General features: G+C 41.1%; 23 protein-coding genes across 48 annotated transcripts; 12 read left to right on the forward strand and 11 right to left on the reverse strand.

Annotated features, from left to right (window-relative positions):
* The first annotated feature begins 10098 nt into the window (after positions 1 to 10098).
* hpdb (4-hydroxyphenylpyruvate dioxygenase b) lies at positions 10099 to 14365 on the forward strand. The gene is made up of 14 exons (XM_026321651.1): positions 10099 to 10158; positions 10255 to 10281; positions 10498 to 10560; positions 10915 to 11019; positions 11141 to 11183; positions 11565 to 11647; positions 11744 to 11833; positions 11942 to 12045; positions 12158 to 12235; positions 12888 to 13050; positions 13139 to 13210; positions 13290 to 13412; positions 13651 to 13767; positions 13884 to 14365. Exons 1-14 carry the CDS (start codon positions 10156 to 10158, stop codon positions 13992 to 13994), a joined length of 1182 nt encoding a protein of 393 aa, XP_026177436.1. The 5' UTR covers positions 10099 to 10155; the 3' UTR covers positions 13995 to 14365.
* A 171-nt stretch (positions 14366 to 14536) lies between these two features.
* LOC113138547 (histone-lysine N-methyltransferase SETD1B-like) lies at positions 14537 to 22154 on the reverse strand. The gene is made up of 16 exons (XM_026321085.1): positions 22017 to 22154; positions 21800 to 21904; positions 21421 to 21691; positions 21222 to 21334; positions 20063 to 21082; positions 19210 to 19935; positions 18933 to 19056; positions 18450 to 18655; positions 18022 to 18157; positions 17529 to 17942; positions 16289 to 17326; positions 15908 to 16074; positions 15701 to 15826; positions 15186 to 15305; positions 14850 to 14987; positions 14537 to 14735 (listed from the first exon to the last, which is right to left on the reverse strand). Exons 1-16 carry the CDS (start codon positions 22152 to 22154, stop codon positions 14562 to 14564), a joined length of 5016 nt encoding a protein of 1671 aa, XP_026176870.1. The 3' UTR covers positions 14537 to 14561.
* A 2207-nt stretch (positions 22155 to 24361) lies between these two features.
* On the reverse strand, positions 24362 to 28819 carry LOC113138941 (calcium release-activated calcium channel protein 1-like). The gene is made up of 2 exons (XM_026321830.2): positions 28460 to 28819; positions 24362 to 27373 (listed from the first exon to the last, which is right to left on the reverse strand). Exons 1-2 carry the CDS (start codon positions 28571 to 28573, stop codon positions 26825 to 26827), a joined length of 663 nt encoding a protein of 220 aa, XP_026177615.1. The 5' UTR covers positions 28574 to 28819; the 3' UTR covers positions 24362 to 26824.
* Positions 28820 to 32868: 4049 nt separating this feature from the next.
* On the forward strand, positions 32869 to 42446 carry kdm2ba (lysine (K)-specific demethylase 2Ba). 6 transcript variants are annotated; one of them, XM_026321826.1, is made up of 11 exons: positions 32869 to 33022; positions 36111 to 36335; positions 36598 to 36741; positions 37537 to 37623; positions 38001 to 38288; positions 38400 to 39217; positions 39412 to 39575; positions 39668 to 39829; positions 40094 to 40312; positions 41029 to 41069; positions 41221 to 41401. In XM_026321826.1, the coding sequence occupies exons 1-11, from the start codon at positions 32969 to 32971 to the stop codon at positions 41248 to 41250; spliced, it is 2232 nt and encodes a 743-aa protein (XP_026177611.1). In that variant the 5' UTR covers positions 32869 to 32968; the 3' UTR covers positions 41251 to 41401. The 6 variants fall into 6 exon arrangements, with proteins under 6 accessions (XP_026177611.1, XP_026177605.1, XP_026177609.1 ...); XM_026321820.1 differs by lacking the exon at positions 41029 to 41069 and having other exon boundaries at positions 41221 to 42446; XM_026321824.1 differs by lacking the exon at positions 41029 to 41069 and having other exon boundaries at positions 38442 to 39217; positions 41221 to 42446.
* Positions 42447 to 42814: 368 nt separating this feature from the next.
* On the reverse strand, positions 42815 to 49740 carry rnf34a (ring finger protein 34a). Of its 3 annotated transcripts, XM_026321827.1 has the most exons (8): positions 49584 to 49740; positions 48878 to 49096; positions 47646 to 48032; positions 46889 to 46951; positions 46219 to 46420; positions 45979 to 46008; positions 45701 to 45742; positions 42815 to 45134 (listed from the first exon to the last, which is right to left on the reverse strand). In XM_026321827.1, the coding sequence occupies exons 1-8, from the start codon at positions 49587 to 49589 to the stop codon at positions 44947 to 44949; spliced, it is 1137 nt and encodes a 378-aa protein (XP_026177612.1). In that variant the 5' UTR covers positions 49590 to 49740; the 3' UTR covers positions 42815 to 44946. The 3 variants fall into 3 exon arrangements, with proteins under 3 accessions (XP_026177612.1, XP_026177613.1, XP_026177614.1); XM_026321828.1 differs by lacking the exon at positions 45701 to 45742; XM_026321829.1 differs by lacking the exon at positions 45701 to 45742 and having other exon boundaries at positions 48878 to 49131.
* A 1279-nt stretch (positions 49741 to 51019) lies between these two features.
* Positions 51020 to 54698, forward strand: c9h5orf34 (chromosome 9 C5orf34 homolog). Its single transcript, XM_026321699.1, has 11 exons — positions 51020 to 51298; positions 51451 to 51540; positions 51665 to 52048; positions 52128 to 52390; positions 52483 to 52581; positions 52769 to 52889; positions 53552 to 53643; positions 53727 to 53796; positions 53903 to 53994; positions 54101 to 54147; positions 54264 to 54698. The coding sequence occupies exons 1-11, from the start codon at positions 51095 to 51097 to the stop codon at positions 54443 to 54445; spliced, it is 1644 nt and encodes a 547-aa protein (XP_026177484.1). The 5' UTR covers positions 51020 to 51094; the 3' UTR covers positions 54446 to 54698.
* Positions 54699 to 56978: 2280 nt separating this feature from the next.
* Positions 56979 to 76817, forward strand: LOC113138800 (rapamycin-insensitive companion of mTOR). 3 transcript variants are annotated; one of them, XM_026321569.2, is made up of 38 exons: positions 56979 to 57033; positions 57159 to 57206; positions 58647 to 58744; positions 61213 to 61277; positions 61583 to 61714; positions 62172 to 62235; positions 62681 to 62807; positions 62938 to 63107; positions 63470 to 63537; positions 63982 to 64049; positions 64167 to 64249; positions 64593 to 64680; positions 64929 to 65019; positions 65126 to 65192; positions 65397 to 65477; positions 65636 to 65736; positions 65990 to 66155; positions 66831 to 66932; positions 67016 to 67062; positions 67162 to 67297; positions 67426 to 67625; positions 67780 to 67906; positions 68141 to 68305; positions 68532 to 68608; positions 68724 to 68802; positions 68926 to 69035; positions 69124 to 69211; positions 69325 to 69417; positions 69509 to 69615; positions 70075 to 70304; positions 70463 to 71564; positions 71843 to 71923; positions 73088 to 73395; positions 73484 to 73690; positions 73801 to 73953; positions 74596 to 74719; positions 74820 to 74958; positions 75043 to 76817. In XM_026321569.2, exons 1-38 carry the CDS (start codon positions 56985 to 56987, stop codon positions 75121 to 75123), a joined length of 5322 nt encoding a protein of 1773 aa, XP_026177354.1. In that variant the 5' UTR covers positions 56979 to 56984; the 3' UTR covers positions 75124 to 76817. The 3 variants fall into 3 exon arrangements, with proteins under 3 accessions (XP_026177354.1, XP_026177352.1, XP_026177353.1); XM_026321567.2 differs by lacking the exon at positions 71843 to 71923; XM_026321568.2 differs by lacking the exon at positions 71843 to 71923 and having other exon boundaries at positions 73136 to 73395.
* Positions 76818 to 77492: 675 nt separating this feature from the next.
* Positions 77493 to 88653, reverse strand: npc1l1 (NPC1-like 1). Its single transcript, XM_026321691.1, has 21 exons — positions 88538 to 88653; positions 86170 to 86331; positions 85108 to 86013; positions 84566 to 84859; positions 84256 to 84479; positions 84033 to 84133; positions 83762 to 83934; positions 83334 to 83462; positions 82441 to 82623; positions 82243 to 82357; positions 81845 to 82110; positions 81637 to 81726; positions 81366 to 81556; positions 80131 to 80258; positions 79900 to 80029; positions 79761 to 79816; positions 79129 to 79279; positions 78745 to 78976; positions 78528 to 78641; positions 78197 to 78359; positions 77493 to 78080 (listed from the first exon to the last, which is right to left on the reverse strand). The coding sequence occupies exons 1-21, from the start codon at positions 88577 to 88579 to the stop codon at positions 77890 to 77892; spliced, it is 4041 nt and encodes a 1346-aa protein (XP_026177476.1). The 5' UTR covers positions 88580 to 88653; the 3' UTR covers positions 77493 to 77889.
* Positions 88654 to 92209: 3556 nt separating this feature from the next.
* On the reverse strand, positions 92210 to 93971 carry nono (non-POU domain containing, octamer-binding). Its single transcript, XM_026320963.2, has one exon. It carries the CDS (start codon positions 93832 to 93834, stop codon positions 92512 to 92514), a length of 1323 nt encoding a protein of 440 aa, XP_026176748.2. The 5' UTR covers positions 93835 to 93971; the 3' UTR covers positions 92210 to 92511.
* Positions 93972 to 93976: 5 nt separating this feature from the next.
* pold2 (polymerase (DNA directed), delta 2, regulatory subunit) lies at positions 93977 to 98118 on the forward strand. The gene is made up of 11 exons (XM_026320964.2): positions 93977 to 94288; positions 94480 to 94707; positions 94804 to 94925; positions 95023 to 95146; positions 95271 to 95385; positions 95478 to 95676; positions 95835 to 95915; positions 96755 to 96912; positions 97019 to 97146; positions 97230 to 97331; positions 97496 to 98118. Exons 2-11 carry the CDS (start codon positions 94482 to 94484, stop codon positions 97651 to 97653), a joined length of 1413 nt encoding a protein of 470 aa, XP_026176749.1. The 5' UTR covers positions 93977 to 94288; positions 94480 to 94481; the 3' UTR covers positions 97654 to 98118.
* Positions 97895 to 111605, reverse strand: aebp1b (AE binding protein 1b). Of its 2 annotated transcripts, XM_026320962.1 has the most exons (23): positions 110759 to 111605; positions 109623 to 109808; positions 109474 to 109536; positions 107494 to 107660; positions 107250 to 107436; positions 106335 to 106409; positions 105803 to 105868; positions 105467 to 105550; positions 104335 to 104406; positions 104137 to 104246; positions 103602 to 103741; positions 103428 to 103512; positions 103183 to 103327; positions 103000 to 103088; positions 102537 to 102660; positions 101355 to 101551; positions 101044 to 101220; positions 100651 to 100814; positions 99923 to 100476; positions 99681 to 99820; positions 99234 to 99333; positions 98941 to 99107; positions 97895 to 98858 (listed from the first exon to the last, which is right to left on the reverse strand). In XM_026320962.1, the coding sequence occupies exons 1-23, from the start codon at positions 111009 to 111011 to the stop codon at positions 98409 to 98411; spliced, it is 3795 nt and encodes a 1264-aa protein (XP_026176747.1). In that variant the 5' UTR covers positions 111012 to 111605; the 3' UTR covers positions 97895 to 98408. The 2 variants fall into 2 exon arrangements, with proteins under 2 accessions (XP_026176747.1, XP_026176746.1); XM_026320961.1 differs by having other exon boundaries at positions 107250 to 107660.
* A 4787-nt stretch (positions 111606 to 116392) lies between these two features.
* elmod3 (ELMO/CED-12 domain containing 3) lies at positions 116393 to 126306 on the reverse strand. Of its 2 annotated transcripts, XM_026322068.2 has the most exons (14): positions 126227 to 126306; positions 125619 to 125689; positions 124460 to 125226; positions 123604 to 123669; positions 123454 to 123522; positions 123297 to 123366; positions 122870 to 122932; positions 122671 to 122759; positions 122157 to 122280; positions 121916 to 122038; positions 121605 to 121735; positions 121196 to 121272; positions 120350 to 120477; positions 116393 to 120177 (listed from the first exon to the last, which is right to left on the reverse strand). In XM_026322068.2, the coding sequence occupies exons 3-14, from the start codon at positions 124493 to 124495 to the stop codon at positions 119927 to 119929; spliced, it is 1227 nt and encodes a 408-aa protein (XP_026177853.1). In that variant the 5' UTR covers positions 124496 to 125226; positions 125619 to 125689; positions 126227 to 126306; the 3' UTR covers positions 116393 to 119926. The 2 variants fall into 2 exon arrangements, with proteins under 2 accessions (XP_026177853.1, XP_026177855.1); XM_026322070.2 differs by lacking the exon at positions 125619 to 125689 and having other exon boundaries at positions 126227 to 126279.
* Positions 126307 to 128081: 1775 nt separating this feature from the next.
* star (steroidogenic acute regulatory protein) lies at positions 128082 to 130145 on the reverse strand. Its single transcript, XM_026321731.1, has 7 exons — positions 129948 to 130145; positions 129598 to 129705; positions 129317 to 129447; positions 129016 to 129174; positions 128739 to 128923; positions 128514 to 128607; positions 128082 to 128424 (listed from the first exon to the last, which is right to left on the reverse strand). The coding sequence occupies exons 1-7, from the start codon at positions 130009 to 130011 to the stop codon at positions 128305 to 128307; spliced, it is 861 nt and encodes a 286-aa protein (XP_026177516.1). The 5' UTR covers positions 130012 to 130145; the 3' UTR covers positions 128082 to 128304.
* A 2621-nt stretch (positions 130146 to 132766) lies between these two features.
* On the reverse strand, positions 132767 to 156636 carry grk5l (G protein-coupled receptor kinase 5 like). Of its 2 annotated transcripts, XM_026321343.1 has the most exons (16): positions 156136 to 156636; positions 142403 to 142498; positions 142199 to 142311; positions 138671 to 138748; positions 138294 to 138391; positions 138014 to 138106; positions 137236 to 137299; positions 136994 to 137134; positions 136702 to 136892; positions 136473 to 136510; positions 136227 to 136316; positions 135925 to 136133; positions 135700 to 135837; positions 135336 to 135473; positions 135084 to 135215; positions 132767 to 134984 (listed from the first exon to the last, which is right to left on the reverse strand). In XM_026321343.1, exons 1-16 carry the CDS (start codon positions 156185 to 156187, stop codon positions 134898 to 134900), a joined length of 1758 nt encoding a protein of 585 aa, XP_026177128.1. In that variant the 5' UTR covers positions 156188 to 156636; the 3' UTR covers positions 132767 to 134897. The 2 variants fall into 2 exon arrangements, with proteins under 2 accessions (XP_026177128.1, XP_026177129.1); XM_026321344.2 differs by lacking the exons at positions 138014 to 138106; positions 138294 to 138391; positions 138671 to 138748; ... (1 more) ...; positions 142403 to 142498; positions 156136 to 156636 and having other exon boundaries at positions 136994 to 137155; positions 137236 to 137272.
* Positions 156637 to 158648: 2012 nt separating this feature from the next.
* Positions 158649 to 160684, reverse strand: lsm1 (LSM1, U6 small nuclear RNA associated). The gene is made up of 4 exons (XM_026322023.1): positions 160509 to 160684; positions 160318 to 160386; positions 160087 to 160202; positions 158649 to 159231 (listed from the first exon to the last, which is right to left on the reverse strand). Exons 1-4 carry the CDS (start codon positions 160552 to 160554, stop codon positions 159061 to 159063), a joined length of 402 nt encoding a protein of 133 aa, XP_026177808.1. The 5' UTR covers positions 160555 to 160684; the 3' UTR covers positions 158649 to 159060.
* Positions 160685 to 161155: 471 nt separating this feature from the next.
* Positions 161156 to 165656, forward strand: bag4 (BCL2 associated athanogene 4). Of its 2 annotated transcripts, XM_026322020.1 has the most exons (5): positions 161157 to 161442; positions 161998 to 162117; positions 162675 to 162905; positions 163094 to 163357; positions 163725 to 165656. In XM_026322020.1, exons 1-5 carry the CDS (start codon positions 161365 to 161367, stop codon positions 164187 to 164189), a joined length of 1158 nt encoding a protein of 385 aa, XP_026177805.1. In that variant the 5' UTR covers positions 161157 to 161364; the 3' UTR covers positions 164190 to 165656. The 2 variants fall into 2 exon arrangements, with proteins under 2 accessions (XP_026177807.1, XP_026177805.1); XM_026322022.1 differs by lacking the exon at positions 161998 to 162117 and having other exon boundaries at positions 161156 to 161442.
* Positions 165657 to 165893: 237 nt separating this feature from the next.
* On the forward strand, positions 165894 to 170899 carry LOC113138807 (hibernation-specific plasma protein HP-55-like). 3 transcript variants are annotated; one of them, XM_026321583.1, is made up of 6 exons: positions 165894 to 165943; positions 169115 to 169760; positions 169886 to 169956; positions 170078 to 170271; positions 170418 to 170565; positions 170650 to 170899. In XM_026321583.1, the coding sequence occupies exons 2-6, from the start codon at positions 169121 to 169123 to the stop codon at positions 170842 to 170844; spliced, it is 1248 nt and encodes a 415-aa protein (XP_026177368.1). In that variant the 5' UTR covers positions 165894 to 165943; positions 169115 to 169120; the 3' UTR covers positions 170845 to 170899. The 3 variants fall into 3 exon arrangements, with proteins under 3 accessions (XP_026177368.1, XP_026177369.1, XP_026177367.1); XM_026321584.1 differs by lacking the exon at positions 165894 to 165943 and adding an exon at positions 167215 to 167342; XM_026321582.1 differs by lacking the exon at positions 165894 to 165943 and adding an exon at positions 167573 to 167685.
* On the forward strand, positions 165950 to 167314 carry LOC113138808 (dual specificity protein phosphatase 26-like). Of its 2 annotated transcripts, none has more exons than XM_026321585.1 (3): positions 165950 to 166326; positions 166760 to 166971; positions 167060 to 167314. In XM_026321585.1, the coding sequence occupies exons 1-3, from the start codon at positions 166148 to 166150 to the stop codon at positions 167254 to 167256; spliced, it is 588 nt and encodes a 195-aa protein (XP_026177370.1). In that variant the 5' UTR covers positions 165950 to 166147; the 3' UTR covers positions 167257 to 167314. The 2 variants fall into 2 exon arrangements, with proteins under 2 accessions (XP_026177370.1, XP_026177371.1); XM_026321586.1 differs by having other exon boundaries at positions 166760 to 166990; positions 167060 to 167201.
* A 432-nt stretch (positions 170900 to 171331) lies between the features above and the next one.
* On the forward strand, positions 171332 to 175180 carry LOC113138806 (hibernation-specific plasma protein HP-55-like). Of its 2 annotated transcripts, none has more exons than XM_026321581.2 (6): positions 171332 to 171374; positions 173396 to 174041; positions 174167 to 174237; positions 174359 to 174552; positions 174699 to 174846; positions 174931 to 175180. In XM_026321581.2, exons 2-6 carry the CDS (start codon positions 173402 to 173404, stop codon positions 175123 to 175125), a joined length of 1248 nt encoding a protein of 415 aa, XP_026177366.1. In that variant the 5' UTR covers positions 171332 to 171374; positions 173396 to 173401; the 3' UTR covers positions 175126 to 175180. The 2 variants fall into 2 exon arrangements, with proteins under 2 accessions (XP_026177366.1, XP_026177365.1); XM_026321580.1 differs by lacking the exon at positions 171332 to 171374 and adding an exon at positions 172522 to 172633.
* Positions 175181 to 176232: 1052 nt separating this feature from the next.
* On the forward strand, positions 176233 to 180333 carry carnmt1 (carnosine N-methyltransferase 1). 2 transcript variants are annotated; one of them, XM_026320653.2, is made up of 9 exons: positions 176233 to 176411; positions 176916 to 177111; positions 177252 to 177415; positions 177556 to 177696; positions 177950 to 178128; positions 178608 to 178721; positions 179232 to 179335; positions 179437 to 179492; positions 180027 to 180333. In XM_026320653.2, exons 1-9 carry the CDS (start codon positions 176275 to 176277, stop codon positions 180052 to 180054), a joined length of 1119 nt encoding a protein of 372 aa, XP_026176438.1. In that variant the 5' UTR covers positions 176233 to 176274; the 3' UTR covers positions 180055 to 180333. The 2 variants fall into 2 exon arrangements, with proteins under 2 accessions (XP_026176438.1, XP_026176436.1); XM_026320651.2 differs by having other exon boundaries at positions 179437 to 180333.
* A 726-nt stretch (positions 180334 to 181059) lies between these two features.
* Positions 181060 to 182647, forward strand: LOC113138329 (uncharacterized protein C9orf40 homolog). Its single transcript, XM_033325393.1, has 3 exons — positions 181060 to 181069; positions 181150 to 181560; positions 181780 to 182647. The coding sequence occupies exons 2-3, from the start codon at positions 181171 to 181173 to the stop codon at positions 181945 to 181947; spliced, it is 558 nt and encodes a 185-aa protein (XP_033181284.1). The 5' UTR covers positions 181060 to 181069; positions 181150 to 181170; the 3' UTR covers positions 181948 to 182647.
* A 591-nt stretch (positions 182648 to 183238) lies between these two features.
* trpm6 (transient receptor potential cation channel, subfamily M, member 6) lies at positions 183239 to 200194 on the forward strand. 8 transcript variants are annotated; one of them, XM_026320644.1, is made up of 40 exons: positions 183239 to 183487; positions 184546 to 184625; positions 184821 to 184859; positions 186022 to 186211; positions 186527 to 186740; positions 187092 to 187216; positions 187340 to 187511; positions 187603 to 187777; positions 187857 to 187980; positions 188061 to 188133; positions 188355 to 188455; positions 188613 to 188747; positions 189366 to 189419; positions 189558 to 189689; positions 189843 to 189962; positions 190209 to 190480; positions 190760 to 190988; positions 191430 to 191573; positions 191706 to 191861; positions 192032 to 192160; positions 192292 to 192543; positions 192650 to 192824; positions 193468 to 193582; positions 193681 to 193877; positions 194006 to 194138; positions 194796 to 195234; positions 195500 to 196181; positions 196393 to 196490; positions 196662 to 196752; positions 196964 to 197010; positions 197129 to 197193; positions 197286 to 197311; positions 197408 to 197458; positions 197588 to 197653; positions 197744 to 198042; positions 198223 to 198305; positions 198392 to 198597; positions 198689 to 198740; positions 198887 to 198999; positions 199750 to 200194. In XM_026320644.1, the coding sequence occupies exons 1-40, from the start codon at positions 183485 to 183487 to the stop codon at positions 199842 to 199844; spliced, it is 5952 nt and encodes a 1983-aa protein (XP_026176429.1). In that variant the 5' UTR covers positions 183239 to 183484; the 3' UTR covers positions 199845 to 200194. The 8 variants fall into 8 exon arrangements, 6 of the variants coding, with proteins under 6 accessions (XP_026176429.1, XP_026176433.1, XP_026176434.1 ...); XM_026320643.1 differs by lacking the exon at positions 183239 to 183487 and adding an exon at positions 184093 to 184411; XM_026320646.1 differs by lacking the exons at positions 183239 to 183487; positions 184546 to 184625; positions 184821 to 184859; positions 186022 to 186211; positions 186527 to 186740 and having other exon boundaries at positions 187118 to 187216; positions 187285 to 187511.
* A 464-nt stretch (positions 200195 to 200658) lies between these two features.
* On the reverse strand, positions 200659 to 221376 carry rorb (RAR-related orphan receptor B). Its single transcript, XM_026320650.1, has 10 exons — positions 221082 to 221376; positions 207591 to 207676; positions 207339 to 207480; positions 206697 to 207128; positions 206137 to 206258; positions 205822 to 205954; positions 205589 to 205696; positions 205247 to 205357; positions 204873 to 204985; positions 200659 to 204629 (listed from the first exon to the last, which is right to left on the reverse strand). Exons 1-10 carry the CDS (start codon positions 221086 to 221088, stop codon positions 204465 to 204467), a joined length of 1419 nt encoding a protein of 472 aa, XP_026176435.1. The 5' UTR covers positions 221089 to 221376; the 3' UTR covers positions 200659 to 204464.
* Between the last annotated feature and the right edge of the window lie 44125 nt (positions 221377 to 265501).

Consider the following 265501-nt stretch of genomic DNA (forward strand, 5'->3'; position numbering starts at 1 on the left):
CTTCAAACTAATAGATCTCTAATCTCTATTGATTCACAGCCAGTATCCAGACTGTAACCGGATTATGCAAAGTGCTCTCATCCTGAGATTGTGTATTCAGAGCTCAGCTGTGACTTCCATCAGATGTGGTGTCTTAACTACTTGATGACACAGTCCTTTGGGTTACAAGACATTTAAAAGAAGGTGTTTATTTATAACCAGCAGAGGGAGGCAACATCTTAGTATTGTGGGTAAAGCGTTTTCAGATCAGTGTAAGTAAATTAAAGTACTGACAGTTTGTAAAACAATGAAAATTCACCAAAAATCTGCAGGAGGTAAAGCCAACAAAGCCTCACATGCTCACTGAATAATAGGCTCATTACCAACAAGTGACTCTTCTGAGAGATCCTTTGATTTGGCAGTAATGAGCTCTGTTGGACATAATCACTGTGTGTGGAGATGGCGGTGGGGGGGAGGGGAGTGGGGCTCTAATCCTGGCAGAAGTCAGGCCAGCGAACAAGTCAATATTTGTCTCCACTGACAAGAGGTTGCAGTTAGAGCGGCCGTTGGGGTGTAGGGTGGGGGTGGTGTGTGGAGGAGGCTGTCTGACTGCAGATGCTTTGGCAGAGTGAGCAGAAGACTTTACTGGAAGAGAAATTCTGAACAAGGTGAGCAAGCTAGAGGGGGAGAAAAAAATCACAGCTACAGGAGCTCATCTTGCATCACATCCTAAAGTAACAACATGTGTGAGAAGGCAAGAATGTGAAGTCCTGCGATTCATCTTGTCATTCTGTGTGAAACATGTGTTATCTATTGTCCATCTGGGCAAAATGAAGCAGATTTGACAGCAGCAGAGCTGCAGAGATCACAGGATGGTCATTGTGATGGATGTGAGGGTCTCTGCACACACAGACAGAAACAGGACTGCTTAAACACACTGTTATTCTTCATATAGGTCAGTCAGATCTGATTTGGAACAGCAGGGTTTAAAATATCAGATGCAAAGGGATAACAAACTAAAAACACAGAGATCTTCTGCATCATTCACTGCTTGAGAAAAATAAGAAAAGTATTCAGGAATCATCAGTTTATCTTCACATTAAATAGTTGCTGTAACGATGAGAATGAGACAGTGGCAAAAGGGTGGAGTCAATCATGCATGCTGGACTGGCCAGACTTCTTGTTGTTATTGAGATGAGCTGGGCTGACAGCTTGTCTCATGCTGTTAGCCGAGTCCACGCTGGGATAACTCACCCAGAATACCAGCTGAGCAAAGCACCCGGTGTACACAAGGGACACCGCCAACACAAAAACAACAGTGGCGTAGACCTCCGAATGCACATAAATGTTGTGTGTGTGTGTGTGTGTGTGTGTGTGTGTGTGTGTGTGTGTGTGGCCTTTGTGACCTGTGTGTGTGTATGGGTCAGCTTTTACAGTGATTTCTTATTCTGAGAGGGAGTTCAACCATGTTAATCTACTGACCCCTTAAAACGATTTTTCCCCCTCACCCTGAGTGTAGAGCATGAACCTTCCCATTAATGTTCTGCTTTTGGTTGTTCTGACCAGCAGGCGTTACCTCCAGTCAAAACAAAAACACACCCCGCGGCCTTTTGCATGCTCTAGTTCCAAAATACTACATGCATTGTTCAATTAATTTCATAGCATCACTCTGAGGCATGTGAGCGTGAAGCTTTTAGATGATTTTCATTTCATTTTTCCTCCCTTTATAAATCTGTTTTACCATTTTCCACCGTTTGTGTACGTCTGCTCATACCTGAAGGTCAGGGTTTAAAATATTCAGCTTTTCAGCTGATGTTCAATCAACAGTATTTCATTTCCACAGACCTGGCTACTCTACCTTTCCATCTTAAAGAATATGGCTGATGTTCATGTTCATGTTCACCATAATGAAAGCACATACCAGCAAGTGCATCCATGTGGCTGTGTTTTAATTGTTTTTGGTGGAATAAGACCGCCCAGGCTATGCAGACTTGTCAGTAGAGTCAATTAGCTGTTGCCTTAGGTCTTATGGCTGGCATTAAGAAAAATATTGAATATCAGCAGACTTATCCTTTAATCTCACTGGTAACCCCATCAGTCTGCACCCCTAAACTCAGAGTGAAACACTTCCAAGCAGCCCACCAGGTGCCTGCTCCAGGGTGTTGTCGTCAGTGTGAGCTGCCACACCCAAATGGGACATCTGAACCAAAACACAACTGCTCGCCTCTCCTCAGATCTCCCTGCTGTTCCATGCCACCCAGGCAGCAACAAATGCCTTCTATAGTGTGTGCGTGTGCGTGTGCGTGTGTGTGTGTGTGTGTGTGTGTGTGTGTGTGTGTGTGTTTGAATGTGCATGTAAATAGAGATCAGACACATTCCTTGGGCTGTCAGCACTAACCTTACTTTCTCTATAGTATTTGTCCACCTGTTGCCAGACTATAACACACATGATCCGCTCACTATTCCTATAATCACTCCCAAAACAAACAGTATTGGAGGAATGACAATGACAGTGAAAGACACAATTAGCATCTCTCCCTTAGCTGGTTTAGCACAGAGCACAGCGTGAGGGAGGAGGTAAGGAAGGAAAGTGGTGAGGGTGTCACTTATTTTCTGCCAAAGCTTTCTCTGTAAGATCAAAAGGACCCTTGGGTGTCCCTCTCCCAGCCTGCCTCTCTGTCTCACCTGTGCATCTGGAGTCCCAGGAATCAGAAACAAGGACTCAGTGGAGGAGGTGGGGGTGTAGATGTGTGGGCTGCATTTGTTCCTGTGTGTGAGTGTGTGTATGGGTGGGTGGTTGAGTAGGTGTGCAGGAGTGTGTGTGTGGTACAATACAACTCAATACAATGCTCAGTGTGTTTGTCTGGTTATCGGCTCTTCTTTTTCCCTGCCTCTGGATCTGTCTGTTATTTCTTTAAAGGGCCTGAAAACTCTTCTCCTCAATCAGCTTTTCTATTATAGGCAGCAGAAGTTGGACGTGAGCGTATTTTGTCATTTTCATATTTCTGGGTGCTTTCTCGTTGGTTTGAAATGGCCATTACTCAGCTGGAAAATGTTCACAAACCTTCATACACCTTCAAATTTTGGCATTTGAACAAAAATCTAATGACATTTGTAGTGTTGCATGTGTACGCTGATACATTGAGCTTTACTTCAGCGGTTAACATGTAGCATCAGTCCCACACATTAAATCAGAGCCTGGATATCAATTTGCCCAACAAACCCAGAGAAACCTCTGTAGAAAAATAAATACGTTCAGTGAACAGGTGGGATTTCGGACCCTTGTTTTTAAGCCTTGTTCATGCTCAGTGAGGGATCGACAGATTTGTGATGAGAAACTGTCCAGAGGATTAAGGTTTACAGTATACTGTTAATAACATAGTGTCTGATGAGCCCAGCACCAGTCTAGACAGAAGAGCTTTTGATCCACCAAAACAAGTCAGTCCAACCTGATGCAGAAACTCTTTGTCAAAACACTTCCACACCCTCTCCAGGTAAACTCATGTTTCAATATTTGTTTACAGTGTAAACACCTTAAAAATACAGGTTTTCTTTGTTCCTACCTTTTCTGTCCCAGCTACCCCCCTGCCCTCTTACCAGTGTGAGATCCTTTCAAATCAAAAACAATTTCCAATACTGCAACAAACTGACACCTCGAGACAAACATGTTACGAAGTTTAAAAAAGAAAGAAAGTTCACCATAAATTAATCTCTTAATTTATTCAGTTGTTTAATATTAAAAAATGTATGTCTACGGTTTCACCCTATCAAATGTGGTTATTTGCTGGTTTTCTGAGTTGATTTCAATAGTAAATTAAATATCTTTGGTTTCTGGAGAAAACAACAACTGAAGCTTCCATCTTGGTATCTAACATAATAATGAAGTGTAAACATGCTTTACAGAGTTTATCCTGCGATCTTTTTGCAGTTTGTGCTTATGGATGTAAAGAAAACAAGCTGAAGTCCTTTTTTTCCCTGCATTCTCAGCCACATTTATCTTCATGCCCACTTCCCTCTGTTTGAACCTGTGCTGATAAAGATGAATGTAACTCCACAGACTTTGGAAATAAAGCCAAGTCCCCACAAATCTTATCAATAAGGTCACAGAAATAATGGGGCATAACATGCCTAAACGTGTCCCACAAAACTTGCTCCTTGTGTGCAATACACACCAACACTGCATTCTGCCTGCTCGACTCCGTCCCTGTATGATGACTATAAATTGCTCCCATGTTTGCTGAGGAATCACTATTCAAACCTGGAAGTGGCCACTCACTGTATTTGTACAGACCTTGAGAATTTACATGAGACCAGTGTTTTCATGGTAATGGCACTTTCTTTTGGTACATTTTGAGAGGAGATTAGGAAATCAGGGCTTTCAAATGGACGACGCCTATCATTGTTATTCACTGCTGTTCATGGCCATGTCCACTCCACCTTTGTCTGACTGAAAGGATTTCAGTCAGCTGTGAGAGGACAGGATCTTTACAGGAGGATATATAGTAGTGTGCTCTATAGGGTTATCTATCTATCTATCTATCTATCTATCTATCTATCTATCTATCTATCTATCTATCTATCTATCTATCTATCTATCTATCTGTTTGTCTATCTATGTCTATGTCTGTCTATCTATCTATCTATCTATCTATCTATCTATCTATCTATCTATCTATCTATCTATCTATCTATCTATCTATCTATCTATCTATGATGAATATTTGAAGGAAAGACCAACGTCCTGCTGCATACTGCATGGTAATGAGCCCTGCTGCTGGTAGATATCATTAGGCGAGAGATGCTGCTTCCGAGGACAGCGTGGCTTGGCCAGACCTGAATGTGCTGGCCTCTTGTCCCCTCCGGATATGGTTGCTCAGGCTCATCATCCCTTAGACACAAAGATCCTCTTCACATCGTTCTCTATCCCGTCCATTGTGATAGGCTTGCCTCGAGGCACACAGCTCCTCAAGGCTAAATGCATCTCCTGTCACTGGCTGGACCCAGTGCCAGTTCAGCTGCTGGCAGCACTCAGGTGCTTAGGGTTCAGATCACCTTTCTTGAACACATTTCACCTATACCATACAGGGTGTGACCGCTTATAAACAGAGAGGAAGCTCTCTTTCATAAATCTGATAAAATGTTGAAATATCTCTGATCTGTATTTTAAACCTTTCAGTCCCTCATCAGAAGCAAGAAAATTCACCACATAATATTATAATGGACAATTTAGAATGGACAACAAAATCTGTCATTAGAAAGCGACATATATGTGATAATAAATGTAGTAGGAAGGTTGTGCACAGTTCAGAAGCCCTTTATCATCACTATCTTTGTATATCCACTTATACAGTTACACATCTCCTTTCCTGGGGGAAGATCCATACAGAGCAGTCCTATGTTGGTAGGAGGAGGACACTGAGTTACTCCAATCACAAATATTTTACACTTTTGTAATTGACAAGGGCCTTTCTTATACAGTAAATGTAAATGGGTGCTTGCATATGTGGGCTTGCTGCTTGTTAAATCAGTGCTGCACAAAATGTGAAAGTAAAACTGCAGAAATGTTGCTCCGTTCAGCTACCACAGGTCTTCAGATATAAAACTTTTATTGCTCTCTGCAAAAGTGACACAGAGGTTTGATCGAGCTGTACAAGATACTTCTGAACCTACATACATGAACTGCTGCCACCTGTTGGTAAAGCTGTACAATTACCATGGCTCATGACTAACTGTACAGAGTGAAGAGTTAGTTTTTCTTTGCTTTGGTGCATTTCACAGATCCGAATTGCGTTTCTCAAAACTACTCATTCAAATCCACAACATGTGGTCACTTGTATACATCATGAATTTCAATCAAATTTCTACTGCTTTTGGATACGTACATAAATAATTGCATAGACCTGTTGGGTGTTTCTTACAGTTCCACTTGCTGTTGTCATACTTATACTAGTTTTCAGCTGAATTGTCACAGATCCCACAACAAACGCACGTTATTTCAGTTCAGTCTATACTAGCAAAATTTCTGAACATCTCATAATATGTCGATCATATGTTTTTAGAGGTTTCTATAGATTTTTAGTCAAGGGTTGGGATAAAGTGTCCCGAAGTGATGAACTGCTCTAAATGGAAATATGTGACACACTAGATCAAACACTGATCAGCCAGTTGTGTTTAATTAGCTCAGAGGTTTATCTTGCACATATATATACACACAGAGCCTGCAGGGTCTTTCCTGTGTTTTCCTTTCTAATTATATATGTTTTCCTTGTGCTCTGCAAATATACGCTTTAGTGTATAGCTATACATGTCAGTGCTGCTAAAACAGTGAAATAATCTTTTGGTATGAATTTTCATCATGTAATTATTTGAAAACTTTATATTGGTGAACATAATCTTTGCCACCCAGAAAAAAAAGTGTAGGCTTGTGCATTTTCAAACACTGTTGTCAAAATCTTAGCCATAGTTTAAACATACTTTGAGTGCACTATTATACTGACTGCATGACTAATTATGTTGCCTTTTGTGGTTGTAGTAGACAGGGACATGATTTGCTGGCAATGACTTACAGTAATGATTAACAAAAAAACTGTTTTTCCAGGTCATCCATGTCACACTGCACTGCAAAATACTCACCCACCTTGAAACCTCCTCTCAAGTCTATTCAAATTTAACTTCTGTAGCCCAGTACAGCAATTTTGCCTTGAGGAGCTTTGTAGGCAGCCCCAGGCACAGGGATTTATTATTCACTAGTTTGTTCACTCAGTAGTTATTAGTAGTAAACCAGCTAAGGAACAATCCACCTCTGCTGAAAACAGTAGTAACCTTTCACTAATAAAACATTGAAAGTAAACTGTGAAGTAAAACTGTCGAAAGTATTTGTAAATGAAACATTTGGATTACACTGCATCAAATTTCATGAACTTGTATTTTTTTCTCGAGCTTGGTTGGGGTCTGGTGAATACTGACCCTGGACTAAAGTAGTTTCACTTGTCTAAAGAATGACACATGACTGGAAAATCTACTTTTAAAATCTCACAAGATGCTTTATTATTTTTACCACTGAAATTACAATTTTCATCTTACCTTTCATTTCTGCAAAAAGCTAATATTATGTCTGACTGTGCTGTCGTCTTCAGCAAATCATAAAGTGGACAGCAATGTGGCAGGTACAGTAATGGTCATAGAAAGAAGCAATAACAGAGATGATCTTTACAAAGGTGTGACAATTTTGACCTGATTGTTTATAGTCCTGATTGTTTATAGTCCTGATTGTTTATAGTCCTGATTGTTTATAGTCCTGATTGTTTATAGTCCTGTTTTGTTATCAGGCCTTTTGCATAAATGATGAAAATTTCCTTTGTCTCCCAGATTGAGTCAGTTTCCTGTTTTCTGTTTTACCAGGACAGGCTTTTTGCGTTCTTGCAGTGGGGGGCAGGCTGGGGGCAGTGGCTTGCGGTTCCAGTAAGGTTTTTTTCCTGGTAAGAAGGCCGTTTGATCTCTCAGTAGAAGTTGAGAGCTTTCACCCTTTGAGGAGATGAGTATTTCTGATTTAGCACGTGGGCCAATGATGACAGGAGCACAGGTCTTCGGAGTGATGGTGGTCATGGTCCGAGTGAGTAGTCTCCCTTTTCTGGACGCCAGTGAGGGCGCTGCTGAAAGCTTCTGTTTCTTATTTGGACCTTTGCCTTCTTGTTGCTCCTTGGGTTCTGTCTGGTGGAGACTGCGAAATTGCAGCTTCTGCATCTTAAACTCTAATTCTTTCAGGGCCTGATCAGTGTAAGACTGCATGTCTTTACGCACCTGAGAAATCTCCTTCTCAAACTCATCCCTCAAGGTCTTTTCACTAACCTCAAGCTTCTTCTCAAAAATTGCACACAGTTCCTGCTCCTTTACATCCATCTCCTCTCTGCTCTCATCTGTCAACATTACTGATTTCTGATTACTGCTGACATCCTTGTCCTCAGGTTCACTGTTCACTTCCACACTCTCTGATTCTCTGAGTCTGACTCTTTGCACTAGGTCCAGTATGCTGCTCTTTGGAGCCTTCCTATCCACTTGTGATCTGATATGGTTACGTACCTGCCGGAAAACAGACTGCATCTTTGCTTGTATCTCCTGTTCTGCATCAGCAGAACTGTCCTCCAAACAGTCACCATCCAGACTGACAGGGGAGGTCTTCTCTTCCGCTGCAGCAGCGTTGTCCTGAGTTTGCTCCCGTTCGTCACCATTGACCAATATTTGTGGATTGTTGTCAGAGGATATTTCACTCATTTTTATTTCTTGTCTTGACAGCTGTTTTGCTCACCTGAACTGAGCTACTACAATTATGTGAAGAGTGCTGGCGTGGGAAGGACCTAATTGACTGAGGTGTTTGTCCCAGGAGAGGCTGATTATCAGAGGATTTAGGCTTACAGTCTAGTGTAAGGCAACATGATGTACATATGAGATAATGTTTAAAAGCACTGATGCAATAGCAAGTTAAACCAGTTAAAATATCAAATCTTTCAACATCAAAGATTTTCAAGTACATGAGACCAGTAAAAGCCTGGAGACTCCTCTTGCTCTGATGAAGCATGACTTACTCTACAACAAACAACACCCCCCATATTGTGCTATTAAATTATGGAGTAGCTGTAGTTATGAAAGGTAGCTGTAATTATTTAATCCATCATGTTGTGTTCCTCTATCTGCATGTGTGTAGTTGCATCCCATGACAACAGTCGAACTCCTGGTAACGGCGTGAAAAACAAAGATCTGCAGGGACAGTCGCAGTGGGAGCGCTGAGGGGTGGGCTTGAATTTCTCATTAGCAGTTGGTGAGGTGTTACTGGAATGCAGAGCTATAACACACAACTAACAAATCTCTATCAGTCTAGCAATGCTGGTCATCAGCAAGTTTTCCATGTAGGACTTGACTAAATAGCCAGCCATCCATTCTCTATACCACTTAGTCCAGTCAGGGTTTGACTAAATATGCATGGCTTTAATCGAGATAGTGGCTCCAGATCCCTGCAAACAAAGAATGAATGTTGACTTAAGTGAATTGCTGTCTGCAGCCTTGTGTAGTCATGTTTTTTATTTTTCTAGACGACAACTTGAGTCACAGTTCGTAGATTTACCACAATTTCAAATTGAGAAACAAAATTGTACCAAACATGACAAAGGTGAACCTAAGAATCATCAGATTATTACAATCACATAACCAGAGTTGTTAAATAAGTCCAATTAACATGAATCTAGTAGTAACATAATACTTTTTTTAAATTAATATAGCAAAAATAAAAGCTGGTAGATCAAATCTTATTGAACAAAGGTCTTGTGGATGACTCTAAAATCAATTGTGTGTTAAGGAAAATCCCATTTAAATTGCACAGCACTAGTCAAAAATATATACATCCCTACTTGTACATGTTTTGTTGTCCATAATGAAGAGAGCAGATGGCGGCCAGCATTTACAGAACAATATGATTTCTAACTGAACAGCCACACTGCATTTCTTTTCAAGGAATATTCTTAACTGGTGTAATCTTAATTAAGGGACACTAGATTTCTGAGGCGTATTTACGAGGTGGAGGATTTCGAGGAACATGAGGGTTCACTCAGCTCAGTCTCACTGAGCCAATGAGGGGCCTGTATGCGTGAGCCTCCTCTCGCCACTAAACGCTAACATATGGTCTTTCTTCTTTAAGAAAAATGCAGCTGTAATTCTAAACTCATGTAGACAAATCATTTTCTGTGACCATTTGCAGAAAAAAGTTTGGATTTAGTCACAATTAGGTTTGATTATTCATGATACCTTATGAAACAGGGAAACCATGAAAAATAATTCAGTCAGTGCATTTTTTAAAAATAAAATGTAACTATAAAATAAAATGTAACTATACGCACATATATTTACTAATGTGATATTTACAGTATTGAAGAGTAAGTCAAATCAAACTATTGAACTACTTAGGAGACAAGGGAACTTGTGTCATTATTTATTCTAACTACTAATCAAACTAATTAAAGATGTGGAGGACGAACAGTGAAAGGACACCAAGGATCTCTCATCCCTCCCCCTCCCCTCATCCTCCGCCCACTGGTGGGAATGTATTTAGAACATTTCTCCTCAGCTTTTAAACTCAGGAGTGCATTGTAAATTTTATTCTGACAGTCAGGTTCAGTCACCGCGAAAATGGTAAGTTACCATTCACTGCTAAATTATTTTAGATGTGTATTTCAGAATGGCTGATCTATTTCTTCGTTATATAATTTTGTGCTTTTTTGATTATAGACAACGTACATAGACAAAGGTGAAACGGTAGGTAAAACTGATCATATGTGTTGTGCTGTTGAACATATCTTAATAAATAATATTGCAGTTATTAGCCAGATTAGAAAACCACTGCATTAAAACCAGCATTTGTTTATCAAATGTCAGTCTATTTTCACACTTGAATATATGTTTCAACTAATTCTTACAGCAACTTAGAAAATCAGTGATTTAGTTAATAAAACCCTTATTTGCTCCTTTTAGCACGAACAGGGCAGGTTCCTCTGCTTTGATCACTTAACTTTCTGGGTTGGAAATGCAAAACAGGTGAGTTAACTCACAAGTGCACATTTTGTTTGGGCAGCACCTTATGTGTTTTTCTATCTGACTTGGGTAGGATAGACTGTATGTAGTATGAATTATTGTGGTAGCTTTGCAGACACTATACAGTCAGTAACACTGGTCCTGCTGAGAGGTGAAGTGGACACAGCCTGTAAAACCCCAGACAACATCTCCCGTTTCACTTTCAACTATTGTCAACTATAGTCAAACCTCATGCCATGAGATGGCGCCATTACACAGGTCAAAGCCAACCTGTTGCAATTTAAAAGCTTTTAATTTGATATTATTGCCAAATGTCCTTGGTTTTCTGTTCAGTACAAATAACTGTGTCTTCAACAGGCTGCCTCTTATTACTGCAACAAGCTGGGCTTTGAGCCTTTGGCTTACCAGGGTTTGGAGACAGGCAGCCGTGAAGTGGTGTCTCATGCAGTCAAACAAGACAAGGTAAAGGCGCTTCAGTTTTTAAAGCCTGGAAGCATATATGATGCCAGCTGGATTTCCTTAGTGCAACAAATCATAAATAAGGTAATAATACCAATGTTCATGTTTTCTGTGTATTTCACAGATCATTTATGTGTTCTCATCTGCCCTGAATCCTGGAAATAAAGGTAACACAGGAAGTGATCACCTGGGCTCACAGTATGGTCATATGGCACATTAGTTCTTGTATTCAGATGTAATAAATATATCCTTCCATATTTTTCTTAACCTTTCTGTTTTTCTACAAAGGACTAATCCATCTTGATGTTTCTGTTCACTGAAATTAAAAGACTTTATGTTAAAAAAAGGCTTATGATTAAAGCTCCAAACGTTACCTTTTGCACAGAACTTGCAAATTACACCACATATATATTAATGTTAACTTGTTTTTCCTGTAGATTTACCTAAAGTGATCAAGTGTTGAGATATTTGACATAAAACAATGAAAGGTGCCATGATGATACTAAATAGACTAACAGAATGACTGAATGTGTGTGGCCTTTTCTCAGAGATGGGAGACCATTTGGTCAAGCATGGGGATGGAGTGAAGGATGTTGCCTTTACAGTGGAGGACTGTGACTTTCTAGTTCAGGTAATACTACAGTTTTATTCTGCAATAATTTGACATTACACTAAATTGCTGCTAACAAATTTTTTTCTTGCATATTAATATTTTCTCCATCCACAGAAAGCCCGTGAAAGAGGTGCAGTTATAATAAAGGAGCCTCACACTCTGGAGGACGAGAACGGTAAAGTCAGACTGGCTGTGCTTCAAACGGTAAGACAAGTATCTGAATGTGGATCCTAAGACGGATCCTATGAATCCTTACATTGAAGGTTTTAGGCCTGGACCGTGGATTTTTGCTCTGTTTTTTGTTTGCTTCAGTATGGTGACACCACACACACGTTTGTGGAGCGAACAGGATACAGTGGGTTGTTTCTCCCTGGCTTCCACCCTCCACTGTTCAAGGACCCCTTACTAGCCAAACTGTGAGCAATTAACAACTGCTGTACTCAGAACAATAACATACATATTTCAGTCTGAAGGACATCAAATCAATAGGCTGTGCTCATCTGACTTCACTTCCATCCGTCCCTGCAGACCACGTGGAGAGCTGAACTTTATTGATCATGTTGTGGGGAACCAGCCAGACAATGAGATGGTCCCAGTAGTGGAATGGTAAGGAAAGGACTCATTTTCTGTAGAGTTTAGAGAAATGCTGTGCAGCACATGTGGTAACCAAACCTATCGATAATAACTATTGTGATGTGATCGAGCAGAGTGAAAGTCAGGGGGTGGATGGGAGGAGGAGTCAAAGGCTGTCTGATTCTTACATAACTGCTTTTTGGCCTGACAAGAGCGTCAGCATGACTTTGCATTTTCTTAAGAGGGTCTCCAGTGGTTCTACACATCTGGACCTGGTTTCCTCCCCATTACTTAGGCATGAAAAGGTGGAGAAAGGCAGCTCTCTAAATGAGCTAGCTCATTGGCTAATCCTGGAAAGAAAGATGTAAAGAATTGTGGAGGTTTTTAGATGCACAGAACCTCATGAAACCAGGTCATAACTCAAAAAGTCAGTAAAATATGTTTAGCAAGCTCTAATTCTCCAAACCCCCATATAGACCATGAAATGATAGTGACAACAATTACGAGCATGCAAACAATAAAAGGTTATTTGTGCAGGCTCTGCAACAGTGAAAATAAGAAACACTAAGCCATTAATATAATTGAACACAGTGGATGTGTGCATGGTTATGGAGAACATGGGTGTTAACACTACAAAAGCATCTGAAATGATGTAGCTGCTGGTCTCTGGCTCATAATCTTACAGGTATCAGAAGACCCTCCGCTTTCATCGCTTCTGGTCAGTGGACGACAAGCAGCTTCAGACAGATTTTAGTGCCCTGCGCTCCACTGTGGTGGCAAACTATGAGGAAACTGTGAAGATGCCCATCAATGAGCCTGCCATGGGGAAGAGAAAGTCTCAAATCCAGGCATGCTCTTTACACGTGACACTAAAAAAGCAAACTTAACAAAAATTGTTAAATAACAGCCATCCTTTCCATACATTTTCACTTACAGGAGTATGTGGAGTACTATGGAGGCCCAGGGGTGCAGCATATTGCCATGAACACATCAGACATCATCACTGCAGTAAGTCTACAGATACCTCTGGGTTTGTATGTGGACACGTCCAAAATGCAGTAACAATAAATGAATCCCTTATCTGCAGATTCGTAACCTAAAGGAGCGTGGGATGGAGTTCATGTCTGTGCCAGACACCTACTACGACCAGCTCAGGGAGAGGCTGAAATACTCCAAGGTCAAAATCACAGAGGACCTGGATGCCCTGCAGGTCAGAAGCGCTGATGCTGTGAACCTCATATTTGTATTTACGGTCAAAGTGCAACATTTCACTGTATTTGTGACATCACAAAACAAATCAATTCACTTTCCAATTGCAGTAAAAAACTTTCTACTGTAAATATGTGAAAATGATGAATGGCAAACACAGAACACACTGTTCATTTTCATAACAGCCTAAAGAAATTCCTTACAGCTGATAATTATATTTTGAGCTTACTCATATCCAGGAGCTGAATATCCTGGTGGACTATGATGACAATGGCTATTTACTTCAAATTTTCACAAAGCCGGTCCAGGATCGCCCCACTGTATTCTTGGAAGTGATTCAGAGACACAACCACCAGGTGACTGTGCCACTTACCTGTCTGATGAACAGACGGAACAGAACAGAAGGAAAAACAGCACAACATCAGCTGCAGGTGAACTAAAACAGTAACTTAAATATGTGATATGTCCACAGGGCTTTGGTGCAGGAAACTTCAAATCTCTGTTTGAAGCCATTGAAGCTGACCAGCATGCCAGAGGGAATCTGACTGTCCTGACACCAAATGGCGTCCCACAGAACATGTGAACCCAATATTACTTTCACTTCTGAAATGTCTCAATAACCATCAGCTTGCTTTGAAAAGCCACGGCATGTTGATTGTGTGTATTGTATATTTATTTTATGTTGCTTCAGTAGTAAGAAGTCCACATCACAGCTTAACATTCATAATGCAAGTCTTTCTTTTTTATAAAATATAAAGAAAAAAATATTGACAAAAGCTTGACTCAAGCAAAACACCATTTAAGCTCTCCAAAATGAAAACATTTAAGTATACACTTGTGATATCATTGAAAAATGACATTTTATTCTAACACAGGCCTTTAGTTCGATGTTTTCAGTGGCCACTCCCCAACCAAGTGGAGTATTTAGTTATGTTGCTTGTTCTAAGAAAATTTGGTTTTTTAACAATGGTTACCAGTGTTTATTATTCTGTATCTTCATGCAGCTCTTGTCCAACATGCTGCGGCGCTGGTCCCCAGACTGTACTGTATTAAAGTGTCTTTCTTGACAAACATCCAGTGTCTGTGTGTATATTGTAAAGTAGTTAAGGCATCTTTGGCTCTGTACATAATCAGGACACTTCATCAGTGATTAGTTCAAGGAGCCCCGGCAGCTATCTGCTCCACACAAACAAGGAATCTTTGTTTCTTCAATGGGAAACTTGTAGTCGTAAGTGATCTCTTCATTGATGTTTATTGGCTGCCGTGAATATATCACTATCTTCTTCTGAGACTCCACAGTGATGATCTTTGCATAGCAGTTAGGCTGCAAGATAGAAAGAAAAACAACCCACAAATGTAAATTTGTAATGAAATAATTATTTTGTATTCAGTCCTGAACCATAATTAACAAACTGTACCACTAGCAGCTCTTACTCACATTGCAGCTGTGATTAATGAACCTGGCCAAGTTCCCACATTTTGTGGCATCAATGATGGTGTCCTGGTCAACCCGGAACAAATAGCTGCTTCCAATGCCCTCTTCCTCATATCTCTGTTCCCTCATGTCAGCAATGACCTAAGGAGAACGAAATCACATATACCTATTTATGAAAGTGTTGTTTACCACTGCCACTCTGCTCACACTCCTGGAAACTACCCAGAAGAACCAGACAGTCCCAGGGGGCCAATCCAGGGGAATCAATCAGGGGAAAGAGTGTTTGTTTAACAGCACATCTGTGGCATTGGTTATGGGAAATGAGTGTGTTTGTCTTACCTGCCTGATGATTTGACCCACATACTCAATCACCATCTCATCTGCTGCTATAGGCTCCATGGCAAACAGGCCCCACTCATGGATGTGACTCCTGCTGAAACGAATCCTCTTCTTTCGAAACTGATACAAAAACATATGAGAGTTTCCTAACAACATGACACCAATGCCATTTGTTAACACAGACTAGTTCATTGCTGGTATTGATATGACCTTGCTCATTCAATTGTATGTATCTATTTTAAGCATATGAGGAAATGCAATTCTAATTAAAAACCCACAAACAAACAAATAAGCACGGACTCCGATGAGATTCTAGTTTATAATTAACAGACAATGAGTTGTGAAAAGTCTGTTTCATCCATTGCTTTTTGCTCCATTCACATAAATTCAATTGTGGTTTAGATGACACCAAATTCACACCAGAACCCAAATCTTTTGGTCTAAAAGACTTTATATGTTTCATTCCAGCTGAAACCAGGGTTTTTATCAGTTACTAATAACAATACCTTACTTACCTTCAGTTGGTTGAACTTGACCAGGTCACTATCACAGCTAAAAGAGGACAGCAGGCGGCGCTGTTCAGACCTGAAGTCAGATCCGGCACGCAGTGAGGTTTGTTGCTGAGCTGGGATGCATATTCCCTGATGAAATATATGATGATATTATGCAACGAATGAAATGAACTGTGCACCGAGACAATCTCATCTTTCTGTCTTTATTACCTGAGCACTTGTTGATGGAAGCTCAGTTCCCAGCCTTGTGTTGTCAAGGTATTTCATTTTATCCTTCCTGCTGATTTTATAGAAACCTTCGCTGCGAGCAGAGCCCGTCCTGTGGTTTGGTCGGCAGGATTTCTGTTCCTCGCTTTTCTCTGTGGGGAGTCTTGTCAGTGAACAGCCGTTAAGGATGTCAAGTATAAAATATGATAAATCTCGGGTTTTTTTAAAATGAGGATCTAAACCTGTTTATATATATAAATGACTTGACTTCCTACTATTTATAGTGTTTACATTTTTGACTTTTGACTTTCTACAATGTTAGGAGTTACATATATCACTTTGTTCTACTTTAATTTCAACATGAGAGTTTGATAAAAAGGATATGAGGGTGCGGTATCCAAAGAGTTTCACTGAGCCACCCGAGGCCATTATCCTGCTCCTGCAGCTTTTCATACATACACTGCAGCAGCCTTGCATCCTCTTCATCCAGGCCATCCTTCCAGACACTATGAAGGATTCGCCACTCTTCAAAGAGTGAACGCCACCTGCGAGGACGACTATGAGCAGAGGGTTGACCAGTGATTCTTTTAAGTGATCTCTGCCGATGGTGGGTTCTCCATCTCTTCTTTAGCCTCTTCCATCGTTTTTGCCTCAGTAAGGATTTCTCCTCATCCAAAAGGCCAGGCATGTTCTCCAGTCCCTGCAAGGGCTTTGGTCTTACACCTGGACTTACCCATACACCTCTCCCATCGGCAGTGTCAGATGAAGTCTCAGAGAGGCTGCATGGAGAGGACACTGTGATGGGAGAGCCTCTGAGAGAATCAGCAAATAAGGGGGTCAGTGAGGTGGTTTCTGTTTGAATTTTCCTCCTGTGGACTACAGCTCTTCGTGGTAGGACAATGTCTCTTCCAGGTGTCTTTGGGGCTGTAATATATGGATTGCAGGACTGGGATGGAATAGGTGGAGTGCTGCGAAGAGATGGGCACATCACTGTGCTACTTTCTGATGTCATCATCTCTTTGCCAGGTGTTGCTGGAGTTCTTCCAGAGGTGTACTGAGTCCACCCATGTCTCTCCTCCCTACCAGGAGTTTTTGGGATCTCCTGGTATAATGGGTATGATTGTGCTGGGAGATCAAAAGGAGCCAGAGTGAGTTCACTGCTGGCTGGGGAGAGGGGGAGGACCTCATTGGGTTCATCTGAGTCCTCAGTTTCCAGTTCAGCTGCTATGTCCTTGCCTGGTGTTTGTGGCCATTCAACATCCTCTACAGCTGGAGATGTCGGTTTGCTTTTTATCACAAGGTCAGGGTCACTGTCCACCAAGCAGCCAGTAGGAGTGAGAGGCCTCAGGTTTTCTATGTTCTGTACAGTCTCTACCCTCCATTCAGAGCTGTCCATCTCCACATCAAGGTCTGGCTCCACTGCTGCACAGAAATTATTGCAAAATTACCTTTAGAATTTAATTTATAAAATGCATTTTGAAAACAAGTATAATCTATAAACATCAAAATCTTGACCACTGACTATTCAGATGATATTGTAGATACACATCAAATATCTGCATATGCTAAACTGGTGCAGTGAACTACATCAATCTACTGCAATACAACATGCTGGACACATAACCTGGAAGACCCATAGGTGATGGAGGCAGGAGGCCCTGGGGTTCACTGGTTTGAAGCTCCATTATGCAATCCAAGTGATAGGTGTCTTGAAGACAGGGAGTATACTGGTTTTCATTTGTTTTCCCCCTCTGAAACAGATCTGACCAGTCCTGCAGGCCCAGGCCCAGCTGAGCACCGGGGGTTAGCGGGGCTGATGGTGTGAGGGGGGGATCGAGCTCCATTGACTCTTCATCTGAAGATATCACTACACACTCGTCACTCCTGTTGTCCTCGCCGTCCTCCTCCATGCCTTCGTCTTCAGGACTGAGGCCAGAGTAGGAAGAGTCCTCAAAGCTCTCCGAAGAGAAGGAGTCAGAGGAGTCAGAGTCTGAGGAGTACTCGCTCTCCTCTGAGGAGCTGCTCTCTGCACATGTGTCTGTAATAAAAAACAAAAATATTTACTCATAGATAGTTATTCACTAACACTGCTGCAGCTCTAGGACCATTTGATGTACCATCATCTAAGTGCTGAACTTCTTCAGTAGTTTGGAAGATGATGGCATCTTCATCTTCTGTGTGTTTCTGCGCTGACTGATGCTCCTCCTCAGATTGATCACTGTCTTCACCATCATCATGGGCATCTCTGGCACACTAATTACAGCAACAGCTCTCATTTTATGCACTTTGAAGAATTTCAGACTTTTACCATATTGACAGTGTATCATATTAAGATTTGTACAGTTATTGGAAAAACTGCATGATAAAAATCCACCATTTGCAACTTTTAAAACCCATCAAAGCTGATTATAAGCTGCTTATGGGAATAGTTGTGAGATATTTTTCTCAAGACATGATTTTAAAAATTTGAAAGTTACATTTTCCGTTAAAAGTAAAAAGACAAGGTAATTTACATGACTACTTTTTGCACAAAATTCCTATTTACCAGGACTTGAGGAGCGTCCTCATATGGCTCGACAGTCTCCACTTTGTCTGGCATTAATTCATTTTGGTCTTTGGTTTTATTTTGAATCACATTGTCTTCTTCTTTGTCATCATCACTATCATCACTGTCAAGCTCATGTGGTCTTGCATGCCTGCGCTTAGGTCTCTCAGATCCAGTTTTTACAGTGTCATCCTGCTGTTTCTTATCTACAGCCCCATGGAAAGAGAGCGACAAATTAGATAAAGCTAAAATGTAAACGAGAACATGGAAGGCAGTATTATGTCATAAATGAGAGTTAATTACATTAAAAGCACTGACCTGAAATTTCTTGTGTAGAGCATGACACATTTGCTACCTCTTCAGATATACCACAATCATCCACCGTTTTCTTTTTTACCTGTATAATGATGTTATTTTACTTCACATTAAACTAAGAGCTGCCTAAGCATCAAATGCTGCTGTGTTTCATATTAAAGTCAGAACAGTTTACCTTGAAGGACGGCAGTGGAGGTTTTTTGACTCGGCCACTGGTGTGACTGAGGGGATTTATTAGTTTGTTCCTTCCTTCTACATTTCCTGCACCACATTTCATTGGAGAAACTTGGATCTTATGAATAAAATAACAGTAACAGGGACATGTATATAAATGGCTGCCAACGAGTGTATTTCCATTACAAGTGACAAAAAACAGAAAGAAATCCTTATTCAAATGATTTCTTTTGACCATTTCGGGAGATAATAAAAGGTATAAAGAACTAACCTTTGTTTTCTTCTCTTGATAGTCCCACCAGTCTTCAAAGGCCTTAAAGGCAACTCCTTCAATCATCCTACGTGTAATGTCCTTCCTTATGACTGACCTCATTTCTTCCATGACAACTTCTAAAACTTTTTCTACTGTGACCTTATGATGGTTTTCCTGCAGGTAGTCTGGTGGTGGCACAAAGGGGTTAAACCTGGGAAAAAGTGGAGCAGGCCAAGGTGGTTGAGGGAAAGGCACACTGCTAGGTCTTGGAGGATTTCCCTTATCCAAAGGGCCTGGAGGAGGCATGTGTACAGGGTAAAGGTGCACAGGAGGTGGAATTGATGGTGGAAGCGAAGGCGGAATGAGTAAAGGTGGAGGAGGTCCAAGAAATGGTGGTGGGGGAGGAATTGAAGGAGGTGGAATAGGGGGAGGAAGAATGGGGATGCTGCCGTGATGACCTGGAGGGGCCATCCAGCCTGGAGGTGGGACAGGGATGGTGCCATTTGGCAGACGAGGTGGCACAGGTGGAACAGGTGGAGGAAAAGGAGGAATGGGGAAAGGGAAAGTGGGGACTGGTGGATGGGAGTGTCCAGCTGTAACAGCAGGAGGTGCTCTGGGGGTTGGATGCTGCATGGTGCTGCTGAGAGAAGAAAATGACAGAGGCTGAGGATGAGAGTCGATGCCGTTTGTGTCAGAATGAGTGTTATCTGAATGCTCCTTATCTTCATTTGCTGCATGATGCTCCTGAGCAAGACAAGAAAACAAGTTGAATGACCATTTTACAGTACAGTTTAAATATTTTTACATAGATAACAACGTAATTACAAATTTTATTGTCATTATAGTGAATGTAGAGATCTAGAGGTATTACCCTTGGAGATGATAACTGAAACCTTTCAACATGAGCCCTCCTTTCAAAATGTGTGAAATCAGAGAGTGTGGGGGACTGGGAGTTTCTTGTGAGAAACGAAACAGCTTGAGCAGTTTCATCCTCTTCATTTTCAAAGAGCGATGTTGGACTGACATCCACCAGATGATTGTCGGGCTGCTGCTGGCTGGTTGCAAACGATCCACATGAGTTGTCTGAGAAAGGGGAGTTATTACCTGAGCGAGGTGAATCTGGGCTGTCCTGTAAGTGCACGTCAGCCTCCAGGATCTCTCTATCAAAGTATGGGGGGTTATTACTCTGGCTGTTTATCAGCAAACTTTCAATGCGCGAGTCCAGGCTCTCTACCTGTGGCTCAGGGCTGCTTGAAGAGCAGTTAGCAGCAGCTGGAGATAAGTCTGTTACACATTCAGGTGGGTAAGATGCTTCTGTTTGCTGCTCAGCTGTGAAATTAATGCTCAGGATGCTGAACGAGTTGCAGTTCAGAGGTAAAGCGTTGGAGGCAGCGGTGGCCACATCTCTGGGCTCCTGACAGGGAGAGGCACTGTTAAAAGTTGGTGTTGTGTTATTGTGAGTAGGGGATTGTGCATTATGACCCCACAGAACAATCCGCTGGCTGCTAGCTTGTTTTTGGTTAGTGAGGGGCTGCGGCGGCAGTGGCCGGCATTTCTTCAACAGTAAGCTGACATCTGACATGTCAAATCCCCTGTGACACCTGGCAGGTTTACGTTGGGAGAGTTTTCGTCTTAAAGGTTTGAGAACACTATAGGTGGAGGGCTCCCCTTGGAGGACCGGAGTCGCATGAAGACTGGAGTAGCAAGAGTCCTGGGAGAGAGGAGTCGCAGACAAGCAAGGAGTATGGGGGGTTCCCTGAGAACGTGGTGTAAGGCCAAAACTACAAGGTGTATCCTGCCAAATACTGGAGTAGGCAGTGTCCAGAGAAAGGGGTGTACCGATGCTGGTGGGACTGGCAATACTCCCGTGTCGCTGCATGGCTCCACCGCCCTGTGAGAGATCGATAATCCAAAGACATGAAGTGAGAAATATTATCATTAAAACAAATTCATTTAACAGCTGCTCTATAAATTTTAAACAGGCACAAACTTCAGTGTTTAAACCATACAAGTGACTTTAAAATGTTTACCGGCAAACTGTCAATCAAGCTTTGAAGATCTTCCTCACTGCTGCCCACTGGCAACGTCCATGGAGTATAGAGACCATGTAAGAGGAGCTGGAGATATCGTGCCCTGTTTTCACCTGAGGAAGGTTACCCCTTACAATCAATCAACACATCCAGCAAGGTGATCATTTATATTTTCATTATACCTTTAGGTCGGTGTTACCTTTAGGATCGATTTCCACATGAATAATATTTCCCATCACTGATGTCTGATGGAGGTGCAGGACAGCGTCTTTTGCTGCCTTGACTGTGTCAAAGACGACCTTTGCGATCCCTAAATGTTTCTTGTTCTTAGGATTGTAGAATATTTTTACTTCTTCTGTGCTCCCATATTCTTTGCACATATTAGTCAAAAACACCTCCTTTATATTATCGTTCAACCTGGAAAATGTCACTTCCTTGGGAGGAACAGGGCCAACATACCACTCATCAACCTGAAACAGGGAAACAACAACATTTTATTATTGGCTACTATTATTTTCACTAGTCCATTTGTTTAGTTCTTCTGATTATTAATGAAGCTATAATAATACAGATATTACCTTAAATTTCGGTACTATGAGGTTAGTTTTGTTGGATTTGCTCCACAGGCGGCAGATGCGGGGATCTCTGACTGTCTCCACAGGAAACAGACCTAAGTCCTCAACCTGCGGAGTAAACAACACTCGTCAGGAAAAACATACACGATGTAGGCGCAATATCGTGAGGGGAAATAAACTGGCGCCGTATTATTTTGAGTTTATTATAAACATTGCTCACGGGTATGTTAAAATGCTGTCCATCATAACGGTACACTTTGTACAGTCCTTTTGTCAATGTAGGGTCAATAATCAATTTGCAACTTCTCCAGTGCTGAGGCGGTGTCTCTCTCTCAGTAGGTTGTGTTTCGCTTTCCATTACATTCGTCAAAACCTGGAAATATAACAAACACATCCTGCGTTTGGTGCCGAGATAAACAGTGTTTAGCGAACATTAGTTGTCCGCCGGAGGTTAACACGCCCCAACAGGTGATGGAGAGCATCACCTGTAACCTTATCCTTCTCAAACGTAACGCGACGTAAAGCCAAACACACGCAGGTTAAGTCTGATAAATGCATTTCTCTGGCTTACCTGTACCAAAGTTTTATCCTCTGATGGAGCAACATTGTGAAAGAGCTGTTGTGATTTTCGCTGCTGTTACTGTTCGTCGTTCAGGTTGGATAATAGATCCATCCGCCGGTAGACACAGAAAACACAATGTAGATCCTTCAGTGAGGCGGAAGGACACATAGAATTAAAGGGAGGTGGGTTTACATGTGGCAGGTGTGAGATTTCAGAGCAACCTTTAGGAGTTTAATGATCCAAACATTTATTAGCGAATAGAAAAGCAAATATCATATTATATGTCACGTTTTAGATTATGAACAACATTCGTGATTAAAATTATACTCATGCTTACACAGTTAAAATAAATGTAAATAGAAGAGTGTAGATTAGAAAAAGATAGCGATAAGTTTAAAATATCAAAGCAGATAAATATAATATAGGCTAGGAATAAAACTGTCATTCACCTATATATATACATATATACATACATACATATAGTTTTGTAACATATATTAGTGGGCTACTTATGCAAAATCAATAGATCACATATAAAGTGAAAATATGAACTATATATATATATAATATGTGGCTATATATATATATATATATATATAGCCACATATTATTTTACAATGAACATACCTGTGTCCAGACTTTTGACTTGTAGTGCACATAAATATATGTATGTATACAGAGGCATCACCTAATATTATTGTAGTGTGATCATACACATGTAATAGTAATAATTAGGTATAGAGACAGGAGCAGTATTTGCAGTTGCTTAGAGGTGTGTTTCAGAAAACATTTCCTACACGTCCTATCATCTGTTCGTACCACCATGATGATGCAGATAACATGCAGTCATTCCTGCAGCTGCAGTCACAGCTTCCAGAGGCCAGAGAAATACAGTGATTACACCTGACTGATTGCACTGGATCTGAAATATTGTCAGTGGCTGAATACCAAAGAACGATATTTCAGTGTAAAAGCCAAATAGCATTATTGTTTTGGACTCATTGGAAATGAAGTACTCAGAGAGAGGAAATATAGAAATATATCTCATCTGTGTTTAACAGAAATGTTAACAGAAGTAAAGAGGTCAACAGTATTGGCTTTACACTGCAAGTAAGGTTTCAATCCTTACACACACTGGTCACCTAATATGGTGACCTTGTTAAACAGGAAGCCCAAGTCTGTTGCAGGTGTGTCTCAGTGAAATAAGCAAAATACACTCACATGCTTGTGTTGTTACTTCCTTTGGTCAAAAAACCTTTTGGATGTAAAGCTGCTGATAGAGAAACCCTGGTCACTGGAGCAGAATGACCTCACAGGGGTCTAGACAAACCCGCCCCATAAGCATAACTGGGATTACCCATGTACCTTTGCCTATGTACAATCAATCTTGCTTTTGGCAAGCAACATTACTAAAACTAAAAAAAAAAAAGAATTTTTCTTTTCTGACAGGGTGAAGAGGCCAAAATGAAAATCAGTTGCTTAGAGTGCTCTGCCAAATACTGCGACAATGTGGACGACCTCGTCAGAGAAGCAATAAAACAAGTGTGAATGGCCGTAAGAGAGCTGAAAAAAGACAGAGACCAGCAGAGTTTGTGTGACTTGTTGTGATGCATGCTCATTGCTCTGACTGACTGTGGGCTGAAGTGCACATCCACAAACATTTCCTGTGTGGTTTTCCTCAAGACTTCATAGTTTGTCTTATCTTTTTATGCTTTCCCTGGTTTATCCATCCATCCATCCATCTTCTATACCCGCTTTTTCCTGAAAGCCAGGGTCACGGGGATCTGCTGGAGCCTATCCCAGCTCTCTCGGGTGGAAGCAGGGGTACACCCTGGACAGGTCACCAGTCCATCACAGGGCCCTGGTTTATCCAAATTAGCAATAAAAGTCCTGGTGACTTTTTCTAGTTTATAGCCTGCAGCTTTCTGAGCTGCACACAAATATTTGCTGAAATTTTACTTTAACACTTTAACATCCCCACTAAGAAAAAAGGCAATGGAAAATAATCTTTGCATATTTTATTTTTATGGGGCAATAATAACAACAATCAATTAAAAACAACAGATGATTTATTTTTAACAGAAGGCACAGTTTTTTAGTATAGGCTCCTTTCAATTAATTTAAACACATTTTTTTCAACAAAACAAAAATGTGCTCTGCCAAACAGTTGAGCAGAACATTAAAGATTTAAAGCTGTGTATTGACAGTAGCAGTGTATTTACAGTATTATACACCTTAAAAATAAATAAACCACAGACATGAACCAAAGAAGCAAGCCTTTGTTTGCATTGATCTGTTTTTAAAGAAGGCACATATGGTAATTCCTTTGAGAAGTATCCCAGAGGGTGTGCAGTCAACCTGAATAAACCTGTCTTTGTTTAATTCTTTATAGAAAAAAAGTCTTAAAGAAACACCACTGATCATTTTACTGACCAGTCTGTAAGGCACTAACTTTCATGGCACTTCGTTCTCTGCTCAGTGTCAGAGATATTATCATTTAGTCAGGACAATCTGAATGCAAATGTGGAGAGCCTGTGGCCTACAGAAGTTATCACATTACCAGGATGACAGACAACCAGGATGTTTCAGTAATGTCCCCATAATTACATTGGTGTAAATACAGTAAAATACAGTGAAGCAGTAACATTCTTAAAATACAAACTCAGATATGTTGCTAAACTTTAAATTGGCTAACCAAAACCAAACTAAATCACAAAATGTATTTTCAAATAATTAAAATTTTATCGTGAACAATTTTGCTAATTTAACATATTTGAGGATAAACATTTTGGATTATGATATGAGAACTTTGTCCTGACACCATCACATAGAAAAAAGCTGATAATACAAAAGTCCAGCCCTCAGTGTGTATGCATATTTTCTCATTTGTGTTTTGGCAACTTCACAACAAAGACAATAAAGAAAAGTAAACTGTCAAATCAATGTAAAACAACTTACCAGAAGACAAAATGAACATGCTCTACATCTTACAATTTAAAAAAAAAACAATAATCTAAACAATGTGTCAAACATGCTCAAGATGTAAACTATGAAAAGTACAAAACTTATACACATTTGAAATTTGCACATGCTTGGTAATAATAAAATCAACAATACTTTTAACCAGTTATCACTTTTAGGGACTAGACTATATTTGAACAACAGAAATTAAGCAAATTTCCTCCTACAGCCTGAATATTCTTAATAACCATTTTCTTTGGTTTAAGAAGTGCGATGTTGCCACAAATACTGCTGGATGTCAACATCAATAAATCCTGCTGTTGGCTTCACAAAATGCTGCGCTCAACTATGAATTTCTCAATGCACGCAGGTATTTGAAGCACTTCACAAGAAACCCAGTACAGGAAGAAAAAAGGTGCAAACAGTTCACTCTTCCAACCGCTAACTAGGGCAAAATATAATGTTTCTACAAGTAACCACAGTCCAGTAAGCTTGAGTAACAGCGAGTATGAGTGTGAATCATACAAATCAAAGCAGTACAGACTAGCATTTTTTTTAACCCTCCTGTTTGTCCCAGGAGGACAAAAGGTGTGTAGTAAATTTGAAGACAATCTGACGCACCTTCTGTCCTCTGGGGTCAAATTTACCCATTCTATTTTGACTGCTTATAAAGCATGAGGTATAAGATCATCAATTTTTTAGTTTCACCTTTTAGTGAACTTGTTTCCAACCAAAGTTATCACATATTAACTTTTGAAAATGGGTCACATTGACCCAAAAACAACAGGAGGGTTAAGTTAGACATCTCACATGTTGACTGTGAACATCAGTATTGATAAGGGCTTGGTAACACTCCCTACAAAGACTAATTTAATGCCAGGCAACCGCAACAAATGGAGAACACAATGCAACCCACCCGAAGGCACTATAAAGGCCAAGGCCTGATGTTGCAGAGGTGATGAGCTACCCATTATCGCGTCTCTATCAGCAGCATTGAATACTTACCAACAGTTAACTGCAGACTGCACAGCCCAGCTGAACTGAAACCAGGCTTCACTGCAAACACCATTTAAATCAGTATTGAAAAGTGATGGCCTTGTTGAGTCATATTCAGACAAAGTCACACACATTTAATTTACTGTCTTTGTTGTGCACTGATGTGGATCTTTCATTTGATACAAATTTGACAAGAGTGGATGATATTCACTTCTACAGTGGCCTCATATATAGCCAGTAATTGGCTATTACCTTGATAAAAAAAGCCGAACAAATCACTCCAAAGCACTTATATGAAGGCGTATAGATTTAAGCCTTAAATTAGGCAATGTCAAAATATAATATGCTATGTCATTAGATAAGCCACTGAAACGCTTGCGCCTGAAGGACCTTCAAGGTAAAGGTACAACTATTGTGTGCACAGTATATAAACATAAAAAACAAAGCTTTTCAGGGAGACCATACAATTAAAGCACTGCTGAATGTCCACTAACACTAACTGGTTATAATCAGGGAAAATGAACAACAGCTTTCAGGTCGTCATTCTCAGCTCTGTGGTCCAGCTGGTTCTGGAGCCGGATGACCTGCTCCAGCTCTCGGATCTGGCGGTCCGTTTTGTGACTGACGAGTGTGCGGTAAAAGTGTACGGCAAACACAATAAAAACAATTCCAAATGGTACCATGATGCAGGTGGATGCGATGGCTGCAGCCTCACCAGAACTTATGGTGGTGTTGTTTTTTTCAGTGTTGCTTTTGAGGGGTAAGAACTTCACCCAGCACAAGAGCATCACCTCTGTCAGGAAGAGGAGAGTGCCAATGACTGTGGAGAAAGCCCAGGCCAGTTCTATGTGGCGGTGCATGCGCTCATGGGGAGACTCGTTGACAGAGTTGAGGTTGTGAACATTGCTGACAGCCTCGAGATTCGGTAGGATGCAGGTGCTGATCATTAGGGCAAAGAGGTGAACTGCAACCAGAACCGTGGTACAGGCACTGAAGGCTATCAGCAGCCCTGGAGGATACTTATGATCCCGCTCCAGCTGTACCTCCACCATGGCAACCTCAGAAAATCAGACAGGAAAACATTTACAACACAGTTCAGTGTATTTAAAAAACAAAGGTCTATATTATTCATGTTAATAAGACGATATCTAGGGTTGCATTGATCCTATGGATACTGGACTGGGACTGCAATGTAGTAAGGCCGACAGGTTCAGATTACATGTACTGTAATCTGAATGCACTTGTTTCTATAATGGGACTAAGTTAACCACAGGTGTCTTAGAGGGTACAGATTTCAGAAGATATTTGCACAATGAAAACTGTCTAATAATGGCTGCTCACCCTTCACCACACAGGCTCAATCACATGTAAGAATAAAAATCTTCTTATGTGTAGTGTTTTATTCCACATTTTATCAAACGAAAGCTTAAATGAAAAAGATCTAAGGTCCATGTGTAGTACCCTATTAATAAGAACAGGACAACTGCATGATATCCTTCCTCTCTCAGCTGCTGCATACAAATGATACCTAAAGTGTACATCCAAAAGAAGTGAATGATAAAGTAGAAGATGTGACAAAACTGTTGCGTTTTTATTGTTTGGATTTTTGTTAGACGTTTACAAAATCGGGAACCGCCTATATGCACTGTATATCCAAAAACTGCATGCAATATAAAACTTCAATGTGTAAAGAACTAAATCGAGCTGTTTAAGCACAGTATTAGTGCACAGTAGTATAGTTTCACTACTGTTTATATTTAGAGATAAGACATTGTTGGTGCATGTTTAAAAAACGGTGTGGGCGCTTCAGCCTTTCTGCGGTCTACTTGTCACAGCGGAAGTTAATCCTGGATTAGTAGGTGGTAAACCGTGTGAAGTTTGCAGTTTTTTCATTAGTTTTGAACAGAAACAAACACTTGTGTAAAGTCACGGAGAGTAAACGGACAGCTTGTGTTTTGTCAACACTTCTTAGGGAAATAAAGCGGTGGTTAGTGATAAATTAGCCCCGTGAGGGCACAGCCCTTGAAAACAATGATCTGCGTCACATATTTATCTAGCTACGGTTCATGCTCACGGCCTGTGCGCGTCCGTGCAGCCTCATCCTCAGACCACTACCAGGGACCAGGACGTCAAGGCGAACTTACCATGGCGAAGCCCGACAACAGAGCTGAGGTCCGGCTGGTGGCTTTTAGTTTGGCTCGACTCAAATACAGTTTTCTCCATGACAGAGCCTGCATGGAGTGCTCGTTCAGACTCATTACTAAGTCCTGTCGTCAGGTAACTTTGTTTTTAAATACTCAGCTTTAACCTGGGTGGACTCACAGGAGGGTACGAGATGAAAAGTCCACTCAAAAAAAATTATTTCCAATTAAAAATACTAAAAAATACTAGAGACAGAGTTACTGTGAAGTATGTCTAAACTTTGCTGCAACAGCTGACCGCCTGTCAGTCTAGCAGGAAACACAAGATACCCACAATCCAATGCTGTTCACAGGCGCTGCAGCAGGTCGCCACCTTGTGCCAGAAAAAGACCGTGTGTGTAGTGTGCGTGCGTGTGTGTCACGAAGCTGAATAAGTTTTCCCTTTAAATATATAGTATCTTCAACCTATAGAGCAGAACAGGGACAGATGAACTTCAGCACTGAAAAGTAACACTTGGCTCTGAAAACAAAATCAGAAGTAAAGTCAAAGCTGCTTATTAAACTGAAACATGGAGTTATACTGACATATAACATAAGGCTTTTCCAATTATATCGTCAAACTCAGGCCATCTGAGTACATTTTGTTTACTGTGATATTGCAGTCAATTAATGTAATATTGTCTATAGCTGGAAAATTACGTCAAAACTACAGTGTCCAGGAAATTATTTTAAAAAGACTTTTTTTTTTTTATGAAACTACATGTTGGTTCCCTGTTATTAAATAAAGCTGATGAGGACTTCAAGTCTGTAAGAGCAAGGAGAAAGCATTAAATTCAGCTGTAAGGTGTCATGTTAAATGTTAGGAAACAGCAGGCTGGTAGGACCCAATCAGAGACACACAAGCAGGCAGACAGATTCAGAGCAATGGAACTTTAATTTAAACAAAGGCAAACACACTTTCTCTAAGTCCAGAAAACAACGTCAGACGGGTAGAATAGGAGGTGAAATCATAATGAATGAAGGGCTGAAAGCAAGCTGGCAAGAAACTATGAAAGGAAAAAGTTCAGGGTAATTCAGTTCAAGCCAGTTTGACTCATTTTATTTGTATTGTGCCAAATCACAATAAAACCATCTCAAGACACTTTATTCTCACTATCATACCAGAAAGTTGTCCAGTTCTACAAAGTCCATATTGTTTGCTGCACACCACAGCCAGCTTGATATGCGGCTAAATGCTGATCCAGTTGGTGGTGATAATGCTTATAGTTTGCCAACCACCAAAAAAAGTGAATAATACTAATAACAATAATTATAATAAGAAGGAGGAGGAATGTGTTAAAACATAACATTACTGGGGAGAAACTATGGAGTCCAATAATGTTTTGGCAAAGTTACACACTGACATTTATACTTAGCCAGCAGCTTCAAACAGGACTCCATGTGCTTTTGACTATGGTCACTGGACTATCTATGTTTCTGACTTTGGAGCTGCCAATTGTATAAGTCGGTTTCTTAGACGGTGTGTCGGTTAGAAACGTGAACTGGCAGGTGATGGATGTTTCCCTCAGATTGTCACCTGAGGTTGATCTCCCTGCTGCTGGGGAGCTGCAAGCTACAACACCTGAGATTATGAAACCAGACAGCACCAGGATACAGCCTCCAACATCTAAGATCACAGAACCAGACAGCACCAGACGAAAGTCTACAACATATACGGCCCCAGGACTAGAGAAGACCAGGGCACAGCCAACAACCTCAAGGTCCCAGAACCAAAAATTTCAAGACATGGCCTAGAAAAAATAAAGTCAAAGCACACCAGAGGACAGCCAACAATATCAACAATAAGATACAGCCTACAACATGTGAGGCCTCAGGACTAGAGACGACCAGGACACAGCATAAAACACCTAAGGTCCAGGAACCAGATAAGAAAAGAGAATGAGCTATTGCACCAGAGACAGAAGGACCACCTTTAGACTTGAACACAGATAAGTTAAAGAAAGTCCTGGATAAAAGCAATAAAATTCTGATTTGACACAAGCAAGTTAGGCCCTAGGGACACTTTTGAAAATAAATATATCGATCTGGCACTATAATGCCATCTAGTGGAAAGGAGTCAATGGAAATCTGACTCATCTACAAAAACAGCTTAATGAATTTTCAAGTTACATTTCTGTGGATAAAATGGATTAAAATGAATGAAGGTTTAGTGGTACAAATAAAGATTCTTCAGTTTGAATTTCTGGATGGTATATTAATAGAATATAGTAAATTAGTCACTAAAGGGTATGGGTTAAGTTAGGTATGGTGAAAGAAATGGGTAATATATGCATGCAATATACAGTGGGTACGGAAAGTATTCAGACCCCTTTAAATTTTTCACTCTTTGTGTCATTGCTGCCATTTGCCAAAATCAAAAAAGTTCATTTTATTTCTCATTAATGTACACTCAGCAACCCAACTTGACAGAAAAAACCAGAAATGTAGAAATTTTTGCAAATTTATTAAAAAAGAAAAACTGAAATATCACATGGTCATAAGTATTCAGACCCTTTGCAGTGACACTCATATTTAACTCACATGCTGTCCATTTCTTCTGATCCTCCTTGAGATGGTTCTGCTCCTTCATTGGAAGGAATAAAATGAACTTTTTTGATTTTGGCAAATGGCTGCAATGACACAAAGAGTGAAAAATTTAAAGGGGTCTGAATACTTTCCGTACCCACTGTATATGGGAATGGTGTTTATTTATATGTTTGAAAAAAATATAATAAAACAATGATAAAAGTGATCAAATCCATGCAATTATTAATTGCACCATAGTGGTGATATTTATTTTAAAGAATAAATGTGATAATATATTGATGTAAATATGACTATATTGTTGTTACTATAGCTATGTAATGTTGACAGCTGTGTCTCAAAATGTGTAGTACTGTAGTACATTGGCACTAAAAAGATTTACTGCTTATGGTCACTTGTTTTGCTAATTCTGTGATTTTATTAATTTCACTGAATTGGTAAGATCACTACGTCAAAAATTGCTGTAACCACTTTAGACTTAAAATGATCAAAAACTATGACAGTACATGATTTCTCTCAGATAAGAGGCATATTAACTACCCCCTTAATGTAGATGAGTATATTATGAGAATCACGGTGTAGCTGTGAACAGCATAGTAGTCTATGCTGTATTAAATAAAGCAAGAATGGCTGATAATGCCAAATAGGAGCATTAGACAGATTGGCACTTTTATTACCCGGAATATAATTTACTGGACGATTCTCCTTTATTTTTTTTTTACCCAAACTTTAATAGTGGGCCTTGAAATGTTACAAAATTGAAGTCTTTAGGGGAAAAAAATACATTTCATTTTATTGTCTGCTTATCATATGCTCATCCTTCATACTGCCACTGGATGACGCCAAAGGCATTTTCAAGGCTTAACAGAGTGGCTTTTACATGATCAACAATTTAATCACTAGCATTATATCATACAGTCATATGTATCTGTGTGTACTTGAGGACACTGAATGTGGCCTGTAGCAATGAGGTTGAAGTGCTGACTCCCAACTTTAGTCTAAGGACGTTCATAAACATCAAAATGAACAACGTAGCATAAGTGTGTAAATTGTACACGTTTGCGTAAAATGTATTGGATAAATAAAGTCATTACGTTTATTGTCAAATCTCGTGTAATCATGAGGCCTGTGACTCACAGACACTTGAAATATTTGTGGTACTGTATTACAGCCTCACTCACTGCGTTCTCGTTTTTAGCTGCGTACCTTTTGTTTGGCCTCACCTGAAACACCTGCTCAGGTGTTATTAGGTCAGATTACTGACTTTCTTCTAGACAGACCGGATAGCAGTGGCAAATGATGGCTGGATGGATGGATGTACTCGCTTGGCCAGCCAGAAATCACTAGGCCGACTGCTCACTACCATATACCCTAACATGTAGAAAATAAGAATAATTATTATGTAAACGTATTTAAAATTGTGTCACGGTGGTATAAACCCATTAGAAACCTATTAAGCAGCGAAGATAAAGATGCTAAATAAATCAAATTAAGTTCTAAAGTCACGCGTTACCACAAAAACAAAGACGGACGTCTGCAGCAGTGAACCGTCTTGTATTTCCTGTTTATCTTCGCAACCTGTTGCATCGGTAATGCGTTCATGTCACACGTTACTTGCCCACGCATTATATTTGGCAAAGTTAACACTATTTAGTGCCAAAGCTTTTAAAAAATATCTTACTATTTTTATCATATTTTACAGTTTTCCATACACTTGTATATTTAATAGTACAAGGCCATTACTTCCTCCACGTTTTTATACCGACTTGTTTGTGGTTGCCCTGAATGTTGGGTGACGACTGAATAGACAGGAAGCTATATTTCCTCATCGCCGGTGAACGCAGCACGATGAGGGGGCGTGGCCTGGGCTGGAGGCTCGTTCGGCCATGTTAGTTTCCTCAGCTCTTGACGGACGATGAGAGAGGAGCCATGGCCTTGTCACTGAGCGGAGACGATGAGGAATATGATTCAGAGTCTGAGCAGGTCAGACCTCTTACTTTGCATTATATGAGTCCTCGGTGTTTCGGGGATTTTTCGGTCAGTGTCCTGTGTGAAGGGAAGCTGTTTGAGAGCTGAACGCCGTGTTTCCTCCGGCTCCGCTTGGTTTTCTTCTTCTGTGTCTACTCGAGTTGAAAGGAGGAATGTGTATTTTAAATATTCACCACTTGCCCCAGTTATAGAGACGATTACCTAGATAGACCCATATTACAGAGCGTTAAATAGGCTCGGGCTGCTTATCTAGACCGACAGCCCAGCCTCCTTGAACATCATCTATCATGTTGGCCACAACTGACCCGTTTTGTGCTGACCCCCCTACGGCAGCTTCATACAGCAGTCTTACTGTGGCTGTGACAAGAGCCTCGGTGTCCCCCTTTAGCCTCCCATTAAAGCTGTGATGTACTCTTCTACACTGGCCTCCCACGTTTCCTCGTGTTTTTCTCGATCAGTGTCCTCATACTTCCTAAACTTGCCCCACTAGTCTGGGCCTTTAAGAGGCTTCGGGCAAAGTGTTGTTGGAGCAGGGGCCGAGGAGGGGGATGGGGAGAGGGAACAATGAAGTGGCTCTGCTTCTGCTGCCTGGTAGTCCAGGTCTGCCGAAACCGGGGTCCAGTGACCACTCAGAAACCTGGCAAAAATGATGTTTGGGTTGATGCCAGCTGTGTTTTGTCCACCAGGACGCGGAGTACACTCAGCACTGTGTCTTACGAGGCCCCTTAGGACAAAGTTTTGGTCTGTGCTGTGAAGTGCATCCACAGCATGAATGCTGTCCAGCAGGGGTTTTGTGGGGTGTTGCATGAGTCCACATTAGTCCTCTGGCATGTACAGTTCAGGAGACATGTGAGAGACACATCCTTGAGCGTACAATGTTTATAACTGCACCACCCATTGACGCTCCTCCATCAAAGAGGGTATTCTGACCCCGTCTGTTGTGACACACTGGTATTTGTGTTAAGAATCGCTGTACGTGAGCGGCAAATGATGAGTCTTGTGACTTCCTTCCACTGAAATCAGTGCTGGTGAATATGGAGCATTTTTTTTTGTTCACAGGTCTCAGAGGCCAATCCCAGATTCCTGTGCTGTTACTGTGCAGAGTTACAGTAAAGACAGGTCAGCTGATAGGTGCATTGGCATCCACACACTGCAGAGTGGCTGAGCCTGCGCTGATTTGTTTGTAGCCACAGTTTGATTTATTTTCCAAGATGTTCAGGACAGGGAAGAGACGACAACAATAAACTGTTATGGTGGGAACTTTGCACAGCAGACACTTTAAGTTATTCTGCAAGTATGACATTAAACATCACTTTAAAGATGATTTGTCTTTTGACAAAAGGACACTTGTGTCAGATATGGTCAGCCAAAAAAAAAAAAAAGCAGCTGATCTACAAAAAATGTGATAATCCAGCAGCAGTAGCCCTTCCTTTGATATCTTCCGTGGTAGTCAGATAAATTTATGGAAAGCTGTCGGATGGAGCAAGTCCTATTTTAACTAAACACTCCAAAGTTCTCCTGAGGCCAAGTGCTAAGAAGAAGAGTTTCTGGTAAACAGAAACATGTTGTTGATCAGGACTGGTTTCTCCTCTCTTTCTGGGTACTGTCATTCAGAAAGCATTCGTCTTAGATTGTCGTTGGACTGGAAAGGCTTATTCTATTTCAGGCTTTTTTTCTTTTTACCTGTGTGATCGGTCCACACTGCTCTAGTATTGTGTGTAAGTGCTCAAAGAGCAGCGTTTATCAGTATGTATGAGCTATTCAAATCAGTAACACAATGAATGACTCCAAAGACTCACACTAAATCACAACCTCCTCTGAGTTTATTTTTATCCATCTCTCGTAGTCCTGTATTCAAACAGCTGCCACCAGTAAGACTAATGTGTTGCCAAGGTAACCGCTCCTGCTCCAGCAAGAATCACTGTAATGGTCTGGGATTTGTGTGATTTTCATAATCTTACAGTCCTGCCCTGACAACATGGGCGAGGCTCAAAACACACGAGATGTTCACGAATGTGAATTTAGGGTCGTTGATTCAAAGTCAGGTGGTTTTGTTTGTGCGTGGGTGCTGAGTCCTTTCCCTCCCAAACAATAATTACATCTTGTGTAACATACTCTCACGACTCACACAATGTGTCCATGTAATTCACCCAATAGGTCAGCACGCAAGAAGGTAACTCTTTGATTACATAAATGTGTTGTTTTGATTCTGGTTTCCCAAACGTAAAGATTGCTGTTTGCAGATATATAGTTGTGGAAATTAAAAAAAAAAAAAAAGGTAAAGATGTCACCAGAGCGCCTGTTCACAATTTTCTGACGTTTTACAGTCCAGACAAATCTTCTGTACCAACATTGATCAATAATGAAAGTTACTGAAGCCCTACAGTTTAAATGGCAGAAAATGTAGCAGCAACTATTTAGATATTCCAGTAATCATTAATCTCCTCCTCTAAAATGTTATGGTGTAATGCTTGTCTTTGTCAGACCTGACAGTAACCTGAATATCTTGGGACGTTTGGACTGTTGGTTGGACAAAAGCAGATTTTGTGTTGGCACTTTTGGCTGTGGGAAATTATAACATGTTTAATTGTTGATGAAAATATGATGCTCATGTGGAAAGACAATCTTTTATCTGTTTAAGTTTCCAGATGCCTTTATTTCCTGAAAGAGTTCTGTTATTTCTTAAATTAGGCCTAAATGTTAAAAAACATGTTTGGTCTTGAACTTTTTTCTATATGTGGAAGTTTTCAGTTTTCACTGATCACAAAAAGAAATCGATAGAAACTTAGAAAATAACTGCTGCTATCAATGCAGTGATGTCTGGTGATGGTCAAACAAGATTCTGAAAAGCTTATTATGACAAAAATGAACACATGAATCACCTTTGTGTGATGCTGATGCAACATATCATGCATCATTTTGATATCTGTCCTGATGCTCAGTTTCAGGAGCTCAGCACAGATAAGCTGACTGCTATACAGCATGTCCTGTCACAGTGGCTGACACATTTGTGGTTGCCAGATACGAACGTGTCAGAATGACAGAATATGTCTTAATTTCAAACTCACTGTCTATCTTCCAGCAGCGGGCCACCAACCGGCCAAAGCCTAAAGTGGGGACGTCATCTGGAGTTAAGCTGCCATCTAACCGCAGCTCGTCCGGAGCCAGGCGCAGGAGGACACGCTGCCGAAGGTGTGAGGCATGCCTCCGGACCGAATGTGGAGAGTGTCACTTCTGCAAGGACATGAAGAAGTTTGGAGGACCCGGGCGCATGAAGCAGTCCTGCATTATGAGACAGTGCATCGCGGTGAGTCAGTAGCAGTGGGAGGACTGTAGTGATTACACATTCACGAGGCAGTGCACTACAGGTGGATTTGTATTTTAGAAAGAATTCGCTACATTTACCAATAAAAACCTCTCAAGAAAATTGTTTTAGAAATTACCAGCCACTGAAAAAAGGAATGCTCTGTACCAAACTTGCTTCTCAAAAAGGAAACATAACTGAAGACACAGTTTATTGGTGTTAAATGTATTTATTCTGCTTTCGTCTTTGTTCTTGACCAATGCAGCCCGTCCTGCCCCACACAGCAGTGTGCGTGGTGTGTAAAGAGGCAGGGAAGGAGGACACGCTGGAGGAAGAAGAGGACAAGTTCAACTTTATGCTGATGGAGTGCTCTATCTGCAATGAGATTGTCCATCCCAACTGCCTCAAGGTACACTGGGCCAGTTGAACAAGGTGTTCACACACTGACTTCTTTGTGTTAGTAGTGTGCCAGGTCATCGCAACATAAGTGTGAGTGACTCAGGCTGTAATCACCACGAGTAAACTGATGTGGAAATGGTGTTGTACTCAAAACACACTCACTGTTCTTGTCGGGTTCTAAATTTATAATGGCCCTAGCATATACATCATCATGTTCGAGCATTTAACTCACACCATGTTCAAGAAAAAATAGGGACATTAACTGAATGACAAAAATTTAGCTCATGACCTTAAAGGAACATTTGAAAGCAGATGTTTGCTGACATGTTGGACACGTAAGATAAAGGCAAAACAACATGTAAAGCAGCACACACCTTCTTTCTACCTGTTATGTAAAAAACACAAGAGGTGGCACAGGCTTGGTCAAACCAGTTTTTCAAACATGCACTGTCTAGTTGTTTAGCAGCATGCAAGGACTCAGATATTTTATCTATATATATTTTTTGTTTTATGCATACCATCTAAGAATTTAAATAGAGAGATTAGAGACATTCAGAGGTGCATATTTAAGTTCCTCAAGTACAACATGTTTTAATTCTGCTTCCCTTTTCAGCTCAATGCTCGAGGCAAAAGGCTGCATGTTAAGTATGGCTGAGAACTGTGCTGACCTGCCAAACAGGCACACGTCACAACAGTCACTTTCACTTCCCTCATCTTGCTTGTTAAACAAACTGTACATAGGAATCCGTTAAAGCTTGTTCTTGTTGTTGGTGAATTCCAGCTCATTTTCTCGTTGGTTTATCAGGTGAGTGATGCCTCAGGAGTGGTGAACGATGAACTTCCTAACTGCTGGGAATGTCCCAAGTGCAACCACGCTGGGAAAAGTGGGAAAGTGAGTACAAATATTTGTGAGTCAGAGGATTTAGATTAGGCAGCAGAGGAGTAATTTCACTGTGAAAGTGGTAAAAAAGTAACTTTTAACTCGGTGGGGGATGGGGGTAATTCTTATAGATGACTCATAGATGATAATTTTCTTCTTTCAGTATTGTTGCCACTGTTTTGGTTTATGTGTTGATCAGTTTGTCACTTCCTGTTTATAATTTTGTAGTTGTGACTAGGTTTGTCAGAGGAGCAGGAAACCACTGAAACACAACACATTTTTTTAGTTTGTGTTTTGCTGTATTAAGGTGCACTTGCAGCACATATGGTTTTCACTGTCACTATAGGCTAAAGGTATAAAGTTGTTTTTTGCCATTTTTGTCCCCTTTGGTATTGAAGCAAAAAAGGGGTCCAGGGTTCAAATACGCCTCCAACCTCCCTGGCTCTCTGCTGAGGGAACAGAAGCCTGTGAAGGAGGAGGGGGACGTTTCTTCTGCAGCCAAGAAGAGACCAGACAGAGAGGAGACGCCCAGGCACAGGCCTGAGGAGTCTCTCCACCGACAGCCACCACTGCTGTCCCCCAGCAGCCTGTCAAGGCCCAGGCCCGAGGACAAACTCAGGAAGAAGAGGAAGCTCTTTGATGATGATGAGGAAGAGGATCTCAGTGTGAGGAAGAAGGTTTGTGTCAGTTACAAAGACATTTTTAGGCATTTTATATTAAATGCTTTTACTTTTATTAAAGTAAGGAGAAGGAAAGGAATGTAAGTAAGTTTCACTTTTTCCCATCAGGAAAAGTCAGATGATCCTTATTTTTCCAAACTTCTGCACCAGATCAAGACAGAAGACGAGGATGATGATGGATATGAGGAAGAGGATGAAGAAGGAAGGGAGCCTCACTTCCGGAGCAGTGTAGAAAGGAAAGGGCGTTTTGGAGATGCTGAAGAAGACGGAGATGACAGAGACTCTAAGACCGATGTTTTGAACTCCTGCATTAAAACTCCAGTTGCAGACAGCGACCAGTCTCACTGCAGCTCTCCACAGGCCGGCCCCAGCAGTGAGGGAGGAAGCGAGACTCAGGAAAAAGGTCCACGTCCAAAAGCTCGACGCAAGCGGCGTTTACCTAATAGAGAGCTGAGCCGAGAGCTAAGCAAAGCACTGAACCAGGAAATCCAGAAGACGGAGGACTGCCTGGCCAACGAGAACCGCCAGCCCCTAAAGGTGGAGCCAGAGACGGAAAACGAAGAACCCAAGAGGCTGTTCCGCAACGGCAGTGAGCTCGGGGATCAGAGGCCCCACCTCAAGCCCAAAGAGATGAACGGGACTCCCTGGGAGCTGCGCCACTTCTACCCGAGTAGGATCACACCACTGGGCTTCAATAGGAGCACCCCAACCAACCGACCAGTGCCCCCACGCTCCCCTCCCAAGTGTGTCCAAATGGAGCGACATGTCATTCGACCGCCTCCGATAAGCCCGCCTCCTGACAGACTGCCTCTAAAAGATGGTAAAACACATGCTATACAACGCGAGGTCTGGATGAAGATCTTTCGCTTTCTCACACACAAGGAACTATGTGTCTGCATGAGAGTTTGCAAGACGTGGAACAGATGGTAAATACTCAGCGACCACCAAAACACATGTTCACGTATATGTTTAAAAAAATAATAAATGTCTTACTATTTTCAATGTAATGGAATGTACACATTTTTCTGTTGTAAGTCTGAAGCAAGTTTTAAGTGTGTGTGCTGTTTAAGTGGCTTGATTTGACTGTGTATCATTAAGAGAATGTGTTTTTGATGTATAGGTGCTGTGATAAGAGGCTTTGGACAAAGATTGATCTAAACCGCTGCACCTCCATCACTCCACTCATGCTAAGTGGGATTATTCGTCGACAGCCAGTTTCACTGGACCTCAGCTGGACCAACATTTCCAAGAAACAATTAAGCTGGCTTATTAATAGATTACCAGGTACCCAGCTTAGAGTGGCTCTTCATCTCTTGACAAGGAAATTGTCTCTTTTCTTCCTCATCAGCATTTTAAAGTGCTGCTGGCTCTTTCAGGTCTGCGGGTGTTAAGGTTATCAGGATGTTCTTGGGCTGCTGTGTCTGCACTCTGCACCACCAGCTGCCCTCTGCTGCGCACCCTGGACGTCCAGTGGGTGGAGGGACTCAAAGATGCACAGATGAGGGACCTCCTCTCACCTCCGACAGACAACAGACCAGGTAACTCAGCGCTTACATGGGTGGGGGTTTTATTCCCATCTCCAATGCTTAAATGTACGAATCCATGTTGGTTCCTGCTCTGTTACGCTTTAGGTAGAGCCTGTCCACTTTAAATATCTTTGTTTCCTCAGACCTCCTGCTTCAGGTCTTACGACTAAAATATAGGTCCTTATTTAAGCTTTTGGACATCCTAGATGTCCTTGTAGACTACACTGAATCTGTTGTCAAAGCACAGGAATTGATCAGTGGTTCTTTACGTGACAGGTCAGCTGGATAACCGCTGCAAGCTGCGGAATGTGGAGGACCTGCGGCTGGCAGGGCTGGACATCACCGACACGTCTTTACGTCTCATCAGTCGGCAGATGCCTTTGCTGTCCAGGCTGGACCTGAGCTACTGCAACCACATCAACGACCAGTCAGTGAACCTGCTGACAGCAGCAGGGACCACGACCAGAGATTCCCTCACAGAAATCAACCTGTCAGGTGAGAACCGGGAGCTGAGAAACAGTACTGTACAGTGGCAGCACAGCTGCTGAGACTGAAAAAGGGGTTGACATACTGTAGTAAGCTCTATACATTCACTATGTTGAGTTATCTGTAAGTAGACCAGTGTGTGTTACATCTTCATTAATCCATTAGGTCAGCAACAGATAAGAGTTGAACCATAAAGGAACAAAAATGAGCTCCACCAATGTGATAACATGACAAAAACAGAATGAAGAGTCAAGTAGTGTATATGTAGTAGCTACAGGAAGTGGAAGGACTAGTTGCTGGCAAGTAAGGTGCATCACAGCTGTTGCTGTTCAATATATGAGTACTGTGTACACTTTGAGTCCTTGAAATGACATCTTTCTGAAACTAAAATGACAAATTCCAAAAAGCTAGTAAATGAGTATAAAATTCAGACTTGTTTCCATTTGCTCTGTTTGATAAGAAGTCATGTGGGAATTACACCAAACTAAATAAACCAGTATGACAACATAGAATGAGGACAGCAGGCCTAGAGAGCTGACTGTCAACATATTTCATCGCTCAGATTGTACGAATTATTCATTTTAAAAGCAGGTGGCAAAACACACACCAAATGAGAAATTTTACAAAGCTGTTTACAAGCTATGCAGCTTCTCTTGAAAAGAATATAGTTAAGCTGCCTGTCATCATTGTAAATGAGTTGTAAATGACATAAGTCTGCCCACCAGGACACGTTTTGATAAACCAGCGTGGGAAAAGACAGGATTGTGTAAGAATTGTGTCTTTTCTGTATCATTTGCATTTGTCCTGTTTGCACAATTTGCATGTAGATGTTGTACTTGATGTTAAAGAATAGGATTTTCTGTGCCTTTTTTAAAAGTTAGGTTTGTGACTGACTATTGTGCTCTGCTTCTCTATAGTTTGTAACCGGGTCACAGACCGTTCCCTAAACTTTTTCAAGCGCTGTGGAAGCATCTGTCAGATCGACCTTCGTTTCTGCAAGCAGGTGTCCAAGACGGCCTGTGAAAGGTTCATCGCAGAGATGTCCGTGAGCGTACAATTTCGACTCAGAGAGGACAAACTGCTGCAGAAGACCAGCTAGTTCCCAGCGGGACAAAAAAATGATCGAGAGACTGTCTTTGCACTTAACGGAATTTTTTTTTTTTTTTTTTTTTTTTAAAACTGTTCCACATGGTAAGTCTTTGAATCAGTGTTGTTGCAAACAAGCTGAAACCTGAGACTGAGCTCTGGATGGAGATCTTAGATGGACTCAAATGTAAAATGAGGAAGCATTCACTGGATAGATAAAGAGGAAATGGCATGCATGTATTTGTGTTAAGATTGTACTTTTATAAAGATGTGCTCGTAATTGACTGTTGAGTTGTTTATTTTTATTCTTTAAATATTTGAAAACAGTATTTTTATACAGACATCATTTCATGAGTTTACAGTGTCTCAGGAGCTCAGTGTCACACAGAGACGAAACGGTATGTGAGCCGAAAAGCGTTTTCATCCCCACTTTTACCTTCATACCAGTGTCTCTTATGTGCCAAAATCTGTATTAAACTTCAGTACGAGACAAAAAATGTACAGTTATATCTGGCTAAGTTATTGTAAATACTACCTGAATGTTTAGAATGTATTTCAAGAATAACACAGCCAACTTCATATTCTTGTTACAGCCTCATATCTTCAGATACCTTTTTAATGAACTGTTCAATGTGTTTGGAGTTTTCATTGACATAACATTTTTTATTATTTTTTTTTTTAATTACTATGATTATTATTATTATTACAGGTTGTATTTATTAATTCCCCCAAATATGGGTGGTTTGAGCCAGGTGCAGCACCCAGGTGGTGGGATTGAACACCCAAAAGCCAAAGTCAAGTGACATTACCACTGACTTTCTATAATGCAGTTATCCACACATGTGGCTTTTCTATACAGGTTTATATTAGGAACTAATTAAGACCTTTGCAAATCTATCATTTGCATATACATAAGATATCCATACAGTAGGTGTTGTTTGTAATTTGGGTGTTTTGCTGTAATCTGATGTCACCTCAGGTGAATGTGATCATGTTTATATGTGTAAATCCAAAAAGTATGTGCTAATATGCATTAAAAGTTTCACTTGTACAGTCATTGAGTTTTCTGTTTTCTTTGCCATATTCTGACAGAACTGACCAATACCAGGTTGACTTGCTCTCTGAAGCAGGGGTCATGTGGCTCCAAACGGTTGGAGCTTGTACCTCTTAAAATGAGCCAATGTCTGCCACATGATGGATCCCACTGACCTTGTTGATCCCCTCACTTTTCCTCCAGCTTCACCAGCATGTCGCCGTCACTGGTTCTGTGATTTTTTTTAAAAATAAAAACAGACTGACATGCAACATGTCCATATTTCTTTTAGCACAAACTCAACTTTCAACATTGTGTCAATGTAAAGTCAAAAGTGTAATACGTCCAGTACTTTGAACGAGCCATATCAACTAATTCCTCTGGAACATGTCACGTGTCTGCAACTGGACTTTTAATGCAGGGTATGATTTTTTTTTTTTCATTACAAACATAAGTTTCTATAGCACTTGTCCCTTTAATATAGGTAAAAGATTAACTTAGTTAATGCATTCACTCCTTTTTTGTCTGTTAAATATCAGAAACATGATGTCCCAAGATAAAACTTAACTGTTTTGTCCAATTAACAGATCAAAGCCCCCAAAAATTAGTCAATGTTGTCCCAATGTTTTTGCCTTAACATAACTTCAAACAAGTATTCTATAGCTGATAAGAAATCTCTACATTAATTGATTGCACAAAAGTATTGATTATTTTACCAATGAAATGGTCTTCCACCAAAACATCACAGACACAGTTTGTGATGCATGAGTGTACAAAAACACACTTTAATTAAAACCTTTAATTACCAAAATAACAAGTTCAACATTCCCAAATTCACAGACCAAACCTTGCACACAATTACACCCTCTCCAAAGGAAAAGTGCAATCTGCTCAGCTACTGTTCATGATTGTAAGGGACAGCAGCAATGTCGACTTTGTGTGGGTGCAGTATGGAGCTACTTCAAAATGAGCAGGATTAGGGGAAAAGAATACCAAACCAAACTGAGTTTGACAGGTGGAGAAGATGGGGGATATAACATAAGTAGTGCCATAAGGCTTCTTGTCATGCTCTGGTTCAACAGGGACAGGGAGTTCAGGCAAATCTATGCAGATTCAACACATTTCAAACCACCTGGCAGGAAAATAACAAACTACCCCAATCAAAGGGACATTTCAATGATCTGATAGTTACACAATTTAAATGGAAAAAAATAGATATATACATCTCATATGGATCAATATATGCAAATGTACATTAGTAAGTTGTTATTTCTATATACTTTCTATACCACAGGTTTCAGCAAACTTTTCACTATATCTTTGAATAGTTAGTTCAATACATTACTCCTACATGAGAGGGAATCAAAGTATTAAGACACTTCATTCCACTCCCAACGATATACAACAATGAGAAAAATTAAAAACATTCATTGTTTCACATCCACAGTTCAGCTGGAAAATAGGGAAGATGTTTGGATGAGTTAGCACCGGTTTTTGTCTTTTGTCTCCACTAAAATGCTGAGAGAGGTGACAGCGGAGATTAGCTATTGCTGTAATGACAGACTTTGTTCATTTTAATGTGTAATGCTTTGCAATAACTGCTTCTATAACAAAATAAGCAAATTAAGTTAAAATGAAGAATGCAACAACTTCATCTTAAATCGCCAGTATTGATCACCACCCTTGAATTCTTGAGTCACAATGGCTGAGCACCTGCTCATTTGTAGGCTGAGTAACACTACACTTGAAATTATACAAAAAGAACAGTGATTTCTAATTAGCTTTTTCCACTGACCTAAAAAAAGTTCAGTCAAGTTCAGACAATAATAAAGTGAATTCACTCTAGCTCTGCCAGTGGGGTTGTGAGCAGTGGTACAGTGTCAATGTGCTGAAGAATCAACAGACACACTGGCCCACCCATTAGAGGGGGGAAAATGGGTGAGAATCATAAGGATAATGACCCATTATTTAGTTCCTAGTTCACGTACCCTTTCTCTCTCTCATTCTACTGTGGACAGGTTGTGTGTGTGTGTGTGTGTGTGTGTGTGTGTGTGTGCGCGCGTGTCTCCTCTGTGTTACTAAGATACGTCACTTGCAGCAGTTGTAAGGAGAGGTGCTCTAAAGAGGACTCAGCAGAGCCAAGCACCAGCTACACTTCACAGGCAGATCAGAGGCTGAGGAATTGCGTTGAACAAAGCTGCACATGGCTGCGTGCCACACATTCTTTGTGTTGAAAATTTGTAAGAAAAGCAAATGTAGGAATGACCACACAGAGATATGTTTACTTGCCTCTGAGTCACAAGGAGTACAATCCTATGCTCTGCCCACTGGTGAAACCAGAGTCCAATTCTTCAGAAAAACACATTTCTTATAACATTTCACTGTGCAAATAAAGTGAGAATTTAGGGAGTAGAAACATGGAACATCACAAAATAAGTCTTTATGAGCTGCATGGTGGAGTTAAGGTACAGTCTCAGTTTGGGCCGCTGCCCTGAAGCAGGTGCTGTGGTGTTGCAAAGGTGCATTAGGACTTGAAAACGTGTACGGCTCTCACGACATACTGCCTGCAGATCGGGCACTCGCTCATCCTCTTACCACACTTGGTGCAGGTGACCATGTGGCCGCATTCCAGGAGAACACAGTCGATCATGGCGTCCATACAGATCCTGCAGAGGTTCTCGTCGTGGATTGTCAGTGGGCCCTTCTCACCGTCTGCAAGACGAAGGGTAAGACAATTGGAAACGTTAAGAAACAATGCAAAAAACAAAATACTCTGCAGCTTAAGCAAACCCTTTATCTTATCCAGTGTATCTTATCTTGGGAAAGTCATGTTTACAATCGCCTGAAAAATTACAATGCCTGTTATGGCTATGTGTCAAGATATTTCCATGACAACCACACTGGAAACGTGCCGTTAAGGGAATGACTATACATGGCTAAAATGCTCCTCAGTATAATTAGCTTTCCATATCAAGCACATGAAGAGATGACCAATGGAAACTGATCGCATGGTGGACCAATGTCCCATGTGAATGACAAATGTAACTGAACTATTACAAAAAAATGAACATTCATTCTTATTCACAGTGAATGCGATTCAACCAGAGGGTCACATATGAGGATTTCACAAAACAGAAAAGTTGCATCATGTTTGGGTACAGGTTCACAGTAAATTCAGATGTGGTGGTGGTGATGTTAGACTTTGTACAATGGAGTGATGAGCCACAGGAGGTATGTGTGACTGCAGCAGTGACGTGCAAGAAATCCACAAGCCTTACCTCCAATGGCACCGTTGCAGACAGGAGGGGGGAAGGCCACCACTTTAGTGTGGAAGGAGTGAAGCAAGCAAGAGACATTACATCATGACTCTGAATGGGTAAACTCACTTGAATGAGTCTGCCCATGTTTAGAAGTGAGCTGTGTAGGTACTGCAAATTATCATTACTCAACTGGTGTAATGTAATCAGAAGCAACAAAGATATTAGGTTATTCAGGTTAAAAACAGGATGTGGCTCTTAACATCTAGAACAGTGCAAACAGATGCATGTCAGCTTACCTGTGGTTACAGTACTGCTCACATTTTCCACTGCAAAACAGAAATCAGACTCAGCGCAGAAAAAGTACCGGGCAGGGGTCAATATTTCAATTAAAACTAACACTATATGAGATCTTTTATTCAAAAACAAATTAAATGAAGTATGATGATTCATAATTATCAACTAATAAATAATGCAAAAAAAACTGCCAACAGCATTATCAAGCACAGTATTTACACAGTGACTAAATTAAAACCCACATGATTTCCTGTTCTCCTCGGTCTCTCTGTACAGTCTGCTGACACGCTCCACCAGCTCCCACTTCTCGCAGCACCCTGAATAGTTGACAAAGTTCCTGGCCAGGATTTCCTTCAACTGCCTGACAGACAGGCCCTCGATGTCCCTCAAGCTGGAGATGTCTGAGAGAGATGCTCTCGCCCGCCGACGCGTCTGAGGGCTCACCTATACATTAACATTATAAATTGGAATGAGCACTAAAATTACACTTTATTAAAAAGTATATTATACTTTGTGTTTTCCTCGTTTTGTTTTTTATGACTTTATCCTGCTTGTTCAGAATTCACTGCTTTTCTTTATCACTGCTTATTTTTTGCAAAAACCCCTTTTTGACTTTAATTTGAACATCTGAAGCATAATGCGTTCCGCAGTTTGCAAGATATAGCAATTTTTGCAGCAGGGGGTTTTTTAAAAAATTGTGCTTAGCTAAATATGTGTGATAAAGAATCTATGGCCAATAAACTGTTTTTTGTTTTTTTTCAATTCAGATTCTGCCCATAAATGTTAAGAATTATGCATGGGCTTCCCTGCATGCCAAAAACACTAAATTAAATATAATGCTGCTTCAATTAAATATCAATATGAAACATATTTGTAATGTAATTGTCAATACTTCACAGAGTCACAGATCACCTCAGGAGTGTGTTCACTGGGGTCCAGGTTGAGAAGAGTCTCTGATGTGGCGTCACCTATGTCCTGCAACACAGCAACAACAACAAACATGAGCATGCACTAAACGCACAGAACAAGCCAGTTAACTGAGGATTAGGATTAGACACCTCTGCAGCCAGCCCATTGATTCCTTAGCAAAACAATACTTCATACCTTCCATTCATAGAAAGGCTTAGTGCTCCCTAAGCAGGCCAAGTGCAAGTATTTATAGTGGATCCTCTCTCCTTGGAGCTCAGATCCCTTTTCAGTGCTAGTTGTGGTACTTCATATTCTCTTTTTTTTTTTCTTTTATCTCTTTGCTTTCTGGAATCCTGATCACTTTCTTTTTTTTACAGTTTACTACAAACCCCAGAAAAGCCAGGATGAAATAAGGAACAATAAACCTTGCTTCAACACTTTGTTTCTATATTTGTCTATGGCGTCATGTCAAGTGGTTCCCATAGACTATTTATGGCAGCTCAACAAATAGTCTCCCTGGAATGATGTACTAACATTTCCATAAATTACATAAAGACGTGGAAAAACACTAAATCTGGACTCTTCAGAAATGTAACCTTTGTACCCCTAGACCAGCTTTCACCTGTCATGTTATTAAAAAAACAAAACAAAACAAGAAAGGTCATATAATGACACGATAAAACATTGTGACTAGAAGTTAAGCTTCTGTGTTTCAGCAGGTAAATACATGGATCTTGAATATTTTAAAGCTGGTTCTGACCTGGTTGTTATCAGAACTATCACTCCTGCTGAGTGGTTCCTCATGAGAGGCGACAAAAGCAGACAGCTCAGAGGCAGATTGTGTGGTAGAAGGGGTCGGTGTATACAGGGAACGTGAATGGAGACTGCCTGTGTCTTGGTCCTCCTCTTCCTCGATGCCTTGGTGACAGAGCACCAAGTCTACCAGGTCTTCCTTTTCCCTGCAGGTATCGGTGGGGATGTTACGAAGCAGCAAGTATTGACGCAGGTCCTTTACTCGTAGACGCATGAGTCGTGGCCGCTGAAAGGCTGTTGCTTTTAGTAAATGGCATGTGGCACAAATACGCAGATTCTCCAGAAGCAAAGAGCACACCGAACAGAAGCTCCTCTTGCAGTCGCAGCAAATATACTAGGGAGGAGGGGGAAAAAGATGATGGAAATGTGAGCTTGTGGCCAAATGTCCATGTCTGTCTTTTTTACAATAAATTGTGAGATTACAGGAAAGAAAGGAAAACAGTTAAGTGGAGAAACAGATCACTGGAAAGCATATCAACGCCAGTGGGACTTTCTTGCATTTTTCAATCACTCACATCTGCTCTACCTCTCAGGCACAGAAACAGGAGGCAGCTCATCTCTTCTAAGTGACAAACATCAAACAGTAATAAATGCAAGATGTGGGATTAGACTGGCAAGATGAGCGAGTGAAGCACACAGTTCAAACAGAATGAGCCACATATGAATATCAGTGATGACATCGCAGAACCAGTACTTGTCCATCTGTCTCTGCCATCAGCTAGAACTGCAGAGCTTTTAATAAAAATGAGTATCCTCCAGGTGTAAATCCAATTAACTTTAGCCTTTCCCCACGATGCAGCTCAATACTTTTTCAGTTTTTTAGGAAACAGTAGCCAATTACCTTCTGCTGTATGAAACTGCTTTACAACTAAAAAGAATCCTATATTAAAATCCTATAAAAAAAAAAAGTGACTTTGAGAGACACACTTTGATTAATATCGCACTTAATTTTAAACCCACTTTTCAGAAAGCATGAATAAAGGAAGAACCCATTAAAAGTGTAAATATGAAAACAACTATAAAACTGTATCCACTTGCCAAAAAAATAGTTTTCCACAGCCAAATACAGCATGTTATTAGCACTTCAGCCTAAAATATTCATTTACATCCACCTCTGCTTCCCCATATGCACCTCCACCTTCTCACTAAGCTTACAGATCAAGCACTGGGGGCACCTACCTTCCTCCTGAAGACTGAGAAGGCTTGGCCACATGCCTTGCATACAAGCCCCGGACTCCCTGAGCTGGTGGGTGGGTATGTAGAGTATCCGGCACTGGGGGCGAATCTGAAGGGTCCAGCACCGGCCCCAAACCCTGGCTGCTGGCCTCTGACGGCCCCAGTACCCATGACTTCATTTAGCAGACCACAGCATGAAGCCCACATGGATGAGGCCCCTGCCTGACAGTCACAAGACAGCTTCACTTCAGTATTTCCTAATCATGTTGACGTTGTAGATAGTAAGACAAACATATAATGTATAAATAGCTGTACCACAGAAAGGATACATATGGCTGCTGCTTATGTTACAGTGTTACTTCAACACATTAAAGCGTGCAGACAGGGTCAGCAGGCAGCTACATCTCCCACAACACATACAAATACGACAATTACAAAACTCACTGAAAGCAGCAAATGAACGATGAATAAAAACCACGCTGTTGAAGTGCGTGAAACACTGAATAACTACATATGTATATATACATCGCTTTATATTCACCTGTAGTGTTTTGTTCAGTGACAGTTGTCGGAGCTGATGTGACAATTAGCTCTTAGCACAAAAAGGCAACACAACAGCCAGTTAAAGCTGGTGTTAGCCAACGCTAGCTGCTAGCTGCACATAAAGCAGGGCTGAAACCAAAACACAGAAGCGCAGAGAAAAACGCACCTTCATTGCAGCTCCGGCGTGTACACGGTGAATGCGTAGGTTGACGGTGTGACCATTGCAATGATGAGTGTCACCTAATGAGCTGAACTGGCTGAATGCGTCTCGACAAGAGGAGAGCAACGACCGAGCCCCTCCAGCTGCTGCCGCTACTTCTTCACCGCTGCTGCACCTGCAGCCTGCACGGAGCGACGTGGTTTTACTGCCCTCCTCAGGTCAAATGTAGAATTGAGTGTAATCCACGAAGGACGCTGAGGTCATGTCCTAAATCTGTCCTCTGCATTGGCTATGCATTTAAAACTGCTGGGTAATATGAGTTCAGTATCTGTAGACTCTGTATATTTAAAGTGGAGTGGATATTAATTCAATAAAATGAAGAAAATATGGAATATTTTCTAACATTTTCAGCAGTGGAACAATTACATTTAAAGTTTTTGGTTAGAAACTGGTGACCTGTCCAGGGTGCACCCCTGCCCTTCACCCAAAGAGAGCTGGGATAGGCTCCAGCAGATCCCTGTGACCCTGGTTAGGAATAAGTGGGTATAAATGATATATGGATGGATGGATGGATGGTTAGGAAATAAAGTTTATAGAAATAAACACAGTTGGAAGCTTTTTAGGTCGATATATTTATTCATCCATCCATCCAGTATCTATAACTCTATAAATCTATAATATAGCAATCATACAATAAATCCTCCTGTAGTGAGGTGATAATATTCAGATTTTGTTAAAATGTTTTAGAGGGGTGTCAATTCTGAGGCTGTAATTTGTGCTCCTGTTACGCTGCAGGCCAACTGTAATATACAGATAGTTTTTCTGCTGCTTAGCCTCATTGAGATGACTAGGATGGACAAATAATGCACCTGTTAAAGTTAATAACAAGCTGGAACCAGATGCTCCATAGATGTAATGTTGATTTTGGCACCCAATTTTATCCATATCCAAACATATCCAACTAAAACATTACATTCAGTGTCATGGTGCAGTGTCCTTTCTCCTCAGTGCTTTACCTTCTGGGATGTTACATACAAAAAAGACAGAAAAAACCTGAATATTATGCAGGTCTGCTTTTGTAGCTAGTATTTCAGTTCTAACATGAGGTTTTGGTACGTGGTTGTTCCACATGGTCATGGCCACAAGGCACTATCTCACTTCTGAGCTTTAGCCTGTAAATACAAATCATTCTGTCTTCTGATTTTTAGTTTTTGTCTAGTTTAAGTCAAAAAAGACTCAATTGTTGGTGGATAATTTAAGAAAACGCATGTATTTGTTTGTATCAGTGATATATAGTTATAAAGAGGTAGATAAAAGCCAACATGATTCATGTGTGATACAATGTGAAACTTGGAAAAACAACAACAACAACAATAGCACTTCCGGTCCTCTCCCTCTCGGTGAGCGCGCCAATAACAAACGTCTCCTCCTGATGACGTTGATCCACGTGTCACTCTGTTTTGACTTTCCGCGCCTCTGCGACCCAGAAGTTTTCGAGCCCGTTTGCAGGTTTAGTGATGGAAACTAACGCCAGTGTCAGTTTGATGGTCATGTTTGAGGACGAGTCTGTGGATGTTCAGTTTGTGAACGGATCCCGGGTGCAGCTGTCGCCGTGTGGCTGTGAATTCATGCTGGTGAAAGCCAAAGACCCCTCCGGACATCCCCTGCAGCCCACAGAGAGAGTCCGGCAGAGGACACGGTTCACCATTAGCGCATACAAGGTGTAAACATGCGGTATTTTCCAAATGCTTAGGCTGTTGTTAGTGCCTATCCAGCTGCTGGTTGCTGGGATAAATGTATACAGTGTTGTTGTAATCTGCCTCACAGTAATAGTCAGGCTCATCGTGTTCAACGTGCTGATGTCGTTTTGCAGGATCTGATAGTAACTGCGTTGGCATTTAGGAATAAATATGCTAGTCGACCATATCTGCCCCTGGAACTCATCCCTGCTGCCCAGAAAAAGGTAATCAGAACTATTTCTAAGCCAACTTTTAATATCTCAAATTATGTGTGAACAGTGATGTCAGGTTGTGTATATTATATATATGAAGTTATATGTTTTTTTTGTTTGTTTTTTTTTCTTGCAGCCTTTCTTCAGCATTGACTCAGGTGTGCAGTGGCCCGAATGGTCTTCCTGTGAGGCAGAATCCAGACCTGGAGGTGAGACCATCATCAGGTCGGAGGAGGGGCGAGCTGTGTTGCTGCTGTCACCCTCAGGTGAAGAATTCTCTGTTGAGTTCACATGCAGCCTCAGTCAGAGTCCAAATCAGCACCACAACATGCAGGATTTCAGCAGAGGTTCAGACAACAGCCCTGACAGTCAGCAGACAGTAAGCAAAGTAAGTGATCAGGACTGTCAGAGCAAAAATGGTCAGACCAAAGGGGTTCATCAGGGAAGAAGAAGCAGTAGGAGCGAGACGATTCGATCACGGTCTTGTTCTCCTCGTATTATCAGCACTACTCCTCTTAAGGTAATACATCTGGAAAATATCCCTATACTTATTTCTCAGGTTTTATGGATTTATTTATGTCCCTTCTTTTTCCTTCCAGCCAGAGGAGATGTACCAGTCCACTACAGTCATCCAGCATCATTCCTGCTATGTTGTTGCCCCCATGTGGTGCTATCCTCTGTCTTTGGCTCGCCATCAGTGGACAGCTTGTCACTCTACATCTGAAGATGTTGGAGCAGAGGCACCCAGCAATTCCAGCCAGGCTGACAAGAGGACAAACATGCCAAACATATCCATTGAAGACAGGAGGTCGTGCCTTCCTCAGGCACTCCCTCTCACATGCCCAACCCCTCACTGGCACAGGTTTGTCAGTTAATAACAAGCATGTAGTTGCAAAATTTACCAATATTTAATATTTAGTGATTGATTCAGGCTTCCTTACTTATGTATTTAAGGTGGAAGTTTAAAGACCCCTTGGCCAAAAAAGAACATCCAGACCAAGAGTTTCTCACAGGGCTGGTGAAAGTGATGTGGTGTCAGGGAGTTACCTACAGGTAAGCATGCAGCCTTTTAGAGTTAACAGGGGCCTTAAAGATCTTTGAAGTTGTTTGACCACTTTCACTCTCTAATTGTAAACAGTTTATTATTTCAGTACATGGCAATATAATTTCACATTTTAAAGCCCTAGTAACATATTAGCTACACTGTAACTATGTGTTTACCTGTATGTCTCCTGTGTAGGATACTAAGTGGAGCTGTCTCAGTCATAGAGGTCTCCCCTGGAGATGGATCAGTGATCCGGTCTAACGGGGTCCTTAACACTTATTTTACCCATCACAGACCTGAGGGCCAGTTAAGGCAGGCAAGTTTAAGGGCTTTGTCTTGTAGCTGTTATATTGTCTAATCCACCACATTAGGAGTAGCATTTTATAATTTATTTGGAGCTAAAATGCAAAGCCGGTCTGACATTACATGTGTTACATCTTTGTAAAAATCTATCCACACCTTTTTAAGTTGAACCAAATAACCCGATGGTTAAAAATCTAAAAGCAGTCACAGTACCAAGACCAAACAAGAGAAATTAAAATGACATTACACAAGACTCCTAAGTTTTTCTTTACAATACCAAAAATAGGTTCATGTAATGTTACTCAAATGTTAATAAATCTCATGTACTGTACCATAGTGGTCAGCATGAGTTTTTAAAGCCGCCATTCTTACAGCAGTCACTTCCTTCCCATTTACATCATGTCAGTTACAGTAGAATTTGCGAGATCCTCTACTGTGTGAGGAAGATCTTGTTTTTAGTCATGACTTAATAATTAATAACAAAACATGGCGTTAAAGAGTGTGTGTATAGGTCTCTTTTGAAAGCGTAGAAAACAACATCAAATCTCACTTGCCCATGTGCAGCACTGAATGTGTCTTAGTGGACAAAAATTTATCACTTTAAATTTAAACTTCCTTTCTGAGGCCATTGTTTAATAATCAGCATAAATGCACATGATTGCTTCTGTCTCACAGGTTAAAGAGGTAACATACCATTTAAACAGCCTTCCACCCGATATAACTGGACAGGCTTATTCTATATGCTCTGTTTTGAGTCGCGCAAGCAGGTAAGTGCCACGTCATCAGGCTCTGATGAATTTTATGGCTTTATTTGATTCACGTCTCCCATCATGACTTCACTGTTGTACAGGATTCTCACTTGCTACAACCAGGCTAAGCAGTCACTGAAGTTCCCTGCCACACCGAGCTGCTTACAAGAGGTAAAAAAAAAAAGTAGTTCCTGCTGATATGACTTCATCTGTTATTATATTTAAACAGTATTCACTCTTTTATGTTGTAGTAATGTACTAGAATTTTGTTTTGCAGGATGGACATTTTTTGAAACCAGTTTTAGCTGAAGAAAATATTTCCAGTCATGCACCTGTTGAGCAGCACACGAACTTCTCAGTAGAAAGCGGGTAGGTTACATTTTTGGGATCTCTCCTGTGGTATTATATTATTGAAATCTGGACACAGTGTTAACAGCTCATATGCAGTATTCACGTGACCTTCACTTCACTTCAGGTTGGACCTTGTAGCTGCAGAACTGGAGAAGATAAGAAGGTTTAACTGTATCCTTAAACATCTGGCACCAAGGGCTGTGGACACTAATACTAATATTCATTGTGAAAACTAACCCATGTTTATGTTGAGGCAGACTGTGTGCTCTTTAACATCCTATGCTCAGTTCTGCTGGAGAACAGCCACATTCTACGAACAGAAACAGGATGTGCTGAACTGCAAATTAGCTCATCAGCAGAACTGACTCATGAGCCAGTGAATGAGATCTGCATTGCTGAAGCTCTTCAGAGGACCTCCAAAGCCATACAGGACATTGATGATCTCATATCTGCAACAACGCTGACTTGAAAGCGAGGAGTAGAAGAAGAAACCCATGCATATGAGCTTAAGTGTAAAAATATAAAATTGATTTATGTACAAACAAAGACTTGTAGACACGAGCAGTTTTTTAACTGTAGTTGCAGTGTAAAAAAATCAGGGCAATGTTAGCAAAAAAGAAACATCTGTGCTTCAAAAGTTGCTTTAAATGACATACAGTTGTTTGTTTCCAAGGACCCTACATTTGTATCTACTCCACATATATTTGTAATACTTTGGTGGGCCTTGGCATACTAAGACAAAGCATGTTTATGAAATTCACGTTTTGTTTCAAACTCATTTCTGAAATGTGCATATAATATTTCTATAAATGTTAATGTTTGGTATAAGGTGTGCCTTCAGTTTTTAATGATCTCTGATGTAACCTCTGTCTTTTTCACATATGTGGCCAACAAAGTGAAAGGTAAAAATCTAAAGTTTTACTTTTGTCTCTGAAGAAAAGACCTAGGTCTGTACCAAGGGCAGCTAACCCATATTCCACAAGAGCCACTGCCTGCATGTTTTCCACCTCATCGTACTATTCTACCTTCTGATTGGCTCATCAAGAGTTCCTGAATGACCAGCACTAGCTAAAGTATTATGGTGTTGAGGTGCTTCTTATTTGATCATCATGGATAGCTGGACAATAAAGAGGGCAGTGTCTCTCGAGGAACATGGGTTGGATCCCCCTGGTCTATAGGATCCCATAGCTCAGCTCAACACAAGCAGCTATGTGCCCGAAGGTTCTTCTAAGCTACCACTGCAACAAGAGGTCTGCACTGTATCTTCTGTGAAATTCAAGATAGCTACTCTGGAGGGGACTCACTTGAGTCTTGTGAAAAGAACCCGTTACTCCCACACTCTGAAGTAGGAAATTAAGACCAGATTTACAGCTACTGTCACACAAAATGTGAAGCCATCATCACGTCATCTGACTTCCTGAAACACACTGACTTCTCTCACTCCTCTGTGGCCTTCCATCCAAAAAAATCTAGTGATGAAATCTGCAGTGAAAGCAAATACTGATGTTTCCAGCAAAATAAATTTTGCTTCAGCCAAGGCAGTATGGATTAATTACAGTGGGCAGGAGTGTAACACAATTCTGAAACAAGACACCCAGAAACCCTTGTGGCATCATTTCCCATCAGACTATTTCTATTGCAGCAAAACAGCAATACCAAGAAGCAGGGATTGACAGACAGATATGGTGAGTTGGAAAACTTTCACATTAACCCCCTTCCGCCTCCCTAGACTGCAGAAACATAACATAAAAACAAATGAAACATTCAATAAACCTCACATACGAAGCACTGACCTCATTGTTCCTAAGAACAGACAGATTCTGAGCCATACTGAGGCCTAACAGAACTCCAAGTGTTGACACTCAAACAAAAAATAGAAAACCCTTGAATGTAGGTGGAAACACTTAAACGCAATTTCACTTAAGAAGAGCATCATTCCACATGATTATTGCTTCATGTGCTTCATTATTGCTTCATGATTATTGCTAAGTTAAATGTTGAAAGGTCTAAAAGCATAACAGTAATACAGACTAAAACAAAATGAAGATACTGCGTCCTGCTGCATTCCACCTCTACACTTGCCAGAATCATGCAATTATGCATCTGCTCTGTAGGTGTTACACTCATGTAACAGCATATCAGCTGCTGTATTGTAGTAAATTATAATGCTGAAGACAAAGCTGTTGACATTCATAAACTTTTACAAATGTACATATATAAACAGTTATATAATTTATATCTGTGTAGATGTATAAAAGATTTTTTTTAATCAGACGTGATTTATATTAATCGATACAATAATAGAGTATTTTTAATTAGCTAAGTGTCAGAATTTAGAGATTACATATTTAAGCATCAGGTAAACTAAAACAATGATAAAATAATTGTTATTATTCTTAAGTAATTATTTATTGCCTTTAACAAATATTTTAATGTAAAACTTGTTATACAGATTTTACATAAAGCACTTCTTCCACCTCTATTATGAGTTAATGGGAAAAAACTTCTATGAATAAAAAACAATGTTTCCATTTTTTCTATGGAAATGACTCAGTAATTACAGGCAACTGTGACATGCGTTGATAAATAATAATAATAATCACTGTTAATGTATTGGCTACAGATTATTTTGCTGGGGGAAATGAGTGACCATAAGTATTTATTTAAGCAGCTAAACAGAGCAGATCCAGATACATAGGCCTACATTTGTTACAACAGCTTGGACTTTCTGAATTAAGAATTAAAACTTATAAAATAATGACTAGGTGTGATTTAGATAACTATGGTGTATCTGGAAACTGTCAATATTGCTTTCTCTACTGACCATGATTCAGTCGCCAGGTCAGATTTGTGTTTCTGTCCCTGGTAGGATTAGAGGAGGATTAAGGAGGAGCCAGCTGTTCTCAGGTCTGTCTCAACTCTGCTGCAGCTATGTCGCGACATGTCCCGTTGTGTGTTTTCTCGCGAGAAACCACGAAGTTTCCGGTGTTGTGTATGTTCCTGGAAACATGGCGGCCAGCTTCCGCGGCCGTCCTATTCGGAGTCTTCGGATGCGAGGTAAGCGTGAAAAACTCGACCCTGTGTCATGTGTGATAGCGTGATATTGCAAGAGTAGATTTTCTCAGACACGTAATAACCTTGGCGTGATCCCTCACCATGTCCCCGGTGTGTGGTTGTGGCAGGTCGGAATGACAGCGGGGAGGAGAACGTACCGCTGGATCTGACCAGAGGTGAGCACAGGCTGCAGCTCATCACCCTGAAAGCGACGATTGTTCACAGAGGATGACGAGCCTTTCTCTTCACACTGGGCCCATGACGACAAAACCCAGCTGCTTAGTGCACTTGTTGAGCCATTGCTGTTGCCATTTCGTCAGCTTTTCTTTCCAGTAACATCGCCAGCCTTGTCATAATAACAGGCTAACTGACTAGCTGAGTTAGCCTTAGCTAGCTGCCTCAGCTAACAAGCCATGACGACGCTCGGTTGTTGTGGTTGTTGTGGTCGGTGTGAGGAGGCAAGATAGCCTGTTACTTAGCCGGCAGTCTCAACTGCTGCAGTCATGCACCGGTCATGACTGGCTGTAGGACGGGGTGTTAGCTGGAAAGTACAGGGCGGCTTTTTCGCGGCACACTGACACAGCTGCCCAGTCTACCAGTGTGTTGACTGGAGCTGCGGCTCCCTGTGTCGGCGACTCGGGAAACCTGCTGGTTTAATTGTTGCCAGTGTTATTTTGCACCTGTAGTGGCAGGTGAACCCGCCACAAGGAGCCAGGTGTGTTTTAGTCCCAGTTAGATGGCTGGAGGAATGGGTCAGCTGATTCAAAATGCATTTACAAAACACATATGTGTAGGACAGTGGTCAGGGTTAACACTAGGTCAGGGTTAGTGCTTCAAAAAAACTGTAAGTTAGTGATGTGTCACAAGAGTTTGGCACAATCCTCTAATAGACATTTTTGGCTTGATGATGAACTCTATGGCCCAGACATGCTTTAGTCTATGTATAGACTACTGCATGCTCCACTATTGCCTCCACAGATTTCTATTATTAACTTTTTAATTAATGCGTCTAACGCTTAAACTAATAGATTTCTGTCTTACTCCGAGTCTGAAAATGCTCATCAATTTTAGTTTAGTTTCTTCAAATGTGATATGAAGAATTAAATAACGCTTCAGTGTTTTTTCTTATGCATTGAAAGAACATTTGTAAGTTTCAAACTCACTTAGATGGAATCAAACCGTTGCTGCGAAGCACTTTGCAAAAGTCCGATATTTCGATGCTCTTAATTATATGATGATGAGTTTAACTAAATATTTTGACTGATGACGAGTGCTGTTAGCTAAGCTTTGTTGCTGAAAGAAAACATTGTACATAATTTATTAAGCTGGTGTATTCTTATTATAGCTTCTTATTTACAGTATTCAAAACTGTTTGTCTTTTGTTAGAAACATTTCCAGTGAGCATATTACAGGAACTGGAAATGAGAAACACTTCCCAGCTGAAGTCTTGCTTTTACTGTCTAGACCTTGTTTTGACTGCACACACTAAATTAGTTTGACCAGCTAAACAGACTTACTTCCTGCAACATGTCATTCTGGTTCATCGACTGATATTATGGCAATATAGCTTAATGCCTGTCGTAGTTACATTGTATTTCCTCTTTGTACTTCTGCAGAACCATCAGAAAACTTCCGTGAAATACTTCAAAATGTGGCCAAACCGCATGGAGTCAGTAACATGCGAAAACTGGGCCACCTGAACAACTTCATAAAGGTAAAGCCGTTACGTTGTGATGCTTTTACCTCAGTGTTTTATTTAAAGTTGTGTTGACGACTGAAATTTAGTGAAAATGTGGTGAGGTTGCAATCGCCACAAAATGGTGTTAAAGCTGAAAATAGAGCTTTTCATAAAGCTTGACTCACTGCTGAGATGTATATGTGGAGATTGACTGTGCCCGTCCCCCCCTCGTCTCTGTAGTGTCACCACTGAACTCTCCATGATCCTCTTCTCTTGGGGTTTGCTGCCAGCAGGCCTAGCTGTGCCTGTCATTGTGATGCTGACAGTGAATGTAACAGGAGCTCTAGGGATGGGAAAGCTCTCTGACCCAATGTGCATCAAGAGTGAAGCTCTGACTTTGAAACCTGAGATTTTTACTGTCTGGTTATTGTTCTTAAGTAAAAAAAGACATAATTCTAAAGTCTTTATTTTTACAGCATTTTCCAATTTTCTATTCTAATTTTAGGACTGTAATGTTAAAAGCAAATATTTTGGAGACTTAATGTATCTCCAAATATGTTATGTCAGTAAGACCATCTAAATAATGTGTTTAGCTAAACTGAAACACTATTATGCTGAATTCAGCAGGCGCCAGAGAACAGGTTTAAAATGTTTAGACCAAGCTGAATAACTTGGCTGTATCTTTTTCACCTAGAAACAGAGCTTTTAATTATTTTCATGTTCTGTTGCCATTTTACTCTGGATAAGGAACTTTTCAAAAGCAAGTCCTGGAAGTTGTTTTCACATCTGAACAGTGTTTTCAGATTTTATTGTTTTGCTTAGTTTGGACATGCCCTATGTCAGCCCTGTGATGGACCGCTCCAGGATGTTTTTCTGCCTTCCACCTCAGGCATACCGGCCTTCCTGTTTTTTTTTAACTGAAATAACGGTGTTTAGAAAATGAGAAAGTGACTTGCAAAACTGAAAGCAAAGAATGAAGTGGAAAAAATAGCAGTTTCTTGTTTTTCCTCACCATCCCCTCATTGAGAAATGTCAGCCCTTTACACAACTGTCCACTGCAGCAGCCTCAAGCACTGATTTGCACTTAGACATTTGCTGAATTCTGCTGAACAGCCCGCTGCCTTAAACCACTTCAAACTGGCTGTGATGCAAATATTTTGACTGACTGTTGGTGTCCGTGCAGCCAGTCAGCGTTGGCTTTCAGAAAACAGTGCAGCTGGTACTTTTGCAGGCTCAGGGCTGAGCGTGGGCCTGACTTGTGTGTGTCTAATCCATACACCTCGCTTGTTTACAACTGACAGCATGATGTCTGTGTATATGTCTGTTAGGCCACATGCCTCTGATCCCATATTAGGGTTACAGGACAGTGAGGATCCTCCCATCCCCTCCTTCTGCCTGTTTGGGCTCTGACATCACAACTGGTTAAAAGCAACCCCTTACTCACCATTGCACTGTTCACTCATCCCATCCTGTGCCATCACTCCTTCTGTGCAGTTTATGATGATGGAGAGAGGAGACATATGTCCCAGCTTTAAGGAGCAATTCACATAAAAATTACCAATTTAATTTAATCATTGGTTCCGCTGGTGTTGATGTGATGGAGTAGCACTAGGGTGCCTCAGGAAGAAAGAGAGGTAGCAGCACCAAAATGGTAGCACCTGTACCCCAAAGATTTCATTGCTCTATGCATATAATTTTAGTTTATTTGTTATTTTAGTTTTAGTCTGTGCTGTGTTGTCAGCCTTGGCCTACCAGTTGACATGGACTGTGGCTGAAGGGTTATTGATTTTAAAATAAACTACTTTTGTGTGCATACATGCAGACAGTTTCAGTCTTGCATACACCAGCTGTGTGTGGGGCCTCTGTTAATGATAGAGGACCTGTGGTGAAGGATCTGCTAAAGCTGACCATTCATGCTGAAAACAGAACCCACCAGACCCCGTACAGTATAGAAAACAGGAGCAAGTAGTCAGGCTATGCGCAGGGGGATGCAACAGAATTAGGCACCTTATTGCCTTCTTTTTCTTAGCACTTTCTATTTTCATTCACACAAGCACATGTGTTCATGAACAAAAAATGGTGGAGGTGACACAAGCCAACACCCACTACAGGACCTATGTGTTGCCCCATGCTGCTGTAATTATAGCCTCTGTCTGCCACCAGTGAATGTGTAACATTATCCATTCACAATTCACCTATTCCAAACAAGGCAGTCTGCAACAGACAAGTGCAAAAACACAACAAGCACACCTGAATATCTTCAGCAGCACCCTGCAATAAAGTGCTGTGCTGTTTTTTAGTTTGAATAGTCGGTTGGTTTGGTGCCTCTTTTGACTGTTAGTGAGTTTCTCAGGTGAAGGATGGTGTTAATTTGGAGTACTCTGTAATAGACACTTTGAGGGTCCCAAGTGCTAAGACAATGCCTGTGCTAGGATTACCTTTTTCCTTAACACAGTCTTTGTAAGGGTCTGTTCACTTATTTTCGTTCTGTTTTTGTGTTACAGCTGCTATGCAGCATTGGCCACCGCGAAGAAAACTTTGGGTTTACACATGAAGAAATCATCATTTGGTAAGTGTTGTCAGCAACCAATAGTTCCTGGTTGTGCACTGTATATTTTATTGTCCTGTTTCCATTTGTTTGGATTATTATTCATGCAACCATATGAAATATTTTGATGAACTAGTTTGAGTCAGGTGCAGTCACTAATCAGTCGACTTTTGGCATTTAGAAAATTAAAGAGAGTTTAATTAAAAAGAAGCAGAAGTCTTTTTTTTTTAATGAAAAAAGCAGAAAATAATGACATTATGCAAAGTCTGAGCATGTGTGTTTTGTCCAGTTGGACTCATCTTAAGTGTTTAATTTTTAACCCGTAGTCTGCGACTCGCTCTACTGAATGAGGCAAAGGAAGTGCGTGCTGCAGGATTGCGGGCACTCCGCTACCTCATTAGAGATACCTGTGTGCTGCAGAAGGTCCTCAGGCTACAGGTGGACTATTTGATAGCCAGGTGAGATCCTGCTTTGATCATGTCAGTCAAAAGGAAACCATATTTTATGTTTTGAGTCAAAGCATATACCTTGTTTTCTTTTAAAGGGAAATCATCTCACCTGTTCAGAAAAGTTATTGTTTTGTTTGAATTGTTCTGCCTTAGCCATGGTGTCTGTGTCTCTGTGTATATGTCTGTTAGGCCACATGCCTCTGATCCCATATTAGGGTTACAGGACAGTGAGGGTCCTCCCCTGCCCTCCTTCTGCCTGTTTGGGCTCTGACATCACAACTGGTTTAAAGCAGCCCCTTATTCAAAGCATATACCATTTTTTAAGGGAAATCACCTGACTTGTTCAGAAAGTCATTTTTATTTGAATTGTTCTACCTCAGCCATTCTGCATTTTCTCCCACAAATGTATATTTTTCTACTGCTGGTAAAAAGGAAAGGAAATAACTGATAATGTGTGTTGTTTTAGATGCATTGACATCCAGCAGAGCAATGAGGGAGAGAGGACTCAGGCTCTGAGACTGGTGAGAAAGGTAAGACATCTGTTTTTTCTCTTCTTTGTAGTATCAGTGTCATGCCATGAATGGAATTTGCCCTCTGCCCTCACTGCTCACCTTTAGTGCCACCAGACAGATCATTAGGTTATCCATGTTATGGGTCTGAAGGCATGGCTATATATAGCTCTGTCTGTAGTTTACTGTAAACCTTCTTCACACATGCACACATTGTCAGGCTCTGGTTTCAGGAAAGAACCATATAGGCAGCAACTTAGACCTTGAGTTTGTGTCTTGATATACTGCCTGGCCTTTTATCAAAAAACAATTGAATACCTTCAAGTGCTATTTTTGCATTTTAGAAACCGAATCCTAGAAAAAGCAGCCAAAAAAAACATTTTGCAGTTACCATAGTTATTTTTTGCCTCTGTTTGTCCTGACTTGTTTGATGACTCACATTTGTCTTCTCTCCATCCCTCTGTAGATTATCACTGTCAATGCAATGCTGTTTCCCACCTCTATTGCAAACTCTCTAATTGCTGTGGGCACTGATGGACTACAGGAGAGAGACCGTATGGTCCGCGCAGCCATTGCCATTGTCTGTGAGCTAGGTGAGTACCTGCCCTTCGTTAGGAACCCTTAGGAACTTGCTGTGTTGGTAGATAGAAAAACTTGGTGAAACACCTTATTTGTTTAGGAGAAATATGAACATGTAACATGTCTTTGCTGCTGCCTGTACAGCCCTGAAGAACCCAGAGGTGGTGGCCAAACGAGGAGGCCTCAGCACCATCCTGAAGAGTGTAATTGACTGTCAGCTGAGTCGCATCAATGAAGCACTGATTACCACCATCCTCCATCTACTCAACCACCCACGTACCCGTCAGTACGTGCGTGTTGACGTCGAACTAGAGGTATACAAAAACGGATACTAATTCAGAGGAAGCTACTGTGTATAAATGAGCGAGTGTGCTGGGAGGCTATTCTAGTCAGGCTTGTCAGTTGTAAGTGACCTGGTTCTTTCCCATGGAGCTTGCAGTAATCAGTTACATTTCTCCAAAGACTCATTGTTCGTAAATGGACACCTAGGACAGACGCATCACCGCAATTATAATATCCACATGGATGTCATATGAGATCTTTAGCAGGTTAATTATTACTGCAAGATGTCTTCTTCAAGAAGGTTTCCATTAACATTTCACAGCCTAATAAGGGGCTTTACAAGTATGTTGTTTTTTTCTGCTCATTCATCTTACATGCGTTTTCTGTCCTCCAGCAAATCCTCGCGCCTTTCACAGATTTTCACTACCGTCACAACGCGGACACGGCTGAAGGGCAACTCAAGTGAGTGTGTGTGGGGTGTATGAAGAGTCTCACTGTTACAGTAGAAACAAAAAGATAGTGTTCTGTCATGTTCTTTTGTTTATTGTTTGCTGTGTGCTTATATTTGTTACACCATGCTCTGAGAAGATTTAGGGATTGTATAGTGTTGTTGTGACATGACCTTGTTATCAGAAATGCTTGTCTCCAGAATAAATTGCCTGAGGATGTGAAGCAGGCTAAATCATGATAATCCCTAAAGTTATAGCACATCTCAGACAGATGTGCTTTTATAAAAAATGATCTCTTATTGATTCTCCTTGATTTCCTTCAGTGTTTTCTTTTTGAGTAGGTTGATAGTTTTGCTTTTCAGTGCTGTTTGAAAAGTTTCTTATAAAAATAATAATAATGTTGTAGCTCTGGAAGATTATACCTTGTTTTTAATGTGTTTGTTGTCATGTTTTGTAGAGAGGACAGAGAGGCCCGTTTCTTGTCTAGTAGAATGGCCATAGTGGCAGCCTTCCGTTCCTGGTCTGGTAAGGGCTAAGATTAGTAACAACTGCAGTTATTGAGAATATGAAAAGTTTATTTTATGTTAAATGTCTTACCCCATTGCAGGCACCATGAGGTAAATGTCTCCTTTTTTTACTCAGGGGTTATCAACCTATGCAAGGCTGGAAATTCTGGAATCCAATCCTTAATTGGTTTACTTAGCATACCAAATATGGAAGTCAGGGTGAGTATTAAAGCAGCTGCATACCACACATATATAAAAATCACATATATGTATGTCTGTGTATCTAAAGGCACTATATATCTTCTGGTTACCTTAACCACCTAGACTGCACTGACACATCTGATAATCTGTGGTGAGGTTTTTGTTCCAGCAGCATTCGTTTTACTGTAGCTGTACATACAAAAACAAAAATTAACTGTATCAACCTGGGCTCCCTAAAGCCTTTGGAGTGTTATGTTACAAACCAGTACCATGTGGATATTGAAAGTTTCCAGTGCTGATTAATATACTTTTGTTCATATAAAGTTTGCATCTGATTGCTTTAATGTAATTTGCCCTGCAGAAAGGCTTGTTGGAGGTGTTATACGAGATATTCAGGCTCCCTGTGCCCATAGTAACTCAAGACTTCACAGAAGCTTTTCTAAGTGTTGGTGAGTGAGCATCTTTTGTATTTTCTGTATTCATTTTTATTCTGCCCAGTATTTTATAACCTAGTGATTGGTGTGTTTTGGCATACAGTACATAATGTATTGAGCTTTGGCTACTTGGCCTATTATGATTAGAACAAAAAGCATGCTCCAAATTGTTGCACTAAAATCATCTGGTCCTCTTTAAATAAGTCCATATTTAAGACATAGTTAATGCAGTATAAGCTAATCTTTGCTTTTTATTACTTCAGACCCTGCCAGGTTTCAGGACACCTGGAGACTGTCTGACGGGTTTGTTGCTGCTGAGGCCAAAGTCATTTTACCCCATCGGGCTCGCTCTAGGTGAGATAAGTATGAAAGAATATAAAGTAGATAGAAAGATATAAAATAGGTATTGGTTCACTGTTTGCATGAGCCACAAAATGTTTTTTTTGTTTTGCTTCATTAGGCCTGATCTGATGGACAACTACCTGGCATTTGTCCTGTCTGCCTTTATCAGCAATGGGTTGTTAGAAGTGAGTTGGTGCACAGTCTTTGTTAAAGCTTTACACCTCTTGGCTAATTTATATGTAATATTTGAATTAAATGTTTATGGAATATCAAACATTATGACCTCTCTGATTATATGGTGTTACAATTTTACATCTGCATTTCTGCACATGCATTTGATGGTGTGATTGTAGCCTTTCTCTCTATCTCCCCTCACTTGTGTCGCTTAGGGACTTGTTGAAGTTGTGACAAGTAGTGATGATCAGCTTGCTGTCAGAGCCACCATCCTGCTGGGAGAGCTTCTACACATGGTAATATAAAAATGTTTATGCTCATGTGTCACTGCAAAAATAAGCACTGAACAAACAGGCCTGAGAGATTTGTGTGTTGAAAAGCTTTTACTGTTATTAGTTACTGTGATTTTAATAAATGCATCTTTGCTTCTTCCTCACCTGCCTCTCTTGTTTAGGCAAACACCATCCTTCCTCATTCCCATAGTCACCACCTGCACTGCCTCCCCACCCTCATCAACATGGCAGCCTCCTTTGACATCTCCCAGGAGAAACGTCTGTGAGTACACTCTGTCACTCGTCTTTTTTTCTCCCCTCACAAAAAATAGTTTTAAGTGCGGTCTCGCATTTATTTACCAGTGTACTGTTTCACAGTGATATTGAATTTCCCTATAGACCTGCCCTCCCACTAAAAGATGCTGTGATCAGCACTGCTCAGAGAAAACAGTACACTTCCAAAAATCAATATAACTTAATGTGAATGTGTGTTAAAATTTGCCAACCCAACATTCCCTGTGTTGTCTGTGTTCCAGACGGGCAAGCGCAGCGGTCAACAATCTCAAGCGTTTTCATGAGAAGAAGAAGAAAGGTTTGAAACCACACAGTCTTTACCTGGACCACATCATCCGCAAATCTGTGTCATCACACACCCGCAGAGAGTCACACTCACGTTCCCAAAGGGACATTTATGTCATTAAGGTAAAAATCAACATGCATTGTACATTCTTGATTTTACGTTTAGTCACTCTCTGTGCTTAATGTAGTTGAAAGAAATACATTTTGGGATATATGTTTATTTTCCATCCAACCCACAGTGGAGGTAATTTTCATTTTTGTATATGTTCATTACAAATGTTTTGGATGTGTTTAGTTTATTTTAGCACAAACACTGAAAAACAGAACAGGGTTTCATCACAAATTTAAAACTACCTCGTTTCACCTCCAGAACTGTCGTCATTACTTTCACTTTCTAAGAATCACTTGGATGTTGTAGAGTTTGGCAAATGTGCAAACTCTGCTGTTAGTCAGCAAATGGTTTCAATTTGTGGACTAAATGCTCCATAAACCACAACGTCCCATTGACTATTTACTACCAGTTACTACATTAGACCTATTTCCCAAAGGTAGGATAGCTGGTTCTCTGTGCTTTCATTGTTTGGGCTAAACTGAGCGTAACACTTTAGAGGCTGTATTTACTGCAGCTTTAGTTCAGATGTGAAGCAGATGATTTAAATAAATAAATGAAAAAGAAGGTTGCAAAGCAAAGAATTGTATAGTAACTCATGTTTTAATTTACATCATCATAATTCTTTTACATTACAGATTTACATGCCTTTTTACTCCATTAAATGAATGTTTTTTTTGTGTGTTCAGGACACAGAAGAGGCGCTGATGATGAACCTGAGAGACAGCCTCATTCTCAACCACAAGCAGAATCTGGAGTGGAACTGGCTGCTCATTGCCACCATCCTTAAGGTTAGGCTTTTCTCATGCCGCAGACCCAGTTTTGATTGTTTTCTTTTCCTGCCTGGTGCTTAAATTGTGTTTTTCTTTACCAGTGGCCAAATGTAAATCTCAGGAACAACAAAGATGAACAGATGCACAAGTAAGCCCACTTCATTTCATCCAAACCACCTTAACAGTTGGAATAGTTAGATGTGCTTTTCTGACTCCTTGTTTTAAATACTTTTACTGTGTGCTGCAGGTTTGTGCGAAGGCTGCTATACTTTTATAAGCCCAGCAGTAAATTGTATGCGGGGCTGGCTTTGGATCATGCAAAGGCCAGACAACTCACTGTGGTCGGCTGTCAGTTTGTTGAGTTCCTCATGGAGTCGGATGAGGTTAGAGAAATGTGCACAAACTCAGACATTCCTGTTTTACTTTTTGCTGTTTTTTAACTTTACTCTTGTGTTGAACTTCTCTTCCTCTCTCTTTCTTTCTATCTCTCCCTCTCGCTTCTTGTCGTCAGGATGGTCAGGGGTACCTGGAGGACCTGGTAAGGGACATGGTGTCATGGCTGTCCTCGTCATCAGGGCTGAAGCCCGAGCGCTGTCTGCAGAGTAATGGCCTGCTCACCACACTCAGCCAACACTACTTCCTCTTCCTGGGGACACTCTCTGCACACCCACAGGGAGTCAAACTGCTGGAGAAATGTGGCCTGTTTCAGTGGTGAGTGAAGAGAAAAACCAGGCAATATTTCTGAGCTTTCCCTAGTGTGAGAAGGGTGGGTTTGTTCGTTTGATGAAACAAGGAAGACACATTTGCTTAAGGTCCCTCTGATAGCTCAGTATAACATCAGCACTTCTGTTTTCTGTATTGGTAGCCTGCTGAATCTGTGCTCTGTGAAGAACCAGGATGCTGTGCTGAAACTTGCTGTATCCACACTGGATTACAGCAGAGACGGTCTGGCCAGAGTGATCCTCTCCAAGATCCTCACTGCTGCTACTGATGTAAGACAGCGACACGAACAACACAGCTACACACAAACATGAAAAACACCCTGATTTCCTTCTATTTATCCTCATTCTTAAATCTGCAGGCAGTTGAAATCTGCAAATTGTAGCTACATTTTGCAGCTGAAGAACATGAGAAGTAGAGTGTGCTGCAAACTAGTCACCCTCGACAAGTACTGTAATAACCATGCCCCCTCTTCCTCCCACAATGCTGCTTTTCTTACTGAGCAGACATGCAGGCTTTATGCCACCAAACACCTCCGTGTGCTGCTGCGTGCCGGTGTAGAGTTCTTCAGTAGCTGGGGTATGGAGCTGCTGGTTACACAGCTTCATGACCACAGCAAGGCTGTGTCCATGGAGGCCCTGGACATCCTGGACGAGGCCTGTGAAGACAAGGTGACTGATGGGGAAATTCATGCATCACTCAGAGTAATGTCATTACAGTCTAACTGAAAAGCTGTTTGTCATCAGACTGCTTTCTTCACTCACTAGAGCAGTAAAAATACATCATACTTTTTTACTCAGTGTGTTAAAAGGCAGTTATGTTGAGTTGATAGTCTGTTTGACAGCTTCATATCCAGCCTTCCAACCGTCTGACTTGTTAAGTTGTGCTGCTTCACAGGCCAACCTTCATGCTCTGATCCAACTGAAACCAGCTCTGTCCCACCTGGGAGATAAAGGCCTCCTGCTGCTCCTCAGGTCAGTGTTCACCATGATAGCACTTACCAGCCATGACTTACAGTTCATATTGTGTTTCATTCTTTTCCGCCATCCATTTCTCAAATACATTTTATATCTCCTTTCTGCTGTTTAGGTTCCTGTCTATTCCTAAAGGTTTCTCCTACCTCAATGAGAGGGGTTACGTCAGCAAACAGCTGGATAAATGGCAAAAGGTATTATCAGGACATTGTTCCAAAATAACCTGATTTGCACTGTGCCTAGAATCTTAAATTCAACTGGCTAATTCACAGAGGTTTCAGTTTTGCTCTTTGAAGTACATGACTTTTGGATTGCAGGAATATAACCTGAAGTATGTGGACCTGATAGAGGAGCAACTCAACGAAGCACTAACAACCTACCGCAAACCTGTTGATGGAGACAACTACGTCAGACGCAGCAACCAAAGGTGAGACACTGGAGTTTACCATCAGGTGACAAGAAACTGCATACACGGGATAAGTGTTTTTGACTAATGTCTTTGGATGTGTCTCCAGGTTACAAAGACCAAATGTCTATCTCCCTGTGCACTTGTATGGTCAGCTGGTCCACGATAAGACGGGCTGTCATCTACTGGAGGCTCAGGTAAAAGCTTCATCACCATGTGTACTTTCTTGCTTTTCATTTTCTGCATTTTTACAATTGACAGCAGTGTGTTGTCTAGATTTATCAGTATTTCTTCCTAACATCTGCTGCAGAGTGTAGTACCTGACCTCAGCTACACAGTTCGCTCCCCGATGCTGGACACGTGGGAGGGCATTAAACAGCTGAAGGCTGCTCTCTGGGCACTGGTCGGTACCATTTGCAAACAGCTTATATCACTTATGCTAATAATGATAGTTACGAAGACACGTCTGTTGGTTTCTGTTGGTTTCCATGCAGGGCAACATTGGCTCTTCCAACTGGGGTCTGAATCTCCTGCAGGAGGAGAATGTCATTCCTGATGTTCTCGCGTTGGCTCAGCACTGTGAGGTGCTGTCAGTACGAGGGTAAGCCCTTTTATCCATGCCGACATGTTCGTGTTTTTTTTTTTTTTTTTACAGACGTAGATCAGTTTAAAGTGGTGTTTGTCAAGATTTTATGTTCCCATGGCTTTGAAAGTTGTTTTGTGTTTGCCTGCAAGAACAGTGTTTACAGAAAAAAGATTTTCTGATGGTAAGTACAGTTTTTTAAGTACAGTACTTTTTAAACTTATTTAACACCAACATGGCTGTTACAGCAGTGACAGGGGGACTACTTTACTCAGTTAGAATTTCATGGTGCCCAAATGGTTGTGAAATAAATTTTGGTTTCAGCAAGTCCTCAGAATTTTTATGAAGCAGGAAGATTACTACTGAATTATATCTACAGTCCATTTAGTCATGGAGCTGAAACGTCTCTCCAATAAAACAAATCAAGCAGTATAATAATGTTTCTTAATGTTACTAACCCTCCTCTTCTGTCCGTAGGACGTGTATTTATGTGCTGGGTGTGATCTCGAAGACCAGGCAGGGCTGTGAGGTGCTGAAGCAGTACGGTTGGGATGCAGTGAGACACAGTCGCAGGACGCTGTGGCCTGTCACTCCTGACGAAGTGGACACGCAGCTGACCTCTGAACTTTCCTCAGTGCCGAGCACGCTCAGTCTGAACTCCGAGTCTACCAGCTCGCGCCACAACAGCGAGAGCGAGTCTCAGCCAAGTACGTAGGAATTGATTTTTGTTTGTGCTTTATTGACATTTATATAAGTGTGAGAAGATTCTACTAGTTTTATGATCTTCCACCAACACAGTAATCAGGTATTTCAGTAAACATTAGGCCTTTTATGCTCATTCTTTTTAATTTACTCTGTGTTTTAGACATGTACATCCTGGATGATGACAAGTGTGATGTTCTGGATCAGTCGGACGAGACCTCTTTCTATCTACACCCCAAACCAGTGAAGGACCGCAGCCCCTTCACAATCCTGGCCTCCACGCGCTTTGTTCGCACTCGCTTCCTGAATTCTCTGTCCCTGCCCAGCAAGAAGCTGCGCTCCACCAGTGACCCTAAGACCCCGTCAGGCTCTTGCACTCCCACTGATCTCCAGACAGGGAGTATGAGGCGGAACAGGACTGTGACAGAGCCCTCTGTATACAGCCCAAACCAGGGGGATGTCTTCACCACTGTGTTTAATGGCAGGGGAATGCCAAAGAGTCCCACAGTGAGCCTGGAGACATCCTTTGTTGGGACCAGGGGCGGTTCTGAGGAACAGCTTGTGGATGGCAGGCTTAGCAGGGTAGTAGGCTCAGGCCTCGGACTAAGTGGTCTAGGAGGACATGGGGCTGTGGAGCACCCCAGCCGGGAGAAGGAGCAGAGTAGCCGAGAACCTCTAGCAGGAGATGGTGGCTCTTCTAGTGGAGGCAATGTGGGAGGTGGTGGAGGAGGTGGTGGAGGTACCCAGTTTAAAAGCCGCAGTCAGAGCTTTAACACGGACACCACAACCAGTGGCATCAGCTCCATGAGCTCCAGCCCTTCCAGGGAGACGGTTGGAAACACCGAGCATCCCGAACCCGAACCAGACTCTTCTGACTGTGTCAGCCTCAACACAGTGGTGTCTGCCAAGACTGTCAAAACTCTCTCCTCCCTCACTCCCCAGGCTCAGACTAACCACATGTCCACGTCTAAGTCCTCCACTGTCTCTTTGGTACCGCCCGGTTCCTCTCACACTCTCCCCCGCCGAGCTCAGTCCCTCAAGTCCCCTTCAGTAACCACCATCAAGAGCTTGGCTGACTGTAGCTTCATGTACACCAGCCCAAGAGACGCACTGGGCTATGCTACGTTGAAAAGGCTGCAACAACAGAGGATACACCCATCTTTGTCTCACAGCGAAGCGCTGGCTTCACCTGCCAAAGACGTGCTATTCACTGACACCATCACTATGAAGACCGGCAGCCTGGACTCCAGATTAACACCTCGCAGGTGAGTCAGCCATTGCTACAGAGACTAGATGATAGACAGCTGTAACTGAATTTGCATCTAGTTTTTCTTGGTCTATACGAATGTGTTTGTAACTTTACCTGAATGGTATGTTTACTGTAGCATGAAGGGCAAGTAGTGTGTTTAACTCATCACAGAAACATGTCTGTCTGTGCTGCTAAACCTTAAACAGCTATCTCTCAGGCCTAAGGCTCTGGTTCCGTTCTACTTTATTTAATAAGTGTGAGTGTGTTTTGTGCACATTCTGCTATGTGTACCAGGATATCAGACAGGAGGAGTACGTGTCCGGAACCCACCATCTTAAGTCCATATCGCAGGCTGTCCAGAACGCTTGTACCGCGGTGGGTGGACCTACCCAGTGTCCTCCTTAGTAGAGATGTAGCTCTGAGCACCAATCCAGACATATTGACCCTTTTTGCTAATTTTACTGAAATAGCAACTGCAGCTCTGTGCCTCCAGTTGTTTTACCCTCACTTTGACTTCTGTAACCCATAGTTGAGTAAGCACCATGTAGACTGCTGAGTTTACTGCTTGTTCCCTCTCCTAGAGCTGTAACCCTTCTTCGAGGTATAAAGAGCACACAAGTTGGGATAGGTGCCACATAATACAGTAGATGTGACTCTAAAATGGACCTAATTTGTTAAGTTCCCATTCAACAACTCAGAAACTCACTGCATTTTAACCAGGGAGCGTGAGGAATGTTTGACAATGTTCTCCAACTCTGACACAAAAGTGTCCAAGTCAAAGCTCATAAACTCCTAATACATTAAACTGCCTCCACATTCATTGTGAAGTAGGGTCAACAAACCTTCTTGGCATTTAAGTCAAAATTTCCAGAGGTTATGAGGAAAAAAGCTGTGAATTATTTTCTGTATTAATGTCTTTAATGAAAACGAAGTAGTGAAAAATACGTGTCAGTTTCCCAGAGCCCAAGGCCACATTTTCAAAGAGTTTGTTTTGCCTGATAAGTGGTGTGAATAGTTCTGTTTAGTGAGAAAAGAGTAAAGGAAAATAAGCTGAAGCACTAAATAGTTTTATTTATATAAAGCAGCCAATCCTTAATAAGATAAATAATTAAGTAGTAGAGTAAAGTAAAGTAGTCCCAGATTTGTTTTCTGTATATCAACGTGAAGAAATGACATGCTGTGATACATTAGTACTGGACACAATTCAGAACCTGCAGCTTTTAGTTCATACTGGCTCTGGTAATAACCATGTCCCCTCTTGGTTCTTGGTTCCAAAGAACCAATGATATTTGGACCCTTATATGAATTTATTTCTTTTAATGTGACGCTATAGACAGGTGGCCACTGTCAATTGTCACATGTCCTCTGATGTGAGTTGTCTTTAGCTGGTTCCATGATAGTTTGCTTTCAGCTCTTACTTTGTGGTTTTGTCACACCTTATTGTCCCCGCTCCTCTCTCACTCTCTGTTCACTAAGTCTGTGCCTCTGTGCTTTTATCCAACATTTTCATTTACTGCCCTTGGTCCTTTTCTGTCCCAGCCTCTCCCCCCGGATCCTCTCACGCGCCTCTCCTCTTGCCCTCCCTAGGTTTCTGAAAGCTCTGAGCTTTGCATCTTTGGATAAAGAAGAACTACTCAGTCCTATCAACCAAAGCACCCTGCAGCGCTGCTCTTCAGTCCGCTCTATGGTCTCTAGTGCCACCTTTGGGTGCAACGACGACTACATTGGCCTAGCGCTGCCCATGGACATCAGTGATATGTTCCATATCAGAGACTCGGCCTACTTTCAGCAGAGGATCAGTCCGCCATCCGAAGAGCGGAAACGCTTCCTTTTTGGCGACGGAGATGGTAAAAGCAACAGTACACTGGATTAAATGGTGAAGGGCATTTTGTAATGTGAGTGTGTTTGAGCTTACTGTGACTCTTCCATCTGTAGGTGACCGCCCTGCTATCCCAGTACTGAAGCAACAGTTCAGCATCTCTGAGTTGATTGCATGCCGAGGTGACAGCCAGAACCACATGGTGGGTTCAGAGGAGACAGGGCTGCAGGACCACACTGAAGAAAACTGTCTCTACTGTGTGGGAGCCATCGTCCTTGGATACCCCACACAGCCACAGATCAACAGCGCACACCCTCGGGCAGGTGTGCCTGCGCGCGCACGTCTCTTTCACATGAACACTTTTTAAACTCAGTCCAGAGTATAACAAATGCTGTGTTTGTTTTTTTTGTTTGTTTGTTTTTTTGTTTGACAGACTTTGTCGACTTCCCATCATGGGGAACCCAGAGTGGCCATCGCCTGGAGGTGATGCCTCAGTCCAAGTTGTCTGGGGTGTCAGGCTGCAGCGACGCTGCTGTATCACAAGGCTCAATCTGCAGCACACCCACACCTGCTGACATTGTCATTGGTAAGAATAGAAATAACTACAGCAACTACCAATATGCATAACATCGTCTTTAATACCCAGAAAATCTGCTTGGTAAATTCTTTAAGCAGGAAAGCCTCTCTCAGATTAAAAATCTGTTTTTAGAGTGTTTTAGGCAGCACGAAGGGAGAGAACAACACTAAGACAGATAACACAAATTACACCAATAAAACAAAATTAAACATTTTGAATTTGATGTGAAAAAGGTATTTCATATTTGATTGCAGTACAAAAGGTGTAGTTTTGCGGCCGCACTCAAGTGCGAGTGCCCGATAGCGTCCAATCTCAGATGCTAAGCAGGGCAGTGCCTGGTTAGTACTTGGATGGGAGACTCACGTGGGGGGTTCAGAGGAAACAGGAGACTTGTGCCAAATGGAGTATGCAGATCAATTGATCCGCTGTAGCGCCCCCTAATGGGAGCAGCCAAAAGGTGTAGTTTTAGCTGTAGTTTAATAAATAAACCTGGATAGAAAAAGTAGCAAGGAAAGTTATGAGTTACTACCACATCATAACTGAATATATAGGTCCACAAAAATGTAAAACTAAATACTGAAACAAAGAAACATGAACGGAATGTTGTTATCAAGTAAAGCTTTCTATTTATTGCATTGTGGCGTCCTGTAGATGGAAAGGCGATATCAGAAGATGGCCCCGCCTCTCGAGTTTTGCTGAGGAAGGAGGTGCTCCGACTCATCATCAACCTCAGCTCCTCTGTAGGAACCAAAGGCCATGAAACAGGACTACTGACGTAAAGCTGTTTTTCTTATTATATGCAAGATGTTTTTTGTTTTAAATGCATGTGCTGTTGCAGAATAGTAGAAGATGCTGAGTCTCTGCCCTCTCCTCAGGATAAAGGAGAAGTTTCCATATGCGTTTGATGACATCTGCCTGTACTCCGAGGTTTCTCACCTCTTAGCTCACTGTATGTTTCGGCTGACCTCAAGACGTTTCATACAGGAACTCTTCCAGGACGTGCAATTTATGCCAGTAAGACCTTATGTCACACATTCCCCTGTACTTTCTGAACCAGTACAGCGATCGCATGTATTCAATTCACTTTTCCTCTTTCAGATGTATGAGGAAGCAGAGGCAATCCTGACAAAGCTACCAAAACCTGTTGAAGAGGATGTTGACCCTCCTACAGAATCCTGATCACTCCCCTTCCCCCTTTGTGATCCCCACACAGCCCCAGTCCTGCCGCCCTACAAAACATGGAAAGAACACAAGACTGAGAGAATGCAAGTTCTGGGTCAAAGGATGGGGAAGCATTTGGCATGTTTCTGTTGCTCAAAACAGAGTGCTATAGCCAAGGACTAGGAGGAGATGGTCGTCATTGTCCCTTTTCTTCTAGCAAATATGAGCTGGAAACAAAGGACGTCAGTATCTGTAAACAAAATTTAACCTGACACGCCTAATGCTGTCTGAGACGCGATTTTTTTTTTTTGTTTTGTTTTTTTACAGTAAAAAAAAAAATGAGGGGGAGTTTAACCAAATACTGTTTTCAGATGGGTTGGCAATCTTGAGCAACACTCAATGATACATCAACATAGTACTTAAGGACAAGCTGGATCATTAAGACAAAGACTCACGCTGTGTTTTTTTTTTTTTTTTTTTAAAAAGAGAAAAGAAATAATCCTATCAACATTTTGTCTCTTTCCAGAGGTGTTTTTTCTGTAATGAAATGAATAAGGCATGTTGTTGTGTCTACCCAGTGATTCCTCAGACCCTGCATTCTTGTCCGTACGAAACAAAACACTACAGAGGGGTCCTGTTGTTTTTAAAAAGTATCTGGAGCCTTCCTGGTTAATATCCCTCCCTGACGTGTGATCTCTTCTAGATATGTGCTTTTGCTTCTCTTGCCTCACCACCTTCAACAACCTGTAGCCTCTTGTCAGCACAGACACCCAATTACTTTTCTATTTCTTGTATCTCAGACAATCAGACATCACTAGTATTGTATTTTCTATAGCACTATTTATGCCACACTTAAACAGTACATGAGGAGAATAGCGTGTAATTTAATGCTAGCAAATGCCATCCTTTACTTGCTTAGGACCTTTAATGTTTTTCTTCAGCCATTGCATTATTAGTAAGCTTCTCAGGAGGTGGGTTGATGCTCAGTTGTACAAGTGATCTGTAGAGTGATTCATTACAGATTGAGTACCAAACTCTGCTCAGACATTTCCAGAACCTAGCATAAGCCCTTCAGCTACCCAACTTTATGCCTTCTTTACCTCTGTGCTTCACTTCCACTGCATGTGCAACAAGCATGGCAATTTTGTAATGTCACCTTAATGTGTTTCTTGCTTGTAAAACTTTTTTTAATAATAATAGGTTGCCATTACATGTTGCCATTACATTGTAGGAAGATAATTACCCCTGAATCTATTTCCACAATGCAATATCACTGTCTGTCATTGGCCGAGATGGAGGAGGGGGGTTGTGATGACTAAAGGATTTGTAAAAGGTTTCCAGGGAAACAGGGTACTCTGTTTCCATTGGCTTGTTTTTGCTATAATGCTGCTACACAAATGGACTCATAGAGAGATGATTCATAGATCAGCTGAGTGATGTCAGATCCGATCTATTTATTATATGTCTGTACCATAGAGTGAGCTCAACCAGAGAAGAAAAAAAAACTTATTTATATTTTTCCTCAAGACTGTATTATAATTTAAAAAGATTTTTGTTTCTTTTGTTTTGTTTTTTGTTTTGTTTTTTGCCTGAATCGTGGTTTCCCTTGTATAATGTGTACAGTATGTTTTTGGGGGCATTGCTGACCTAAAGAAACATACAATCCTATCAAAGGGATGCATTGTTAATAAAACAAAAATTAAAATACCCAAGATGTTGTACTTTTTAAAAATTATTTTGTAACTTTTGTCTTAATTGATTTGCCATTGAATCTGTAGTTATGAATTAGCAGCTTTTCATAAGACAGTGAAATGAAAATATCAAGAATTGCTCGAGGTCCACGGTCCTGCTGTGTTTAGTGAAACATCTGGAAAATACTGTGTGATCCAGAGCAAGATGCTCTAAGCAAAAAGCCTGTTTTGAAGACACCCTTGAGGGGACTACATATTATGATTAAATTCGGTCCTTTGTGTCATGACCATATGCCACAGGGAGCACAGATATAGGCTACAGTATACCTTCCTCAAAGCAAACTGAGCAAATGGATATGAAAAAAAAAAAAAAAAGTGTGATCGATTAAATAAGTGAGAAGGTAAACAATACAATAACACAATTATTACTTTTTCCTATGTTATACAAATTTTAGAAAGATATATAAGAAATATAGAGTTTTGTAAGAAAGATATATAGTTTTGCACCAAAACAATAAAGGAAGGAGTAAGATCCCCTTGATGCATTTTATTAATACCTATCAGGGAAAATTAGAATGTTAAATGTTAACAAAAAAAAAAAACCCAAAACACATTTAATATTTTTTTTTTCACAGATTTGTACCGCAACAACATCATACTGCAATTATAACATGAAAGGCTGGAGTGCATGTTCCTTTATATCACTCTAAACAGTGCTATTGTGATCTGTTCACTCATACAAAATTAAAAAAATACAAAATGACTATTTCAAGAACATTTGTTGACTTTCTGTCCTGTCAAATAACTGCACAATTGAAAAACAAATGGATGCAGTGCTTGTGATGAGAAAGGTAGTTTTTCAAATGCTGAAACAGGAAGGTTGACTCCCTGCAATGGTCCACTCTTGCATTGCTCAGAAATATTGCACAACTGTTTGTTGTCTTCACCCCCCTGGGTAGTTTAAAAATTTCCATATGGAGCCAAATACCTTACGCTATCTCTGTCCTTTACTGTGTCCATCCTTATTTGGTTTGTTACAGAGGTATTTTCTTATCAGAGCTATTGTTGGTACTCAGAAATAGTCAATTCTTCTTTATGGTTCTCTGTATTCTCTCTCTGTGGGATCCCATTTGGAGGTTGAGTTTGAGTACTGTTTCATCTCATCGTCTTCATAGCTCATGTTATCATAGACTTGTCTCATGTTGCTCCCCATGTCCAGCTCCTGGCTAGCCTTGGCTTTGGCCTGCTGGAGCTGCAGCAAGACTGCCTTATTCACACCAGGCCCTAACAAAAGCAAAGACAGATTATCCCCCTCTCTTCATTCCTATGTTGCCCTCCATTGCACAAAAAAAAAAAAAAACATGCAGAAAATGTGAATATACCGAAGTATGAGTACATACCAAAGTAGCTGAGCAGCACAGGAAGGAATATGAGTCCATGAGCTATCCCCAGAAGTGTGATGACCAGGTTTAACCGGAAGAAGAAGATCTGAATGAGCTGTGCTTTGGCAAACCCCAACACAAGGATCCCAGGTAGGTTGGTCATAGCAACGCCTGCAAACACCTTCAGGGTGCAAATTGAACATATTTAACTCAGGCAGCTGGTTCTGTACATTGTAGTTGTATGATTAAGTGTGTGGTGTTACAAGTGAATCTTTATTTTCCATACTTTTTCACTACATTTGTGAGTGATTAACAATGTCTGCTCTAGATTGCCTTGTAGTTGACTTACTGCACTGCCCATATTGGCTGTAGCCTCTATCGCCCTTTCCACATGTGTGGGCTTGGTGCTAAGTGCAAAGGATCTTGTCATATGTGATACAAACTCCACAGAGATGCCCACAGCCTGAAAACAACACAGAAAATCTAAGTTAAATTAAAATAAAATGAATTTACCTTGTAAAATCAGTCAAGTACCTCTTTAATCCCCACCACAAGCATGTGCCTACCGTAACCAGGTTGATAAGGGCCACCGCATTGTAATCGATGCCCCACAGCGTCATGACACCAACAGTATCCACGACGATCATGATTATAGTGATGAGGTTGAGCAGCCCTGAGCGCAGGTCCAACCCCAGCAGCAGACAGCATACCACAAAGGTTGGCAGCAGACACAGGGAGATGCTGAAGAGTCCCTCTGGCACAATGGTCAGGTACTGCTCATAAAATACATACGTCACCCTGTATGATGGAGGGAGGAAAAGTCATTGAAACTGCTTAGATTTAATGTACAGTTTATTTTCCTGTCTATTCCCAGAGCATCAGTAGCAAAAACAATAAATTTGTAGGGTAGGGAAGATTACATTGGGAGCTCAGGAAATAAAAGTACATACGTGTAAGGAAATACTTCAAAGTCAGGGGAGGTGCCTGGTATTTTCCTCATGCCCATGGTGATGTTGTGGGCTAGCTCTCTGGCCCTCAGCAGTGCAGCAGTGAACTCTTGAGAGTTGGTCAGAGGCGTGTGGTAAGCCATGAACCGAGAAGCTAAAAACACAGAGGACAAAAAGGTTCACTTACTGACATTATCAACCCATTCATTGTCTCACTTATTCCTATTTAGGGTCAAAGGGCTTCATTTAAACATCTGCTGGAGCCTATCCCAGCTCTCTTTGGGTGAAAGGCAGGGGTCCACCCTGGACAGGTCCCCAGTCCATCACAGGGCCACATAGAGACAAACAACCTCACACACTCACACTCACTCCTATGGGCAATTTAGAGTCACCAATCAACCTGACATACATGTTTTTGGACTGTGGGAGGAAACCAGAGTACCTGGAGAAAACCCACACAAGCACAGGGAGAACATGCAAACTCCACACAGAAAGGCCCCTGCTGGGTTTCAAACCAGGAACCTTCTTACTGTGAGGCAACAGTGCCAACCACTAATCCACTGTGCTGCCCCGCTTACTGACATGATTTTTATTTTATTTCATATTTCTTACTGAGATTATTTAAGATAACTTACCTATAATTTCTCCACTCGCATCTCTCACCACCGCTGTGTCATAGGCTCCTAGACCACTGGTAATAGAGACAATAAGCAGTGAGATGTTGTTTTGATGATGGGATGTTTTTGTGTGCATGTGCGCGGCTACACTACACACCCTTTAGGGCATTGCAGGTCAGGCCTGTTACCCAGGAAGTCAGGTAGGAAGCGGTTGAATTGTTCCACACTGGGTCTGAGGACACCGTTTGCAGGAGGGGCCATACACTTGCGTACACAGAGGAGAGGAGCTATTGGATCGTGCAGAGTAGGTGTTAATAGTCTTTCACACACAGGGAATTCACATTAAATTATGTGCTTTAATATGGTGTTTTCTCACAGTGGGTCTTACATTCACTTGCAGGACAGAACTTTCCAGCATTTGGACCGAAAGTGTACAGGCGACAACATCTGGATCCAGGGTTCAGCCAGTCAATGTAATCATCTACCCAGGAGTTAGCAGGAATAGCCAAGTAGGATCTACAGATCCCATTATGAATGGGTAAAAGCAAGGACGAAATACAAATATCATGTTAATGGATAATGAAAATATCATGTTATCATACGTTTTGTATGCCAAAATCAATTACAAATTCAATCTAACTCTAAAAAGGGTCACAAGCATAAGCATATATTAGCCTACTCCTATTGTGAAACAGCTGGGCACTGTTTTTAACAGACAATACGCACATAGGAGTAAATAGTGCATGTAACAAAGTTCACTAATTAACATAAGAAATGTCATCTGTAAAATCTGGACAAATCTGTATTGATGTATGTTGGTTAGGAGAACTGTTTCCCCAAACTAACTACCTGCTGGCTGCACCTTATCAGACTTCTCACTGAACTGCACATAAAAATGAATGACCTTCTTTTTTGTATTTCCAAACTTATTATTTTTAACTTTTGAGAGTCACATGCTGTTAGTACCATTAGTCACCCCATTTTAACAAAGATTTGGAAGCTAAACCCTTTCACTTACTTATGCTACTGTAATTCTGACCAATGCTCCATATATGACAAGAACTTTTTGCCAGTAAACATATAATATTATTGATAAGTTAGGGCCATAATTCTTCTTATCTTAAAGCAGTGTTGTAATTATAATCCATCTACTAGTTGCAATCACCTTTAGCTTATCTAATAAGCATATTACATATCACAACTATCAGATTTCTCACTAACAGATTTCTCACAGCGAACATTATGTATTATAATTCTCTACTGTAAATGTTTAATTTATCAATCACCTTGTAAAAAGGTCGGTATTATAAAGCATAATCAACTGTTAAAACGCACCAAACTGTTCTCTTCCTCCTAGTATTAGCTCGGTTCAAACAGAATACACCCTCTGACTGTTTCTGCATCTGAACAGTAATTGGCTCTCTCTCCATGGCATGATCAGTTAGAGGCACTCTTTATCGGCTTACTGATGTTCCTGTAACTGGGTTTATCATTAACTGATCTGATTGGCAAGAGGTTGCTACTATATCTGCAAGTTCAAGGATCGGTTAGTGAAAAATGTTGTTGACGGAGGAATTGGTTAGTGCAGAGATATATTGGTATGCGATTTGTCCACAGACTTACCGATCTGGGTAGTCTGTGGCGTACTGGATCTTCTGGGTCAGTGAGAACTGATCACAGCCCACACTGGAGCAGACGGCATTCATACCCTCTACTGTGGTGAAGTTAAAGCCCTTTTTTGTCACAAAATAAACAGGGACTCCGACTTCAAAGTATTTGTACAGGTACTGGAAGTAGTTTAACATATAGGAGCCCTGCAATAAAAATAGAATCATTATGCTGAAGGAGAAGTGTGCATACATTGACTTATATTTATATTGTCCGTGTTACTGACCGTTGGCATAGCAAGCTCCTGATCCAGACCCACTGTCACTTTAAACATGAGGAATAAGGATCCACAGAGCATGAAAATGAAAACCAACATCTGGAGAGAACACAGGACAGAACATAATGATCAGTTATCTGGTTTTTATCACCCTATGATTTTTGTGCACGGGTTGAGAATAAGTGTGAATATATTTGAAAATGTTATGAAGTTATACCACTATGATCCTGGTGTAGCGGTTCATAAGGACGGGGGCATAGTATTTCCTCATGAAGGGCAGCAAAAAGCCCTCATTTGGCTTGTTGGGACGCTGGGTTGACACTGTAACACAGCAGAGCAGTTCACAGCGGTTGCTGTCTTGGCGCCTGGCGTCCAGGGACAGCAACGCCACAAAGGCTGTCATCTGCAGAATGAAGTCCATGAGCACAGCCAGAGCTGCGTACAGAGCAAAGGACTTCACTGCTGGCATGGTGGACAGGGCCCCTGGGGTAGAGCAAGAGATGAATACATTTTATGGAAACTGAAATTTCTTCTTGGTGTAGGTGCACAGAATTTTAACATGTCTTATTGTGTGTTTGAGTAGATTTTTTTTGAAAGCCTAAAAAATGCACCTACCTAGAAAAAAGCAGACAGACTCAGAGAGACTGCAGAGGAGCATGCTGGGAGCTACGTTTCCAAGGACACGGCCAATCTGCTCCTCTCTCTTTTCTCCTGGCCTCCTTACATCTCTCTGCAAGGAAGGAAGAGTAGAGATTTCTAAAAATATTAAACACGTCATGCAAAATCAGCACCCTATACATTCATCATACTCACCTGGTACTCCAGTACAAAAATGAAGATGTTGTCAGCACCTACAGCGAGCACCAGGAACGGCACGACCTGCAGAATGACCAGCGAGGAGGGGATTCCTATCCAGGAGTAGAAGCCCATGGAGGCCAATACAGAACATGCGACCACCAGGATCCCACCCAGACCCACCAGAAACTTAGAGTCCACCTGTAGGACACACAGAGATGTACACAGTCAAGTCTGTTAATATTCTCTGTTGCCTATATCTTCTGCTTTATTGTGTTTGCACTGTATAACCTCATGGCTAATAAACCCATGTGCTTCATCGCAGAGATAAACTCTATACAGCTGACATAGCCATACTGCTGCAGGCTTATCATATCCCAGGCAGATGATATGTGCTATTTTAGAGTAAAACGAGTTATACAGGAGTTTAACAAGCTCACCAATAGATAGGCACAGTAAAACACAAAATCATCAACATGCTAACATCCTGCCAGTGAAAATCTTAACATGCAGATGCTTAGTAAGGTATAATGTTTTGCACACTAACATTTACTAGTTAGCACTAAACACAGAGTATAACTTTGACATAATGATAATAATAACGGGGTCATAAAAGTCGTGAGTAGGACAGAATCAAGTTTATGTGGAAAAATTTAAGGCAACACATAGATTTCACTTCAAACCTCAAATGTGAACCGCAGGGTGGAACTAGGGGAAAAGTCAGGGGATCATGATTGTCATTAGGATTCATTCTCGGAGCCGTGAATGTCTGTACAAAATGTGGTGGAGATCAAATCCACCAGTTGTTGACTCGTCTGGACTGATCAACCACAAATTGTGAAAAAAAAAGCAGTGTCATATAAAATTCTGCATTATAATCAAAGCAGAGATTGCTGTCTCTGAAGCCTTACCAGTATTCGCTTCCATGAAGAGTACTCCCCCAGTGCCACAGCGATGTAAACAAAGATTACAGCATAGCTGATCATGAAGATGGGGATGTCCTCTGCTGTTGTTCGATTAATCTCATCCTCCAGAGACCTCTATCAACAGAGTGGGAGGGCGACACAGGGATTAGCGTTAGGATTGTAAGGTGATATAGAAAAAGAGGAGAAGACTCCACATATGCTCTGGAAGAGCTGTGACAACACATCTTTAACCACATGGCTATCAATCAGTCAATCACTGGTCAGGGTCTTAAAACCCTGGGTTGCCAGGAGTCTTCAGCTACCAACAGTCATCAAATCCACTTGAAAAGCTTATTGTAAAATGAACAACTGTAAATATTTTATAATGAGAAACATGAATGATATGTCCTGTGAGATCGTGCAGTTTACCGTACCTCTGCCATGTATGCAAACGTGAAGTTGGAGGCAGGATTCTTCTGGTAGTCCTGGACAATTTTAAGAAACTCTTTCTCCCACTGCATAGCTACTTCAAACTTGGGGTTGTCTCGTATGTAATTGTTGAGGGAGAAGGTCAGGATGAAAGCCTGAGCATTAGTGTAGTCATCATCTGGGAAAAGCAAGATGTATAATGTTAGAGTAATTAAAAATGGCTTTTTGTTTTTTTATTGTACAGGTATTTCATGTGTAAAAGATGAAGTCACTCACTCTTATAGCCTCCCACAGCCAGGAAGGGGAAGACTGGAGCGCCGTAGTCAGCCATGCAGCTCATACCTAAGTCAGTGATGTCTTTGAAGGACAGAGGAGAGCTTGAGAAGAGATGGAAGGAGAAAAAGAGAAACTATGTTAAACACACTTTCAGATGAATTTCACGTTATGTATTTTATGGGTTTCACATTTAAATTTAAAATTCCATTTGATGAATCCATACTTGAGGCAGTAGATTAGGTGGTCTCTCCAGTCCACTTCTTTGGTTACCCCCAGCTCGGTCATGTTCACCTTAGCATTTATATTGTCCAGGCTGTTCTGGAAGTACTGGGGCAAGCTGTTGACTGCACAGTCCGTCAGGGAGGGGTTGGATGGGTTCAGTGGTGCAAAACACACGTCCTTCAGACTAGCTGTGCGGTTCAGATCTTTTGACCAGAACTTGATGTTCTAAAAAAAAATAGGAGGCATTGGTGTATCGAAATAATATGTTGAACTTTTGTGACCAACGTCAACTGTGAGTCTGTGCTCTCTACCTGTATTTTATTCTGAAGCTCCAGAAGCTGAATGATGAGATCTTTGGACACAAGCCCGCTAAAGTTGTGTGGCCCAAACAGCAAAGAGTCATAAATGTGGCCTTTTCTTCCCGGCGCTGTCAAGATCACCTGGTTTGTCCTGAAGAAGGGGTCAAAGTGTGCATCATGGAAGTCTTTCTCCTGCCGGGCTCGGCTGCTGGGAGCAGACCACAGCTCGACCGGGTCAGTGGTGAGCTCGATGGACTTGATACCAACAGAGAGAGCAACCACGACTGCAAATGACACCAGGAGCACCTTAAAAGAAGACAACATCTTAAGATCTGAGACACATCTTAGTAATATGTTTCACCACTGTGTTTTTTAAAGCCACCGTGTGTATGTGTTTATATATATTTTATTATTCTGATATTCTTTGTCAACTTTGCTTTCAGTCCATTCTCCTCACGGTGCTTAAGATGGATCTGTTTGACCCAACAAAGCCTCAAATGTTCCACCCAGTGGCTTTAACTGCTGCTATTATGTACACTACTAAAATGACTTACTATGAGGGGATAGGTCGCCATTAGAGTTCCCCAGTTCTTGAACTGTAAGCTCAGGAAAGCTTGAGCTGTCAGGCTGTTCTTGTCAGTGCACGACACCTCTGATGGATGAATGACCTGCTCAGTGACGTTATTCCTGTTATGGTCTTTGCCTTTCCCCTTTCTTTTCTCTTCATCGTTTCTTCTTTTATACAGCAGGAAGCATGAGATGGCGAGGTAGAAGATAAATGCAAACATCAGCAGCAAGAGCCAGATAACAGAAATCATTAAGAAGCCATCTATCCCAAAAAGTGTGAACGGGCTGGGAGGTGGTGGAGGAGGGGGCACGCTCGGGCAAGACTCTTGGCAGTCCTGGCAGGAGCAGACCTGACCACCTGATGGTGTGGTTTCGTTACACTTCAGAGCACGTCCGTTGTAGGGGATAATGCCCTCTGGTAGTCCCTCAGTGGTTCCCTCTTTTATCAGCCTGAAGTCGATGTCCAGTGGAGCCAGCCCATTGCTGGAGTCTCCCTGGAAGTCATACCAGCGCTGTGGGGTGCACAGTTTGGCCCCATAGCGACCACACATGGTGGCAATGGCGAACCCTCCTGTGGCAGGGATCCTGACATTTCTACAAGACTGGAAGGCCCCATTTGCAAAGGTGGTGGTGAGGAAGGCCTGGTAGGCCACCACAGCCTCCTTCGTCTTGTTCAAGTAAGTGACATTCATGACCTTTGTTACTTTTATCGTCTGGCTCTGATTGGGACTGCAGGTGTTGATGCAGTGCAGGTGGGCAAAGTTCTCAACGCAGGAAGGGCAGCGGACTAACACAGCCTTGGACAGGGTCAGACTCATTTCCAAGGATGACAGCTGTTTCATGGAGCAGCAGGCGTATGTGTTGTTTTCACCACGGTCTAGAATGGGACACACCTGTAGCAAGAACCCAGCAATTTTAATAACTGACAGTAAAACAAGTGGATACTTTTAACATCATAATATTATAACGCTTGAGAATAAACCTGCTCAGCCATGCATTACTCACTCCTGTCCTGTGCTTCATTTAAACACTAAGCAGGATAAACAGACCTCTTTGATTCTCCTGTAGTGTTCTCCCGTAACAGGTCGGGCGCGGCTGTAATTGAGACAGGGGACAATAGGAGGAATGAGGGTCTCTCCTAGCAGCGGGTTCCGACCACACTCCTCATAGAAAGTGCAGTACCCTGGTTCATGTTGGGCCTCTGACAGCACCTGCATGGAAGACGCAGATGACAACAAACAGGACAAAACATTTGCATTCAAACATTTCAACACAGATTACATCAACATGTCATTTTGATGTTATGCTGATATGTATAGTTTTGAGCCTTATCTAGCTTCTATCTCCATGTGTAAAATATAATAATCGTAATAATTATGAAAAATAAATATTGAGGTTAATATTTAACAGCAACAAGGTATAAAAGGGTTTGCTTCTAAAGACATTACAGCATTAACCCATAGATGTGTCATCATGACTTTGGTGCTACGTTGGTGGTACTGTGTCCTGAAACATGATTAATCATATCATCTCTATTCCGACGACATTCAATTTTATCACTGTTCTATGTGTAATCTGTTTGCATGTCTTCAGGACATTAAATGGATGGACTTGACTTTTTTACAGTTAAATACTGATAAAACTTAAATGATGGTTTTTGGTCATTGTCAAGCACCTTGGCCCCCTGTCATCAAATGTATGCGACCATGTTAGAAAGCTTGGCGTTGTCTTCGATTCGTTGTCTTTTGATAAGGAGATTAGTGCTGTTGTGAAAAGCAGTTTCTTTCAATTAAGATCAATTGCTAGAATCAGGACGATGCTTTCTATGAAGGACCTTCAAACTGTAATTCATGCGTTTATAACTTCAAGGTTTGATTACTACAACTCACTTTATCTGGGTTTTCCTAGATCATCTCTGGACTGATTGCAATTGGTGCAAAATGCGGCAGCCAGATTATTGACTGGCACCAGAAAATGTGAGCAGATTACTCCAGTCTGTCTACACTGGCTCCTGGTCAATTTCCATGTTGATTTTAAGATTTAGCTTTTTGTTTTTAAAGCTTTACATGGTTTTTCTCCCCAGTATATTTGTAATCTCCTCATTCCGTATTCCATCTCTAGATCTCTTCGGCTGTCTAGTCAATTTCTTCTCTCAGGCCCTCTTTCACATTTTAAAACTAAAGGCAACCGGGCTTTTGCTGTGGCAGGTCCTAGGCTCTGGAACAGTCTTTCTCTCCACATAAGATCTTCCCCTTCTATTTCTCTGTTTGACGGTGTAAACTTTGATTTGTCCCTTTGTTTGTCTTGTTTGGGTATGTTTTTACTTTGTTTTATACTTGTTGGTTGCAACTCCTGTTGTTTTTAAATGTGCTTTAGAAATAAACTAAACTAAACTAAACTAAACTGCCATCTGAGCCACTTAACGCCATCATATTGTACAGCAACATGGAAACTGTAGGTTCACGCTGAAATGTTCAAACTGTTACCTACCCTCCTTTTGTATACCCAAATTAAACTAGCTGCTTACATTTTAAGGGTTATATTGATGAGCTTGGTATGCATTTCTACAGTTTCGGGCCCACAGGGGGCCCGGGGTAGGGGGATGGCATTTTAAATAAGCTGCATATGTTCAAGGTTGATTATAATATCCCAAAATTAACTACATATTAAAGACTCAGTTTTAGGTAAAATTAAATATTTAATAGTCAAATTAAAAACCAGATTTTTAGGTTTCCCACATAGGCACACATTTAAACCACTGCAGGTTTAAACAGCACAGTTCACATGTGCTGCAGTTAACTAGAACTTTAAGAAAAGAAAAAATGACGAAGAAAGAAAAGAAAAAAGGTTAGAAAGACACAACACAGACGTACTAAAATTTTGCAAGTAGAAGTGTAAAGTATAAAAATCATATTCTGCTGTATACGTCAGTGTGCATTCATTAATCTGGGTCTGATTTACTTTGTCTTTCATTATGACAGTTACTGGACCCTGCAAATGTAAATTTGAACTCTATTTACTGTTCAATGAATGAAATGTAGGTTTAAGTCACTAAGATGTTGTTGTACATAACTTCATTTCTGTATTTAATTTGTTCTTTAAGAAGTTCACATCTTCCGTACAGCTGAACTTACAGGAAATGTTTTATCTAAGACGCTTTTTCGTAAGTGACTTACACCAAAATTATGAACAACTTATATCTCTAAGCGATTACATGTATTTACTTTACAAAAGCAATTACATGTATTTTTCTACCATTGAATCTTGGTTATTAATCTTAAGCAAAGACCTATACCTGTACATATTCAATAGCGGAGTGAGAAGATAAATAAATATATGGTTATTATGGCTGAAAGACAGTACAATGTTATAACTGGTAGGTACAAGTTCTCTAACAAAGAAAAAAGACCAACTTACCACACATGTGAGAAAAATGATCAGAGCTGTGACAAAGACCATGGTTTCTGAGAGTCTTTCAGGGGAGTCAGGGTCCTCAGCTACAGTAAAATGGAGTGTGTATTAATTACTGATGACCTGTTGGATGATACATGAGACAAAAAAAAAAACAGAAATTCTGCTGTCCTCTCTCTCCTATCATCTGTCTGTTCACCTAACTGTGTTAAGGGTTTGGGAAGTCGATCGTGTCCAACGTCACTGCTCCTGTGATGTCACATCTTTCTTATCTGGTGTGATGCTGTAACTGGCCAATCACAGCTAGGGGTGATCAATTCTTCTGACTGATAATTACCATGGTTGAGATTTTACTGGGGTTGCTGGGAGGATCCAAAACAGTTGAGTGAATCCAAAACAACAGCTGCACCCAGTTTTTAGTCATATATGTACGTGTCTTCATCTGAATCATACATTGTTACCGTTCCTCTGCGACTTTCAGGGTTTTTGTTGACAACATATTAACACAGACATTATTTGCCCTGAATCTGACATACCACTGTCAGTGAGCACCACTGACAGTGGTATGTCAGTATTTTTAAATTGTTCTTTGAGTCTAAGTGACTCTGCCGTGGCCGAGTTATTCTTTTGTTTTTTATTAAAATCTCATTTCTGCCTCAGTGACACAGGTAGCAGGCCACCATGCCAAGACAGCATTAAGTGACATCCTGACATTTAAGATTATCTTTATAATTCATGTTGTTATCACATTTCAAGGTCATAACGGAGATAGTGCTGACAACTAGGACTCCATAATCGTGTTACAGGTGAAGTCGAACACTCGGTGAAGGTGCATAAGGATTTCAGTTTGTGATAATCAGAGATGGTAAAAAAAAAAAGACAAGAAGAGATGGGGCAGATGCTTTTTGTTCTTTCGCAATGTAGATAAGTCACAGCAATAAGATTGCACATCAAAATATGTTGCACACAGCAGTGCAGACTTTCAAATCAAAGGATAAAATCAAGAGCTTTATCAGCTTGAGTCTGTTGATCAATTTACTGTGTAAGTACCCTAACACTGACAAATCATAAAACAAGTCCATTCCTCTTAAAAGAACCAAACTTCAGTTGTTTACAATGTTTTACATTACCCTTCTGGAAATAAATAAAATGGTATTCATTTATTTTATTTTTTAATTATTTTATTTCAGCTATCTTTTATTATCTTTGTATGACCTTGAGAGGCTTGGAGTTTTTATGAGCGTTATCTGCATATATATAAGGGACTCTGCCCATTCATAAATTTGTTTTTACAAACACTTAACAAAATTCAATCAACCTGACATACATGTTTTTGGACTGTGGGAGGAAACCAGAGTACCTGGAGAAAACCCACACAAGAACAGGGAGAACATGAAGACTCCACACAGAAAGGTCCCTGATGGGTTTCAAACCAGGAACCTTCTTGCTGTGAGGCAACATTGTTAACCACCAAGTTGAGCATTGATATATATGTTGTGAAACATAAAATGTGTAATACATGAGCATAAACTGAGCAGTAATTCTATGGTTATTTTTGTTGCTCATGATGTTTTATTGTATGAGCTCATACAGGTGCACTCATTGACCATTTGAAATGAAATTAATAAAATTAACAGATTTAATAATAAGAATAAGAATAAGGAAATGAGTGATGGACGACTGTTTATTTTTGGAAGACTTAATATTTTTACTGCACTATATTTGCCTGATGCCTCAACACACATTGTAAGAGTCCACTTTTTTCATTTCATACACACTGTTACTCTAACACTTCATATTTGTTAGTCGACACTTATTTTACTTTTCCTTCAGCGTCTATCTTTGTGTAATAATTTGAAAATGATACTGACACTAGACAGCATTTATTTGTCAAAGTTAATAATGGATGAATGTGGCGTATTTCTGGGCCAAACTGCAAAGGAAGCTGATTCAAACAAGGGTTTTATTATATACATTACACAAATGTATCTAAAATATCCCTGACAAACCTTCACTTTATATTTTCAGATTTATTTACAAATGCTGCCAATACTAAAGCTACTGCTTAGTCAAAATTATTTGGTTCACGTAATCACAAAATCTTGATGAATATATAGTTATACATGTTGATTTATACATGTTAAATCTACAAAATAGCTGAAAAATCTTTCAAGGCTGAGAGCTTGAAAGCTGCAGATGGATGGTAGGTATGCATACCTTACACAGATAGTTGTCGAAAAATTTCCTGCTGTCTGTTTTCCAAGGTACAGCGAGTTTAAAATGAACCTAACTTAACCAAAATTCCTCTAAGACCTTGACAATCTACAGATAACACAAACTTTCCCTTCTTTATGATCGGGTCCTTATCAATCTTTATTTATGGTTCCTTCCATTGCACTGGCAGCATGGTGGGGCAAGTTGATCTTGATTTCTTCAGCTTCAATATGGGTAAAGGGTAGTTTCCTCAGAAAAGTCTCTTATCAGCTTAAAACTGAGGGGACACAAAACCATGATGGAGATGGAAGGATCCTCAGTTTCGATGCAATTACCATCATGCGGTCTTATTTCATAACAGGGTGGGTGATATTTAAGATGATTGCCTTAAGTTGACATTAATGGATTGCACACTTTATTCTTACACTTATTGTACAAAAGTTTGACTTGTACCGAACAGGTGTCCAATCCCAAATCATACATCTAAATCTGTTTATCTACCAACAACAGAAAGAATGATGATACAACTCTTATCCAACGTGTATGCTGCAACTGTTTAGCTATTATGCAAACCCAGTTTCAGTCCACTTTCATCAACATGGTCCTTGCTTATGACCCAGACTTTCTCTGCTATGTTTCTATTTGGGTTTTATCCTGACAGGAGATGAGGTTTCATTATGAAACTCAAACACTGCAGCATGACTGCAGTCATTGCTGCATAGGTTACTGACTGTTGACATGAAACTAGAACTAGGGTCATGCTGAAACAGCATAAAACTTTCAGTATTTGTGTTTAACGCTGCTGAGGTTGGTGAACTTTGACTTTTAAACACAGCAAATAAAGCAACTCACATAGCTGTACATTTTTCTGCACCTGCATTTTTCCAGTCTCATCTCAAATCACACCATCTTCCTCATTTAAGTAGTGCTTGTTGTCACTATCCAGGTATCCATGAGTCACTACACTGTCCGTCACTTTAGCCTGGGTGGGCATGAGTTTAATTCTTCTCTCTGTAACGAGCAACTCTCTCAGATCCCTCTTTGGCTATATGGCAGATGAGTCACAAAATGTCTCTAGTTAAGCAGTTACTGATTTTCCCAGGGAGTATTACAGGCCTTTTCGACAGAACACACCTTATGTCACCACAGCAGGGATAGCACAGGTGTAATTAATAACCATAGCTGCTTTTACTAAATGCATCACAGCCATTAATATCAAATCCACCTGAGATGCCATAGCATATGAAAGAAAAATATATAAATAAAAAAATCAAAAAATAATTTAGACATTCACACCACAACTGCACTGGCCATTCTTTTGTTTCATTTTTCATATTTAGCTGAGATTATGTTATGAAAAAAACTTGATGCCCTCAGTCAATTTTGTGACTAAAAATGTGCTTGCTGAGTTGGGGAACTATTTAGTACCACACACGTGAGTCTATTGTGAATAAAACAAAATTCTTAGGGAATCATGAATTTATTCCAGAAAAGTCAACATACCAGGACAAAACATTTTCTATCCCTATGAAAAATACATTACTGTGGGAAATAAACTAAAAACCCATGGCTCATCTGGAAAGTTGTGACCTTTTAGTACTAAAACATAAATCAAAACAACAAATAAAAAGTATAAAAAAAAAAAACAAAACAAAAAAAAAAACATGCACAGTATTTTTTTTTCAGAGTTCGAAAGTAACGCTCACTAGCTGAACTTTAAAATACAGTGAGTATGAAAATGGGGGAAAAAATAATATACATATGATTCAAAATCTGCGTTGCTTATTAGGTCCATAATCTCCGGGCCCAGGGAGACCCCTGGGGAAGCCCCCCTGCCCTCCAGGCATGTTGTTGTTTCCTGGCCCTGGCATCATAGGGGCATTCTCAACAGCCATGCTGGCTGCACCAGCAGCACCAGAGCTGCCCCCCAGAGAGTTTCTGTTCATGGGCATCCCATGACCACCCATGTGCATCCTCATGTCTTGCTCTCTATTCTCTGAGAAGTTGCCTCTGAAGCCCTCCTGCTGCCTCTTCATCATCTCCTCATTGCGCATCCTCATCTCCTCCTCTCTCCGCCGGCGTTCCTCCTCCTGCCGGAGCTCAGCCTGTTTCCTCTTCTGCACCTCCTGACTGTGGAGCTCCTCCATCCTCCGCAGCTCCTCCTGCCGCCTCAGCAGGTCCTGCCTCATCAGCATCACCTGATGCTCGTGTCTTGCTGCCTCCATCTCAGCCTCCAGCTTCTCCTGAGCCTCCTTTATGTTGCGGTCCACCATCTCATACTGCTGCTTCTCCATCTCCATCAGGGCCTTCCAGCGCATGGCATACTCGTACTCGAAGGAGCCTGGCTGAGCGAATCGAGGTGGCTGCTCACGCTCTTTGTGATACTGCTGGTTCTTGTTGATGAGCTTTTCTGACAGTCCCTCCTCTTCATCAAACTGCTCCATGGGCTCCACTGTAATAGGTCTTGGAAATGCCGTAAGAAGATAGGCTCCCTCACTGCATTTATCCAGAGCCTTCCTTGCAGCTGGCTTTGAGGTGTACTCCACTATCCCCTTCCCCGTGGGCCTCCCTCGGTCATCCACTATGACAACAGCCCTCTCTATTTGCCCAAAGACGGCGAAGGCCTCCTCCAGCAGCTCGTTGGACACAAACTCTGGCAAATTCTTCACAGATAAAGCAGCGCCGTGTGTTGCAAACCTCACCCGTATCGGCCTGCCTCTGAACGGAGCATCGTCCAGCTCGGCTCTGGCGATCTCCGCTATGATCCTGGTTTCCAGTCGAATGAAGCCGAAACCCCTCTCCTTGTTGACAAAGATCTCACTGGCCTTTCCGTACTTGGCGAACAGCTTCTCCAGATCCTCCTCGGTGACCCCGGTTGGCAGGTTTCCTACAAACAGCCTGCTGCGCTGGGTGAAGGTTTTCTCTCCGGGCTTCCTAAAGCTCTGCAAGTCCAGGGTTAAGGCCTCGTTAAGACTGATCTGGTCGCTGGGCTCGGGCTGCTGGCCGTTCGTGTTTGTCCCCCCGGGCTTTTTCTGGTCTCCTGGCCGGTTGGGGCCGTGGTTCTGATGGGGCCCTCTGTTTCCTTGCATTTTTGCAACTGAATTAAACCCCGACTGGACCAAAGGCTCGACAAACACGGGCAAACTCTTAGCGGGAGCGCACAAAGAGCTGCGAAAATGGCGAGGCTGCACCAACGCTATTGTGATCTCAAATCTGTGCGACGTACGGATGAACCTGTGACGTCGGTTCCGTGCGACGCTGCGAGAAAACATCAAACAGGTGCTGGTGTAACTTTTTAAACATGCATGTTATTATGACCAGCGTTGTGTCCTCTAAAAGTTAATGTAGGGCATTTTCAGTGAGATATATTAGGTTTCTGTGTTGTAGCAGTTTAATAACACAGTTTTTCTCGCGAGAATACGCGGCGCCTTGAAAAAAGAAAGAGGCTGATTTCGCGGGAATAGTTTGTTTAGCTCGACAACAAGGATTTAAAAAGAAAACTCACCTGGTTTAAGACGACTAACAGCTGAAGCCTGCTCTAAGGTACAGTCTGTAAATCTGTCTCTTATCCTCACGAAAGCTCGGGTTGTCTTGTGTTTGCTGTGATTAATCTTGCCCTCTTGATTTTCTAGGCTGTTGTTAAAATCTCTTTAGACAGTGACAGTTATCATGTGTGTTTGCAACAACTTAGAGCTAGATCCGTTTCTCCAAACTCCTCTTCTGTCCCTGCGCAGTCATGTTTTCCGAGCTGAGCGCCCAGAAGGACGGCTCCTCTCTGCTCTGCCGCCCCGGCTCTGAGCACCAGGGCCCGGTGTTTGAGCGGGCGTCTCCGGCCTACAGTCCCTGCTCCGAGCGCTACAGCGTCGGGGAGCGGAGCTTTAATCGGCAGTATGCTCATATTTACGCAGCACGACTCATGCAGATGAGGCCTTTGCTCGCAGAAAGAGCCCAGCAGAAATGGGGTGAGCCCAGGACAACTTCACCTACACACCGGACTCTGCAATAGCTGAATCATATTTCAGTGTATTTTTAAAATGTTTTTCTCTTGTGTTTTCCAGGTCGAGATGTGCTTATCAGGAAGCTGTGTGATCTTCAGGCAGGGGAGCAGTGTTGCGTTGTGGGGACGTTGTTCAAGCGTATGGAGCTGCAGCCATCTATTCTGAAAGAGATCAGTGAGGAGGTTTGCATATACACCAGCTAGCATCCTAGATAAAATGTAACATAAGCATCTACTGCCATTTATGTGTTTATCATTTATCTACATGTCTGTATTTTAGCACAACCTGCTGCCTCAGCCCGTACGGATCAAATATATCAGTGAAGCTGACGAGTTGATTCTGGAGGATGAGCTCCAGAGGATCAAACTTGAGGGCAGAATTGATAGAGATAAGTGTGTCACAGGTCAGGATTGCTTTATAAGAGCGAGACACTGTTACATCAATAAATGGCCACAGTGTTGCAGCTGTGAGTGCACGTGTTGCCTTCTTGTCTTACATGTCATGGTGATTCTTTCTTGGTCTCTCAGGCAGTGTTGTTGTGATATATGGCGCTGAGAGGAACGATGGGAAGTTTACAGTTGAGGACTTTTGCACAGCTGATCTCCCTTTGCAGGCGGAAAGACCTGCACTCAGCTCAGACCGGTGAACACACACACACACACACACACCTGCACAACTCAAAGCCCAGGCCTGTGTGATAACAGAGTCTAATGGTCTTGTCTGTCTTCATTCAGGTTTGTACTTTTGGCCTCGGGACTTGGTCTTGGCAGTAGTCACGCCGACAGCATGCTGGGGCTACAATTGCTGGTTGACATGGTAAGCGGGCAGCTCGGTGACCAAGGGGAGCAGAGCGGGGCAGCGATGATTTCAAGGGTCCTACTGGCTGGAAACCTTCTGAGCCAGAACACCCAGGACAAGGATGCTTCAACGAAGGTGACAAGAGCTGGGTGACCCTTGACACACACACACATAAACACACGCACACACACACACCTGTAGCTTTTTGTTAATTTGACTATTTTCAGAAAAGTTCCACATATGAACCAGTTAAAACACACAAATACTTTATTTTACTGTCTCTGTTATTCCAGGCCAAGTACCTTACCAAGAAGACTCAGGCTGGTAGCGTGGAGGCCATTCGTTTGCTGGATGAGCTGCTACTTCAGCTGGTGGTGGGTCTAACTGTTCCTCTGCATGAATATTAGCTTTATTTTTTATTTAGATTATATACATTTGTCCACTGATTTTTGCCAAACAGCGTGGAAGCTATTTCAAGATACATAAGGTTCTTGTGTGTTTGTTGCACAACATCCAGTGTCTTCTTTATGACAATATTGGATTTAATTTGATATGTGTTTCATTTGATGTAAATTTACTGGCTGGAAGAAACTGGCATTCCAGTCTATTATTTGATCCATTAAAAGTTTCAGAGTTTATTGTTACATTGAGAATTTATAAAATTTTATGTATCAATTCAGAATTACACACAGTTATTGAGGATTTTATCAGTATCAGCATATCATGTTGCCCTAACAGCATTTAATCTGCTAATGGTTTCAGCTGGCTGTCTGCTTTGATTGTTTTATTTTTAATTTCTTGACCATGTAAGTAATTAATAAAGGAAAAATGCCAAATATTTCTCGGTTCCCAGATTTGGGGATTCTTGTGTATTTGGAGTAACTTCAATACTTTGCAGTTTGGAGACAGACAGTTTTGCTATTTACTCAATTTTCTTAGATTACACAGACTAAGTAGTCAGTCTAGACAAATATCAGCAAAATGTAATGAGCACTTGTTAAAGAAAAAAAAAAAAACGTCTGCACCCTAAAACCATTAAGAGTAGGGGTTGGGATTGTGAGTAATAGAAGTATGAGGAAACCTAACATAACCTAAAGTGTTAGAATAGATGCACTTTAAAAAAAAAAAAAGTGTTTCTTGAACAGAGTCTTTAGGTAATGACAGAAAATTAGGATTATGACGTCATGCTATGTGTTACTGCCTGCTCTTGTAGGCCTCTGTTTCTGTGGACGTGATGCCAGGCCAGTATGACCCCACAAACTACACCCTCCCACAGCAGCCGCTCCACAAATGTATGTTCCCCTTGTCCTCAGTGTACCCCACCCTTCAGCTGGTGTCCAACCCATACCAGGCTAACATTGATGGAGTGAGGTGAGCACTGCCACATGCCTGCACTGACTTCCACCCTGAATTTAACATTTAGTCTACAGTGAGTGATCACGTGATACATTTCAGGATTTAATGTGTTTTCACTTAGGTTCCTGGGAACATCAGGCCAGAATGTCTGTGACATTCAGAGGTACAGCAGCATGGAAAGCCACCTGGAAATACTGGAGGAAACGCTTCGTCTCAGACACCTGGCACCCACGGCACCTGATACTCTAGGTTTGTTGGACAAATTGATGAACAACACAAACTTTCTGACTGATATCTCTTATTCACATTGTTGTCTGTACATTTTGTGTCAGGTTGTTACCCGTTTTACCAAAAAGACCCTTTCATCTTGGAAGAGTGTCCTCATGTTTACTTCAGTGGCAATGCCCCAACCTTCGAGTCCAAGGTCATTAAAGGTCAGTGTGGGATATCTCTGTGTACGCAAAAGAAACTTTTTGTATGTCAATTATGGTCTTTCTTTAGTCTTCAAAAGGACAAAATATCCACCGCACTTATTATATTTGAACAGGTTTTCCTCCTCACTAATCTGCCAGTGTGTCTTCATTTCTTTTTTCATCAGGTGCTGATGGCCAAGAAGTCCTTTTAGTTACTATCCCAGAGTTCAGCAGCACCCAAACAGTATGCCTGGTCAATTTACGTACTCTTGAATGTGAGCCTGTCAGCTTCTCCGCCTTCTCCGGCGATGAAGAGGAAAGTGAGATGAACATCAGCCACTGAGGGTGCACCTCCACACGTCTTACAGCATAATAACATTTCATGGCGTATGTTCTGTCACATCTCGCCACTACAGACAGTCAGTATCACAAAGATCAATGCATTGCTGTTAAAATTGCTTCATAAGGCAGCTTCACATGTTTCCTTTAGTGTGTTTTTTCATAAGACTGTAATAAACAAGTAGCACAAATGCCCAAGTGTTCTCTTAGAACAGAAATCAGATAAAAAGGGAACAGACACACTATTGTGTATTAACAAGTGTTTATTTGAAAAATAACTCTTCCATCCCAGCTTTTCTGAAGAAACACCGCAGAAGACTCTTTCTCTCCTCTGACTCTGTTACCAACTGTGAGCAAATGCTTTTTAAACCTTTAGTGACTGTTCATACTGTAAACAATATTTCTGCTATGGATAAAGGCTGTTAATACTTCAGCTGTTTTTTATCTGCATCCATAATAAACACCTTTTCATTGATTTAAAAAAAAAAACTGAATAATGAGTCAGAAAAATCTAGTGTGAACTCTAAGGTTGAATGAAGTCATGAGTCGATTTCTCTGTAGAGGCATGTTTGTTAAGTAATACACTATCTTTAAACAACTGGTATAGTTAAGTTTGTACATTCCCTTTGCTTATATGTTTTACGAAAACAGGACTCCTCTTTTGACTATGGACCTACTCAAAGTATAACATGGCAACGGGAAATACAATTAGGAGAGGACAGAGGACTGTGTGCGTTGGGTTTAATAGTCATCGATCTTTTACTCAAAGTTATAATCCAGAATGGAGTCTGTGTACCAACCAGGTGTCGAGGACTGTCCTTCTCCTATGATCCACGAGTCATACCAGGATGTGGTGGTCTCTGGTGTTGTGGGAATTATGGTGGTGATGGGGGTGGTGATGGGGGTGGTGATGGGGGTGGTGATAGGGGTGGTGATAGGGGTGGTGATAGGGGTGGTGGTGGGGATGGTGGTGGTTATGGGTGTTGTTGGCGGTAATGTTGTCGTTGATCTTAATTCCATTAATTTCTTCTGACGAAGGCGACGGATACGGGCTATCCTGAGCCTTTTCTGCCGTTCAGCATTAAGTTGTGAGTGTGCCCCACTGCTGCCATCAACCACACGCCTGTTGCTATTCACAACTACAGGGTACTGTGCTCTGGTGGTGCTGTAACTGAGTCGTATTGGCTTGTTGCCATGGAGGGCCATGATCTGTGGAGAATTTAAGAACAACACATTAAGTAATAGGTAGACATGTATTGTGTCTGGTCAGTACAGGATGGCAGAGCCTTGCCTGTTTAATGCGGTCCCAGTTGGACTTGGCCAGGTTGAAGCTGCAGGCGGTAGCTCCTGACTGGTAACCCACCACACACACTTTGGTGACAGGGGAGAAGCCCTCAGCTCGAGCTGTCACACGGTACTCCCCTGGGTTCAGCAGCCTCCAGTAGTCTCCTGTGGGAGCTGCAATAGCAACGGGTGGACAAACCTTTTGTTTAAAGCACAGGAGGCGCTGTATTGTGTTATAAAGTACCTGAGTTAAAACATAAGACTCAAGGAGGAGAACAGAGTAGAAGACTTTCACCAGACCTGTTGTAACGTCATGGTTGATCCCTTCTACAGAGATAGTGGCGTTTGCAATGGGGTTCCCCTGTTGATCCTTCACAATGCCCCTGATGCCACGGTGCACCTAGGCAGAGGGGAATAGTTGAAAGGCAGTTATTTTAGCATCACTGAGCTTGGTTTGTTTAACCTTGCTTGAACCACCTTTCCCATACAGAACAATATTTGCTAAAATGTAAACATCAGTTCACATCCATGCTTGCAGCTTGGAGCTGGTACCTGGGTACAGTGCTGCCAACATCGTCACTGTGATAATACTAACATGGTGTTTAGCAGATATAATGTTTACCATGTTCTCCATCTTTGTTGAGCATGTTAGCATGGCAACATTAGTGCACTGGCAACTAATGTCATTAATTTTGCACAGCATTGGAGAAAGTATGTATATTACATGCTATTACATGTGTGACTGACCTGCTCCATGAAGGTGAGCATTGCTTCTCTGTTTTTCTCCCACTCATACGCCAACTCACTCTGATGGGGGAACTTATCGCAGCCCAGGAATATGGACAACTCAAAACAGTTGGTGTGCAGGTAGCTGAAGTCATTCATACCTGTAGCACACATGCAATAGTCAGAGCCTACAATGCACATATTGTCCACCAGGGGGTGCTCTAAACATGCAGACAGTTAAAATAAACCTGGCCTCTACTTACTGCCTGTGATTGGATTCCATTTGGCCCGGTTGACGATGCCAAGCCCTCCTGTACCAGTGTCTCCATGGCAGGAACCGTGGTAGCTGTGTGTCATGGTCATGTGTGTGGAGGCATAGGAGACTGCCAACCACCTAAAGAGAGACTCGTCTGCAGTCACCCGAGCCTCATCCTCTGGCTCAGAGTACTGGTAGCCAGTGCTTTGGCCTCTATCATCCTCCTCTTCTTCTCTGTGGCTATAACCTTGGGTGTTATCGTAGCCATGGTCGTAGCCACGGTCGTAGCCCTGGTCATAGCCACGGTCATGGCCCTGGTCATATCCACGGTCATGGCCCTGGTCATATCCATGGTCATGGCCCTGGTCATAGCCACGGTCATGGCCCTGGTCATATCCACGGCCAGGGCCCTGGTCATAGCCACGGTTGTAGCCATGGTCATAGCCCTGACCCCTCCACTCCTCCTCTGGCTCAGTATATCCCCTACTTCTCCAGTCTTCCTCTGGCTCCTCGTGATAGCCCATTCCCCACTCTGTCACATCAAAACTTTCTTCTTCATACCTGTAAGAAATAAGCTATTTACCAGACTGTAACTGGTTGGAAAAGTGATTCAAGGAGAGCTAAGCAGGAGAAAAGAGGGGGAAATTTTTGAATTTATAAAATATATATATACTGTACATGTGTAAACCAGCGAAACAACAGAACACAGTGGGAGATGGAGAGAACAAGTCTTACTGTCTCTTCTTTCGACTGTGGGGTTTTTGATTCTGTGTAGGCTTGTTGAGATATAAGCTGTCATAAGGATAGGCCACGAGTGTCTCCCCGCCCTGGAAGTTTGCACCCAGCACAAATGGATAGCTTTTCATCCAGGAGATTATGGCTTTGGTTTCCACAGCAATCTGGAACAAAAACAGAAAGATCAGGATCAAAGATATGGAGAAAATAACCTATGTAGCCCAGTCATTTTTGTTTACTGACTACACCAAAACAATGTTTATGGACATACAAAGGTCATACAAACATCCATTATATAAAATGTAGGGAAAAAAAATCATATATCATACAGTGTATCTAGATTTTAGTTACTTACTGACCAGCTGCCTCACACAAAAATACCCTTTTCCTTACCGAGCTATTAGCTTCTAAATTCCCTGGTATGGGCACATGATGGTTGGGGGTGAGTTTGGGCACCATGCCTTTATCTTCAGCATCCCACAGTATGTTGTTCAGGTCAGGGAAGTTCTGGAAGATGTCAAAGCCGTCGTGAGTGAAGTGTCCAGTGGTCCAGCTACTCAGCTCTGATCCCTGTAAGAAAGAATATGGATAAAGGACATACTGAGTCAAAACACTGTATACCAGGAGGGCACAAGGATTCACTGGCATTTCCGTTTTTTGTTTGTCAGTGCAGTAGAAATATGCTTTTTTGTTTTTTCACTGACCGCTTCAAAAGCTTCTTCATGTCCATCAGGATTGAGTGAAGGAACCAGGTGGATGCGGATTCCATCCACCAGCTGCTGGGCTCTGGGGTTCCTGTCTTTGTACTCTTTGCACAGGTACTGCATGAGGAGAAGGAGCATCTCCCGACCCACCGCCTCGTTTCCATGGAGACCTGCCGTGAAGCGTAACTCCGGCTCACCTGCAGAGACAGACAGGCAACAGTTGTTTGTCTGTCCACTGTAATCTGCTGACGTCTAACTAGTACTTATTAGGATTTAAAGGAGTCACTGGTGGTGCCATCAAGGCCCTGCAGTGTTTAGATATGTAGATAGATACTTTATTCATCCCCCAAGGGGGAAATTCAGATTGTCCTTCAGCTCTTATATTTACTTTACACAGAAATTTCACTATATACAATATCAACAGTTAATGTTAAACAGTCTAATGGCTGTGGGGACAAAGGATCTTCTCAGCCTCTCAGTTCTGCAGCACAGTGAAATGAGCTTCCCACTGCAGCTGCTACTCTGTTTAGTCAGGATGCGGTGGAGGGGGTGTTGATAATTGTCCTTTACAGTGAGCAGCTTCCTCCATGTCATATCATATACATCTGCTGCACCAGCACAGTTCTTAGAGGGTCCAGCCCCGTGTCTAGCACAGAACTGGCTTTTATCACTAGTTTGTCCAGTCGCTTACACTTCCTGCCCGTAATGCCACTCCCCCAACAGACAGCAGCATAGAACAGTGTACTTGCCATGACAGTGTGCTAGAACATGCACAACATGTCACTGCAGCCATTTTAGGAAACAAGCCATTTCAAGAAGAAGATGCTTTAGGCTTTGATTTCACACAATCAGCATTTCAGACTTTTAGAAACTCTGAATGGCACATTTCAAATAATATCATTAGTTTATTATTATTGATGGATGATATGTGGAGCTAAAGTTAGGCACTTTATTTTCTCATGTTAATTACTTACAGCTGGGGAAAGTCATAATTATACTGTATTTTCTTTTATTAATATGATTCTGAAAAATAACAAGTAATAGAAATGTGTTGGGGGCAAATTATGAAATAGCAGAAAACGGAAATACTCAAGTAAAGTACAAATACCTAAAAACTGTACAAATTGTACTGAACTCAACCAATAGTTCCTTTCTTTCAGGGTTACGCGAACACCTTCCCACCTATTTCATGCTCTGTGGGGTTTCCAGAGATAACCATGGCCACAATTTCCAGTCCCTTGGAGCTGCGGCCCAGGCTGTAGATGTTGGTGATGTTGGGACATTCCTGATTCACTGACTTCATAAGCTGAACACATGAGACAATGGACACAGTCAGTGCACAGAGAACATAAATCTGTTTACACTTTAGTCGCAAAACAGCTGGTGCTTAATGCTGAATATGGAGTTAGTGTTGAAAAGTCCTGTTGCCCTCTGGTGGCTGAAATAACTAATTGAGAAAGAACGAACCATCTGTAAGGGCTTTAATACCAGTTTATAAAAAAGTGGTTTAAAGCAGACTTCCTGGTTCAATGTTCTGTTGTTTCTGGGAAAGGATTTTCTTTAGTTTGTAGGAAAATAACTGAAGATTTCCTGTGGAACTCAATCAGCATCAGACATTCAGGGGCCCGTGTGCAGGGATACTCACTGCAACCATCTCTGAGTAGCTGTGATGTTTGAACTCCAAATAATCCACCGGAGTCACTTCGTTTTGTCTGTACTGAACATCAACTGGTTCTGTGTGTGAGGGAGATACAAACAAAAATGATTAATTGATTTTGTGTGTGTTTTAGTGTTTACCTGTGTATGTATCTGTGTGTGTGAAGCTCACCAGGCAGAGGACAGCCTAGGACCTCCAGCCTCATACACAGAGAACCGTTCCAACTCTGAGGGATGATTCGAATGTAGCGGGCCAGCACAGGCTCTGCAAGCTGGTTCATCACTGGAACATCCTTATCATTGTTTCCAAAGAACAGCTGGATGAGAGGGGAAAGATGGGAGGAGAGGGTGTTAGGAAAAACGACATCATAGTGGCCGTGGTGTCCAAGGAAGTGACGTAATTTAAGTTGAACTTACCCAGTCAGCGTACCCGTCGTGGATGGTGGTCCATTCTCTGCTGTCGTTACTGAAAGCTATGAAGTAGGATGTCACGAAGTCACTCCTGAAACACGACCAGACAGGGGCAGCATGTTGAATTTAGGAATGGAAGAAACAAATATATTTATATATTTGTGTGTGTTTCGGTCTTACTCATTTAAGGAGTCTCTCCCCTGAGTTATGACTCCTGTGAACTCTGTCTCTCTGCGAGCATCTATCTCAAACCAGTGGATCCTGTCCTCTGAGTTTGCGCACCATGCTCCACCTCTCATGTTATCTTCATCTTCAGAGCCCTGGGAGCCACAGAGACCAAAACACATGCTACTGAGTCCCTTTGACTGAGTGACAGCACAGGCTGCTTATCTAATGTTGTAAGGAATGCAAATTCCTACACTGCAAATGTGTTATACAGATACCATAAGCACTTGGAGTAAAAAGACTCAGCAACTGTATGCAGAACAAGATTTATCAACTGATTTAATGACTTAGCTGCTAAGAAGATTCCTCAGCTGTAAAGATGAAAAACCTCAACCATCAAAGCAGCTAATAGAAGTGACAGACTCAGCAATAACAGTAATTATTTTGCAGCGTGCGGCTGGTGGTTATTTCAAAGCCCAACACCAGGTAAGTGATAGTTGTAGTGTATGTAAGTGTTCAGACTGGAAGTCCTGCACTGATCGTTGTGTACCTGCATGTTGAGGCGTGCTCTCTGAGGGGCAAATCTGTACTGAGACATAGATGAGGCTGAAAGCTGGTCTGGCTCAATCTTATGGGACTCCATCCCCAGGGGAGGGCACTCTGCCACGTAAGGAGTACACAGAAAATGAAATGTAGATTGTATTAGTGAAGCTAATGTTTTAATGCAAATTTGGACAGGTCGACTTACTCTTTGGTTCTTTGAAGACACGTGGTCTGCTCTTGGCCCGATCCTCTGCCTCCTTCAGCTTCTGCGCTCTCTCTGGCAGAGGACAGAAAAAGTATTAACAGAATAGATTGCACTGTCTTGGCCGAATGTTCTCTCGCTCTTTCTCTGCCCAGAAATGATCTAGGAACTCATCACCATTTTGCAAATTGCATATGCCAAGAATCCCCGAGAGGACTTAGGATTGAGTGTAGTGAAAAAAAATCCAGATGTTGTGATTTCCCTCCCAGTCCAAGTGTGTTCTAGTAACGCAGAGTCTACAACTGAAGAATCCCATCTATCACTCTCATGATTCATACTGTGAAACTGTGTGGCACATTGACATACTGTAGTCCATTGCTGATAGAATGGCTAATAGGAGCTGTCCTGACAGTGGGTATGTAAAAAATGTTAGCTCACTTGTCTACTGTACACACAGGCACATGTGGACATACAAAAGAATGCATTAACATGCAATGATACAAGTATGTGCAGACAAACATCTGCTTTTGTGACTTGGTGTTACAGATCTGTAAGTTTTAAAAAATGCTTTTCACATTAAAACCAGACTGCAGTGACCCATGCACAGAGGAAGTGCCCTCCTGACACCACTTGTATCTGCTCCAGGCTCGACTCCCCAGCTACCAGCTAATATGCAGCAGACACGTGGCAAAGAAGATCTGAATGTGGTACTGTGAGTACAGTACTTCAGAGGTGAATATTACATCAGTCTGCAAATGCTTCCCTGTTTCTTTTCTTTATCACTCACACTAATACAGTGCATGTCAAGCGTTCTCAGCTGACATGCAGCTGAGTCGCCCACTTTGCTTTCAGTTCAGCTCACAAGAGAGTCCTGAACCTTTTACGGGCCTAAGCTCCAGGTAGTTTTGGAAGGATGCAATTTAAAGTGAAGACCAAAGGCCTGCTAACATTTCCATGGGGAGTCATATCTGCATTGCCTTACAAACAAAGACCTTTGATCTGCTGGTACTTATGCACTTAGGTTACAGGCCTCGGCCTTTGCTTTGGCAACAACAGTATCACATTTTATTTGACAAGATTGTACAGTGAGCTGTTATGTAAGAAACAAAAACTATCCACATCTGGGTTTTCTTACCCTTCTCTTGCCTCTCTCTCTCTTTTTCTGCTCTTTCTCGTTCTTTCTCCATCCATTTTTCATCCGTCTCGTCCTCTTTCCTCCCTGGAAAGAATTGTGGTTAATTTTAGAAAAATATCTAATATACACCGGCACCACGTGCAGCAAGTTGTATGCCTGCCTTCCTGAATTTGTTTGATCACAAGGATCTTTTACGAAAGCTGAGGAAAGTTATGACTCTTGTTCATTCTTTTTTCTGTGCTGTTGCTTTGTTGGCAGAAGTGTCACTACAACTTAACCAGTGGGTGTGATGTAAAACGTTTGGGTATAGTTATGTTTTTGTGTGTATCTGCATACTCATTCCGTATTCGTCATAATCGTCATACCACGTCCCTTCATAAGGAGGAGCGGCTGTGTGCTCTTCTGCATAAAAGGACAAACATGAAGTCAGACGATTCACTGCTACATTATAAAACAGATTTTGAGAGATTACATGGTTTCATCTACAAAGTTTTACAGGTTAGTACAACCCACAACAAATATACTCGACTTGGATGCGACTCCAACTCCCTACCCCTCATTTAAGTTGTTAAATCTTTAATTTACATTTGCTAGGATCATAACAGGGCCTTTATTTTGTGCTACACAACAAAACTATGGAAAGGTTTGTTGACTACAACCCTCTCCTATTTGAAAAGTAGGGCAGGTTAGCTCACAAACACACCATAATGTTATTCCCATGTGCTGAATTACTCATGATTTCTCATCTGCTCCCAGCCCAAAGGCACAGATGGAACAAACATTTTCATTTGTATCTCAGCTCGAGAATGATTTTTTCACTAGATAACCTCCATTGACTTAAAAGCCACATTGGAGTGACAGCAGTTACCTGGCAGAGTTTCCACTATGATTTCAGGGCTGACCTCTTTGCCATCAGGGAATGGAAGATTATCTGGCACCTCAACTGCAGGAATGTAAAAAATTAAACAATGGAAAGGTCAAACCCAGGGATTGTGTCAGAGGCAGACTGGAAAACAGTTGACTGTAACAGAAAAAGCAGGACGAGCCAGTGTGAGTGAATCAGTGGAAAAGCTGGAAGAGCAGAGGGGCAGTACAGTGTGCTGGAAACACATGACAACATGTCCAGTGTCACAGAGATATACTGTTTCCAGCCTCTGCTCTGTGGAAAACTTTTGGTTGGAAGCTGGAAGAGACAGCAACTTTCAGCCTGAACTGAAACCTACAGTTTAGATGCTAAAGGATAACTGTCGCACATATTAGGGACTTAACTCTATTTGAAAAGGTCCCACGGTTGCAATGGTAACACAGTTTATTGCAGTTTTAGTGTCTGCTGGTCTAGATGCTGTTTCAGAGAGCTTCCCACCATTTAAAGGATTATTTTTCACTACTCCACAAACATCTTTTTAGATTGTGTGAAAAAATAAACAATCTCTAGTTAAAGTAAACATTTCACTTGGGTGATAAACCAGTCCAGTCTCTTGTGAAATCAGTAGTGATTGGGTGGTGTGGTGAATGTAGGAATCAAATCTAATCAGAAGAAAACTAAACGCAAAAAGAAATGTTGTGTAGTATCTCCAGGCATTATAATATAAATTGTGGTCTCAACCTAACTTCTTAGTCAAATCCCAATTCCATGTGTTAAAAAATCTTTTTCTTTGTTGTTACCATGACGCCCACATAAGTGATTAAAGTTTCATCTCGTCGTATATGTGTTTAATAAACTGTCTCTCCACAAACATCCTCAACCAAAACAAAGCAGGGAGAAGCAAATATTCTGACATACATGTGGCGTCCCAGTAATCACTGTCATCTGTCCCAGTCTTCCCATCACCCTCGGGGGCAGGAGCCGTCGGTTCCACCTCTTTCCAGTAGCTGTCATAGTTATCAGTCAGAGGCGTGTATGGTTCTTCCTCCTCAGGTTTCCAGTAGTCATCATAGCGGTCTGTAACAGGAGCAGTTGGTTCTTTCTCCTCAGGTTTCCAGTAGTCATCATAGCGGTCTGTAACAGGAGCAGTTGGTTCTTTCTCCTCAGGTTTCCAGTAGTCATCATAGCGGTCTGTAACAGGAGCAGTTGGGTCTTCCTCCTCTGGCTTCCAGTAGTCGTAGGGAGGATCTGTGATCAGAGTCTCAGGCTGAGGCCTGGATGGTGCGTGTTCAGCTTCCCAGTAGTCATCCTCTGGTTTCCAGTAATCATCTGACAGTAAAACAGATGGAAAGGTGGCTGATGGCAAACGCAGATGTCTCGGCACATTTTTTCTTTCATTGATCACAAGTTTCTATGTCTATGCTTTTAAATTTTTACTGCTTTTGTTTTTACAGTCAGATATGAATGAAACATTCATAATGACCTGCACTAGGGTGTGTGTGTTTTTCGGGGAGGTGGGGCACCAATCGGTCTTTTTATTGCTTACACTGCATATTTATAGTTTAGCATTCCTGTGCAGGATTCATAATTATAATTTTAAAAAGGAATAAAATAGTCACAAATGACACAAATGATAGATGCAGTGTACACAGTTGGTTAAAAAGGTATAATTTGCCATCTGGGAGAGTTATCTTTGTTACCACAATAAATTTATTCACTACAAGTTGTTTCCTCTTTAGCTTTCTTCTGAATCATAACATATTTAAAAAACTTGAAAATGTCATAAAGCTGGTCTACATTATGATTCAGCTTCAGCCTTTTGTTATGTTATATTATGTTTGACATAAATTGGGAACTTAATAATTACACTTTAAATTTGCACATTGTTTGCCATTGTGAAAATGATCACCCCATAGATATATTAAGGTTGAACTTAGATGACGCTGTCGTAAAGGTTACTGCATTTATTTAGCATAACACTTCAACGACATTGTCAGACTCAAGATGGATAGTAGTGAAAATCCGTACAACAGAACCGGAGATATCGTATTTTTCATTCCACACATTCCTCTTCCCTGTCAAAACGTGGCACGTACATTTCCCACAGTTCAACTTGTCCACACACAGTTTAGAGGTGAGGCACAGGCTACAGAAATCTGGTAAGGTGATATATTTGGTTGGTAGATCCAGCTGATTCTGACTCACTCAAGGCAATTCATCAAACTTTGCACAACTCTATCTGAAGCCTCAAAAGGCTTTTTACAACCATTTCACATACACAGTATTACTCCCCCAGAACCAGAAAACACACTGTCTATAAAACATATGTGTAAAACGGGTGGAGTTCCCTTTAAATTCTTTGTCCTTTTTAGCTATTTATGGTAAAAACCCAGTAGTACATGGTAGTTTTATTAGAGGGAGAGGAGTACAATTAGTGGAGAGATATTAGAGGGAGGGTGTGGCAGTATAAGTCATAGGTAGGTCCATTTTAAATTTTTTTTTATTTAACAGTACAGTACAATGTTACAATACTTAGTCAAACACCAACCCCTCAATCCCCACTATCTCTAACCTGGCACTATTGAATAAAGTTTATCATAATAAAAAATATAAAATATAAAGAGTAAATAAATAAATCCTCCATGTTTCTTCCCTCTAACTGTCACACTACACTCAGGTCAGACACACAAAATATTCTGTATTATCTGACCCCAAATTTTCCAGAACATATCCATCTATACATTTACTCTATACGGAGAGTCGGACTTTGACTGTAATTCGTTACATTTCTTAGCTGTGGGCACAACACGCAAAACATTTTTCTTTGACACAAATTCAAACCACGATAAGGTAACATATCCGAGTCACTTGAACGGGCCACGCTTGAATCCAGCTCAGTGCATTTATATAATGTGTCACTCAACTGTTGATACACTGACATGCAATTACGCCTTTGCTCACAGGTCCAAAGCATGTGGCTCTAATCTGCAATTTCTTCATTGCCTCTAGGACAGTTGGAAGACAGTGTAGGGTATGATTTATGTCATTTAAAATATTAATTACCCTGTGGAGCACACTGACATGTAAGTCTAAACACCCCTCTATACAGCAGAAACCTTTCTACAGAGTGTGTGATACTCACCGATATCAGGATAGGGGTAGTCTGTGTAAGTCTCTGGTTCTGTGGGTGGTTCAGTCGGGAAAGCTACAGACAACAGACAGAAACACGGTCAACAACATTCGAGTCCAGTTCCAGTATAACCAGTGATCACTGCTCTGTCCTGTCCTCACCTGTTGTGGTTGGTGGTAGAGTTGTGGTGGGCGGTGGTGTGGTAGTCGTCTGCTTGTCCTTCTTCTTTCCCTTCTTGTCGGCTTTGGGCTTTTTAGTAGCTTTGGGGCCCTTTGGCTCTTTGTTCTTCTTCTTGTCCTTCTTTTTTTTGCCTTCATCTGGTGCTCTCCTCACCCTGCTCAAAATTCCTGCGAAGATGAGGAAAACATAACTCACTCAGTTGACATTTGGTCAGAATCAAATTAAGCAATCAGAATAAATATTCATGCAGAAATGATCTTTTCACTTAATTCTCTCTGGCATGATTCCCTCTATCACTAAGCAAAAATACCAAACCCTTTGATGATCAGATGTCAAATTAGTAATTGGTGAAAGCACATTTAGTGCTGAAGGAAAACTCAAAGCTTATGCAATCCTGGTTTGTATTTTTGTGTTGATCATTTGTGAACAATCCATTTGAAAATTAAATTATACAAAAATTTCTCTCCTGCGAGGTCAAAATGCAACACAGCCAGGGAAAATCCAGACAGCCAAGTACATTTGAGTGGTTGCTTGAGATCCATCAGTATTTCCTTCTGAGGGTGTCTGAAGTACTTAGACGCTTTCATGGAAAACACTTCTCTGTCTTTCCATTAGTTGTGCTCCGCTAACCACAATTTAATTTTAATGACACAATATCTATCCAAATGCCCTATAAATATATCACTCTCACCCCAGCAACGTCTGACCACGAAAGAATAAACCCATCAGTGCAGTGAAAAAGAATTGATGTGTATTACATCTGAAGCTTAGTTAGAAAGCCCCAGAAAAGAGGTTTGCTCATTAGCCTTCAAACACCATTCTTCCAGCATGAATGTACACCAGAGCCAGCATTAATCATCAAGAGGTATGACAGTGGAAATGCTCTGTGTCATAAAATTATCTGCATTATGTTCAACTTGGTGGCTTCTCCTCTTGTCTGGTGTGAGCCAAAAAATTGTGGTGTCTTTTTTTGAATTCAGTGCTATGGAGAAGTCCTGTCGTAGTGCACAGGTGAGCACCTGGACTTTCTCACGCCTGTTGGATCTGTCAGAACCATAGCTGGACAGCTTGGATGTGTTGTGTGTGTTTAGTTAACATTAGATTGTTTTCCACTCACCTGCCTGTGCAGCTCCCTCTGTGTCTCTCTTGGCCTTATTGCTGCTTTCCAGTGGGTGTGGGCCCTCAGCAAGACTTTGCTCCCTTTCTGGGTCGTCCAGGGACTCATCCTGCAGGAGATCCCCTGCCTGCTGCTTCCCTTCAGTCTGTTGGAGATAAACTATACCCCCAGCGCTCTCTCCTCCTCTGGGGATCAGCAGGCAGCAGCACAAGCCCAGCAGAGCCACAGATGCAACCACAGTCTTGCTTTTCATACCTGCTGCTCTTCCAAGTGCAGAATCCTTTGGTTTGGAGTGTAACTTTCTGCCTCAGCTGACCAATGCTAAATCCAATTTATCCTCAAGGTTTATATTTCACCCTTTTTCTTCCACTGTGTCCTTTCCATGGAATCTACACTTCAACTCCAACAGGGAAATCTCTGCAGCTCCACACGTACCCACAGCTACAGTGTCAACCAGGCTCAGACTGGGCTAGACAGAGATGGAGTGGGAGGTGGGTAGAGATAGACAGGGAGGGAAGGGGGGTGGGCTATAGAGAGACAGAGAGAGAGAGAGAGATACGGAGCAAAGCGGCAATCCAGTCAAATGAATAGACTGGGTTCCTAATTGCCCTCCAGCTGTGGTCAGCTGAAATAACAGCGTAAGGACAGAAGATCCACTTCACCTGGCTGGCGAGTCAGAACAGGTGCAAGATTCAGACAGAAGAAGGGGGTAGGCAGAGGATGAGGGAGGGCAGGTGAAGCCTCAGACACTCAGGTTGGAGAAGAAAGCCAGATCCTTTTCTGCAGTTCTTGTTGAATTCCTTGGCAAAGAGATTTCACCCTGCAGACTCACCACAGCAGGAGTGAGGACTGACTCCTAGGACCCTGAATTCCACAAGAGGAGGAGGAGACAAGGGAAGAAGGGGGAGGATAGGGATTTTCTGTGTGTGTTAACAAAACCAAACACCACTAATCCTCAAGAGAAAGGAATTCAAAGAAAATGAAAACAGGCAGGCCCTGTTAGAGTAACGTAAATTCTTTTTCAGCCCAGGACTTCTTTTAGTTGGGAATGGATCTTTGCTTTCCACTGCACCTCTGTGGTACTTGGTGGTTCTTTCCTCAGGGTTCTGTGTAGCTCGCGTTCACCATTCTGGTGAAAATGTTATGGTAGGCAAGGGGGCCATGAAGGAGAATTGGAGCAGATGACAGAATTAAAACGATTTGCAGTTCGGTCTTTGCCTCATATTCTGTCCATTGTTTGGAGAGAGTCTGTCCTGAGCTGTAATCTCAGCACCAGCCTGGTCAAGACAAACGTCTGGCCCTCACTCATAATCCAGAGCTGTTTATTCTCAGTAGTGAATATGATGATATAACGCCATGTGAATATATTAAGTATTAAATCACAGCATTTTAGCAAACATGTCCAAATTTTCATGGAAATCTGTTTAGTCAGATTTGAACGTGTAACAACATTTATAAACACTGCAGTTAAAGAAATACAGCAGAAAATTGTAAAATCTGTTTAAAAAGCCACTGTTGTCACCTGTATATCCATGACAGATGTTTTTTTATCCAGAAATGTCTGATGTTAGATTGTTGCATAGTAATCACAACACTGTACTATTCTATTAGCTCTGCTCAGATGATTATCCTGTCTGAATGAATATCAGACGACGGAAGACAAACACGGAGAGACAAATGCATGCCAACACACACACACACACACACACACACACACACACACACACACACACACACACACACACACACACACACACACTCATAAACAAACACACCTCCTAACACAATTAGGTTCATGCAATGGAAAGTAGAGTGTGGAGGATCTGATTTTAAGAAAACTACATTGCAACATGCATCCATATCTATGGGGACATGACTACGACTGTGAAGAATGCAGCAGACAGTTCAGACTACAGTAAGGTCAGGCAGAGTCCTTGTCAACTGGCAAAGACACAGACACACACAGAGGCTAGCTGGAAAATGTTTTTTTTTTTTTTTTTACCCAAGCTATTTAACAGTCCAGACAGTAAATATATTCAGTAACTCAACCAATGAAAGCATGGAAAACAAAGCGTGAAACACTGGAAATATTTATTCATTAGACACGGGGTAGAAAAAAGCCAGAACTGCCAGCTCCTGATAAGAAATGTCTCTTATCTATTAACGGAGGAATGATTGTTGCTAAACTGTGCTTGAGACACTTCACAGGCCGTGTTGTTACTTTTATTCCTCGGATGTCAGTGCCAACATCTCAGAGAAGTTTATTTACAAATGAATTTAAATATACAGCACATATGGCCATCTTAGAGAAAATGGCTATCTCACAGATTAAAGGTAATTATTGGATGCACCAGCTACATTAATGAGAGACTGAAGAACAATTAAATACAGATGGAAGTTAAGGTTATACACAATAAAATGGACAGTACAGCACAATCAGAAATGTAGTCTTGTATGTCCTACAGTGGTTAACAGCAGCAATGACTAACAGTCATTGTTACTGATACATTAATGTGTTAATAGCATTTTACTGCTGCAGTCGAGAGAGATGAAGCTGGTTTAATGTGCTGGAGTGTTTTATCTATCAGTCTAAAATAAATATAGTAAAATAAAAATTAGAATAATTTACATAATAATAATTTTGTACTTTTTATATTTACATTTTGTTGCTAATATTTTCATAGTAATGTTATTTTTTAAGGCTTAAAGGTGCTATTCAAAATCTAAATACTTCTTCCACTGCTACACAGGTATTGGACAAATGACCATTGAAGATTGAAGCTCCAGTCCTGTGATGTTGCTCACATGGTTAACACTGTTCAGACAATATTTCAGTGTGAGTTGTGGTGCTTTCGTCCAAAAAGGCTGAGCATATTTTTGAACTTACTGGATGTCACCAGAGAGAGGATGGACACTGACCATGGCCACTGGCTGTTCACACTGGCCACACTTAGCACTTAGACGTGACTGAATTGCAGAGCAGACGACAGAAACTAGGTCGTTATGCAGACCTAGGACCAGACATCACTACTATTTGCTTCTGTAAGTTCATGTTGGGCCTGTAGCATAAGCAGAACAGCTTGCATTAAGTTTAGGGTCTGTGCACACAGCCTTGAGTCAAGCGTCAGCATCTACTGGGGCAGGAAATAATGACATCAGAGAGAGAAAAAAAAAGAGAGGAAGAGAGTTGGGGGGAGGGAAGACGAGGGTAAGAGTGAAAGAAAAATGCTGCAATCCAGCAGGCTCACTAGGTACAAATGGAAACGGATTTATAAAACTTATTTCTGCTCGTTTCTCTTTATTCTCGCTGGGCAGCCAGATACCTCAATACTGTAACAGGATACACAAAGGCGTTCTGTGTATCACATTATTACATCCTTAAAGGGCTCCTGAGTGACATAATTAAAGTTGGATTTGTCATGTGCTCTCCATTGAAAGCTAATATAATGCTGTCTGCTAATATAAGGCCAGACAGCATTGCAAAACATGAAAACAGATATAAAAGGTAACTTATGGAACTGTGATTTTTTTTTTTTGGTCCAAATTAATGATTGGCAGAAATATTTTTCCATCCTGAATATGCTGTGATTCAGCAGGTCCACCACAACACAGTCATCTGGCACTGTGGGACTGGAGCCATGAGACTGATTAAGCACAGATGTAGAAACATGCAGCACTGAGATTCCTTTGGAGGCATCCCAATGTGAACCAGGACCAAAGTCTGCTTTCTCTGATCAGTTGAAAATATTTTAACGTTGTTCTGGAGCAGAGCAGTGTCATAATTATGTTTTAGTGAAGTTGAAGTAATTTGTTTTCCTGATGAAAACTGAAGCAGAGATTTAAAAATCCTGGTCTGTGAATCCAAGTTTAAACAATGTCTGCACAGCGTGCCAGTACTGCTGCTCCGCCCTAATTATGCTGCACCAGAAGAAATTCACTTAAATATAAACAACCAGAGGCTGAATAAAAACAAGTATTAAAGATAAATCTCAGAGGAGCTAAGTAATCCTGCTCTGAAAACAAAAGCGGTGACTAACAGCAGTAAACAGGGTTGAACAGTTTGCTGATTATTTGCATACATGAGGGTATATTTCTGTATATTTCTGTACTACAACACATACTCCATATGAATGATGAATTTTATTATAAAATACTATACTTGCTCACAGACAAGGTCATTTCAGCTGTGGATTTTTCAAGGTTAAGTCTGCCCTCTAGTGGGGGTTACAAGCTAAAGGCCCACCGCAGGCCCACTGTGTGGTTGTGCCTCAAGTCAAAAGCATTTATGAATACTGTCAGCGTGTTCGTTTATTGGAATCTCAAAAGCGTTTAATTGAAATTCCAAAGCTTGTACAAGGACCCACTTCCTGGTCAGAAAATCACAGTCTGCAAGCAGTTAGCTGTAACCAACTTCACAGGAAGAGAGATGTAGAACAAAGGAAAACATGACATTATATATTAGTCAAAAATCACATCTCATTGGTTAACTACAGGTGGGGAGGGCTTTGGTTTAGACTATAACCGTCCCTTGTTGGTGCCCTGAGCTGGTCCCAGCCCCTCGGCACTGTACCATCCTCCTCTTCTCATCTTCATGTGTAGAGCTGCTCCCCATCCTACAAGACATTTGGTGGCACAATACAACTGCACCTTTCTACACAACAACTCCTTATATTGTACAGTAACTCACCCTTGATGTCTGTTCTTTTCTCATCTCTAGCTTCAAAAAAAAATCAATGCCTTTGATTTAAAACTGTAAAGAAGGAGCATTAAAACATGTGGGGCATCAGAAGGCTTCCAGAAAACTAAAGTAAGATGTTCACCACGTATTACACAGGAAGCTGGTCTATTATAAAACACAGTGAACCTGTCAGACACAATGTTTCAGCACCAAGGACAGTGAACCTAACATACTAGGTGACATAAGGCTTTTGTGCGTTATTATTAGCCAAGAGAAGAGAAATCCAACTATACAACAGGGATCCTACAATATCCTACAAAATGAAATTTCAGGGCACAGCAGCTGAGCAAGAAGATGGGGTGGTCCTTATTTTTTATTGTAGGTCATTGTTCACCAGTAAAAGATATTGGACCTGTTCTCTTAGCTAATCACACAACTGTTGTTATACATAAAGGCTATGACACAGATCAGATCACCACACTCGTCACTGAGCATAATCTGAAGTTTTGCACAATGGCTGATTGGTTTGGTTTAGCAGGACGTCAACATTTACTCCATCCTCATAGAAGTCTTACAGAACTACCTTTGACTAGCTCATCTCCTAACAAAAATAGCACAATAACTGTAAAAATCAAGCAACAGCGCCTTTACGTTTCTAATATACTTGAGAAATCAACAAGGAGTTAATGTAAATGAACCATGCCCCACGGTTTTCATGCAAAGGCCGAGCATGCCTTTAAACTGTGGCCCTGCATTACAGGCTGCCATCGTATTCCCACATTATTAAGTCGTAGCTGCAGAAAACTTTATGCCCCTAATATCTAGCTAATTTCTACACAAGAACACTGATCTGTTGCTGTACTGCTATGTAGTATTCATTACAGGACAGGGACAATGCAACTATTTATTACATTTAATGCAAAATCAAAGTCAGAATCAGTGATTTCACAAAAAAATATTTTTTGAACAGAATTTATTTAGCTTTCTCCATACAATACATTTAATGTACAACAGCACATACTGTATTCTGAAATAACTCTCAGTATAAAATAGGGCTTCTACAATCAAGGTATAGTCATAAAATGCTCTGGAGGACATGGTGACGGCGGCGACAGTAAAACACCTTCATATAAAGCGCAGGGGATTGAGTGAAGTGATTGTATTTGCCGAGCTGCTGCTGTATGAAGCAGAACTTCACCTCAACACCTCTCAGAGCATCCGACATCCTGCAAAAGCAAGAACCCGTTTCTCTCTCTCTCTTTCTCTCTCTCTTGGTTCTGGTTTCACAACTGAGGAGATTCCAAATGATGATCAACGCATAAGAATATGATCCATTACATCAGCTGAAAATATAACTTTTGGTAATAGAGGATAAATCAGGGCTTGTTTGGATACTGAATATATACCAAGGTCAAAGCATACACAGTATTATGACTGCTAATCAAGCCTATATCTTTACAATCATATATTTAACAGTTTGTTTGTCACTGTAGCTGTAAAGACTGGATTGTTATTGAGTGTTTTTCTGACATTAAACACTTAAACACAGCAAAAGTATACTTACTGTACTATCACTGAAGCCACAAGATAAACAGCTTATTTCAACATGTTAAACATCAGCCAATTATAAATCAATTTAAAAAGGATTTCTTTGTATCTGCAGATGTGCATCATAGCCTGTGTGGGCCTATATAGCGTCTATAAATGGGTCTTTTAATATAATATACATAACATTGACCAGCTTTTGTGTTAGTCTGCCATTATGTAGTGTTTCAGGTGTATGAGAGAAGGCCTAGGGACAAGGAAACATAAAAACAGTCCTTAGGAGAGAAAGAAGAGATTTGTCTCAAGTCTTGAGGTAAGCAATGTGTTTCAGTATAATGCCCAACAGACAATCATACAATTACAATCATTAATTCTATATATACAAACTTCCTGATTTACATACACTGTACTGCTCCTCAGTTTAAAATTTAACAAAACTAAATGTGGGCGCATATCCATGGTGCAATTATTTTTTTTAGCTCAAGTAGGGGATTCTGACTCCGTGAAGCCTGTTCGATGAGGTGGGCGACAGTGAACATTATGGCTATTGAAGTTGGCCTATTTCCTCTTACATACGTCACACATGCTATCAAATCTACAACAGTGCAAATTTTGCTGACCAATCAGAACGCTCACAAACAACCGGGAAAACTATAACAGCTCATTGTGGAGAATGTAGAGGGCAGAGAACAATTATCTGAGTAGATGCTGACGACAAAAATTCACATGCTTGTCTATTCTTGTGCACACATTAGGCCTGCATGTTTGGAGGGGTCACATCAAGTTTTCTGTTTTCAATGAATAGAGGAGCTCTACTGTGGCACGGTGGCTCAGATGAATGAAAAAAAGAAAAAAAAGAAAGAAGAAGAAAGCGAGGACCAACCAGCACTCTAACCCACATGGCTCCACTAGGCACCGTTTTCACTATCACCTTCGTAGAAGACATGACAAGCCGATCCTGCATCTCCCCAGAACATACACCGTGTAACCTAAACATGTGTCTACTTGTGGAGGCTTAATGAATGCTATAGTAGTAACAGTTTGCCCACTCTTTGACACTACAGACTAACTGAGACATGACATCAACAAGCTTTACGAAGAGGAGGAGGCTATAGAATGCTACAGTACTAGTGCTACCTGAACATGCTACAGATTGAGACTACAACGATGGGAGAAGGTTTCACATTAGCACAAAGCAGGAACCAGCTTTGCTGAGGAGCTCTACCCATTGCAGGCCACAGAGCCGCTGAAACCAGCTGTGTCCAGAAGCAACATCTGCTTTTTAAAAAACAAAGACTGTTTTGTGTGTTTTCGGATAAAAGTTGTAAATGTTAGTGTATGTACCATTTTTAAACTGACAAAAGTACCATCTTTGCAGCTTGATGGATCAAGTACTTAGTAAAGCTGGCTTATTGTGTGCAGATGAAAGCACCCCATCTGTAGTCAGTTCCTGTCACAAGACACACACACAAACCCACACGCACAAACACACACACACACACACACACACACTTGCACAAGCACACAAACCCTGAAGTTAGGTACGATAACTATCGTCACACAGCACTATCATTTTGATTATCATTGAGTTAAGAGCTGGGATTGCATACTGTACCATTCATCTCCTGACAGGCATCCTTCATCAATATCAGCTCATTCGTTTCACCATGTGCAAAACTGCGCACGCATGCACACAAACACACACGCACGCAGAGGAATAAATTTTAACTGGTCAAAAAAACTTTCACAATCACATGCTTTATAACGGAATGTAGAGAAAGCTCACACCAGACCTTTGACTTTACTCAGGACCAAGCCAAGCACGCAGACTTTGTTATGAAGCGTCTCCTTAGCTGTAACCATGAAAACCCAGAAGACTTTTAGACGCTCTGTTGGACAGTAACAGTGTTAAAAATCCTCCTCATGGTCACACAGGTATCAGTTTAACAACAAAATTCTGAAGTGCTTTTATACACAACTGTAAAGTTATGACAGCTGTCCCTTCACAAAGGACTAAAATAGTTATTTTTTTAATTATTTAAAATATATCCCCCCACATTAGGCGGGAGCTCTGGACCTAGTCTATCAGCCAACAACTTGCTTATACTTCCACACATCTGGACTGAGCGTGATGTATATTTCATTCACACGTGATCAGACGTTTAAAGAAAGCTGCCTTCAAAGCCTAGTGTGTACAATTTGGGATCAGAGTCTATTAACAATTTCTGCTCCTTGTTCAGAAGGTTTTCTATCTGCCACTGCTGAGAGAAAACCTGCTTGTGTTCCCGGCTGAGCCAGGCGTGAAACTGTTTCATTTTTCCTCTTCCCACCATAAAGTTAACAGAGCGTTTTACAATATGCCTAACGGTTCTGCCCTTCATTTGCATTATGGGCCGTTAGCATGCTTGTGTGACGGAGCAGTATCTGCGGAGCTAGTGAGATTGCCAAGCCGTTTCAAAAACACACCCCATGCCCAGCTCCCCACCCTGCAATGCTAATGCACCCTGACTGGGAGATCCTTGGAAGTGTGTACATTTTGGACTTGTAGGCAGACTCTAACCATGACAATTTGGCAGCTATTGATCTGGCTACTAAACCCACAGAAAAGTGCAAACGGTCACTTTTTTGTTGTTTTTGTGACATCTTGTGTTTCTGACCAGCATCTGCTCTTTGTGTTATCCATATGTTCTTTGTTTAAAAAAATAAATTAATTAAAAAATTAATTATAACTCTGAAAGACCCCCAAGCTTAATCTGTTCAAAGTGCAGCACCCCAGCATCAGTGGAAGGAGTGGAAGTGTTTGAATAGGTTCAGATTGCAGGTCCTACATCAGGGTCTGGTGGGGGTTCTTCTTCTAGCTCTCTGAGTAAGCCACTTGCACATAGAATAATAGATACACACCTACAAACATGACTGCTCACACACACGCACAAACTAAGTCTAGCTTAGATGAGTCTGGCCTCTCCTTCCATGTCTGGCGGCAGGTCACACACTCCTGTGAAGTGCATCTCCTTTCCCTTGCTTCCCTGTGCCGTCCCGGCTCTGGCCGCCCGCTCGCCCAGGCTGGGAGAGGCCTGTTGAGGCTGAGGGTCTGGCGACGTCCCACGGGGGATTCCACCTGCCCGCCTCTCTTTCAGGAAGACCTCTAGTCGGCGCAGCATCTGCTTGGGGTTCTTTTTGGCAAACAGCTCCACTTCTGAGGAAAAAAAAAAACAGAGACCCACTGAGATGAAAAATCTGTTAGAGTCAACGCAGAGACCTGAGTTTTCATGTGGTGCAGGAAGAGATCATTTTGGACAGTTCACTTTGTAGCTTGATGTTGATTTCAAAGTGCTTAGTTACAGTAGAAAAAATGCTATTTTCTTTACCTTTTAGTACAAAGCCAGAGTCAGCAATGGTCTTCCTTTGCATCTTCCACAGTTGGTACAGATACAGATATGTGGCAACGTAGAACTCATTCAGCACACCAACCACTTGCTGACGTCGGTTGCACTCCCTGTTATGACCCAACACAGAGAGGACACATGGTGTGACAAACAACATAGCCATCACCAATTGTGCTGCGGCGCACACAGGACATTACAGTGATTTCAAATTCATGTTTATCTTGTCGTGTGTGTTAATTTACTGGGAGCTTTTGACATTTAAAGAGCTCTAAAGGCCCACATAATAGTACTGAATGCCAAAGAACAAAATGCCTCAACACAGAAAACTGCTTGTTATTTTTATTGAGCAAAAACTGGAACATGAAACTAGTCAAGCAAAAACTGGAACATGAAACTAGTCAAGCAAAAACTGGAACATGAAACTAGTTCCTGAGTTTGATCCAGGGGATAGCCTAACAACTTCATGTGCAATGTGGAAATGAGTTGTCTGATGTGGGTGTGCAAAGTTAAAAAAAAAAATTAACCAATGTTTAAAAGAAGCTGTGTGACAGGTCCTACGGATTTAACATATTACTGTGTCAAAACTGCATAAATGCTCTTCTAAATTTAGGAGGTGGGTAAATGGTGTTTGTCTGTGTCCAGACTCCATTACAGGTTTTACATGGGCTTACCGTCTCAGAATAGCAGGTTTGATAAGTGTAGAAAATACTAGCCGCTGTGGTTGTTTCATTGTGAATATTAATACTGTGTGAAATGTCAACTGTGGTGTCTTATGCATAAATAGGAAATGCTCTATATAGTAAACACAACTGAGGACCAGTGACTCACTTCGACAAGGCCTCCTCTCTGAGTACTTGCAGAGCGATGCGGGTCATGTTGATTGACATCACACTGAATGGAAAGTTCTAAATCAGACAAAATGCACATGAGAACTTAGGTCTGTGAAGAATACTTACAAAAGTTGCAAGAGCGATTCATGAAACAAGCGTCTTGTAACCAACAATACTGATCCCCTCCTGCACGACACATTTTTTTTAAAATTGTTCCTTCTGCAAAAAGGACAAAGCTACAGAGCAGCATGCCTGAAGTGGGAGGGGTCTGTTTGTTTCTGAAGAATTTGTGACATTTAATTCCTGAATGAATTATTCACAATTAAAAAAAAAAAAAAAAAATCAACCTTAACCAACCCCATCATCAGTAAAAGTGCCTTGTAGCAATGTGTTTTATGGTGTGATACCTGTGTAGGGTGTTGTGATAACTTGTAGATGTCTCTAGCCAATGGCAGAGTCTCCGGGTCCATCACAAAGTACAGAGTATGCATCAGGCCGAGGAAACCAGTGCCACGAAGGTCAGTGGCTGGGTCTGTACCTGCAGTACAGACGACAAACCAGTACAGGCAATGCAGTAACAGAATGAGTGTCTCCTGGTTTGATGTGAATACTGTCAGTTATTATAGCATTTTTCTATCACAGGCAAGATGAAGTAAACATGAACATCCACAGACCTGAACCACTGGATTTACAGTGAAGGGCTATGCAGGTTTCTTACCCTGAAAGCCAATGTTTTCCCAGTGTGCTCCAAAGCGAGGACAGTCCAGCCTGCTGCCGATCAGCCTCTTATAAATGGTCTGTAGGACACGCATGTGGACTGTTTGGCTGTTGTCCACTGGGCCTAGAGAAAAAAAAAAAGCACAGATGTGAAAGCGAAAATTACTGGGGTAATTAGAAACACTGATGAGTTTTACACCTGGTGAGATGGTTACACAAACAGGCCCATTGCCCACACTCACACTGTGCAATGGCAAAGACCAGATCCCTCTCCTCCAGGAGCTCCCTGTGCAGTCGTGGAGGTCCAAAGAGGAAATGTGTGATCGCGGCCAGACCTGTCCTGCGAATGGTAGGCTGAATGTTCTTCTATGGATGGGCATGGTGACAAAATTACAGCATTACAAATAATGACAGAGCACTGAATAAAATTCTTAAGCAAATGCACAACTCTTGATTCTTGTTTGAATATTTTTAACGCAATGAGCAGACAACAACAATGAGTAAACAACACTGCTGTTTCAATCTACTGTAATATTTCCATTTTGTCTCCCTGGAACATTTTACTGTGAAATCAACGTACTCAAAGTGCGGGTACATGAAAATGATGTTTCATTGGTAGAAAAAATTCTGTGGAAATGTACTTTATGTTGAATTTATCATATGAGCCAACACTGTGCAGGGATTTTGGTTTTTCAGCACATATTTGGGAATATACAAGCTTTTATCTTGGAATTTCTAGTATGCATTGTTTCTTACTAGCAAGTCCCCGAGGTCTGTAGTCTGGAAGTACTGTAGAGCTTCATTGAAGGAGATCAGTGGGGTTGGGTTTAAGTCTTCGGTGAGAGCTGAGGACACAAGAAATTATTAGAACAACAATAACTTATAGACCAAAAAAAATAATAATTAGTCATTTTTATCCTGATGCAAACAGGTGAAACACAGAGATGCATTCGACCTGGTTGGATGTTCTCCAGAGCTTCCCACTCCTCTCTGGCCTTTTCCAACTCAACATTTTCCTCTGTAAAGAGAATGACAGAGGTGAGGAAAGAAAACTAATATATCCATATTGTCACGTGCTGTCCACACACACACATTTCATCAGTTAGCAATCAAAAGAAATGAGCATCAACTCAGCCAATGATCTATGTTGCAGCAACCAACACCTCCAGTGCATTCTCAGTCATTAATCCTTCCTATCTGGTCTATTGACCTGCATCATGCACAGTCCCTTTTGAGACCATGCACTTTCTCTAACCAGACAACCTTCACTCCTGAGGGAGGTTTTACCTGCAACAGCTGCCTGGTATCTAAGACACACTCAGAAATTCCTGAGGGGGATGTGAGTCAAAAAAAGAGGCTGTGGGAGAGCATGAGTGTGTCACCTTCAGGTTTAGGCTGGTCCCCTCCAGCTGCCAGGGTCTGCAGAAGACCATTCTGCTTCAGTGCTGAAATCTGGACAGTAAACAAATAATGTACTACCTTAAATGAGAGGAGAGCCATGTTGGTTAAAGTCAGACAAAAATAGCTGAATTTAATTACCGGCAAGGATCTGAGTGGTGCGCTGACATTGGTGTGGTCATTATGACCAATAATTAGTCCATTCATGACCTGCGAAGAAAAAAAAGTTTAAACATAAAATGTCTAGACAATTTACAATGGATTAGGGAGAATGAGTCTAGCTGTACTCACAGGCTTATGGTTGGAGTGTCCATTGGTGATCTCGTCTAATGGTTTACGGGACAAACCATTCAGACCCTAACAGGAGGGCGGCAACACAGAGCAGAAGCTTCAGACATGTACACATTGTAAAAATAGTGAAGCTCACACTTCTTTGAAGACAGGTATTTCATTATCACTCACATGCCTCATCTTATTCAGATAAGATCTTATTAATAGCATACTACTATCTACAACAGTACAAGGACAAAAATGCAAATTAGATCTCAGAAGTTTTAAACTTGCAAACATTTAACCTTTTCTGTCTTATTGTGTTAGAAGCTTTAGGCATTGAGAAAGAGGTACTTGTACTTCCTTTAAGGAAAACCGTCTCTGCCCTGTTATGCTGTAATCTGGAGGGGTGGAAGACAGACTCATTCAAGTGTTTACAGAAGAAGCAATATACAAAGACAGGGGCCAGGAAGCAAGAGGTAATGTTTCAGCTGGAAAACCAAGGCGGGGATAAGGAAAATGCCCTGTCAGCTGCCGCCATGGTAACATGCCAAGCAAGTCATCCCAGGGATTACAGTTAAGGCACAGGGAGAAGTGTTGACCTTAGGTCTTAAGTTAAACACATGTGACAGAACTGCTTAAACAAATGAGCACTTAATTGTTTAACATTAAGCAATACTGCAGAGAAGGACGAGAGCCTTTATCTGGGAGTGCCGTGGTTATATCAATACGGCAGTAAGTGGTCAGATAGGACCATTTTGTTGACCAATGTAGCAGGTGTTGCTTTCTGTTTCAATGGTTAAGTTGCTATAAATCCAAACACTGGAACGAGATTTAGCAGTTAAAACCTTTAGGAGCAAAGGTGAAATAGTGTTACCTCAGAGTGGGATGCGACATCAATGTCTTCTTCCATTGCATATGAGTGTGTTGGCTGGCAAGCGTGTTCCTGATCCTGGCCTCTAAAGGCTTCTGAAGTCACATACTAAGATGGGCTGAAGAGCTGATGCATGGACCACCATGGTTTGTGTAGTGCACATTTGTAGTGACTGAAAGTTTCTCAAACCTTAACATTTACAGTCAGTGGTGACAGAAACCCACATTCGCACAACATATCCTCAGTTTCTGTATTAACAGGGATGGTTGTTTGGTTTTTGATGGCAATCTGGTTTTCTTAGCAACTCCAAAGTCTAAACGTGATTGTGTAAGCTGAGAGGAATCTCCAGGTATCTGGCTACAAGATCTGACAGGAGGAAATGACTATCCATCAGTATACAAGTTTCCTGGGAACCTGACTCTTTCCTATCCTCCACAGATCTGCTCGTCCAGTGGGTTCACTCCTCAGCGCCGTCAGAGGCATACAGAAGCTGGATGATGACATTGCTTATTAGGGTGGGACTCTCCCTGTCTGAGACACTCCATTACTTTTCCATTCAAGACAAGTCCACAACACACCTACAGGTGCCAGTACCAGTACCAGGTACCAGCTGCTCAGTGTACCGCAGCTGTGTTATGTCTTCAGCCTCACATGAAACAGCAGCACATGTCCGAAGTAAGAACTGCACGTGCCCAGTGAGATGTGGGTCATGGATAGAGTTCTCGGAGTCTTGAGGAGGGGCTGTCATATGTACACACAGTATCTGAAAGCTAGAACAAAAAGAAGAATTAAACCAGTTTATCAATTAGCAAATCAAATATCACCTCAGTGGTAAATAAAAGATGTGGAGCAGAATATGGGTTTAAAAATGCCCCTATATCACACATTTTATTTTAATTCAAGGTACTTGTGCATTATTGAAGGCCTTAGTACTGCAATACATTTCACTGCAATTTGTTACACAAATATAAGGGTTTACATAAATAACTTATGAGGTGATTTAAACTAACAATTACATATTCAATTGTAAAATTAACTCCAGCAACAAAACTCTAACTACACATTAAAAATAACTCAATGCACATACCGACAGGGTCATTTTTCTGCATTGCGTCCATTTACTTTTAATACTTTTATTTTAATAATCACACATGACTCCTACTTGTAATATCTGCACAGAGCCGATGCTACTTTCCCTCAGGTAATGGATCTGCAGACTGTCCTCATCGCCGTCTACGTGAGAGAAAAGACATCAGTGTCTAAAGTTTCTTACCCTACTGATAAAGTCCAGCACCATCGTGGCCAAGTCTAGCCATGTCAGCTGTGCACTTTAACATCTGTCCGCTCACTGACAGCTGACCCCCCTGTAGCCACCACAAGCTAACTGTTAGCAACATGACAGCTAGCAACCCCGAAGGCGCAAAGACGCAGCTTCTTCTGAACCCGAGGAAGACTCGGCCGCGTACACTGCGCCAGAAAGTCGGCCAGAAAACTGCTGCGGCAAACAGCTGAGCGGTTTGTGTGCGGGATACGATGTGCGGTGAAGGAGCTGAGACGTAGCAGAGAGAAGAAGAGCCAGCTGTCAGGCTAGCTCACTGGCTAGCTGTAGTTCAATTGAACTGTAACGGGGATGGGAGTCAGTGCACAAACACGACAACGACACACGGACTGAACTGCTTTTGTCTTTAAGGCATATCAAACACGCTACAAAACACTACGTGCCGTCGCGGCCCGACCACATTATGCAAATAAGAAGCATTTTAAAAGTACCTCAGTCTCTGATTGTTTCTCCCTCCAATCTCAGCTTCCCTTCCCCCGTCCAGTGGCCACGGTAATTTCAAGTGCATCTTGGGAATTGTGGTTTCCTGTCAGGCTCTAGCTTCATTACGTCATTGCTCTCGTCCTCTTGCAGAGATAGTGTGGAGCAGGGAGTCTGTGACCTCCTTTTCTGTCCGTGGATGGATGACTGAACGAGGCGAGTGGGTCTGGGGGCTGTGAGGGGACTGTTCACCTTCCCATGTGAAATGACTACATGCTACTACAGGAAGCCCCAAAATGAGCAGTAGGGGCCTTTTGCATGTCTGTGCCCAGGAGCCCCTTGTCATATAATCGTCCATGTTCCCATCTGCACCCCCCATCACACAGATGCTCTTGTTTGCTCTAAATACAGTGCAACGATTCAGTTTATCCTCAAATCATTTATGAGCAGATAGCAGCCTAATTATGAAAAGATTAGAAAATGTTGACAGCGTTTGATGTTCACTCTAAGGTGCAAGAATTTGTCTACGTTTCTCAGAATAAAAGCTGATATTTTCAACTGAATATCAGTCAAGGACGTACAGATGGATATTGGATGTAGAAAATTTAATCAAGGCTCCCATCAGTGCCAGGGATTGGATATGACTGCCAGATAGCTTGTTTTGTCTTCCTCCTATTACACAACTTATCTGTACTGGATAATTTTCTCTTTCCTACCCCAGGATTTCTCCACGCCTCTCATTACACAAATAATGGCACACGATTTCCAAGTAGTTACAACTCTCCTCACATCTGCTTATGTTCAGATTTTGAGGGTTTTCAAGCAGATGTCAATTATGACCCTCTGGAACATTCTTTCAAGGAAAAAATGTTTGTTTTGCATTGACAAACCAGCACTATTCTGCTGAAGCTCGAGCTTTTTAAAGCGCACTGGAGTCAGGCTGCTCCATACCTAAATTCTCAAAATAATTGAGGGAAGTTAAAACAAAAAAAAAAAAGAAAAGTTCACAGGTTACAGTCAACTCACTTCCTTTTCACTTCATTACTCCGAAATGTCCTTCAGGCCTTAGTGGAATGATATAATTGCATAAATATGAAGTGTTCAGTTTACCTAATCCTGGCCCCTGTGGTGTGCACCACGGCCAAGAAAGTAAGCTGTTACAAAACATTTTTGGATTGATTAAAACTACACAACGGGGAAAAAAAAGTTACACAACTGGCAATAATAGAGGACAGATTTCCTGTTTGGGATGAAATCCACTGTTACTTGATCTTAGGGAATGTGCTGCTGGCACACACTGGACTGCTCGGTGCTGGGCTCCTCACATATCTGAATGGCCAAACACCTGCTCGTTCTGGCAAACTGTTTCTCTGAAAACTCATCAAGGAACAGCAAGACATCTTTTATGCACCACAGAAAAAATAAAAATGAAGTGGAATAATTGTGCAATTGTGTAATTTCCAATATGAATTCTTGTTGATTTTTGTGTTTCACTTGCGTATTATTTCCAAATGTGGCTAAAGTATGTGTGCGTACAATGTTTTTAGTCTTTATCTCCGTAGTTGCTTGACCATTGTTTTTATTTCAGTTCACAAGCATCAGGAAATGACAGAGTAATCACATAAAGCATATAAAGATAAATATCAATGGCATTACAATTGCTTGTTCACTTGGCAGCCGTTCATCTGCGCAATATTAATAAATAAAAGAATGAAATAAAAGTGCAATTTCACAGCACAATGGGGGGTGAACAGGGGTGTTAACACAAGGAAACAATGTGCAGTTTGTTACAGCTCACGCTGGCCCAGTGCGTCTGCCAAGGTGGACTGAAATAATGTCAGAAATAATTTAGGTATACACGTGTCAGTGATGCAAAATATCATTATAGATTTTCTACGAATAGGGGCCAGAAAAGAAAACACATTTCTGAACTGAAACCAACATTTGTGCTCAGATTTTCCTAAGATCAAAAGTATCATCCCCACCACCTTTTATTTTTTTCAGCAGAATTATATGATTTTTAATGAGCAGGGGCTGCTCTCCTGCCACTGTCGAGTGCACTGTGCCAAAGCTCAAGAGGCATCTTGTGTCAGCAGGCATGAGCCATCTCCATAGAAACGTTATTAGCCATCCGTTGCCTGAGGTGGTTGGCAAAGTCCACCTGAGTCTGAGAGAGCACTTTGTTTATGATTGTCTTTGGGATCCAGCCCTGTAGATGACAAAGACAGTCAGTATTATATTGGATAACAGGAGGTTTAGATGCTTTTTTAATTCATCAATAAATTAGTGGTCACATACCTTTAGATCTATATTTAGTAACCAGGTAAAATTGGTCTTATTGGGATCTTCAGCACAGGGCTTCAGAACTATACAAGTAGGCCCATTCTCCGCTCTGGAAAATGTAACATGTACAATCACATCACTGCACAATAGCAGTCCGACTGACTGTTTCTCATCCATTCACTCCTTACATAGATGCACGCACATTAGACAAGTAAATGATTTCCTCTACCAATGACTTACCTGACTACACCCCTCTGCTCCGGCATTTTTGGGTGTTTAGTGGACATTCCAGCCAGGAAGCAAGTGGAGCCTCGGCGTTTAGCACAGCGGACGCTGACAAAGTCTCGTGGTCCCACCACATTGCCTGGCGTCTCTGCAGACACCTCATGGGTAATCATTGTGTCCTGGCCAATCTTTTGAAGGATCTGTAGAACCACATTTCCACATTTTATCAGTGTCGGTCATGTTTGTATTGGATTGCTTCATTTTCCAATCCCTGGTGCTGTAACTCTCTTACCTTGACCTCTTTGACGTTAGGATTCCACTCCCCCATTTGCTCCATATTTCCCACCAGCTCTTTGTAAAGATTGTCAGGACGTTGCTCCAGCATCACTTCCAGCTTAAATACCTTCCCAATCTCAGGCAACACCTTACTCAGGACTTTGTCTCCATTTGCCTGCGGAGGGGTGTACACAAGTGTTGGATATGTTCATACATATAAGTTTGAAACACAGAAACCTTTAATTACTCCTTCAAGGAACCAGCAGTATTAACTTTTTTGAATGACTTGATATCAGTAGTCCTGTCTCAGTACTTACAGCTACAGTTTCAATGGTCCAGCCATCCTGCTGGCTGAGGATGCTGATGGCCTTCTGCAGTGCATCTTCACCTTGCTTCACATAAGACATCTCCTCTTCACTGTACCCCTGCACCTCTTTAATCGGAGAACCTTAAAACAGAGCAGTGAGTCCGTTGTTAGTAGTATGTCTGTAAACTTCCCAGAAATATGTTATTGTGTTACTGTATCTATGTGTAACATGCTGTAACAAGTCTGTTACTTGCATTAGATGTGTCTTGGTGCTCAGGCCATCACACTCACCGAGAAAGGAGCTCTTTCGACGAACTTGGTTGATCCAGTTATTAGAGCCAGGACCTGCCATTCTGTTCAGCTCATGGTGAATAGCCACCATAGCATTCTTTCTCAAACCTGGCAGAAAAAACATTATGCATGTATTACATATAGAGTATGCCGAAGAACAGGAAATCACAAGTAAGCAAAATAACAATAAAAACCTTATTTTGTCTTTATTTATTTGCCAGTCTGACCATGGGCTCCATATAAAATTCCAGTAGGGCAGCGTGCATTTTATAGTATGATGTAAAACAAGAAGAAAACTAGCACAAGGCAGCAGTGATGTTTGCCAATCCAAACTGAATTCTCTCACTCACCTGTCATGCTCCTCAGATGCCGGTAGGAGATGCCAGCACACAGTTTGAAGGTTGCAGGCAGCATTTTCTATTACAGAGGTTTGTAGCAGCTTTAACAGAAGTAGAAAACTGTAAAATCGTGTAGATTAGGGAGATTCAAAATCTGGCTGTGCTGTGAATGTTCTTAAAAGAAGTGGACAACTGGGTGGAAGTGTTGTAGGAAGAGCTGGTGTTTCTGTCTGGCTGCACTTGAGAGTGTCTGTATATATAAGAGCACTGCCCTCAAGGCCGCAATGCTATCACCACATAGATAAACTCAGATTACCTCAGCGTGGCCATGTCACCAAGGTTGCTTCCTCGACACGATGAGCATGTCTGAGTCTCACAAACACCGTCAGATAACGTCCAGTGCCCAGGCCCACTGCATTGCTCAGAAGCACTCACACACGTGTACACATGTAGACACACAGAAAACCTCTGCCAGTGGGAGACATGGGAGAAACAGCCTCTCTTCAGTGGTGAGAGGGTACAGGCGAGAGGTCAGTCAGAGAGACAGTAAGTGACTCATCTGTCCCTTCATGGTCCATTACAGCCTAAACACTGACCCTGGAATCTGAGGGAAAAAAGTTCCATTCAGTTTGGCTTGTTTCATCCTCTTTATGAGTGATATCTTGGTATGAGCTATGCACATTTTTGCTGTGATTATCACAGAGTGGAAACGACCAGTCATTAACCCTAATGTTCTCTTAGGGGTCCTGAAAACTCTGTGTTTATCTCAACAGCTCAAAAAGCAAAGTCATAATATTTTGTCACCTCGACATTACATGATACTTCTTCATTTTTAAAGATTTGCTTATGAACACAATAGTGAACTGATGACTTGTTTAAGAAGTCAACCACAGAGATGGTCACATTGGAGTCTCAGAGATTGAGAGATATTGAAGTTTTATGAACAGTTTGTTTTATAAAATGTCTAATACAAAACCTAATTCACCCAGAAATAAGTTGCATTACTATGTTGACTAACCCACTGTATATTTAAGTGAAGGACCTTCCCATATATCATACAAAAGATGAAATATTTCTTTATGTGCAGTTAGAGTGTGTTATTTTAATTATCACCTTATGCAGACGGAGAAGTCCAGCTTATGGCAAGCTGGAAGGTAAAAACACTAAATATCTAGAGGGAAGAATGAATTGTTTTTGCAGTTATTATTATTATGACACATATAGCATGCGGTTGGAGCTGTGGGATGACAAATAATGAGAGAATGAGAAAAAAACATTTTTAATCAAACAGAAGAATGAAAAGTGACTCCTGTGAGTTTTGTGGCAACTTTCCCTTTGGAGAAGTGAAGCTGAAATTTCTAAGCTGTGAGGACACTTCATTAAACATCAGTGCTCTCTGTGTTAAATATCAGTCTCATCTTTTGGTAACGGCTCCCTTTTCTTATTTGCAGAAAGACACAGAAAACAGGACATTGCAACTATCATGTGCACATCCCTTTTTACCCACCATGCAAAAAGGTTTGTCTAATTGTCGCACGGCACACCATGATCTGTAAACATGTTTACAATGAACATGTTTTATCAAGCTGCTCAAATGTTTTGACAACCTTATTCACTCTGACCAGGCAAAACCCAAACTATCCATCAGCAATATTTCCTCGGTGAGCTTCACATCAAATGCACGCTCCAAGCCAACAGTCCACATGACCACAGGAATGAAAACATGTCAAGAGAGTAGCAGGCCATCTGATTAGTGAAGAGGAATGAACAGAGGGAAAACAGGAACAGATGAATACATCCCAAATAAAGCCTGAAATCACCTTAACCTGCAACCTTGCATCCCTCTGGCTGGATGGCAGGATGATCCATCGGTGCCCTTGGCCTTCCACAGGGTGAGTCCTCTCATTTAATGTGGAACATACAGAGCTAGTATTAGCTGGCTTGTTACTCAGCCACAGTGGATAGTGCAGACACCCATTTATCTTGTAAAGCTCTTTCTTCTGAGACCAAGAATCACAAGCCAAACTGGGTCATGTGCCTGTTTCTATTGCTCTCTATATGACAAGCACTGCATTATGTTCTAATGAGCCTCAGACTTGGGGCCCACTGCACTTCTCTAATGTGGATTTTAAACTGGCAAGGGTTTAAGAACTGAAACAGGGTCAAAGAGTCTCCTCTATAAGTAAGTACTTTCTGTAAGTACTTCAGCTGTTGTATTTGAAGATGACAATGGGACATGGTAGCTATTTGAAATGTCCTTCTTTTATTTGCCTGTGACATGTATTGCATTTAAATCAAGGTTTTTTAAGTGTCACTGAATGAGGCAATGATGTCCTTCATTTGCACTGATGACGGATTTGCGTCGAGGGGTGTGTTATATCCATGACGTCATTATAGAGCTGATTACCACTTTTCATAGATTCATAGTGCATAATGTGACGAAAATAAAAGTCTGACTTAAAACATTTCTGATATTCTCATATATATCTGTGTGTGATTGGGGACAAAATACACAGATGTATAATTATATAATATTAGCATAAATTCAAAGCACATTCAAATTGCTTTTGAGAGAAGAGGCCTATAAGTCATGTTTTTCTGAACATTGTAAAAGTCAGACTTTTCCTAAAACTGTGAAATATCCTTCAAACATCCCCAGTTAGTTATTTTATTGTGAAATACTTCGCTTCAGGTTGCATAACAGATGTTATTATTGTAGTATAGCAGTGTAGTATCTCTAAAGAGTTTTTCTGTCAGCTCCCCCATGCACATGTGAAACTATAACCAAATGGTGAAAAAAATGGAAATAAAGAGGCAGGAGAACTGTGGAGTCTTCAAACTATAGCACAGAGTTTATTGACACTTGAAAGACACAGTGGGTTTGGCTTCCACATGCACTCAGCACTTTGCTGTACATCACATTACTAAGGAAAACTTCCTTATCAACTCCCTCCTCTCTTTATCCTTCACTGCTGCTTCCCTTCACTTCCACCAAACTGTGTGAGTCTGTGTGTATTTGTGTTGACACATTCCCCAGGGAAACAATCAGAGCATGGCAGTCAAAAACTTAACAAAGTGCTGATGTCTGCGTGGGCATTGTCCAGGAGATCATGCTAACAAGGAGGCACTTCAGTCTGATTCAGAATTTTTATTTTTTATAACACGTACGCAGAGAGAGAGAGAGAGACAGAGACAGAGAGAGACAGAGAGAGAGAAACAGGCTTGTGACTGGTAAGGACGATTAAAATTACTGCATGGACCAGCTTTCACTACTTCAAATATGTAAAATACCACATTCTTAAAACAAACTGAGGAGACTGAGCTCTTCCTCTGTTTTTAACTGGCTGTGCTGCTGTGAGAAGGCCACTTCATCGTGCGGTGTTTGCAGGATCCTCTGCTGTCTTCCTGTCTTTCTTTGCTCTGACATGTATGAACTGGACTGATTAAATAAAATTCAGGCAAATTCATGAATCACAGTTGGACACAAAACAAGAGGAAGACGCTTAAGGTTTGTGAGGCATTTTTAAGAGCATGTTCAGAGTAAAGGAGCAGAATATAAAAACCTGTACTGTACACGTGACCACAATGTCTAGGCAGCAATATATTTTAAATGGAAAAGGCAAAGGAAGAGCAAGAACACTTTCATTTCGGATGCACGGTAGAAAACAAGCGGCATATGAGAGTATATTAATGTGCCTTAATGATAAGAGGTAAAAACATTTTCATTTGGTGACAAAACAGCATGACGTCATGTTAAATTGTGCAACTTGTAAGTCAGGCTGAGTGCATGTGTTCCTCTCCACTACATGGGGACTATGCAGAAAACTGAACAAAGAAATCAAAATATGTCCATTTCTGTACAGCATATTAATTGTTTTTAAACTCCACATAATGCCAAATGTAAAGTGACACTGTCAACCGTGGGAGACGTGTGTGTGTGTGTGTGTGTGTGTGTATATGATGGTAACGTCAGTGGAATGAGGTATGCGGAAGCAAAAGTGTTACAGCTGTCCATACTTACACTTGTCCATGAAATGAAAACACAATAACGATTCGCACTATTCTGTCTACAGGCGTCCGTCTATTTGACTGTGTATGTATGTACTGTATGTGTGCTTTAAGCAATATGATATGTCTGCAGGCTCATACTTAGAGAAAGTGTATAAAACGGATCACACACTCGGATCCTCTTGTGGTTCTAAACAACAAACAGCTAAAAACCTTCAAAAACCAATAAATCAACATGACAATAGTATCACAAAACTAAACCGTAATCTTTGGCCTGAGTGTACGCAAGGCAATGTACATGTATTGAGGTTGTTGAGGTGATGTGTTCTGAATGTTTAAAGACTGATTTGAGGTATGGGAAGTGGAAATACAGAGAAATAAAAATAAGTTAGAGTATGAGTTGTACAGATGGTGTTCTGTAAATAGATGGAGAGGTACTGGTATATGATACAGGCCAGAAAGTAAAAGACAGAAAATTAGTGAAAAATAAGTTCTTTTTCTGGAGAAACAAAAATTCACCAAGACCCCCCATCTTCTGTTCCCTGTGGTGGTCTTATTATACAGTGGATCCCCTGAATATTAGCTTGATTTTGTATCTTCTTCTTTCTTCAACATCAGTGGCTCTGCTCTATAGTCCAACAATCCTGAGGGTAAGTAAGGTTCGCCCCAATATTTCCAAACATCTCTGCAACATTGACCATCGCACTATAAATGGCCGGAGGTCTCAGGGCCTGGTCGTCTCTCCCCCTCACGGGCTGACCATTTAGGCTTTTAAACAGGCAGTCCACAGCTGCTGCTCAGGCCCCAGCTGTGGACCAATCAGCAGCGGGGAAGCCCTTCAGCGCTCCTTCCTTTTGTGTGTGTGTGCGTGTGTGTGTGAGTGTGTGTGTGTGTGTTTTTGTGTTTGTTTGTGTGTGTGTGTGTGTGTGTGGCTCCCACACTGTCACCGTGCCACTAGGGGGCAGAGTTGGACATGGAGTCCACAGAGTTTACACTGGAAGACTGCACACGGCTGTGGGAAATAGATGACACTTCTGGGTGCTACAGGAGAGAGAGAGAGAGAGAGAGAGAGAGAGATTCGTGCATATGAATTTGTATGAGTGTGTGTGGGTTTTGAGTGAGTTTTGCATGTTTACTTACATGCCTCCTGAAGATCCTGTCCAGCAGGCTGCGTCTGGGTGGCTCTGGTGGCTGATTCCAGTCCAGATCTGGAGGTCTTGTCCCTTGAGGCCCAAACACATTCAAATCTCTGAAACACTCAGTTTCTATCATCTGAAGGAGAGAAAAAGAGAGAAGGAGAGGAAAAGAAATAAAAGATTTGGTGAAAATGAACTTCGGTGACTTCCATCAGCAGTCAGTAACTGCTTTGAGCTTCCAAAAACACACACTTACCTCATTCTGCCATGGGATGGAAACGCTGCCCGTAGCAAATTTGGAGTAGAAGTCATTGTCTGTTTGGTCCAAATTCACTCCCTTCACTGTGGAGAACTGCTCTATGTCCAAAACATCTTTACAGTACACTGCCCGAGGCTGGGAGAGGGCAACGACCATGAAAAAGACAGGGTCGAGAGGAAAAACAGGAGACAAGTTTATCTTGATAATTTATAATCATGGAATTTCACTTGAAAAGGACGAGTTTTTCTGGCCATTTTAGTGAGTGAAAGGATGTCATTCCTTTCTCAGAAGTAATTACTGAGAGTTTTACACTTGTGATTGCTTTAAACATGTAGCGTGTACAGTAACATAAACTACTCACATCAGGCACAAATGGAGGTTCCACTATTCCAGCCTCTAGCCTCTTGAAGTTAATGTTTTTGAAGAATGAGTGGGCCTTGACGCCTGTTGCTCTGTCTGCCTGGCACCCCAGCCTCTGCTTAGGGTCTTTGGTCAGCAGCTGGGTGAACAGAAGCAGAGCTGTATCATTAAATTATTCATCACCCATCCAAATTCTCCATACAGACGTCTTTCTGTCACACCTTACCATTCTGCAGATGCCCTTGGTGTCCTCTGTAAACTTTTCACTGTATTCCTCCTCCTCCTCCTGCACCCTCCTCTCCACCTCCTCCCGTTTCACTCGTTCTTTGCGGGCGCGGAAGGGCGACCGTCCGGCGGTCATCTCGTAAATAAGACAACCCAGCCCCCACCAATCGGGACTCATGCCGTACTTTTCATTGTTTATCACCTCTGGAGCTGTGGAGAAAGGGAAACAGGTTGTTATGGTTAAAGCTTGGTAATTACTCAGGTGAATTTACTCCTGGAACTGCCGAGTGCATCATTCCTTACCCATATATCCCACAGTCCCCACTCTGCCTCTTATGAGTTCTCCTTCAGGCACTTTGATGGCCAACCCCAGGTCAGAAATACGGATGTGTCCTGCAGCAAAGCAGTGGTGAGTGGGAGAGCATGAGCTTTCAATCCATTGATTGAAAGCTCAATGGATTACGAAGCACTTTATGTAGCTTGAAACTGTGTATCGGCAGCAAAATGCAGTGCAATGCAATAACAAGAAATCTGAGTTGATGAACTCACCGTTGTCATCTAATAGGATATTCTCTGGTTTCAAATCCCTACAAATAATACAGCATATGAGTGTGGTGTTAAAAATACAACATTAAATAAAGCATTCAAGAAATTCTTAAAGAATTTTAAAACCTGATTGAAGAAAACAGTAAAACTAAAGAAAACTGCATTGAGAATCTAATTGATATCAGCTGATCTCAAAATACATTTAAGACTGTAATAATATTTACAGTGGTACCTATAAACAATAGATTCTCTATGGAGGTGCTCAAGTCCACAGCAGATTTGAGCAGCATAAAACTGGACTCTGTCTTTTTCAAAACCCGGCGTGCCCATATTGTAGATGTGAAACTTAAGGTCTCCACCGTTCATGATGGTCAGCACCAGACACAGAGCGTCTTTGGTCTCATATGCATATGCTAAGCTCACCTAGAAGAAACAAAACAACATTATAAATGATGTGAAAGTGCTTAGACACACATGCAAAAGAGACTGAAAGATAATAACTGCAGTGTGCTGCAAATACTCACAACAAATCTACTGTTGACTTTCTCTAAAATCTGCTTCTCGTTGAGTGCCATGGACTCTCCTTTCCTCTTCTTTATCCTCTTCTTCTCCAGCTTCTTGCAGGCGTACATCTTCCCTGTTGCTCTGACCTGGCAGGCACACACCTAAGAAGAACAACAAAAACCCTGCATGTATTCAAATCGCTATAATTTAAGTCCTGTCATCAACAACATTTATTGCCATCATCATAAACTGTATCTCTTACCTCTCCGAACCCTCCCTTCCCTAGCACTCTGTACTGTCTGAACGTGTCTTTCGTGATTGGTTGCCTGACAGAACACAGACACAGCAAAATCCATTAACAGACACTCATATAGTATTGATTAGGACAGAGATATTCAATACCATCCTGAGTCTGTTTCCTGTACAGAGGGTGGGGCCTCTTGGACGCAATTTCACTTTCCAGACACGGATACAATCAAGACTGCTCTGAAAGCCTGCTCTTTACTCCTAACTGCCTTTGACATATATATGCCTAAAATGATTTCTTGTCTGATGTGATCTACTCCTCTGAGATGTCGCTGAACTGAATTGTGCCGTCAATTTTTCATATTGTGAGAAATTATATTATTTACGTGTGTTTAAATAAGAAGTGCACTGTAACTTCTTAATGAATTACAACTGTATGTACTTGCAATTTAAGACTTTACATGCAAAACATGGGATCACCTCATTAGCTATATTGCAAATTGTGCTTTTTAAAGCCAAAGTTTAAAGTGCTGAAAATTGCTGGACAACTGGGCTACTTGTTTGTTTTTCTCATTTCAGTTTGAAAATCACCTCACTGAGAAAGAAATACACATCAGAGGAAGTCCCTAAAACAGACAGGACAATTATTACTGTCGTTTAAAGGTAACTGCATTCAGTGACCACTTTATTAAGTACATATTATCTAACGCAATCCTTCTTCATTTATAATAATATAACTGACTTCACTAATATACCTCTGCACAGAAAACAACTTATATAGACAATAAGTGTACCTCTCCAGCATCTTCCACTGCAGGAATCGGTCAAAGTACATGCTGTTCTGGTAGTCTGCAAATGGAGCTCCACTCAGGTAGTCGTGGACAGCCCTGGTTCGACATACAACACAGCAGGCTCAGTAGGAGCAGTTAAAATCCAGCAACCAAACAGGGATGGGATCATTGCTGTTTGTTACGTGCATACAAAACATAGAAAGTTTAAAGACAGAGGCAAACAGAAAACAGGTGAGAGTCCGGGGGACAGGTGAGAGTGAATAAAGACAGAGTGGTGACTCACTTGCGGCAGTTGCTGAAGATCTCCTTACATGGACTGAGCTCAAGGTTTTCTCTGCACTGGTCTGCAAAGTCTTCTGCTATGTCTACACGCTGAGGTGACTACATCAACACATGTACACAGACACACACACGCACACGCACACACACGCACACACACACAAATAAATTACTATTAATTACACACACTATATCAACCTGAGAAGAATCACACTTCTTAACACAGTATGTCCAAATGCTTTTTTTGTTTATTTACTGCATGCATTGAATTACTACGCTCTCGTACGTACCCTTGTGAGTGGCTTTCTTTCTGCTGTAGCTCAACATTGTTTTCTGATTTTTCTTTTCCTAAGGTTACTAAATTCAGAAAAAGACACTTACTTGTTTTGAAAGAAAAGTCTTGATGATCTGGTCCCCTCTGCTCTTTCTTTTTTCATCGGGTGTCACCTCATAGTCTTCCTACAATAAAAAAAAAAAAATACCTATGGTCATTAATGACATTAGTGATTAGTAGATAATTTGCTAATGTTTAATATGTAAGACTACAATAACATTTAAAATCTAAAAATTTGAAAACCTTTCTCAGCTTGTGTTCCTCCTCGTCTACCATGACATTTTATCCACTCTAGTGCCCTGACTTACTAATGCTTTATAAACTGTTACTCTTTAGGAATTGGCACTTATTTGTGTTACACTTACACAAGCATGAAGACACCAAATACAAATACATTGTTTGCAGTACTAAAACACCACTCATTAGAAAGAACTTCATCTATGACACGTTAACATAAACTGTCCTGGGTTTAACAAATACTATCTGCTTGGTGAAGATAATTCAACTTAACTTTATCAGCAGAGCCTGACGTGCACACGCACACGCACACGCGCGCACACACACGCAGACGCGCGCACACACACACACGTAGGAAATAAAGTACTTTAATGGGAAAAAACATAAACACATGTCAAGTGTTTTATAATCATCTAACCAGAAAAAGCCTGAGATAAAGGAAATGTTCCTAAAAAATATGACCATTTAAATTACGCCGATGATGATTTAGGATCCAGTCTTAGGCCAGAAAGACTAAAGCCAGATCAAAAATAAAGCCTCCCCCCTCTCTCTTTGCTTTTTAACTGTGAAAAAGCAAAAATGCAAGTCAAATTCTGTTTCTGTGCTGTTATTGAGGAAAAGATGTATTTGTTTTCTCACTTGTACGATGGAGCTGTTGTTTAATGCCAATTCTCAGACACGAACCTCTTTGTATCTCTGTGTGTCATCGTAAGTCTCACATAAACATATGCAGACCTTAGCACCTTGTTGGAACATATGTTGACAAGAACAGGTTCAGTTGTTACACGCTGGACATATTGCAAATCTCACATGGGCAACAACGTGAAGAGCGCTCTAATTTTCGTAGCCAGCACTTTTTAACTTCTCAAAAAGGGGCAAAGCAACATGGCGCCAATGCTGCACACTGGCTCGAGTCTTTCTAACTGTGGCTTTTTTCCAACATGGTCCTGTGTTGCCTGGCAACCAGACAGTAAACACGGTGGGATTCCTTGAGGTCCTGGAGTGTCACAGTGTGTCACACGAGCATCACCAGCTTTCCGCTACAAAACACACATACGTATATACTTTTATAATGTATACACACAAGCCCAGAACACAGCCAGAAGACGTCCAGCAATAAAAACATGCTGTATGTTTACATTCATAGACTTATACCAGGAGAACCGGAGTTTGACTGCAAGATGTGTACATACATGCACGGGGGACAGATAAATAGCTAATTGTGATTGCTGCCAAGTGTTGGTTAACTAAGGCTTTGTTATCTGTGGCTACAGAGAACACAGATACACAAAGACACACACAGACACACACAGACACGCATACAGTCTAAACGAATCTGACTCCAACCCTTTGTTGGCAGGGGGTCAGCAAAAGGGAAAAGAAGACGCCCCTTTGCCCTACATAGAAACACATAAAACTGTACACACACACCTTCTCATGATGTAAACTCTTCCTCTGCTAAAAACACCAAAACATACAGACACTTCCTCTTCCTCCTGAACAGTTGCGTTCATGCTTTCTCATGGTTTACACACTGCTCCAGATTTTTTTTTTCCCCCACTCAATATTTTTCAAATTTAATCAGCAACCTAGTACAATCTAGTTTACTTCCATTCTGGGAAGCATGGTGACAAGATTACATAATAAAGCTGTTTCTAGTCAAACTCATAAGTACACAGGACTGTTATTTAATCACTTGAAATACAAGCACCTGCCTGGTTGTGATCACCCTCAGGTCTGATTTATTGTCAGTAAAGTGGTCAGTATAATGCTCAATACTCAGCACGGCCTCACATACACTGCAGATTTAGCTCCAATGTGTGTTTGGTTTGAGTATGTCTAAATGGTTTCCCCCTCACAGTGGGTGACGGTGACTTTTAGGGCCGGGTGGGTGACGTGGACAGAGAAGGCGAGGGTTCGGATGTGTGTGGCGGGGGGCTGTTGGGATTGAAATGGGTGGTGTGGGAAACAATGCTGTCCTTTCTGCCCTGTCACATTCCCGCTAAGATATTCTGGGCATAGATAAAGACTTATATGTGTCATGTGGGAGGTATTCTGTCTAGACGCAAAAGGAGAGTTGGGGGGGGGGGCAAGCTGGATGAAAGGGAGTGGGTGGTTTTGGGGGCAGGGGGGGTTCGCTGGTTTACTGATCACTACTCAGTTTAATTGTCTCTGGCTGCATGACCCAGTACCAGCGTACTTTCAGGATATGCTGTAATCAAAGTGAGTGCACTGAAAACAGTGGACGGGTGTTTTCTAGACCTGAAATCATCCAGGAAAGGTGCTATTTGTCCTGCTACTCTTAACAACATAATCACACTTGGGCCCTTCACTAATCCTCCATTGTTCATTACTGTTGCTGTTGCTATGCCTGTCAGTCTTTACAGCATAGAGTTCGCAATAATGGTGACAGATTTACTACTTAAAATTCACATAAAAAATAATATATATATATATATATATATATATATATATATATATTAATCTTTAAGCAGGGCAGAGTGGAGAAGTAGTTAGCGCTGTTGTCTCAGAGAAAGTTCTGGCACCATGTTTGACCTGGGCCTTTCTGTGTTCTCCTCATGTCTGCAGGGGTGCTCCAGCCTCCTCCCATAGGCCAAACACATGCCAGTTTGGTGCATCGGTGATTCTAAATTGGCCATAGGTGTGAATGTTTGCCTCTCGTCATGTGTCAGCCTACACTGGCAGCTGGGACTGCCTCCAGCCTCTCCAAAATACATGAATCTTCAGAAATGTAAACAAAAAGCTAAAAGCAAATATTGCTATGAGATTTAAGCAAGCCAGCATAAGCTAAATGATGGCAAATTACTCTGTCTCAGGCGTTTTTAAAAAAATACATATTCTATGTTTTTTGTGACAAATGTCTGACATATGATAATTACCTAATGAGCTATTAGAAGGTGGAGTAGGACTGTCCTAACCCTCGTCTTCTCCTGATGACAAACTGATAACAGCGATTTAATAACATAAGACATAATAATATTCAAAATGGGTACATGCACTGGAGAAAGCAACTGGAGAAATCCAGACCTTCGCAGTCCTGCTGTTCCCAGCTACAGTTGCTAAGCTGTGATTGGACAATAGTTGTTTGGGGGTAATTATTAAAGGGAAAAAGAGAGTGGATTGTTTACTTTCCCCACATTTTCCTGGAGATATTCTGGGATTCCAAGTTACCATTCTGGTAAAAAGACGCCCACTCACTGTGTGCGTGTGCGTGTGTGTGTGTGTGTGTGTGTGTGTGTGTGTGTGTGTGTGTGTGTGTGTGTGTGTGTGTGCGTGTGCGTGTGCGTGTGCGTGTGCGCGTGCGCGTGTGCGTGTACCATAGCATCCAGTAGCTGGATGCATCGTTGCAGCTTAGGTTTGGTCTCACAGTAAAGACGGAAGAGAAGCCGTCCAATGGGCTGTTTCTCACAGATGCTGACATAGTCCCTTTCTGCAAAAAGAAAAAAAAGATTACACACACTTTTCACAAAGCCAACCAAGACACACGCTTCAGATGGAGGTGAGCACACATTAACAGGTACCGTTGCTGTTTCCCAGCTCAGTGCACTGGCTTATATGGGGAAAGCGAAGGATCTCCTTCCATTTTTTGCTCCTGCCTTTCCGCTTTCCTCCTCCACCTGTGGCGACAGAAAAAAAAACATGTTATATGAAGCAACTTCATAAAGTTGTCAAAGTTTATTTTCATCAGTGACGACCAAATGAAAGCCTAATGGCTAAAAGGAGTGGGGAAAAGAGGGGGGTTGAGTGTGGGCTCTCCCCTGAATGAAATCATAGTCTCAGTGTGCATATATAATTCATAGATTATGTCTCACTTCCTCTGTAAATCTCTCCTCTGTCTACTGACGTTTTCCCTCACTCAGTAGTTTTCTGAAAGTGGAACAGTGTGTGTTTAATATGTGTGTGTGTGTGTGTGTGTGTGCGTGTTTGTGTCCACGCAGACAGAAAGCCTATTCTGATGGACTCAGTTCCCATCAGAACCCAGGACTTTGCCAAACTGGATTCCACTGCTCTGAATAATCCTTCAACAGCTTCCTGCTGCAAGGAACATCATCATGAACAAGAAAATCACTTAAATCTACCTCGTCTCCTTAGATCTTCAAACGAAAGTCACTGTGTATTTATCCATTAATGCAATTTCTCTAGTCTTAAATATTCACATTTCCCACCTAACCTAATGTTAAAATCACCTGACTTTTTTCATATAGTCGCCACTGAATGGGATTAAACACAACTTTCATTGTTTCCCACCCATTCCAGCTTGCTGTGCCTTACACCATGTCTTGCCTTATTTATTTTTTTTCTTAAAATGCCAACACTGCGTTAAAGAACCAATAATCAGCTGCAAGTATTTCCTCCAGCAGTTGCCCATATGAGCGGCAACGTTAAGAGCATGAGAGCAGGAGCAGCAGTGACAAACACACATCTTTAAGTAATAACTCAAGAATGTGAGAGGGACTACGTCATGCTGGAGCCTCTGAGTGAAAGCTTTAGCAGTTTTCCCATCAAGCCTCTTGCATTACTACCTCTTCCTTCCCCACACTACCATTTGACATTGATCGCACAATTAGATCTCCAATACACTGTGCTGTCTTGTAATATTATATGAGAATGAACAAAATCCCAATTATACTCAATAATGTGAACATTAAAGACTCAAATCAGCATGTTATGGTTATTATTCTTTATATCATGTGAAACTGCTGTGGTCAAGCTATTGAATCACAGTTATTGTCCTTGTGAATGATGAATTCAGATGTAGCCATTTCAGAGATGATGACTATAACAACGGTCTAATGCTAGAGTCTAAACTTTCCCAAATCCAATAAAGAAAGGACAGAGCTGCTTGAGTTAGTATAAACTCTGATATCATATCATCCAGGGCCTTCTTGGCTCTTGTACAGCGGGTGTGTCAGTCAGGAACAAGGCCTTTCTAACATAACCTAAGTAAACTTATGTTGTATAACACAGCTAATTATAGACTCAGAGGCTTTGGAAGTCATGCCAGGTTACTAACGAAGATAGTAAGTTAACTGGCCATTGTATCCATTCCTTACTTGTTCAAAAAGGCTTTTACATACTTGTAGGGACTATTATTGTAACATCAAGTTGGGTATTTTTAAACTAAACAGCCCTACGTCACCTTATCTCACACACAGAATGTCATTCCACCACAGGCAGTGTATTAATAACTCAGGTCAAAAAACCCCCTTAGACAATTAACTACCAGCACCTGCTCCTCATCAACATTACTGTAGATCAAACAAGCTATAAACACTTACACTTCCCTATGTAAGCACCAGTTATTATGCAGTAAATAGGCAAAGTTATGCTCCACAACAACATGTCAGTAAACTGTGTTGTGTTGTTGTGAGGTCCAATATTTGATTGTCTTTTAATAATAAAAACATAACATCTGCCAAACACCACAACAGCACAGGGAGCAGAGGAGGTCATTGCCTACGGGGGTCACCGTGCTAAAAATGAATGCACTTGTGCTACTGTAATGGGGATGAAAGCATCCACCAAATGGCATACAGTTCCTGTCAAGGGTCAATGCCATGTCAAATAATTGTACCAAACATCAGCGCTCCACCCAGTCATTCAACTTCCACACAATGCTGAGACAACAAGAAATAATGGAGTCCGTCCTTTTTCATTCCGTGTCCTGTTTTCCGTCCTTGTCACCGCTCTTCAACTCTATTTATTTTTCATTTTCTCTTGTTCCTCATGTCCTTCACCTTCCGCTTTTTCTCTGTTTCCTGCCTTTATCTTTTCAAACGTTGTTGTGGATTTTCAAGGTGCTTCAATTGTGCCAATTATAACATAGTTATCATTGCTAATAAAACCTTAAATGCCTTTCTTCGCTGTACGTGGGGGGAAAAAAAACTGTTGGTAAATTTAGCGGAAATGAAAGTCTCAAAACTCTTCTACCAATATCCCTGTCAGCAGGTATAATGAGTCCAGCTCTAACACACTATGTTAGGATTTCAGAAACAACTATGAGTAACAGCAGAGGCCTGTTGGGTGCAAAGACCTGAACATCCATAGGCAAACACACACACACCCACTCCCACAAACATGAAATTATTACGCACGGGAGTCATACTTCAGGATTTAATAAGTAAGACACACAGAAAGTCTGGTCCCTGTGTCTTTTGACATCTCTCATGTTTGTGAATTAGTGTCAGCTGTTGTATATCTGTTCACTTAACAGGAAATACTCTGTCAGGATGTAACAAACCGGGTCTGGAGGGACAGTTTACAACAGGATTGTATCAAAATAAAAGGAAGTGCTGAGTTTTCAAATTAAAAGAGTTTTGTATTATGTCCAGATCCATAACTCTGGGTTCCCGTTTAATGAAATTAGGCTATTAAAAGCATGAATATGCTTGTAAATTTCATCCATAAACCCACTTGTCCTCACTCTCTATGTTATTTCCTTCTCTGTTAAACAGTCCATGCTCTCTCTCAAGGTCTGTCACTTACACATGAGTAGAAATATGCACTGCACCGTGGGTACGCTGCACACAGGAACTTGTCAGTCTAATTTGTTCCATGCGGGCAGTGTGGTCGCCGCCCTTTATTTATGTTTCTGCTTAGCAGCTTTGACATCATCAAGGCATGTCAAGTGAAGCAAAAATAAGGTCAGAGAGGGAACGACATCCGTCTGGCCCAACACCAGGGGGTTACCGATGTCCCAAACATCTGTGCATGTGTGTGTGTATGTGTACGTGTGCGCACAGCGTTTGTACTCTCTCTAGTCTCTCTAGTAATGTTCTCATGCTCGATGTAACTGACTCGGGCAGTTCTGCAGTCCATCCATCCACATATTCAGACATATCCCGTTTAGCTGTGAGGTTATATTCAAAAAGTGTGGACACACAAAAGAATCCAAGCCATTAATAAGTATGTCACTCAAACACAAACACACACACACACACACACACACACACACACACCATCCCATATACCATATAGGCATCAAACACCTCCACTTATCATTGTCACTCCAGAAGTGCAGCCTGATCTGTTATGGACAAGCTGCCACAACCACATCCTGAAACTCACACTTTGCATCTGGCATATATGTAACAACTACATCTGCAACAGAATGTGGTGTGAAAGCACTGGCAGAGAGGACGGCTGTGAATACGTCCTATTCTCTACACCTACACTGAACAAAAAGCGAGAAAGATTTTGGTAGATTTCTGTGACTCTTCACACTCGTCTCCTCCTTGCATCAACCTCAAATTTCATTCTTGTTCACAAACAACCGATTATCTGTTTCTGATTATCCAACTCTCGCTCATTCTCACATCACCTCCTTTCTCTGTTAAATGTCGGCCTCGCAGTTGAGTCATACCGTGGTGGTCAGTGAGGTACCAGTGAAGCCAACAACCAGAATATAATACAGACACCTTTATTCTCTCAAAGTATCCCTCTTCCTTCTCGCCCACAATGTCCAAATGTGCATTATTTGAAATTTATTTGCATAAGCTCTGCATGTAAAGATATTGTTGTGTATGCAAAGCAGACTGTCAAGCAAAGAAGAAATGTTTGCACAGGCACTCTTTCTGAAACATCCTCTTCCTGCTTCTCAGACACTACAGAGAAATTCTAAACAGTACACATCTTTACTTTATAGCAAGAAGCATCGACGTGACATCTAACAAGATATCCATCTCTTGTAAACGAAGAGAGAAAAGGTACTTCACACCTTCTTAGATCATACGTTGCGCAGCAAGTTATGATTTTTGCATAGTGGCCTTGGCATACAAGTAGAGATGTAGAGATAAAGGCAGGAGATAATGAACACTAACATATATTTTACTTTACCAATTTATTTGCATAACAGTACAAATGAGTCCAGCCAACAGCACTGCAATCAATCTGACACAAAGTTCAATTTTTTTTGGTAACACTTCTCAACTCTGTAGTAAATTCTGAGGCTTTTTTTCCTAGTGGCATAACATTCGTTCACCACTTTTCTACACTTACATGTGAAAAACTTCTTTAATTTAGGACATTTTAAAGTTTGCACTTGGTTTAAAGGTTTGGTTTAACCAGTGTGTTTGTGTTTGTAGTCTCTGTGCCACAGGAAGCTGAGGGAAACGCTGCCCAGACCTGAGCAGAAGGGGAGGACTATAGCAGGAAGACACTCTTTGTTGCCCTATTCCACCATGATGTCATGTCGGTCCTTTATTACACTCATGAATGAGCCTCTCTGTCCATGTATTTCTTTTTACTGCAATCATAACGGGATGATCCGGCTACAACATCTGCTAACACGCTCAAAGCAAACATCTGTGACGTACACGTTTTCCCTGGAAACACAGATATTCCTTTTGCTGCTATCGAGGTCACATGTTAAACCACTTAATGAGGAGCCATAAACTCAAAAGTGTATTGTCACAGACAATAAAAGAGTGTTCAGGTGTAGCGATTCTAGAACACAGCTGTGTCCCAACACACCAAGTGTGCTGTGTTGAAAATAGCACCTGAACCTAGTTTAACCTTAAGAATATACGGCTATTTAGCACAATTTAGACGTAAATTCAGGATGTAACATCCCTCCATCATCTATACCTACTTATCCCTATGTAGGGTCACAGGGGTCTGCTGGAGCCTATCCCAGCTCTCTTTGGGTGAAAGGCAGGGGTACACCCTGGACAGGTCACCAGTCCATCACAGGGCCACATAGAGACAAACAACCTCACACACTCACACTCACTCCTATGGGCAATTTAGAGTCACCAATCAACCTGACATACATGTTTTTGGACTGTGGGAGGAAACCAGAGTACCTGGAGAAAACCCACACAAGCACAGGGAGAACATGCAAACTCCACATAGAAAGGTCCCTGATGGGTTTCAAACCAGGAACCTTCTTGCTGTGAGGCAACAGTGCTAACCAACAATCCATCGGACTGCCCCTTGGTGTAACAACAAATATATCTGAACAAAATGTTTAGAAAAACTATATAAATGCCACTACACACCTGTATTTATGCCATTACTGCTATAAATAGCAACCGGCCCAAGGGCAGGAACAAAGTGTTAATACAAAGTCAAATGGTCAAACTGGTCCTTCAGAGCCAGTGAGCTGTGACAGTTGTCACCAGAGTAACTGTGTCTGTGAGAGTTTAGAGGTGTGTGTGTGTGCTCAACAGTCATGTGCAGGAAAACTTGCAAGGGTCTAAGTTACACATGAGCACTAGAAGTCTTCGTGTCTGTGAAGAGTCAGGTGCCACAAGTTTCCGGATCAAAAAAATAAATAAAAGACAGAATGTGGGGGGGGGGGAGTCAATAAACTCAAATTATATAATCCATGAAGCTGACTGATCAAAGCTACACACACAGTGCATGGCATGCTGGGTAATACATGCTGTCTGCTCATCCATAAAAATCCAGGAGGACAGAGTGTAGTCCACATGAATCTAGCTTTAACTGGATGCTGGTGTTAGCATGTTTATTCTCCTCCATAAATGTTTTGAACATTATGGCAGTCTAATCTTAAATTTTTATGAGGGATGACTTTCTTCTCGCTCTGACTGAAACTCTGCAGTTACATCACAAGTGAGCAAACAGGAAAAGTGCTCCCAATGAAAACAAGACCCGACTTATCAAAATGATGGAACACATGGTGCGGTGCATGCAGAATAATATCAATAAACATGGGTGTGTGCATGTACACACACGGCACAAAACGTATCCTGGAAGCAGGGTTAGGGTTACTACATTACCTTTCTCAAACTGTCACCATTTCCTTTTTCTCTCAAATACACACACAAACATGCACTCTCTTCATGAAAATATTTGTGCCATGTCTTGCCTCTATATTGAAGTCCATTCCTTTTGTCTTTGTTCAGGCAACATCCCACGGAAGAAAAAAAAGGTATTTGACACAGTGTTGTGGCCTTTAGCTTTAAACCCATTTATCTGGTTTTCTGGGGCATTTTCGTTTTACTCAGTGGCAATTTTGTATGTCCTTTTCCCTGTTGTTAAAAATCCACATAAAGCCTCAATGACGAACAGGCACAGTTTGAGATTGACTATGTTTTCACAATATTAAATATCACAAGCTCCTCTATTGTTCTCTCTGAAGGTACTGTCTGTAAAGAGTCACCAGACCACAGGTAACCCATAAATAATTGTGGTTCATGTGGGACTAGTCACATAAACACGTGACCGTGTCCTTCTCTTAAAAACTTAAGCAAGGCAAAAAGATCCCTTAATTCCTATTTACCTTTAGTGATTTCACTGAGAAGAAATTCCATTGCTGTGATTACCTGCATGACCTGCATGAAATATCTGAACTTTTATGTGTGTTAGCTTGTTTGCTTGAATTTGTACAAAATGAAAAAGTTCATAGTCTCGCATGTAGCTCTTTATACAGCAGGAGACATTTGGGAGGAAGTTTCAAAAGTTACACTATTGATTATTCCCTGATTAATGCACATGAAATATTCATTGGGTGTTCCATTAAAGACATATGGCGGCACTGCAGTGCACAGGAAGCACATCAAGACACAATAAAAATGCTGCATAAGTAATCACCTGCCTGAGATGGTGAAACAAAAATATCATCAGTTTGTCTGCTCAGTACATTCCTGGAGTATTTCAGCTTTTAAGATTCACGTTTTTCTGCATTCACTTTCCGTCAGCTGCCTTTGTCTACTTCTATTTTAAATAATTATCTCCTATAACTCCCAGAATTCCACTTGACAACCCCCAGGGAACAGGCGTGAACTTGTTGTATCCAGCTGAGTTACATATACTGTGTGTGTGGGTAGAGGCAGCAATAACAATAGAGATAGTAAGAACCACCGAGCAGAATTTTTCCACTCAAGAAAAAAAAAAAGAGTCACACTCCTACTCAAAACACACTCTTGAAATTGATATCTAAGCTTCTTCTCAGCTTTCTCCATGCAGAAATGCTGATAGAAGATAAAAGCCCTCGCTCTTTAATTCAGAGATACTCACTTAAAAGCTTTAACACATAACCACAACATTTACAGTTGGGTGACGAATGAAGCATATCTACTCTTGTTTCCTGTCTAGACTGTCAACTGTCAAATAAAAGTAAAATGCCTTAAAAAATGATCTTAAATATGCACTGTAGTGTGAAATATGTCGTTTTTAAAGTAGTACACGCAAAAACATTTGATTTGTATGTAGGAGCATCTGATGAACCACCAAAGCAAAATGTCCACTTACACATTCACTTTGTCACAAAACTTGTGCACATTTGTACATAGCACATAGAAATTTCATAATAAAAAGCAAATATGTCAAATATGTCTTGACGTGACAAAGCTCTGGGAGGCTGTTGCTGCTGTTGGTATCATACCAACATCAACAATGCTAACATCCAGGTAAAGGGCTACAACCATTCTAGCAACTCTGCTAAACTTGAATAAACATTATGCTAAAATGCTCAGGCTGCATCACCTAGGTGTCCAGCTGGAGTTTTGCAGGTATAATGTTAACCATTTTCTAGTGTATTTGGAAGCTAACATTTGTTAACTTGGCAGGATCAGCCAAACTACGGGCAGGAACAGGAATAAGTGTGGTTATGATGGGGGATGAACAAATCACTGGCAGGAATAGGAACAGAGACTGGCTTGAGAACAGGTGGAGTCTCTGGACGACTGGTGGACAATTCTGGCTTGTTGGATGACTCTGCCTTAAGTCAACAAGTGGACAGGGACTAAGGGTTTCAAATGCCCAGTCTCGTATGGCTACAAATTCTAAACTACGCATATGCATGAATAAGAGCCCTACCTAATCCAATCAGACTCTGACAGGGAGGCTGTGGTTAAATGCAGGGCATACACGTAGTCAAATTCACCTTTTAATTCCAAAACAACGCCTGTCTCATGAAACAAATGTCTGCTTCGTCCATTTCTGACCAGACTGTATTGTCACATTTTACTCTACAGCTGGACCACATTGTAAGACAAACAAAGAGAGAGGCTTAGGGATGATGAAGTTATGTCGAATAAAGTAAAGATGGCAAATGAATTAGAAATACAGAACTGTGTAAAGGGAAGACTGGTGCTGAGGAGATGGGTCTGGAAAAGGCAGGAGAAGAACCAGCAGGGGGACTGATGGATCAGACAAAGTCATGTGACAGAAAGCAGACAGGGCACTTGATCCATGACAGGCAGGTTCAAGTTCAGGTAGGTGGGCAGACAGTTCAGACAGCAGCATAGATGAGAGAAAAGACAGGAGACTTGGTTTGAGGCTTCCAAGTATCTGTTCAAACAGGCTTATTATTAGTATTTATTTTGCTGCTTCTGATTGAGCCAAAGCTTTGATCATATATATATCAAACATGTCTGACATTTACAATTTCTGATCAGGGAGGCCCTGACAGAATACCAACAACAGCCAATGAGAGCCGGACACAGTCGCCAACCAGATGTTGCGTACTTTTACAGCTTATCAATATGTCAGCACATCAACACAAAGCCAGCGCCAAATGGAGCTGTGAAAAAGAAGACAAGGAAGGGGCGTGGGTCATGAAGTCAAGTTTGATCAAACAAGTTTCTGTGTAATCTCATGCCTGTGGAATCGGCATATTCAAAGCAGGCAGAATTACCAGTCAGGAGCAGGCAGAGAGGAAGGAGGTAACAAGACACAGGTGGGGGTAACCAAGGAGATAATGACAGGGTAAAGGTGGACTCAATAAGGGAAACAGGAGGTGCTACAAAATAAGAGTTTTGGACCAGAAATGAGCAGAGATCCTCACAAAATCAAAGTACAGGACAAAATAAAAATACTGATGATGGAGGTAGGTGGGTTTACTGGACCTCAAAGTGGTGCACATCTCTAGCATGGCTAAAATTTGGGATATTTTGGGCTCATGACTTAATATTGACACTTACCAGAAACCTTGACCACCAGTGAACACTGTCCCTAGGTGGTCTAATGTTGAAGCATGCATGCAGGGAAGTGAGAACATAAAAAGAAAATACTACTGTTTTAATCAAATTGAATCACCCAAGAGAGTTTTGGTCATGAATGACCCACAGCTATTTGCTATTTGCTTATTCCTTGCTTCTTTCCCATCAGAAAACCCAGTGAGAAAATGACGTACTGATTTCCATGGAATGCTTTTTACTCTCCCCTCCATTAAAGCTCACTAGTCAATAAAAGTTGATGTCATGGCTTCGTACTTTTGGAGGGGTTCTGAGGGAGGAGCGCTCTAGGAAAGTGTTTTTGTTTGTGTGGAAATGGGTGAGACAGTTTGTGTGACAACAGGGACAAAGAGTCTACTCTCTATTACTCATGACACTCACATTACCATGAATGCCTTAACTGACAGGTGGAGATTCAAATGAGACAAGAAAGAGCTGTGTTGTGTTTCATAGTTAATTTGGCAGATTCAAACATGCTACTCAGCTTATTTCATCAGAATTTTGTAACCACAACAGGTACTCTGGCTTGCTGAAACTTGCTGTGGCACCACATGCTGAAGCAAGGTCATCCTTCCCCAAACCCCTGCAGCAGGAGCTTCAAGACACTGTTCCTGTTCAAAGCACACAAGTCCTTGTACAAATACCTCATGTCTGTTATCTTATTTCTTGTATCATGCATAGCTTCTTGTAGTGACTAGACTAATCAGTTCGCTTTGTAATGCTTTACTAGAGGGTATCCTCTTGGCAGGACGGGTTTTAACGCATGTTCCTTTTGTGCAAGCAAAACAGCGCTCATCTTCCACACACAGACTAAATCTATAGCCCCACCACCAAAGTTGAATTATATACATATGGAGACTTGATTTTAAAAAAAAAATAAAACTCATTTAATGAATGGAACATACTTCACAGTTTTAACAGCTTCAAGAAGCATTTTTCCAGTCTGGTTCAAGGTCTGTCAAAGTCAGTATTTAAATCTTTTGTTTGATGGTGAAAAAAGGCAGCACCTATGGAGAGAACAGCTAATAAGGTTCTGTCATGTCTGTCATTAGTTACCTGTAAATAAACTGAGAACATCAACTCAGGTCATTTTGCTATAGTGTTGTATCAGTTTTAGTCGACTGGTTTGACCATATGAAACACACCTCTGCACTGAAGATGTAGGGATTTCGATTTGATTTTGACTTAACTACAACACCCAAACACACAACAGCCCAAATGAGAACAACAGCAGACAGCAGAGTGGTAGCCCAGACTAAATATCCCAGCTCCGTTACCGCAATTCCAGAAAGGCATCTGGATGCAGCAATGCAGTTTTTCCTCCTTACTCTCATTCACTTCGACAGCCGATGACGTTTGCTCGCCTAGCTTGGAATCTACGATCACTGCCAGCAAGTGTTGTGAATGGGGAGGCAGGCAGAGACACACACACACCGCACTAAGCTCAGGGCCTACTGCGCTGATGTTGCTCTCGTCAGAGTGGAGTTCAGGTTACATTTAAACAAAGGAATTCACCCCCACGCCCCTCATCTGTTAACACACACATCCTGGCATAAAACCTGCTCAGTCAGTCGAACTATGTGTAAGTTATTGTGAAGACTCCACATCTAAACAAATCTCCTTGACACAAAGAGCAATGTCAGGCTTAACTAACTTAGTTTTAATCTGCTCTGACCCCAAGTTTCCTCAGCTGACAAAAAATAGACAGCAGAGTTTTTCAGATCAGCTAATCAGAATTTCCTGCTTCTCTGACATGGTAAACAGTGTTGTCAGATGACACTCGGATGACCAAGCTGGTCGGGGGGTTTTATTTCGTAGTGCGGGAGTCTTCCACAGAGACAGGAGAGCAGCTCCGCTGGATGATGGAGCTCGGATGGCAGTAGCCCACTCAGTTTGTTATGTAATGATCAATTTGATTAAATAACTTATGGGCTGCATCTAATTGATGGATACAAGTGTGTGGTGTGTAGTAAGTGTATAAGAGGCTGCCATTTGGCTTTACGTAAGATGGTGGCCACTTAACGAGATGCTTCAATATGGTCAGAACTGCCTATTTTCAGTGGATATTAAAGTTTTATTCCCTTCACCAACATTAATAGGACTTCCATCTATTAGTTTTATTAATAACTGGCAATAATTCCCAGGACAAAACCCAGACCATTGCGATCAGATCACTCCTTCACTGACACAAAAGAGACAATGAGAGATGCACATTTGCTACAGGGCCTGTTTTGCTGTTCCTGGCCTGGGGGTATAGCTTTTCATTTCTACACTTCACTGCCACTCAAACTGTTGTACTGATATGGGAGGTGTCAGGATACTGGCATAAACAAGGCAAAAATTGCACTATAAACTGGGCCTTCCTGTTGTGCGTCCCTGGGAGCATTTGGACAGAGGATGCATGCCTCTCGGTTCACCTCTGGCTCAAGATGTACTTGCATAAACAAACAGGAATAAACACTATTTATTCTCTCCATGCACATTCTGTCACCGTTGCTGGTATGTGACCTAAAATGAGCCTCTGTGTACGCTGTACTCTGCCACACATATGGGGTAGAAGCAGAGGAGTTGCCACCAGCAAACAGGAATCTGTACAGCCTTTGCCACCGAGCCTTTTAAGATTAAACCTCAAATGATTCACACTCAGAAGAACCTGTGATGTGATTTTATGTTCGTGGCAACTAATCTCTCTCACATGGCTGCTGATGAAGCTGCTGAAAAAGTTGTTCTTCAACTCAAAGAACCATTTCATCTCTTACTAAGAAACTGCAAAAGGCTTTTCTCTCCCACACACAGTCAGGGAAGGGACTGGATGAGCACCAACGGAGCAGCTGGGACAAGCAAGATCTGTCATGGGCCATTAACTGCTCTTATTAATTCATGAAGCTTAATACAGGCAGCCCAGTCATGCTCTGCTCCCATGAAACAAACGTCAGTCTGACCCACAGGTGAATGCATCTGTTCCTAAGAATTCTGACAGCATGCCAGCTTCTTGTATCACTTTATTCTATTCATTTCTAAGGAAACTCGCTCTGCCTCCTCTATAAACCAGTCCCCCTTTTCTTCCAAAGCATGCCAGAATTGTGAGAAAAAGGAAGGAGCTGCCATAGGTGCAGTCTTCCCCTGCGTCATGCTGTAACTCCACAGAGAGTGCTGCCACATGAAACCATGTGCTGCCTGCAACAAAACTTGCGCCTGCACTTGTGAGACTGTGTGCATGACAGACCGCAAAACTGAGTCATATCAAATTTAGAGTAGTCCTCCTAAAAGGGTATGACTATTATTCAGAGATTAAACACCAGATTTACAAATAAGCACAGTGCTGGTGTTTTAATAGTAACTCTGTGGTTTCAAGAAACAGGTTGTGGGACCTCCAGAAGACTGTGAGGAAAGGGAAAGGCAGATTTTCTCATAAATTTATTTTCCCATGGATGAAAGTTACAGTTATGTAACAAAATCTCCCCATATATGGCATCCTGAGACCAAATCTAATGATTTATGAGGCTCCTGGCATTCAAATATGAGATGGCTCTGCTTCATTTTACTGCTGGAAGTACACTGAATTATACTTATGCCTGTTTAACCTGCAGTTGGCTGATTCCTGCTCATTAGAAAACAACCATGGAGTCATACCGCATGATATTTACCTGCAGGGTTTCCTCCTGCCCTCAGCACGACCCTGTCTTCCTTCAAAAGCGCTGTTAATGCGCTATTATATTTCAGGCTATTTGGTGAAACAGCATGATCCGGCCTTCTCAGACATTTGACCGTTTATACAATGATAACAGTCTTTTCTTTCTTTGCTTGTGCAGGCCTCAAAGATTTCAACATCAGTCACGTCACCAGATCACCGTCCAAACGCCTGCCAGCCTGCACTCACTTATTCGCACTATCAAGTGGTTATTCCCAGCTTCAGTGTGTGTGTGTGTGCGCCTCAGCATGTATAATGTTGCGAAAGAGAGCATTCATTTCTACAGACAGCGAAGGCGGATGTGGGAGGCAGATCAGACCCCCCCCCCCAAACACCCTCCTTACATATGTGGGTAAACGCACATGACCTGTCAAAATCGGTTATGGTGTAATAATCGATTGGATAGATTTTTGTTTGAGATTGATCACAAGATGATGTGTTTTCAGTATAATGTGTGGATGTCTGTAGTACTCCCATCTGTAGGATTTACCTGCTGTGCTGAGCCCTACAGGCAGGCTACCTAGGACCGCGATCGTTACAATCATTTGCACCTTTTCTGCATATTCAAAGCAAATTGTGATGCTGCTGTGCTGAGCCAGGCCTGCATACTGTCTGCATTTATCCCTGTGTGTCAACTCACCTTCTCTCGCTTTTAGCAGTACAGTGTTGGCTACTATGTTCTCCAGCTCCATCAAAAAAAAAAAAAAAAAAAAAAAAAAAAATTCCTAAATGTAGAGGTTTTCGGTACACAGGCGTCTGGAAGGAAAACAGCGTCCCTCAGCTTGTTTGCTGTGTATATTTTCTTCACTCCTCGTCGGAATCCAAGCAAATTTCACTCATACCAAAGTCATAAGGGATAAGACAGGATGTCATAGATTTGCTTGCAATGTAAGCTGAGCATGGTTCTTGTTGTGGGCTGGAAGTGCGGCGCTGCATTTCTACTCCAATCCCCCCAAAACCATTCCATGCGTAACTTGGTTGCGGAATCTGTCCGATGCTGAAAATCATTAAGCTGGAGGCACCGATGTGAGCAAACAGGGCCGATTCTTTACAGCGGTGAACACCGGGATACTACCGGCTGTACATTACAACGGCAAGGGTTTGCTGAGTGCACCAGAGAGGACCTCATCGCCCCCCTCTAATGCTGGTGCGTAATCAAAATGGGCTGGGCCTCTCTGTCACAGCTGCGTCAAGCCAGCGACAGAAACAACTCCACCAGAAGTTCAACCAATCTGTCAGCAAAATAAAAATATCATTAACACTTGTGTTATTGTTTTTTTTCTTCTGGACGCGCCCTGTTGTAGCACAGTAGCCCTATAGCGAAAAAAACAGCAACCGATGGATGGATCACATTATAATAAAACTGTTTACACAACATCGTAGATATTCCAATTTTCTGTCTTATCACTGCAGCTGTTACCGCTTATGACTGAAGCAGCCATGATCCTCCTACACAAGTGTTTCCACGTTTCTGTGTGGTGTAATTGTCACATTACACCTCATCTCAGGCTGTTGGTAAAGAATCACCCAACTCCAGCCTGAGCAGGGGCTGAGATCACCCAGTAAAAGTACAGAATCTGATATGAAGCAGGCTACTTTCACTGTCACACATTATATCAGCAGTGATACATATGCGTATCTATTGGAAGCTTTGCTGTCAGTCCTCGTAGATATATACTTCTCTCAGTTCACTTTGTTTCTATTGCAGTGACACATATCAGGGCGAAATTAGCAGGAGGGTGTAAAGTTGCCCTCTGGTGGCTACATTTCCACATTATGAGCTAAATATATGAGTTGTATGAATATGAATATGGATACATTGCATTAAGCAGCAATAGAGGATATAAGTATGAAGGCATATACAAATAATCAGCCACAGCCTAATTCCAGTGTCTGTCTTATTGTCATAAGTTGACAAGACATAACTTGACATTTTATTTGAACAGATCCATTATTCATTATTATTAGTTGTAATTAATAATTGTGCTTTCACTACTATAAGTCAGACTGGCTGCAGGAAATAGGTTTGCTTAGTTTGTTGGATCATTTTGTGATGCAACAGATTGTTGATTGTAAATATCTTGCAGTGACACATTACTTTCACAAAAGCCTGTGATTCAATATAGCATTGTAATTTGTAATAGGCTAATTGTATTGTAATTCTGAACATTAGATCATGACTGACTAGATTCAACTGAAGGACTAGCACGAGGTTCTGTGTCTAACATGATGAACCATGTGGTTGCATGTTTTTATTTCTGCTAATCAGGAGGTTAAAAGGATTAAAAAAGGTCTTTAAACATAATAAAACCATCCATTCAACATTTACATGATTCTCTTGCACTGGAATAACCCCCAGGTTCTCTAAAAATTTAAAAGACCCATGACATCCTAGAGCGGCTTTTTTTTTTTTTTTTTGTCTAATCAAAAGCATGAATAGAAAATCTAGATCCCCTTTCCCTACAGTCCTTGGCACACCAAAGGACCACAGCCCAATTATGGGTTTCCTCAAGGTAAGAATTTTATTTTGAAAATTAATTGGAAATGATCCTTCTATAACTGTATATTGCTTGACAGCATTTGTGAATATTTCTTTTTGCATGCAATGAAAAAAAGAACATACACTGAATCTCAGCAGACTAATTCACTAGTTCATACCACTCATCTAGACTGAATGCTGCCCTGTGTGCTATTGTAGGCAGTGCAGGACATTGTGAAGCGGTAACAGAGCCTCTGCACAGCGGCTTTTTTTTATAATAACTCTGTTTATCTCTCAAATGATTAACAAGCTTCTTATTGACTGATGAAAGCAGATGGGATCGATTTTCTCAAGGCACTCTCTTATCTGCACAAACAGGACATGTCTGATGCACCAGCCTAAACTGAATTACCCAAGTGAATTATATTTTTTCATAAATGTCAGAACAAATGTACCAGTCGCTTGCTTGATGCCACATTGCAACATGGAATAATGTAGTTTGCATGTTAGACCTGTGGTGCCGTCACATAGGACCAGAAGGGCACTGGCTGTTGGTCTTAAATTTACTCAGATATTTCAGCTTTTAATTTTGTCACAATGCATCAAATACAGAGAAACAAATTGTCTACAGAGTCAGATATATGGATGTCAAATGAATCCAAGCAGGCCTTCCATAATGAAAAACTAAACTCTTTAATAGAGAATAGCAAGTAGTTGTCAATACCAGGACCACATCCCCCCAGATACCAACACTCACCATAAACAAAGTGCTGCCGTAAAATAAATGCTAAATTGCCAACATAGTGATTTTAAGAAAAACGCGTGATTTTTTTTTCTCATTACGCTGCAATGATCTTCAAAACTAGCAGCAGCCATCACATTTTTTTTTTGTCCAAATAATTCAAATTAAATTCACACAGTACAATAGACTAAACAGACCCAGTGTGATGCTGCTCTGCACCTACATAAATAACACACAGTTGTGCCCTTTCAGAGTCTAATTCAACTTGAAACGTATCAGTCCAATACAACCAAGAAAAAGGCTCATGGTATAAAAAAACAAAACAAAAACAAAACAAGGTGATGTTAGTATTCGTCTAAGTTATCAGCCTTGGGGATGGAAAGGCCTCTGTCCTTCAGGACCTGCATTTTGACTTTCTCTGTCTCCTGTTTGGCTTGCTGCTGTAATCGTTGTTCCTCTAGAATCTCTTCAATGGAGACCTGCTGCAGGATTGTATCACAGGGCTTATCCACGTCCTACAGAGACAAAGAGCATATTACATCCGTTAAAAGGCTTGTAACAAACCAGAAAGACTGTAACATCTAACAACAGTGTACTGATGCCTGGTATCTGGAGTAAAAAGAATGATATGCTCTTATGACAATGTTTCTTTTTCTTTCTTGATTACAAATGCCTATTCTCAGCGCACATCTTCTGCACCTGTAGAGCTGCCAAAACGCAGATCTGTGAATAAATGCATGAAATGTGTTGAGATGTCGATGGACTGGTGATCTGTCCAGGGTGTACCCCTGCCTTTCACCCAAAGAGAACTGGGGTAGGCTCCAGCTGATCCCCGTGACCCTGGTTAGGAATAAGTGGGTATAAATGATGGATGGATTTTAAGATATCTGGGTTTTATGAGTCATGTTTGCATTTTGTGCCTGCAAAGATAATCTTATACTGCCACTGTCACACAGCTTACCCAAAAACATGTTTACCAATCCAATCCTCCACATTCTGACATGGCTTAGTCTGCATCCTTGTTTACAAAACAAGTGATGTTATTATAAAGAACATCACCACAAAATATTGAGCAGATTTATTACAATGCATCAGATCAGTTGTGTTATTTATTTACTTTGCAACTTATAGCTTTGAAAAACATCAGCTCAGGTAAATAGCTTGTGTTCATAAGCACTGTGTCCACCTGTAAGTTACTACTATACTAAAAATATGCAATAAAAAGGTACATGAAGAACATTTTCCATCCTATTTAAGATTCCTATGCACCATTGGCCACGCTTAGTTTATTTAACGCAATGTGTGAATGACATGATGCCAAATTAACATCATTAGAAATTTAAAAACAAACTAAGGACATCCCCACTCACTATCTCGCCCAGCAGGACCACATTCTCTCCTCTCACGATGAATATCCCTCTGGGGATGTCACCAAACTTCTTCCCCACGTGGATGCGCTCAACTGTCTGATGAAAAACTAAGTTGGCTGGGACACAACAGAAACACGCAGAGAGTTAAAGTTTTACGCAGAACAACAACTTCCAAGAGAACATAAGCTGCAATTATGAAGTTAACGATGCAATCATAAAAATGAGTCTTACCAAACTGATCGATGCTTCTTAGGTAACCGATTAGTGTCCTCCCATCACGGAGCAGCACCAGGTGCTTCTCTGAAGGACACAAACGACACAATAACAACATTAAACGATGCAGTTTGTTGCAAACACGACGCCACATCTTGAAACGAGGTTTGATTAGAGCGCCCCTCTCTAAACCCTCTTCTCCAGCTTACTGTCGATGTCGTCAATGAGACTGGCCGTCCCCGGTACGTAATTCATGTTGGGCTGCTGTTTATATGCTTCTGTAGCGTTATAAAAAGTCAAGCCATGAATGTTTCAAAAATTATTTCTCTCCAAGAGCACAGGAAGTGTCTTTATACATGTCTGGGGTACACTTCCTGTAGACGTTTAACCCTCTGGGCGCTGCAATGAGAATATGAAATAATAATTATTTTATTGAACGCAGCAGTGTTTTAAGAACATATTTTAAATAAATGAATCGGGGACGAAATCTGGGTTTTAAAAATGTAAATGTTATTCTTTTGGAAAAACAGTATGCTTTATGGTTATGACGTTTTCCTATTGGCTGTGTCGACTGACGCTCATGCGACACCTAAGATCGTCTATATATAAGAGGCCGTGACAGTGTCGGAACAACTCAACACTTAACTTAGGTAGCTTTATATTGTCAAACTGTAGCTATATATTTGATTCACATATACACAAACAGTAAAGCTTGTACCAAACCTCACATGTTTTTAAGTTTCTGTCAATAAAGCGTGAAGAAAATGGCAGCAGATTCTCACGTGTAAACATGTTCGCGGTGGCAGAAAATGGCCACAGAGTGAGAGCTCTTAGTTATCCTTGTGCCCCTCATTAAAGAAACAGGACCTGTTTGACTAAGCTCGGCGTCATTCAATCGTTTCCTGATTGTGGACAAGCGGTCTCTACGTGTGTAGAAAACAGTCTCATTTTGTTAAGAGTCTGGACTAGCTGACAGACCCGATAGGTACCATTGCTTTGGTCGAGATTTGTGGTTTTGAGATGGCAAACGACAGGACGGCTGCCTAGCTGACGCATCGTTATCAAATGCAGGCAGATCTGAAATCTGGCTGGTCGTCGACTTGTAACTCGGGAAACAATAACGGGAACTGGAACAACACTATGGTAAGTGAGTGGGTACAACTTAGACAACCCCTCCGAGGCTGAGCGGTGTGTTTGAGTGTGTCTATTAAAACAAAACGATCATAATTTACACAGAGAAAAGGTTGTTAGCCCGCTAAGGGCTAACTGGAGCTAGCTGGACGGCTAACAGAGCTAGCATTCTTCATTATGTAATAGTTACCACTGATAGTTCAGCTACTACTCGAGTTTGTGACGTTTATCTTGACGTGACAACAACACTTATATTACGACTAACACTGTAGTTGTGTGAAGACACACGTGTTTGTAGTAACAGAGTTTATTTCCTCATGTATTCAGTAACGGCATGGCCTCCTGGCGGTCAGCGTTAGCTGCTTTAGGCAAAACTGCTTCAACAGTAACAAATGAGTCAGTGCCACTGTTTAGCTACAGTTATTGTGTTAGCCAGTGCAGTTTCCAGTTTACCTGGTGTGAGCTGTATCTGTCACAGCAGGGATTAAGAATAGCACCACTCCTGCTACTTAGGGACAGAGATTTGCTCCTGAAATAACTTCGCAGTGTGGTGTTTTGTGTTCACAGGATGCTCCTCAGTATCCCGGCTACCCTTCACACTACTGGTATTCACAGCCTCATGCCACAGGACACTATGCAAATGCATTTTCCCCGGGGTCAGATGTACAGCCACAATACGATCCACAGGTACAGCTGATGCATCACACTCCTGCAGTGTAGTATCGATATTTACAATTCTTCCATCATGTCCTTCCAGAGCCTGCCACGTGGGTAATGGTTGTCAGCCAGTTTTTACTTGTTTGCTACACATTTGTAGTTTTCTGGGCTGTGGAGCTTGCAGGTTATTGAGTGTCACGTCAAGCCATTTGTCCTGTTCAAGCTTATTTAATTTAATTTATTTATTTAAGCAGATTTAACAGGGTACTTAAGTTGCATGTGTGGAGGTACTGTCCTAAAGACTAAAGTCAAGGACCAAAAGTCTCACGATCCAAAAGTCTCACGATCCAAAAGTCTCACGATCCAAAAGTCTCACGATCCAAAAGTCTCACGATCCAAAAGTCTCACGATCCAAAAGTCTCACGATCCAAAAGTCTCACGATCCAAAAGTCTCACGATCCAAAAGTCTCACGATCCAAAAGTCTCACGATCCAAGTAAATGCCACAAATTACTGTAAATGAAGGCAATAACATGATTTCTAATGGTTTGCAAGATGTGTACTCGTCCTTTTCTTCTTTCCATGTAGGTAATGCCTAGCAGTTATCCAAATGGCCATGGTGTCTATAGTCCAGCACAGAGTCAATACTCAACAAGTGGTTTCCACCCATCCAACCCTTTCTTCTGTGCTGAACCCCAGAGGACAGCTCCAGGTTCCTATCCTAACCAGGGCTGCCCAGCGGAGCAGAGCAGTGGGCCGTCTGGACAGGCACATTCTCAGCACCAACATCATCACTTTCCTGGTCCACACTGTCAGGGGGTGAGCTCAGTTAAAACACACATCAGGGTCAAATGTTGAAATAGGATATTACAACCTTGGGTGATTTTAGTAAATACAATTATTTAGCTTGTTTGTTTTTTCTGAGCCAAAAGTGGCTGCATGCTCAAATGAAAGGAATATGTTTGGAAATACTACATATACAGTATCTGTCCTACTTTGGCTCTCAGGGATATCCTTCTGGACCGTACCCTCACTACACTGAAGGTGGTCATGCAATGCCGCCAAATCCTCCTTACCCCACTGGCCAGTGTCTCCATCCCAACCCCCAAGCTGATGTATGGCCTCACTCTGGTCCGTATGCACCGTCACAGCAACAATGGCAATCAGGCCAGCAGCCTCCACAGAACCACTATGGAAATCCTGTCCGTCCACCACATCCTCCAGCATGGCCAGGCACTGGAACTGGCGCTCCACCACCTTATCAACCCAAGGTAAATGTCTTCAGCTTTTCAGTGTAGTTTTAATTTTAGCCACACCTATTACACTCTGCAGGGTAAGCAGAACAGTGAAGGGATAGAACAGATGAATGGATAAATGTGAAGAGAGGATGATATGAGGCACTCAACTAAGCACTCAATTACAAGTTCAAGAGATGTTACACTTTAAAACCAAGAAAATTGCATTGGTACGTTTATAATCCCATCTGTATATCTAAGGCAAAAGTTTAAAGTTTCAGTACAAGTATAGATACAGTAATACAATGCAAATATACAGATTTTTAATAATGCAATACTCATTATGGATCACATTAAGTGTTATAATATGTCTTAAACACAGTCTTGTGTTTTGTCACTCTAGGACCAACAGCACCAACGTGCCCCACAAATGGGACCTAAACCCAGGCCAACCCCATCCCCAAATCCCCCAAATGGAAAACCAGTAGAAATAAGTTCACCTCCCCAAATGTACAACAAAATTGGCAGAGTTGAGCCTAATCCTTCACAAGGTGAGCCCCCACCCTCAGCCACAAGTCAGGCTGCAGCTGTAAGCCAGCAGGCTGCTCAGCCCCTGAGCGACAATCCTGGTCTTGCTAAGGTCCAGCAGGTCATGGCTCGGGTGCTGTACCTTCAGGAAGATGTTGATGAGTTTGTGGGCAAAAAGACAGATAAGAGTTATAGATGTCTGGAGGAACTGCTGACCAAAGAGCTGCTGGAGCTGGACTCTGTGGAAACTCAGGGGCAGGAAAATGTCAGGCAAGCCCGAAGGGAGGCTGTCCAAAGGATCCAGGCCATTCTGGACCGACTGGAGAAGAAAGCCTTCTGAAGTGGACTTGTTTACTGGTTTGTGGATGACTAGGTCCGGCTATTTTGTTCTTCCAGATCTTCAGTGGACATAATGAGGACCTAGTCTTTCACCACCCTGGCATAAAATGATGAAGTAAGTGGCATGGTCCCAAGAACCAGGAGCAATTACTAGCACATGGAATCTCCCTGTAAAGCCTAGTTATGAGTGATATGGGGTATTAGAAGTGCAGACTGGTGGTTGTACATATCATAAGCAACTTTCAGCCTCAGTAAGTGAGATGTGCTAACTACACAACCTCATATTTTTGCTCAGCTGATGTTTTATGTCATGCCTGTGCCAGCAGAATGCAGGGCAGAGTCACTTGAATTGATTTAGTGCCACGTTGCTTGTGGCAATAAATTGTTCATGGTCTCTAGGTGCGATTATATATATTCCATTTATTGGCATTCTGTTCCTCAGGATTGTGGACCAGTTTTAGTCTGATCCCGTGTTGTCCAACACATGCACTTCCATAGCTGGCATTTATTACGGCTCACATTCCATTTTCAGGCTCATGATTGTGTCCTCAGCCCTGATAAAGTCCATTCACCTTGCTGCCCATACTTGCTTTGCCAGGTCTCTGCAAGTGCAATGCTTTCCTTTTCAATTGTGTTCCCAGCACTGCATGAACAGCACTTAGATAAGCACTCAGTTCAGCCACAGCATCTTCAAGCTCATAATTGGGCCTTGAGCATAGAAAATTAGTGAAAACCCCCTAAAGATTGCTGTCCTCATTACTTCATGTTTTTGATGGAATTGTTTCCCATGTGCAGCCCTAGAATAAGACCTACATACGAATGCCATGTGTTGTATTTCACTATAGGAGCTACTATTCTTACACCCACACATAAGGAATTGTTTAAGAGTTAGTTTAAAAGCTGTAAAATTATATTCCTTTCTTCCTCACTTTGTATCATTATATTTAAGCAAGTAAATTGCATTTTCAGAATTAAGCAATGAATCTGTTGGTTAAAGGAGGTTAAAGGAAAGAATGCACTTGAATGTTTTCAGTAATGTTTTGTGCTTGAGGACATTATTGGTTATGGGATGCAGATCAAGCATTAGCTGAATTTGGACCTTGTTTCTGTTTTCTCTAGTACTAATATCTTTGCTGTATCTAATCCATATTTGTACCATAATCAGTTTGCTTGTGTAGAGGAAGTCTTTTGTTTTTCCTGATCATTTTTGTTGTGTGGGTTTAGAAAAGAGAGTGCCATATTTCAGGGGGTGGTTTAAAATAAAAAATAAAAATAGAATCACAGGCTTTGCATGGAAAAACATCTGTCATTTGTGTTTATTTTCTTGTGCTGTTATGTTTCTGTTCAGGTGGAGCACAACTGTACAGTTTCAGATGTAATGCATGTTTCCAACACAAGATGGAAATCTTTGCTTGATAAATATAAGAGGAAAAAACAAAACAAAATAAAGGTCAATATATTTTTTAAACTGTGATCAAATTGTTATTTTTTTGCTCTTACAAATAGTTAACATAGAAACTTTATCTTAGTCTCTATCTATCTGTCAACAATGAAAATACAAATGTGTTTTGTGCTCAGTGGAAACAGCTGCTTGTGTCTATGCTCCCTACATCTGCCAACCAGTATGAAGATCTTTAAATAGACAACTATTTTCATGCAAAAGTATATCACAGGCCACTGAAGGCTTGAGGCTCACAGGCTAGATTTAATTTGAGGGTCAAATGACCTGACAACACTTAGGACAGACGCCCTGTGGTGAGTAAATCTGAGGCAAAGAAGCCAGAGACTAAAATCACCTGTTACTGTGTCATTTGCCACAGTGTCTGGTGAAAGAATTCTCATATAACGATCTTCTTTTGGCTTTTTAAAAATAATTTTTCAAATATTTTTAATGGATTAGTTTGGAGAAGAGACAATACAACCACAGAGACATTTGTTTGAACCGCAAACAGAAAAGCGATGTCCTATACGACCAAGCTTCCACCCTCCTGGAACTATAAATCCCTTTCTGGAAAAGTGGAAATTGACCTGAGCTCACCTGCTTTAGCAGTGTTTGAGTTGGAAAGGCTCTTGTTTACTGGCAAAGCCATCCTCAGCCACACAGATGAAGTCTGGCCAAGGCTTTATATTGGTGACCAGTAAGTACCTCCCTTATATGGTAAAGCTGCTCAGTCTGGCTGAAAAATTTAGCATGGCCTTCTAAATTTTTGCAGCACTTTAGTCTTGTGTTGTGACAGATCATGTAATGACCCCTTAGTCAGACTTGGTGTCGGTTTACATATGTTAATGAGAATAAACCAGATTTAAATGCAGAATGAGCAAATTAAGATCCTGCAAGTTGCATTTGACATAGGGACCTTATGCAAACTAAATGTAAGCTAAGTGAGACTTTTCACTGATGCCCAGGCAGGACAGCAAGTCTCAGGTCTAACTTCTCACTCACATGTGAGAAAATGTCTTCTAAGCATCGGTGTACTACTATAAAATATACTGCATGCAAATGGATCTCCAGATAATACCTGCAACCTTTTACTCGATCAACTATCAGTCTCAGAAGTGTCTTATTTTCAGACACAGTGCACAGAACCGGGCGGATCTATCCATGCATGGAATCACTCACATCCTGAATGCAGCTCACAGTAAATACAGAGGTACGCCAGATATGTATGAGAACATGAAGATCACCTACATGGGCATAGAAGCTCACGACTCCTGTGACTTTGACATGAGCGTCAACTTCCAGGCAGCTGCAGACTTTATCCACAGGGCTCTCAGCAGCGGAGGTGGGGGGAGAGGAAGAAGGTAAAGGCCGTTAGATTTGGTGTCTGGTTAGTACTTAATGTTGCAATTCAATGTTTCTCTGATTCTCAGGGAAAGTGTTGGTGCACTGTCATGTAGGAGTGAGCCGCTCTGCCACCTTGGTTCTGGCTTACCTGATGCTCAGGCAGCACCTGACTCTTGTGGAGGCTATTTGTGCTGTGAAAGATAACCGGGGCGTGATCCCTAATCGAGGTTTCCTCCGGCAGCTGATCAAACTGGACACCCAGCTCTTTGGCACACATCCCTGAACCTATAAAAATATATTGTATTTTCTGAGAAAATACATATTCTCCACTGGGTTGAAAACATCAGTTGCAGTGATTTCATTTAATAGGTAAATGTTTCATGTTTCAAGTGATGTGAACTTTTAGACTAAATGTTTGTTTATGTTTGCTCTTTAAAATGGATTGTCAAGGTCTGACATTAAAAGACACAAATCTGGGTTCTGATGGCATCCATTGCATGTGTGTAAGAATGCTATTATTTCAGGTACATGCAGTGGTTAGACAGTAATCATTACACAGAAAAAATATAGGGGCCAAGCAAATCAGAGGTTGCGCTATAGAGAATAAACAAAGCCAAAGTTCAGTTGCTCTGATCGGTCTTATAAACAGGAGGTCCCCTGTCTACTTCACTGTCTGTGGTTGATGAGACATATTGTAAGCTCCAGCAAGCAGGTAAGTGGTTAAAAAGAATTAAGGTGCTCAATTATTTTACAAATCTATTTTTTTATATGGCCAGTAGATGTATCTGTACATACTCAAATGTCTGTGGTGTGTTAGAAGTGTTAATGTAAATTCTGACTTTCTGGATTTTTCACAATATGATTGTAGTGTTGTTGTATCCATCCATCCATCCATCCATCATCTATACCTGCTTATTCCTATTTAGGGTCACAGGAATCTGCTGGAGCCTGACCCAGCTCTCTTTGGGTGAAAGGAAGGGGGTAGTGCTGTATCATGCATTTAAAATGAAAGCCCATGAAAACCATAATTAAAAAACCCAACTAAACTGAACATGCAGATTCACGATGTAAAACTGTCATGTATGAATGAGCTTTGACAGTCTGAAAAAAAGGTATTTTACGTCAGTGAAGTTTAATCTTGAAATGTTGATATTTTTATGGGCAGTAGATTATTTTTTTTACTGGTCCTTAACTAAAATCACTAAAACTAAAGTGAAGCAAAAATAAATAAAAGTCAGTGGAACTACCTAAAACTGAATGGAAATTCTGTGCTGTAATGGCTTTTATTTAGCCGAAAAATTGTCTTACAAAAATTACTGGGCCCATAAGAGAGGTCAACAGAACTCAACCTCACTCCCAACTAATCAAGACATTGAATGTAAGACAAAAGACCTAACAAAGAACCCCCCAAGGGACATTTAAATTGGCTGATCAGACCAGAAACACACATGTGGATGAAAACCCTAATCAGTTCACACTAGACCATAAACTGCATAAAATAAATGGGGGGATAGATTTAGCAAAAAGTAATTGAAGATAAATCATAGTAGGCTACTAAGAAATGCAAAAAAAAAATAACGCAAGTAAATGATATTATTAACTGAAACCTAACTCAACCTAAACCTCCTCTATGAAATGGCTGGAGCTGGTTCAGGCCATGGTGGAGTCATGGATGTCCCACCCAGATTTGACAGCAGGTCGACTGGGCCCAGGCTGCACAGCACCAGTAATGGAAAAAACACATGATTAATTCAAGCAAATAAGCCAACAGAAACACAGTATGTTCATGTCATATGACAGCAAATTGTGTATGTGAGGTGATGTGTGTATGTGCATGGTGTTAGTGAGTCAGACGTGCTAAATGAATAAAATGAACTGAAAATGGATGCTGGGTTTACACTTTCCTTTAATTTTGTGGGAAGGGCAGCCATGACAAGTGTTAATTCAAAAATTATATCAAACATGACAACTCATTTGAAACTGGAAAAGTATTATAACTGTGCTGCGAACCCACAAATAGTGCCAAGAAGGTTTTTAAATATTTACTGTAAGTTCTCGAGAAATCTCTGTGTAAGTATTTAGAACAACAAACATTAGATAACATAAATAAACAACACTGCACTTTTGTACTTCTGTCTCAGTCCACCATGATACGCACAGCCCTGGGTATCTGGATCTTATCAGCAGTGGTCTACATAGGGAGAGGTGATCACCATGGTCATGCTCATGTCGAAGACCCGTCACATCAACACACTGTGCTGGACACCGTCACCAACACAGTCTCACTGGTGAAGTCAGCAAACAAAGAGTTTGCTTTCCATCTGTACAGGAAATTAGCAGCTCATGCTGACTCCCAAGGCAAGAACATCTTCTACTCCCCGGCCAGTATTTCTGTCGCCTTGGCTGCCTTGTCTGTAGGTGCACGGGGGGAGACCCACCAGCAGCTTTTCAGTGGCCTTGGTTTCAACAGCTCCCTACTGACGCAAGCAGATGTGAATCAGGCCTTCCATGCACTTCTCAGCAGGGATAACAGGACAGCTGAGGACGCCAGTGAAGGGACCGCTGTGTTTGTGGACAACCGCTTCAAGCCACAGCCTGAGTTCCTGGAGACCCTGAAGCAGTCCTACTTAGCCGAAGGATTCAATGTTGACTTCACCAAAACCACAGATAGTGCCAATACCATCAACAGCTATGTGTCAGAGAAGACCAGTGGGAAGATAGACAAGCTGGTTGAAAACTTGGATCCAAACACAGTCATGTATCTCATCAGCTACATCTACTACAAAGGTAAAAAGTCACATGACATGAGACCTGACTCGTCTCTCTCTCATTCTGAGGACACACCTTTAAGTTTGATGTATCAACCAACATTTTACTTAATGGTTTTATCCCTGCTCTTCACCATCAAACAGGAAAGTGGGCAACTCCATTTGATCCTAAGAGCACCAGGGAGGACGAGTTCATGGTGGATGAGAACACAAAGGTTTGAAGTTGTCCTATTTATTCAGAATAAATATGAATTAGAATAATTCTGCATCATCAAATCTCCATCACACTGTTTATTTCCAATAAAAAGGCTTCATGTTCAAGTTGTCATTTTCCAGGTTCCAGTCCAGATGATGTATAGGGAGGATAGTTTTGATGTCTACTATGACCAGGCGATTAACACCTCAGTGCTCCACCTTCCCTTCAGCAGCTCCCACTCCATGCTGCTGATGTTGCCTGATAATATGGCAACACTGGAGAATGCCATTTGCCCAGCCCATATCACCAAATGGCTGAAGTGGATGAAGAACAGGTTGGGAGAGTCTAAAGTAATCTTGAAATTCTTGGCGTCTAGTAATGACGGTTTAAAACTGTATAAATCACTCATCTTTGTCCTGTCAGATGAGTTATTACTATCAGCTCAATCACTGTATGTTTGTCTGTTTCCCGATTTTTTAGGAAATATGAAGTATATGTTCCAAAGTTATCAATCAAGACTTCCTACAAGCTGAATGATATTTTGACTGAAATGGGAATGGCAGACATGTTTAGTGATCGTGCAAATTTGACCGGCATTTCAGAGGCAGGCAAACTGGCAGTCTCAGAGGTAAGGCCAGTAAACATGTGTTATTACACAGACAAGTCCCTCCCTATAGTCAATCTTACACTTCACTGCTCCAATGTTCAATAGGTTGTGCACCAAGCTACCCTGGATGTCGATGAGGCTGGAGCCACTGCTGCAGGTGCCACAGGCATTGGTATCGAATTAGATTCTTTGCAGCACGTCCCTGTCTTGAAGTTTTGTCATCCATTTATGTTGGCAATCATTGACCGTAACACAGAAAATATGCTGTTCCTTGGCAAGATTACCAACCCAAACAAGTGATGGAAGAAGCACTGAAGGACAACACCATACATTAAAGAATAAAGAATAGCCTTCATTCTGTGGTCTCTTGGTTTTTGTGTGGTGAACAGTTTTAATGCTTATGATGTTTAATATAAAATATATGAGGCGTTTGCCAAGTTGTTATTGACAGCTAAACACTGACTATAGAGATTAACAGGTTGTTTCATAAGCAAATTATATGTGAGCCCAAATATAACAGAATGTAACATATAAAGTGATATCAGCTACTTTTTTTATTGCCCATAGGAGTGAGTGTTAGTGTGTGAGGTTGTTTGTCTCTGTTTCCTAAATAGGAATAAGCAGGTATAGATAATGGATGGTTTTGTGCTCAGTGGAAACAGCTGCTTGTGTCTATGCTCCCTACATCTGCCAACCAGTATGAAGATCTTTAAATAGACAACTATTTTCATGCAAAAGTATATCACAGGCCACTGAAGGCTTGAGGCTCACAGGCTAGATTTAATTTGAGGGTCAAATGACCTGACAACACTTAGGACAGACGCCCTGTGGTGAGTAAATCTGAGGCAAAGAAGCCAGAGACTAAAATCACCTGTTACTGTGTCATTTGCCACAGTGTCTGGTGAAGGAATTCTCGTATAACGATCTTCTTTTGGCTTTTTAAAAATAATTTTTCAAATATTTTTAATGGATTAGTTTGGAGAAGAGACAATACAACCACAGAGACATTTGTTTGAACCGCAAACAGAAAAGCGATGTCCTATACGACCAAGCTTCCACCCTCCTGGAACTATAAATCCCTTTCTGGAAAAGTGGAAATTGACCTGAGCTCACCTGCTTTAGCAGTGTTTGAGTTGGAAAGGCTCTTGTTTACTGGCAAAGCCATCCTCAGCCACACAGATGAAGTCTGGCCAAGGCTTTATATTGGTGACCAGTAAGTACCTCCCTTATATGGTAAAGCTGCTCAGTCTGGCTGAAAAATTTAGCATGGCCTTCTAAATTTTTGCAGCACTTTAGTCTTGTGTTGTGACAGATCATGTAATGACCCCTTAGTCAGACTTGGTGTCGGTTTACATATGTTAATGAGAATAAACCAGATTTAAATGCAGAATGAGCAAATTAAGATCCTGCAAGTTGCATTTGACATAGGGACCTTATGCAAACTAAATGTAAGCTAAGTGAGACTTTTCACTGATGCCCAGGCAGGACAGCAAGTCTCAGGTCTAACTTCTCACTCACATGTGAGAAAATGTCTTCTAAGCATCGGTGTACTACTATAAAATATACTGCATGCAAATGAATCTCCATATAATGCCTGCAACCCTTTACTCGATCAACTATCAGTCTCAGAAGTGTCTTATTTTTTTTGTCATGTTTTTTCTAAGTACACTTTGCACTTTAAAATTGATTGTCAAGGTTTACCATTAAAAGACACAAATCTGGTGCAGTTTTTGTTTTTTAGTTCAGTTTACCCATTAGAGCTACAGACATATCAAAGCAACAAAAGTGTTTTCTAGTATTCAGAAGAGTAGGGACTCGAATCATGCAGTGATCACCAGCATGCTTTTTTACAGGGTTCTGATGGCATCCATTGCATGTGTGTAAGAATGCTATTATTTCAGGTACATGCAGTGGTTAGACAGTAATCATTACACAGAACAAACAGAGGGTCCAAGCAAATCAGAGGTTGCGCTATAGAGAATAAACAAAGCCAAAGTTCAGTTGCTCTGATCGGTCTTATAAACAGGAGGTCCCCTGTCTACTTCACTGTCTGTGGTTGATGAGACATATTGTAAGCTCCAGCAAGCAGGTAAGTGGTTAAAAAGAATTAACGTGCTCAATTATTTTACAAATCTATTTTTTTATATGGCCAGTAGATGTATCTGTACATACTCAAATGTCTGTGGTGTGTTAGAAGTGTTAATGTAAATTCTGACTTTCTGGATTTTTCACAATATGATTGTAGTGTTGTAGCCATCCATCCATCCATCCATCCATCATCTATACCTGCTTATTCCTATTTAGGGTCACAGGAATCTGCTGGAGCCTGACCCAGCTCTCTTTGGGTGAAAGGAAGGGGGTAGTGCTGTATCATGCATTTAAAATGAAAGCCCATGAAAACCATAATTAAAAAACCCAACTAAACTGAACATGCAGATTCACGATGTAAAACTGTCATGTATGAATGAGCTTTGACAGTCTGAAAAAAAGGTATTTTACGTCAGTGAAGTTTAATCTTGAAATGTTGATATTTTTATGGGCAGTAGATTATTTTTTTTACTGGTCCTTAACTAAAATCACTAAAACTAAAGTGAAGCAAAAATAAATAAAAGTCAGTGGAACTACCTAAAACTGAATGGAAATTCTGAGTGAATTCAAAAATTATATCAAACATGACAACTCATTTGAAACTGGAAAAGTATTATAACTGTGCTGCGAACCCACAAATAGTGCCAAGAAGGTTTTTAAATATTTACTGTAAGTTCTCGAGAAATCTCTGTGTAAGTATTTAGAACAACAAACATTAGATAACATAAATAAACAACACTGCACTTTTGTACTTCTGTCTCAGTCCACCATGATACGCACAGCCCTGGGTATCTGGATCTTATCAGCAGTGGTCTACATAGGGAGAGGTGATCACCATGGTCATGCTCATGTCGAAGACCCGTCACATCAACACACTGTGCTGGACACCGTCACCAACACAGTCTCACTGGTGAAGTCAGCAAACAAAGAGTTTGCTTTCCATCTGTACAGGAAATTAGCAGCTCATGCTGACTCCCAAGGCAAGAACATCTTCTACTCCCCGGCCAGTATTTCTGTCGCCTTGGCTGCCTTGTCTGTAGGTGCACGGGGGGAGACCCACCAGCAGCTTTTCAGTGGCCTTGGTTTCAACAGCTCCCTACTGACGCAAGCAGATGTGAATCAGGCCTTCCATGCACTTCTCAGCAGGGATAACAGGACAGCTGAGGACGCCAGTGAAGGGACCGCTGTGTTTGTGGACAACCGCTTCAAGCCACAGCCTGAGTTCCTGGAGACCCTGAAGCAGTCCTACTTAGCCGAAGGATTCAATGTTGACTTCACCAAAACCACAGATAGTGCCAATACCATCAACAGCTATGTGTCAGAGAAGACCAGTGGGAAGATAGACAAGCTGGTTGAAAACTTGGATCCAAACACAGTCATGTATCTCATCAGCTACATCTACTACAAAGGTAAAAAGTCACATGACATGAGACCTGACTCGTCTCTCTCTCATTCTGAGGACACACCTTTAAGTTTGATGTATCAACCAACATTTTACTTAATGGTTTTATCCCTGCTCTTCACCATCAAACAGGAAAGTGGGCAACTCCATTTGATCCTAAGAGCACCAGGGAGGACGAGTTCATGGTGGATGAGAACACAAAGGTTTGAAGTTGTCCTATTTATTCAGAATAAATATGAATTAGAATAATTCTGCATCATCAAATCTCCATCACACTGTTTATTTCCAATAAAAAGGCTTCATGTTCAAGTTGTCATTTTCCAGGTTCCAGTCCAGATGATGTATAGGGAGGATAGTTTTGATGTCTACTATGACCAGGCGATTAACACCTCAGTGCTCCACCTTCCCTTCAGCAGCTCCCACTCCATGCTGCTGATGTTGCCTGATAATATGGCAACACTGGAGAATGCCATTTGCCCAGCCCATATCACCAAATGGCTGAAGTGGATGAAGAACAGGTTGGGAAAGTCTAAAGTAATCTTGAAATTCTTGGCGTCTAGTAATGACGGTTTAAAACTGTATAAATCACTCATCTTTGTCCTGTCAGATGAGTTATTACTATCAGCTCAATCACTGTATGTTTGTCTGTTTCCCGATTTTTTAGGAGACATAAAGTATATGTTCCAAAGTTATCAATCAAGACTTCCTACAAGCTGAATGATATTTTGACTGAAATGGGAATGGCAGACATGTTTAGTGATCGTGCAAATTTGACCGGCATTTCAGAGGCAGGCAAACTGGCAGTCTCAGAGGTAAGGCCAGTAAACATGTGTTATTACACAGACAAGTCCCTCCCTATAGTCCATCTTACACTTCACTGCTCCAATGTTCAATAGGTTGTGCACCAAGCTACCCTGGATGTCGATGAGGCTGGAGCCACTGCTGCAGGTGCCACAGGCATTGGTATCACACTTATGTCCTTGCAGCACATCCCTGTCTTGAAGTTTTGTCATCCATTTATGATGGCAATCATTGACCGTAACACAGAAAATATGCTGTTCCTTGGCAAGATTACCAACCCAAACAAGTGATGGAAGAAGCACTGAAGGACAACACCATACATTAAAGAATACAGAATAGCCTTCATTCTGTGGTCTCTTGGTTTTTGTGTGGTGAACAGTTTTAATGCTTATGATGTTTAATATAAAATATATGAGGCGTTTGCCAAGTTGTTATTGACAGCTAAACACTGACTATAGAGATTAACAGGTTGTTTCAAGCATTTCTGTGACAGCATCTCATTAAAAAAAAAAAAAAAATTATAACTGGTATAATCTGCTATGAGTAGAGGTATATATTTTATCGTGATAAATGAAACTTGGGCAGAATTTTCCATGGATGAATACAAATGTAGTTGCTCAGCAAACATCTAGAAGAAGAAGAAGAAGGCATGGAATATATGAATTCCTTTTGATGGCAACATGAATTATATTCAACAGAAAAGTTACACCCATGCCAAAAGCTTTAAAAATGTCTGAGTGTTAGGAATGGCTTCCATGGCTTCTACGGCTGCATTCAAGGACTGTCATGCTCACCTTGTAGTTCCTATATTATTAGACAAGGTCTTGCGGTTAGGGTTACCATGACATATACATCAATACATTAGCCATAATGGTTCAGAGTGAAATATGTCCCGCTCCAAAACACTGACACCTATAGGCTAAGAGCTCACAAAAGGTCTGTCACTATTGAAATATTGCTATGGCAGTGGTCCTCACTTGTGAATATGAATATTGGATATCATTATTATGGCTATTAAATGGAATTCATAAATTTTATAAATGCCGATTTGCATAATAAAAATGTTTCAGTCATTCAGCACATTTTTTTAAAGTCCTATTCTACCTTCTTCCTCCAGTCTATATCAAAGTTGGTAGCCTACCTACCATAATTTAGAATATCACCTACCATTTGACTTCAGCTGGTTAACTTTTGTGTGAGTGTCTAAATGTAAACAAGCCCCTGAGGTAAATCTTGAATACTCCATCTGCTGAATAAGCCCGTACAGCGATCACACAGTTTTCTTCTGTGCCTTTACTGCATATGTCTGATTGTGACGCTGCCTAAGAGTCGCCTGTGGGTGGCAGCATCAGGCACTGGTGAGTCTGGTGTGCTGGAATTAATAAACGCCACGAAGAAGAACGTGGTGGTGTTTGGATGGCAGCAAGTTTGTGTGAGACATGGCCGAAAGAGGAGGAGAAGGAGTGAAAGCTGGACCATATTTTCACAAAGAAAGGATGAAATTCAGCCCCGAGGAGGAGACCAGACTGGAGAGGCAGCATTTCTGGAGAATAATCGATGCTTTTAGGTTTTACAGGTATGAAAAACGGCTAAACTAAAGTAGGACAGTTTGTGTTAGTAAACGATGTTGTTAGCCCTTAACAAAAGCAAAGGACACATAGCTGGTTTGAAGGGGAAAGCTGCTCACTGTGATGACATCAGTTCATCTGTGTCAAGCACTGGTTAGCTTGTGTTTAACTCGGCTCCTGTGACATAGCTACATTTCTGTTTTTAGCTCCACTCGTGTCTTGCTCCACCTCTACTTCAACTCTTCGTCCCTCTAACTCTGCTCACAGGTTAAGCTTAAGGAAACAATAACACGATGTGGGAATGTCACCTGAAGCCATCAAATAAATAATAAACTGTAAATAATATAGGGTCCATTCTGACCACAGCATTAGATCCACACAGTAATAATAAAGAGTTCAGTTCAGGCCTGCCTGCTGTTCCCCAGATGTATATTGTGCTGTGTTACCTCTTTAGATGGGGACACATCACATGAAAAAGCTTGTGAACCTTTGCTCTCAACTCATCATGTCAGGGTCCATGTCCAGGAGCAGGTTAAACGTGCAGAGCGTCAGTTTCGGAGCCTACCGCAGCACCACCAGAATTTGCTGCCTGGAGTTTTGTCTAAAATGGCCCAGATCAGCCAGTGTGCAGACCACAACCAGGAGGTGCTGCAGGCCATTATTCACAACAGCCTCCACATGTTTGAGAACATCGAATATGGCGAGAGGGTAAGGGTTGACTTAAACCAGGACCTCCTCTGTACATAATGCATACAATATACACACAGCTTTGTGTGGTGTTAGTTTTAATTACTGTGATTCGCTTGAACAGTTTATGTAGATGTGTTTCTTTTCATTATTCCTCCAAGGATCCAAGGAAGGTGCGGCCATCCACTACCTTTGACATGGACAAGCTTAAGTCCACCATAAAGCAGTTTGTCAGGGACTGGAGTGAGACAGGCCAGGCTGAGAGGGACTCCTGCTACCAGCCCATCGTCCGAGAGATCCAAAGACTCTTCCCCAGTGACCAATAGTAGGAAACACACAGACAGAATAGAACAAACAGAAATAAAAGCTTGTAGTTACATGGTAATACAAACAAACACTGTAATAATTTTGCTTATGTGACTTGGTCAGTGTTTTCCATGTGATATATGCATTTTATTATGTCAGTGATGTGTCTAAGGTGAGCGTGCTGGTTCCGGGTGCCGGGCTTGGCCGTCTAGCCTGGGAGATAGCTCGGCTGGGTTATATTTGCCAGGGCAATGAATGGAGCCTCTTCATGCTCTTCTCCTCAAACTTTGTTCTTAATAGGTATGGCATACACTAACACTCCTGTGAACACAACACCTAGGGACTATCACATTCCTATATATGCAGAATGTCTTCTCTTGCTTCACATAGAACTGTGTATTAATCACACTCAATTTATGTCTTCATTCTTTGTCAGTGATTACTAAGAAAAATGAGAACACATCGTAGTCAGTTGTTTGGCGGCACACCTTGATACTCTTCAGAATACTATGTCAGCCCACCTATCTTTATAAATTTGGACTGCTCCATTCAGGTGTGAAAAGGTGAACGCTCTGATCCTGTACCCTTGGATCCACCAGTTTAGCAACAACAAGAAATCGTCTGACCAGACACGACCAATCAGATTCCCTGATGTCAACCCTCAGAGCTTACCGCTAAATTCAGACTTCTCCATGGTAGCAGGTGACTTTGTGGAGGTCTACACTGAATCAGGTAAGTCATGGTTGTGGTGATGTTACCACCTTGTGTATGTAAGTATGCAGTCAAAATGCATAAATCTTGGAAAACACATATGGTTGAGAGACTTTGGGCAGCTCTGTGTATTCAGCCCCTTTGGGAAGTTGAAATCTTGGTATTGCAAGAATGCACTTCCACTCAAAATGTCCTTTCAGGCAGTGTTAACTCCCATGGTGGATTTTCTCCACAGTAAGCTGTACAACGTCTTTTGTTATTAAACAAAACATTGAGGGCATAATTGGTTTACTTCATTATATTGTACAATGATATTATAAATAGCCTACTTGTATAAAAGATTATCTTTTCTCTAAAAAAATACATATTTTAATGTAATTCTAATTTTAACCCTAAGGAAAATTGATTGTTTTGGTGTGAATGTCCTCAAAGCGCAAAATGATTGGTGAATTGATCACCTCAGAAATAGTATTTAATGCTATGTTGTCCATTTCTGTCAGATTCCTGGGACTGTGTGGCTACTTGCTTCTTTATTGACACAGCTCATAATGTCATAGAGTATGTGGAGACCATCTGGAAGATTCTAAAGCCTGGTGGGGTGTGGATCAACCTGGGTGAGTCACTTTGTGTAGGAGACTTACACATAAACTGTACTGGGAAACACAATGCTTCCCATGAGTAGATAACTTGCTGTTGGAACTGGTGAGGTTAAAAAATACAAATACATCATGATTTTCATTTCTCCAATTTAGGGAATGCAAGCGAAAGACTTTGAGTAGCTCAGACTAGGTGGACAAAAAATCAGGAGTCTCTACATCTTCATGTCATAGTGTAAACAAATCTGATAAAGTTATGTTTTCTGATTATTGACAGTGATTTTATTTATTACATGTATATATGGGCCTGTCACCAGGAAGTAAAAAGATGCACAATTAAAAATGGCACACAGATGAGATGTAGGCCAATGTTAATGTTTTTCCAAAAAGGTTTTTTGTGTGTTTTTTTTTCAGTCAGAGTACTGCTATATGACTCAGTTTTATGACCAAGGTGGAAAATGCTTTTATAGAGATCTTTTTGTCTCAGTAAGCATACCTCAAAAGTTTAAATCTTAAATGTTTCTTCAGGTCCACTGCTGTATCACTTTGAGAACATGGCCAATGAGCTCTCAGTTGAACTTAGCTACGAAGACATTAGGATGGCAATGGTTAAATTTGGCTTCCGCATCGAGGTAAACCAAGGGCTATTCATATTCATGGTTAAGCCTCATATTTCCCTTCAAGAATCTTGTTGTAGTCTGGTTGTAAAGCAGTACTAATTTCTCTTCTGCAGGTAGAGAAAGAGTCAATGCAAACCACCTACACAGAGAACGACCGCTCTATGTTGAGGTATGTTTATGACTGTGTCTTCTTTGTGGCACGAAAACCTGCAGACCTGTACTTTAACAATAAAGAAGATGAGCAGCAGCAGAGTTCACCGCCAGCTGCTAAGTCACCACGGAGAGAGGGCACAGACAGACTTACGTGACAGGAAATCCTTTAACAGAAACTGTGAACTTAGAGGAACATTAAGAAATTGGATTAACCAAACGAACGCTGACAGAAGAAAAAAACAATGGACATACATTTTTTGTTTTATTTTATTTTTTCATATATATATTTTAATGATGCATCTGGTGGAGAAATGGGCTACTCCACAGGCCCTGTTGTTTTGGCAGTTTACGCACCTCAATATGGCTAAAACTATAGAATATAAAATTGAGTATTGCAGTGTTATGCTATCCATAACGCAGAGAAATGTTTAGATACTATCTCTTGATCCCTGGTTAGAGATGGGTCATTGATGCTTGTCTGTTATTTTGTTTTATTAATTTGTGGGTCAGCTACAACATGTTAAGAGTATATTTCTTTTTAATTATTAAGGTGGTCGATGCAGTCTCATCTCCACTGACTTTGACTACCTGTGAGTATGCGTGCGTGCGTGCGTGTGTGTGTGTGTGTGTGTGCAACAGAAAAATGTCATGTAAATATTTGTTTTTGAAATTTGTTTTTTGGTGCCAATAACTACAGCTACTTATTTGCATTGATCATCAGTCATATCTGAAAATATAATCAAAGCATGTTTGAGGTTTTCAGTAATAAGTTGTTTTAAAGTTGAAGATGACTTTCATCAACTTTTCTGGTTTCTAATTACACTTTGGAATAAAGCCAAGCATTTTAAAATTATGAATCTGCAAGGTTTTACTGTCATTTAAAAAGATACAGTACAACTCACAAATCCAGCTCTCAATCCCACTCCTCATACCAGAAAAGTGACCATACCCTTACTGGTAAATGTTAATAGATCGGTCATTGTTAATGTTTTTAGCAACATGCATGGTTTTCCTTGACAAATCAAAATTCCTGCTGTGGAAAAGGCTTATTAAACACCCTTGCTCCAGTCTGTGTCCAGTACTCCTCTGCTGCAGTGATACATGACTGCAAATGTCTGTGTGGTCAACTGATTTAACCTAACCATTAAAAATAGCTGCTTCATTAAAATCTCACACACCCAGCATGCACAATACCAGGAGCCTGAAACTGAAGCAGCTACATGGAAAGTGTTTATTAATTTATATAGATTTATATTTCCACTAGTACTGTGATATATCCAATTGCCTTCTATAAAAAAGGCTAGGCAGATGAGTCCATGTCCATATTGTTATTCTTGGAAACAGTGTGTGTAGAGTAGTTAAAAAGGCACATGGTTGCTACTTTAAAGGCTAATCCCTGTATTACTGTAATACAGGGAACCTCCGTATGAAATACATCCAGGTACGCATGGGTCAGCTTTAATATCCCCGCCACAGGAAGTGCGCAGGTTGTGGGCGGGGATAAACCTCAGTGCTGTCCTCTGATTGGACGGCAGGACTGTCTGTTATTAACTTCATTACGGATGCTCAGCGTTTCGTGTGAAGGAGACTTGAGTGAGTGCTTGACATAAGCGGCGAGAGACAGGTGGTGTCCATGTTAAAGTGTGTTAAAGTGTGAGGTGGTTTATTATCAGGTTACTGCCGAGCCGACATTCATGGCAAAGAGACGCGCCGAGGACACGGTGCTGCACGACTCTCCCTACAAAAGATGCTACCGCTCAGTCTGCGGTGTTGACCCGCAGCTGGAGAGCATGGCTGCGGTCGGGGGTGTGAGCCTGAGCCCGCCGTCCCTGCTGGCTTTGTTGGGCAGCCGCTGCAGAAAGAGGCCGTACTACTTCGAAGACCCAGAGAAACCAGAAGAACCAGCAGCAGGTCTGCATCACAAGACCACACACTGCGACACTAGGAAGCATGCGGCTCATGTTGTGACGGTGCAGACTTCTGGATGTTTCCAGGAGCGTCGCAGCTCCAGCACAGGCCACAAGAGGCGACCCCGAGGGAACTGCGAGGGTTCAGAGATTGTTATACCTAAAGCTAATGATAAAGTAAGTAAGCACGGTCAAAACTGGTTACTTTGTCAGTCTGTGGATGGTACGACTGTGCTAACTCAATTGTCTCATTGCAGGAAAAGTCCACTAGATGTCGCTGCATACCTCGCTGTCAAAAACAAATACAGCTTTTTGTCCAGATTTGGGACAAGAAGCCTGAAACTGTTATTGCTTTGGGCTTTTCTCCTGAGCTCACACTTTCCCTATTCCTTTCAGGCTGATGCAGACATGAACACAGAAGACTGCACTTATAACTCCTTCCAGTACTGGAGGGTCCCACTGCCTGAATTAGACCTGTCTCTGCTGGAAGATGCCAGTGACTGTTCCCAAACAAAAGATAAGTCAGACGTCAAAGACATTTCTTCTGATGCCATGGAGACCTGAAGATGATGGACACAGCTAGTCTGTAGTAGTCTGTCCTGACCTCAGCTGGCAAATGTGACATTGAAACTGTGATGCTTTCAGCAAATAGACACATCAAAAGCACCTTATGGTTGCTAGAAATGTGTCCAGGTGGAGTGCAACAACCTGATGTCGCCGACTGTCAAGGTGCTCCCATCACACCGATACAGGCCCACAGTAACTCAGTAGTAATTGATTACTCTAAGTGCACCTCATGCTGGAGTAAAAATCTCAATCACTTACAGAAGGCAAACACCCATGAGATCTGCACAGTGCAGACCAAAACTGTGGTGACATTTCTGTAAAGCTTTGTGAGTGGATGCCTGTTTGTCGTAAATGTATTTCAGCAAGCCTGGTGTACGACAGTGACAGTTGTTTTGTTTTTTTTGTTTTCTACCAAATCCTTCTGTTGCAAGCAGAAATATTTTATAAGCATCTATGAATAATGTCAAAACAATTGGGTTTGCACATAACAGGTCAGTTTGCACTATATTGTTTGGTGTAACTCATACCAGAGATGTTATGTATGCTTTTTTTTTTTTTTTTATATGTTATTACATCTCACCACCAGTCAAATTTTCCATTCTCAATAAAATGATAGTAAAATATAGGGAAAAAGATTATAGTTTTCTACACTGCTTGTTTGGGTTGTGATATTTGTTTACTGCATTAAATCTTTCAGTGGCTATGGCATTTGATCAGCAGAAAACTGAATGAAGTTCAGAAGGTCAGCTGTTCAAAGGTTTCCTTCAATTAAGTTTGTCCTGTTAAACTAAAAAATCTAAAGTTCTGTGTATCTTAGGTCATGGCAAACACATTAAATACCAATTTACAAGACAGTACACAGTTAAATCACTGAACAGTGCTACACATAGCAGCCAGCTGTGGAAATATTAATAATCATTATGATTGCTGTATAGTTGATTGTGTTCTGAAAAAGAAAAGGATTCCTTCATGCAACCCAAACCTTGCTGCCTTCAGGTTGATCCCTATTGACTGCATACGCTCTATCTGCAGATGCTGTGTCCTGTCTAGTAGTGAGGGAGCTGGCACAAATCTGCCATCCTCACCAGGGGTTATTTTAAACCCTTTTTAGCGGTGCTTAATCAATAGGCCTGTTAGTAACTAATGTCAGATTTTGCAAACACATTGCTCCATCACACAAGCAGTGTAGGAGAAGAAGGAGGTAGCACATGGACCCCTGGGCATAAGGTCCTTTATAAATGACCATTCTCCTCTGGGGGCTGAGCCCCCTATAAGCCTGATCCTCACATCTCCCTGTCTGTGGAGCAGGAGCAATAATAAAACGTCTGGTGTGTGATTCCAGCTCAGGGGGAGAAATAGCTGAGTGTGTCAGAAGGAAGAGGTCATAAACTTTGCAGGATTGCTGGAAAGGCTTTCCCGACCTTTGGATCAGCTGCTGAAGATAAGGCAGCCAGTCTTTGTGAGGGGGCGATGGTGAAGAAGTGGAATTTGACTCAAAATGTCTGTAATCGTTTTTTGAGCCAGGTGTACAGCCATGGTAAGTTTTGTAAAACTAACATATGCATTGAAGAGGTCAAGTTACACAAATTGCTCATCGAGCTAATTATGGGTTTGAAACTTGGTGCCATGTCTATAATTAACCTGTTAACCTGTCGCTAAGGCTAATAGCTCACTCTTAGCAGAGTTTGGCTGTGGTTTTATATGAGCTAAAACACATAAGCTACGTTAGTTAACATGAAGGCCATGTAAATAAGTACTTTACTAAGATTTGTTTACTGTGCATTTAATACTCTGCCACACACCTGAGATAAATAACATTACTTCTTAGTTACAGTATGTTGTTTAACTAACTTTATATAAGTAATGCTGGTATAAAAAGTGGTGTTAATGTGTTTTATCTTACCTTTACTCTCTGAATAAATTAGCATGGCGTCATCTTGTTTGTAGGATAGTTTATTGCACCCTAGTGAATTATTTTACTATAGGCCTCTTAGTGTCAATTCCCAGAGGAGCAAAGGATAGTGTTTATTTATGGTCATTAATAGTCACGTGACTGGGTACGTGGTAAACTCGTCATTTATTGCTGAAACACTTTGAGCAACATCAGCTACGCTTCAGAAACCTGTGTGCTGTTTACACAACTGACCTAGGGAGGGAGCACACCAGCACCTAACCATGTGTACTAATCTCAGGAAGTGGATGTGTGCATGTTTCCCATCAACAGTGCTCTCCTCAGTCGGGCCATTGTTGAACCTGACTGGGAATCAGAGCTCAGGAGCAGGGCAGACTTTTAAAGAACAAGGGAAGCAGGAAAAAACACTTCTGTAATGTTGAATGAGAAGCTGACCGTTAGCTCACACGTCCCGTCACTGCTTTAGTCACAGGGAGGGACCTACAATTAGTTTCTTTTGGGCTCAGTATGTAGGCTGCTGCCGGCACTGCAATGAGCTTCAGTGAGAAGGTCAGTGATGCGTTTTATTTCAGGAGTAGTGTGTTTTGTTACTGGGGGTTGTGTTTCACACTGAAGCTGAGAATATAGTGCTTGGATGCTCCAGGATCTGTAATTTAAGTAACGATTTATTCTTCTTATTCCAGTCACGGAAGTCTTGGATTGAGGAAACTTTCTCAAAGAGAGAGTGTGTGAAGTTTATCCCTTCCTCTCGGGACCTACACAGGTAATCTGGCATCTGAGTGTTTAAATGAGAACACTTTATTTTACCTCTAATGAAATACTGGTTGGATAATATTAACGGCGGTGACTGGAGATAAAATTTTTTTGTGAGTGCAAAACTATTTGGCTTCAGCTCTTCCTTCCAGGAATAGGGGCCATGTGGAGTTTTTGACACTGTGTTATTTCCTGTTTTCCACAGATGTGTTCCAGTATGTCAAGTATGCCAAAACCTAATCAGGTATAATTTATACTTTGTATGATTATGTGTGACTTTATACTATCCTCAAACCCCTACGTACTCCCCTAGTGTGTGTACCTCTTTTCTTAATGTGTTGATTTGTGTATGTCAAACACCCTCTGTTCCAACTTTTTCCCTCTTGGTTTTCTCCTACATTTTCACTGCATATTATATTTATGTATCAGAATATGGAGAGTGATAATGCCAAAATATTTTACTGTATTTCTATTACTATATGACAGAATAAAAGTAAAGTATGGCAGTGTAGGTGTTTACAAATGCATGTATGTGGAAGGTGTGTCAGTTTTGTGAGATGCAAAACAATACACAAGCAAACACGGGGATGTAGACTGTCAGGCAAAGGGAGGTGAAGAGGAAGGGAGGGAGACAGGAAAAGGGGAGGAATTGTAGCAGCCTGGCTTAAATAGGCAAAGCGGTGGGCAGTCCTCTCTTGTGGCCTCCAGGTTCTTGTGAATTATATGATAACAATTCTACTTTTATATTGTGACTGTAGCTTTATAAACAGTGTCACTGAAAATTTTGCCATTGTTATTTGCAGCAGTCAAAATCAGATAGAGCTAATTTTGCTGCCTCAAGAAAGATAGACACAAATGCAAATACTGAACTTTCTGCACATCCCTAAACAGTATGCAGTACTGCAGGAGAGAGACAGGAACGGCCTGAAGGCAGCTAATGGTGGTGTGATTTTAAGGTGTTATGCTACGTCAAAAACTACTACAGTATAACTTCAAAATATTTTTTTCTAACTTTCAGTTCAAGGCTTCCTTAGGAAGATGGTGAAGGCCTAGTAGAATTAAACAGAATTTGCATCATGTTTATAACATGCTATGCTGCTTCTTGATTCTAAGAAATTTTATATTTCTCTGCTAAGCCTCAAGGTCTATTAAGTATAGATTTTTTTCAATCCAATCCAGCTTTATTTATAAAGCACTTTAAAACAGCCACCGCTGACGCCCAGAGTCCTGTACATCACAGACTTTTCACCAACATTTCTAATTAATTACTTGAATAAACAGGTGAAAGGTACTGAAATAAGTGATATTTCTGATACAAGATTGGGAACATTTGACAATTAAGCCATTTCTCATCTGCAGTTCGTTGTTTTCATTAATTTTTTTTTTTTTTTTTTTTTACTGGCCAGATGTTGTTGTGGTCGGCTGATGGGAGAACACTCATGGCTTGAATCCCTTCCTCCCATATCCGTCTATCCTGGTCCTGGTCAGGACGTGGAAGAGGACTGGTCCATAAAGCTCCACACTAAAGCCAGTCCTACCAACGCCTATGGCACCATAGACTTTCAGGACACTGCCACACGTGTCTGTCGGGCCAAGGTCTGTGAGTCTTGTAACTGTATCTGTGTCTTCAGACCAAAGAAATGCTTGTTTTTTCAAGTTATATAAAAGTGAACTCTCATCCTATTGGTTTTTTTTTTTTTACAAGGTTTACCCCTGAGTTGGAGGTAAATCCTCATCTTAGACAAAGACAGGGTCTGGATTTTAGTTGTTGTATAAACAAACCTAGTTTTGCTGTGATGTAAGCAGACATTAGCAAGATAGTATCTGTTTTAAATTCTAGTGAAAATGTTCAAAAAAGCATTACCTGAGAAAAGCACAAGGAGCCTCTCAGTTCCATGTGTTTCTACGCAGTATGTGCGTGTGGCTGTGGATTCAAAGCCAGAGTTGCTGCTTCAACTGATGCTGAGAGAGTGGCAGATGGAGAGACCTAAACTGCTCCTGATTGTCCAGGGAGGCTCAGAAAACTTCACCCTGCCTCCTAAAGTCAAACAGGCCTTCAGCAAAGGGCTGATCACAGCTGCCCTCAGTACAGGAGCATGGATACTCACTGATGGCATTAATACAGGTAGCTGTTACAAATGGTTTTCAGATCTGGGTGTGGGTGGCTCTTATTAGTCTTGAATAACAGTAGCATTTAGGACTACTTTCGGGTGTGCACTCACATTACCAGGCAGTTTAATACATTTCTATTTATGTACATTTCTTTCCTCTGTGCTCTTGTAAATGTACATGGTGTTTTTTTCTTAGGTTATGTAAACTTCAGCGGGTCTGCTCAGCTTTAAAAACTTCAGTATATTCTTCCTCAGTGTGAACATAGAGCCATCCTGTGAAAATTTGTTTGCAGAAGAATTTGATTGTTGTGCAACACCAAGGCTAAATACTTTATTTATACTGTTGAGCTGCACATGTCCTCTAGGTGTGTCTAAGTACGTAGGAGATGCAGTCAAAACATTTGGGAGCCATGACCTGAGGAAGAGAAATACAGTCGGCATCACACCATGGGGGGTGATTGACAACAACACGGACCTTATAGGCAAAGATGTGAGTACTCAAATGATTGTTGTTTTTGATTAACACCTAAACACTGAGATGTTTCTAACATATCATAGTGCATTGTTTTACTATGATTGGCTCCTGAGGCGACTTTCTCTCAACATGATTCAGCTGTTCAGGCCCTACCAGCCAGTAGGGAACCCCTTGAGCAAGAAGGCCTGCCTTAATGGTTTCCACTCCCATTTTCTTTTGGTGGATGATGGGACGATGGGGAAACACGGCTGCCAGCAAGGCTTCAGGAGGAAGCTGGAGAAACACATCCAGTTACAGAAGATTCACCCCCGTGAGTCTGTGTGTGTTTTTGTACAGGAAGTTAACAAAGCACAGACATTTGATTTGGACTGATATATCACCCACTCCTCACATCTCTGTAGGACTAAACCAGGGCGTGCCTATGGTGTGTGTGGTGGTGGAGGGAGGTCCTGCCATTGTGTCCACAGTGTTGGACTATGTTAGCAGTGTCCCCCCTGTGCCAGTGTTCGTATTTGAGGGATCGGGCAGGGCTGCAGACCTTCTTGCCTTCCTACATAAACAGACTGCTGTTGACAAGTATGTTTGCTTATCTTTCAGTTAGTCGCAGCCCTCGACAGGTCATAAATCTAACTTACATATTTGATGCATTTTTTAGGCACTTGGATGCAGACATTAAAGAGGACTTTCTTGTCAGGATTGGAGATGTGTTTGGAGTAGAGACAGAAGAAGCCTCTTGGCTCTACAGTCTCCTCCTGCAATGTATGGATTACAGACACTCTGTAAGTAAAATAGCATTAGTCAGTGTATGGCTAGTGACTCAACTCAAACATTACTTATTCAGTATGTCTTTGACTTATAGATAACAATATTTGACTCAGAGTCAGAAGATCAGATGTCACCAGACGCAGCCATTTTGACCACTACACTCAAGGGTACTTGTTTTTCCTTACCTTGTTGTGATGATTATAGCAGTAAAACAACATTAGTAATTAACAACATTCAATCTGCTGCATTCTTTTTATGTCTAGACAGCTTGATCAACAATCATCACGCTCAAATAGTAGAGCATTTATTAATGCTTCTTCTGCTAGAAGTTAAAAGAGTCTAGAAATGAAGAAACTGTTGTGTGTTTTTTGCTGTGTATGATGAACAGGCACCAAGGCCAGTCCTGCAGAACAGCTGAGTATGGCTCTTGCATGGGACAGGGCTGACATTGCACAGAAAGACATCCTGGTGTATGGACAACATTGGCAGGTGAAACTAACGCAAGCTCAGGGTTAATTGCAGTACTATGGTAATGTAGGTTATAACTGTACATTAGGAATATTGTACATTTTATTATATAGATATTTTATATTTGCTTGGTCTGTTTGGTCGTAGTGATTATGATCACTGAATGCCTTGTACATAGGTGGGTTCCCTGGAACAAGCCATGCTGGACGCTCTGGTGATGGATCGTGTCAGTTTTGTCAAATTGCTGATTGACAACAGCATGACTATGAGCCGCTTCCTCACTGTGGATCGCCTTGAGGAGCTCTACAACACGGTTATTTCAATATATTTGACTATTACATCTAATGTTTGTTTCATCAATCAGGGATAGAAATACATCATTCACATAAATAAAATGCTATTATCAAAAAAATCTGAAATTATTTATATTCCACAGTAGTCTTGTGCTGTGTTATACCCTCTTTTTAATTTTCCCTGGGCTCTAACTTTGCTATACAAACACCAAAAATTTAGAGCTTTTGTTTATGGCTCCTGATGCATCTAAGCTGTGGCTTTGATTGGAATCACAATAATGCACATACGAGTTTTGTACCAAAATCCTTCGTGTTTTGTGGTCAATTGCATCCAGTGTATTTTCCCAGTTGTTGTTTTAGGATTCTTGTGAGATCACAGAACTTTTTGTCATCACTTCACTCAGTTGGTTTTCTCCAGATGCCTTCATTTTTTCATGCATTAAAGCCTCTTTACTTATTCATATCTCTGGGATAATCAGTCCCCCTTAGAAACACACTGATCCCATAGCTGCCCTTGTATATGCAACACAGGAATATGTTAAAAAGTAACTAGTGGATTTTTTTCTGCTCTGATTTCACAGTTAGTATTTTCTGCCTCTCTATTATCTCTAAATAATAATCAAAATTTCTCTCCACAGCCACAGGGGCAGACAGACCGTTTCTTGCGCCACCTTGTTGAAGATGCGAAACAGGTGAGAAGTGAGGATAAGAACACATCTATACTACTGGTGTGTATATATACATTTTGACTACATGTGTATTTACTGTATGTGTGTGTGTGTGTGTGTGTGTGTGTGTGTGTGTGTGTGTGTGTGTGCTTATGTGAGTAGACATCTCTTCCCATAGGTTACCGCCTTTCTCTCATTGACATGGGCCTGGTGATAGAGTACCTCATAGGAGGAGCATACCGCAGCACCTACACACGGAAACACTTCAGAGCTGCCTACAGGACAAAGCACAAAGTCTGCACTGATAATCAGAATTTTGTTTTATTTCCTGTGTTCTTAAATACATCGTAAAAACTGTTTGACTTGGTTATTGTCTTTTTGAATCTTAACTACATTTGACCTTTCTCACCATATATTAATAACACACTGTTGTTTTGTTGTTTATAGGATGGTAGACGAGAGAGTTCCACCTCCTTGTCTAAACAGAGACAGGGATTAAAATCTAAGAAGAGCAGGAGTCTTCAGGACCTGCATTTTTTTAGAACTGCTCAGCCCTACAAATGTAAGGTTGGTGAGATTCAAATTTATACTTTGTGGTTTCTGAGAAATTCTGTAGTCCTGTTTAGCTTAGTCTATGTACAATGATGGTATTGTTTGTATTAAGCACTGTGTGGTCCTCTAATGTGATCTTCACACCTTTAAAACAGCAGTTTGCAACACTTACCAGTCAAAAGTTTGGACACACTGTCTGATTTCTTTTTTTGTTCTTTTCCCTCCCTCACGTCATTATTTTCATCCATACCATCAATCTAGGAACAAAACACGTCTCCTGGGAGCAGTCGAGAGATGACATTAACCCCTGGCCTTGGTGATGCTCCACTGCTCATTCCCTTTAACTTCAATGACCTGTTTGTATGGGCCGTACTTCAGCAGCGGCAGCAGATGGCACTGTTTCTGTGGCAGCACGGCGAGGAAGCACTGGCATGCGCCACAGTGGCCTGTAAGCTTTACCGCTCCATGGCTTTTGAGGCACGTCAGAGCAATATGGATGACAACATTGCAGAGCGACTGAAGGCATATTCACTGTGAGTGTATACATTTTTAAATTACAGATACTCACTTGTAACATTTAAGGCTTTAACTTTCAAATGAACGAGTCTACATTTTCTTTGTTTTTTTCAATGGGTCATGGTTGATATTCTGTGTTTAATATACTGTGTATAATTCTGATTGAAATATTATTTCAGTAATCGGAAAACTTTTAAAATTGAATGTCTACTGTGCACAGGGTTTTTCTTTATGCCACTGATTGTATGAAAACCTGCAGATGTTTGCCTGTCTGACATGTCCCTCCTGTGAATTAGTGAGTTTGGTCAGCTGGCGGTCGACTTGTTAGACTGTGCCTTTCGTCAGAACGAGCAGATGGCCATGAAGCTGTTGACTTCAGAGATGGAGGCATGGAGCCACTTCACCTGTCTGCAGATGGCTGTCTCATCGTGTCACAGACCATTCGTCTCACATTCCTGCACTCAGACACTCCTCACAGATCTCTGGACAGGGCCGCTCAACATGAGAAAAAACTCCTTTTTGAAGGTAAACATTGTAAATCTTAAAGGTGTTGTCAGATAAAGGTTGTGTTTATATTATATTTTCTCTGTGTGTAAAACTCACAACAAAGATTATTTTGGTGCATGATTTATTTGCATTGCTATAAAAACACATATATAGGTAAAAAGAATGGTTTTATATCATGTAGATACAATCCAAACTGTAAGTATTTAGATTAGTATTGAAAGAACTGTGGGAGATATAGCCCCTAGCCCCTGGGGTGTACACCTTCTGCTGACCCATTCAGCACGACATGTTGCCCATATGTCCTGAGCATATAGGAAGCGACTGAGTGAAGTTCTTTGGAGGGAACAGTGTGTTGTGTTCTGCATGAAATAAAGATTTGGTTGATCACACTAAATCTGTGATTATTCTGAGAGCCTGTAACTTTGAAGGATTTCCATATTTGTTATTTCTTTCCTTCAGATAATTTTGAGCCTTCTTGTGCCCCCTGCCATCTTGCTACTGGAGTTTAAAAGCAAAGCTGAAATGTGCCATGTACCACAGTCCCATGAGGCGATGCTGTTTGGACTTGACTCTGTGAAGTCAGTGCCAGCACATGATCACAAAGTAAAGTACCAGTAGTACACTTATCTGATCTGTTGTCAAAGTGGAACTGTGATCTCATTAGCCTAATTATCATGCTTCTTATGTCTTGTCCTCCGTTCTCTTCTTCTGTCTCACTCTGCTTTACTCTCACAGGACAGTCAGGATGCAGAGCGAGGCCTGTCTTTCCATGAGAAATGTCCTGGTCCTGTGTCAGAAACTCTGTCCTGTATGATGGCACAGTGTCTGTCCTGGATCACAAAACTCTATGAATTCTACACAGCTCCTGTTGTTAAGTTCTGGTTTCACACAGTAGGTGGTGGGCGTGTTGTCATACTTGTCAATCAATGTAAAATATTTCTCTTCATGAAAACACAGTACATACTCTAGATGATATGAGGGAGCATGTGTGTTATTTCATGTACATTGTTCTCATCACTTGGTGTCTCTGAATGTTTTGCCTCTTTCCATTTTGACTTTAGATGTCCTACTTGGCCTTCCTGATGTTATTCTCCTACGTTGTCCTGGTGAAGATGGAGGATCACCCCAGCGTCCAGGAGTGGCTGGTCATAGCATACATCTTGTCCACTGCAGTGGAGAAAACCAGAGAGGTGGGTGCTGGTGTGTAAATCTGTGATACATTTCTGACAGAAAGCACCACTAAAGTTTACTGATGATACAACAGAAGTAAATAGACTGCAATTACAAAACAAAAAATATCCAACTATATGTACTTAATTAGGTTCTGGTGTCTCAGCCGGGGAAGCTAAGCCAGAAGCTGAAGATTTGGTTCTCAGAGTATTGGAACATATCAGATTTCATTGCCATCCTCCTATTCCTGGCTGCACTGACACTGCGTTGGCAAGCCGATCCCTACCGGACAGCAGGACGTATCAGTTATTGCCTGGACATTATCTTCTGGTTCATCAGGGTGATGGATCTGTTGGCTGTCAATCAGCATGCTGGCCCTTACCTCACCATGATCACTAAGATGGTGTGTAGAGACTGTACAATGCTTGTTAAAAACACAAAATTGGAAGTGAGAAGGACTTGTTGGATTTTTTTTAATTACCACTCTAATTCTCTATGTGTCTGCCCAGACTAGTAACATGTTCTACATTGTTGTGATGATGGCAATTGTCCTGTTGAGCTTCGGGGTGTCCAGAAAGTCCATCCTATCCCCCAATGAGGAGCCATCGTGGAGCCTAGCTCGAGATATAGTCTTCCAACCCTACTGGATGATCTTTGGAGAGGTCTACGCTGGGGAGATCGATCGTTAGTGCTTCAGTAGAAAACACTTGAAGTTTAATTAATTTCAGTTGGTAGAATTTAACTTAGATAACTTCGGTGTTGAGTGTCTTAGTGGTGCATGGTGTCAACTCGCCACTTGTCCTCTGCCACATAAGAAGACACACATACAGATGAGGTGATGTAAAAACCTTGTTAAAGCAAAATCCTGGAATTTGATTAAAATTAAAGTAAAAGGTAAAGAATTTCACCTCATTTCAAGTGATGCTCATTTGAATCATATTAATTACAGTATAAGATATTTATTACAGGCTAACAGTAAATGGGGTGAATATCTTTGTTGTTTCAGGACTGATATATCAATATAAATGACTCAACAATTCCAAGTTCATCTTTTTCTATTTTTAGTTTTCGGTAGTGTCTCTAAGTCATACATTAGTCCTACATGTTTTATGCCAAATCATGCCCTGAATCAAAATGTACAGTAAAATATTAAGAAAAAAACGCATTCAGGCCCTTAAGTATTTGTCACATTGGTAGATGCATTACCAAACATAATTGGATCACTAGCTCATATTTGCAAGATGTAAAAGACTGTCATTTTACAGTGTATTCCAAGGTTTTGATTGCCACTAGTGTGAGGTCTGTGTGTGTTTCTCTGTGTTAACAGCATGTGAGAATGATAACCCATGTCCTCCTGCGTCCTTTGTTACGCCAATGCTCCAGGCCGTCTATATGTTCTTCCAGTATATCATCATGGTCAACGTGCTTATTGCATTTTTTAAGTAAGCATGTTTATAAAACAAATTTTAAATATATGACAGACCAAATTGTTTGATAAATAGTGTTTTTATTTACATAAATGTTTTCTTCTCAATAACAGCAATGTCTACTTTGATATGGCATCAACATCCAATAAACTGTGGAAGTACAACCGTTACCGCTACATCATGACCTATCAGGAGAAGCCTTGGCTGCCTCCGCCCCTTATCCTCCTCAGTCACATAACTCTGGGTTTGAGAGCCATCTACAGGAGAGTTAGTGGAGATGCTGAGCAGGAGGAGAGAGGCTCTAGACTTAGTGAGTACTGTAGTGTGTATGGGTGTGGACAGAGAACTTATCCAGCAGTTACATACATCATACAGATCAGTTCACAGGAATGTATCTAGTGATAAAGTAATTTCTTCCATCTTACTCATACCTACCAGAGCTCTACCTGGGCCTTGAGGATCACAAGACGCTCCATGAGTTTGAGGAGAAATGTGTGCAAGCCTACTTCCATGAGAAGAGTGATGGTCTCCACAGCAGTCAAATTAACAGGATCAGAGCCACAGCCGAGAGGTTGGATTGATATTCTGAATAATATGAATGATTTGTATGAATTGTTGGTGTGGGATTTTGGAATTAAAGGGATGGCTCTCAATTTGTGTTATTGTAGAAGATGACCTTCCAGCACCAGGGCCCAGGGTTATAACTACTTAGTAGAGACTAACTGGCCTCTTAGATCTGTTTCACATGGGTCCTTATACAGTTATTGATTACATAAACTAGATAAAGCCAAAGTTAAACCCAACATATTGCCATAACATGGATAGTGGCTCCGCCTGTTATGATATTTTTCTGATCATGAAGGTAGTAGATAATGAGGTAAATTTGATGTATCGGTCTAAAAGGGGCAATTTTTCTACTCAGAGGAGTCACATGACATGCATGTAAATAGTGATATTCATGTTACCTGTGTACAAAGAAGGATTTTCTTACTTTGTTATTTATCAGATTTCTTTTCAAAAACAAAATATAAGTTTCATTTATGTTGTCTCTGTGCATGTGTCTGCCAGGACACAAGATTCACTCCATTGTATTTACTTGCTTGTGACATATATTATTATTTATAAAATGTCTCATTTCAGTGGTTTTAAAAATTCAGTCACATTCCCACATTATGAATGAGATTAAAAGACATGTAACAACATTAATATAAAATATTTGTTCCACTAGAGCAGAGGAGATGTGTATGATGGTGGGAGAGGTCTCAGAGAAGGTCGTCTTCATTCAGAACAGCCTCTCAGAGTTGGACTGCCAGCTGGGTCAACTCCAGGACCTTTCAGTGTTGGCCGTGGACACCCTCACTCTGCTCTCTGCATCTGACAGCCTACATCAGGAGGAGGCACGTCTGGCTCAGTGTCGCCCTGTCACGGCATCCCGGCACATCCTCCCTCACAGCTGGACCCTCCCGCACAGAAGTGGAGTAGACTGTGATGTACTTAACATGCGACGACTGATGGCCAAGTCATGCAAAAGTACCCCACCTTCTTTGCTGAAGGGCTATACTGTGGTGCCGGGTAGATCGGCATCACAGGAGTGCCATGTCGGAGGCAGGGTGAGCAGGGGAGGAAGACAGGGACACACTGAGGAGGGAAACGAAGGAGCAAAACAGGTGCTTGCTGTTTACTTTTTTTCTTGACATTTCATAATAATAGTTGTGGTAGGTGAGAGAAAATGAGAAATGAGTTTGTTGAAAACCTGACCTCAGTAAGCCAGAATGCTCTTACAGGAGCTCAATAGGTATTACATCATCATTTTAATATCTTGCATTATCATCTCAGTGCTATGCCAGCAGCACCACCACATACAGTAATAACCTACGACCTCTTCATGTTGAAATGTTATTATTGTTATTGAAATGTTATGTTTTTCCATAGGATTCACAGTTTAATTATCCCAGTGACAATTGGCAGGGAGTTTCTAGACCTGGATCCCATGCTTCCTTCTCTCAGTTGTACGGAGTTCCTTTTAGTGGTTTCAGGGATCAGACACCCTGTGAGTCCTGTTTACCATCCTGCTGTGGGTCTCCTCTTTCTACCAGAGCCTTGGAGTCACCATATCATAAACTCTTTACATGTGACCCGTACCTCTATCCCAGTCAGGAGGAAACTTCCATGGAAGAGGAGGAAGAAGAGGAAGAAGAGGAAGATGATGAGAAAGAGCAAGAGGAGGAAAATACACACAAACAGCTGACTAATATGGAAGTATCGAGAGCCTCTAGCAATGTTGTCCTTCTGTCTAGCCCTCGAGACATCTCTGAGGGTTTGATAAATCCTGCCTTTTCTCAGTCTGATAGCCAACCAGTCCCTCGGTCCAGACCTTCCTGCCAACTGAGAAGATCTGTAAAATCCGCCAGGTGGACATGTCTGTCCAGAGAGTATCCCTATGGCCACTGTAGGTCTCTGTCATCCAGCATGGAGAATATGACTTTCTCTGGGGCACCACTCAGTCCGCTGAGGGGATCATTTCCTTTTCTTGACGAACCAATGAACAAAGAGAGTTTGTCTGCTGGGAGGAGCTTTAGGGACGACACTGCAATAGAGTGCAGCAGGAGCCCAGGTATTGTTCTGCTGGTAATGGGTTAGGAAACCCATTTTTTACTAGTTTATTATTTAAAACAAATCAATAAATACACACTAGGTCAGAAATCGTTACCATAAACATTCAAAGTGTGCCAATATTAATCACATTTTTACCAAAGTACTAGATCTAATAATACACAAAGCGATGTGAATTATTTGCAACATATTGTGTGATTTTGTTTATGCAGAGTGGTCCAGGTCCTCTGACTTCACACACACCTTGGACAGCAAAGGCAAAAGCCAGAACAGGAAGACTGTGAAGATACAAGAAGGCAGTCCAGATACAGTAATGTGACACAAGATGATTCTTTAGGGCATACTGTTGAAACTTTCAATTAATCATTAAAATTGAAATTTCTCAATGGTGGCTTAGCAGGACACCAACGCACTAATTGTTTTCTTTTCTATTGTGTGACTCTCCACCTTTACTTCTTCTGAAAAATTGGCCACCATGAAGTCTCAATTGTCTAACGCCTGCTGGAGAAGGCGCCGGAGGTTGAGAGGAGAATCTACATGTTGGTCAGCTTCAACCAGCCTCAGCCAGCTCAGTAAGGCGCCACAGTATTATTCAATCCACCACATATTAATTAGTAATATTGTAAACATGCGTTATTCCATTGAATATGTGTGTGCAATAGAACAGAGTGGAAAAGTAGTGGATAAAATAAGGGAGTCATGCCAAGGCCTTTCTGAGTTTACTTAAACCTGCCAAATAAATAAAGAGAAAATAAAATATGCAATGTGTAATGTTGGTTTCAGATTTTGACCCCATGGATTTATTACAGAAGCAAGTGTTTTCCCATCAGGTAAATATTTACTATGTGTAATACTGTAGTATTTGTAGATATTTTAGAAAATATTATATTTTATATGAGTGTCTCATAGCAATGAGAGCAGACTGACTATCTTTGCATTCACTTTAAGGATGTGTGGAGCCCCACTCATTCAACGTGGAACAGCTGTGCCAGATCCATGAGCCGCAGGTCTTCGTACGTCTGCCTTTCTTTTATTTTGAATTAATGTCTGTGAATTTCAAAACATTTTAAGCCTGTAATAATTACATTCTTTTGCTATGTTGCAGTGTACAGAGTAGCATTGCTCCAGAAGGTATTTTTGAGTTTGGATACATTTTGAAAAAATATGTAGTTCATTTCTTTTTTATGTAGTTACAGTTTTCATTTCCTTTTATTTTGCTTGATCCAGTCAAGAGCTCCTCATTCCAGTCCACTGACAATTTGTACCCACACTATTCAGGTATTATTATATACACCGAAACTTAACATTTTAATAAATGGACTCATCTGTTATTCTGGGGCTTTAAAAGTAATTATACTGGTATATTAGCTCATATGTTTTGACTGTTTTGGGTTTTTGTGTTAACAGCCATGGAAAGGAACAACCTGATGAGACTGGCACATACCATCCCCTTCACTCCTGTTTCCATTTTGGGTGACTTTTTTGTTTGTGTAAAATATGTTTTTTGAATTTCTTTCCTTCTCATTCAATGCACATTATTGAATTTTTCCTTATTCACTGCAGGAGGTGAAGAAGTCAGCATTTACCCTCTGGAGGAAGTGCCCTCTGCAGCTGACTCTACATGCAGTACAGACTCTTCCTGGTCACCACGAGGCCTGTCTGCAATGCTGCAGCCCCTCTCCAGTGAGAGCGGATCTCTGGATGGGGGTCTCCGGCTGGGCTGCAGGGTGTTGTGTACATGGGCAGAACAGGACGTGCTCAGGCCTGGTCTGGTATATGTAGTCAAAGCCTTCAGGCCAGAGGTGGTTTGTGCCTGGCAGAAGTACTTCCATGGCAGCACAGCACTGCAGCTTTGTTTAAGGGTAAGTGCACCAACAGTCTCACGGGGGATCACTAAACTGTTGTTGATGACATTTCTAAGAGCTGACAGCAAGTTCACTGAACAGACCTGCACCTTTTTAGATGCATATGCACAAATTTAATTCTTTTTACATTCATATAGCTTAAACTGTCTAATAAGCTTCTGTTTGACATTTCTAAAGGAGATCCAGCAGCAGAGAGCAGCCCAGAACATGATGCAAGTATTCAACCAGGTCAAACCTGATGATATGTACCACTCACCAAGGTGTGTGTATGTGTGTGTGTGTGTGTATGTTTTGTCTTGTCTATGTGTAATGTGTGTCTGTGTTAATTGTCTTTGCTCTCCACCAGATTTCTAGATGTATGGCTGGTCCTTTGGCATTCAAACGGTCAGTGGCTGACTATTGAGAGGAACATGTCTGGTGACTTCAGGAAATACAACAACAACACAGGGGAAGAGATCACCCCCTGCTGCTCACTGGAAGAAATGCTGCTGGCGTTCTCCCACTGGACCTATGAGTACTCATGCAGAGAACTGCTGGTGCTCGATATACAAGGTAGATCCCTCTTCGGTCTGCATTTGTGGCATGTGAGTTCATGAGTATGTGTCTTTTTCATCTTTCTATATTCTATGTTTTTTATTTACAGGAGTAGGAGAGGAGCTGACTGATCCAACAGTCATTATGGCAGATGAGCAAAGGTACTGTACAGACAGCATTTCTGCATCTATATCTAGACTATCAATCTCTTAATGATATCTGACTTTAAAACTTCAGATGATCTCAAATATGTATTGATAAAAGGCTTTTTTTGTGTCACTATTGCACGGTCTGCGGCCTGTTGCAGTGGTAGCAGAGGAGTGATGCTTTTTGGTCCAGACAACCTTGGAGATGCTGCCATCAGCAGTTTTCTGCAGAAACACTCCTGCAATGACTGCTGCCTCAGACTGGGCCTGAAAGGTCAGAAATGTACAGGAGGTGGCATGACAACATGTGCATGTTAACCTTATTCAGCTGTTTGGAGAATGTACTATACCTGCGTTTAAACAAGCCTGTGACACGTGGATTAGTATTTACGGAAGATTTTGTTTCTCAGTATGTGTTTTCTTCTCTTGTGCACATGTGTATATCCGTGTATTCGTATGTCACCTCTGTGTCGTCACTCAAGGGGGCCAACATTGGCTCTGAGATAAATCCCTACTAACTTCAAATGAAGACAGCACACACCAACAGCCAGCTAATTAAGCCACGAGTGTTCGTTTATTTCTATAATAACAGTAGTGTTTGAGGCACGGGGGTGGGCCCTGCTTTGTGTGTTGTGCTGCACGGCCTTTGATTACGTATTAATCATGTCTTTGTGCTGGCGATGTGCTGCTGAGACATTAGCTTTGATTAGCTATTAATTAACGTCTCTGGGTAGACACAATACTGGCATCTAGAGGATAACTGCACAGAAAGAAAGTGTGCTCAAAAACAAACAAGCACGGCAAACAAACACAAACAGTCAGACACAGTTGTTTTGATATTTCAAAGGTGCGCTGTGTTTCCTTTTCCTCTTCTTGTGTCCTCTCCAAGATTTCTCCAACAAATCAAACCAAATTATTCATGCCGAATGCATGGACTTCCTCCCAGGCGTGTCAGTATTCTCTTTCTTGTGGTAATGACTGTTATTGGAGCGACATGTCGCAAACTGATGTTTCTGTTGTTCAGATTTAAGGAATCGTCCGGACAGCTATGAGAACAGCAGCGAGGCAGAGGCAGTGTTGGGGGAACAAGAAGAAGAGGACGATGAAAGCAGGGCGTGACCTTTGACCCAGAAAGTATGGAGAAAAAAAAAGACATGTGCCAAGACATGTCGGCCTGAACACATAGTCAAACAAATGTGAATCTTACAAAATACTGTCTTTCTGTCCTGTATTAGCCTTGATTCCTTTGTAGTGGCAACAGTGGAAACAGGGAGAGTGGTATCTCCTTTTCAGCAACTGTTGTAATTTGCATATAAATGATTTGGTATTGAGATACTAATAATTACTGTTGTGATTTTTATTCACATACATATTATGGGTTAATTTACAAGAATAAGTTTTTCATGTTTGGCTAAAATAAACTGTGTATGTGTCAGACAGAAAAACAAGGCAGAAATGCACCCATAAAATTTCTTTTATTTTTTTCTTCCCACAACAAAATGTCTACAAAAGCGATAAAATATAGAATTTAACAAAAAAAAAAAATCACTTCAGACCTTCACACTGTATATACATCTCAATGGAGGACTCAGTAAGGGCCCTGCATAGCTCTGAACTCAACCCAGTCAGTGCGGTCAAATGCGGCTGGCTCTTTAATGCAAATGAACACATGCACACATGTACACACACTCCTCAAAATGAAAACTCCACGGTACGGCTTGTGGATTTATAATTGAGTTAGAGTTCAGAGTCCAGCAGAGTCCCCTCTCACCAAATGAAAATAGCATAAAATGTAAAAATGCTTTGTCAGTGTAATCAAACACAGGCTTTCCTTGGAGTTCTCCTTTTTTGATTGGTTTCTCAAGTAAACTCATACAGTAAAGCATCTATGCCCCACTTTTCCAGTCCTTGCTCTCCTCACTAGCTATGGCACTTTGAAAACAAAAAATCTTTTTTTTTTTTTTTTAATGTGTTATTAGTCTGTATTGTTTTGTTAGTCCTGTGTAAAAGAGGTCCTGTAGCCCAAGTACCTTTTAGGCTCCGGTTACAGATTGCTACATTTTGTTTGATTTGCTCTTGCTGGGACACAAAGACATTCTAAACAATAAATTAACAATTTTCAGCACTACTCCAATTGCACGCATGTGTACAAAGCATTGGTAGAGCAAACATCACCTCGCTCTCTCAGTCTCTCACACTCATCACACAGGTTTTCCCGGGAAAGGGAAAGGAGGTTTAGGGAGGAGTGTATTTCACTAAGTGTTGAAAATGTATTTCAAACAAGTCTTTTTAGAAACGTAATTTGTCTTGACGACTAGTTATACTGTGCGCTCTGTGATGTCACTTGTGTTGATGGAGTTGTAAAGGCGCATGATGCGTTCAGCCCCTCACACTGAACAAGCTACTCCATAACATTCAAAATAAATTACCCTCCCCACATTGTTCCCTCCCACTACAGGTAAAGGGTCACTGATCCGGTTCAATAAGGCCAGTTCAGAAAGGGCCATTCACTGCCTGTTTATACCTCCTCACAAATTCAGGGGTCAATTTATTTTAAAAAAACATTCAAATTCAACAACAAATTTTAGATTGGTTCTGTATAAATAAGATCATTTTATTTAAAAGTTCTTTCAACTTGTGAAAAAAATTCTTTGAACTGACTGAATTGCTGTGGAATTTGCCCTAAACCCACGACCCACCCAGCCACTAAACTGTCCCACAAAACCCACAATATCATGAGAAGAGAAAACACAAATAAGCCCCAAAATGTTTCATTGCAATGAAACTTCATGCAAATAGAACAGAACAACAATAGGCTAATAGTAATAGAAGAATAGTAGGCATAAGAAGAACAATAATAATTGTAAATAGCAATAAAATAAAAAATAATCTTACAATGCAAACATGACAGTAGTAAATGCCTCCAGTTCTTATTGCTACAGTATCTTACTTACAGTGTTGTGATGCCACTTGTACTTGCCAGCACACCACCTCTCAGAACCCCATCCCACCCCTCTGATTCACAGTCTAACAAGGGAATATAAAAACATCACGCACAAAAACTCAGTATTCAGAGTTGGAATTCACTGTCCGAGGGATGTTGTGATGGCGCTTGATTCACAGCTTACTAAGTGGACTTCCCTCACTGTCCCGAAAGCAGCAAAATAAGCAGTAAACATGAGTGTACAGTGGTGACAAGAGCACACAGACATACAGTATATATTTTTTGTTCTTCATCTTGTGCTACATGACAATGCTTTTTATACTGTCTGGGCTCTAAACAGATTTGGACAGTGAATTCATGCTCTACAGACACATACACACAGACACACACTTATCAAAAAAGCCTTGTCTGGGCAGATTCCATTGCTGGCATACATTGGCGGCAGTGTATGCCATTTTTATCCTAAAAAGTTCTTCTTTTCTAATTAAATTTTTGTAAATTTGCAAAAATATTAAACCCTCTTTTAATGCAAAGTCACAAAAAGAGCTGCTCCCTGAGAGATGCTGGGTAGTGCATCGAGCCTTAATGAGCAAGTGATTGTCTTAAAGAGTCACTGGCATCTGATCTGAGGTTGGGTCAGGGACTGAAGGAAAGATCCTGGGGCTTTGGAGGAACATGTGGATGAAACACTGACAGCATGGAACAGATGGATGTGAGCGGATCACTCATTGATGCTCGTACCCAATTATTTTGTTCACCACATGGAGAAAATGCATGGAAGGGTAAAAAATGTTCACGGTGTTAATGAGTAACTTCTCTGTCTGTGTTCCTGCATATAGGGCGTTAGAGATTTAGCCACTGTGTTATGAATATTTGCTAACATCAACTCTCCACTTTTAGTGCATAAGTAACATAGATCAGTCTCACCATCATAGTAGTTAAATATGAGGTTAAAAGTCTTTAAGCAAATTTAAGCAAAACAAGTACTTAGCTAACAAACTCTAAAAGTACCATCACCTGATAATTTAGTGCTAATATTGCGTAGAGGGTAATTTATTTTGGATAATAACTGGTTTATTTTCATAGCTCATCTTAGATATCTTTATAAAAGTAATGCGTAAATAGCATCTAGTGCTTAAATGCAGAACTGCACAAACCCCTAAAACACATGTATCCTCAGTGATTTTTCATATTGCGCCTTCACTACAACAGACAGAAGATTACAATGCACTAAAACCAGTGTGACTCTACACAGTGGCCAAATGCCAATCAACATAACATTAATATAGAACAGCAAAAATTAAATCTGTAAGTGCAGAGCAAATATGGATTGAACTAGAAAAATCAAAAAGTGATTGTCTATCACAGATTTCTGTATAAATTGTTGATGTAGTATTGCAGCTTTGAATGGTATTAGAGATCACTGGTGGATAATCTGCAGTTCTTCACACAGTTTGTCATATGTCCTGACCCCAGATCACCATGTGTCACATTAAAAACATCTGTGGAGATGATCGATGAACATAATTAGTGATTAAGAGTCAAATAGTGCATTCTAGTTAAAATTGCTACCCTGTTTTAAACAGCTGAAGGACAGGAGAAAGAAAGATCAGAAAGGCAGTGTGAAAATTATTGCTCTTTAAAAAAAGGGGCCTTTCATTGTCACAGCCCAGAGTGATTGAAATCCATGGACTAGATTGTGCAAATAGTGATTGAATGGGTGAGGGCATATGGCACTCATACAGGTTTTTAGAAAATTAAAGGTGAGTGTATTTAGGGAAGAGGTGGGGTTTATGGTGAGGTCCTAGTTTCTGATTTGTTGTTTCTGGTTGATTGTTCGAAAGCATTCCAGCTTTTATTGGACGTAATTATTGCAGCCAGAAAAAAAAAAAAAAAAAAGATTGATAGGATGGCAAATCTGCCAGATTCTTTTTCTTGTAAAATAGAATATTTATGTACATATCTTCACTTTGAAAAGTAGTAGCCATTATTTTCTTTTTAAATCCTTCATATGCTCTCTTTACATTTCTATAAGTTTTGTCAGAAGGATGCAGTGCCTGCTTTACATATGAACAAAATCCAGACAAGGCTTCGGTATATCAGCAAACCCGAATCAACTCCTGGTTTTTACCCAATATTCTTTTAAAGTCTCAACTTTACAAATTCTGTACACAAGAAGCTATCAAATAAAATAAAAACACATAGACAAGGTATAGCCAGCCACATTGGACTGCTGTATACTTAAATTAGGACTAACTTATTTTAACAGAACAAGAAGTAATACTGGAATCCGCTCTGCACTAGAAGAATATCTACAATAGCTTCTCTAAATCCCTCCCCTATCCAGCTTCTTCATCCTCACAATTCCTTCATGAGAAAAAAATCAAACAAAAAAGATTTTTTTCAAAGTTGAAACAAATTAACTTACCCATTTTTTTTAAAAGATTGACACCTTAAAATTGTTCCTAGATGTTTTAAAGTCTGTACATTTCTGGTCATTCACTTCAGTTCAGGTTGTGGCTCGGGGCGCGTTTCATTTATATATACATTCTTCAGACTGTATCGGTGAACAGGATGGGATAAGTGCTGGACATTCCTAGTATTGTTGGTGGTAACTGTAAGTTTCTGCCAGATGAGTCCTCACCCCTTCGCCTGAAACAGGGCTCGTGGAGCTCAGGAATATGTGGTTGCCATGGTGATGACAAAGCTGCTGCTGCTGTCTCGTCAGACGTAGCTGTGGTCTTATTTTCTTGGTCATCCACTAATGCCATTTGTTGTAGTGGGACCACAGGCAGTCACTTGGGCATGGCCATAGCAGAGTTGGGGTCAGGGTTGAAGAGTTCTTTGTAGAGCGGAGGGAAGAGGACGTTGACTGTTTCTGGGTGGAGCTGCTGGAAGGCCTGGAGCTCCTCGGTATGGAGCGTGCACAGGGCTGACAGCGTTGGGATTCGGCTGATCAGCTGCCAGAGAGGAAAGTGAGAGAGTCAAGGACAAGGAAAATTAGAGTGAAAAACTACAATCAGGGACAACGTCAGATTGAGCTTCTTGGATTTTGTTTTTTCACCCTGCTCCACCTTTCCTTGAGGCCAGAGGATCTAGTGTCTATGTTTGATTAGTCTTTTCCATTATACTAAGGGTTCATGTACTTCAGACCTCAAGGGCTTTTGTGGTATGACTTATCTCAGTGCAAAGGCTTGGCCTACCTTGGCCAGTGCATCTTCATCCATGTGGTTCTTCTGCATAATGTGCTGCAGAGCAAAGTATATCTTTTCCTGAAGCTTCTGGACTTTCCGAGGCTCCATTAGCCACGGCCGATCTGAGAAGAAAACATTTCTCAAAGTAAACACACAATAACTGGAGAGCTGTCAGAAAGTTGCTCTGGTTTTGCGGCTGCACAATGACCTACAATGTGTTGATTTTCATATAGTCCCTGTTATTATGCTGCTTGATACATACATGTGTAAACTGAGTAACTGCTATTTTTGTGCTCAGTTTAAATGCTTTGATTTAGTGAAAGCACTAAAGCCCATGCAGGTTGCTTCCTGTGTTATAATAATATTAGGTAATGTGCACTGACCTGTGGAAATGAGTACAGCTGCCGAGAACAGAGCGATCTCCTCCTCTGTCAGCTGCAGAGAACACAAACTCTTTGCAAAGTCAAACACGGCGCTCACTAAGTCATCACAACCTTGTGGAGAAACACAGAGAAGAGGACGGACAAGGGCAGACAAGAAAGAAACATTACACATGTTCTGGCTATGTGTTGTCTGAGCTGGTGAGAAAAATACCACACAGAGAAGATAATGGTTTAATGTTAGTCATTTCATTTTCTGTATCTGTTTTAATTTGAACTTGATCTATTCCCTGATTTATCTTTGACGTGGTCTAAATGAAAGTAGCAATGGTTGCAGTGTCTTACCTAGAGCTTTGAACATCTGCATGCCTCCGTATTTCCCTTCAAAGAGCACAGTGTTGTTGAGAGGGTTGAACGCCCTGCACATCCGCACTAAGACTACCTCCAAACAGCCTGCAAGAACCAGGGACAAAGAAAGTCTGACTGAGCTTTTTTACCCATAACCAACATTTTCTGGTCTCTAACTGGATAAGACATATCCCTGACCTGACGCAACAGTGTCAGTCCAGTTGACTCACCAGACTTGAGCAGGAGGATCTGGTCGTTCTGGCACAATTCCATGAACCCTGAGATGCGCTTGGCAAATTCCACCACATACTGGATTGCATGGGTGATCTGGATGGCACACTGCTGCCAGAGCACATCCCGGGGCTGAAACCAAACACACCCAGTGAAGGTTTACTAAACTTTTGAACACAATACTTACTAGATGTACAAGGTAACATTTAATAAAGTGCCTTACACCTCTAGTATCTTATAATAATAAAAAAACAAAAAGAACACAGATAAAATAAAATCTAGACATAGACAGGACACATAACATAAAACCTCACCTTGCTCTGGTACATCTTGACCTCTTCATAGGAGTGTGTCTGCCAGGCTAGCTGCTGCAGCTCCTCTGTTGTGTACTGACATGTCTCCAAGTGGGACTTGATGATATTCTGGGCAATGCGGTCTAGAAGAGGGAATTGTTTGCTTATCCACTTATACCTTTCCATATAACGTTTGATACAGTATGTTATGTGTATGGCAGAGATGTATTGTGCACGTCATATTGTTGGGCCTATGATCCACATATGATGAAAATTTATGAGAAGACACATAATGCTTTTTCAGTGCCACCACTTCTGCGATTTTTAGTGGTTCCTTTTTTAAAAAACGTAACAGCTGAGCTGAGCTGTACATACAGTAAAGTGACACCTTGTCATCTGGCTATATAAGCCTGTCTGATCTCCTGTTCTGCTCTCAGATTAGCACTCTGACTCAAGCTCTCTACCAGAACTACTTTGTGTTTAATCGTTAATTTCTCATGTGGATAGTTATAGATTTTAAATAATGACCCACTCTCCCATGTCTCTCTTACAAACAGGACAAAGTATCATGCAGTTTTTACCCAGCTCTCCCATGCTGACATTACTGGGTCCCAGCTGACTGTCCTGGTAGCCTCCGTAGCTGAACAGGTTGGGTACAGGCGTCAGATCGTACACAGGCTCCTGTTTAATGTGCTTCATGCCTGACATGTCCAAACCTGACTGGTCTGGCGATGGCTGGGTTGAATCCATCCCATAGTATCCCCCTGGGACTCCGCCTCCATTACCATGGACACCTTTGGGCAGCTCAATGACATGACCGTTGGCATAGGTGCCGCCAATCTCATGGTTAAGGGTGGACAGTCCGTTGGTTAGGCTGGATGAGTAAACACGTGCCAGAGCTTCTGCTTCACCTGTCTGCTGCTGCCGCTGCTCCTGCAGTCGTGCCTGGTGCTTCTGGACCTCTGCATACAGGCTGTCACGTTGCTTCTTGGACATACGACCGAACTTTACCGCTGTACACAAAGATAGACAAAAGAGACAAAATTTAACAACATGCCATTCTGTGTCAGCTCCTCAGGTAGCAGTAAGAAAAATATTTAAAATATTATATTTTTTCAGAACTGTAGTAATAAAGTAAAAACAACCACATATGAGATACAAGAGTGCATAGCTTCATTGCTGTATTTAGATCTAAATATCTAGAGCACAGGACTATACTCTACCATCTCTGGACATTCCTAGGGCGAGACATTTCTGCAGGCGGCAGTGTTGGCAGCGGTTGCGGTTTGTTCTGTCAATGAGGCAGTTCCTCTGGCGGGGGCAGGAGTAGGATGCATTGTTTTGCTGACTCCGTCTGAAGAAACCCTGATCACATGACAACAAAGACCATGAATACAGAGTTACAGGTATCCGTAGAACACCATGAATGATTTTAAGCTTTTTTTTTTTTTGTAAAACAATGAATTAAATCTCACCTTACACCCCTCACATGTAATGACTCCGTAGTGGATGCCTGATGATTTGTCTCCGCAGATTTTGCATGGTATAACTTCGATTTGGGCTGCAAGCAAAGACAGACACCAGACAGGTTGTGTGTTACAAAACACATTATTTCTTACTTCTGAGAACACCTGAGTGAGTCAGTCCCCTCACTTCCAGATTTTTCAGCTCTCAGCTGGTGGTCTAATTTGAGGTTAGAAAACCTGGTTGTGGAGATTTGTGTGAGCTCCACTTCACAAGGGCACGGTGACATCTGGACATTCTGGATGTTCTTCAGCAAGTTTTTCTAATGACTGGGATGTTGATGACTGCATACGTGCACACACACACATTCGTACACACATAAATGACAGGACAGCATTAACTGTGTATGTGGCTTCATTGTGTTACACATGAAGGAGGGACCCCTGCCGGTTTGCAAGGTTGCTCATAATAAAAACTGATTACATCACTGAAGAACCACACTTGCTTTCTCACACTCGCACACACACACACACTGGGTCCTGCAGTCTCTTTTGTATATAACTTCTCTTCAGATGTACTCAAATGTACTCACTGTGTATAGGCAGCTCCATGTACAGTCACAACCATAGGCACAGAAAGTATGAACAGAAAGTATTTCAGTGTAACAGACAAAAGCACCTGTCACCAGTGTCTTTGAACTTATCCATAATATATGAAAAGAGAAAGCTGCATTTCCTGAGATATGAGATGGATGTAGAGGTAGGCAGGTATGTCTGCTGAGATGGCACACACTCTTTAAAGAGATTAGACAGCCTAACTAATCCTAAATTATTTCTTGACGAGCTGGTTCCCTCCTCTGCAATGCATTGGCTTAATCACAGCTTGAAGTAGCCATTCACTTATAATCTCTTTGCATAGTCCCACCTGGAGGAAATTCAGAATAAGGTTTCTGAACTTTCTGAGAGTCAAAAAACCAAACAGAAAAGTTTTATATTCCATATTTGTGGGAACTTGCCTAATGGATTCTCCTTAAGAGCAATATTAATCATGTATTGTGCAACTGGAGTCGCAACTGGGGAACTGTGTGTGTGTGTTCTCATATGCATGTCTGAGTGTAGCCTGAGTGATTGTATGCAAGGTGTTTGTGTATATATATACGATGTGCAGGTATATATTGTAAACATATGTGTATAAAATATTTCTGTGGGGGACTGAGTGTGCAGTATATATAATTGGATAATCCCATATGAGGATCAATGGAGACAGTTCTGTTTGCCTAAGCAACAGAGCAGGAACAAGCAATCACTGCTGCCTCATGTACACTCTATAGTACACCTCATACACTGCTGCTTCACAGTGGAAAATATAATTAAACTCTCTAAGAGCTGGTGGGTCAATGCCAACTGATTCATGTGAATGATCCTCACAATGCTGCAGACCATTTGCAGAGATGCATTGGTTAAGAGTCACAAGTCACAATATGGAAATTATGATGAAACTTTTATGGAAACAAAGAACCTGGACAATCAAACATGCTCATGTAGTCATTGGATTTTTCTCTCATTCATTCATTCATTCATTAACAATCCTGTCTTCTCCTTAGTGACCAATGGGAGCCACACGTCTAGGCCATGTCCCTGGACTATGCCATATCCTTCATGCTTATTGCATTATGAATTACTAGAGTTGTCTTTATAGTTGTAATTCAAGATATGAATGAGTCTTTAGTCCCTTATTTACATGTCAAACTTCAAACCCAGTAACAGATCATTGTGTCACAGTATCTACAGTATTCAGGCTGTGATTAAATGACTTAAAGACAGGATAACATGGTGTTTAACCATGTGATTCAGGTAGCATAGCTCATGCTGTGAATTCTGGTGCGGCTCAAGATGTGACCCATTTCCAGTTCCTGGCCAACTGGTTCCAAACTGGGTCAGAGCAGAGCACTGGTCTGGGACGACACATACAGAGAGCTATCAATGAATATGGCCTGTAACACGCTATTTATAGTCCTTAAAACAGGTCAGTCACGTCCGGGACATGGCTGCTATCAACAGACCAAATGTGAGCAGGAAACAGAAAACAGGACAACAGTGCATGAGCCAGATCTTCTTCATTCTTCACAGCCCTCTTACTTTTTGCTGTTGCTAATATTTATCACAAACTTTTCCTCATATGACGATTAAGTTTTTGAAACAGGATGTGAGTCTCTATAGGTATGAACTAGTTGAATGTGTTCAGCCCACATCTGTTGCAATGTGGATATGCATAGTTCTGTTGATATTCAGAAAAAGCGTTTTACAATTTCCTCCCCTAAAGGATGTGTGTTTACTGCTTCTCTCCAGTGATTACAGTATACTGTATCTTCAGTGTATTTCTTTTTACACCACTGGAAATTGTACTTGTCTGTGTTTCATATAATTATGCCCAGGGGAGCAGGGGGCGTGTGGGCATGTGCATTGTTTTAGTGTGTATTTCAGAGAAGGTTTGAGTGAGTGTTTCCCTTATAAAAAAGACACATGGAAAGATAAAGTATGTGTACATCTGTGTGTGTTCGACAAGGTGTTTGTGAATATGCGTGTGGGTGTGTGCATTGTCGAGTGTGTGTGTGTTGTGCTCATTGCCAGCGGGGACTGTCAGGTATAATATAGGGAGATGGTCATGACAGCTTTGCTGTTGCCAGGGTGACCACCCACTCGTTGCACTCGTCTGACTGTCATAGCGATGATGTGCTAAGCTGTCACACTCTTAAAGGAAGTGATGTCATCGATGTGTGCAGCCAACACACAGTTCATCCCGCCGCCCTCACTCAGCAGCATTGTGCATTGTTTACTAAAGGACTCCCACCTCTACAACCAATCGACAATACGCACATGCTACCTTCTTTTACTTTGTCTGAAGTGGTGGATTAGACATTTTGATGTATTGTTATGTACAGGCTGTGTTATTATTGTTTCGCAAAGTTGGAATGCCAGATGCCAACCTACATCTTGAATGAAGCAGTAGAAGTTGATTCCTTAAATCGAGTAGAACTCCTAAAAGGCATCAAACAAAACTAGTGGTAAAAAATCCAGGTTTCTGTTGTTTTGGAGCTATATATATAGATTTTTTTACAAAGGTGGGTGGGACATCTTTCCAACCTGAGTTGACCCAGTCCAAACTGAGTGACTGGCAGTATCCTCAGCCAACAGGGGCACGAGTGTTATCCTGAGGTTATTATGTAAGAGTGGGACTGCAACGCTGGCGATTCCTCAGCTAAGAGGAGGATCAGGCCTGCACAATCTCTTGAGAGAGAAAAAGACAGACAGAGAGAAATATCTAGAGATGGATGTCAGAGAGAAGACAGCAGAGATGGTTGTTGTAGTGTGGACTTCTCTACTGAGCATTTGCACACGTGTATGTGTGTGGCCGTGAGGGCTGTATCGCACTGGCACGTGTGTTAGAATAATTGATTTTTAATGAAGAAAGGATCTCCTGTGTATTTCCTGGGCGGGCCCTTTCTCTAAATAGAGTCCTAATTATCTACATCACACTGCAAAAAAAAAAAAAGAAAGAAGCAGCCTAGCACTAATATATTAGCAAAACTTTTTATTAAAGCACAGAAGTTTCTCACACACAGTGTAACACTACATACATAGAGAATTATTACATGATATGGCTCTCTCCATACATTTTCCATATACTAATAATGTAACAGCAAAATAAGGCCACTAGGTGCTGCTATACATGTTTGCTTTCTGTGTGTGTGTGTATGTGTGTGTGTGTGTGGGTTACCAGACTCACACAAGGGGCAGACTGGACATGCATGTTTCATTCATTCAGCCTGCGGAGAGGGTCTACAACAGAAACATATCCAAAGCAACACACACACACACACACAATGTCATGTATCAGTGACATAGTGGTATATACTAGATGTTAGTGCTGTAGTATCATAGCACATGGAACAGTTGAAATCACTTTCTACCATAACTTTTGCCAATATAAGGCACTTCAGATATGCAGACACGACTCCTGCTGTAGTCCCAGGGGTTGATTTGTTGGGGATGGATGTGGGTGGTATCTCCTCTTCATTAAAAATATACATAGCTTCTTCCCAGTTAACTAGATATCTTTTGGGAAAATGAAGGAGATCAGCACTTTACCCCTCACCCCTTCTTGTTAAATCTGAACAACTCTGGAGCTGGTCTTAGATGTCTATATACTGTGAATTATGCTATCACTGTTTGCCATCCACTCCACTTCCATCTGTTTGACTTTTTTTTTTGTTTGACTTGTTTCTGAGCATTCCTTTTCTCTGTAAGTGGCTGTGTGACTGGGAAATCATTTCAGTTTCTGTATTTCATGATCTATTTCCATCGCTCGGCATAACTCTGTCTTCCTTGTCTCAGAGAGCTTGGAGAGGAACAGGCGTTTTTTTTTTTTTTTTTTTCGTCAATGATGAAAAACAGAGAAAACTTGGTGGCGTGATCGCTGAGTGGATTAACACACACAGCTGGGAATAGCTTATAGCAGTTCTGCTTGTGTTATCTCCCCTGTGTCTCCTGTCATGTTTTCACATCATACTGGCCCATTAAAATCAACGAAACACTGCCACTGCATATGGTTTCGGTAACGGACGGCTATGTGCTGCCATACTTTTCTCTCTTTCCTGTCAGTTTTAACTCTCTTAAACATCTTCTAAACATATTGAAGAGTGGTGTTCTCTGTTTTCCTTAAGGAAATTAATTTAAAAAAGTGCATTTCACTCACTTTTAATACTTCCTTACTATAAGTCCTCTTCACGTCTTTTTGTGACTCCGAGAGCTGCTGTCATTGGAGCCTTGCTGACCTCAGGGTTTAAGTTGCTGACCATGTCACCTTAAAGATCCCAGTCAGTTCAGAAAATGATGAACCCTAAACAGCACCGGTAAAGTTGATAGCAGCAATTATCATCCCTGCCTCAAGCATGTAGGTCTGATCTGGTTGATAAACATGACCTGACACACTGACGTGAAACATTTCTTAAGCTTCATCCCCCAGCTTCTTCTCCCAGCTTCATCCTTCAAGCATGTCTTTGTCCACTCAGCAATGTAGTCACACTGTTGCTGAATGAGCATACATGTTCCTACCCCCCCAACCTCTGTGTTTCCCATCAGTCTACAATCACCCCCCCCCCCCCCCCCCCCGCCACACACACACACACACACATACATGTACTAACAGTCAGAAAAATAGTCGCTCTCACCCTCCCCCCCATGCTGTATGTCAGAGGGCATAAGCTTGTCCAGCTTGCCATGTGGCCCCAAAGCATTCTGGGTAATTGCTCAGATAGCAGGTCTGGGATCAGCTGCAGTTTGCTCATAGAATCGTGTGCAGCGGCGTGATTGGACGCCATGGTGAGTGAACAGAAGGGGGCCACTGGCTGTCATCCAGTGCATCGATTCACATGCACACACACACACATGCTTGCAGACACAGACTGGGGCACACATTCAGACATGCTTCAATGCATACATTACTGCAGACTACTTTTCAAAAAGCAGACTTTACAGTATGAGTTCTACCATTAACACACACACACACACACACACACATACATAGTCTCCCACCCAGTGCATCATGTGTCCTCAGATGGATAAGAGGAGAAGTAGGCGTGGGAAAAAATCCACAGAGCAAACCCAACCCCTGCCTGAACACACACACATGCACACACACAAACATAAAGTCTGCCCATCTGCCTCTCATGGTCACTGTACACAGTCACAGGCGTACGCTCACACTCCTACCCCCTAGGTGACCCATAGAAAACTGATGGCCTTTGACCTTTCCTTAAGGACTGAGGGAGTGCATTGGAGTGGAAGGAACAAGTCCAAGTGTGAGAGGTCTGCATCTGGTCATTAGCATCCTGGAATCAGCCATGAGAATGCACACACAGTGAGGCGACACACAAGAAAACACAGACGCACACAGCACTTCTAGCTGTAACGTTTTGTCAGCTTCTCCTCGTCCTCCCTGAACCTCACTGCTCCTCCTCCTATGGTGTTTCTCTTGAGCCTAATTGTAGATGACAGTGTGTGTGTGTGTGTGTGTGAGAGAGAGCGAGAGAGTGTGTGTGTGTCTCTGAGGGGGAAGGGAGAGGTGGCTATCCCAGTGTGGAGAGGGAAATAGAAAGAGAGGGTCATCCATGGAGACACAGACAGAAAATTACTCTCACTTCTTACATAAGGTGTAAGACTATCTGCTGTGATAGTGGTCATACATAAACTCTGGCAAACTGAACAGCAATATAAGTGAGGTTGAGTGAACTATGAAGCCGTAATGGGGAATGCAGCACTTAGTGTGAATCGCTAAGAGAATTAAATGATTGAGAAATGGATGGAAAGAGTGGCTGTGTGAATGAATTAATCACACCTGCTATCAAATGCTATGCTATCAAAGCTGTTTCCCAGGAAATCTAATTGGATGCTGTTGAAATTGCTTAGGCACATGTTCTGCAGAGGCTCTAATAGACTGTACAGTGTGTGCAAGAAGAGTGAAGTTGTTAGTTGGAGAGGAAAGTACCTACAGTAAGTGTATTTATTTAAGTACAATCATGGGAAACTTGAATATTTATAGTTTGGAAAAAAATACTGTACTTTTGAGTACATTTTTTGACAACTGTAGTTTCCAGTTACTTTGCAGATTAACTTTCCATACAAAGCAACACTTTAATAATAATTACCAAATAAAACAGTACATTATAATATATATAATATATGCTCTCTCAAAGAGAAATTGTGAATTAAGTTTACTTTTAATGATTTAAGTAGATTTTTTATTCTACTTAAATAAACATCTACATCTTATGTTCCTGGCAGATATTTCCCAAAGCATGCAAGTCTATTAGTAAGCTAAAACGATAAACCGAACATTTACACTCTGTTTATTTACACTCTGGTGTTACGTTTAAATAAGTATATTTATGTAACATCACATTTTATAATTGCTTAAGTAAAGATTGTTTCCCCACCTTTTTGCACCTCTCTGAATGAAACAGGCCATGTGATTGAGAGTGCACATGAATATATGAAGGAGTTCGACTTTATGTGTTTTAAAAAGGTTTAAATGGATCTGTGCATTTCATTTCATGTCTGTTTGAGTGAGTGTGAAAGCACACATGTGTGTGAGTGTATGTGTGTGTCCTCTCCCAGAGATGGCCGCTAATAGCTCGCCTCGGGCAACAATTTAACTCAGCCTAACAAGGTTCTCCCTAAAGTGGCCCCAGGGGCATCTCTCACAGTAGCAAATTGATCACAGAGACTAACACACAGCTCAGTCTGGCTCGACCCAACCGTCTCTGCTCTTCACCTGCACTGTTTCCTGCTCTCTGGTGGCATGATTTAACAGAATGTGTTATGAACATTAAATCAAAGTTGAGAGCGCTAAAGCAGCAGCAGCAGCAGCAGCAGTCTTGGTTTCATAATTATATTCTCTTTGTGAATGGCGGGAGACCTCTTGTCATCAGTGTTAGGACACACACTTGTGAGCATGCACACATATAGGTTAAAGAGGGGTAGCAGTGAGAGAGAGAGAAAGAGAGAGAGGGAGAGAGAGAGAAAGAGACAGAAGGAGAGAGAGAGAGAGAGAGAGAGATGCATAGAGAAAGAAAGATAGACCTAATAAGAGTCTCTTCAATGAGATTACAAGCACTAAAACAGGCTAATCTTTGTCATTAAGAAAAGATGCCGCTGTAGGCTAAGTCATATTATAGGCTTATTGTTGCTAGTGTGCACTATGCACCTGCCAGCACTGAACACCTTCACAGAGTGGAGACATTTAGCACATTAGATCTCAGATAGCTAATGTGCATATGCAGTATTCTTTCAACTATGGTCAGGCTGCTTTTTATGCAGAGGTAGTCACAGTAACAACAATAAAGTACTTTCAAGGAGCCCAGTCTGTCTTAATGAAAACCATTTATCTTCAGAATGGCCATGCTTAATGAAATAAAAAAGACAGGCCGGGTTCACAGCTTTATGGCAATGCAATTTTTAGATAAATCAGTGGGATTTTAAGGGTTTATTTACCCTGAGACATGTTTTCATAACACATAAAGAAGCATTTCATCTACTGTATTTACATTTATATGCTTATGTATAAAGTCGAGCTTGAAATTATACACAGACTCACTATATGGACTAATCTACTTTCAGTGTTAAAGTCTAATAGTTGGTTTGCAATGGTGGACTTTGGATACCACTATTACAAGTTCTGTTATTCATTGCTGTAGGCAGCTACAGTGTGAGAGTCTAAGCACAGGAAAGCTTGTAGCTTTGTATCGTGTGTGTCACTGTTAATGCGAGCAAACTCAGTGTTTTAGCAACTCTCTTCTCTCTTATGCCTCATTGTTTCACATAGGCACACGCTCTCTTGCTCAAGTGGACACACACATGCACAGTTGCACTATTATATAACATTTAAGTCCCTCTCTCTTTTCTTATCTCACTCATTCATTCACATTGTTTGCTGTGGCTGTTACTCTGACTTTCTGAATTGTGTGACAGTGACTGCTGGAACGAGAGTTTCCAAGTGCAGGTGAACATGCTCTCTGACTTTGGACTATCATGCAGTACACACTACATGTTTCTGCGCAAAGCCAGATTGATTATGAGACAGCAAAATGAATTCCTACTGTTCATATGAGCGTATTTTCTGTGAAAGCTCCTCTTGCACTGATATCAGTGCTTTCTGTGTTCATACATTAATCTGTTTCTGGATTTAATGAGCACAGTCACTCTCTTCCTCTGGTTTTTACTTCAATGTAAATCGAAGGAAAATGTGAATATTGAATATCATTGTGCCTCCACTGAGACATGCTGCCTTCATGGATGAGTAAAAGTGACAAAACAGAAGGAGCTGTCAGAGGACTCTATGACTTCAAGGCAGATTTAGAGTTTAGGAGTGGTTCAGGCTGAAATCCCTCCCGGCTAAGATAAAGTGGAGACACAAACCAAACCGTGCTGTATAGCCCACGTTTTGTGTGTATAAAGATTAAAAAAGAACGAGAGGAGAGAAACTGTTCGCCTAGACTCCCCCAGACTGCAGCGGAGGGACAAAACCAACATGGAGTGCACACTGAGCACATGCTAAACAAACACGAGTTATGATAGTGGCTCAGTGGGAAAAGCCATCCAGGCCACACACACACACATTTGGCATGTTAGAATGTTTTGAGGATATAGGGCTTGAAAAAAAAAAACTTCAGGCCATTACTGTCAGTGTGGAGGTGTGTGTGGGTGTCTGAAGACAGTGTTCAGACAGTGGGAAGTGAGTCCTGAATGTACTCGGTGGTACCTTAGTCAGTCAGTCAGTAGGCCTGTGTTGAGGGATTAACAGTGTGGCCTGCATTGGCTTGTGGTAATCTCTCCTCTCTTCTTACATAACACCGGGCCATTAGTCAGCACAACCACACAATAAACAACAAAATCAACCACACCGAGCTTGACAACAGACCACACTAGCCTTGGTAACACTGCAAACCAGAGAGTCACTCCAGGTGCCCTCGACTCTGGACAATAAGTGATTTCGTGGTAACACTGGAAAACAGTGACTGCTCTTTCTGACTGAGACTGGTGCTGCTGGTTTCCAAATAGGCTCCTTCATCAGTTCTTATGATGGATGTCAGTTCACACATTGTCAGTTGTTAGGTGGAAATACAGGCACTTCATACACACTCCTTGTTAGGAATTACAGTCATGTTGTGGGACAACACTTGATGTTTCTCAAACTGATACTTTAGTAACCTTTAAGTATTTTAATCCTTTAGATTTAGCATTCGTTAGCAGTATATGAGGATTTGATAAATGTTTTCTAACACACTATAATGTAGTTGCGGTTTTGTACTTTGAAGTTTATAATTGTTTTTGTCAAATTTATTCCGTAAAAACACATTTCATATTATTACAACAGTGTTTTTCCTCTGTTGTCATTTATTATCAGCAGATCTGGGTGCAGATAAGAAGAAGCATAGTTGTTCACAGGTACATTAATAAACACTTGTACTTACAACTACATAAGAGAGTGTTATAAACCAGTGGTTTCTCTTAAATACCTAATTTTGGAGAACGGTTCAAGTAAAATCTTATAAATACATTGATCAATCTCACACAAATTATAACGCATAACAGGCACAAGCATTATAATAGCAAAACAAATTGAAAAGAGGGAGCTAATAAATATTTAGATATAAATTTTACAGACTTTTAACATTAAGTTATGGTACATAGATTTATCTGAACAGACTGCTACCGTTGGCTTTAACTAAAAATTGATTCTGTGATGCTTTAGAATCAGACAAATCGATGCTCGCACAAGCCTCAGATGCAAAGCAGGATGGGACTAATTCTATTGGCATGAGGCCGTCATGCGTAGTATTGCAGCTGTGTGTGTGTGAGTGGGTGGGTGTGTGTTTTCAGTGCTTTCTGCCAGTGTTCTGTATGTGCACACAAGTAATATAAATAATGTCTAAATTGGATTAATTGCTAATGAGCTGTTGTCACTGTAGATTGCTGCCTTTAGTCATTCCTGTCCTCTTCTTTTGACACTGCTTATATCACCTTACTATTTTTTTTTTTTTTTGCTCTCCCACACTCTCCCAGTTTCTATCATACTATTTTTCCCATGGTGAAGAAATGGGAGATTGTGATTGACACATATCGCCAACAGAGGAGATGAAGTGGTGCAGTGAACCCCTCCTCCCCGTCGTGTCCTGCATCACTGAACTCTTTGACCTGTCTGACCCAGGTACCATCTATGTGATGTAAAAGCTCTTAATAATACAGATACACATGCACAGGCTAATGGGGACTAATGTAAGGATCACTGTGAAAATAGGAAACTATTGACAGGCAGAGTACATGTCTGTTGATTTATGTTTAATCGGTTTTGTAAATGTATGTAAATGTTCATATGGACCCAAGTGTGTATATCCATTCGGTTGTGTTTAGCAGAGATCTCAGCAGAGGCACAGTGTTCACACTGACGAGGACTAAATGAAACGTTTGATGGAGAATGTTGATGTTGACCCAGACTTATTTCAAGACTTGTTTAGACTGAATAACATTTAACTGCTTTGTTAAAAATTATTACTCCAAATCAAATCTACAAGACTAAATGAAATCAATCTGGTTTTGTGTTTTTTTTTTAATTCATCCAGTTCTTGAAAATGAAACTTTACTATTACAAAAACTTTTTACTACTCAAAATTTTGATGTATCTCTTACTGATGATATTTTATTACATAACTTTTTTTGTCGGGTTTCCTAGTTAGGCTACGTCATTCCCAGTGTCATGTTGCTTTTGAAAATACAGAAATAATTATCCTGTTTACAACATCCTACGCAGCACCGAGGCATAGCGGAAAAATAAATACAATGCTCCATTTTCTGAGACGCAGAAATGGCCCTGATGATATTTTTCTGTCTCCATGTTTTCTGTCTGCATGTTATTTCTCTGTTGTTTCCTGGCCGGGCGGCAGGGTGACATCATCTTCGGTCAGGGCTTCAGGAGTTGTGGCTATTGTTAAATGATAATTACCACAACTCATGAGGGGCCTCTATTTTTTATAACCTTGTGGTTGTGAGCACATTTCTGTGTAAGGACAGGCGAGATTCCACACACACACACACACACAGGTTGAGAGTGGGGGCCACACAGCCCACACTGATTTAATTCTATCTGACAAAACCCTTTGGGGCGTGCAGAGGGAGAGAGGAAGATGGAGAGAGAGAGAGAGAGAGAGAGCGAGAGAGAGAGGGAGAAAGAGAGAAACATGGAGAAAGAGGGGTGAGAGAGATGCTTCAGGGGCCTCTCCTGCCAACCATGGCTATAAAGTGAAAGCAGAAGCTTTCGGTACATACCCCCAAAGCCTCCTGTGCACGAGAGTGGTCGCAAGGCCCATTAAAATGTGGATAAAGTACAAGGTGCACGACATAGGAGTTTGCCATGGCTAAAAAGAGAGCGAGAGGGGTGGCGGTGGGGGGGGGGGGGTGGCCTTCTCATCTTTTATCTTGCCTAAGGTTTGATGGCCTGAAGCTGAGGTAGCAGAAAGCTTTATATGACATTGTAACACAAAAAGCACAGCAGGAGATAGATAGATAGATAGATAGATAGATAGATAGATAGATAGATAGATAGATAGATAGATAGATAGATAGATAGATAGATAGATCAATGGCTTTAGCTTCATGTTTCAAATAAATTAGATAAGTAAAGAAAATGATCTTACTTTAAATGATTATTCTTGTTCAGTAGTAGTAACTGATCATATGGACAACAATGGTGATGGGATAAGTTCAATAATAGTAATGACCAATCATTTATCCTCTGATGTCAGAACACACTATTTTTATTACAAAACTATGACCTCAGCTCAGTGTTAAAATTTAGTAAAAGCGTGTTTTATTTATTTAAGGTTGGTTTAGTTTAGATTTTCTGTACGTGCATCAAGATTCTCCAACCATTTCATTCGTCTTCAAGCATTCACAAAGGGTCAAAAGGAAACACGAGATGGTTCAGCCATTTAAAAACAAGCTGAGTAATAAATTGAGAATTCATGATAACCCAGCTGAGTGTGGTAGCTTTGTGTCCTCGATAATTGCACAACATCAAGAAGAGTAAATAAAACTAATTTTAAAAATCCCACTGTGCTGATCAGATTAAATAGCCCATAGCATTGGTGTTTATAGCAACGGGCTGCAAATAGGCCTGGAGATTAAAAAAATATAAGCTGAATTTGGACATAACTTAAAATGCTTAGTGAAAGTGGAAAGATATGTGTTAACATGAGTGTGCGTGCGCGCGCTTATGCGTGTGCACAGGACGACATTGACGTTGAATTTCAGCATCCTCGGCGCGGTACACAGCCTTACGGAAATGGGTTAGTGGAGCGCGTGAAAAGTAGCCTATCCTTAAAAGATTTAACAAAGTTTATCACCAGAAATATTTGTCCTTCCGCACATCGTCTGCTCTAGTCCGGTGCAAGCACAGCCACAGCTTTAACCTTTGGAGCTCAAATTATTAGAGCTTTAATCAAATTTCATGCGCTTCTTTTAATTTGCGGCCATAGACTCCAACGACTTTACGCATGAATTTGCAAAACTGTAGGACTGTAGTACACAAAAACACACACTCAGACTGAACACACAACACAGAGACGCAAAGTGAGGCAAATCAACTTTTCTGCATGGTGTGAGGTGGCTGCTGAGACCGCACAAATCTCACCACACCCTCAGTTCTACTGCGAAAAAGTGATAAAACAGCTCTGCCGCTAAAAACTCAGAGTAAACTTTCAAGGCCACATCTAGACTAAAGCCTGCCGTGCGTGTGTGTGTGTGTGCGTGTGTCTGTGTGTGTGTGTGTGTGTGTGCGTGCGTGTGTGTGTCTCTGTGTGTGTGTGTGTGTGTGTGTGTGTGTGTGTGTTTAGCGGAATGAAACGTGGGGAAAGTGCGTCGGTGTTTGGAGCAGTGGGATGGTCTTACCTCGCATGGTGTTTGCGTTCCTGGAGCTGGTGCTGAGGCTCGCTTCCCAAAGCAGCAGTCATGTAGAAACAAACATAAACATTTAAAAGGGATCAGGGGGTTGCGTTGGGAAAGATCCTCGGTTAAAAATAACAACAACAAAAAGAGTGTGGATGAACTGCGTCGACGTCCACTGGCTGCCCTGAATGGAGGCGTCTCTGCGCTAAAAGCATCCCAGACCGGGGCGCAGACAGGCGGTCTGAGTTCGGTAGGTGCGTCGGTCGTTGCGCTCTGGTCGTATGGTCGCTTTTCTCATGACATCTGCGCTCTCACCTCTAAGGGAGGGTTTCACTCTTTTCTGCGGGCTGAGGGAGGGAAGAGCGTATAGGACAGGCTTTACCCGGCGGCCCGGATTGGACTGAAGCACTTTCCGCTCCTCCCACTCTCTCCTGCTCAGCCTCCAGCCCGGAGGTTGCACACACACAGTCTGAGCGCACTCTGCCGCTACAGTCAAAGCAAAGTTTTTAATGTAACTTTCCACATTTAGTTACCCCTGTGCAAATTAAACTGTTTCTCCATTATTAAGGGTAACTTATTTATTCATCTTTGCCCTATTTCAATTTTATCCATCCATCCATCCATTTTCTATACCCGCTTTTTCCTGGTTCAGGGTCACGGGGATCTGCTGGAGCCTATCCCAGCTCTCTCTCGGGTGGAAGGGCAGGGGTACACCCTGGACAGGTCACCAGTCTGTCGCAGGGCTCAATTTTATCAGTTTGAAAAATATCATGTTTTTTAGTGTGCAAAGGTTGCTTGTTTGCTTGCTTCATACATTAGCACAATTTTAAAAAGATGCAGAAAAATAAAATCCGTCCACAGACTTTAAATTGACACAAACTGACTTTATCATGACAAACCTGGAGCTAAAGTATGACTGGGCAGGTTCAGAGGGACCACTGAGCACCACATTGTCTCTGAGAAAAGTCAAATATATTTAAAAATGTCATTCATTTGGTCTGCTGTAATTCAGCATTTAGAACCACACAAATGGTTCAGTTCTTGTCAAACATAAACTGAATAGAGGTTTTGTTAATTTAAGTAAATATGTTGTGTTACTTTATGTCCACAACAACTGATTATCTCACAGTGATCTTCAACTTACAATACAGTGACCAACACTATGATTATTACATAAAATATGTATTTAAAACAAGAATATATAAATAATTGCCATATATAGGTTAATAGACCTTATATTACGGAAAAAAGAGAAGGAGATGACGTGTTTCCTAAAGTGTCCTCAGGATGGCTTTCAGGGTGGAGTCCTCTCCTTCAATACATACTACAGTACTATATGTGTTCACAAAGCTATGAAATTACAGTTGTATTTACTTTCTAAATGTTTGGACATGTTCTTTTTTTTTGCCTGAATTGTTAAATTTTCAATGTCAATCAGGGGCTGCTGGGGGCTCCAGACTATATATGGTGTTATTGCTTTATGACCACAACACATTTATAGCCACAGCATACCAGATGTATCGCAGGAGTAAACCCCTGACTGAGTGAGTCTAAAGGAAACCCCAAGAGATCCTCTTTGACTCAGGCGGCTCCAGGTGACCACTGGTGCTGTGCTTTAGGGAAATAATAACAAAAGGTGATGTTGTCATGAATGTGCAGGAGTCAGTCAGTGCTGAAAGGAGCCACTCGTGTCACACACCGTTAACGTCACCCCCAGTGTTCAGCGTCTGTCATTAAAGTGATTTTCTAAGAGTTAACACTGCTGCAGCTTCGGTCGGTCCATGTGAGGTAGGAGAGAGGCAGGTGTGGGTGAGAGGCACTTTCACTCCCAGACTCTTTTAGCCTCTTTAGCTATGGCCCAGGGAGAGAGAGACACAGAGAGAAACAGAGAGAGAAACTGCCCCAAGCACATCTCCACTGACCTACATTTCATCTGTCGCTTTTTTCCACTCTACTCCTCTTTTTTTTTTATCTCTTATTTCTCCTGTACCAACATCTCCGTAATTGTGATGTAATGACCAAAGCAAGCGTGATAAAATCCCAGACTGGTCAGAATGAAACACACTTGAAGACCGGCAGACAGAAGAAAGAGATAAAGAAAAGAAGAGACAGTGAAAGACAGACAGGGAGGGGGCTGAATTAAAAGGGGGGGTAGTTACTGTAGCGCTTCAAAACACAATAAAGAGTTCATCCCTTTTTGTCAGAGCAATAAAATGTGTCCTTATGTGATCTGCGCGCTGCATGGACTTCAATCCATCAGAGGGCTGGGGACTCCATTAAGAAGGATTACCCTTTACTGCCAACTCTTCTCTCTTCTCCCAAGCCACAGAGATAGCAGAGAAATTACTTTAGACTTGACCAAATATGTACATCGTCTGTTGAACCTCGATGAAAAAAAAAATAACAAAGTGGTTGTGCTTAATGAGATATACTGGATGTAGGCTGGTCTGTCCATATGGTGGTGAAGAGGGAGGAAGGGAGCAGGAGAAACAGACCGGGCCATGCCTAAGGGCTGAACTTGGAGAAGGAGAAAGCAGCACTCTGCACTGAGACAGGATCTCAGGTCCTTCTGCCTTTTTGTATCACTGTCTGTTTCTGTTAGCTGACTGATCGCCTGCTGCATCTCTGTCGGTCCAGCTACCTGCCTGGCTGACAGTCCTGCTTTGGAGGGTCATAAAACTAACCGCCTGACTGATGGTTTATCTGTTTTGTGCCTACCTTGTCTGTCATCATTCTTTTGTGCTAGCATCAATTTTTCAGCTTTTAATGTATTTCTTGACTTCAGTTAGTCTTTGACGCTAGCAGCATGGCTCCAGGGCTGCCAGTTGGTCGACCACTTTGATCGGGATTGATGTATTTTAGAAACTATTGAATGGACTGACATACATTTTAAAACAGAAATTGTTCTAAAGACATTATAGGATGATGGGTTGACATCGGAGCATTAAGTGATATACTGTACCTCAATAACTATTAGTTTCTTGGATTGGTCTAAAATTACAGACATTCATCTCCTGCTCTGGATTAAGCTGAAATTATGCATCTCCACAGATGCATGAAAGCCTCTTTGTAAACCACACATTCATAGACCTGCAGGTCAAGCAAAGAAACTGCTTGATCCAAGATCTCATTTGAAAGTTTTCTTTATTTTGTTGGGGCATGTCGGAAGGAATTTTAGAAAACTGAATCCCAAGTCACTTAAATTATTATCCATCTTATTATTCTCCTTTTCAGTTACATTGATAAATCATAGCTCTTTTTCCATTTGTTTCTCAAATGTCATATTTTTTACACAGTCACTGGGGTGGATTTCTGTTTACTGAATTTTTAAAGGGTTTCTTTTCACTGTTGATTTCTGAACATACAACTGCTCCCCGGTGGACCTTATACTCTCAGTCCGTACAGATATAAAAGAAACGGACATGCAAATATATTAGAATGACCCCTGTTCACGTTCACTAATGTGGAAACATATCTCCAGCATAAGCTGTAATGCCTTCGGTGATCCCTTTTTGCTGCAGTGCCAAATAGTTTAGTGGCCAAATCCCTGCAAACCTAATCAGCCTCAGCTGTACTTTGTGTTCAGTGCTAATTAGCAAATGTTAGTTTGCAAATATGCTATGCTAAGATGGTAAACATGATAAACATTATGCCTGCTAAACAACAGCATATTGGCATTGTCCTTGTGAGCATGTTGATGTTAGCATTTATCACAAATACCATCTCACAGCCACTAGTTTGAGTGCATTCTCCTGGACTTGTTAAACCCATTACTGTCTTTCCTTAAGATTTGAGCCTTTCATTCTTTTTCATACATTCATATTTACAGTGAAATAACACTAAACACATCACATTGATTCACTATCCTTAATGCATCTTTCTAACCTGCTAGAAAAATGACACAGCCACCTATTAGTCTTTATACTTGAATTAATTGAACACCATATTCACTATAGATTGTTTTGATTAAATCCAAATATGTTGATTTTTGAAGTAGATTGAATGGTTTATAAACACAATGTACATGCAACTAGGTGCAAAAAAGACTGAAACAGACCCAGTTTCTAAGACTTTGTGTGCACAGACTCAAAACAACTGTATGGCTGGGTTATCATTGTGTGTCAACAGAGCACCAGTGAAAAGACATGATTTTTGAAAGGCAGGTGAGAAAACAACAAGTCTGAAGAGGAAAGGATGTGATAGCCTTGTTTCTTTTAAAGCTGTTCATTCATATCAGTCAGTGCTGCCCTTGAATCGACCACTAGGAAGTTAACTTATATATAATTAGATAAGTTTCCTCTTGAAAATAAGAAATTAGGCCACAGGTCTCTGAGGAATCCCCCTCTCCAATCTGACGACATTTTCCACACTGCCTCTTATTTTCCCCTGAAACAAGCAGGTGATTTTTCACTGTGGAACTGTGGGTATGTGCACATGTTCCTGACTTTGTTTGTGTGTTTGTGTATGTGTACAGGTGTCTTTTTCAGCTATTTTTACACATACATATGTATGTATATGCATGTAGGCACGACTGTATACCTCAGTGATAATGTGTTTTGTTGGTGCTCTTTTTTTCTATTAAGTGCCAAATTGTTTCACATATATTGGCTCTGTGTAATGTGACATTGACACATTGACATGTCAAGTGAGAGCTCAGAGGAAGAGAAAGAAAGCCGAAGAGGGAGGGATGAGAGATGGAAAGGACAGAAACAGACAGAGAGATTGAAAATACACTTGAGAAATTTACCGAGAGATACCACAAGTGACATAGGCAATTTCTGTAGAAAAATTACTTCATCATAATTTCAATCCCAAAAAGAATTGAAAGGAAAGCCCTGAAGGAGGAAGACCAAGTCACCTTGAGAGGCATTAGGGGAAGTGCTTACCCACCACACACAAGCACACACCCACTGAATATGGTTCAGTACAATTTTGAGTCTTCATGCAAAAAAATGTGTCCTCATGTCTTCCGGTAATAAGTTACTCCATCATTAATACTCAGCCACTTTGTCAGTGCCCTTATTTTGATGTTACAGTGTTATACATCTGTGTTAAGTGCTTAGAGCCTGTGGTATAACAGAGTTAAAAATATACAACCTATTAGTCTGGTTGATACTATTACTAGCATCATCTAATCAAAGCTTTATATAGCGTCGGTAGTTCAGACAAACAGTTTCATGTCCTCACCGTGCCAATCATTAGATTTTAATTGGATTTCTCTATTATCTTTTTTTCACACAAAGCCATTAAGATATTAAATCTAGTTTTACTTTGAGTCAGTCATTTTCCTCCTTTCTCTCTTCTCTCCCTGTTCCTCTATATATTTATACACTATATAGTTTTTTTTTCTTTTTAGTAGGCATATTGAATATGCCTCAGTAGCCCGAGGGTATCGCTCAAAATAATTTAGTCGTCGTTGATTTCTTTGGGAGAGCCTAATAAACGTTGACGTTGAAATGGGGAGGAAATTACTAACTGGGACTGTGTGGGGCTTTCATGTTTGAGGCTACTTGATAGTTATGCTGATTTTCTGAAGTGGTTCATAATGATTTAAACCAATGGAGGATACTGTAACAGCTTTGCAAATCAGCATCTTCATTTAATATTCACTGATGGGTTAACTTTAAAGGAACACTTCCGGATATTAGTCTTATTTAAGAGAACCACTGAAGCTATGTCAGACTTTGTGTGTGTATGCATATGTACACCTCCCAGAATAATTAGAAATAATTTCAGGTCACAGCCAGAACTGCTGTTTTGTGTAGTGTCAAATTAGAATCAGATTTCAATCTCCAATCTCCTAATGCGTACGTAAATTTTATTTTATTTTTTTACCTTATTCTCTTGAGGAATTGCTGAGCTGATGTACAGTCATCCCTCTGATCAAAACTAAGCAATGTATGTTTTATACCCTCCTCATATCCTCCTTTATATACTCCCTATCTCTAACTTTTGATCTCTAACCCTAACCTATCTGTAGGTGTTCGGTTTATGGGGGCTTTTCTAGAAGACCAATAATAGAGCCATGGGGGACGCCACCCAGAGATCCTCTTACTGTCTGTCGCCCAGGGGCGGCACTAAGCACTATAATCTGAAGGTGGGGGAGTGATCATGTGTGTGTATGTGTGTAATGGTGGTATTGAGGGTGGGGGAGGGTCTGGGTGGCATGTTTTTAACCCCTCCCTCACTCACTTCCCCATCCTCTCGTTAATCTGAGTCTAGCATGTAGATTAGTGGACAGTACAGCACCAGTGTTTGACAAAATGCTGCTCGTCTTCCAGAGCATCTTTAAGCAGTTTACACTCACGGCTCTGTGCAAATTTTGGAGTTAGCACATCAGGTAATGACATCCTAGTGCTGGTACATACATAAAAACTTTATGCACTTTGTATATCAATGTACAAACACATTTTGTTTGGTGTTGACGAGACAGAGTGTCTGTCTGAGTGAGATTATGGATGCTTTTACAACAGGTGTTATGAATTTCAGCCTTTCCTTTTATTTGTTGTGGAGAAGATGCATAATAACCCCCCCACACACACACATACACACAGATACAGCCTCATCATGTTAATGCGATCATCACCTTTAGCGTTGGGTGGATGATTTGACATCTCTCTTTGTTTGGGCTGAGGTAAAATGAGTCTGTTAGTCTGTTAATCCACCAGGATTAAGAAACAGAAACAATCCCCCATGGAGTGTGTGTGCATGAGTGTGAGTGAGTGTGAGAGAGAGTGCAGTACAGTATGAATGTGATTGCATGTTTGAATGTGCATCGCTGATTTTTGATTGAGGCGCTTTCTTCCCTTAAAATGTTTGTCAGATGAAGTAATTTTGTGAGAAATGTAACCGTGATGGTTTAATGTAGCAACATGTCAGGATGATGATGGTAACGATGAGTAGGAGGAGGAGAAAAATGGATGTTGAGGGAGGGGTATTGGGTAGAAGAGTGCAGGGATTAGTTGATATTTCCCTGGCATTACGTACGCTTTGGCGAACATCTACTTAAGTCCTGCCTTATGCGCCGCTGTCTGGAACACACACACAAAAAGCCCTCTGTCCCATTCACACACACAAAGACTATTAGTGCAGTCCAGCTCATCCTCTCAATGCGCAGAAGAAAAGAGAGAAAAACATGTTAAGTCTTTGTCCTCTTCTGTCTGGGCCTATTCATTCTCCCATAGAGGGGAGGAAGAATAATGGGGAAAAAAGAAAGAAAAAATTGGAAAGACATAGATGATGATTTGTCTGTTGAGATTTATGGTTGATATTGTAAACACCGAGTGACTTCAGAGCTGTGTTACAGAGTTTTAGACGTGCACAAACCAAAATGATGCCTGCTATGCCAAAAATAATAGGACTGTATATTTACAATATAACTGATCACATATTCACAATAACATGATGCAACTGGAGACACTGATTTCAACATTGAAGCATTTTTAAATAATAACACACCACAGGTAAGAATGACAACAGGCAGTGACTGAGGACATGTACAGCCATACATGATACTATAATACTGTAGCCGATTTTTTATTTTTTTGTCTGCATGGTATAATCATATTACAATTTTGTGTATGTCCTGACAAAATTTAAGGCAACAAAATCACTATATATGCTTCACTATTAATTTATCAGCACACAAGTACAGTTTTAGTCATATATGTCTGATTCAAAGCCATCATCATTGTCTGGAACTGCCACTCACCAAATGCTGACAAATTACTGTAAAGATGATTTATGCAGAATTTTAAGACTGTCAAACAATAAAATTGTAGATTTACATACAAATGCTGCTGATTTTAAAATGTCATAAATGGTTAATTGACTGTCAGTTGATGACGATCATTTTCAGACGAAAGCAAATTAAAATTTAATCACAAATTCTAAACAATATAAAAACAATAGACATAGCTTAGAGTGACAGTCATATTGAAGAGGGTGATGATATTATCCTGAAGTTTTGATTGCATCCCCTCAATGCTGTTCTGGGAAATTATGCCGCTAATTTAATGGGTCTGTCATCCTGGGATTTTTTTTCAGTGCTCTCTCTTCTGTTTCTTTTGCGTTACACACTGTACTTAGCCACCTCTCTTTCTTTGCTTTAGTGGCTGCCACTTCCAGTCTCTCCTCTCCTTCTATCCCTTCCCCCTTTTAACTCATTCTGAATTATCCATAGCCGCATCGTTCTCCCGCTTTCTCTCGTTTCCCCTCTCCATCCCCCTTTCCTGTCTGCATATTCCCTCTTTCTCGTTCCCATCTCTTCCCCCTTTCCCTCAATTTGCTCTCTTACTTTATGACAGCCTTTCACTTTCTGCATCCTCTCTCTCATGTCTCCCCACATCCTTCTTTCTCCCTATTCCCTTGCTCTTCCCCTCCTTTCGCTCTCTGTTTCTCTATGTCTCTCACTTAGTGTAACTGTAGGATATAGGTCAGCAGGGCGGCTTGGCTGACTCGTGTCTAGACTCAGCCTCAGTCTTGGGGGCATGCAGTCACACAGCAGAGCACATTGACCAGCACAATCACCGTACCACACTGGAGCTCCATTGACTGCCTGGCTGCATCTATGTGTGTGTCTGGGTTTGTGAGCAACACAGTCATGGAGTGAAAAAGCTGAGGGGCAAAGTTTTCATAAGGAGGCTTCACAGTAATCTGGGCATTACCAAAAATATTAATGCCGTCTGCAAAGAAAAACAGAGTGGTAGAAATGTCAGTGTAAATGCCATTAGTTTGGGACTTGATATTTACAGCAGGCAAACAATGACCACAGGGTGATCCTTTAAATTGATCAGAAATTTTCATCTGTGCATAAATACAAATTCATTCCTGGTGAAAGAGATGAAACAGTGTTAGTAGGGTATTTCATAAAATTATAATGCCAAAAACATGAAATGGAAACTAAACTGGATTCAGCATGCATGTGTGTTTCTGGTTGAGTTGAACGCACTGTAACTACGTCTGAGTTAGTGTTTTACAAGGGGGGTTGGCAGCTATATGGTAGTGGGTGCTGCAGGGTGCAACGTGCTGTGGGGAAGGGTAGAAGGGGTGACTGTGTGTGTACTGTATATGTGTGTGTGTGTTAGGGCAGTGATTCATTCAGCTGACTCTGTGTTCCACCCCCCTCCTCCTGCTCTTCCTCAGTCTGTGGTCCAGATGTGATCCCCCTCCTTTCTCCCTGGATACTGATTCAGTACCTTCAGCCCTGCCAGCCCTCTGTCTCCACCAACAGACCAATGTGGTGATGGATGCAGTGGATGCACATCAGTTAGATGTGGTTTAGAAAACCTCTAATAATCACAAGCCTATCTATCTATCTATCTATCTATCTATCTATCTATCTATCTATCTATCTATCTATCTATCTATCTATCTATCTATCTATCTATCTATCTATCTATCTATCTATCTATCTATCTATCTATCTATCTATCTATCTATCTATCTATCTAATGCATCCATTGAACAATCACGATCACAGTGCCTGTGTTTTTGCGATTCCTCCTTTCTGCCTCTAATGTGATGAGTTTGTCATTTGTCGTGATTATAATCTGTAAATTGTTGTTTCTAAGTCTGCCTGGTAACAGTGGCATTCCCACTCTTCCAAGCTGAAATATTGATAGATGAATGGGTTTGGAGGTGTGCTACTGCATGCTACTGTGTGTGTTAAGTGTTTCAGAGTGTGTCTGAGATGTACAGTAGCTTTTTAGTAGTTTCATGTTATTTTACTCCCAGTCCATAAATAATGTCATGTCTGCTGTCTGCCCCATCTATCCTCTCCTGCCTGCTTCTTTTACCCATTTCTTTCCCTTTATCTTTATGGTCTTGTAAGTTAAAAGAATGAGTGAATGAGGTAACCTACAGGCAACTTCAACTCTTCTCTAAAATATATACATAAAACAGATGTAATATATATAGGTACACACACAAACACACTAAAATCACATCATTTTAGAGTGTGATCTTGCTGATCTATTCTTGCTAATTTATTGTGTAATTGTCAGTGTCATTGATCATGTGCACTAACATCCTATCTCAAAGAATTGCACACATATTATCACATATTGTAAAGACATGCATGGATGGCTGTGGATTTATGACTACATGCTTATGCAAATGTTAAACAGAGTTTTGCAAACATTTTCTCTTCACTCCTTACACAGACCTCGTTATATCATCCTGCAATGATTCTTTGTTGCCTTAATGCTAAAAAACACAAGAGAAAATGTTTTCAGAACAACAGTCAAGCATCTTTGCTTTCTTTTTCTCTGACTCTTTTCAGTATCTCTTGATGCCAGAAGCAATTTCAGCCTCTTAGAGTTCAGACTGGCTGAAATAAATGGGCGTGTGGCTGGAAATCTCATTACAGGGCATTATGAGGCAGAGATGTTATGATTACTCTGCAGTCTTACCTTTGCAGGCACATGTAATAATAGTGGGGCTGAAGGACACTATGTTAAATCCTTCTCAGCAAGATGTAATCAATCACACGCAGCCTCCTGATACAATAATAAACAACTTGACTTTCAGAAAACAATATGGAATTGTCATTTTTGTTTGTAGTTGAGTGTTAACGCCTGTGTGTTTAGCAGCTATGTTGTACGATTGCTGATTTCTGGCTAGTGTTTGTTATCTGTACGATTTGATCTCCTCACTTTGACCCTGTTTGTTCTCCTTGGTGCTTTTATATGTTTAGATCTACTCGTTACATTATATATGTTTTATTCATGTCATTTGAATGCCTTTGGGTTTTAGACTCTTGGTTTCACAAAGGATACATCTAAAAATTAACATTTTGAGCTCTACTTTACACTCTGATGTTTTGTTACTGAATGATTGATCAGTTAATTGAAAAATAATATATTATTTGGGCAGCACAGTGGATTAGTGGTTAGCATTGTCGTCTCACAGCAAGAAGGTTCCTGGTTTGAAACCCAGCAGGGACCTTTCTGTGTGGAGTTTGGATGTTCTCCCTGTGCTTGTGTGGGTTTTCTCCAGGTACTCTGGTTTCCTCCCACAGTCCAAAAACATGTATGTCAGGTTGATTGGTGACTCTAAATTGCCCATAGGAGTGAGTGTGAGTGTGTGAGGTTGTTTGTCTCTATGTGGCCCTGTGATGGACTGGGGACCTGTCCAGGGTGGACCCCTGCCTTTCACCCAAAGAGAGCTGGGACAGGCCCCAGCAGATCCCTGTATAATAAGTGAGTATAGATGATGGATGATGTCTCACTGAAATGGCAGGCTGATGTTTTAAAGGAGTAATTTGACATTTGTGAAATTAGTTTGTTCATTTTTCCAGAAGTAAAATGAGAGGATTGTTGCCACTTTAACATCCAGATGCAGCTTAGCTTTGCACAAACACTGGAAACAGCAGGCAGCAACTAGCCTAGCTCTGCCTGGAAAGCTGACTGATTAACACAAATATCAGAAGAGAAGATCCAACTGGAAGGTAATAAGTCCTTGCATCGTAGTTTTCTGTTGTACTATGATTCATACGTGTGTGTGTGTGTTGCTCTAAACCCTGATGTAACAGTGCAGCTCACTCCATCGTGTGCTTCACTTCTTTTCCATCTCTCTCTCCTCTTTTTCTCCCATGTTGCCTTAGGCTGCATTGTCACTACCCATCATGCTTTGCTCTAGCTGGAAAAGTGACACTACATGGCTGCATTGTGTGAGTTTTTTTTTTTTGTGTGTGATACAACATTGCAAACTCTTCATTATCATAGATTTTTTAAATTCTGTGTTGCATTTTATTGTGAAGTGAAAGTGAAAAGGTATTTCTACTCTACATCACCCAGGACTTGTTGTTTGAGTCAGCTGCATCATGTAGGAAGCAAACTGCTGTGCATGTGAACTAGTCTGTGTGTAATCCATGATACAGGACACAAAAGCACCTTTATCTTTTACCTTTTACCAAATCACATTGATCCATCACACACAGGCCTCGTGGGAAAACCACAGATGCAAGCAATCAATAATTGTCAACTCACATCACAACCATGTACCAGCTATTAATCCATATGGTGAGGTCACTATATTTATCAGTCTTTTCTGATTATTCATCTGCTCAGCTGCTCTCATAACCATTACATAATGTGCACCATACAATATATCAATATTCTATACATCCAGTAGCTACAAGAGACAGTGTGTTCATTAATGCATGTAGTGGTTGAACAAAATATCATTAGCACTAGCAAATGTCACTTCCCATCTAATCCCTGACTTAGTCAGTTGACTGAACGCAATGAATGAAAACAATTGCTTCACTTGTACTTTCTGGAAAGTCAGGACAACAGGAAGAGGGACAATGGCTGTGGTAAAGCTTTTTATTGTAGGTGTGGGTGAGAAAATAAGGCTGCTGAAATTAAAATTGTAATAATATCTAAACAATGTTATTTTATGGATACAAAACACAACCATTACAACTATATACTGTTTGTCCTTTCTCCTGATGAATACTCCATTGTCTACACTGTAACACATCCATCCCTGTATTGTGTTATAATCATCATTATATGTCATTTTATGTATTATCTGATTTCCCATTGGAACAGGAAATTCATGAGATTATAGTAGTAATACACTGATTCAGGAGGCTTTTCACGTCAACCTGTGGACACCTGAATTTCCCAGACAAATTGAATAAGATTCAGATGTGGTTTTTGCCATGCTGGTTTTCAGGGCTCATGTGGATGTGTGAAGGAATATCATAACAATGTGAATGAACAATGCTTGTGCAAACACTAGTCCACAGTTACTGCCATCTAAAAGATGACTGTCTATACCTTGTCATGATAATTCAAATTTGCAGTTTTTTCCTTACTGTACAGTAATGAGGCATGTGTGCTGCTGGTTAGATCTCCTTTATAACTGGCAAATGCTGCTAATGTATTCACTTCTTCAGTTTAAAGGCTAGGGTCAGATTCACCAGTTCTGTCTCGATACACAACTCACTCACTGATAATTGTGCTGAAAGACTTATTGGTTGCTGTAATCATTCTGCCTGTTTGTACTGATGGTAAAGTGAAACCTTAGTAGATTGACTACTCTATAGCACACAACTCAAAAATGCTCACAAAGCTAAAGCTGCTATGAGGCTTCAGCAATCTCAATCAGCTAACTCAAGTGAGCAGCTGTGCCTTGGCCGTCATCTACAGCACATGCAACTGCCAGGAAACACTGTATAGGGAACCAAACATGGATAAGTTTGTAGTAAAAAGATCATAACTTTGTAAGGCACAAACCCGGCCGGACTACCACAGTCAGCTAAAACCAAGGGTTTTCTACACATTTACTATCTCTATCTCCAACTAGATGCACATGCAGTATAGTAAACATATTTACAGTGCTAACATTTGACTAACATCCTCACCCTCTGCTTCCTCTCTGCATCCATCCAGTATGAGTGTGTTTCAGAGCCTTCCTGCTCCTGCAGCCATGGTTGTATGAAACATTAAAGCCAAACTCAGACCATCTATATTTCATACAGCATTTTGCAAACAACAGATGAATAAATTATACCATGAAAGTGGGCATAACCTCTGCATCAGCATATCACCATGGCCTATTTCTCTACTTTTCTGAATGGTGAGTGAGGTTCACGTGCATGTGAACCATGCATGTGTGTGTGTATGTGTGTGTATATCCTGTAATTGTGTGTGTGTCACCTTTTACCTTGTGTCTAGCTGTATGCATGTGTTTTCAATGTCAGCAGAGTTAGGTGTGTACTCTTTAAGGATTAATAAAAGCCCCACCGTGCCCCTCATGTGAAAAAGACTAACACTGATAGACTCGCCAGCTCGCCCTCTCCTCTGTCCCCAACCATTATCACTCCCATAAAGACTCTCTTATATAATATGTCCAACCATTAATGGAAAATAACACTCGGCTCCAACAAAGGACAGAAATGTAATTACTGGGCTGAATAGCACTGCTGCTTCTTATTTTTACCCAGAGAGGGGAGGGAGAGCGAGTGACAGAGAGGGACAGAAAAGCAAGGGAAGGACTGAGAGACCTGACAAGCATTTAGTGAAAGAGGAAAATTATGGAGGGACAGAGAAAGTGAGTAATAAGAACAAACGCAGCAAGAAAAGCTGTAGTGGGGAAAGGGTCGCTCACTTGTGTGTGCCATGTTGATCTGCTGTGGAAATGTGTGGAGCAGATTGTCCTCTGACTTTTTTGACCTTCTTGGTTTTGGGGCAGTAGGCCAATGAGTTGCTCATAAACCAGTGCGTCATCTAGCATAAAGAGCTTGTTTGCCATAATCTTCCAAAATAGTTGACCTGAGCATTTTCTAAAATTTTATAAAAATTTAAAAATTTTCTCTTTTACCTAAGGTTAGGGGACAGTTTTGGTCATAAATAAAAGAAACCAATGTTATCAGAAAATGAGATGTACCAGTGTCATGGTTGGACTCCTATCGCTGATGCCATTTTGAATCAATTTCCTGCTTTGCAAAACATCTGGCTTGATTAATCTCTGGTGTAAACAAATCAATACTTACTGTAGCAGACCTCTCATTGTAGCTTTCAGCTTAATGCACCAATCATCCATTTCCCAGACAAAATGACAAACATCCACTGCAAATTACATCAGCTGTATTGAATTAACACTGATGCTGTTACAGCTGTGTGCCTGTTGTGTTAAAGTGTTATATTTAATCTTAACACAATTAATTTGCATTAAAACTAGCATTTCATTCTGAAGCATCTCATTTTCAGGTTGTAGAAACGGGAATAGAACATTTATTAGTCACTTGGAACTGCATGCAGTGTTTCTGTCTTTACAAGATCCATTCATCCATCATCTCTACCCACTTATTCCTATTTAGGGTCACAGGGATCAGCTGGAGCCTATCCCAGCTCTCTCTGGGTGAAAGGCAGGGGTACACCCTGGACAGGTCACCAGTCCATCACAGGGCCTCTTTCCATGATTACAGATCTAAATTGAATGTTTCAATTATGCATAACTTCATTTTGTGTCCAATTTAAAAGGTAAACAAAATACATTTGAGAAAGGTTTCTGATTGGAAAATCTAAATCAAATCTGAATTTGAGGTCAATAAACTACTATGAAACCTTAACCATAGTGTTTGATATCAAAGTTAGAGTTTGATAGAAAACTAGATGCATATGATTTTCTGTGTCATGGTCACAAACTTTGTATGCCCAGCTAATTCATTGCTTTTAAAGAAACTTTTTAAAAAAAAAAACACACACACAATTTATTGAGCCAGCAGAGGTGACTTGGGCATCTGTTCTGGATGCCTCCTGGGCGCCTCCCTGGGGAGGTGCTCCGGGCATGTCCCACCGGGAGCAGGCCCCGGGGAAGACCCAGGACACGCTGGAGGGACTATGTCTCTCAGCTGGCCTGGGAACGCTTCAGTGTCCCCTCAGAAGAGCTGGAGGGCAGTCTGGGCATCCCTGCTTAGGCTACTGCCCCTGCGACCCAGCCCTGGATAAGCGGAAGAAAATGGATGGATGGATGTTTTAATTTGTTTCAGTAATGTGAAGTGATTTGTCTGATGAAACTAATTAATTTGAGAATTTTTTTATGTCGAGTTATTGTAATATCACCCAGACATATCCCCCACTTTTAATCTTCCTAATGTTAATTCCCATGCATAATATTTTACTTATTGTTTGTTATTCTGACACTTTTTTTCAATTTTAGACAAGTAAATATTGTCAGTGAGTGATCGCCCTGTCGCCTGTTCTGTCCCTATTCCTGTCACTGGTGTACAACATGCCAAACATGCTGAGGGCAAAGACACAGGGTACACGTGTTACCATGTGCACCTGCGACATTTCTGTGCAGATTTGTGTCTGTGCATTTTAATGAGTGTGTATGTGAGTAAACAGGCCTGTGCCAAAGACAAAGGCTTTAAAAGAACACAGCTGGAAGACAAATGTTCACCTTCTAGAGGGCAGGTGCGTCATATATGTATTTGTATGTGTGTCTTTGTATATGCATAAAAATGTAACTGTGTTCAGGTTTCCTATTGGTTTCAAGCTTATGTGCCTTTTTTGGCCCTGCTTCTGAATAGTTATTATGTTCAACATATTTTGCATGGCTGCATGAATCATATGCATGTTACAAATCACCTCCTGAACACATCTAACCTTCACGGTTCAACCTCTGGGTGAATTCATGTGTTAGTCAACACGGGAATGTGGGTTACTAACTTGAACTGACCACCACACGTTTGTTTTTGTTGGGGGGAGATCTTTTGCAATAGCCACACATTAATGGAGTAAAATTAGATGATGCATCGTTTGCTCTACTGAATCTATATATTTTGAATAGAGTTTTTATTTCCTGGTAGAGATGTGAAGTGGGGTGAAAATGTAGAGAGAGCTGCCAAGATTCATTAGATACAGAGAAAGAGGGAAAATACAGTGAGTCTTTACCTATACACAGAGCTATAGTACGCTGTATTGCCTTATCATCATTATTAAATTCATTTACCATTAACAAACTATTTTCACTTCTCTCCTCGGACCGATTGTCTTCCTATTTCCTTATTACTTATTGGGAAGATGAAACATTGACGATTAAAAATTTAAGCCCCTTTTCCTGAATAATTTATCAGTGAGTGGCATATGTTAAATATGTGTTGAAAGCATACATTAGATTTGTTTTGTATACAAATCAGTGCCAGGCATGCACCCTTAGGGGGGAGATTGTAGCCTGGGAGATTTGGCGTATACTGATGGTTGTATTATTTAGATGTGCATATATTTCTATCTCAATTCCTGCTGTTGCTTTTGTCAACTGTGTCTGATTATACCACACATTATTTCACTGATGGAAAGAAGAGAGTTTATTATGCAAGACGTAAAGCTTATCGGGATACACACAATTTATTTTTTTGGTTTGTTTTTAGTTATTCAATCTGCTGTATATATATTTTGATATAATGTGCAAAAATGTATTTTTAGACCCAATTATAGGAACTGCACATAGATATTTGTCTATAAGTTTACATGGGGGGTGTGGTGGTTAGCACTGGTACCTCACAGCAAGAAGGCTCCAGGTTCAAATCCTGTTTGACCCTTCCTGTGTGGAGTTTTCCTGTTCTTCCCATGTCTGTGTGGGTTTTCTCCAGACATGCAGGTTGAGATTAGGTTAATTGGCTTTAAGTGTGAATCTGTGTGTGAGAGTTTGTCTCTATGTGTCAGCCCTGTGATAGACTGGTCCAAGGTGTAGCCTGCCTCTCACCCAATGTCAGCTGGGATAAGAGGTATAGAAAATGGATGGATGGCTGTCTGCATTACTTTGGACACTAGACTTTGTAACATTTAGTTCACAGAAGAAGTCACATACTGTATGCTATGGGCAGGGTGAGAGTCAAGGTCAAATGTGTTTAAATCATCTGTTCCTCCTGTTCCTTATAGAAATCATTATGTTTGTGTACAGTGAATTAGTGGAGTGGGTTCAAGCTGCATATAGTGTGAGACAAGGCTGCAGATGTAGAATTGAATGTCAGAGGTCAGAGAGCCCATTCAAAGAAATAGCTGACATACAGTAGAGAAGAGCTCCCTCTTTTCATTTCATATTTTATTGTTGTACAAAGAAAACGTTTGACTCTTCTATAGTCACGGTTCCCAGAGGAGAGGTTGTAGGAGCACATGGATTAAAAAACAGCATGATGAAAAATAGGAAATCAGTGATTGAATTATTAGGTCACTCTATGAAGCAAAGTGCAGCATAAAAAGATGACAGTGTGAGGTTTATCAGGAGTTGTTTTTTTTTAATAGCTAGACATATGTTTATGTCAGCTTTAATAAATTTGACGAGAACTTTTCATATTGACTCCAGCCAAATATCTCCAGTGCTATCGGTTTGACAGGAGGGATGTATTGCTGTAACTACAGACCTGATCAAGAGATTTCATGATGAGCAACAAAGTGTTGAATATTTTGCGTGAAAGTGAAGGCGAAGAAAGAACAGGGGGAAAGTGACAGAAACAAGTGTGGTGGGTGAGGGAGAGAGCAGAAGGAGGGGGGTAGGTTGAAGCATCTCACGCTAACACAGATCATGATCATCATGTTGGCAGGATCTGAAAGATTAGACACATCAATAGTTTATGAATCTCCACAGACTTGCACACAATTCCCTCTTCTATAAATTACTAAATAAGGGCATTTACATCACAGCACCACTGCAAACTTTTTCTTTTTCTCCACTGTTTCCTTTCATCTCTTTCTAGTTGAAACTTGGACACAGTCCATTTGACCCTCATGAACTGAGTATTAAGAGAGAGGAACGGAGGGGGAAACACTGCAGAGTCTTTACTGCTGTTGTGATTCAGAAGAGAAGATGCAGAGAGGAAGGGGGAAGAGGGAGAACGAATAAAAGGAAAAGAAGATATGATAAAGACGCAAGCACCTAAAAGACTGATATAATTAATAGATGTGGCCCGCCGATACACATGAATTATGCAACTTTTATATTCAAGAAAATTACAAACACAACCCATTGGGAGAGAATGGAGAGAAATCATTATCTGCAGACTCCAACCTTTGTAAAATGCACCAAATTTTAATAATTAATCCACATAAACAAATAACACATGAATAAAGAACACTTAAAAAGCCACCCAAGCCACAGGAGTTGTGCGAACTTGCACTGTAACTTTCCTTGTGTGTGGAGATGAGGGGAGCGGAGAGAGAAAGTGGAGAGCAGAATTAGGAGGAAGGAGACTGAAATAATGGGATAATGAGAAAGTTCATTTGTTTTTTGTTTTTTTTTGTTTTTTTGTGAATTTGGATTCTAAGCTTAATTTTGCTTACCTGAAACCAGCACCTTGGTATTGTTGAGGACATGTGGGACGTTGGTGATGGTTAGCTCAGTTTAAAAGCAAAAAAACAGGTGAACAAAGCAAAATAACATAAAAGTAAAATCACATTCAGCACGAAAACTGTTTGTCCATCATCTGTGTAACGATTTAACTACAGCTGCTGACCTTACCTCTGGCACACAAAACAGAAACTTTTTGCTGTAGCTATTTCAAATAAACCTCTAGGCACTAAACACTGAAACTACTGTGGCAAAAGGTGATTTTCAGGTTGTGGCCAATATTTTTTCCTAAACTCACCCACTTTTACTGCGAAGATAACGTATGCAAAAGATTGATAATGTAAAAATTTATTAAACTTATTTTCAGTTTACATTCATCACATGTCGTGATGTCTGACCAAGTGTCCACTGCCACATTAAAGACAAACAGCAAGTGCAGACATTTCAGAAGCTGCGACTAATATTTTTTGTCAATTAAAAAAAGCTCCCAATGAGTAAACTATTAGAGACCTCAAATTTGTGATCTTTAATAAAATCATCAGGACTTAGATTGAATTATTCCATAGTGGATGTAAATTGAAATTGTTTAGAAATAAAATGCTGTTCGAAGACACTTATATAGTACACATATGTACACACACAAAGTTTCAAGTGTCCATGAAAGCAGGACAGTGAATGTGTCCGATTGGGTTAGGGTGGTGGGGCTGGAGCGAGGGGAGGACAGGAGGGCACCCTACAGTGACCACACAGTGATCCCCCAGGGGTGCTCTGACTGGAAATGAGCAAGAGTCACAACACATACACCCACACACACACTCATGCAGCATATGGTTCACACTGAAAATATCAGTCAGAAAAATCTAAACCAGCTGCCACATAGGTTTTTTTTTTTTTTAAATAATTTTGTAATAATTTCATTTAAAATGAACTACAATGTCCTCACAAATACAGCTGAGACATGACTGTAACCTTTGGGAAATTTTTTTATATTGGGATTGACGTCGCTACAATTTCCTTAGTGCTGCTGATTGTGATTATGTTGACTGTGTGGCTAAAATAGGAACCCAACAGTTACACTATCAGACAGGAGACAATTACTATAACCCAACAACAAAAGAGCAATGTCCTTCTACATGGAAGCCGCTAGAAGTCATCTAAAAAGCCTGTGTTTTTTCACTTTTGTTTTGAGTAAATGAAGAGTTGACTTCCACACTGGAGTCACAGGGAGCTGGTCAGGAAAGACCGCAGGTGTGCAACATGAAGGACTTTGATACCAAGGACTACGGTTTCCATCCCGACTCTCATCAGTGGATGGGATTAGGCAACAATAGCTCATTACAGATAGACACACTGACATTTTCTGTATTAAACTAGAACATGATAATTCAATAACAAGTGCTGTCAATGCCAAACATGACCATAAAATGTGATGTGTTTATCACATGACTATATGTTTTGTTTTTGTTTGTTTTTTTTTCCAATATGAGAAGGAGGACAATGATGAGGAGATTTAGGTGTTCCCCTATTCTTTAGGCATTTGAGTATAGACAGCAAGCTTCCATATAACATATTGAACATAATGACCAGAAAATGAGTGGAAGCCTTTGTTGGAGTACACTGGACCCAACAGGCCCAAAGTAATGCTGTTCGTCTGTCCTTCATTTCACTAAGGAAACTTCTTGCTTTATTCACAGTTTCTTACCATGAAAATATGTGTTTATTTGTCCATTTCACCCATTTCTCTCCTCATTTCTCTGCAGCTCCTCTCACCAGAAGCCAGCCAGGGTTCAGTCAGCATGGCAGAGCAGGAGTGGTGTCTCCAGCTTTTGTCTCTGTGGAGTGCAGGGGTTGTGTGGTTCCTAATTGCTGTGTGCCAAAGAGACCTGGGGAACCAATCAAAATGGCCAATCTCTAAAGACGAGCCAAAACTAATTTGTTAGCAATATACCATCCTACACCTCTCTCTCTTCCCTCTCACGTTCAGTCTCCTGATGGCAGTGAAGGGTTCATTTCTGTGCCACTCTGGTCATGACCTCTCCCTCTCTTCTCTCTCTTCCTCTGTGGCTTCACTGGGAGTTCATCGCTGATGCCTCTTTGGTCGTGACCTGGCTCTGAATGATACAGCGATGAGAGTGGTGACAAGACTGATGGAGAGGGGAAAAAAACTCTCCTTCTTTTTATTAAATTCTGTGTGTTTCTGTATCTTCAGTCACTATCTTGTCCCTGTAGTGCCTGTGTTTCTGTGTGTGTTTGTGGGCGTGTGTGTCTGGGACACACCTCAGGGAGCGTGAGAGCCGAGCAGCTGTGGTCAGAGAGAGAACACACACGTTAGCTTTGGGTTTCATACTTGGCTTGTTCAGCAGGGACTCTGGCAGCCTTCTGAGAGACTGAGGGTGTGTGTAGGTGTGTGTGTATGTGTGTGTGTCTGTGTGTAGGTGATCGCATGTCCATGTGTGTGTTTGTCTGTCCCTTCCTGTTATACACCTCATACCTTTTGCTTTGTCAGTGTCTCTAAGCTCTAGCTGCTTTTCTCTTTCTGAAGATCTACAGCTTCAAAAGGTAACTTTAAAAAGCATCTGTTTCACACAGTCAACAAAAGCCGCACACACACACAAACACACACACACACAGAGACATAGACACACAGCTTTCTCTGAGAGCACACCTACTGTAACACACTATCTCTGTTGGACACAAAGCTTTCAGAGAATACAAAAAAACAATCGGGCTTTTATAACGCAGTGATACTGGCATTTATGACTGCCAAAGCTTCCTTCAGGCAAAGTGAAGAGAGGAGGAAGTAAAAAAAAAAAAAAGAAGAATTGATTTTCTAGTGAAATGTGTTGGTGTCTGTACACTGCGAGACAGATAAGACTGAAGGCGGGCTCGATTGAGTTCACATACAAGCTGACGAGCGAGCTACAGAACCAGCATGTTTCCCAGGCGCTGCCTTTGATAGCTGCATTAGCTCAAAGTGAGGAAGCCATGCAAACACCGTTGCAGGTCTGAGTGATGCAAGCTCAAAGCAACTCTGCTCCAAACTCCTTGTAAGCAGGTCACAGTCACACACAGATAGCGACTAACAAAGGTGATCGGTGGCATGAAACCTCTTCTGATTACGGCGTTTGAAGGTGCCACAGTACATGTATGTACAGGAGAGGACTGACCATCTGGAGTAGAGGTAGTTTTTGATTGAAAAAAAAAGGACAAAACTCCCCAAATATTTGCCAGAGGTCTAGTGAGCATAGTTATGTATTACAACAATGGCAGCTAGAAATGAAATGTTTGTTTACTTCATTTGTACAACATGAATTAAATGTAGGGCAGCATGGTGGATGAGTGGTTAGCATTGTTGCCTCACAGCAAGAAGGTTGTGGAGTCTGCATGTTCTCCCTGTGCTTGTGTGGGTTTTCTCCAGGTACTCTGGTTTCCTCCCACAGTCCAAAAACATGTATGTCAGGTTGATTGGTGACTCTAAATTGCCCATAGGAGTGAGTGTGAGTGTGTGAGGTTGTTTGTCTCTATGTGGCCCTGTGATGGACTGGTGACCTGTCCAGGGTGTACCCCTGCCTTTCACCCAAAGAGAGCTGGGATAGGCTCCAGCTGATCCCTGTGACCCTGGTTAGGAATAAGTGGGTATAGATGATGGATGGATGGATAGATGGATGGAATTAAATGTAAAAAATGAACAGTTATATTTACATACATACAGATATGTTTGTTATTGTGTAGAGAACAGAGCATTTGTTCGTTCATCCACATGGTTAGAAGAGTAGAAAATAAACTCAGGAGTAAGTGCTGTCAAACAGGCTTCTTGAAAGGATTTTTTTTTTTTTTTTTTTTTAGGTAAACGAGGCCTTTCCACCCAGTTTTATTTGAACTGACACTACACTACACTAGTGACTGCAGATGTTATATTAAAACACAATGATCTTTATTTTCTTGGGAAAATGTTGTCATAGTTGTGTGTTTTGAACTTATCAGATATTCCCAAAACTCAGGTTTTAATCTAGTAAAAGCAAAACAAACAGACAAAAAAGATTTCTCATATCAAAGGAGGAAGTACATAACTGGGATTAGTAGCAATGGTGGTGATAGTGTTTTTTATGCCTGGAAATCGGGGAGTATGCTTTGACAGCGATAGAGTAATGAGAAAAAGTAAGATGAAGCATCCTTTAAAGGATCAGTTGAAATTGCCAATCTATTTTAATCTATTGTCACCTTGGGAGAGCAACGTTCCGTTTTGTGTGGACTAATTGGATTTCAAAATGTATATTGAAAAAAGTCTAATTAGATATTCATCACACAGGGAGGTACAATGTGATCACATGCGAAAAAGCACTTCCTTTTAATGCAGGTAACATTTCTTCACCCTCCTCAACCCATTTTCACCTCTTTTCTTCCCCCTCTACAGAAAAATCACACGTTTCTGCACCTCCTCATAAAAGTCAGTAACATTAACTAACAACTGAGCTGAAAATACAGTGGATTATTTACTGTTTTGACTTGTCCTGCTACTGTAGCTTGAAAAAAGGCAGCAATCATAACAAAGAAAGCCCCAAGACCAGGCTTGTTTTACCTCTTGTCAGTGCCACTTGTTCTCTGTTTTGATTTTGACCCCTGAGTGAGATGGTCCATGGTTTGAATTGTCAGTGGTCAAAGGTCATGCACAGGGGTCACCAGAGGTCCAAACTGACATCATTGACCTCATGTCAGGTCAGCCCCTTTGGAGCTCACCAGAGGGGAGAAGACCAGTGGGGATTTACACACGTGGGCAGTTTTCAAACTACAAGAGATTAACTGGATTGGTCCATTACAAATTATACTTGGCAGGTCTGCTGTCCTATAAAATGACAGCCTTCACAATTTTTGGTTTTGATTTCATTTTGGTACCAAGAAATGATTATTGAGGAGTTTTTGTGCGGTATTTTGAGAGCTCATTGGTACTGTCAGCAGATTTTTTTGTTGATAGTGGCTCTAGTGCATCCTATCTTATATTAGGCAGTATTGTTTTTATCTTGTATTTATTTTAGTATTGTTTTTATTTTTTATTTCTGCACTTTGTTACATTTTGCACATAGACCCGATGCTGTAGCTGCTACAGGATATTGCTGCTAAACAAAGTTTCGTTGAATCTCGTTGTACAATGACAATAAAACTTCTTCTCTTTTCTTTAAACCAAAAAGCCATTGTAGACAGGAGAGCTGAAGGAAGGCAGATTTAGATTCATTTTGACAAGTCAAATAATTTGTCGGATTGATTTTGAATTTGGAGGCTGGAGTAGGTATATAGAAATCTAAACTCCAGGTCTGGTTATGAAAATACTGAATGAGGACTGCTGATTTTATTTCTTACTTACACTGAAATTGCATTATCAATCATGACAGCTCAATGTTTATATGGGCCCCAGACTATTGTTTTAGGACAGAAACATTGCCTTTAAATGCATTCATAGTCACAGAAGGCAGATGTGTTTGCTCTCTCAGTATGTAAGTGCAATAAGCCAGTGCTTCATGTATTAGCAGTGCCCTGCTCCATATTACCAGCTGGCTGAGTAATATGAAGTTATGTGTCTGCTGCCTCTCACCCTCTCTGCCCTGCAGAATGGCTGTTTAAATGAGATTAGTCTTGACAAGTGAACTTCAGCTGGTAATAAAAACCCCTTTTTATCTGCAAAGCAAACATTAGAGCCGCCCTCCTGAATGAATACCTAACTCCTGAATTACCATAAGAATAGCTCAGCTGAGCACACTCATAATGCTTAAACTAACAGTGTGGAACACACACACACACATGCATGCACGATGCACACACACCAGCCACACTAATGAGTAGTTTCACTGTTTGAGGTGGCTGCCCTGTTAGGGATGGCAGCCTCGGTGGCAGCGTCGCCGTGACGATGAGCAGGAGGAATGTCCAGAAGCAGACAACATTGTTCTGCGGCGTCCATCCAACACTCCCATCAACCCCTAAACCCTAAAAGATGTCACTCAGTCCTCCTCAATCATGGACATCAGGATTTCAGTGACTTCAACTTTATTTCTTGACAGGACATGAACTACAACTGAATTGTCTCCTGCATTGCTGATCTGTGGGACTCCCCCTCAAAATCAAACATGTAAACTTTTGCAAACTTTTCTAATGCTGCCCACTCTAATGGGTCTGGAACCTCCAAAGCTTTAGACCCACAGGGAACCCACAAACCATCCAGTGCCAGACCCCCTTTGTATCCCTCCATCTCTCCTCACAGTACTCCCCCCTCACCTTCCCAAACTCACAGGACCATGGGGCCTGGGATGACCAGAGCTGCAGCAGGGTGCAGAAAGCAGGCCGTTGGTTCCCAGGACTGCAGCGCACTTGTCATGTAAATGAAGAAGTCACAACCAATTAGAGTAATTGCAGCGCATCGCCCCGTCTTCGCCACGGCTGCTGAGCTGAGGAGGGGCATGGGAGAGAGAGGGAAGGTAGCAGTGAGGGAGGGGTGGGGTGCGGAGAACTAATATGTGGGAAGGTGGAATGAAGAGGGAGGGAAGTAAGGAGAAGGCAAGATAAAATGAATAGTGACAGGGAGATACCTATGATTAGATTTACTGAAGAGAGGAAGATTTTAAATAAAATCACAATAATGACCTATTCATTCTTTTTATTACTACTATGTAGTTACCACTTGTTTTGCAATGCAAGGTTTGACATACAAAACATTCATGGCTTACACATCCAACAGCATAAACAATAGTCAGACTGTTACCATATGAAAATATAAATGGAAAGGAATTATTCTTCAAAAACACAGCGTTTGATACATTTTTATAGTTGATATAAGTTTTATAGTTACAGTATATTAGTTGATCATATAAGTTTTATATGAGCATCATTGCACAACCATAATGGAATTTCTTTTTTCCTTTCTCTCTTGCTTTGTGTATAATTGCAGTACTTTTTCACTGTTGTTAAAGTAATTGTAGTTTGTAAATTAACAAACATGCAGAAATCCACAAACAACTACAGCAAATACACGGCTGTTATATTTGTATTATGCACATAAGAAAGAGAATAATAGTGAGTCAGTAAGGACAGTATGTTTCTGCACAAGTACATGCCAGTGTGTGCATGTGTAGGGAGAGAGGATGAGTGGGTGTCTCACAGCAGGTGGTAGGGACTAATGGAACCCCCTCTGGCCTATCAAGAGTAGGGGGGTGATGGTGCGAGAGACTGGGGTGTGTGTGTGTGTGTGTGTATGTGCATGTTATAATGTTGGCTGTATCTTTGCAGACAGAGCATCTACAAAACCAGAGAAGTGGAAAAGTTGGCAAAGGGAAAAATGAAAGAGAAAACTGCAGTTTGTTTATCAAATACAGTAGGTAGTCAAATGATCATGAGTGAAGGAGTGAATGTGGTTCATCAGAATGAAAAAAAGGTTTGGGATAGAGGGAGTTTTAGTTAAAATGGATGGACAGACAGAGACAATGAGAGATGAACAAAGAGAGATACAGCTATTGGGCCTGAGGCTTCGATCTCCACCTCTGTGGTCAGTCAGCATGCAATGCAGTGCCACTCATCCATCCATCAGAGCTCTGTCTGTGGGCATAAAGCCTCAGCACCCAAGGCAACATACACAGCATACACAAACACAGCATGGGTATTAAAGTCAGGGAGCCTGTTTGTGTGTGTCAACGTGTGTGTGTGTGTCTGAATAAAAGCCACTTGTAATGTTCATTGAGATCCCAAGAGGTCTAGACAGCTCCACTAAGAAAGCTTTACTTTTAGATCCCTTCCTTCCCCGCCGCCTCTGAGAAGAACCTATACTTCACTTTAAGATGCACATTATTGTCAGTACTTATACAAAACACATTCAAACAAAGCAGAGAGGCTGAACTTTGGTAGAAACAGTCTGCAGACTGAAGCTGTAACAAAAAGACAGTAACATGGCTCATGTCTCCTACTGATTTTTGACTTGTAGCTGCGATCCGTGTGAAAAAGAAGCAGGAGAACTGTGACACAGCCAGTGCAAGGATATAACCCTTGGTTCTGGAGACATGTTTCCCCATTTCAAAGTTTTCCTAAAGCAATGTCCTCAGTGATGATAATTTAACAACCTTGTAGGTTTTTATAACACCAATAGTTTTAATCATCTCATCTTTCAGATGAATTTACCATAGCCATGAGCTTCAGTCGCTATGGAGAAGAAGACAATAAGAGGCACAAATAAGACTTGTAGCAAACTCAAAATACTTTGTCATGGAGACTGTAAACAAACTATGGCACAGCAGCTGCTGATTTGCCAGAATTAAAAAGTGCATTCATTTAAGCCCAAGGTTGCGTTTTTAGTGTCTTTAATTCAGGAGTGCACATAACTTAGTTTAGATGTTTCTTGCCAAAATGCACCTTGGGAATCATAGTTACCTGCTCACTTTGTGGTCCAACCACAAGTCCTGCAGAGAAAATGAATGGGGATTTTACTTCCAGAACCAGGGATACCAGAATCAGCTTCTTCTTCTACGTCACAGCACTATAAAAGGCTGTCAGTACAAAAATAAGTGTAATACATGCTGATTAGTCTCAAATCTCAAAATGACTCAAAGATACAAGTGATTTGAAGTAGTTTATCAGGTTCATCATCCCTGATTCTAAAGAGTAAAAGTCATTTTTTGTGCTTTATTTTGAAATATGGCATGTTGTGTAAACTCAAAGGTTTACCTTCCACACATATGTATTTGTTTCTCCACCCTTGAGAATTGGTCTTAGGCAAAGCTCCCCCCTCTTGAACAGAGATCACCTGCTTGTCCCACCTGCAAGGCATACACATATGCACACACACGTACAGTATATGTGCCATATTTGATATTTCTCAATGCATTATCTTTTAATGCTATGTGAATATTCCCACACAGCACTTCCTTGCCTTGGTTGTGTGTGTATGTCTGCCTACATTTAAGTACTGAAACGTATACACACACACACATACACACACACATACACACCTGTAAGCAACATTAGTAGAAAAGTTGCTCACACTGCATTTCCATTGTAAACATCATGTTGCACAGTAACCATGCTGACTTTAACTTTTTACAATGTAGACAAATAATAATTCACATTTTTATTTCAGGTTCTTGTGTATGCTTGAGTTTGAAAAAGGCCTTATCGGTGCTACTCTTCATCTCCTCATTTAGGGCACCATCTTAGAGATTTCTGGCCCAACAAGCCCCAGCAATGACAGGAGGGTATATGTTTCTCCTCTTATGAATTATAAACACAGTTAGCTCTTTTGTTTATGAATTATTACTGATGCCCCTGCCTCCACAGGATAGTTGCTGGAACAAATGCATTTACAGTGTAACTAATCGCATTATTGCCTTTTTATTTTCATATGTATTTGTTTTATTGAAAGTGAGTTGTTTGGGGTTGTGCAAAAAACAAAACAACTCATTTCAGAAACATGCTTTTCATTAGGAAGAAACAAATGTTTATTTTACCAGCACTTTGTGAGGAGTCATGAATAAATATGGTGTTTGTCTCTGAGGTAAATAAAACAACAATGCAGCAGCAGAACAGAAGAGATGGAGATGCAACAGAGATGTGGTTTGGTTCTCTGTGGACTTCTGGACACGGCTGTAGAGAACAGAGCAATACACAATGGTTATACGCTGTATGAATGATTTTCCAGCGTTAGAGATAAGATTGATAGAAAAAGAGATGGAGACAGTAAATATTCTATAAATACAGGCTAAAATGCAGGGGTTAAGAAAGAAATGCATGATAAGAGACCGGAGAAAAAACAAAAAACAAAACAAAAACACTGAGGTCATGAATATGGAATGTCTGTTCTTGTGATTTAAATATTCATGCCATGACGATTAGTATGTCATAACGGCATTATCATCTTCAGCTGCCAAAAGACGAGAAAACTCTGACTTGATTGATCTCATCAGGACATCATCAATAATGGATAACTCCAATCATAGTACTGGGAGCGCTGAGCCGCATACACACAGGCAAACACGAGCACACCCCAACATGCACAAACAATTATGACACAATCTGTAATTTACACCTGCTGTTAAATCAGACTTTCTCCCAACGCAAACACATCATCACACCATGATTCACCTTCTTTGGTTGCTAAGTGAGAAAATATTTATAAAAAATGGTAATTCTTTTAAAATGTACTAATTGAGCTCTGCAGGCCAAAGTACCATAAACTCTCAAATAAAAACTCAAATAAATGGCAGGAGCCTCACATTCTTCAGTAAGTCGCTCTTGTCAAGCAGTGCTGGCTAGAAACATCGAGAGGGGTAAATTGAATCAAAATACACTATACACTCTACAGCAGCTTCTAGTTTGCTTCACTGATCCAAAACTTTTAGATCCTGTTCAAAATGGACCTGCCAATCTCCCTGATGTGATCATCAATAAATAAGATGATAAAATGATGCATGACCAATTGACTAGTAGCTGCAGTAATAAGAGGGTTGCAATGCATGTCATTTTTCTGTGCAAGTCACATGCTATCCCTTTCACTGTTTTTCTGTTGTCTTATGTGCAACATGATCCAAGCTGTTAAGAGGTACATGGATTCTTTCAGTGGAAGTAATCCTATTGACATAATCACAATTTTGATCCCACCCAATATGCATCTTACAAAGTGGCCAGCAAAGGCCTCTTTGTAGTTCAAAGGTGAATCTCTTCTGCCAATATTTCACATTAAAAGCCTAAACCTATGATTAGATAAAAGGTAACATCTGACTTTTATTTTGTTCTTGAATCATCCTGTTCGATTGCTTGGTTCATATACTTGTGTGTTTTCCTTTTTATATTACAAGAAAAGGGCTTTGGTGACACGGACTGTGCTGTGTGACATCTTGAGTAGTTACTTTGAAATGGGGTTGCTGAAGTGTAAACCTGCCTAAAGAACAGGCCAAATCAGCAAACACTAGCCTAAACTCTGATATAGCAGGATCCAAAACTTGTAATCCCACTAACAAATTTAGTTGATCTGTATCATTTGCCATGGAAATCGCCTGCAATAGTAAGGATTTAACACTTCTTTGCACTATGAATGTCAAAATATATTTTCATTTATGATGGGCATTGCAAAGATGTCAATGTGTAAATGTGTAAATGTATTTTTACCTTTGGCGGGGTGGAAGTCTTAAATGGCATAGAGTCTGAACCCACACACATCGCTCCAAAAAAATCCAAAGCTTACAGGCCTGTCATGCCTGGTTATGACTGCACAATGACTGAAGAACTGCTGTTTGGGGTAGGGGTTGGTGATCGGTCACTTATTCAGTGAGAACAATACTTTAGTCAAAACAAGAAACTCAGAGCAGGAGGGCAGTGAGTAGAACACAAATCTGTTCTTGCTGTGGCAAGTGCATTACAAGTCACACTTAATATATAAAGACAACAGGTAAACATGGGGAACGGGTTGAGAAGAAAATCAAATCTGTGGATCAGAAAATAGGAAGATTATGTCCACGTACAGTGTGTAATAGAAAATAGACTCATTCTTTGAGAATTCAGAGAGTTCATGTTTTTCTCTGAAGGTAATGTACCTAGGAACTTGCTGTAATCTGGTTTTCATTTAGTGGACATCTGGCGTCTGATGATGGAAACAGAGAAGAGACTAATTTGGCATGGCACCCGCACCAACGAGATGTCAGAAAGGACCAACAAATAACAAAGAGCCACTAAAAACCATGTTAGTGAAGGACTGTTTACCGCTGCTGTTTTCCCTCTCTCTCCTGTTCCTCTGTTGCCTGACGAGACAACCTAAAACAGACAGATCATGGTGGTTAGGTAAGAGAAACACGTGTGCATATTTGTGTGTGTGTAGACAGGGATGGAGGAGAGTTTTAAAGGATGAGACTCGTAGATTGGTCTTTCTTGTAAAGTGCTCCATTTGTGCACAGAGTTGTCTAGACAGGCTCATCCATCTGCTCTCACGTAAACCTCTCCCTGACGGTCTGAGCTGCTTTTTCCATCCCCCCACCTCTGGTGCTCTCTCTGAGCCATACAGTAGCTCCTACTGTACTACGATGTCATAAAGTTTAAATAAAGCTTTTCTTCACAGCAAGTATTTGTGCCTGATGCTGAAAGTTCAGATGAAATATCGCTGATAATATAGAGACCAACTAAACAGATATGTGAAAAAGTGAAAAATTGATATAGCACTGTATTACAGTTTGTGAGGTATGATGGTGCTGTTTTCTCTCTTCTTTCTTTCTTCCCCTCCTGCTTCAGTCTGGTTGCTCATTTTAGACTGTGCCCTGTAGCCTCAGGGCTGAAGACAATGCTTAAAGAGTGTCTGGCCTCACTACATCTGGGCCCACTTGTCAGACAGGCCCCACACTAAAACCACTGGATGCAGACATGAAGTATGTATTTATTTAATCCCAAGCCGAAAAACAACTTCTTCACACCTGTAAACCCTCTGCTAAAAACTCTTCCACTCTTTGCTGAGTTGTTCTTGTAGCTGATTACAAAAACATTCTCCAACCAAGTGTACGATAAAGTGCCTTTTCCTCACTTCCTGAGTGGAAGTGATGGAAAATAGAAGTGATTTTGCTCTTGTACGCCTCGGCCACAATAGGGCAGGTGTCTCGTGTTTAAAAAAAGTGTATTCATAGCAGTTGCACACACTGTATTCACTGTGAAGAAAACAAGGATAAAGGAGTGTTTTTTCTTTGTTCTAATGTTGCTTTTGTTCCCGTTGAGAAAACCACATCAGACCTGCGCTCATGTTTCCTATTCAGGTCCAGCGTAAGATCCCACTGTTAAACCAAGTTTCCTAAAAAAATATGTTTCTATCCAAGTCATTTACATCAGCATAAATAGTTTTAAGAAATTTATTTCCACCTGTATTACAAATTTAGTCCAAATATTGAGGAACTGTTTATTTTAAACATTGGCACATGTTTGCTGCCATAATGTAGAGAATAAGTGTATTAGCAAATATTTACTGTGAAGGATCAACTATGAGTTTCTTTCACTATAATATCCACTTCTGCATTAAAAAGATATTTAATAGGAATATTTCATAGGGTATTTTCATTATTGTTGAGAAATAGATGAGAGGATCGATGTCACATTATATCTCTCTGTTGAGTATTAAACTACAGCCAAGAGACAATTAGTTACTGAATTTAGAGGGATTTGTCAGTATGTCCAATCTGTGTGCTGAGCTTTATGTCTCCTGTTTGTATCCTCATGTTTAATGGACAAATATGAAAGTGGTGTTCAAGCAAGTCAAATTATTGTTGTGGTTATGTTTAGGGAAAAACTGCTGGACTGAAAAAAAAAAAAAACATTGAAAAACTACTTGTGTGTGGAAATGTGTGTAGGTGTGTGAAGGTGCAGGTGCACATGTGTGCAGTTGTGTATCCTGCAGGCGGTAAATCGTGCTATAAATGATTAATGAGCTATAAGATGCTGCTGCTGCGGTGACGCGTCACTGGCTCCATGTGCTCCGCCCTCTGATGTCACACGATGCCTTCCAGTGTCGCCAGAATGAGCATTTGTGCCCACCTCAGTACATACTCTGAAATGTTGTTTGTCTGCTTATGTCTTGTTTTTGTTTGTGTTGTCCACTGTGATCCTGTCTTGCAATGCCTCACTGCCTCTGATGTGTGTGTATGTGTGTGTGTGTGTGTGTGTGTGTGTGGGCTGGCAGTCTGTTTGTTGCATTTTCATGTGTCACATTAAGTCACCAGTGCGCTTGTCATTGCCATAGCGACTATGCATTGACATATGCCCGCTTCTTGGCTCTCTGACTGACAACGCTGTTGTCGTGATGAAATCCAAAGGATGTTGGAACAAATCGCACCTCTTCCTCTTCCTTCCTCTGAGTGACAGTCAGCCTGTCGCTCATCTCTTCCTCCCTTGTTCTGTTTATGTACGACAAGCTTTAATAGAAGATGAACAGGCTAGATTTCTGCGTAAGATGCAGGTTGTGATCTGAGCATGAGGTGCTACTAAAAAGGGGTAAGCGTGAAAGAAGAAGTCAGGTAATGTGATCAGTTTCCATTGTTTTTGATTTCCTTGTCTGAATACACCAGAAAGTGTCTGTCTGTGTGTGCAGTGTATACTTACCAGTGGCTGCATGCTGCAGGTTTTCTTTCCCCTGTGATCTGGAGGTGATGTTGCGTGCCAAACAAGAGTCAGACCCCTGTAACCAAACAGCACTGGAGAAGTCAGTTTATTCATTTCAAAACACACCTTCTGTAAAACAACTAACTTGTTTCTGCCCATGAGACGACAACTAAAAGCCCACAGGGCAGACAAATGCAGACAAAGCTGAATTCTGGGAAGTCTCATGGATGTGTTAGGTTTTGTTTGCTAAAAGAGGAATATTTCTGTGCTTTGTGGGATCTGATGTGACCTCGGGCTGTGATGCAGATGTAAACTGTAACCTTGGACTGAAACATGTCTCTGCTTGGTATCTTTAACAGCTTTCCAGATATGTGTCCAGTCTGTAAACCAGTAAATCTTCAACATTCACTGGCTGAGTGTGGGAAGGAAGGAAACTGTTGTATGAGTGAGACAACGCTTCACTAAAGGTGTCGCGGGCCCTGGTGCTTTTCCTGTATATAAAGTGTGTGAGGTCAGTTTGCACAGTCTGTGAACAAAAATGTGGAGTTAAATCAGGCAGAAACAAAGTAAAAGAGATTTGTTTGTCCTTTTGTTTCAGGGAGCTCATCGTCACATGGACGCAGCTGATGAAGACAAAAATAACAAAAATAACTGAGAATTGTTAAGCAAAGCTTTTTAATGATTCAATGATTTACAACCTAAAATTTCCTTGGTCATTTAATTTTTTCCTTCTCACTGGAGTGTGAGTTTTGCAGACAATAGGTGGTGGGTTATGTGATATTTAGTCTGAAAGACTGAATCTCAGATTTTTAATATTTAAAGAACAGTATCCGGAGACTGACTGGCTCAACGGACATGGGCAACAAAGAATTATACCTCCATAAGTAACCAAACGTACTTACATAAGCAGCGACTAATGACGTAAGGAAAAACTCAGAATTATTTATTAAACAAATGTTGTTGATGCTTCAACATGAGTTTGATTTCAAACAAATACTAGATAATCATGCTGAGAAAGAAAATCCTGAGTGGATTTGAATGTGGAAACATACTACAGTCCAGTATTTCATTTTAATAGGGGTTTTATTCATTAGTTGTTTATTCAGAGTAAATGTTGTGGATTGTGTCAGTATGTATAATTTACAGGTGTGTGTTTTATTTTGTTGTCTTTGAGATCCACAAACGAGTGTTGTGCATCCTCGCTGGCTCTGTCTCTGCAGCCCTCTAATGGGAGAACAAACCGTGTGAAGAGACAAAATGTCACCAGGCGGTCCCCACTCAGCCACCCCCCTACTCAGGGCATACTTAGCATTTAAAGACCCCCCTCACACCCCCACCCAACCCTGAAAAAGGCGTGCTAATATTTAGCACCAGGGGGAAGAGAGAGAAAGGATGCACAGACGGGTTTAGCTAGGCAGGAAGGCAGCAGATTCCTCCGGCCCTGTAGTAGAGCCATGGGGAAGTTTTTAATTCCTCCAACCTTATGCTTCATTTGTCCTCCAGATCCCTCATGTGAAGCTCTGTGATGACCACTCATGTGTGTACTGCTGTTGAATTATTAACAAAGGAAATAAGGAGAGAAGGAAAGATAGAGGTGAGAGGAGGAGAAGTGAGAGAGGAGCTTGAAGTGTGACGGTGAGGAGGAGAGGTGTGGAGATGTAGTGGGGAGGTGAGAGGTGAGGTGAGGAATAAGGGGGTTAGAAAAATGAGGTGAGAAAAACGAGGAGAGATGTAAGAAAGGTTAGAAAAAGAAGACTGGGCAGTTAAAAAGCTTTCATATTTTCTAGTGTAATATGAAAATGTCTTCATTTTTAACTGCCTTATCGAGAAATCATTAGCAGCAGGTCGATCCCGCTGCATTCCTCATAATGCTATCGAATATTTTAGTAAGATTAGTATTAGTCATAGTATTTTCTATAATCCCACCCACAGAACCACAAGAGACATTATACAACAGTTTTTTAACAGGCCAAGTAGCTCTCACAGTGAAGCGGTTCAGGTGACCTTCATGTGTAAAATCAGCAGAATAAAAAGGCAACTTTAAAAGTCTGTGAAGTACATCTGCCTAAAGTGTTTGGTTTTCTGGTACATGCATTTAAATTATTGTTAGCCCGAGTTGTTAAATAGATGCATAATGTGTCAGTGTGTGTACTATATCTTATTTCCATATTGCAGTAGAGCGGATAGATGAAAAGTGATAGTCTTCTCTTCAGAGGCCCAGTCCTCATTAATCTCAGACTGATCGCATCTCCATTGTTACTGTGGGAGACTGGCAGGACCTGCTGCCATATCACACACTCACCAGACTTTTGTATGCTTCCCCGGTGTGCTGCAACAAAGATAATCAGGTTAGAGTGACGCAACACACACACAGGTGATGACATCATCACATAGTGGAGATTACCTGAGTATGCACAACAAACACACACACACACACACACACACACACACCCTGCTGTGTAACTTGACCATGTGATATACTGTAAAGCGGAGGTGCATTCACAGTCTGCAGATACCAGACGCAGCCACACTGCATGTGCGTGCTGTTTCTTTTACACTTTCATACATAAATAAAACATCCAATGCCATAAACAAAAACAGAGATTCATACACACACACACACACACACACACAAACACATGCATACATAAATACATGGCAGAGTAAGACAAAAAGAACGAATGCTCTGATTAGTCTAGAAATGTGCATGTGTGTTAGTGTGTGTGTGTGTGAGAGGGTATCCTCCTAAGGGAGAAGCCAACTACAGTAGAGCCAAACCCCCCCCCCCCCATCCACCTCCACACACACACAGACACACACACACACACACACACCACACACACCCACTCACCACTCACATACACACACAGTGTCTGGGGGGTACAGTAAGCCCTGGCGGATTTGTAGAAAGGCCCGGATTGTTCATTAATAAAGAAAGGATAAAAAAGGGGGAGAAAATGTGTGCATGTGTGTGTGTGTGTGTGTGTGTGTGAACGGGGGGGCAAAGAGAGTGTAAAGTGAAGGGAAAGAGAGAGGATGGGGAGCGAGAGGATGGGGGATGCACAGTATTAGACAGTAATTAAATAATCATCTGTGTTGTGCTCGTTTACTCCCTCCCCTCATCCTCCCCCTCTTCCTCCTCCACCTTCTCCTACAGCACTAGCGGCCACAACACCTGTCACAACTCATCACCCTCACACACACACAGACAAAGCTACAGAATAAAGCCCTACACACAGTATGGACACACACACAGTCTTAAAATACATGCCTACATAAGACAGAGACACACGTACATGGTTGTGCGCACAAATATGTTGATAAAACACACAGGGGAGCTGTATGAGTGTGAGATTGGGGATGTAGGGTGTGTTTAGGAGGCAGAGTGGCTGTCAAATGAATTTCCACCATGCAGTAGTCATCTACAGCTGCCATCTCACCATCATCACCCCTCCTGTCCCTGTGTGTCAGGTAGCTTCTGCCCAGCCCAGGTAAATCCTGGCTGACGTGGACTGGTGACAGACTCTATGAAGTGTCAGCACTGATTAGAAAAACAGTCTGAGACAGACCTGATTGCCGCCATCAAGGAAAACCTTTCAAATACCCGCAGTCATGTTGTTTTAAGACAACAGTCAACAAAGATGATAAACCTGAATTATGACAACTTCAGTTCTGTTTGCAGTTGTAGTTGTTTACATCTGGTCTGATCTTCTGACTGCTGGTGTTTTCTGCACCATCACACGGTTTCAGATCCACAGCTTTTACTTGACTATGATGCTGTTTTAACCGCAGACATATTTAATACACAAAATGAGTTGTGAGATTACTTAGTCTGTGATAACTATAAACTATTGCCTTCTTGGCAGTTCATGTTTTTTATAACTTCAGTTATGCATATACTGATTATTGATTGAGTAATGATGAAATTGTATTCTCAGTATGGCAGGATGTATGAAAGTCCAGTTGACATCTGCTTTTTTATTTTATGAAATTAGAATCCTTTCATTTGTATTTTTTGTGAGCACAGTTTCACTGCTTTCAAAAGGAAAAGATCTGATAAATTACAAATGGATTTTACTTATGGCTGCTTGATATACCTTTATGACTTTTTGTTATAACACCAGGCAGTACTTGGTATATACAGTACAGTATAAATGATATGGATTGGTTCTCATGCAATATCAACTTTCATCTTCTCAACATATCTGTCCATTCATTGACCCCAACAGAGAATATATAAAACCATTAGATTCCAACGTATGTTATTTCAATGTCATACTATTTTGTATTTCATATACTGTATATTAACATATGTGCACACACACGTACAATTGTACACACACACACACACACACACACACACACATATATGAAAACACACATATGAACATGCACACTGACAGTTTCAGTGTGCATACTGTACCACACCAACATACAGTCTCCAAATAAACCCTAAACTGACAAGAGAAGTGCATTATGGATAATTACAGCATATTCTTATGGGGGCTGCTGGCCAGTCCAATAGTTTTCTGCTCTAAGGAAACACACACACACACACACCAAGTGCAGAATAAACAGCCTGTAGTGTTGCTGTGAATTCATTCTCTCATCCATTGATTCATATTCCTGTGTGCAGCCACAGGGCCTCCCAGTGAAATCCGGTGTACAGGCCAGTATGGCTGGATAATATGGCTTTTGTTAATGAGAATCAGAAAATTGTGCTTCTATGCAGCAGGAGGTACAGGAGTCTGATTAACATCTGCTGGGAATTACTCATTGATTCTGTCTACTGTTTTTGTGGTGACTGTAATGTTGCTGGAAACAATCAATCCATCCTATGTTGACATAAAGAGTCAGACATGTGAAGACCACAGAACAATTTCAGACCACTGGATTTTGGGGGAGCTGCATGAATCTATAAGGGTTCTAAAAGGGTTTTAGCAAGTTTGGGATAATCAACTATAAATCATGTAATGACTGCTGAATATTTTTTGTTGTAGGTTTTCAGCTTTCTTTTACTTCTCAGGTTTTTTTCTTAGTCTTAAGTTGTGTAATCCTTCACAGTAAACGTCAAGTCTGATGAAGTTTTCTCCCTTTCACTGTTTTATGATAATGCAATTTGCTGCACATCTTTACTGATTTGAAATTCCTTCATTGCGTGTTTTACAAAAAAACTAAATAAGTTGAGTCTACAGCTCAGTAATGCTTTGATTAGACACAGCACCGCGTCAGCATGTCACAGTGACTCTGCTAACATGTCGATGTTCAGAATGTTTACAACATTAAACATATTGATTAGAGGGTGCAAAAATGTGTCCAGAAAATGTCTCAGAAATGAATTAAGTCCTTTAAAATAGAGTTAAATAAGATCAACACAAGTGATTTAAATAATTTAGGAGACTTTTATATAACTCCGTCATATCACCTCAAGCATTCAGGGAATAGCTGTCCACTTGGCCTCGCCCTGATTTTTGCTTTTTGGTTCTATTGATGTGATGTTGCTGGTGATAGAAGAAGCTCATTTTCCTCTTATAACAGCTTAACACCTGCTAAGTGAAAACCGTATGTTAGACCACCACGCTAAAAGCCTTTGCTTGTATTATGGCATCTCAGAAGTTTTGTTTGCTTTTTAAAACTGAATAGAAATGTAAAAAAAGAAGAAAACTAATATGCTGCTGCTCTCTGCACACACACACACACGTAAACCTCTTTCATCAAGTTCATCAGTAGCAAACAAGTAAACTGGAAAACACTCGTATTAACTACTGTATCTGCAGAAACAGAAAAGCCAGGATGTGATTATTGGAAAGAATGAGATTCTCCATCTATGGAAAATAATGAAAAGGAAATATTCATATTAGGGGAAAACAAACTATTGAAAAGCTGCTCATTAAACCTCATAAATAAATGCAAATCATCTTAATTAGTTTGAGGACCTTGGGTGCCTCTGAGCTTCTTCTGCTCCCCTCTCTTTTCTCTCGCTTGTTTTTTTTCCCCCCTTGTTTGTTTTCTTGCTGTTGTTGTTGTTTTTGAAGTCCGTTTCCCCCTCTATCTCCTCCTCCTCTCCATTGCTGCCATTCATCTCTCTCCTCTCTCCTCCCCTCTGGTCTGATCGTTGGACTTGTGTCTCCTGGTTCTTTCATCGCCACAGAGTCGACCCAGTGTAACCTTCCTCTGGATGCCTGATTCAGAGGACTGGGAGGGTTGGAGTGGATGGGTAGGGGTGGGAGATTTGGGGTTCTGGTGCCATTTTTTATTTTTATTTATTTATTTGTGTATTTATTTTTGGCATCTCAATTGGATATGAGGAGCCAAAATCAGTAAAGTTGGAGCACTCAGAAAAAAAAAACAAAAAAACAAAATCACTCACTGTGAGCTTTGGGAATGTGGTAGATTTCTTTGAAAGTATAGCGTCTAAACATAATCACAGCAAACTTAATAGGAATAATTTTTTTAGACAAACCTCTGAGAAAACTATTAAGTTTTCTGATTTTAATGTTGGTCAAATGTTGTCTGATTGCTAACAAAGCTTTATACTGCATTGTATCAGTCAGTCAGGTTGTCCGTAAACTACCACTAGACTACCAGTTCTGTTAAATGCAACACTGCAGACTGAGCCTTGGGGCTTCGTTAGGCACAAGCTACTACTGTGACACATGCTACTGTGAGAGGAAGATGTAGATTGGACGCCTGTGTTGTCACTTGGTCTACCTGCTGTTATTAGTTTAGGGACCCCTAATTGGTCTCTGGTCTATCTGTGATATCTTTATGGACCTCTAATGGGGCTTTTTGCTTTGAGAGTAGGATGAGCGGAGCAGGTAATTGGTCCTGAGGTGCTCCACAGGCACACAGTCACTGTTATGCGTAATTTGCAATTTACCAGGAGATCTCACACCTATTCAGTTTAACAAGGTGTTGTAAAACACAGTACACTGTGCTTAACAGGGAGAACACTAGGCATAGAAAAAGATACAAAATACAGTAGACTTGTTGTTTCCATATATCCCTCAGTGAAACTGTGTTGTGGTAGCACTTACCAGCCTGCTGTGGTGTGTGTCTAATATACTGGGCTACTCTGGTGCTGCTGCCAGGAGTCTTGGAGTTGTATGTGCTTTTACACTTGAGAATGAACAAGTGAACAACAGCACCTGAGCATGAAAACAAATAGCTAAAAATCCCCAGGAATTAGGTCCATGCTGGATGATTTCATACCACATGATTTACACCAAGTGCCAGCGTCAAGTGCCAATGCTGAAAGTAGAGGTGGAAATTATGAATCACTATGTTTCACTCAGTCACAGCTTGTTTTTCCAGTTCTACAATTGTACAACTATTCAAAAGCTCTTAATAAACAGTAAGTGAACACATCTTAGCACCTTAAGTTTAGACTGTCCATTTGGTAGTAGGTTCAGTCTGTGATCAATTCACATGGTGCAAAAGTAAAGCATTGTTGTAAGGTTTCTCAGCAGCAACCTGTTTGTAGCACATGTGCCACTTCATGGTTGTCCCTCTAGTCTTTAATAAGCTTTCAACCAAACACTAATCTACTGGGAATCAGAGCTGAGCAGTAGTTTCAGTCACCTGCTTCACAGCAGAAAGATTTGAGATTCAGTGTCAAAGTTGACCAAGCTGCCTAATGTTTACCATATTCTAACCTAAACCATAGCTTACCCATGCTTTTATCTGCCATCACTTTACGCTAGTTTTATTCATACCATAGTTGTCATGCACAGACTGTTGTGAAGTGCTGCAAAACATAGAGTACCATATGTTTAGTGCCAGTGGCACAGCTTTGTAAAAGCCACAGTAACAGGAATAAAGATAGAAGTTAATTCATGTTTTTACTAAACATCATGTCTGGGGGAGGTTGGAGTGGAAAGACGGACCAACATAATATCACACTATAACATGGAAGTCCACTGACAGGGTGATCTTAGGTTTGGAGTTGGCTTTAGCCACCCAAACTACTTGTTAAATTTAGGAATTAAAACTACTTGGTTAAGTTTAGGAAAAGATTGTGAATTTTATTTCATTTGTCCACGACGGGTCACTAACGCTACATACTCTGGCTGCAAATTAATTAATCATAACAATCTCTTCAACTTTGTTTATGTCAGTGCTAATGCTGTTAATCGCCATTGAATACTGACTCTCGTTGGCTGCTCCAGTACACGAGTAATAAGCTTGTATATATAAATATATATATATGCATGGATACACTTGGCTGTCTCAACTGTCCCATATATGGGACGGATGTACGCAGATAACAATAGCATGTTGACTGCACCTACACGTACATGTGATGATCGATCAGAACCGAGAAGCTGATGGTATTTGACAAACTAGTAAATCAGTACTGTTGCTGGTCACAGATCAGCTTCACCAGCTCCCTTCAAGGAGTTATGATTATTTCAATGTTACAAAACACCCAGCGGAGGTCTAATTAGATTAAATGACCATTAAGTCACACTTACTAAGAGCGCTCCTCAACCACGCTCCTCATAGACAGACCTCTTTCCCTCCATTTGCACCAAGTGCTGTGATTTCTCATGTTGTTATTCCCGCTACTATAAATTATTCAATATTTGTTTGAATAAATGAACATGAAAAATAATCTCCAATGCCTACAGAAAGCAATAGTTAATTGGAATTAAAGAAAAAAGTTTGTGCCTTCTTTTTTTGTTGTTGTTGTGCTTTCACACTCTTGCCTTTTATACTTTCTTGCATTGTACCATTGGACTTTTTTCTTCTTTCATGTCAGTTCATTACATTTAATTTATTAATGTCCAATATTTAATGTGCCAAAAATGTCAGATTCAAACAGATGAAAATGGGGCATTTTCTCCTGGTACGAGGGATGCACAAGCTGTTTGCTGCTTCTTGTTGTGACTCTGGGGGCCAAGCGAAGGATGGGAGGGGAAGAAACAGAGAGAGAGACAGAGGGGAGGGGAAGAGAGCGAGAAAGAGTGAACTCTTCAGTCAGACCTGAAGTTTATCTTTAACCAAGCTTCAAGCTCCCAAACCACAATGCTGCTTGGTGCCAAAAGGCACAACTTTACAGAAACTAACCTCAAAACGGGGCTGGAGTCGACGAGAGGAAGACAACTTTACAGAAACAAACAAACCTCACAACCTTACTGTAACTCCAAAAAAGAGCAACTTTCTATGGACTAAAGTTAGTGCTTTCTGAAGTTTCAACTTCTGTATTGCCTACATATTTAAAAGATAAAGTGATGTCTTGCAGCGACAGTTTAAATATGAAATGTTTTTATCTATATCAGGAAAGCAGTACAGGCTTTAAACACACACACACACACACACACACAGTCATGCAGCTATTGATCTACAAGCAGTTTGTCCTTGACGTCTGTCCTACTGTCGCTGTGATCGATGTCTCATTGACCCACAGGGGGGAGTCAGCTGACAGACACACAAAAACGCACATACACACACACCTCTGCAATGAATGAGATGTGTGAGGTCACAAGTGTGACTGTCATCACCTTCTTTGCGATCAGAGATGGCGATCACAGAGGAGGTGATGTCGGTTTCCTCACAGCAGACACAGACAGAGCTCACAGGCCGGCTGAGGTTTCCTGTATTTGGTAAAATGAAGCCACAGGCTCCGCTCCTGGTGGTGCCTTCTCATCGTTCCTTTAACTTTCAGCTTTGTGTGTGGTCTTTGATGATGAAACTGATAATCATTTGTGAATCATTTTAATATTGACATTGCACATGTCACACACATACAAACAAATGTAGACACAAATTTGGGGTTGCTATGGCAACCGAAGGGTAGCACACAATGTTCAAGAGGCAGTTTCTGGAACCATTTGCCAATTTGGTTAATTATGTCTTTGTGCCGGTGAATAGGCCTTGACTCCCTCCTCCCTCTTCCCCACCGACCCCTGTGCCTGTCCTGGCTCAGGCCACACACACACACATGCGCACACACACGCACACACACACACACACACACACACACATACACACAAACTCACATATTGTTTGGGGGGCTGGTCCAGAATGGAGATAGGAACATAGAACAGCAGCTCTAATGAGCCACTGGCTGTCAGGAACAGTTAGGCTGCTGCGCATGGAGAGGCAGGGCCAGCAGAGGGGCAGAGGTCCTTCACACACACACACACACACACACACACAGATTTATACTGTATGGTAATATAAGCAGGAATCCCCAGCTCTCATGATGACTTGTCTCTTCAGACCCTCTCATGGTTTTTAATTTTTCCTCAGTTCAACCTTCCTGTAATCTTCATACATTGAGTCATTCATGTGTCAGTCTTTTCCTGGTGCTGTCTTCATCCCTGTGTCTAACAGTAAATCTCCCTCACTGTCTGTTAGCTCCTGTACTGACATTAATTTTATTTAATCATTCATTTTATTTAAAAAATGCATTTCCAGGAACAAGACACACATTATTCCTGCCAGACCTTATGTTAAAGAGGAAATTCACCTTCTATTACTGGTCATGCTATGAACAAATTACACAACCATGCATCACACAATGCTGACATGCAGTTCATATATTAGTACACCAGTACAGGCGTATAATTGACAGTGTGGCATGTGTTGTAAATGTGCATCCTTTAGTTCCAGTCAGCGAGTCTTTTTTTCCTCTACATGCTGTATGTTTGCTCTGTTTCTCTGCCTCCATTATATGCAATGACAACCATCTGTCAATAAGCACACGCACACACACACACACACACACACACGTACACCCATGCATACTCAGCCCTGTGAGCTCTGCCTCCTAACAATATTCAAAGATGTCTATAAAGTTGGCAGAAAAATCAATGGCGCTCTGACAGAGACAAAAGGCCTGGGAGGAGGAGCAGCTGAACTTTTCCGTTTGTTTCAACACTTTCCTCTCCGGCAGATGTCACAGTAAAAGCTGATGAGCTTTTCGTCCCGCACGTCTGTCGAGGTGTGCTAGCTGAGGTTAAAGCGATGTGAAACCACACCTGAAACCTGAGGAACAGCTCCTTGATGTTGTCATGCTGTGCGAGATTCCACTTTAATGTAGGAGTCTTGACAGGCCCAGGCAGAAAGTTGAGTCCTTACAGAAGACACAGTTTGGTAGTGTGCTTCCCTGTGCTATAGAGAGTGTGTCTGACTGTAAGTGAGTATTGTAGACTGTGGAGAGTCAGCAGGACAGACCGTAGAGAAGACTTTCCTCACACTGAAATAAAGACACAGATGTTTTCAAGAATCAAGGGCCTTGGAGTCATTGGCTGTATTGTCCATGCCCATCACCCCCTCCTTTTGATTAACTACAGCTCTGTTTAGTCTGCAGTCGCACTGTCCTGTTTAAGAAATAATTCAACATTTTGAGAAATAATTCACACTGAAATTGTGAGGTCCCTGTGATACTGCCGGGCTAGAAAAAAGGTGAAATGGCTACCTGGGTTCTAGTGGCATGTCTAAAGCTCACTGATGAATGTGTTAATGTGTTTGTTTACTTAATCACTACAAGACAGTCTATTATACTGTATTTCTGTTTT

The sequence above is a fragment of the Mastacembelus armatus genome, chromosome 9, assembly GCF_900324485.2.
Source record: "Mastacembelus armatus chromosome 9, fMasArm1.2, whole genome shotgun sequence".
NCBI lineage: Eukaryota > Metazoa > Chordata > Actinopteri > Synbranchiformes > Mastacembelidae > Mastacembelus > Mastacembelus armatus.

Bases quoted from the DNA above. Each gene is read 5' to 3' on its own strand.
- LOC113138329 (XM_033325393.1), top strand. From the start codon at position 181,171: ATGGCAAAGAGACGCGCCGAGGACACGGTGCTGCACGACTCTCCCTAC. The intron at 181,561-181,779 runs GTAAGTAAGCAC...TATTCCTTTCAG, and splicing joins TACCTAAAGCTAATGATAAA to GCTGATGCAGACATGAACAC.
- kdm2ba (XM_026321820.1), top strand. From the start codon at position 32,969: ATGGCCTTGTCACTGAGCGGAGACGATGAGGAATATGATTCAGAGTCT. The intron at 36,742-37,536 runs GTACACTGGGCC...TTGGTTTATCAG, and splicing joins TCCATCCCAACTGCCTCAAG to GTGAGTGATGCCTCAGGAGT. The intron at 39,218-39,411 runs GTAAATACTCAG...TTTGATGTATAG, and splicing joins TGCAAGACGTGGAACAGATG to GTGCTGTGATAAGAGGCTTT.
- hpdb (XM_026321651.1), top strand. The intron at 11,184-11,564 runs GTAACACAGGAA...GCCTTTTCTCAG, and splicing joins CCTGAATCCTGGAAATAAAG to AGATGGGAGACCATTTGGTC. The intron at 12,046-12,157 runs GTGAGCAATTAA...CCGTCCCTGCAG, and splicing joins GACCCCTTACTAGCCAAACT to ACCACGTGGAGAGCTGAACT.
- pold2 (XM_026320964.2), top strand. From the start codon at position 94,482: ATGTTTTCCGAGCTGAGCGCCCAGAAGGACGGCTCCTCTCTGCTCTGC. The intron at 95,147-95,270 runs GTCAGGATTGCT...TTGGTCTCTCAG, and splicing joins TAGAGATAAGTGTGTCACAG to GCAGTGTTGTTGTGATATAT. The intron at 95,916-96,754 runs GTGGGTCTAACT...CTGCTCTTGTAG, and splicing joins AGCTGCTACTTCAGCTGGTG to GCCTCTGTTTCTGTGGACGT.
- LOC113138547 (XM_026321085.1), bottom strand. From the start codon at position 22,154: ATGGAAAGCGAAACACAACCTACTGAGAGAGAGACACCGCCTCAGCAC. The intron at 21,692-21,799 runs GTAATATCTGTA...TCCCTGTTTCAG, and splicing joins TCATAGTACCGAAATTTAAG to GTTGATGAGTGGTATGTTGG. The intron at 15,306-15,700 runs GTAAGTAAGGTA...TTTTTGTATCAG, and splicing joins TCAAGTTCAACCAACTGAAG to TTTCGAAAGAAGAGGATTCG.
- LOC113138808 (XM_026321585.1), top strand. From the start codon at position 166,148: ATGTCCTATACGACCAAGCTTCCACCCTCCTGGAACTATAAATCCCTT. The intron at 166,327-166,759 runs GTAAGTACCTCC...TCTTATTTTCAG, and splicing joins AGGCTTTATATTGGTGACCA to ACACAGTGCACAGAACCGGG. The intron at 166,972-167,059 runs GTGGGGGGAGAG...TCTGATTCTCAG, and splicing joins CAGGGCTCTCAGCAGCGGAG to GGAAAGTGTTGGTGCACTGT.
- rnf34a (XM_026321827.1), bottom strand. The intron at 46,421-46,888 runs GTGATCTGTGAC...GTTAATGTATAG, and splicing joins CCAGTGAACACACTCCTGAG to GTGAGCCCTCAGACGCGTCG. The intron at 45,743-45,978 runs GTAAGCTGACAT...TCCACACTAAAG, and splicing joins GAGCAGTACTGTAACCACAG to TGGTGGCCTTCCCCCCTCCT.
- star (XM_026321731.1), bottom strand. From the start codon at position 130,011: ATGCTGCCTGCAACCTTCAAACTGTGTGCTGGCATCTCCTACCGGCAT. The intron at 129,448-129,597 runs GTGAGTGTGATG...CTCTGTTTTAAG, and splicing joins TCGAAAGAGCTCCTTTCTCG to GTTCTCCGATTAAAGAGGTG. The intron at 128,425-128,513 runs GTATGTGACCAC...TGTCATCTACAG, and splicing joins TACTAAATATAGATCTAAAG to GGCTGGATCCCAAAGACAAT.
- npc1l1 (XM_026321691.1), bottom strand. From the start codon at position 88,579: ATGGTCTTTGTCACAGCTCTGATCATTTTTCTCACATGTGTG. The intron at 79,817-79,899 runs GTGTGTAGTGTA...CTCTATTACCAG, and splicing joins GACCTGCAATGCCCTAAAGG to TGGTCTAGGAGCCTATGACA. The intron at 78,642-78,744 runs GTAGGCACATGC...TGTTGTTTTCAG, and splicing joins CCCTTATCAACCTGGTTACG to GCTGTGGGCATCTCTGTGGA.
- LOC113138807 (XM_026321582.1), top strand. From the start codon at position 167,656: ATGAGACATATTGTAAGCTCCAGCAAGCAG. The intron at 169,957-170,077 runs GTTTGAAGTTGT...GTCATTTTCCAG, and splicing joins TGGTGGATGAGAACACAAAG to GTTCCAGTCCAGATGATGTA. The intron at 170,566-170,649 runs GTAAGGCCAGTA...AATGTTCAATAG, and splicing joins GCAAACTGGCAGTCTCAGAG to GTTGTGCACCAAGCTACCCT.
- c9h5orf34 (XM_026321699.1), top strand. From the start codon at position 51,095: ATGGAAACTAACGCCAGTGTCAGTTTGATGGTCATGTTTGAGGACGAG. The intron at 52,391-52,482 runs GTTTGTCAGTTA...TATGTATTTAAG, and splicing joins CCAACCCCTCACTGGCACAG to GTGGAAGTTTAAAGACCCCT. The intron at 53,995-54,100 runs GTAGGTTACATT...ACTTCACTTCAG, and splicing joins AACTTCTCAGTAGAAAGCGG to GTTGGACCTTGTAGCTGCAG.
- elmod3 (XM_026322068.2), bottom strand. From the start codon at position 124,495: ATGGAAGAAGACATTGATGTCGCATCCCACTCTGAG. The intron at 122,760-122,869 runs GTCGAATGCATC...TTGTGTCCTCAG, and splicing joins TCTGGAGAACATCCAACCAG to CTCTCACCGAAGACTTAAAC. The intron at 121,736-121,915 runs GTAAGAAACCTG...TCTGTACTGCAG, and splicing joins GGAAAACATTGGCTTTCAGG to GTACAGACCCAGCCACTGAC.
- aebp1b (XM_026320961.1), bottom strand. From the start codon at position 111,011: ATGAAAAGCAAGACTGTGGTTGCATCTGTGGCTCTGCTGGGCTTGTGC. The intron at 100,815-101,043 runs GTAAGGAAAAGG...TTTTTGTTCCAG, and splicing joins ATTTAGAAGCTAATAGCTCG to ATTGCTGTGGAAACCAAAGC. The intron at 99,334-99,680 runs GTCAGTCACACA...CCCTCTGCCTAG, and splicing joins TGCTCACCTTCATGGAGCAG to GTGCACCGTGGCATCAGGGG.
- lsm1 (XM_026322023.1), bottom strand. From the start codon at position 160,554: ATGAATTACGTACCGGGGACGGCCAGTCTCATTGACGACATCGACA. The intron at 160,203-160,317 runs GTAAGACTCATT...GTTGTGTCCCAG, and splicing joins AAGAAGCATCGATCAGTTTG to CCAACTTAGTTTTTCATCAG. The intron at 159,232-160,086 runs GTGAGTGGGGAT...TTGTCTCTGTAG, and splicing joins TGGTCCTGCTGGGCGAGATA to GACGTGGATAAGCCCTGTGA.
- LOC113138941 (XM_026321830.2), bottom strand. From the start codon at position 28,573: ATGAGTCTGAACGAGCACTCCATGCAGGCTCTGTCATGGAGAAAACTG. The intron at 27,374-28,459 runs GTAAGTTCGCCT...TGATTTTCTGAG, and splicing joins TGTTGTCGGGCTTCGCCATG to GTTGCCATGGTGGAGGTACA.
- grk5l (XM_026321343.1), bottom strand. From the start codon at position 156,187: ATGGAGCTGGAGAACATAGTAGCCAACACTGTACTGCTAAAAGCGAGA. The intron at 136,893-136,993 runs GTGAGTATTTGC...TGTTTCTTCTAG, and splicing joins AAGTCAACAGTAGATTTGTT to GTGAGCTTAGCATATGCATA. The intron at 136,511-136,701 runs GTACCACTGTAA...TATTATTTGTAG, and splicing joins AGAGAATCTATTGTTTATAG to GGATTTGAAACCAGAGAATA.
- carnmt1 (XM_026320651.2), top strand. From the start codon at position 176,275: ATGGCCGAAAGAGGAGGAGAAGGAGTGAAAGCTGGACCATATTTTCAC. The intron at 176,412-176,915 runs GTATGAAAAACG...TCATCATGTCAG, and splicing joins GATGCTTTTAGGTTTTACAG to GGTCCATGTCCAGGAGCAGG. The intron at 177,697-177,949 runs GTATGGCATACA...TGCTCCATTCAG, and splicing joins TCAAACTTTGTTCTTAATAG to GTGTGAAAAGGTGAACGCTC.
- bag4 (XM_026322020.1), top strand. From the start codon at position 161,365: ATGCAGGCAGATCTGAAATCTGGCTGGTCGTCGACTTGTAACTCGGGA. The intron at 162,118-162,674 runs GTACAGCTGATG...CTTTCCATGTAG, and splicing joins AGCCACAATACGATCCACAG to GTAATGCCTAGCAGTTATCC. The intron at 162,906-163,093 runs GTGAGCTCAGTT...TTTGGCTCTCAG, and splicing joins CTGGTCCACACTGTCAGGGG to GGATATCCTTCTGGACCGTA.
- LOC113138806 (XM_026321580.1), top strand. From the start codon at position 172,604: ATGAGACATATTGTAAGCTCCAGCAAGCAG. The intron at 172,634-173,395 runs GTAAGTGGTTAA...CTTCTGTCTCAG, and splicing joins TTGTAAGCTCCAGCAAGCAG to TCCACCATGATACGCACAGC. The intron at 174,238-174,358 runs GTTTGAAGTTGT...GTCATTTTCCAG, and splicing joins TGGTGGATGAGAACACAAAG to GTTCCAGTCCAGATGATGTA.
- nono (XM_026320963.2), bottom strand. From the start codon at position 93,834: ATGCAAGGAAACAGAGGGCCCCATCAGAACCACGGCCCCAACCGGCCA.
- trpm6 (XM_026320643.1), top strand. The intron at 187,981-188,060 runs GTAAGTAAAATA...TTTGACTTATAG, and splicing joins GTATGGATTACAGACACTCT to ATAACAATATTTGACTCAGA. The intron at 197,459-197,587 runs GTATTATTATAT...TTGTGTTAACAG, and splicing joins TTTGTACCCACACTATTCAG to CCATGGAAAGGAACAACCTG.
- rorb (XM_026320650.1), bottom strand. The intron at 205,697-205,821 runs GTGAGTCAACTG...TGGTTCTTGCAG, and splicing joins GATCCTCCTGCTCAAGTCTG to GCTGTTTGGAGGTAGTCTTA. The intron at 205,358-205,588 runs GTAAGACACTGC...TTTCTCCACAAG, and splicing joins GCAGATGTTCAAAGCTCTAG to GTTGTGATGACTTAGTGAGC.
- LOC113138800 (XM_026321569.2), top strand. From the start codon at position 56,985: ATGGCGGCCAGCTTCCGCGGCCGTCCTATTCGGAGTCTTCGGATGCGA. The intron at 65,478-65,635 runs GTAATATAAAAA...TCTCTTGTTTAG, and splicing joins TGGGAGAGCTTCTACACATG to GCAAACACCATCCTTCCTCA. The intron at 68,306-68,531 runs GTGACTGATGGG...GCTGCTTCACAG, and splicing joins ACGAGGCCTGTGAAGACAAG to GCCAACCTTCATGCTCTGAT.